This window comes from Sorghum bicolor, chromosome 1 (genome assembly GCF_000003195.3).
Source record: "Sorghum bicolor cultivar BTx623 chromosome 1, Sorghum_bicolor_NCBIv3, whole genome shotgun sequence".
Lineage (NCBI taxonomy): Eukaryota > Viridiplantae > Streptophyta > Magnoliopsida > Poales > Poaceae > Sorghum > Sorghum bicolor.
The window spans coordinates 68047345-68323266 of NC_012870.2; the positions used below are offsets into that span (position 1 = coordinate 68047345).

General features: G+C 44.7%; 33 protein-coding genes across 41 annotated transcripts; 15 read left to right on the plus strand and 18 right to left on the minus strand.

The window, feature by feature from the left end:
- Positions 18127 to 32388, plus strand: LOC8081073 (FIP1[V]-like protein). The gene is made up of 17 exons (XM_002465323.2): positions 18127 to 18622; positions 18909 to 18976; positions 19456 to 19522; positions 19703 to 19857; positions 20208 to 20278; positions 20388 to 20456; positions 20780 to 20880; positions 21327 to 21539; positions 22679 to 22999; positions 23432 to 23553; positions 23771 to 23897; positions 23994 to 24050; positions 24119 to 24202; positions 24275 to 24376; positions 24457 to 24539; positions 24707 to 26237; positions 31481 to 32388. The coding sequence occupies exons 1-17, from the start codon at positions 18368 to 18370 to the stop codon at positions 32057 to 32059; spliced, it is 4005 nt and encodes a 1334-aa protein (XP_002465368.2). The 5' UTR covers positions 18127 to 18367; the 3' UTR covers positions 32060 to 32388.
- LOC8083986 (protein high chlorophyll fluorescent 107) lies at positions 33603 to 38978 on the plus strand. The gene is made up of 8 exons (XM_002465326.2): positions 33603 to 34388; positions 34541 to 34684; positions 35938 to 36243; positions 36346 to 36405; positions 36719 to 36964; positions 37549 to 37659; positions 37980 to 38156; positions 38307 to 38978. The coding sequence occupies exons 1-8, from the start codon at positions 33993 to 33995 to the stop codon at positions 38712 to 38714; spliced, it is 1848 nt and encodes a 615-aa protein (XP_002465371.1). The 5' UTR covers positions 33603 to 33992; the 3' UTR covers positions 38715 to 38978.
- LOC8083987 (leucine-rich repeat extensin-like protein 3) lies at positions 39626 to 42834 on the minus strand. The gene is made up of 4 exons (XM_021462914.1): positions 42323 to 42834; positions 42088 to 42132; positions 40858 to 41970; positions 39626 to 39901 (listed from the first exon to the last, which is right to left on the minus strand). The coding sequence occupies exons 1-4, from the start codon at positions 42413 to 42415 to the stop codon at positions 39812 to 39814; spliced, it is 1341 nt and encodes a 446-aa protein (XP_021318589.1). The 5' UTR covers positions 42416 to 42834; the 3' UTR covers positions 39626 to 39811.
- Positions 45905 to 47395, minus strand: LOC8081074. Its single transcript, XM_002467930.2, has 2 exons — positions 46777 to 47395; positions 45905 to 46674 (listed from the first exon to the last, which is right to left on the minus strand). The coding sequence occupies exons 1-2, from the start codon at positions 46927 to 46929 to the stop codon at positions 46234 to 46236; spliced, it is 594 nt and encodes a 197-aa protein (XP_002467975.1). The 5' UTR covers positions 46930 to 47395; the 3' UTR covers positions 45905 to 46233.
- Positions 51073 to 55869, minus strand: LOC8081075 (DEAD-box ATP-dependent RNA helicase 24). Its single transcript, XM_002467931.2, has 5 exons — positions 55155 to 55869; positions 52410 to 53638; positions 52180 to 52216; positions 51677 to 52085; positions 51073 to 51563 (listed from the first exon to the last, which is right to left on the minus strand). The coding sequence occupies exons 1-5, from the start codon at positions 55726 to 55728 to the stop codon at positions 51512 to 51514; spliced, it is 2301 nt and encodes a 766-aa protein (XP_002467976.1). The 5' UTR covers positions 55729 to 55869; the 3' UTR covers positions 51073 to 51511.
- On the minus strand, positions 61482 to 62300 carry LOC110432451 (uncharacterized protein DKFZp434B061-like). The gene has a single exon (XM_021452904.1). The coding sequence runs from the start codon at positions 62298 to 62300 to the stop codon at positions 61482 to 61484; it is 819 nt and encodes a 272-aa protein (XP_021308579.1).
- Positions 68909 to 76650, plus strand: LOC8081076. The gene is made up of 19 exons (XM_002465327.2): positions 68909 to 69389; positions 69705 to 69779; positions 69876 to 69991; positions 70112 to 70223; positions 70337 to 70459; positions 70561 to 70608; positions 71157 to 71356; positions 72208 to 72404; positions 72854 to 73134; positions 73242 to 73391; positions 73573 to 73944; positions 74075 to 74224; positions 74470 to 74545; positions 74643 to 74767; positions 74960 to 75151; positions 75251 to 75391; positions 75544 to 75678; positions 75902 to 76102; positions 76186 to 76650. The coding sequence occupies exons 1-19, from the start codon at positions 69255 to 69257 to the stop codon at positions 76300 to 76302; spliced, it is 2946 nt and encodes a 981-aa protein (XP_002465372.1). The 5' UTR covers positions 68909 to 69254; the 3' UTR covers positions 76303 to 76650.
- LOC8083988 (ATP-dependent Clp protease proteolytic subunit 5, chloroplastic) lies at positions 77864 to 80881 on the plus strand. Its single transcript, XM_002465328.2, has 9 exons — positions 77864 to 78049; positions 78124 to 78216; positions 78318 to 78441; positions 78549 to 78641; positions 78947 to 78992; positions 79069 to 79141; positions 79941 to 79975; positions 80072 to 80160; positions 80447 to 80881. The coding sequence occupies exons 1-9, from the start codon at positions 77949 to 77951 to the stop codon at positions 80642 to 80644; spliced, it is 852 nt and encodes a 283-aa protein (XP_002465373.1). The 5' UTR covers positions 77864 to 77948; the 3' UTR covers positions 80645 to 80881.
- Positions 82156 to 85175, minus strand: LOC110431699 (ubiquitin-conjugating enzyme E2 32). Its single transcript, XM_021451063.1, has 5 exons — positions 84909 to 85175; positions 84431 to 84562; positions 84264 to 84348; positions 82978 to 83141; positions 82156 to 82900 (listed from the first exon to the last, which is right to left on the minus strand). Exons 1-5 carry the CDS (start codon positions 85020 to 85022, stop codon positions 82454 to 82456), a joined length of 942 nt encoding a protein of 313 aa, XP_021306738.1. The 5' UTR covers positions 85023 to 85175; the 3' UTR covers positions 82156 to 82453.
- Positions 87388 to 96180, plus strand: LOC8083989 (histone-lysine N-methyltransferase EZ3). Of its 4 annotated transcripts, none has more exons than XM_002465329.2 (17): positions 87388 to 87553; positions 87653 to 87769; positions 87886 to 88217; positions 88729 to 88890; positions 89208 to 89292; positions 89440 to 89577; positions 89697 to 89744; positions 89823 to 89894; positions 92206 to 92867; positions 93013 to 93163; positions 94218 to 94435; positions 94628 to 94759; positions 94954 to 95044; positions 95136 to 95183; positions 95271 to 95399; positions 95489 to 95566; positions 95641 to 96180. In XM_002465329.2, exons 1-17 carry the CDS (start codon positions 87506 to 87508, stop codon positions 95827 to 95829), a joined length of 2700 nt encoding a protein of 899 aa, XP_002465374.1. In that variant the 5' UTR covers positions 87388 to 87505; the 3' UTR covers positions 95830 to 96180. The 4 variants fall into 4 exon arrangements, 3 of the variants coding, with proteins under 3 accessions (XP_002465374.1, XP_021303691.1, XP_021303699.1); XM_021448016.1 differs by having other exon boundaries at positions 92215 to 92867; XR_002447827.1 differs by lacking the exons at positions 95489 to 95566; positions 95641 to 96180 and having other exon boundaries at positions 94628 to 94754; positions 95271 to 95334.
- Positions 96224 to 98944, minus strand: LOC8083990 (protein trichome birefringence-like 6). The gene is made up of 5 exons (XM_002467932.2): positions 97711 to 98944; positions 97434 to 97626; positions 97158 to 97348; positions 96822 to 96980; positions 96224 to 96721 (listed from the first exon to the last, which is right to left on the minus strand). The coding sequence occupies exons 1-5, from the start codon at positions 98661 to 98663 to the stop codon at positions 96394 to 96396; spliced, it is 1824 nt and encodes a 607-aa protein (XP_002467977.2). The 5' UTR covers positions 98664 to 98944; the 3' UTR covers positions 96224 to 96393.
- Positions 99747 to 102331, minus strand: LOC8081077 (protein trichome birefringence-like 6). The gene is made up of 5 exons (XM_002467933.2): positions 101184 to 102331; positions 100891 to 101083; positions 100614 to 100804; positions 100330 to 100488; positions 99747 to 100228 (listed from the first exon to the last, which is right to left on the minus strand). Exons 1-5 carry the CDS (start codon positions 102239 to 102241, stop codon positions 99916 to 99918), a joined length of 1914 nt encoding a protein of 637 aa, XP_002467978.1. The 5' UTR covers positions 102242 to 102331; the 3' UTR covers positions 99747 to 99915.
- LOC8081078 lies at positions 104341 to 106616 on the minus strand. The gene is made up of 2 exons (XM_002467934.2): positions 105986 to 106616; positions 104341 to 105123 (listed from the first exon to the last, which is right to left on the minus strand). The coding sequence occupies exons 1-2, from the start codon at positions 106455 to 106457 to the stop codon at positions 104567 to 104569; spliced, it is 1029 nt and encodes a 342-aa protein (XP_002467979.1). The 5' UTR covers positions 106458 to 106616; the 3' UTR covers positions 104341 to 104566.
- LOC110435426 (nicotianamine synthase 2-like) lies at positions 109301 to 111515 on the minus strand. Its single transcript, XM_021460958.1, has one exon. It carries the CDS (start codon positions 111395 to 111397, stop codon positions 109583 to 109585), a length of 1815 nt encoding a protein of 604 aa, XP_021316633.1. The 5' UTR covers positions 111398 to 111515; the 3' UTR covers positions 109301 to 109582.
- Positions 113030 to 129340, minus strand: LOC8081079 (probable glutamyl endopeptidase, chloroplastic). Its single transcript, XM_002467935.2, has 15 exons — positions 129005 to 129340; positions 126801 to 127017; positions 126577 to 126687; positions 126394 to 126439; positions 126197 to 126306; positions 125617 to 126120; positions 116944 to 117072; positions 116359 to 116655; positions 115802 to 116260; positions 115535 to 115600; positions 115363 to 115423; positions 115000 to 115149; positions 114789 to 114926; positions 113986 to 114266; positions 113030 to 113474 (listed from the first exon to the last, which is right to left on the minus strand). Coding segments are annotated over exons 1-15 (2832 nt in total). The 5' UTR covers positions 129267 to 129340; the 3' UTR covers positions 113030 to 113473.
- On the minus strand, positions 138004 to 141041 carry LOC8083991. Its single transcript, XM_021448977.1, has 2 exons — positions 140775 to 141041; positions 138004 to 139021 (listed from the first exon to the last, which is right to left on the minus strand). The coding sequence occupies exons 1-2, from the start codon at positions 140845 to 140847 to the stop codon at positions 138336 to 138338; spliced, it is 759 nt and encodes a 252-aa protein (XP_021304652.1). The 5' UTR covers positions 140848 to 141041; the 3' UTR covers positions 138004 to 138335.
- LOC8081081 (bifunctional TENA2 protein) lies at positions 141224 to 143018 on the plus strand. The gene is made up of 3 exons (XM_002465331.2): positions 141224 to 141483; positions 142153 to 142367; positions 142450 to 143018. Exons 1-3 carry the CDS (start codon positions 141340 to 141342, stop codon positions 142763 to 142765), a joined length of 675 nt encoding a protein of 224 aa, XP_002465376.2. The 5' UTR covers positions 141224 to 141339; the 3' UTR covers positions 142766 to 143018.
- LOC8083992 (calvin cycle protein CP12-1, chloroplastic) lies at positions 143441 to 144175 on the minus strand. Its single transcript, XM_002467937.2, has one exon. It carries the CDS (start codon positions 144113 to 144115, stop codon positions 143723 to 143725), a length of 393 nt encoding a protein of 130 aa, XP_002467982.1. The 5' UTR covers positions 144116 to 144175; the 3' UTR covers positions 143441 to 143722.
- On the minus strand, positions 148110 to 149557 carry LOC8081082 (ocs element-binding factor 1). Its single transcript, XM_002467938.2, has one exon. It carries the CDS (start codon positions 148920 to 148922, stop codon positions 148392 to 148394), a length of 531 nt encoding a protein of 176 aa, XP_002467983.1. The 5' UTR covers positions 148923 to 149557; the 3' UTR covers positions 148110 to 148391.
- LOC8081083 (lon protease homolog, mitochondrial) lies at positions 158698 to 171494 on the plus strand. Its single transcript, XM_021456493.1, has 20 exons — positions 158698 to 159105; positions 160133 to 160198; positions 160311 to 160538; positions 160607 to 160672; positions 160762 to 160803; positions 161513 to 161635; positions 162113 to 162211; positions 162405 to 162470; positions 162552 to 162638; positions 163133 to 163172; positions 163245 to 163416; positions 163497 to 163621; positions 164379 to 164509; positions 164579 to 164683; positions 164871 to 164984; positions 167175 to 167342; positions 168249 to 168350; positions 168959 to 169267; positions 169745 to 170266; positions 170935 to 171494. Exons 1-20 carry the CDS (start codon positions 158785 to 158787, stop codon positions 171121 to 171123), a joined length of 3075 nt encoding a protein of 1024 aa, XP_021312168.1. The 5' UTR covers positions 158698 to 158784; the 3' UTR covers positions 171124 to 171494.
- Positions 174542 to 176138, plus strand: LOC8083993 (probable glycosyltransferase 4). Its single transcript, XM_002465333.2, has one exon. The coding sequence runs from the start codon at positions 174697 to 174699 to the stop codon at positions 176035 to 176037; it is 1341 nt and encodes a 446-aa protein (XP_002465378.1). The 5' UTR covers positions 174542 to 174696; the 3' UTR covers positions 176038 to 176138.
- LOC8083994 (probable glycosyltransferase 4) lies at positions 181656 to 183193 on the plus strand. The gene has a single exon (XM_002465334.2). It carries the CDS (start codon positions 181850 to 181852, stop codon positions 183188 to 183190), a length of 1341 nt encoding a protein of 446 aa, XP_002465379.1. The 5' UTR covers positions 181656 to 181849; the 3' UTR covers positions 183191 to 183193.
- Positions 184181 to 187701, minus strand: LOC8083995 (peptide chain release factor PrfB2, chloroplastic). Of its 2 annotated transcripts, none has more exons than XM_002467939.2 (7): positions 187273 to 187701; positions 186864 to 187076; positions 186671 to 186772; positions 186371 to 186508; positions 185935 to 186239; positions 185174 to 185327; positions 184181 to 184733 (listed from the first exon to the last, which is right to left on the minus strand). In XM_002467939.2, exons 1-7 carry the CDS (start codon positions 187627 to 187629, stop codon positions 184599 to 184601), a joined length of 1404 nt encoding a protein of 467 aa, XP_002467984.1. In that variant the 5' UTR covers positions 187630 to 187701; the 3' UTR covers positions 184181 to 184598. The 2 variants fall into 2 exon arrangements, with proteins under 2 accessions (XP_002467984.1, XP_021315147.1); XM_021459472.1 differs by having other exon boundaries at positions 185935 to 186269.
- Positions 188096 to 189612, minus strand: LOC110435994 (outer envelope pore protein 16-2, chloroplastic). The gene is made up of 6 exons (XM_021462132.1): positions 189313 to 189612; positions 189143 to 189194; positions 188932 to 188994; positions 188807 to 188841; positions 188675 to 188708; positions 188096 to 188540 (listed from the first exon to the last, which is right to left on the minus strand). Exons 1-6 carry the CDS (start codon positions 189448 to 189450, stop codon positions 188329 to 188331), a joined length of 534 nt encoding a protein of 177 aa, XP_021317807.1. The 5' UTR covers positions 189451 to 189612; the 3' UTR covers positions 188096 to 188328.
- On the minus strand, positions 190695 to 197762 carry LOC8081084 (argininosuccinate lyase, chloroplastic). 2 transcript variants are annotated; one of them, XM_021451693.1, is made up of 7 exons: positions 196670 to 197762; positions 193929 to 194192; positions 193471 to 193587; positions 192480 to 192628; positions 191685 to 191976; positions 191450 to 191614; positions 190695 to 191245 (listed from the first exon to the last, which is right to left on the minus strand). In XM_021451693.1, the coding sequence occupies exons 1-7, from the start codon at positions 197693 to 197695 to the stop codon at positions 190994 to 190996; spliced, it is 2265 nt and encodes a 754-aa protein (XP_021307368.1). In that variant the 5' UTR covers positions 197696 to 197762; the 3' UTR covers positions 190695 to 190993. The 2 variants fall into 2 exon arrangements, with proteins under 2 accessions (XP_021307368.1, XP_002467985.1); XM_002467940.2 differs by lacking the exon at positions 196670 to 197762 and adding an exon at positions 194602 to 195049 and having other exon boundaries at positions 190846 to 191245.
- Positions 200233 to 201748, plus strand: LOC8081085 (universal stress protein PHOS34). 2 transcript variants are annotated; one of them, XM_021451309.1, is made up of 4 exons: positions 200233 to 200672; positions 200805 to 200920; positions 201032 to 201174; positions 201354 to 201748. In XM_021451309.1, the coding sequence occupies exons 1-4, from the start codon at positions 200465 to 200467 to the stop codon at positions 201424 to 201426; spliced, it is 540 nt and encodes a 179-aa protein (XP_021306984.1). In that variant the 5' UTR covers positions 200233 to 200464; the 3' UTR covers positions 201427 to 201748. The 2 variants fall into 2 exon arrangements, with proteins under 2 accessions (XP_021306984.1, XP_002465380.1); XM_002465335.2 differs by having other exon boundaries at positions 200234 to 200672; positions 200814 to 200920.
- On the plus strand, positions 206978 to 208088 carry LOC8083996. The gene has a single exon (XM_002465336.2). The coding sequence runs from the start codon at positions 207065 to 207067 to the stop codon at positions 207716 to 207718; it is 654 nt and encodes a 217-aa protein (XP_002465381.1). The 5' UTR covers positions 206978 to 207064; the 3' UTR covers positions 207719 to 208088.
- Positions 210145 to 210612, minus strand: LOC110434145. Its single transcript, XM_021457910.1, has one exon. It carries the CDS (start codon positions 210577 to 210579, stop codon positions 210307 to 210309), a length of 273 nt encoding a protein of 90 aa, XP_021313585.1. The 5' UTR covers positions 210580 to 210612; the 3' UTR covers positions 210145 to 210306.
- On the plus strand, positions 212825 to 216386 carry LOC8083997 (acetate/butyrate--CoA ligase AAE7, peroxisomal). The gene is made up of 3 exons (XM_002465337.2): positions 212825 to 213224; positions 214467 to 215057; positions 215246 to 216386. The coding sequence occupies exons 1-3, from the start codon at positions 212976 to 212978 to the stop codon at positions 216149 to 216151; spliced, it is 1746 nt and encodes a 581-aa protein (XP_002465382.1). The 5' UTR covers positions 212825 to 212975; the 3' UTR covers positions 216152 to 216386.
- On the plus strand, positions 218685 to 223846 carry LOC8083998 (acetate/butyrate--CoA ligase AAE7, peroxisomal). Its single transcript, XM_002465338.2, has 3 exons — positions 218685 to 219268; positions 220501 to 221091; positions 222617 to 223846. The coding sequence occupies exons 1-3, from the start codon at positions 219053 to 219055 to the stop codon at positions 223514 to 223516; spliced, it is 1707 nt and encodes a 568-aa protein (XP_002465383.1). The 5' UTR covers positions 218685 to 219052; the 3' UTR covers positions 223517 to 223846.
- LOC110432454 lies at positions 233502 to 239848 on the minus strand. Its single transcript, XM_021452909.1, has 3 exons — positions 239561 to 239848; positions 238839 to 239476; positions 233502 to 233538 (listed from the first exon to the last, which is right to left on the minus strand). The coding sequence occupies exons 1-3, from the start codon at positions 239846 to 239848 to the stop codon at positions 233502 to 233504; spliced, it is 963 nt and encodes a 320-aa protein (XP_021308584.1).
- On the plus strand, positions 244443 to 247558 carry LOC8083999. 3 transcript variants are annotated; one of them, XM_021457162.1, is made up of 7 exons: positions 244478 to 244659; positions 244768 to 244906; positions 246512 to 246568; positions 246729 to 246776; positions 246897 to 246953; positions 247071 to 247135; positions 247277 to 247558. In XM_021457162.1, exons 2-6 carry the CDS (start codon positions 244856 to 244858, stop codon positions 247122 to 247124), a joined length of 267 nt encoding a protein of 88 aa, XP_021312837.1. In that variant the 5' UTR covers positions 244478 to 244659; positions 244768 to 244855; the 3' UTR covers positions 247125 to 247135; positions 247277 to 247558. The 3 variants fall into 3 exon arrangements, with proteins under 3 accessions (XP_021312831.1, XP_021312837.1, XP_002465384.1); XM_002465339.2 differs by having other exon boundaries at positions 244480 to 244659; positions 244804 to 244906; XM_021457156.1 differs by having other exon boundaries at positions 244443 to 244659; positions 244804 to 244906; positions 246729 to 246953.
- LOC8084000 lies at positions 267355 to 270740 on the plus strand. The gene is made up of 3 exons (XM_002465340.2): positions 267355 to 267848; positions 268397 to 268854; positions 268939 to 270740. The coding sequence occupies exons 1-3, from the start codon at positions 267783 to 267785 to the stop codon at positions 270293 to 270295; spliced, it is 1881 nt and encodes a 626-aa protein (XP_002465385.1). The 5' UTR covers positions 267355 to 267782; the 3' UTR covers positions 270296 to 270740.

The following is a 275922-nucleotide window of genomic DNA, read 5'->3' on the forward strand; positions in this document are numbered from 1 at the left end:
CACCGGATTTGTTTTGCTTTGGGGAAAGGGAGTGGGGAGCGGTTCGGCGGGGCAGGGGCAGGGGCAGCGGCAAGGGCAAGGGGCAAGGGGCAGGACGGAGGAAAGCGGCCGCCGCGGCGACGGCGACGGCGACGCCACGAGGCCGCGAGGCGGCAACCAGCCAACCACCGCCCCGTGTGTGTATGTCCGATCCGGCCTACGCGACGTGACGGCTCCTCCCCCACCGGGCCTGGCGTTCGCACGCCCACGTGCGGCAGCGCGGCCGGGCCAATCGCCGCGCCGCGGCCCATGTGGCGCCTTTCGCTGTCGGCACCCGGGCCGTACGTGGCGGGCGTGGCGCTGCCGGCTGCCCTTTGCGACAGGAAGGAAAACTGTTTAGAGAAACGAGAACAGTGCAGAATGACTGTTGTGTATTGCCTGATGAACTATGTTCTGAATATATACAAACCGAAGGGACAGATGCCCTTTGGCCAAGGGGTGTCTCGTGAACCCCAAAAGGTGTCTTCCTAAGTCTACAGTACAACCGTCATTAGCAGTTGCTAATGACGGGATTAACTACAGATTGATCACTTATTAATTAATTCTAATTAATCTCAACACTCCCCCTTGATCAATTGGTCCTTGTAGACGTCTTTGTTTGTTCATCAGTCACTATCTAGAATCTTTGGAAAACTCTGTGGGAAAAACCAAAGTATATCGATATACCAGGCAAAACTCCTTAAAAACCCAGTGGGAGAAATAAGGAGAAAACACCATGATATATATGAATCCAATGTTAATAGACCCTTTAGGTGACCCTAAAGACTTAGTCTAAAACAATTTGATCAGAGATCAATATGTCATATATTATCCTTGAAAAAACCTTAGTAAGGAAAAATGGATAATATGACAACCACCATGTGTTACTATTACCTCATTAAAAACTTTATGTGAGAAAACTCTAATAGAGCAAAACTCATATAAAGGAAAAAGAGTATAATATAATGATGGAGTAGGTTATGTATCCTAGAGAGATTCTCCCCCTAGTGCTTGCAAATCCTTTAAAGCTTCTCATACCTATGCCCTCAACGCATTTGCGAAATGCAGAGTATGGTAGAGACTTTGTGAATAAATCCGCGAGATTATCACAAGACTTGGTTTGCAAGATTTCTATTTCTCCATTCTTTTGGAGTTCATGGGGGTAGAATAACTTAGGTATAATATGCTTAGTCATATTACTCTTAATATAACCTGACTCCATTTGGGTAACACATACCGAATTATCTTCAAAGATAATTATCAGTGTATCAACTGCACCAATACCACAAGATTGAATTATGTGGTTTATCATTCTGCGAAGCTATTATCTCAGAATGATTGGTGGAAGTAGATATTAGAGTCTGCTTTGAAAAAACTCCCAAGATGTTGTTGTTCCATCTTGCAAGAAAACAAAGCTTGTTTGTTATCTGCCGTTGTGGGGATCTGATAAATAACCAGCATCTGTATATCCTAACAAAACTGGATCTTGATTTCTGTTATAGAATAATCCAAGATCTCTAGTGCCGTTCAGATATCTCAAAACCGTTTTGATTCCTACCTAATGATGTTTGGTAGGTCTAGCATTATGTCTTGCCAGCAAATTTATTGCAGATGCAATATCCGGCCGGATGTTGTTAGCAAGATACATAAGTGCTCCAATGGTACTCAGATATGGGACCTACGGTCCCAATATCCTTTTATCTTCTCCCTTTGGTCTAAAAGGGTCCTTCTCAATGTCTAAGGACCTCACTACCATAGGGGTTTTGTTGGATATGACTTGTCCATATTGAATTTCTCCAATATCTTTTGGACATAGGCAGCCTGGTATATAAATATACCTGAATGAAAGTGCTCAAGTTGTAAACCTAAGCAGAATTTGGTTTGACCCAAATCTTTCATTTCAAACTCCGTCGTCAAATGATGACGTGCTTCATTAATATCGGTTTTGTTGCCAATGATGTTGAGATCATCGACATATACCGATATGATAGAAAATCATGTTGACGATTTCTTAATGAAAGCACAAGGACAGTCATCATTATTTATATCCCTTCTGAGTAAGGAATTGACTTAACCGATTGTACCACATTCGGCTTGATTGTTTTAAGCCATATAATGACTTCTGCAACTTGACGCAATACATGTTGCGATTTGCCTTAGGATCTGGTATACTGATTCCATTAGGAACTTTCATGTATACCTCAGAATCCAATGACCCATATAAATATACGGTCACTATGTCTATCAACTGCATAGATAGACGATTTTGAACTGCCAATGCTATTAAGTATCGGAATGCTCATTAATGGAGAGTAAGTTTCGTTAAAATCAACGCCAGGTCTTTGCGTAAAACCGTGTGCCACCAGCCTTGCTTTATATCTCACCACTTTGTTGTTTTCATTCCTTTTACGGACGAAAACCCATATATATCCTACAGGGAAGATACCAGGAGGTGTTGGCATTACAGCTGAAAATACCTTCCTTTTATAAAGCGGGGTAATCTCTGTTTCAATTGTTATCTTCCACTTATCCCAGTCCAAGCGCTTCTTGCACTCAGTCATAGACTTGGGATCTTCATTAGTGAGAAGAATGTTTGCAATTTGTTCAGAGAAGTAAATGTCGACTATTGTGGACTTATGATTATAAGACTCTCCAGTCTCTACGAAATTTATCGTAATTTCGTGTACCCTTAAAGATTCATCATGATCTCCCGAAACGATGGATCTAGGGTCTTCCGATATTCCAGCCTCAGTGTTTATGCGCATGACTGAGCTGGATTGTGGATCACATATATCCATAGGACATTGCATGTCCTCTAGGTGTTTTTCAACCGAAGGTTGAGTTGCATTTTCAGTCTTCTTTTGCTGGCCAGCAATCACATCTTGCCTATTGGAAGTGCTTCTCCCCCTCTTTCTACTAAATTGGGGGTGAGTGGTTTTATTAGGTACCTCCACTCGTTCAGGCACATTCCTAGCAAGATGAAGAGACTTCGTGACACCTCTATAATTAGAGAAAGCATCTGGCAAATTGTTTGCAATATTTTGCAAATCAATTATCCTTTGAACTTGTAGTTCAGTTTCTGTAGTACGTGGATCAGAAGATGAAATGCCCTCAGCATTCCAATTAATTTCCTGGCATTCCTTATGTACAATTCTCCCCCTAATGCCGGGAAATGATCCTCATTAAAAATAATATCAGCGAACCGGGCAGTAAATAGATCCCCTGTAAGAGGTTCTAAGTATTTAATAATTGACGGAGATGAGTATCCAATATAGATACCCAATTTTCTGTGTGGGCCCATTGATGTTCGTTGAGGTGGTGAGATGGGTACGTATACTGCGCACCCAAACTTACGCAAATGGAAAATACTCAGAGGATTTCCATGTACTAACTGCATTGGGGAAGTTTCGTGATATGCAATTGGTCGTAGTTGGATTAGGTCGGCAGCGTGCAGAACTGCATAACCCCAACACGACATAGACAATTTGCAATTTATTAACAATGGTCGTGCAATGAGCTTGATTCTTTTAAGCAACGATTCAGCCAAACCATTTTGAGTATGGACATAAGGTACAAAGTGCTGAACGTGAATTCCCAATGCCATGCAATAATCATTGAAAGCACGGGATGAGAATTCAGCAGCATTGTCCATTCGGATTGATTGAATCCGATGTTCAGGATAATGAGCTTTTAACTTAATAAGTTGAGCCATTATTTTAGCAAAGGCATGGTTGCGTGTCGATAAAAGACACATGTAAGACCATCTAGTGGATGCGTCTATTAAAACCATGAAGTACCTGAACGGCCCCGATAATGGTTGAATCGGACCACAAATATCTCCTTGAATTCGTTCAAGGAATTTAAGTGGTTCAGCTCGTATTTTAAGATGTGATGGTCTTAAAATTAATTTCCCCGTAGCACAAGCAGTGCAGCAAAAATCTTTATTTTGGGGAAATCTTGCTTTTTTCATGTCATGACCAGTAGAATTGCTAATAAATTTCCTCATCATCCCAATTCCAGGATGCCCAAGTCGATCATGCCAGTTACGGAATGTATCGACATCTCAGAAAATTATTTTGTAGACAATATGTTCTACAGGTTTTATGTATGTGAAATACAATCCATGTTGGAGTGAAGAAATCTTTTCGCAAATTCGTTTGCCAAATGCCGTAAGTTTGGTAAAGAGAAGATATTCCTCTTTACTATCTTCATGTGTTTCCACATGAAAACCATTCTTACGGATGTCTCTAAAACTTAGAAGGGTACGAGTTGATTCGGGATACAACAATGCATCCTCTATCGTAATCTGTGTACCCATTGGGAGAGTAATAGTGGCCCGTCCAGAACCAACTATTAACGCATCATGACCAGCAATAGTCAAGATGTTCCCTTCTCTTTTCTTAAGAGTTTGGAAATATTTAATTTCTCTAAGTATAGAGTTTGTGGCCCCTGAGTCCACAATACATAATTCTTCCTCCAATGGATTAAGTTCAACATACATCTATATGTATAGTAAAGAAAATAAATACTATAAATGAATCATACAAGTATATAATATATATATATATATATTAAATATCAAGTATGATATAATATAATATGAACAACTTGATACAAACTTGATCTAACAAAACAAGTATGTACAATATACAAGCACACGAAATATAAGATATGACTTAGACTAATTACAACACTATATATATAGGGATATATATATATATATATATATATATATATATATCTATTATGATATCAAGTTCCAGACTATGAGATTATTCTAAATCTCCAAACATGTCTCCAGATTCAAAATCTATGAGCATGTTGTCTGTCGATGGCATTTTCTCTTCAATATTGAGAGATTTACTACGGGTTTGTTCCTTAGGGGCTATCTTGGAACAACCCGCTTCCTTGTTAGCCTCAGTTGCAAGATTGAAGTGTGCTTCATATTTCTTATCTCCTACAGGCTTAGCCTCTTTTAAGGACTTTTGGTACAAAGCAACTAAATGCTTTGGAGTACGGCAATTCTTGGCAAAATGCGAAAAATCTCCACATCTATGACACTTGTTGTCATTTTTGGGAGCTTTTGCATTGTCCTTGTTCTTCTTATTATGATTAAACCTTTGCTTTTTGTTGAATTTGCATTTACCAAATTTGTTCTTTGGAAACTTTCCTTTGAACTTATTCTTAGGCTTTTCCTGTACATTGTGAACCTCAGGTAAAGGCGCCGAACCAACAGGGCGCTTATGATGATTCTTTAAAAGGAGTTCATCATGTTTTTCTGCCTGAGTTAATGTATGGATAAGCTGAGAATATGCTTGGTAATTATGAGCCCTGTATTGCTGTTGCAATACTCAATCAGATGGTAGCATGGTAGAGAGTGTTTTCTCTATCTTGTCTTTATCTGATGGCTCTTTTTCGCAAAACTTCAACTTAGAGCAAATTTTATGAACAACATGGTTATAATCTGCCACAGATTTGAAATCTTGGAGACGTAAGTGATTCCATTCATGATTGGCCTCAGGCCAAATGAGTTCCTTTTGCTGTTCGTATCGCTCTTTAAGAGCGTCCCATAATTCTTTGGGACTCTCAATCATAAGGTATTCTGATTTTAAATCCTTATGAATATAAAACCGTAATAAAGCCAAAGCTTGATAAGTTTGCTTTTCTTGCAGGACAACCCCATTCTGGGGTTCCTGTATCGTAGCCAAAAGACTACGAGATGCAAGTGCAATCTTGATATCAGAAGCCCATGTAGGGTAATTTTCTCCATGTAAAGAGAGTTTCTCAAAGTCCACAGTAGTAGTCATGGTTCTACATGAGCGACCATGGTTTGATTAATTTACCATCTGCTAAATTAAAAACAACATGGTAGAGTTGTAATTCTGAATGCAATATATTTTTATGATTTTATATTTTATCATAGTTTTTGGATTGTTGTAGGTGTAGACCATACAACCAGATCTTCATAAAATTTTGATAATCACAAGACAGATAATCTCTATGTCAGTGACAAAGAGTAGATCTTTATAGTAGGCAAGTAGATTGCTGCCTAAGCACGGTCTCTGGGCAAGATAATTCACAAGGGAATTAAATGCAGCCTTTGCTTAGGTCTCTACTATTTTGTGTAATATCGAAATTATATGATGAAAAAATCAATCCAAAAACCTTTATTTTAGTTAATAATATAGTGTAGGTAATCATCAAATTTCATAGAAATAAGATGTAGACCTCTCAGTAATAGGTGATTTGATCACTGCTATGGCACGGTCTCTAGACAGAATAATTCATGAAGAATTAAGCGCAGCCTTTGCCATAGTCTCTATTATCTTGTGTATATTTAACCAAAATAATCAAGATATTTATATTGCAAATTTAATCCTATAGTAATTAAAATTATTTAATTCTATAGATGGTGTAGTTAAATTGCAACTAAGTCTACTAGCAAATTTAACTTGTATGTGGTGCAAAATTTGTGGTTTGGGGCACCAACATACCCTATTTCTATTATAAAATTCCAAGTGTAACTTTATGTTAGGCAAAACTGGAGGGTTTGGGTGCACTAACAGATCACCAAAATAATTATCAAAGTCACAAATGTAGAATATATATGTGGTGCAAAAGGGTTTGTGTGCACAACATATATCAAAAATATAATAGAAATAAGCCTGGATTGTATAACAATATAAACAAACCATAATTTATTTACAATCACAAGGTACAGCAGGTACTGAGCAACAACAATCATACAAATAACGATGTTCTTGCAATCAATGAACTAGTAAATCATATGCTAATTAACTTAATAGTACTGCTGAAAGAAAAATAAAAGAAAAAGAAAAAGAAAAAGGAGCCCCGACGGCCAGCTAGGCCAGCGGCCCAGCCGGCCGGCCCGGCGCGTGGCCCAGCCGAAAGGCCAGGCGCGGCCCAGCCAGCCTGAGCGCGGCCCGGCCGGCCAACCGGCCCATTGCGGCCGCATATAAGAGGGAGGGGAGCGGTTAGGGTTTGGAAACCCTAACCGTCCGCCTGCCCCGGCCCGCCGCCGCCGCCGCCTGGTGCCCTGCCGTCGCCGTCGCACACCGCCGCCGCCACCGCGCCTGACGCCGCCGCCGCGCCAAATTGCCCGGATGCCGTCGCCGGTAGGACCCACCCCCTTGTGGGGCCTTCTCCTCCTCCGGTGCTCCTCCAATGGCGGTTTAGGGCCCATGCCCTCTCCCCGGCCATGGAGATCGGTCGGCGAGGCGCGCCCCACCCGTCCCCAGCGTGCTCCGGCCCTGGGGGTCGTCGCAGTGTGCCGGGATCGGTGGTGGTGCCCCCACCGGCTCCCCCGCAGGGGCTTCAGCGGCGACCGGCCGCCTCTCCCTCAACCGAGGAAGAGGTGACGCCCGCTCCGTTCGTGCTCCGGCGCAGGCCGTCGATGCGGTTTGCGGCGACGTCGGCGTAGGAGGGCGTGCGAGGCGGAGTCCGGATCGGAGATAGCAGCGGCTGGGGGAAGACGACGTCGATGTCGTAGGCGAAGCCGGGTGGACACGCCGCCGCTGTCGGGCCATCGCGGTTGTCGAAGAACGGAGGGACGCCACGGCGTCCAGCCATGGTGCCACCACCTCCGTTCCATGGCAGCACCGGTGGAGTTGGTGATGGGAGAGGGTCGGTGAACGGCATCAGCGATGGTGACGGCGCTGCCCCGACACGACGAGTGAACGTCGTCGGGCCATGACGGGGGCAGACTCCAGTGGCGAACTCGAGCCTCGACCAACGAGGCACGGGGCGCGAAGTTGTCGGGCGGCCGCCGGCGTTCGGTCCAGCGCCGTAGAGACGGCGAGGGGCGATGCGGCGGTCGGAGATGTCGCGAAGAGCACCGCGGATGGCGCCCTGGAGGATGAACCGACGAACTCCTCCAGGATGGTTGTTGCCGCGGGCAATGGCGGCCTCGACGGCGTCGGTGATGGCGTCAACCTTAGCGTTCATGGAAGGAACAGGGGTCGTCATCTTCTACCTTGGATGAACAGCAACTCCGGCGAACTCTCAGCGAGTGCTCCGGTGAACTCCTTCCCTCTCTGCCTGTTAGCAGTTGTTGGCAGAGCGCGTGCGTGATAACGTGTTTAGAGAAACGAGAACAGTGCAGAATGACTGTTGTGTATTGCCTGATGAACTATGTTCTGAATATATACAAACCGAAGGGACAGATGCCCTTTGGCCAAGGGGTGTCTCGTGAACCCCAAAAGGTGTCTTCCTAAGTCTACAGTACAACCGTCATTAGCAGTTGCTAATGACGGGATTAACTACAGATTGATCACTTATTAATTAATTCTAATTAATCTCAACAAAAACATCCATTTGTCTGCGTGAACTCGTAAATCGGGTAAACCGTCTCTTCAACTTTTTAAATCGTTTTATTTATTTTATCCCCTAAGCCAGTTATAGGTGTTTTTCTCAAGGTGATTTTAATTTTTATTTATTCTCACTGAATCTTTGAAAAAACATAATAAATATTTAAAAGATAAATAAAATAAAAAATAAATTATGTTGGACCCCGTATTATTATATCTATACAGTAAACATATAATATGATATGCAGTTTTTGTTATAACTTTAGAAGTATGTTTTTCTATAATTAATTCATAGCTGCAGTTTGTATAGTCTAATTGTGATGATTTTTTTATAGTCTAATTATTGAATGCTTTTATTTCTATTTCTGCACAATTTCAACAATTTAAAATTATATTTAGCTAACATAAAATAAGTTAATCCAATGAGTATGAAATTTTTACTATAGTTCAATCATACGTTAATTAGCACACCATAAAAATGTCACCATAATTAGACAATAGAAACAGCGCAGAAAAGCATAGATCTAAAGCTAAACTTTGTATTAAAGCATACTATATTATATGGTTTACTGTACAGATCTAGTCATATGGAGCCCCAAAAAATAGTTTTTCTATATTTTATAATTTTCTATGATTAACTATAATTTTTAAAGATTCAACCCAAATAAATAAAAAAGAAAAGAAAAAAGTAAAATAAACGGTTTTAAAGGCTAGCAGCAGTTTACCTGGGCCTTGTTTAGTTCCGAAAAAATTTCGGATTTCGGCACTGTAGCATTTTCGTTTTTATTTAACAAATATTATCTAATCATGGACGAACTAGGCTCAAAAGATTCATCTCGTGATTTACAGGCAAACTATAAAATTAGTTTTTATTTTCGTTTATATCTAATGCTTCATGCATGTGCTCCAAAATTTGATGTGATGGGGAATCTTGAAAAGTTTTTGGTTTTCGGAGTGAACTAAACAAGGCCCTTGGTTTTCAAGTTTTAGAAAGAAAAATGAAACTTTAAGGATAGTCTAGGGAAGTAAAATAGATTTTTTTTTTCATACGATGGATTACATGGCATGAACCGCAGTGCCACACAACGTTTTCAACCGAGCTGCGCGTTGCGACTCGTGTGGGCTCATTTTCCCACGCGCGACTGCAGTTTACGCCCCTGGCCTGGCGGTGGGCGCCTGGTGGTGGTATGGTAGGCCAGTAGGGGCACAACGAGATCTCGCTCATGCAGTGCCCAAGTTCGGATTCAGGGACTAAAGTTTCTCTATCATATTAGATGTTTAGATGTTAATTAGAAAGATTAAATATGAGCTAATTATAAAATTAATTACACATAAAGACTAATTTGTGAAATGAATTTATTAAATCTAATTAATCTATCATTAATACATGTTCACTATAGCACCATATTATCAAAATCATGAATTAATTAAGTTTAATAAATTTATCTCAAAAATTAGTCTTCACCTACATATTAGTTTTGTAATTAACCTATATTTAATACTTCTAATTATTGTCTAAACATGTGATATAACATACTAAAGTTTAGTCAGCGGAACCAAACACCCCAACATATAAAAAGGTTGTTAGTTGCTGTGGAGTGTCGAGCTGCCCAAAGGATGGGGGCATGTCATGCACTGTGCATGCACAAGCACGACCATGGCTAGTTCTGTTCGTAACAGAAAATATTATTTATTGATTTAGTCCGTGCTAACGCTACGGTTTAATTTTAGGATGATTGAAAAAACAAAAATTATAGTTCGAAAAATATTTTTTCATGTAACAAGGCATAATAGAGCTATTTGTCTTATTATAAGCATCTATGTTACATTTTGTCTAACTCTTTAATCATGTACTGGACATCTTCGGGGATGTTGTCGAAACATTCGTTTGCTTTACTCGCCAAAATATCCACCAAAAATTTCATCCTCAGCGAAGTTGAGTGCTGTGCATGGCAAATGATAATTAGTTATTATTATTTTTGTAGTGTAAGATATGTATTGTTATAGGCTATATATGCTTACACTGTTGATTTGTGGCAAATTTTTGCCGTCCCACAACTTCATAAAGTTGTATACAAGAAAGCCTCCCAATTTCCTGGACAAGAGTAGTTGTTATTGATGTGCACAATGAATGAATGAAATAACCTTTTTACTGACAAATGTGAAATGTATTACGAGTGGTTACCAGTATTTATTATTATCTGTAACCTTTGTTACAAGTGGATATTCTCGCTTCCATTTATAAATATTGTTGCTCCACTTTGCATTTGTCAGTCCCATGGCGAGACCGAGTCTTCTAGCAATAGTGTGTAATGTAGGTATATATGCCATTTTTTGATCGGACGGGATCGGCGACGCGGTGCTCCACTTCCACGACTGGGATCGGTACGGCGGGATCGGCGACGCGGTGCTCCACTTGCACGGTCGGGATCGCGGTTTTCTGAGATACGATACGGAGATAGGGAGGTACGGCGGGATCGGCGACGCGGTGCTCCACTTCTACGGCCGGGATCGCGGTTTTTTGAGATACGATACGGAGATGGAGTTTTTCACGGGAGAGATGACGCGACGCGATGCGTGAGGGCGTGAGGCGAGGCGAGGATGTAAGGTTGTCATCATACTTTTAATCTGAGCCGTCTATTTTGTAGGACATGAGCTGTAAGCCGTTGATGTTGTAGGTGGGATTTGGCTGGAGTAGATTTCAATTATAGTAGAGATTATGAGAAAAAAAATATTGTTGAATGACTGCTAGATTCAGCGGATAAGCTTAAGCGAATAAGCTTACATAAGTCGTGTTGGTAAGGACTAAGGAGCACATCCTAAACTCAGGCCGCTGACTACAATTCTTCACTTCGTATTGGATTTTTTTTCAGAATTAAGATTGGTTCAGCGTAGGGTTAAGCAAAGCCTACAATCAAGTTTCGAATTATGGATTATCAGCCTAAACTTAGACCACTTCTTTTCTATTTTCTTTGTCTCTTTTTTGTCCATAAGTTTTCTGTTCTGTTTTGTTTTGTTTTCTTTTCTTTTGTTTTGCTTTACTTTGCTTTATTGTGCTACTACTCTGTAATTTTGGCACTTTATCTTTGCCTTCAATAAAATCTCGAAGGGCATATCCTCCACTGTAATTCCATGATTCTAATATTTCTTAGCTGGGCCCGCTTTTGCATGGCTTGGGCACGTTTCACCAAGCTTTATATTATCTCTAATCACAGTATGATGATGATAGGTAGCTCTAGACAAAGGCGAGGTCGGCTATTAATCTGTTTGCATTGGATGCTCGATCGATTAGACATCAGCGTGGTGGGGCCACTACATTTCCTTAGCATGTTACCAACTTCATAATCATCTATTGCTATTGAGGTTGTGGTCGAGACAGTTATAATCGAGATTTCAAGCACGACTTTTTGTTGTCGAGAATCAAGGAAGCACCTTTTTTCTTTTTTGAAACCAATCAAGGAAGCACCTTATTCACCTTGACATCCACAAATTGCTGCTCTGCTGGATTGGCTGTTGGGCTTGCTTTTATTGGGCCCGGAGTTGGTCAAGGTATTGTTGCAGGACAAGCTGTAGAAGGTATTGCGAGACCAGAGGGTAAAATAAGAAGTACTTTGGGCCTTGTTTATTCACCTCAAAGACTAAAATTTTTCAAGATTCCCTATCACATTGATGAATCTTACGGCACATGCATAGAGCATTAAATATAGATGAAAACAAAAACTAATTACATAGTTTGTCTGTAAATCACAAGACGAATCTTTTAAGCCTAGTAACTCCAAGATTGGATAATGTTTGTCAAATAAAAACGAAAGTGCTACAGTGTCAAAATCCAAAAACTTTTTGGATCTAAACAAGGCCTTATTGCTTAGTCTAGCTTTTATGGAAGCTTTAACAATTTATGGACTGGTTGTGGCACTAGCGCTTTTATTTACGAACCCTTTTACTCCTATATGACTATCATCAAGAAATAATAAAAAATTATTAGTTTCTTTATATAATGAAACGCAAGCATGAACTTCACCATTGCGTTTCTTTCACCGAGCTGATTGAAAAACATATATGGATCATCTCGTCTGGAGTCCGGATACATTAATTACGAATTTAGCAAAATTTCCACCTAAAAATTCTTGTGGCAAGTTGGCTTAACCGAGTTTCCCAGTCGGCTAAGCTGACTCCCTCTGTTCTCAGCCCAGAAACAGCCTTTTGGGCCCATGGAAAGTTGATTTGGTTTTGATTCCTGGGCCCAAATTTCCCAGTCTTCTAAGTCAACTTTTGTGTCTCTCCAAACCGATTTGATTCCAATTCACGTTTTGTTTTGTTTTAATATGGAAGAAGACTCCACGTAGGAAACTTGAAGATCTAAGTGTTGAAGATGTTTTCTACTAGAATAAGACCACTCCCTCCATATATACGAGAGGATCATAGCCAATTGAGTTCTCAACTATCCAATCATCAAAACACAAATCAATCTACTCATTTAACCCCTTTACTCTTTCAAACTTTATGTTGTTTATTTCTTGGTCCACAACCAAGGATGACGTCCTAGACTTGCTGGCCGATCTAGGGCAACCCAACAATGTCCCTACCCCGACGGGGTTCCTCTCAGGTGAAAACTTCGACGACTTCTTTGCTAGTTTGCTTGAAAACTAGCCAGTTCTTCGTCACACAAGTATATTGATTATCTTTTGGAGATTTGCTTGTAAATCTCTCCATTCTCCACAACGAAAGAGTGATATCTTGTTGTGCGCTTTGGTCTGTGGCGGCCCGGACGTCCAAAGCCCTGCTGGTATGTAATTCAGACCACTTTCGATGCTTGTATGTGATTCAGACCACTTTTGACGGCAACACATACTAAAACATGGAAGTTGAATCAAAACAACTTTTCTACTGTACTTTGCCTCCATTTGTACAACTTCTTAGAAACGCTTTACCTGACACTACCAAACAGGGCGTGTGAAAGCATACTATTTTTAGCAGATGTGAACTCTGGGCTCGGTTGCTTTGAAGCATTCACGTCCATTTCGTTGAAGTAGTTCTAAAAAACTATAATGTGAATCTCCATCTATTTCATTCGTCATTGCTATTCCATTTTATATTGTGGTCTAGCTCTTTAGGACATTTGTATTATAAATAATGATAATTATTTGCGAGTCTAGTTTAAGGGTTGAAAATTAGAAGGCACATATCAGGAGGAACCTAAATTGTGAATGACCATTAAAAATTTATGGATCGGGTGTATGAGCATCATGTGCATAAAAACGTCATACACAGATAAAAATCTAAAATATGATAAGTTAGAACCTAAGAAGTTGGACACTATTGTGTTTAAACTTCAAACGGATAGTCCATTCATTCTACCAAACAATCATCTATACATAGCCTAGACGATCAAGAACCATTAAGAAGGAATCCGTCTGACATGACGGACAGTCCATCCAAACATGAACATGCATGAATGATTCTTGTGGTAACAACTATACATTGCTCTTGGTGATATGGTCCCACTTGCAACTGAGGTGTTGATAGAGACCTATGGATAGCTATAAAGGGTGAATAGTCTAATTATTTTTTTCTACAAGGCACGACACTAGACAAACAAGTTAGGCTTAATATGGCCCTAACAAGTACTACGCTAGCTTATGATCTTGCACGTCCACGTCTAGGGTAACAAAGACTACGCAATTTTAGTATTGAAAAAGCAATAGCTAGGTCACTAAAATGGTAAAGTATCTAGGTATAAGCACCCTAGAATAACAAAACATAATGTATCTACACTATGAATTGAAGACATCAAAGTAACATGCAAGCGTAGAGTGAGCAAACCACACAAGAGGATGACACAAAGATATGTCTCTATGCTTTGGCGACTTGCGAGTAATTGAAAGCCCTAGTTTGGTTTTGGATAATTGATGAAACCCTAGTACTAACCTCTATACTAAGTGTGTGTAGACTTAATGAGGTTGGTACATGCCAAGTGATGGAGCAAGAGATGATCATGGTGATGATGGTGATGACCACAAGATGATCAAGTGCTCAACTTGAAAAGAAGAAAGAGAAAAACAAAACCCTATGGAGATCAAGGCAAAGGTATTGCTTAGGGTTTTTGCTTTGGTGATCAAGACACCATAGAGGGTGTGATCACATTTAGGATAGATAGTCGTACTATAAAGAGGGGAATTCTTTGGCTAAGCGGTTATCAAGTGCCACTAGGTGTTATTGTTCATGTGCATGCATTTAGAACCTAGTGAGCTAACTTAACTCCTTCAAAGAAAATGTTTGTGAAAATGCTAACACACGTGCACTTGTTGGTACACACGTTGTGGTGTTGGCACACTTTGAGAAGGAGGTGGAGTTTCAAGGGTAGAGAGAGGATGGGTTCCTCTCTCCCTCTCGCCGAGCTTGCGAGGCGGGATTCGGCGCTTTTCGAGAAAATGAAGTGCATATTTTCTATTGCGCCGGTGGGAAATTTGGAGAAGTCGCGGGAGTGTTTCTCGTTGAGGAACACTCACCGAACGCTGGCTCAGAGGCACCGGACGCTGTGTCTGAGCGTCCGGTGTGCAGGCTGCCTGGCTCAGCTAGGGTTAGGCACCAGACGCCAGGCACCGGACGCAAGCTGGAGCGTCCGGTGGTCTGAGTCTGGTGTCCGCGCGTTTTGCAACCCTCTCTGGGTGTGAGTCCGGTGAGTACCGGACGCTCAGGGTGCGTCCGGTGACCCTACGAGTTTGCGGAGCTCTCTGCGCATGAGTCCGGTCCGGTGCCAACCTGCTCAGCGTCCGGTGCTCTGCAGGTTACCGTTAGACTCTGACACACGGCTGACGTTGGAGCACCGGACGCTGGTGTTGAGCGTCCGGTGCCCCTTTAAGAGCGTCCGGTGACCCCGTATTTCGCCCAGTGAAAGAGCCAACGACTCTATTTGTTTGAGGGGCTATAAATACGTGTTTGGCCGGCTTGGGGCTCACACTCTTGGCATTCTAACATACTAGACATCCTTGTGAGCCTAAGCAAACACCTCCCACTCATCTCCTTCATAGATTAAACATCTTTGTGAGATTGGGAGTGATTCCAAGTGCATTTGCTTGAGTGATTGCATCTAGTGGCACTTGGGGATCGTTCTAGCTGCGGTTTTCTTGTTACTCTTGGTGGTTGCCGCCACCTAGACGGCTTGGAGCAGCGGAGGAGGATTGGCACGAGTTGGTGATTGTGAGAGGTTTGTGCCTACCTTGGCGGAGAGCCAAAGGCAACATTAGTGGATTGCTCGTGTCATTGAGTTACCTCACTTGTGGGTAGGTTCTTATGGTGTCCTAGTGAGGACGAGGTTCGTGCTACACCTCTTAGCCACCGAACCACCAAGTGTTGGTCGACACAACGGGGACGTAGCGTGCCGGCAAGCACGTGAACCTCGGGAGAAAAATCTTGTGTCCCATTGTGTTTGTTGATTGGATTTCTCCCGGTGATTGGACTTCATAATATTGTGATTGGTTCATCCCCTCTACTCGGTGGTATAAAGTTCAAACACTCTCTCTTACTTTCTTGCAAACTAGAGTAGCTTACTTCTTGTATAGAAACTTTAGGTAGCTCTCTAGTGTAAGTAGAGACTTAGCTCTTGTGTGCATGGTGATCATAGCAACTAGAATTGTTGGGTAGGTGGCTTGCAAACACCCCTTTTAGAGCTAGAGCAAAAAGCTTCGCTTTGTTATTTACTAACCTCTTGCTCTAGTGTTTTTTTAGAATTTTTAAATAGGCTATTCACCCCCCTCTAGCCATATTAGAACCTTTCAGTAATCTATGTCCATTTAGAGGCAAGCCTAAGGATCACCACTCCTGGAAAAATCTATGTTGCCTCGAGGGGTAAATAGGCGTTTCTAAAATTTATCAACAAACAAAGCTTCGTAGTGAACTAGAAGAGTGTGGAACTTCCATACTCAGACGCAAAAAGCATAAAGATGTGAAACCACCTCACAACACAAAAGAAGCTCAAATAATATGTGCGCTTAGAGTTCTATCTCAAACAAAACTTGTATAGAATTTGGAGATATCTAGTAGCAAATCCATAAAATACCTACACCCACAAACACATATAACCTAGTAGAACGGGTGGCAAGCAAATATAGCAGTTCAAAATAAAGAGGTGAGCTCTAGTCACCACACAACAAGAGGCGAGACAAAATATTTACCTCAAGGTTCAGCGAAACCACTAGGGGTTGCCTACGTCCTCGTTATTGAGGGAGCCACAAAGGCTTGGAGTCTCTTCCAAGGCATGCTCTCAAATGATCTGTAACTCTTATTCTTAACCCAACACTTTAATCACACACTTATCGCTCACTCTCACAAAGAGATGGGTTGGGGAGAGATTCATAGAGCTTTGGAATGTCTTTAGAATGATGAGTGCATCAGCAACACCAACCGAGCACGTGGGATGGGTACATATATTTAGTCCCCATAAGAACCACCGTTAAAGCTCAAAACATTATGGGCGTCTAGGGTGCAGAGCTTCCACCTTTGAACGCGGACTTCTCGTCTAAACGCAGAACTTCCACAGCCTTAGCACAACAGGACTTGTGAAAACGCCATAGCCTTTTACTCTGAACTCTGTTCTCAATGATATTGGAATTTTCAGAAAGCCCAACCCAACCAAGAACAAGCCACAAGTTATTTCTCTCATCTTAACACTTGGGGTTCGGTCACTCTGAGCACTTGAGACTTGTCTAACTATTAGCGCCGTGGATGTCTTAGAACATGAGTTTTTGGTAAAATTAAATTGATTCAAGAACAATTCAATACCTAATACCTGTGTACCTCTATAGTAGATGATCCACATGTGACATATATAACACAACATCACACGAAGACTAGACAACATGCGTAGAGATTAAATTTAGAAAGACAAAGATAACATGCACTGGCCTAATGATACTCCAAATACTGAAATTATCATAATTTCTATGGATATTAATTGTATTGCTACCTAAGTATAATTATCGAAGAGAGAAAGCAAAATTCATAGAATTGAATTTAAGTTAGAAACCATGTCTACACGAGAACTAAGACATGAAGGATGTGATTGGTTAGGAATGGAGAGAGAGATGATGAATGTGATTGGATAAAAAATTATTGTGTAGAAACTATCCATTGTGACCATGGTTTTTATATGCATATTTTGCTGGGCATGAGATTTGGTTAGAGCAGTCCCAATGCTAGAAACTATATGTAATTTTTATACCTATTAATTTCTTTAGACACTATATATAGAAACCATAATCCTAATGGATATTTTTTATCCAATCACATACATTCTCTCTCCAATCTCTATCAATCACATTCCTTCATGTTTTGGTTTTCGTGTAGATATGGTTTCTAACTTAGACCCGGTTTCTATAATTTTTACTCTCTTTTCTTAATAACTACTATGGCCTTGTTTAGTTCACCCTGAAATCCAAAATCTTTTCAAGATTCCCCGTCAAATCGAACTTTGCGCCGCATGCATGGAGTATTAAATATAGATGAAAACAAAAACTAATTGCACAGTTTATCTGTAAATCACGAGATGAATCTTTTAAACCTAGTTACTCTATGATTGGATAATGTTTGTCAAATAAAAACGAAAGGCCTATCTTACCATGTCAGAAAAATGTTTAGATAACAATACAATTAATGTTAAAATTATAGTAGTTTGTGTACTAGGACTCTAGGAGTACCTTCTCTACACATGTCAACAATTCACCATGGATGCACGGACCAGGGTCCGCCCATTCCACGTGGCTGTCAAAAGGTTAATGCTAGGTGGAGCCACAGGGGTACTCCCGTCAACTCCTGCTGTTCACGGGCTGAAGCGAAAATTCAGCCCCAACCAGGCCGGCGACGGACGCCTCCTTGTTCTCTTCGCCGCCGCCGCTGCGTGGGCTAGGCTGACTTGACCAATCTCGGCCTATCGAGGCTCTTGCTGCCCCGACCACGGAAGGAGCCTCCTGCAGCGTGGCTCCGGCCTCCGGTCGACCACGAAGCCTCGATCTGCTCGTCCCTGCATGAGGAGGTTACTCGTCATCCTGTTCGCAGCGGCTGCCCTCGCGGTAGCCACCAGCGCGCACGAGCACCATGGCGAGGCGCCCACCTGCGCTGGAGGCAGCGGGCACGTGCTCGCGGAGTTCCGCCCCGGGGAGGTGACCGTGGACGGGCACAGCGACGACTGGGACAGCGTGGAGGCCTCAGAGTTCGCGCTGCTGCCGGCGCTCGATCCAGACGAAGATAAGGCCTACTCCGGCGGCAAGGTCGCTGTAAAGGTTCGTCGCTTCCAGGCTCTCTTCTTCGTCGTCTTCTCTTTCTCTTACTCTCCTCCCCCATAGCGAAACATGTGGATCACGAGAAGTTAGGCTGATCTCAATTAGATTCAGAACTGACTGTTGCCGAAATGGGGCTCGATAAGCCGAATCATGGACTTGCGATTGCAAAATATTAGATTTATCTGGAATAGCTAGCTAGATGATCGAGTTCAGTTTTCTACTAATACTTTGAAACCTTGATGTCTCCGAAGTGGTGCTTTATTGACTTCGGAAGTTGGCTGTGCAGGCTGTGCATGATGGTGTCAACGTCTTCTTCTTGCTTCAGGTTTATGGGGATTACGCTTACACTAAAGGGTACTTTCGCCTTCTTTCTGTGTCACTACATCTGTACCAGTGCGGATAGAGCGATAGTGGGGGTTGTAGTGCTCTTTATGGCCACTCTTTTAGTTCAGAGACGTTGGGCAACCAATCAGCTACTCCTATATCGTTTTTTTGATGCACCAATCCGTCACGATCTGTTTGTCCTTTAACTTTGGCATTGTCAGTTGATTGGAGGCCTATAGATTTATACATTTTTCTCGATTGTTCTGTTAAATAGTACTAGTATCATAACAGCTTTTCTTGTTGTGTTGGTCTTCTTTGAGGCCTGACGGTGTTTTAACTGGATTGAGTATACCTTCCACCCAAGGCATGTTGCTGGTTTGATTTGATTGATTGTGCCTTGCGAGAACTATTTCATTCTCAAAATGGATTTTAACCTTCTACCATTAATTTAAACATATAGCTCTGAATCTAGTAACCTGTGCTTTTGGTTCACCTGTTCATCAACACAGGGAAAGTAACAAATGCCCTTCTGTTGCTCTCATGTTCCAAGTTGGAGAGAAAGCCACATTTTACAATGTAAGTTTGGGTTGCTTCCAGCTATGAACCATTACAAGTGTAGTTTCATGCATGCATTGAGCTTTTTTTTATCGTTACGTTAACATCTCCTTTTTGTATTTCTGGATAATGCATTTTGTACTCTTTCTTATTGGTTATTGTATAATGTATGGCAAACATTATACTGTTTGTCCTTTTTAGATGGGAGGATGCAAAGATATGCCAGGTTCATGCACAAGTAAAAGTTGTAGAGGTCATGAGGTTGACATTATGCACTTCTCAATTGGAAATGCTATTCCTGGACGACTTTATGGTGGCAATCACATAGACAATGCAGCTGGGAATGGAAACGACAGGTAAATATGTTCTACTCCCTCCATCCCAAATTGTAAGTCATTCCAAAAATCTTGGAGAGTCAAAGCATTTTCACGTTTGACTAAAATTATAGAGAGAAATACTAAGATTTGTAACATAAAGTGAGTATACTATGAAAATGTAATTAAGGAAGAATCTAATGATACTTAGTTGGTATCATAATAATAATTATTTTATCATATAAATTTGGTCAAACTTAGAAAAGTTTGACTCTCCAAGATTCTTGGAATGACTTGCAATTTGGGATGGAGGGAGTACTTCATTGCATGATGGTCGTGTACTTATGTATTGTATGAATAGAAACTTACGGTTAGAGTATTCCTTTATTTAGATTTGGTCACCTTGTTGATGTCTATGCATGGAATCCACATTGCCGATACCTTGATGGACTGGGCCCTAAAGGTAAACATGCTTACAAAATTCAGAAATCATCATGTATGGATTATATGTTTGGTTATTTTCCTACTAACCTTTCTTTATTGAACTTTGTTTGGGACAAAACTTGTTTCAGAGAACAATTTAGATGCTCAAAATGATTGGCATGGGGCTTGGTGGCACAGTTCACTGACCGTCCATTCAGGCATACCATCAGACTCATTTCTTTTTTATCTTCATACTTGGTCTGGTTATGAATTCTAAAGAACATAACATATGGAGACCGTCTTCTGAGAGTTGACAACTTGAGTTTGCATGCTTTAATCTTCTAAATGCCCCTTTTCTCTAACTGCACGTATATTTTTAAAACAAGCAATGGACATCCACTGCAACAATATGGAAACATATGCTCTCGACAATGTAACCTGGCTAGTCATCAATCAATATACCTTAATTGAATGTTGACCAAATGGCAAATACATGCAAGTTAAAATTTATTATTAATGGTTATTTGAAATCTTCTTCCAGGCTTTGTTGATGATGATAATCCTTATGGAAAACAGGATGAGAAGGGCACATATTATTTTGAGTTTTCAAGACCCTTAAGAACAATGGATCAATTTCAGCAGGTACTTATCCACAAACACGTTACATTTAAGATACTGCAGTATGAGTGCCTGCACTATCATGTTTCGGTTAGTTAATGGCAATTTAAATCATTAATGTATAAACTGTGTTAAGCAACATGGACACATTTTTCTTAGTAGACAGCACATATTCTGGATGAATTCCTAGTTATCTGGTCTCTACTGTGATGCAACCATGCCATTATCAGTTGTTTGTGGAACTGTTAAGGTACACAACCGAAACAAAAACAGGCATCTTGTGCCCAGGGTGCTTTGACAAATCCACCTCATCTGTACTTATGATGGCCGATGTGTATGTGCACCTATTTAAAAAATGTGAACTGACTGACATGATACCATCTATATCAATTTAACCTGCTTGAAGTTTTATGCTTTACTGTATTTACCCTAACCAAATACAGTAATCAAATGCTCCTTTGGCGATGCAGGATGCACAGTTCACAATAGGACATCCCAGCAATATGGCTGTAGCCTTTTGGTACCCAACTGATGGCAAAGCATGGAGCAAGTCCGATCATTACTCAGCCAGTTGCAACTGGTTGGTTTTGGATATACAACGTTCATCTGAAGCTGCATATTACCGTCCAGCTCCTAATCGCTCTTGGGATGCTGCAACTGCCTTTGCTTTACTTCTTTCAGTGGTAGCCATTTGCCTGTCCATCTTTGTGGGCTACCGATTTTCTAGGAACAGGAGCACTGCCCAGTTTACACCACTTGAACAGATCCAGTTTGCTGAAGAACGCCATTGATTGGAATTGATATTAGGCGAAGCAGCAAGAAACAGTGTTTCATCTGTTTCACCATTGTACCTCCAAAGTTGACAGATTGCTGCATTGCAGTTTTGAACCGCGATGTTGTGAGCTAGCATAGGACATATTGAAAGCATACACAATACAGAATTATAGACTGCCGATTTTTATTCTAGGAAACAATTTCGGTAAATGTTGTACATTAACTCTGGGTTATTGGCTTACTGCGCCACTTGATATCATTCTAGATTCTACCTGTAACACGTGTGGTGGTTGTTTCATTGGTTGTATAATATTTGAATATATCTAAATTTGGTTCAAATGCTGAAGTGAACTTTCCCCTAGAATAACGCTGATTTATTGAAAATCTTCCCCGTGCCCGTAGTCCGTAGAATCACTCAAGGAGCGAAGAACAAAGCAGTTAATTCGAGCATGCTTTTAGTAATTTAATTTATTAATTAATTAACAAACAAGCAACTAAATTGAGTTCAGATCAGGTCTCAAATTTTGAACTGGGGCATGCTTTGAATCCATTGAGTTTTATCCTGTTCGTTTGAGCTTACCAGCTACTATTTTTTTTAAGACATGGAATAATATTTTTCCAGAATAAATCAGTATAAGGATCACGCGCCGAACCGTAATGGTGTACTAGCATTTACCCGAGCCCAAAATGTCCGAGTGAATGCGGCCCGTCACTCCGTCAGTCCGTCACCCGTGAGAAGTTTGAGAGAACGCCCCACTACTTCAGGTCCGTCTCATCGCCAATCTGTGCGCCCACTTGCCTGGCCTGGCCCCAATGCCTCCGCAAGTTCTAGGGTTTTAGGCTTTAAGCAGCGGCGGTCCAAGGTTTTTGCGCGACCTTCGTCGGCGCGCTACCAATGGCTTAGCAGCTTAGTACCTCATCCGTGCTTCCTTTGCTGCTGCGCCGCTCCATGGCTGACCTATTGGACGCGGCCGCCGCCGTCGCGGTATCCACCAACGACAGCAATGTCGACGACGTCGAGGACCTTTACGCGGACCTCGATGAGCAGGTCGTCGCCGCGCTCGCCGCCGCAGGGGAGAGTGGCGACTCAAACGCGAGGGATTCCGACCCGGTCACCGACGGCGAGGGGGAGGTCCCAGAGCCCGACGCGAACGAGGCGGTTGATTTGGGCGACGGGACCGAGGGCTACAGCAGCAGCGACGAGGAGAGCGATGATGGCCTCCGCATCGTGCTGAACGAGGACACCAGCGCGCCACTGCCGCGGCCCCCTGTGGGGCGTGGAGAGGGATGCGTGGCTGAGGATGAGGAGGGAGATGATACGGACGACCGTGTGAAGGGTTCATCTGTTAACGATGGCGGCTGGGCAACGGTATAATTCTTGAATTGGCTGAATAATTGGTTTTATTAAGATTCTTGTTGGTGCTGTAGTGCGAAATTGAAGTATTATAGGTGCAGTTAATTCAGGGGAGGCTCTAGATACTCCGGTACTGTGGCACATTGCATGTATTATGAGGGTTCCTGCCAAATGCCAATCATATGCAAACTTCTAGTGAGCTTCAAGTCGATTGGCTCTCTATACCAATTTTCACTGTGCTGATACATTAGCTCGAAGCTGCTGTGTTGCAGTTGTTTACTTAATGATGTATGCATTCCTGAGCAAAACAATTTTGATGAATGTATTGCAATGTGTTTTCCATCCAACTATGCCAATCGCAGCACTATTGGCTCACATGTATTTCTTGTTTAGACAATTCGACCTCATATCTATATATATTTTTTTGTTTGGACTGTGCTGTTCCAGGTTGGTGGGCTCCAGTGCAAGGGACTTATTGAGAAAACGCCATTACCTATCATGGGGCAAATCGATCGAGGTCACCAGCATGTGTTTCAGCGTGATTATAATTTTTCCTTGCCAAGAAACGGGTGAGCTTCCTTCTCGTATGAATGCAAAAACATGTAATTCATATAGTTTTCATAGTGGTCGTCTCTTTTTTATTATAGGTGTCAAAAGAGGAAAACATATTGTCCTTGACTACTAGCTGCATAAATTGGCTTGCTTGTATATATTCTTTCATGTCATAACCCATAAGTATGATGCAGTAGCTTTAGTGCTGACCCTAACACTGTTATATTACTTTAGCACAATTTTCGACATAGACATTGAAGCATTTCAACAGAAGCCTTGGAGACAGCAAGGGGTGGATCTTACTGACTACTTCAATTTTAGTCTGGATGAAGAAGGCTGGAGAAAATACTGGTGTAGCATGGTAATTTGGTCATGCTGTTTCATATCAGCATTTGCGTAGCAGTTTCTAAGCTGTCAGATGATAATTGAGCTAAGTACAACACTTCTTTTTGTGCAGAAAAAATTAAGGTTAGGGGCTAGATCACTTGTAAATGAAACATCAGGATTGGAGCAGGTAAGGCATAAACCTTGGATGCTTTCCATATTTCTTGTTAAGCAAAATCTTATGATCTCTGCGTTCAGGAATCATACAAACTGAAATCTGTCAAAGCAATGTCCAAGGTAGCAAATGGTTCTGGATCTGAAGGAAGAAATGGCCTTGGCAAGGTAATATGAAGTCATGAATTAGCATATGTTCACCTGTAATCTATCAGAGCTAACATGGTTTTGTAAATCTAGCCAAAAGGTAGAGCAATCCATGTTGAAGGCAGTGCATGTGAACGTGTTCCTTCAGCAGACTTGTGGCGTCCAATACAAAGGGATTCAGATGTTGTGATTCAAGTATGTTTCATCAATGTCTTTTTTGTATGGTTCAGCAATATCTTCTGGCTGTATTCTAACAAGTTAATATGGTTGAGCAGGTAAACATGACGCTTTCGCCATCAAATCATTCCACTTTGGATGACAGCTCAAAGTTAAATCACAAGGGTGTGGCTACTGAAAGGTATGCGTGGTTGAAGCTACATATTGGGGCCACTTTTTAGGATGGTTACCTGTGTGTTTCTCAAGTTGATTCCTGAGCTGATTGTCTTGTTAATTGCACTGCATGCTGATGTCTATTGATCATCCTGGTGAAAGACATTTGAATGTCTCTTGCTTTTTGTTGGGCAGGGTGGTTGATAAGGAAGTTCATGATGGAGGTTCCTCAGAGGGTGTTGGGAGCAAACTTGATAGAAGAGATTCTTATTTTGCAAGGGATCAATCTCGTAGTCCTGATTATTCTGATATGCTTTCTGGAGAATCAAAAGAAAATCTGTATTTTAAGAGATCTGATAGACATTCAGATTTCAGGGACTTCTTTGAAGACACCAAACTTAAGGATGAGCATGTCAAATTTGATTTTAATTGCTATTCAAGTAGGTCAGACAGAGAAGATAGTGAAAGTTGCAGTCGTGGTTATACCCCTTCTGCCGATGATAGAAAGGTGTCATCTAAACTTTTGTGGAGGGGTGAAGCTCCTTTCGCTGGACAAGACAAGTCCAGTAAACTTTTCGTTGGTTGCAACAGTGATCGAGACGTTAAATCAAGACATGAAACAAGAAAAGGACAGAGGAGACACAATTTAGATGACAGAAGGAATGCTATATTCGTTGAAAAAGAAAAACCAACAGACAGCTATCCTAGTAGGTATGATCGGAAGTATGAGAAGAGAAGATCTAGCTCATCTTCCCTGAGGACTAACTATCACAATTCAGTTCGCAATCAATCTTATGAACAACGTTATTCGCCTCTTGAAAGAATAGCTCTGAAAAATGACGAGCATTACTTTAGCAATGAGTCTAATTACCACCGTAGACAATCTTTGTCATGTGACATCAGTGAAGGAGAAGATGTTGATGAGTGCTTCTCTTCAGCCAATGAGTGGCAGCGAGATCGTGATCATATATACCATTCAATGGTAAAAACTGATATGCCTGATGCTGATGATGGACAAATGTACAGAGAAAGGTATAGTCAGGAAAAGAGAAGAGCCATACATGACCGTAGCATGGATGTTGAATTTTCCCATTACACTGACTACAGAATTTGCGAATGGCAGAGTCCAGTAAGAGGCAGATACAGAGACAAAGGAAGATTTGCCAAAAGCAATGATTGGCATTTCAGACATGCTAACCATCTTGAGCTGTATCCTGGCCTCAATAATTCTGAGAGGGACAGGCCTGCTACTGGCTTCTCTTCTATGAGCTCAAGAAGCAGATGCATCAATAACAAAAAAGTCCGCAATGCTAAGATGGCACAAAATGATTGTCATGGGTACCATCAAAAGAACAAGCAGCATGATTCATCATTTTGTATTGGCAACTCCCGATCTGCTTTGCGAACTGATACTTTTGCTGAAACAGGCCGTTTTGTTCTGCCAATCAAGAGGAAGCTTCATTCTGATCTGGGTTCTGTGGACCAAAAAACTCTTGCTGATTTGCCACTTCTGAAAGGAAGAAGATTGATGCATGGCCAATCCATTGTCAGTGATAGGAGGATTTATGCTTTGAAGCTGCATAAGTCGACAGAGAAAATTAATACAGAAGCCATTTGTAGTTCCCTTGATATGAGAAATAGTAATACTGTTTCAAACATTTGTGTTGGGAGAAGACATGAGCTGGATAATGCTGATAACATCCACTTGAATGATAGAAAAATAAAGGTAAACTTTGAGGAGAACAAATTCAACAAAATTGTACATATCGACCTGTTATCAATTTGTGGTTTTACATCTTTTGCATTCTTATTTCTGACATGATGTGTTCTGCTGGCACACGCACATGCACACGAAAAAAATATCAAGCCACTCTTAGTCTCTTTTAGGTATTCTAAATTCAACTAAACTGCACAGATCAGAAAACCTTGTGAGCATTAGGGTAGTGACTAACTGGGAATTGTTAACGATGACACCGATTTGCTTAAATATAAGCATTTTAGCACTAAAGCATTTCCTCCTGAAACATTTGCCACATATAGTTTAAGCTGTTCAATTTGTCGGGATGCAACATGGTTTAGTTGCATTTCACATCCACTCCAAATGCTGGCAAATAATAGTTAATCTTTCTGTCAAAGACTTGAGTACCCTTCACGGGTATCTAGACTTGTTTGCCTTTGTAAAAAATGAACTGAATAATAGTTAATCTTTTCTGTCAAAGACCTGAGTAATCCTCCACGGGTATCTAGACTTATATTGTTTGCCTTTGTCAAAAAACAAACTGTTTCGTGATATTTCTGTGGCTGTAGATATGAAATAACCTTCAGATAGTAGCTGCATGATTCCTGATATGAAACATATCAAAGAATTATTTATGCACCAGAGCTACAGACCTACAAACCAAGTTCTTTTACTGCTATCATTATTGCCAGTACTATATTGGAAAAATATTTGGTGGATTTATGAAAAAAACATAAAAATACATACTTCATTTTTTTTAATTGGAACTTGGTACGTCTATAGTGCATCCAAGGACGGGACATGTTTCAAAAGCTGAGATGCAAAATCGTTTCTGAAAAATCCATATGAAAATGGTGCGCTAGGGATGTGCCAAGTTTTGTTTTCTTTAACTTTTATTAAGTATGCTTTAGGGGAGTTTTGACAATTCCATTAAGAATATTGTTCCCACCAAATATTTTCCTGTATTATATTGCTATTTTTCAATTAAAGCTATCTTGCTTGGTTAATGTGGTTCTTGTTGGATTTTGTCGTTAGTGTACCCTGATCTTGAGAATTGGACTAAAGGCTCTGTTGGTGTGAATAATCTTCTTTGACCTACATGAAGTTCAACGTTTTTGTCTATCTTTACTATGTAGGTTCTCTTGTATGAGTTACATACTACTCCCTACGTTCCAAATTTTGAGATACATTGCTTTAAATCTGTATATAGACATAGTGTATATCTAGGTCCATAGCAAAAGCTTCGTATCTAGAAAAAACCAAAACGTCTTATAATTTGGAATGGAGGAAGTATTTGCTAGGTTGTCAAGTAGTTAGTAGCGATCTTCTAAAATATGGTAAGCAGTCTGCTAACTCATTGCTTAGTGCTTAAGCAGTATGCTGGTTCTTAAGTGCCCTTTTTGATGACTTCCTTATTTAGATTAAGAGTAATTCAGATACTACTAAACTTAAATACTGAATATTTACCTAGAGGGGTCAGCAGTGACCATGAAATATTTATTCTTTCTGGAATTGCACCTTTCTCAAGCTAAAACAAGTCTCACATGAGATACAAACTAATGCACCCATCCATGGCTCCATTTGTGCTTCCTTTTTTAGAAGCATTTATTTATTTTGTAGTAAAATCTTATCTCATTAGGCAAATGTAATATGTGTAATGTGTTAACCTTTTTTGTCAATTGCAAACAAAGGGATATAAACTGAAATGCCACATTCGAACCTGCAGCTAGCAAGCACTCTGCACTAGGAACGTTGCATTTTCTTTTCAGTGCCTAAACCAGGCTCAGAGGCCAGAGCAAGTCCTCTCTTATTTTAGCTGCTTAGAATTTAGAATTTTAGATGACTGCATGTGTCTATCCAGGTGGTTGCTGCTGTTTATACAAAAGGCTGTGTCCAGGGGCAATATTTATGCCTACGCTGGTGCATAGTAGACCATACTAACAGTACTTCATGGTGTTATAAGAGGTTAAATTTAGTTTTGATTTTGAGTACACCAATGTGGATTTATTTGCAAGCTTTTTTGTTTATCTTTCTATTAACACCAAATCAACATGTGATGTGATATGACATTATGGTTTATTTTTGTTCAAGTGTTTGTCGTCTAGTGTTCCCTAAACTCCTAAAGACAAACAAACTATTTCGTTAATGTGTTAGTGATGCCTGAAGTTGAGCTCTTCCTCCTACCATCTGAGTTGCATGTGCACTTGTTGAAATCCTGGCAAACAAATAGATAGCTCTGGTGGTACCACAGTTTTTACCAATGAATATTTAATGAGGAATTGCTTTGATGCTATCCAACACAGATTTTTTTTAAAAAAATATTCATGTTTTATAATAGTATCTTGCAACACAATGGGTTTTTATAATAGTATCTTGCAACACAATGGGCTCCACTCGTGTCCCACTTCCAAACTTCCCTAAGAAAATACACTGAACAGGGTGGCTGGAAGTGCTACTTCCCCTGGGCCCTGGCTGCTGCTGTTTTGCTTTTTGTTGGTACTAGTTCTCTCCGCAGCTGCAGCACCTTAAGGCAGCCGAACACACCTGTAATACTAAGCTTAAGAAAAAATAAGTTCATAATCCATCTGTTTCAAATTATAAGGCGGCGTAGATTTTTCTAGGGGCATAGTTTTTGCTATGTACACTTAGTAAAAACTATGTATCTAGAAAAGCCAGAATGCCTTATAATTTGAAACAGAGGGAGTATTATGAAAAAAGAAAACATTATCCTGAAACTCCTATTTCTCCTCTCTTGGCTACATATTTCTGGTCATGTGGGCGCCATGGGGGTGGTTGTTCCTGTGGTAGTTTATGGGTGTTATTAGGTAAGGGTGTTTTTGGAACTTTAGAAGAGTTGAAGGGGCTGTAATGTTCTATGTTCATTGAACATTCAATAAGTTGACTAGCACTTTTTAACTTATATGCTTACTTCCCTTTTCCTTTGGCCTATCCTTGTTTTGATTGTTCTTCTACATTCAGCATCTCCCCTTGTAATCTGGCTAATCATCAATTTTATTTGATTAATAATGTCTCCTGACGCATGCTAGCGGTATTGCCATACTGTTTTATTCATTTTTATTCCATTTTACAGCCTGTTTGGATCTATTAGCACTAACAATTAGCAGCTAAAGTCAGTACTAGTGGATCCAAACAGACCTGCTAATTATTAGCTAGGGGGCTGCTGACTATTAGTTCCATTAGCTAGTTTGGAGTTGCTAATAGGTGTTAATAGTTCATATGTACCTTCAACTCAATATCCAACCACCTATTAGCAGGTGGATCCAAACGGCCTCCTACTAAAAATTAGCTAGCTAAAAAATAGCAGCTATTAGCTAGCTAATTTTTAGTTCTAATGGGTCCAAACAGGCCCTTAACTAGTGCACCTGTAATGGAGACCTCAATAGTAGCTTTGGTTAATGCTGTGTGATATCATCTCTTGATTGTTTTTATACTACTTAACTAAACTTTACCTTTCGTTGTAAAACATCTATAATCTGTTGTAACGCATTATGGATGATATTGCACCAGTGTATAAGCTTTTGTTTCTTTGATTTCTGACTTGTAGCTTTTATTTACTTACCAGCAATTCATTCAACCTTAGCCACTTTAATCATATCAAGACTTCAGTCAAACTAAACATGTATGTTATTCTAAGAATATGTCAGCTGAAATCTCTGATGACCATTAAAATGTGTAGCCTGATTGAGCTGTTAACAACTGAATACTCATTGATTTTTTATTTTTTTTACTGGCCATCTTATGCCACTTAGGTTCCTAGTGTTTTCCTATAGAAGTTATCTAGGTCTTAGGATTGCGAAGTATTATCTGCTCTCTGTTTTCTGCATATTTCTGATTTTGGATACCACATTGAGTTCAATTCATGCTGCATTTTTTTTGGTGATTTCATGGGAGTGCTCGGCTGCACTGTTTCACAGCTGCTGCTGTTGCTGCAGAGGCCAAATCACTACCAGCAGCTTACATTTCCTGCAGCAGCTGCTGTAAAGAACTGCAGCCGAGTGGACCCAAACCAAGAATACTCTATAGCACCCTTTTTATATTATAATTATAATGGTTTTGCTAGAATGGTTTTTTTTTGTTTCACTTGTATTTGTGCCATTAAGTGTTCTGCTTCTGATGGGCGCATATTTCAAAAGCTGCTCCTAGTTTCAAAAGCAGATATCATTCTTAGCTTACATTTTAAAGCTAAGAATATTCTATAACACCCTTTTTATATTATAATTATAATGGTTTTGCTAGAATGTTTTTTTGTTTCACTTGTATTTATGTCATTAAGTGTTCTGCTTCTGATGGGTGCATATTTCAAAAGCTGTCCTAGTTTCAAAAGCAGATATCATTTTTGTTGTATCAACTTCCAAATGCAGAATGGTTATTATTGTGTCAAGTTCCAATACCAGATGATCGTATGCAACTCGGATTTTTTATTCCCAATAGTGAGGAATGTTACGACTTCTTGGGTTTGGAAAAGCAATGGGAGATGCCATACACTCCCCTCTCTCCAGTCTCCACCTACACAAAAGTAGTTTTAAGTCCATAGTTATTCATAGTTCTTAGCATTAGTGCAAATCAACATATTCCACTCCAATAAACAAAAGGAATTGTTAGATACATGTCATATCAAGCTAGGCTTAGGACCTGAGCACATGTTATTAATATCTGAAAATCAATTACCAATATCCTTGGTTAACCATAATCAATTACCAATATTCTTGGTTAACCATAATCAATTACCAATATTCTTGGTTAACCATAATCAATTAACAATATGGTTAACCATTATTAAACATGCCTTTAGGAGTGCCAACTTTTTATCTGTAGCTCAGTTACTTTTTGTTTCAACCTTGTCAAATTTTTTAGGCAGGATATAGACTGGAAATTTCGCAAATTGCATACTTGCTTTTTAATATATCTTCACATCGAGATGCAACCTATATGAGGAACTGGAGAATTCCCACAAGGAGCAAGGCAATGCTTTGCAGATCTTGTGCTTCTGTCCCTTTCTTCTGCTACAATCTTTTGTGTTGATAAGTAGCTTTTAGAAGTTCATAGCACAATTGCTTATTCTATGGTGGAACATCAATATCTGTATTTGTTGCATTATTTTTGTTTGTATTTTCTGTTAGGTGCAAAATGGTAGTTTGTACCATATCCTTGCACATGTTCTCACCATCAACTGGATTTAAATTCCTCAATGTTATGTTATCTTTTTGCAGTTTGAGAGGCAAGGCAATGAGTTAAGACGTGTTATTGAGAATAACCAAAAGGGACATCATCCTGTGGATAGGGATTTGCACGCTTCCGGACATAAGCATGTACATCAGAAACCGTGGAAACAGAATATGGGTCACCATCACTCGGGCAATCAGGATTTGGATAAATCAGCAGACCAAAAGTGGCTAAATGAAGATGTGGAGGTCGAGGAGGGAGAATTGATTGAAGAGGACCATCATGACATCATTTCTAAAAGCAAGCTTAAGCCAAGAAATGTTGTACTGAAATCAGTTATTGAAACAGGTTCAGCAGAGCAGTTGCAGGTGAATAATACAATGTCGAAAGATGCTGCTTGCAACAACAGAGCTACAAGAGAATGTGATGACAAACACATTCTTGAGGTAATGGAAAAGATGCAAAAAAGGAGGGAAAGGTTCAAAGAGGCTATTGCACCACAAAAAGAGGATGGTGACAAGAAAGACCTGTCGTCTTTAGCATGCAGTACAGATTATATCCAGAATCAGCGGCCTGCTAGGAAACGGCGGTGGGGTGGCAATAGTTGGATGCTGGAAATGCCTTGAGAGTATGTCCATGATGATTTCTTCAACAAGGTGTTCCGCTTATGGTACTCAAAATCTTGTACTGTTTTGTGTTTATTTCTGATGGCTGGGTTAGGGAAACAAAATATAGAAAACATTAGTCACTTGAGGTACTTTTATAGCATAGTATCTTGCATAGTTTAAGAGTAAAAGGGTTCAACTTCAAATGTAACGTGTTTGTGTCGGGGGTGCTTTCAAACCACCGGGGAATGATTTACTATCCCCTAAGATATAAGATTTAAATGATTTCCTTTCTGCAGGCTGGCAAATGTTTGTGTGTTTTTGGATTCAAGAACTTATCTCTTCATACACTCTGAAAGTCTGAATGGCATCAACTACAGAGTTTTTTTTTATTCTGCAGCAGTTGTGTTTTTTCTCTGATTAAGACGAGTTCATGGTAAAATGTAGATCGTATGCTGCTGCGGCTGCCTTTTTGCATTTTTGTTTGTTTGATTGTTTTTATATGCTTCTGCCTCTGCACTGCTTCTATAGTTCCGTCTCTTTTGATTTGTTCAGCTCGCCTGTATGTGAACCTTGAAGACTGTTGGCTAGATTTAGGCTCCCCTTTGAACTGGATGATTTGTGGTCTTCCTATGTAGAGTACAAACTCTTCGTCCGTAACTTACGTATTCTTGATTCGTATGGCATTTTAATTGCAGGTCATTTTAATCTTATGTTTTTCCTATCCTTCCGTCTTTAGAATCATGCGTTCTAAGAGCAACTCCAACAGCTTTGCTATTCTTATTATGAAGGCTTTTTAGAATTTTTATAGTAGAAAAATAGGCTCCAACAGATGTGCTATTTGGTTTTGTAAAATAGAAAGTTTGCTATCCCTTGATTTTCGTTGGGCATATATAGCCCACCACTGGCACTAGCTAATAGCAAGGCTGTTGTAAATTTCTTCTTTTTTAAGAAGTTATCTATTTTACAAAATGGCTAAACATTAGAATTTGACTACTCATTTTAGCCAAGCTTTTGGAGATACTCTAAATAGGGCTTTGACCAAATTTATACAAAGAATTATAGATATTATTTGATAGGAAACAAGTATTATTTAGATTTAGCATTAAATATATTTTCAAAACATACCTATTTAGAGTTGTATAAATGTTTATACTTTTTTTATAAAGTAAGTTAAACTTAAAATAGTTAATTTATAATTAAACAATAATTACCAAATAAAAACAAAAATACTATAGTATAAAAAACTTTTTACCTCTCCAACTAAACAAGACGTTAGTATAACTCTTTATAATGGATAGACTCGTGGTTATCCCGCTCGTTTTTTTAGTTGCGGTTCGCAGTATGGTTTTATTGCTACGATATCTGATTATCTTCGGTCAGTCACGTATACAACTTGCGGTCTGCAGTTTCTCGTTGCCCTGTGCACTCTGTCTGTGACTGTGAGAGAGAAGAACGGACATTTGGCCTCGTCAGAAGGCGAACACGTGACCAGCTCCATTGCCAAGAGAACTTGAAGAAAGCTGAGACGACACGATGGTGTTCCCTGCCCACGAGAGGAGTTGGTGCCTGCCTCGGGGAAGATGGAAACCCGGAAACCGCCTTCAGGAACAGAACACGCCGCTCGTGCAGACAGAAATATTGCCGGACGCACACGCTCCCGACTCCGACAGGATCACCGTCGACTGGACAGTGGACTCGGCGCTCGGCGGTGATTCGGACGCCGAACCGACGTGGCGCGCTGACGACCTCCAACCGCGCCCCCATCCCGGCCTCCCGCTTCTGCCCTTCCAACCCCGGCTACGGCAATAACGGCACCGCATCCGCGAGGGCAGTCCCGTCAGTCCAGGCCCCTCGTCCTTCTCCTTCCCTCTCTCAGGGGCGCGCCTCGCTCACCCTCCCCACTGGCGAATTTGCTACAGGCAAGCGCTCCACTCGAGCTCGGCCCGCATCCATGGCGATGCGGCTCCTGTCCCCCTCCACGCCGCCCCCACTCTTCCCGAGCCCCGGCCCGAAGGCACCCGCCTCCGTCTCCGCATCGTCTTCCTCGTACTTGTCTGTCCGCTTGCGCCGCGCGCGCGCGGCGTCTGCAGCGTCTGGCGCGGCCGCGTCGGGCGGGTCCGACCGGGACGGCGGACGCTTCGAGGGGGAGGCGATGAGCGGGGCATTCGACAGGGGCCTCGCGGAGATCGCGAGGAAGGTGCCGCTCTTCGAGCCCGCAGCGGACGGGGAGCTCGCCGCCGCGGCCGGCGAGCGGCCGTTGCCTATCAATCTCGAGCTCTGGCTCTACCGCGTCAAAGTGCACACCAGGAAGTTCGAGTTCCCTGAAGCAGAGAAGCTTCTCGACAAGGTGAGCACGTAGAGAATTATAGCATAGCATCACGCGTTAGGCAGCATGAAACTATTAAATGCGCGTTGTGCGCTCGAACTGAGAGTACTTTTGGGCAAGTTGTTGGGTTGCGAGCTGATGGATTTGATGCTCTGTTCCTGAAATCTGAACAGTGTATCTCATTCTGGCCTGAAGACGGACGTCCGTATGTGGCACTGGGGAAGTTGTTCAGCAAGCAGTCAAGGTATGACAAAGCTAGAGCGGTGTACGAAAGGGGATGCCAAGCAACGCAAGGCGAAAACCCATACATTTGGCAGGTTTGCACATGATCAGTTCATACTCTCCATTTTATAGAGTACTCCTACACGGATTTTTTTTCCTCAAACACGCAGGCGGAGGTTAGTTTACCCTAACACTATAAAACCAGGTTTTCTACCCCTACCTATCCAAAACCGTTTAATTTAACCCCTAGGTGATTTCGATTGTTCGTTGATGTCACAGGACAACAATAATTGTACTGTGGATCTGCCCCTGCATGCCCCTCTGCCAAACCAGCCTCCGTGTCACCGTGTGCCCTCGTCGATTGGCTCATCCAAGAGGCAAATGTCACTATGTGCCCGAGCATTGTCGCTGCTGTTGCCTAGGGCTGCTCGTGCCGTGCGCTACCATCATCACCCACTGCCTCAGAGCCGAGCCGTTCCACGGCATCCGCGCATGACCACCGCCGCACAGCGAGCACCAGCTACTTATGTCCAATTTGGGAAACTCGGCAACTATAATTTTGTTAAATTTGAAGGGAGCGAGTTAGCAGTATTCTAATTGTATGATTATGTTGTTTTGCATTTAGTCCAACAACGTAACTGACAGTTTGAGCATTTGGGCTTCGGTTCAGTAATTGCATTCCTTGCATGTCAGCTGCTTGTCTGCTTTTCTTCCAAATAGATGGAGAGTATAGCCTATTACATGATACATCACACACACCATTTTGTTTGTAGGGACAACGGTGGGTCTCCCAGTTATAGCTCTTCTTTAAAATTTTCAATATTAAAAGGGACCAAAACCTCATATCAGAATCATTTTGTTAACTTTTACTGACACATCTGAAAACATAATCACTTGGACCATCTAAAGAAATAATTTGATCCTTATGACTGAATTATATATAAGATGCTGAAATCATTATCCAGATTGACGAGGCCAGGGCAATTTTTGCCTTTACAACCATATAACTATAGCCTTGTTTAGTTTCCAAAAAAATTCAAGATTCCCCGTCACATTGAATCTTGCGGCACATGCATGGAGTATTAAATATAGACGAAAATAAAAACTAATTACACAGTTTACCTTTAATTTGCGAGACGAATCTTTTGAGCCTAGTTAGTCCATGATTGGACAACAATTACCAAATACAAACGAAAATGCCACAGTACCCAAAATCCAAATTTTTTGCCAACTGAACAAGGCCTATTTCTGTTATATGCATGATGCATCTATAATTCAGTCATTTAAGGATAAATCCAACAAAGCATGTGACCATGTATGAATTTGTTTTTTTTTCTTTGCTAAGCAGTGCTGGGCAGTCCTAGAAAGCAAGGGTGGAAATATTCGAAGGGCACGCGAGCTATTTGATGCTGCTACTGTGGCTGATGCAAAGCACATTGCTGCTTGGCACGGGTGGGCAATTTTAGAAATAAAGCAAGGAAATATAAAAAAAGCACGGAACCTACTTGGGAAAGCCCTGAAATATTGTGGAGGAAATGAGTATATTTACCAAACTCTTGCTTTGCTTGAAGCTAAAGCAGAGCGCTTTGAACAAGCAAGGACTTTGTTCGAACAAGCCACTCAATCCAATCCGAAAAGTTGTGCAAGCTGGCTAGTAAGTATTTGCTTCATAATTATCATTTTCTCTGCACAAAAGAAACTGCAGAGTTGCCATTTCTATTAAACTGTGCATTTATGTATGCCAATTTTCTAGTAGGCTTGGGCTCAGGTAGAAATGCGTGCAGGAAACAATACCATGGCCAGAAATCTCTTTGAGGTAATAAATTGTGTTCCCTTTCTAGGATAACTATTGCCGTCATTAATGATTTTGTCAATTCCAAAATATATCTGAGTATCTCATGTTCTTGTGTCAGTTGAAGTGCAAAACAAAAATGGCATTAATGTGGGTTCAGTTGTCTTTGTCTAAATTTTTCATAGAAGATATGTCTACTCTCTACCAATATGAATATAAAGCTTGATAATCATTTGTTCAAGTTATTCTCAACAGTTGTTTTGACATTATTATATATTAACATGTGAATGTGATGGTTTGTCACTGTGTGGTGTATAACTTCAATTTTCTAGTGCAGAAAGCTGTCCAGGCTAGTCCTAAAAACCGTTTTTCATGGCATGTATGGGCACTATTTGAGGCAAATGAAGGTAATATTGACAGTGCAAGGAAGTTGCTTAAGATTGGACATGCTGTAAATCCTAAGGACCCTGTAATCCTCCAGTCACTTGCACTGCTGGAATACAACTTTTCATCTGCGAATGTTGCTCGTGTGTTATTCAGAAAAGCATCTCAAATTGATCCAAGGCATCAGCCAGTTTGGATAGTAAGAACTTTCTGCACTTGCCTCCCTTATTTGACTGTAAATTCCATGAAGTTTCCTTTAAAAAATTGTTTGAGAACCATTTTTTCTTTAGTTCCTATATGATGTTCTGCATGGAGAAACAATTATTTTAAGTTTCTGATGTTGCTTCTTGCACTTCTTACCACTAGGAGACAAAGGTTTCCTTTTGGGAGAAAGTTCTTAGTATTATAGTCAACTTACAAGTGCTGTGGTTGTTTACCTTCCCAATGCAAATGACTGCATACGATCCAATGATTTGGGGAGCAGTTAGGTCCAGTAAATGATGAATTGACAATATTTTTGTTTTTTGTAGTTGAATCTTTGAATTTGTTTTCACGTAAAATCCCCAACAATAAACTGTGAGATAAAATTTCTTTCAGATCGCCAACAAACTGCATCTGATATACACAAGTAAAGCTTTAAGTTTCCTAAAAGGATAAGAAACAGTTTTTGTATTGTTTCAAGTGCATATGCGTTGTCATAATTGTGTCTAATTGTATATGCACCGCTGCTGTTTTATGTGAGTCTCTCCTAAGCTCAGCAGTGACCCATAGATCATACTGTAGGCTTGGGGATGGATGGAATGGAAAGAAGGAAATGCAAGAACAGCAAGGGCCCTCTATCAAAGAGCTTTGTCAGTTAATTCAACAAATGAATGTGCTGCTCGTTGCCTTCAGGTAAAGCATATCATTCAGTTAGCCTGGTAGTTGCCAAACTGTCAGAAATAGCTTATCTTTAATGTCATTCTATATTCAAAAGGTCATTGAGTACTTGATGAACTAGTGTATCATGGTTATCAAATATGAATGCTTGCATTACTGAAGAATCTAGTTTACTGGAACTGTATGCACATCGGTAGAATATATTTTTTTTTTATCTGTGATCTATATGGGCCTAAAATTACCAAAATGAAGTTTGGGTGTTGATTTCAGTACTACAGAGGCTAGTTTTTCATTTTCTATTCCATAATAGTTGTTGGGCTGCCCTGCTTTTGTAGGCTTGGGGGGTCCTAGAACAGCGTGCTGGTAACTACACGGCAGCCAGAAGATTGTTGAGGTCTTCGTTGAATATAAACTCTCAAAGTGAGGTGACATGGATGACATGGGCAGCACTTGAGGAGGAACAGGGAGATCCAGTTCGAGCTGAAGAAATTCGGAACCTTTACTTTCAGCAGGTTAGTTCAGTTTGCCTTCAGAGTTACATCTTTATCTGTTCTTGCCATGTGTCTTTCTGTCGTTTGGACCATGAACTATAATTGTTAGTGTTCAGTTTATCTTTGTGTGATATCCTTGACAATGCCACTGACTGTTTTCTATGCTGACAGCGCACTGAAGTTGTGGATGATGCCTCCTGGGTCATGGGCTTCCTCGACATCATCGACCCTGCCCTAGACAGCGTGAAGAAGCTGCTAAACCTAGATCAGCCTTCTGGGCCAACGAGGCAAGATGATGTTAAAAGCACTGCCAGGAGTTCTGCAGCTAGGGAGTCTTCAGAAACCTCTGCGGCTGTAGGTTCAGATACCCCTGGCCTTACGAGCAATGATGCTGGTAACAACGGGAGGGAAGCAACTAGGACTCCAACAAATGATTTCGATTTGGATCGTTTCATCAAAAAGAGGCTGGCCCTCGACCCGGCGGAGCTGGATGCCGTGCTCGAGGGCTCTGACCCGAGGGGTGTTGTTTCTCAGAGGAGGAAACAGCGGCTGCCCAGGAAGCCACTCCCTGTCCCGTAATCCAGATCGGTCTGTCTCATTTCCACCGGTAAAATCCACTAACAGTAGCAGGTATACGTGGATATGTGTGAGGAGAGGACGACCCCTGCCGCTGCCATAGCAATCACCTGTTAATTGTCATTCCAGGCACGTGTATGTAATTCTGCCACCATTTGTAGTATAAGTCTAGCTCTGTACATAAATTAGACTCTCTTTATCTACATAATTCCCCCGAGTAATTAGTCGAGAAATATTCTGATAAATGCCAATGCCATTACTTCAACACCTTATGCTAGAAATGCCAGCATAGCACAAGCTACGAAATCTCAAGAGGGAACAGAGAGATCTATTTCTGTTTATTGTAAGAGGAAGGCAAGCAAGAGTCCTTTGATGAGCTCCGCACCATTTTACAATCTTGGTCTGGACTCATATTAATTGAAGGAGACATCCAACTTAGTAAGGACCAATAAAGATAAGGAAAATGGAGCCATTAATTTGTACTGGATTGCTGCTTTTAATGGTTCGATTGATAGTTGGGCCTTAGACACTCAGCCCATAAACTAGGACGGTTTCTATGTTCATTAATTAGTTGGGCCTAAAGACAATTAAAGAAGAGGAAGGAAATTGTTTCTTAGATACGAATCTACGTCTACATGAAAAACAAGATATGAAGAGATGTTATAAGTAGATAATGGAGAGAAAATATATGTGATTGGACAAAAAGGTATTTTCAAGGTAAAAACACCCATTACAAATATGGTTTATATGTATAGTGTCTACATGATTTAACAATCATAGAAACTATTGTTGTTTGTAGCATTGGAGCTACCATTATGAAAATAAACAACCACATCAGGGATTATACCTGGTTTAACAATTAGGAGTAGCCGATTATACCTTCTATAGAGAGAGTCTTCATATCTACTCATATGTAGCAGAAATACCCTTTGATTAATGTCAAAGCTGCCCTTAGAGTTGTATTCCATTTGGTAGTGCTCCTTGGAGCAGGTTCTCCGTGAGAATAACTCATGCATGCTCAGCTAAATAGTAAAAGATCACACAAATTCTAGTGGGGAGTAGACAAGAATCGCTTCTCTATTTACACTAGGAATCATGAGCTAGAAACCCGCTCTAGGTTGCTTCAAATTCCTACTAGAATCATTTCGTTGGGCAGTTTGGCAGTGGTCTTTGAGCAATGAGCATCTTTCCTGCTTAACCAAACAACAACAAAAAATACACATTAGTGGCGATTAGATAAGAGTCATTTCTACATTTACACTAGGAGCTAAAAAAACCGGCTTCTCACCGTTCCCTACTCAATCCCCACTCAAATCACTTCCCACATGCTCCTCATCACTTTCTCACTAGAACCACTCCATCATAGAATCAAAGAACTGGAGCTAAAAATCAAGAAGTGGAGCTTTGGCAAATAGACCCTTAACTCCTCTCCACCCTACTCCACTAGAATCACTTCATCAGAGAATAAGGGAGTGGACCTCTACCATACAGGTCCTAAGTGATCACACTTAAGCAGATGGATTTTGGCTTAAACTCCTCAAGAAAACAAAACCTTTTTAGATTTAGAAAGTGGCGCTTAGAAAGGGAGGATTACCATGACCTTAGTGAAAAATTAGCCTCCAACAACTTGTCTAAATGGTTAATTATGCAAATATCTTTTATTTTGGATTTTTCGCTACACAAAAATAGAAAACAAGAATGACTCTCTAGAGTGCGCACAATAAATAAAAAAGCTGTCGGGGAGTGAAGAAATATAGAAAACATTTTTTTATGAAAATGGTTCTCTAAATGATGATTTAGAGAATGAGATTTGCAAAGACATTTGGAGATGCTCTTAGATGCGGGAAACCAACTGTTTTTTTCGAATTTGAAATTATGTCCAAACTTCGTTTTTTTTTTACATACAGCAGTGGTAAAAGTAAAACTAGGAGCAGAAAATAGAAGCCATAAAATAACATGATTATCTTCAGTCCACGTTCCATGTGTCTGGTCCCTCGAGCATGGCAAACAGCCGGCAGCCGCAGCCGGCGCAGCTGCAAGGGAGGTGGAGATGGTGGTGGCTGAAGAAGCGCGGGAGGTGGCTACTGACCCTGCAAATGCGTCAATGCGACAGCGGCCGCTGCAGCTGCATGGGAGGTGGCAGTACCTGATGGAGAGCAGGAGGTGGATGCTGCCCGCCGAAGTGCGGCCATGGATAGTGCTGCAGCGCGGGAGGTGGTGGTGTCGGACGCAGCGCAGGCAGCGGCTGCCCCTGCAAATGCAGCGGTGGCTGTTGCAGCAGCAGGGGAGGTGGTGGTGTCTGGATCACCACAGGCAGCGGCTGCCTCTGCAGATGCGGCGGCGGCTGTTGCAGCAACAGGGGAGGTGGTGGTGTCTGATGAATCAGCGAGGGCAGCGGCTGACCCTGAAAATGCGGTGGTGGTTGTTGCAGCAGCAGGGGTGGTGGTGATCGCTGCAGCTGCATGGGACGGTTCTCTGGCGGAAACATGCTGCCCCAGTGCGGCGGCGTGGTGGGCGGCCAGCGCCAGGCCACATGCGGTGGCAATGGCGGCAGCATTGTGGGCGCGCCCCAGAACGGTGCTGGGAAACACGGCGGCGGCGTAGGTACGCTCCATCCCGGTGGTGGCGTTGCAGGGAACGGCTGAGCGGTTGGCCGTGTGGGCAGAGGCAATCCCCAGAACAGCTGCTGCGAAGGATGCGGCGGCACCATGGGCGTGCACCAGCCTGGAGGCGCGGGGATCGGCGCCAACGTAGGTTGAGGCTGGCACGGTGGAGGCGGCGGCGCCACATCCTGTGGCGGAGGCGGAGTCGGAGACCGCGTCCACAGCGGTGGCGGTGGCACCAGCTCCGGCTCCCTCTCCTCCTCCTTGACGACCACCTTCGCCTGTTTCCCGGGCGCGCTCGCCCACGCCTTCAGCTTCATGGACGCGGCGGCGACGTCCCTTGGCCCGTACGCAGAGCCTCGCGTCCGCTTGGACCGCGGGCGGCGCCCGGCGAGGACGAAGTCGGCGGGCCGAGGCACGCGCTCCACCGGCTCCGGCACGTCGGCACTCGGCGCGGCGAACGCGGCGACGCAGCCGATGGGGCACTCCGCCCACCCGATCGCCTCGACGTCGTCCCTAGCCTGCGCCGCAGTGATGACGGCCGCAGAAGGCGGCGACGCGACGGACAGCGCCGCGCGGTGCTGGTGCTGGTGCAGCGTGGAGCGGCGCGGCGGCAGCAGGTCCACTTGCCCCACCAGGTGCTCCATGATCTTGGCCTGGCCGGAGCGCCCCCTCGCAAGAACAGCTCTCCATGCGCGTTACGAACATGTAACAAGGGGGAATTGAAACGGGGTTAATGGAGGTTTGGTTAGTTTTCGCGATGCCAGATTTACCTTTTTGCCGCGGTGGAGCTTGGCGAAGCCATGCATGTAGAGGATCTGCAGTACATAGGGACATAGGAGACGGAAGAGAGGAGACGGCACGATGTTGAAAATCAGAAACACTGACGATTGAAGAGAAATAGGAGGAAGAACTGGATGTGTGTGTGTGCGCGCGGTGGTGCGAAAGAAAAGAGAGATCTGATAGTTGCTACTCTACTAGTAGTAGATAGATACAGTCATACAGTACCTGGTTGAGTTGGTCGACGGTGATGCGGGTGTTCCATGGGTCGAGGAAGAAACGGTGGTACGTCTCCAGCGTCAGGGGCCTTGCCGGCAGCATCTCCGATCCTTCGCCGGCCGCCGCCTTCCTCCCCGTCCTAGTCTCCTCCCCTTCCGCTCGGTTCTCCTCCAACCTTCCTTCCCTTTGCTTGTCTCGTGCCTGCCTGACGTCTCTCCGTAGTACAGAGCTGCAGATTCCTTCTTCGTGCAAGAAAAGGAACCGCAAAGAGGACGCAGCCTGAAGGCAAGCGTGGGCCTGTCGGCTAGCTCAGCCCAAGCGGCCAAGCCCCAACCAACTCATGATCATGATCATGATCAAGAAATGCAAGAGGTATCGGGCGTGTCTCTCGTGGAGTCGTGGTCTGGTAAGGTGAGTAGGTGTGCTCCAGACTCCAGTCACGCACTCACGCTTTAACCAACTCTCGTGTGCATTTGCGCGAAGCCAGCCTTTGATGCGCTAGCTGTCTATAGCAGTGTGCGTTCTCTTGCAATGATCTCTAGGCTTGGTTTAGATCTAAATTTTTTTGGATTTTAACACAGTAGTATTTTTATTTTTATTGACAAACATTGTCGAGTAACTAGGCTTACGTCTTGCGATTTATAGGCAAACTGTGTAATTAGTTTTTATTTTTATCTATATTTAATATTCTATGTATGTGCCGCAAAATTCGATGTGACGTGGAATCTTGAAAAAAATTTAGTTTTTAGGGTGCCTAACAAGGCCCTAGTATAGCCTTTTCTTTCCAATAATTCTAATAAAAATATATGTTCCTCTCGTCCCTAATAAATACATATTGCGTTCCTCGAGAAATTTTTTTAAATTTTTTGATTAAATTTATGTAAAGGTTTTTAAAGTTTGATCAAATTTATATAAAAGTATGCTAATATTTATGATGTATAATAAGTATCATTAGATTGTGTGTAAAGTATATTTTCATAATAAATTTAGTTAGAAATACAAATGTTGATACTAGTTTTTATATTATTCTAGTAAAATTTAAAAAAGTTTGACTCCTCTAGAAACGAGACGTGTATTTATTTTGGAACATAAATGTTAAACTATGAGTTGCTTTGACTTTTTTTGATACAACCATTTTTGTTGTGCATCTAAATATAATAATTCGCCCTGGGCACTTTTTACCCGAAAACCGCAAACCGAACCGAACCGAACCGAACCGAAATTGCGGTTTATTCGGTTTTCGGGTGCGGGTTCGGTTAAAGGTTTTGTGGTATTCGGTGTTCGGCTTCGGCTTCGGTTTTAGACCCAAACCGAACCGAATAACCGATTAAACCGCACTCCAGAAAACTCCCTAGTCCCTCCGATCCCCGTCGCTGAGTTGCTGCGTCGCGGCCCACCAGGCCAGCACGGCCCACTCGCGGTCACGCGGTCACGCTCACGCCCGCGCCCTTCAGGCCTTCACACGGTCGCGGAGCCGCGTACTCGCCAGTCGCCCTCGCCCAGACGCGGTCCACGACTCCACGCAGAGGTAGCACTCGCTCGATTCAGATTCACGCACCAGCTTTTAAATTTTCATGTTAAGATGCTGTTTGAATATGCTGTTGCTTGCAATCTGTTGCTGTTTGAATATGCTGATGGAACTATGTTCGGTTAATGCGGTTAAAAACCGAAAACCGAATTTACAAACCGAACCGAAATTCTGCGGTTTTCATTTTTCTGGATAACCGATCGGTGCTTGTTTGCTGGAAACCGAAATAATTTTAACCGAACCGAACCGAACCGAATTTGCGGTTATAACCGAACGCCCAGGCTGAATAATAATATGTTTAGATACATAGCAAAATAAATAAACCCAAAAAGTCAAAACGACTTATAATTTGAAACAAAGAGAGTAATATGATTCACTATAAAGTTGGTCAGAGTTAAACTAGTTTGACTTGTACAATTCTTGTAATTGCATCTTCTTTTTCTTCTTTGAACGAAGGGAGTAACTTTTAGCACAAAGCATATGCCAAAGAGGGAGGTCAACACGACATTGGCGGCAAAGCATCCGCTCAGGTAAATGACGGCAAAGCATCTGCTACCCAACAAGCAATTGTGATAACACCAACCAACTACTAGACAAACCAAGGCGAAGGAAACATGAAGCACAAAAAGGCCCAACACAAGCAGGAACCAAGGGTAAAGGCACAAGAGTAGGAGTGCTCTAACGAAGCCTCCAAGGAGGGAAAGACATCCTCAGATGTCATCCTCTTTGGCAGAGCATATGGGATTTTCATCCCAAACCTGCCATCAAGAAGGACATGACACAGACCGCGCCATCGTCACCGGCCCGGGGCAAAGCCAAGCAAGGTAGACACCCAAGCATAGAATTCGACACCACAGTTCAAGGGGAGCGCTGCCATGGGGAGCAGTGAGAACCGACTGTCGCCACCCAAACCCAGGACACCTCCTGTCTGTGGAGCTCACCAGCGCGCGAGGATGAGGCGCACACCGAGCCCCGAACAAACACCACGTCAAAGCCCATGTAGGTCACGAGACCAGCTCGTGCCACATCGAGACTGTCCGTGTCCCAACACACACCGCGCAGGGGGGCAGAACTGGGGCGAAACCTAGGAGGGCGATGCCGCACCGACGCAGCATAAGCGGCGGCGCCCCCAGCTCTGCTCCATGCGCTGTAATAACTAGAGAGAGCCGGATCGCAGGTGACAACACACCAATGTGGGGAGACGCGGAGGCACGCCCCACGGCATCCCCAGCTCACCCCATCATGTCAAGATCGTGGAAACCCACACTGTGGCGCCCCTCGCGCCTTTGGAAGGGGAGCACCAACGCGGCAGACAAGGAGGCGTGCACCACGGCGTCCCTAGCTCGGCACCACGCACCGAAGTCTGGTGACAACGCGGCAGACGTGGAGGCACACACCACGGCATCCCCAGCTCGGCACCGCGCGCCGAGATCGCGGAAACCAGCATCGATGCTCCCTTGCACCGTGGGAAGAGGAGCACCACCAAACAGTCGCGACCGCTGCGGCAACCCTAGATTCGATGCAAGAGACATCGGATCCGGCCACGGAGGGCTCGAAGCTGCCGCACTGGTCGCTCGTGTCACCGAAGATGGAGTAGGGAGGGTGGGGGAGAGAGGGATGCGGACAGCTTGCCAAAAAAAAAGGGGGGTGCCGCGAGCCACCGCCACGGCCACGGAGGGCGGTGATGGCAGCCGAGGATGGCGTGGAGGTAGGGCCCTAGTGGTGGTGGCCCTTCTCGGAGCTGCCCAAGATGACTTTCACGGTCCGCTTGAAATTGCTCCTCATGCCAGAGATCTGTTTATACCACATCAAACACATTTAAATTTTTTTATAAGACAGATTTCTCTTCCTTAGAGAACAGGATAGTATCATCTGCATATTGCGGTGTTATAACTCCACCAGGTAAGTCCTCTCTAGAAGCCCTTTAACTAAACCTTTACAACTTTTACCAGCCTTAAAATAAGCAATCCTCACCATTGATCATAATCTTTATAGAGCCTCCCGTCACTATTTGTTTAATCCAACTGATCACCTTTGGGTTAAAGTTCCTAGATTGAAGCATATCAAAAAGGACTAATCTGATCATAAGCTTTTTCATGGTCCAATTTAAAAACAACACCCTTTTCTCCTGACTTATTAATGCTATGAACAATCTCATATGCTACTACTGCATTTTCCAAAATGTACCTAACTTTGATGAAATCATACTGATCACGCTCTTTTGTTACGAAGTGACAAACAAAGATCTCATAGGAAACTCTAGTTAATCTAAGGACATCCGAACACTAGAACAGTATTGCTCCTTGTATATATGTAGCAGTACCACCTCGCCGTCGCCGCTGTCGTGACTGTAGACCACCGGTGAGCAGAAACAGTTCGTGGGGCGCCGTCGCTAGGCCGAGGTAGCCGTCTCGAGGGACGGGAGCGTGAGCAGCTCCAACAAGCGCCTCCGCATCGCGGCCTCCGCTTTGCTCGTCCGGGAACGCTTCCTCCTGGCCGCGGCGGGCAGAGCGGGCGGCAGGGGCGAGGAGGCGCCGACCAGGATCGGCGGGGAAGTGCGCTCCGCGGAGCCAGGGGCGATGGCGCAGATGGGCATGGGGGCTTCGGCCGCCGCCGCGGCGGGCGACCGCATCCCGGCGCGGACCGAGAGGATGGAGTCGGCGGGGCACTCGCGCCAGCGGAGGTCCTCGATGCCGCGCGTGACCTCCTCAGCCGAGAGCACGGCGGCCGCGGCCGTGGCGGCGCCCGGCGGCGGCGCGGTGGCGTTGAGGGGGACGGTGGAGCGGCGCGGGCGCATGAGCTCCAGCGACCTCAGCGCGTCCACCATCGCCGGCTGCGGTCGTGGGGACGCAACAGGCGCCAGCGACGATCAGAAACCCAATCGATTGACGAGGACGGCGACGGGGTGGGGATTGGGGAAGGGGGAGAGGTGTACCTTGGGCGTGCGGTGGAGCTTGGCGAACCCGTGCATGTAGATGATGTCGTTGAGGTGGTGGAGGTTGAGGCCCGCGCCGCTGCGGGTGGTGAAGAAGACGATGTAGTCCTCGAGCGTCAGCCGCGGCCGCTCGGCAGGCGGGAGCATCGGCATCGCTGCGCTGATCACCAGCTAGCGCCCTCCCTCTCTTGCGTGGTGAACTGGTACGCCTCCGCCGCGAGACCGCAATCTGCAAGTGGGTGGGTTCTGAACTTCTTCTGATCGACGTGGGTTGTGGGATGCTCCGAAAGTGCTGAAGGCAACCGTTCTAGCCCTCCTGGGCTTACAGGTGGGCCAGGTGGCCGACCTCGGGAGCTCTGCACGTCAGCTGTCAGGTGTGTTCGCGTGGGCACCGCGGCAACTCGAAAAGCAGCAGAGCAGTGTTCAGCGAGTGCGCGGGCACATGCGTGGGGTGTGTGTGTGGCCGTCTATCCTGGCAGCTGGCATGGGTGTGTGTGGCCTTTCGAAATACGGGGACTGTTTGTTTGTACTAGTTGACTACTGGCAGCTGATTAGTTGGTGAAAATTTTTATAAAATGCTAGGTAGTATTTTTGTTTGTATTTGATAATTATAGATTAACTAGTTTTAAAAAATTTGTCTCGTAAATTATAGATAAAAAACTATACAAGTAGTTATTTTTTATTTATATTTAATGCTTTATGCATATGCCCTATGACATGAAATTTTGAAAATTTTACAAAATATTCCGGGAACTAAACAGGGCCTCAGCTGCTCCCAAAATCTTACAATTACTGTAGAAAATAAACAAGTAGGAACCTAGAGGCTCAAATCTTCTCATTTTCATCCAAAAAGTGTTTGAATTTTAATATTATAGCACTTTCGTTTGTATTTGACAATTATTGTCTAACCAGAGACTAACTAGGCTCAAAAGATTTGTCTCACAAGTTACAGACAAATTGTACAATTAATTACTCCCTCCATCCCAAATTGTAAGTCATTCCAAGAATCTTGGAGAATCAAACTTTTCTAAGTTTGACCAAATTTATATTATAAAATTATTATTATTATGGTACTAACTAAGTATCAGTAGATTCTTTCTTAATTATATTTTCATAGTATACTCACTTTATGTTACAAATCTTAGTATTTTTTTCTATAATTTTGGTCAAACGTGAAAGTGCTTTGACTCTCCAAGATTCTTAGAATGACTTACAATTTGGGATGGAGGGAGTATTTTTTTATCTATATTTAATACTTCATGCATGTGCGGAAGATTCGATATAACAAGGAATCTTGAAAAGCTTTTGGATTTTGAGGTGGACTAATCAAGGCCTCTGTTGTCATTATGGACAGGGAATCAAGACAGGATGTTCCGGATAGATCCCCTTGTCCAGTTGATGCACTTGCTGGAAGAACAGGATAGTTCTAGTCATTATGGACAACACACAAAGCACACAACTCTAAATACTCTATTGGATATTTGGATTCACTTTTGGCATCCAAGATGGTGAGGAACTCAATGAAATTATATTGTACTGGTCATGCAATATGTCTCATGTTTTGGCAAAAAAAAAATGAGATCATTTTTTCCCATGTTGGGACTTGGGCATGTTTTCGTATGTGAGGGGACAGATCCATTTGATATGAAAGGGCTCGTTCGGTTGTGCAGGAATGCACCAGGAATTGTTCCAACTGCTCAAATCTTGTATAAATTTGACAAGCAATCCAGGTTAGAATCATTCAAGGATAGGATTTGCTGCTAACCGAACGAGCCCTAAAGGGTTTATGTACCACCCTATTTTGATAATTGAAGGGCTCATTGCACAACATTCAACATTTCTTTCACGACTGTGATCAAGCTATCCAGCATGTCTCCTTTCATTCATACAACTCCAGTAGTCAAGCGTTTTTATGTGACACGTCCTGTTTGTTATCCAGTGTACCAATTTGGCAGCAAACAAAAATACTAGTTTTTGGAGCCAACCTAAAGAACTAGTAGTTACGTTACAGATTTCTGGTTATATAGACATCTTCCGTGAAGTCACAGAATATTGGATGCAGCTTGGGGTTCCACAGAGGTTCGTCCTGAAGGAATACAAGGCCCAATAGGCCACCACCATTGTTTGGGCCCAAACAAAATCACTGCACTGCAAATCAAGGTCTTCAAGTTTATAACACCCTTCACACGTATGAGAAATGCTCACTACCCTCAAACGTCCTGCCATTAGCCTCTGCAACACAAGGGAATAACCAATTTAACTAACTTTTTATGCTGTTAGTTGCAATTTTACTTTTCAGGACAGAAACTGAATCATCGAGCTAGCTAATCAGTTTCTATGAGCACCTTAAAAAAATCCCATTAACATCGCTTGAACCTTCTAATTCATCACCTGACCACAGTTCAGCGTGACATATAATGATCTATTGTTGTAGTTTCAGGACCATAATGAATTAGCACGGGTGCATGTTCGGTTGAATACTCAAATGCCACTCCACCTGAATACAACAGCTATTTCTGAGAAAATTGATCAATCACCATGAAGTTTCATTACAAATAGATATGTCACATGGTCACGTAAGGCTATAATACTATCTCAAGTATGACAAGCTGGCACAATGCCGTTTGGTGATCACAGTTGTGGAAAGAGTAACAGATCCTCGAATTTGGCATAGGATGTAATCCTGGTCCTCCATCTTAAGAAAATACCATTTTTGAATCCCTAAACTACGCATGCCTAGTTCCCCCCGACTAAGAGCATCTCCAACCATTATGCATTTTAGGCAAATTGCAAACCCCCAAATAAAAATGGCAAGGCTAAAATTAGGTGATCTCCAACAGTTATGCAAAATGCCAAGTCCATCATTTTTTTTCTCGGAAATTTTGTTTCGCGGCACTCCTTCCCGCGCGGCCAATCGATCCCGCGCGAAACAGCCCGCCGTCGTCTCCCATTCACCAATTCCCGCGCCAAACAGCCGCGCAGTACCGATCGTGAGCTGCGCAGTTCGTCGTTCCCGTTCGCAGTACCGATCTCCCGTTCCGTTAGTTTCCGTTCACCGTACCAGTTCGTCGTCTGTTGGCCATCAGTTCGTCGTACCTGGCCGCCAACAGCAAAACCCTAGATATCGCATTGATGAAGAAGGCGTACCTGGCCGGCGTTGATGAGGAAGGCGTCGTAGATTCGTCCTATCGCGCGCTGCGTCGTCCTATTGTGCGCTGCTTCGTCCAAACGCGCGCGCGAAGCTGGCGAAGGAGGACGCGCGATGCTTCTCCTATCGCGCGAAGTGGTGGCGGCGCGAAGGGAAACCGCGCGAAGGGAAGAAAAAAGCCCGCGAGGTGGAACCGAGAATCCCGTGATCTCTATTTGCATAGCCGGACTCCTTTGGCATATATGCCAAGTTTCCCCCTCCAAATACATAGCTATGTAAAATGCAAAGTCCAAATGCATAACGATTGGAGGTTTTTTTTTTTTTGAGTTTTATGCATTTTGGTAAATGCCAAGTCCATTTGCATAATGGTTGGAGTTACTCTAAGTAAATTCCATTTTAAATCCCTAAACTTGACTATGGGTGACAACCAAGTCTAAACAGGTCCTGACTTGCTCATTGGGTTGACATTGCAATAAAGATGTGTTGACTGTATGTTGGCGCAAACCAACATGTAAGACCTATTTGGATGAGAAACTATTCACTGATTTATTGTGATAGAAAAACACGGTTAAATGACTGTTAAATCTGACAGATAAGCTCAATCAAACAAACAAGGCAGAGAAATACGCATGAACTTGTGATTGTGTATCGTGACCAATTTGGACGAAAGACAAATGTGGAGACTTGTGATTGTGTAGCTCACATTGTGAGCCTAGATGTTAGCACGGTTAGCATGCCTATGCCACATTAACGCATGGAGCAATTCATAAGTCGTTTGAATTTGGAAGACACCACGCCAAGTTTAGGTAACAAAAATAGTACTTTTCTAAATTAAAGGACCTAAATGACACGGCCAACGTTTGTTATCCCAAAATGTTATTTCATAGATGACAGGAATGACACTTGGGCCTCCTTTAGAACCAAGAAAGCAAAAAACAAGTGAATAGGAAAACATACAAATTAAAATCACACGGGAATGTAGTTGCAAAATAGAGGATTGAAAAAACACAGGAATTTTAAAGGAACAATCATTTGGAAAGATGGACCATAGAAAAAACATAGGATTTTTACTTTGCCAAAGAGGTTTGAATGATCCTACATTTCCTGTAGTTTCCCAGAAAACAGCAACCAAAGGAAAACTTCTACACTATTCCAATGCTCCATTCCTATTCCTCCAAAACAGCAACCAAAGGAAAAATTTTCTACACTAATCATATGCTCCATTCCTATGAATCAAAGGCGTGAACAGTGGCAATTCCTACAGAATTTTCAATCCTGTGTCTTTCCTATGAACCAAAATAGTCCTTAGTGCCAAGTTCGAGGACAACTAGTGAACTTACTCCGGTGAAAAACGTGACCCAACGGACAGATACAACAGTAGCTGGAGGATGACGGATAGAGGCCAAACTAAACTAAAATCAACACTTATCCCTATCCAAAAAAAACACACTTATCATTCACAACCTGACATCATGTAATCTACAGTGTACATCAATATGCCTTTTTTTATAGGATGTCTCCCAGGAGACTACATCAATATAACAAAGGGGGAAAGGAATCACAACTCGGCACACCAGTTAGCAGGGACTAGCGATCCCAACCTGATGGTCGTTTTCTCTCCCTGGACCGATCCCGTGAACTGCAATTCATGCAAAACTTCGACTTAGAAAACAGGATACAGAACGATGACTAACACAAGATAATAAATGTATGACCCACGGGCAGGCACAAACACATGCCCGAGTTACCAACCTTTCTGGATTTGAGTTCCCATTTTCATTGATGTTTCCTGCAGGCCGCGGTGCAGGGACAGAGGGGGCAGGCTGCGCTGGCCGGGATGCAGGGACAAAAGTGGGGGCCGACTGTGCAGGCCGTGCATCTCCTCCAATGGTGCCGCCAGACACAAAGCCACGGAGTGCTGGTCTTACAAAGGAAGGCGCACTGCTGCTTGGTGTATTTGAAGATCCAGAGACAAAGCTGCTCTTAAATTGCTGCATCATCCCTGTCTTCAACGAATTTACAGCAGCAGATCTTGGAGGAGGCACTTGCGAACCAGATTCAGCATTGTAACCTATGCCGAGGCCAAAATCAACTCCACGCACACCACGACCGCGCCCAGCACCTCCACCACCACCTTTTCCTTTGCCACCTTTCTTCCCACCTGATCAACGTAACGATTCATTAGTACATGTTTCCATAAATGATTCATCCAGATAACCAGATTCCTGCTCTGTAAATAAGTAAGCAGGACCTACCTTTCCTGGAGTCCCGTTTTGCTCTGAATCTTCCATCCTGCAATCACAACAGTTTCCGAAAAAGAATGGGATTATTTTGAGTTGCAAAAGAACTGAAATTATGAGATAGTATCTACATTGCTGCAAACACCCAGTTTGCATAACATTCTATTTAGCTAGAATTCCATGCAAGTCTAGAGTTACTATGTAATGCAACACTGAAACAAAAATTCATCAATAAGCTAACTAACCTTCATAGCCAGATCCATGAGTTCATTTGGTACATCCTGGCCAGCAGCAATCAAACTGTGAACCAGTTCACCAGCAAAGCGTGCTTCCTTCTGTGTAATCAGAGTGTATGCAGTGCCATCTTTATCACCAGCGCGACCAGTTCTTCCAATTCGGTGAATATGCATATCCATCTCTTTTGCAATATCAAAATTGACAACTGTTTTAATCGATTTGATGTCAAGACCTCGTGCAGCAACATCAGTTGCAACCAGAACATGATACGTCCCAGATTTGAACTTCTGCAGAGTCTCCATACGAGAAGCTTGATCCTTGTCACCATGAAGTGCTGCAATTCTGAATCCTCTCTGATTCAACTCTTTCTCTATCTCATCCACTCTAGCCTTCTTAGATGCGAATACAAGAACATCTCCATCATCAATCATTCCAGGCAATTTCTCCAAAAGCCAAGGCATTTTCTCAACATCAGAAGGGAGTACATTAACAACTTGTTTAATGTCTTCATTAGCACCGCCAACTTGGCCAACTGTAACTCTAATAGGATCAGTCAATATTTCTCTTGCCAAACGCTCTACTTTGTATGGCATTGTTGCAGAAAAAAGTAAGGTTTGTCGATCTGGTCTAATTTGACCAACAATAGATCGTATTTGTGGCTCAAATCCAAGATCGAACATGCGATCAGCTTCATCAAGAACCAGATAAGTTGCCCTGAACATCTTCAATGCCTTCATCTTCAGCAAGTCTATTAATCTCCCTGGAGTTGCAATGACTACTTCACAACCTGCTTTCAGTTCTTTAAACTGGTCAAATTTGGAAACACCACCATATACAGCAGCAACTCGAAGATTGTAAGGCTTTGCAAACTTCTTAGCTTCGAGATATATCTGATGTGCCAATTCTCTTGTTGGAGCACAAATTACTCCTATAGGACCTTCTTCTTTCTCAAGCTCAGGCTGATCCATAATATGAACAATCATAGGGAGCACAAAAGCTGCAGTTTTGCCAGAACCAGTTTTTGCAATACCAATGATATCTCTGCCTGAAAGTACGATAGGTAAAGCCTGGCACTGAATTGTAGTTGGTTTTTCATAAGCTTGCTTGGCAATAGCATTCATTAGCGGTACAGGAAACCCACAATCCTGGAAGTTTTTTATTGGCCTTGGCACATCGAAACCAGAAACCCGAATTGCCAAACTTTTCATATAATCTGCTACCTCTTGGTCACTCATACCTATAAGAAAAAAGATTTATACATCATAACTCATCATAAAGATCGAGAAGCAGCAATCTGTGGGTAACGTAAACAAATCATATAGCACGCTGGTTGTCACAACATCAATCATGATGAAAAATACTTGCAAGGCTCCAGTACCATTACCTTCTTAAGACTTAACTAAATGTTAATTTAGGGCATGTTTGGCAACATTGCATTTTTTTTGCATCTGTATACATATTTCTTTGAAAGTAGCATCTGGATAGATATTCCAGTGGTGATTTCTTGTGCAAAACAAAACCCCTGCCCCCTCTGTAAAATGATGTCTGGGTAATCATATCCACTGATTATTCTCGAGTCTCCATCGCTCATTCTGGCATGAATCATCTGACACCTTCTAAATCCAAAAGAAATCTTTTCCAGGCCAGGTGGTAAAATCATTAAGTTGAATTTTACAGAGGTATTGGAAATACCTGTATCCAAAAAGGCCCTTAGGAAGGAAGAAAGAACATGAATGCAGTTCAAATTTGCTTCTTCCTTTGGAGTAGAATATATGGAGATCAAAGTTTGATAATGAGTAATGGAAAGAAACTTCAGCCTAAACACATATAGTGCAATGTTCTGCAGATTTTTTTACATGACCCGATGCTGGGAAAATGGACTAGTAACCCATCGACTTTAATCTAGTTTTGAGATAAATATCATAATTTTATGGTCGATAAGAACATCTACCATTTCTTCAAGTTACAAGCCTTATAGACTTGGAACACTAGTAAGTGTCTTGGCCCTTTGCTAACCAGAGTGGAGGTTTGCTGTTCAAGGCAGTACAACCACCAACATAGCATCTACTCCCTCCTTTCCAAATAATAAAACGTTTTAGATTTATGTATATCTAAGTGCACAGAAAAATCTATGTATCTCAAAAAACAAAACATCTTATAATTTGGAACGGAGGGAGTAGTTCTTAAGAAACATAATGCATTGCATCATGGTGTCCAGCAAAACAATTGCACAAGTACTGAAGAATGACTGTGTATTGCAAGGGAAATACTTCACGTACAACACAGTTACAATCAGGTGTTATGGGGCCTTCGATTCTTAAGTGAAAATCACCACCCAAGTGATTTGAAACATTTGAGCTTTTGGCCGTAAGAGTTGTACAGAAGGGCATATGAAACATTATCAATTGCATAAGCATGAGAAGCAAAAGGATGTAATAGAATTTTTCCCTGCAAAAAGGACTCCAGCACCGAACTAGAAGAATGCAATTAAAATGAGAGTGGACTTGGAACAACATGGCTTCACTTCCATGCCAACACAACAGAAGTTCAGATTGTGCCATGGAACAGAGCATCCAATCCAACTTATGCTACGTTCATCACATAATTTACTTATGCTACGTTCATCACGTAAATAAAGCAGCTCAGCCGTGTAAACTACAGGGAACAACTAGTTAAAAACCCACATTACATGTACAGAGTTAGATAGTAGAATCATAGGTTTAGAAAAGAATGTTAGGTACCAAGTGCTTCACCTGAAATCGACGGCTTCTCCTCGTAGAAATCTTTGGTGAAAGCGTCATACTCAATGGTCGAGTGATCGAGTGCTGGTATGGGCTCTATTTTCTTCTTGTCGACGACTATGGGGTTGTCATCGGAATCGTATTCCATCATGCCGGCGTCGACGGCCTTGGCAGCAGCATAGACCTCCTCATCGGAGTCGTAACCAGCGCGCATGGCGTCGGCGGCCAGCGTGAGCCCGGCGTCCTTCTTGGCCCGCAGGAAGCTCTCGACGGGGTCATCCTCGTCATCGTCGGAGTCCGCGCGGCGAAGCGCCTCGGGCTTGGGCGGCGGGGGAGGCGCGCGGATCTCCTCCTGGATCTCGGCCATGAAGGCGTCGAGCGGGTCGATCTCCTCGTCATCCTCCGCCTTTCCTTCCACCGCGGTGCTGGCGGGGGCATCTGAGGGGGCGTCGTCGGAGAAGGCGATGTCGTCGAGGTCCGGGTCATCCGTCGGACGGTAGAGCCGCTGCACGGGCTGCGAGCGCTCGAAGTTGTAGGAGGTGGGCCGCGGGATGCTGAAACCCTCGAGCTTCGGGCGCTTCGACATGGCGTCGACAAGAGGGGGCGGATGTGGGGCCGGGGCGAGCTAGGGTTTGCGAGGTGGGTGTGACGGAGGAAGACGATGGCAGCGTAGAATTGGCGCCGCTCGGCTTGCTGGGTGGCGGTCTCGCGGACTCGTCGCTCCGGATGGCCTGGGCCGTGTAGGTGTAGGCGGCTGGATGGATGTAGGCCTTGATGGACCAGATGCGCCCGTGGGTCGTCGAGGTGTGGCCCGTCTTTTTTAGGGCTCTCGATGTGGCCCGTCTAGAGCATCTCCAGCAATTATATATCAATATATAATATCCTTTTGTTCCTTTATTAATCTCAAAGTACATAATACTACAGCCTTAATTTTTTTTGTTTAAATATACTTGATCTTCTCTCTTTCAAAAAAACATTTTCTTTTGCCAAACACATTCTCTTTTCTCAATACATCTCAATTTCTACTGCTTAAGGGACATTGTAGTCCTATGGCTTCAATGTTGGTTTGAGATTCATCAAGTGGACGAAGTAGTTTATACTTTTTATCTAGATATAATGTTTTTATATCTAGTTATACATCAAGATCTAAAGTCAAAATGACTTACAATTTGGAGTAAATGTAGTAGTAAAAAAAATAATAGTTTTATAACCTTTACAGAAATGTATAATCTAACTTCCTCATATTAAAGAGCACATAATTTATTTTTTCTCTCATTCTCTTCAGCGTCATTCGTCCATCACTCACTCATCTTCCATTTTTTAGTTTGTCGCCTTACTATCATCCTCTCCCCACTCTCGGCCATATCTGTCGTCTTTGACTCATTCATCGCATTGATCCTCATTCTCATCCTTTTTGATTTGTCGTTCTTGCTCTTATCCTTCCGTCACTAGCTCTCACTCTCGCTCTTTTTTGGTTTGTTGTCTTTACTCCCATCCTCTCCTCACTCAACCTTCTAAATCCACCACTCTTACTCTCATCATCCACTCACTAGTCTTTCTCGGACCATCGCCCTTACTCCCATCCTTCCTTCACTAGTTCCTGCTTCGTCATCTCGACTCTCACTCTCGTTTTTCTTAGTTCGTCACCATGACTCCCATCCTTCCCTCACTCTCGTCCCTCTTAGTATGTTGTACCTACTCCTATCCTCTCCTTACTCCTAGCCCTATTCATCATCTCTCTCTCATCTCGTCCTTCACCCTTTTTCCCCCGAGTCTAAAGCTACAAAATATTGCACCACTCATACTCCTTTGATGTTGTCTCATCCCTCACTCTCGCCCTTTGTCTTGCCACCTACTCTCATCCTTTCTCAATCATTTGCCCTTACTCTTAACTTTCATCCGTCCAACAAAACAAAAAAAATAACTCGTCCCATTCATCCAACTAACCATGCAGCATGGATATCCATATCACAAAATCCATGAATGGTCTTATCCTATTTAACTTCGCCCTCAAAACCAAACATACCCGAAATTATTGAAGGGAAAAAAACTACAGCCATAATTTCAACCTACATCTTCCACAACTTTTTTTTACTATAACACATTTATAGATACAAACATACACCCCTTTCAAGAAGAAACGTATACTTTCTCTTTTGTTCCAAGCTACCAGGCAGCTTTAAAAGTAACTAGATACAAACATTTCAAAAGGGTTGATAATCGGAAGGACCGCATAAAAGTTTTGATTAGGTGACTGATGTCTATATTGAGGGATAGTAATCCTAGCCCGAGCGAGGAAAATTCTTGGATGGTTTTCACATCTTGTCAATACACCCACTTAGTGAACCTTCTTCTTTATTTTTCTGTTTGAAACATGCAAATAGTTGAAATGAAGAAACAAGAGCATGATGAGAGCCAAGTACTGTTCCCTAAAGTAGTCTATGTCTTGAACATTTATTTGCAAAAAAAAGTTTAAAATTGCCAGGTGGGATGAGACTTATGTTTGGAAACGACCTAGATTTTTCCACAAAGGGAAAAATCCACAGATTCGAATTATAATGTGATAATTCAAAAATTGAACCATCGCATTATCATATATCAGCTGTTATCGTAGTCATACATCGTGAGAAACAAGATTACAACACATTTACTTTACAACTCTTGGTCAACAAGCCTATTACATCGTTTTTCTAGCAGAAACACACGCGAGTCTTTATCAGAGTCGATGTAGCGCGTCAGCGGTGAAGGCTCCTCCTTCACAGGCAATCATCAGAGTCGGCGTAGTTTATCAGCGGGCGTAGCCTTCATCTCTGAACCAAACTTGAGCGCAGGAACGAGACCACCTAATCCTTCTATTCTCCGTAGTTATCATCATAAGCCACGTTCAAAACCTGCTAAACAACTTTCAGTACGATTTGTACTGGCCACTGGCTCCCACCCTATGCTTTTGCGTAAGCTTTGTGGTAAGTGGAATGCAAAGGGTAGATCAAGAGGCCTATGTATATGGCTGTAGTCTTTCCTTATGCAAGTTCATCAATATTTAATAATAATAATTCATCAAGTTTTATTCCATCTCATCCACACATCCATCCATCCATCCCATCACACACATCTCACCACACTCTCACTCTCTAGGCGGCAAGTACGACTCCCGCTCGTGCCTTGCCTCAACGGCCAACGCCGGATCCAACACAAAACCCAGGGGAAGATAGAAAGGACTCCTCTCTCTAGTCAAGTGAAGCTGTACTTAGGAAAGGTCCATAGCCGACGAGTCGGCATATGTATCGATCGATCAAACAAAACTCTGCAGAGGTTTGCACTAACCACAAGATCACCATCATCGACGAAGGCCCTCGTCTAGGCTGATTCCGGGCTGCCTTCCAACTAAACACGATGCCACCCTACCACTCAGAACTGGGACCATACCGGAGTACCACCGGTACGCTGAGACTGTGAGGCGTAGTACCGGGCCCCAAAGGTCACTACGCTGTCTTAGGAGGGTGTGGGTCCTCATGCCCGTACCTCCCTACACTATCCGCTAACAACCTAGTAGTAGTGGCACCGTCCTAGCTGGTCGTACATCCGTCTCCTCCACATAAGAGCGAGTGGGGTGCAACGCTTCCTAAGACCCGGTCCACAGAACATATCAGTCCTTAGGGTGACCAAGCAGGACATCTTCACAAGGGGCCAACCGATATACCGCTCGTCAGGACATCCGGCTACCCCGTGCTAAACAGCACCTCCCATCCCGGTGCTTCGTCCCACGAAGACACTCCACTCCGGGACCTCTCCCTGTCACATGTACCCGCCACAGGTATCTCTCGTGGAGAACGCCTAGGTAGCGTTCCCCGGCAAGACTTGTCCCAAGACTCGTCGTAGATCCTGCTCGGTCGACTCAACCCTCACCACACACCCAAGACGCACGCCAAGATCTCCCCAATCCATTATCCATCTCATTATCTAGTTATCGGCACCGCGTGCCTTATCCACTCACATCCAATCTCCCACATTGCATCACATCACAGATATAATGCGTAGTAGAAGCAGTAGCAAGTAGTAAGCAAGCATCTAACCTGACAGCGGGTGTGCGAGGGTTATAGGTTGCAACAAGGCAATGGCTCACAAGCATTTCTACCATGCATCCTATCTCAGTTCATTTGCATAAAAGTAAAGCACTAGCATCTACATTATTGCATGTCTAATAGGATTCTACGAGGATGGGTGGGACGTGGCACCTGTCGAGTGACATTTCCAAGATCCACAGTGCACTTGTAGTTGTTCTCATCCGAGATCCTCCTTTCCGCATGTCCTCCCTCCAACGGGTCCTGATCCGATCAACGCTAACCGAAGCAACTACCTCGAAAGCGACAAACAAGGCGAAACAATCAAACCACTAGACCTAGAAGGACTGCGAAAAGAGACGACAGAACACTGAGGAACAACTACACTAAAAGAGCAACGAAAGGAAAACAGCTTGGCCCTCTCGACGGATGTCCGGTCCCTGGGCCAAAGAAATGGGAATGGTTGTTCACTAAGTACAAGCTGGAGTCTTGGCCTAGCCAGTACTTCCCGGGTCAACCGAGTCAACCTGTACGGCTTTAATAAATGGCTTAGACTCTAACTCATTCTAAGCAAACACCATGGCTTACGAACTTTCGATCCAAGCGTCATAGAGATTGACGAGAACCAAACGGTTGTAAGTACAAGAAAGTCTGATCTCTCTCAACCCGTACGCCATTATGTTTGACGAGAGTCAAGAGAGGGTGGAACAAAGAGAGAAGAAAAGGGGAGTGGTCTACTCCTTCCAATCCACTCGCCATGGTAAGAGACGAGGAATTAGAAAGAGTGACGCACAAAGAACACGAGTGCTCAAGCTACTTGTAGGGTACCACAACCTATGTACACTGTATGCACTAAGACATTCCTAGGGTTCATAGCAGTGCGGTTGTCACCGCGAGAACCAAAGAAACGCTTCGGTCGAATAGGTACAAGCATACAAGAGTTTAAGTACGAAGAACCAAAAAGGCGGGAAAAGGCACGGGTTTCACTTCCCATTGATCCACTTGCCATAGCGACAACGGAAATCACGGAATTGGAAACAAAACATTAAACAAGCAGAAGGGGCTTAATCCACATCTTACTGGATCGACGGGATTGAGAACAAGAGAGAAGAACGAACCACACTCTTTCGACCAACTCGCCATGGAACAAACGACAGTTGGAGAAATAAACACGACCCCACGAACTACACTAACTCATAACACTTCGCGACCTAGGTGCTTCTGAATCGGCACAAGGTCATTCCTATAATTCCAGGCGATGCGGTTGTCATCGCGGGAACTAGGGAAATGCCCGGGTCTAGGTGGCATAAGCATACGAGACAGATAAGATACACATGCGAGAGAAAAATAGGATAGGCTCGATGGCCATGGCGAGGCGTCTCGCGACCATGAGCTTCACCTAACGAGTTGGCTTCCGACTGTTCCACGAAGGTTGTCCCCTAATTCGTATCCCACTCGACTAGGTCATTTAGGTCTCGGGTGTGCGGGTAAGAACCGCGTCGTTAACGACATCGAGTCCACGATGACCACGTCCGAGGGACGGGAATAGGAGCTAACGACCGTAGCGCAACGAAGTCAACTAAACACCGGGAATGAGTTACGCTCGGCATCGCGATCACGGCGGGACGAACCCACGATCGAAATGATCGAACACACTACCATTTCCCTAACCGGCTCGAAGGCTCGGTCCTCAGGCAATGACAAACACATAAAGAATCACGATTCGACCAAAGACAACACAAGGGACACGATGACAACTCGGAGTAGCACATTCCCATAGCACGAGAGATAGATAGAGATAGATAAATAAATAATTAGACCGGCGCGAAGGCACGACACAGGCATAAATAGACAGAGATAAATCATGCATCGACAAGTATAGACAGATCATATAACGAGTGCATGACATGGATAGATGAACAAATGGTCATGCAGATAGATCTTAATGCATACATGAGCAAGATACATGGCATGTATGATTTCGAAAAGAAGGGCAAGGGTTTTGCCAACGTCGGAGACGATGTCGGCTAGGTTCAAGGTTCGACCTTGCGGGCGAGGATGGCAGAGGGCTTCTACAGCTTGGTCGTGGCTTGCTGCAGGTGGCCGGGGTGCATCTGAAAGAGAAGTCTTGGGGTTCGGCAACGCCTCGAGGTTCGGTGCTCCAACAGCAGTGATGTTAAGTCCAACGGCTCCGGCAAGTGGCACAACATGGGTGCAGCATCCCTGTACACTGAAGAACACGGCACAAAGGCCGGTCTCAGCAAGGTAAAACAGAAAGCTAGCAAGGAGGGCACTTGGGCACTGATGGCTCACCGGCGGTAGCAGAGAAGAGCTTGGCGAGGCGGCAGACTGGCACGATGGTGACCGCGGCGTGCTCGGAGCTGGGGCGCGACGTCTCGGTGTCGGGCAGGGGGCTCTCGGTGATGCCGCGCGCGGTCACTAGTTCAAGCAATGCCACGGACGTCGTTGAGGCTGGCCGCTGCTCCTGGACTTGGCTCGGTGGAAGCAGGGCACGACATTGCGGAGGTGCTGCTCGGCGTCGTGGGTGGTGGGGGCGCCAAGTGGGGGTGCTCGGGCTCCTGCTCGCCGCGGTGACCACACGGACGAGAGCTCGACGAGGTGACCATGGCGAGGACGTGGACAGAGGCGTCGTGGTCAGCTTGGCGTCGCGAGGGCAGCGTCGCGGCACGGCGAGGCGTTCCTGGCCGCGGTCGAGCGCGTACGCGGCGAGGTCGGGGACGCGTCGGGCTCGATGTCGCGCTCGGCTCGAAGGTGAGGTCGAGGCCGTGGACGCCGCGTGCAGCTCGGCGTCGCTGCCGTGACGTGGTGGCGAGGGTGCGGAGTCGCGGGCTCCTGGTGACCGTGGCGTGGACGCGGGGCTCCTGCTCGTCGTCGAGGTCGTCTGGGCGAGGCTCGACGCGGCGCGGGCAGCGTCGCGGCTGGCCTCCGTGGCGACGAGGTGGGGCGGTGGCTGAAGCCCGACGAGGACGCGCTCCGGGGTTCGGCCTGGGCTCGGCGAGGTCGAGGACGCGACGCGCGTGGTCGAGGCTCCAGCGCGAGGAGGTGCTCGAGGCGAGGGCTCCGAGGGCGAGGCCATGGCCGCGGCTCAGCTGCTGCTCGGCGAGGGCGCGATGCGGGTGCCGGGGCGCGGTGCGTGCTCTCCTGGCGACGGCGGCGGTGCTCATGGGAGCCAGGGGGCGCGGGCGCACCAGCAGTGGCGGCGGCTCGGGAATGGAGGAGAGCGGCGGCTGCAGGGAAACTTTAAAGGGGCGCAGCTAGGGTTCTGGGGATGGCCGTCCATCCTCGGCGTCCGTGTCCACAGCGGGACACGCGGCGTGAATCGCGCGCACGCACGCCGAGGGGAGAGGGCAGGCGCGCGTGGGGTGCTCGGGCGCGCGGGTGCGTCGCGGCGGCGGCGGCTCGGCGTCTGGGAGCCAGGGGGCGCTCCGCTCCTAGGGCAGGGGGGAGGCGCGACTCGGCTGGGCCGAGTGGGCCGCCTGGCTGGGGGGCAGACTGGGCCTTGGCGCGCACGGGCCGGAGGGAAGGGGAACGGCGGTTCCTGGCCAAGCATGCGGCTGGGCTGGTTACGTGGGCCAGAAGGAGGAGGAGAAAGAAAAAAAAAGAGGGAAGTCTAGCCCAAGAGAGGAGAAAAGGTTTCCTATTTCCTTGTTTGGGAGCAAATGAGATGGAGGTTCTTTCCTATTTGCTACAATGATTGGGAGAGCAAGGGAAAAGAAATTCTTCTTCTTACGAGCTAATGAAATTTGAGAAGGGGCTCGAAAAGAGATTGAGATTGGATTCGACGGAAGATTTGAGATTAGATCAAAGAGGGAGGAGGTTTGAGAAGGGAACTTCGAGAAGAGTTCGGAAAGATTTCAAAGAAGTTGAGAAGGGATCTACTTTGCCTGGGAGATAGGCTCAACAAAGATTCGGAAAGACTTTGCTACGGATTTGTGCACTCCAAAAGAAACTCAAAACCCTAAACACGACTGAAACCTAAACCGACTCAAGAACAAAAGCACTCGCTTACAAACAATTCTATATGAATGCTACGATTTATTAGCGGGTTAGGATCGAGTTAGACCTAAAAACTATATGTTTCACACGATTACAGGAAAAAATTTAAAAAGTTCGTATTTTTGGTTTTACTGTAAAAATCTGGGATGTTACATGTTTGCTAAGGATGGAGATGGTGCTTTAAATAGATACTCGTGATTCTTCTATAGTCTAACTTATAATGAAATAAATATACATTTCCTTTCTTCATTTTTTCATCTAGTTTATTAAGTTGGACTAGAGAAAACCGCGGATACCTACTTGAAGCACCATATTATTGTTTATAAGTGAGACCAGATAATTAAGCATCTGCATATTCTGTGAGTGATTTCATCTAGTCAAACACTAGTGAATCTCTACAACTAAAAAGACCCAAGTGGTATCGTCATACCCGAGCCGTCGGCCTGCCTCCCCTGCTGCGCCCTTCCTCTCGCCCATCTCGCCACCAACCGCCGCAGCTCCCTTCTTCTACGCAGCCCCCACGCAGCTACCCCACGCAGGTCGACGCCACCCGCTCACTGCCGCCGGCTCGCCACCGGGCACACTCCAGGCGGTCGGGGCTGCCCGCTCTCTGCGCGCTGTCGTCGCCGCCGAACGCAAGCCAGGCTCACCGACACTCGGGTCAGCCCGCTCCGTCGCCGCGCTCACCCATGCCCTCACGCCGCCGCACCGCCTGGAGGGCGCCACCGGTGACCACTCCGCGCCTGCACCAGAACCTCGCGCCAAGTCAGACACCACTGGAGATCCCGAAGTCTCGAATCGTCGCTGCCCTTCTCGCTCGCTCGAGGCACCTCCCTCTGGCCGCCGCATGCACCAGGAGTCCAGGACCGCCTCCTCCAGTGGCTCTACCATATCAATGTGCTAGGTAACAACGCCCCTGTCCCTGCCTTCTTTCGGCGTGTGGGGATGCTGCCCCTGATTAGTCCGATTGCATGGTGGAATCGATCGATTGAACGTTGAGCTGGTGCTAGAATCAGAGGATTAGGGTTGACAATCAGACATAGGTAATCTTACTAATGGTGCCACTAATTTATGATTTGAGTACATATAAAGTTTCCCCATTCTATTCAGACATGAGTTTGACATATAGCTAGCTACATTTCCTTAGCTGATTGTGTATGTTCTGCTATTTTTATTTGTAGATCTGACTGCTACTAAGTTACCGAGCGTAAAAAAGTTCTGGTAAGCTTATCTTGCTACTCTATTATATATTAAGAATTGTGTTATGCGTTTTGGACAAAATCTGTAGCATTGAGTCTCCAATGACCATATTTTTGTACATTGACAACTAAGTTGACCAGACCTAATCAAGAGTGTATTAGTTTGATTCCCCACCGGAGTGGGTTCTAAGATTGGTCTTTCTGGAATCCAATATTAAGGTCTGGTCCATACTAAAAAAATATGTTTTAAGAAGTTTTATTAGCACTCTGATTTACTAATTTAATTTAATTTTGATGATAATTTAAGTTCTTTATTTTTTTAAATATCTACATGCTTGTTGTTATCTTCACTTTATAGGACTTGCATACCATTTTTTTCTTTATGCTCTTATCTCACTGTCTGATTGTTCATAAACCAAACTATGGCATGCTTTTAGTTTATCTCTTTTTTTAGTCTCAGCAAATGTTGTAATTCCTTTTGTCCTTTCTGCTATTAACAACATAAAAGCTGAAAGGAACTTGCAAAGCTGCCTTTGCTCCTGTACAGGTGCATCTCTAGCTCTACTGTGCTAACTCGTTGTATGCTTACTGGAGTCTAAAATTCATATGCCTTCTCTGCTGACTCCACTGTATTTACTTATTGCCTGAGGATCTATTTTGCAGCCACTTACTCTATATCATTGCATTGAACTCTCTTGGCTCCAAACTCCAAGATATCATGGCCAAGACACTCGGAGCATTCATTATTTAGGTAACACTATTTATCTTTTATATTTGGCCATTCGTGTTTAACAACATCCATAGATGACTCTTCTTCTTTTTATTGTTTACTGCTATAATGGTAGGAAAAAATTACTCAAACTGAAAAATGTAAATCCAAATGTATATTTTTTGGGAACTTATTTATGTTTTGATCTCCGGTTGCAATGGTTATGGATGGTTATTGTTCTCAAATTAAACTGCTTCTACTAAATTTCAGTGAGAAATAAGCCTCTATTGGCCAAATAGTGAGTAGTCTGCCATGTTTACATACTCCTTTGAGCATCCTCATCTGGTCACGTGGTCATCCTCCTTGGAGCATCCTTATCTGGTCATCTGCATCGGCTTGATGACTAATGTTTCCAAGTTTAGTAGTCTTGTACCTCCAGAAATCAACTTTCTTATACTTATTTGGATTGCTACAACGTTTTGGTACAGTAGGCGGGGTAATCTGTAGTCATGTGGTCACGATTCTATAAACCAGCCTAGGGTCCTCGCCTATATATGTACCCTGCCTATTGGCCTCCTAATCAATCTATCGATTTCCATTGCCTTCACTGGCACCTGCTGTTCGTCTGCGTCTTTGCAGCCATAAATATTTTCTCTTGATATATTTATGAGATTCTGGTGGCTCAAGGTGGTGTATCCTGTGTTTGCGTATGTCTATCTAGACATTTGGTGTAACTTGGCTGGTCATTGGCTTGCTGTTTGCCCCGTCCCTGAATCCACATTAGCCGAGTAACAAAGGAAGGTTGCTCTTGACGAACACATGCAAAGAAAGTATGACTAAATTGAACTTCCGTGGAAATGTTTAGCTGACAGTACCATCCCATGAGAGTTTAGTTACTTCATATTTCCATTTTTGAAACATTCAGATAAACATTCAGGGTTTAGTTACTTCATATTTCCATTTTTAAAACGTTCAGATAAACATTCAGGGTTTAGTTACTTCATATTTTCATGGAACTTTAGGGAATTTTATTTTGAGGGCATGCTTTGGTTCAGTCATTTGCTTTGTCAGTGGCCAACAATCTAAAAGCCTAGCATAGTATTGTCACTGCATGTATTAAGAGATTCCCCCCCCTTTGGTGTAGTGATAACTGATACATTTCTAAACTCTTGATTGGGAGAAGGAACAAAGGAGCTGATTCAAACCTCAGGTATCTCAACTATCTATGAATTATCTACATGTAAAAAATATATGGAGCACTTATGTACTTGACTTTTGCAATGAAACTTGGCATTATTCATGGCAAATTCCATAGTGGGAATTAGTAGAGTCCAAACCAGTGTGGTGGTCTTCACTATATTATACATTTATAAATTTCTTGGAATATTCACTGTGTTGAGGAATTATTGACTCAACTTTTGTAATGCAGATGTGTGACTTAATGCAACTCTTGTGATCCCTACATTTCATTGGAATAGCATTTAGTATGATCCTAGATAATTATTCGTCTGATTATTATGTTGTGTCCTTACCATAATAATACATCCTTTTCATTTGTGATTTTCTCTTTTTGTTGGGAACTACTTGTTTAAGAGTCTGAAGTAGTTTGCCTAGGTTCTAAACATTAAACTGTAAAATTAAGCTCTCTAATTTGAGGTAATCATTGATATTGCTTCTGCACATCTTATCAGCACTTAAACATTAAACTGGAAATTTTAGGATTCTAATTTGAGATGATAACCGATATTGCTTTAGCACTTCTTATTATGCACCCAAATCAAGATTTGGATATTATCATCTGACCTGATGTATTTCTTTCAGCAAATTTGATGATGTATTTGAAGGTTTCAATTGAAGGTTTGCTTGATTTCTTTGATGGCTTGTGGTGGGAGATCTCTATGCCACGGGCGGAGAGGGCACAGTTGGTGATGGCCACGGACATGGCGCAGTGGCTCTGCTAGAGATGGTATAAGTCAATCGACCTCACTATGAACTGGATCACTCAAGATCAGAGGCTCAACTCAGAGATATGGTACTGCTGCAGAACTTGCAACTTTTTTGTTTTTATTGCATATTATTTAAAGCAGCTTTATATATATATGCAAGAGCCATGAATAGGCACCAGGAACCACTTAGTGGCTCTTAGAAACTATTCACCACTTAGGCAACTGGACACTAATAACTATGACCAATCACCCACTAACACCACACACCTGTCCTCCTAATGACTAGCTAGGACAATGTTACCTGTAAAACTAAAACAAACAACTATTTATACTTTACTCTATCTACTGCTATTGAATAATGTGCAGGGAGTACAACCAACAGATTGTTGCTGAGCAGAGAGATATTATGAAGAAAGCAATAGTCCATGCAAGGAGTTTCTCAGTGCTCAGGATTTGCAGATTTGCAAGATATACATTTGCTAACCATATTGGTCAATGTTATCAAGTTGTTTTCCATCTAAATAGTATCAGTTTTGTTAGTTAAAGGTGCTAAGTTGGGCACATTTAGAGTATTCAGTCATATTGTTGGGATTGATTTGGTAGAAAAATTATCCTACTGTCTTTGATTAAATGATGTAATGTTGAAACTCTTAGCTATACAGGAGTAGGGGGAAGTAATTAGATCCTTGGATATAGTTCAGTGATTTCTTGTGGAGGAAAAAAGAAAATGGTCTTTTAGCGTCAGGTGAACTGAAGTGTTAGACATTGAATTAGTATTTTCTTTTTTCTCGGGTTCAATGATCAGGGAGTGAATTACATGATCCACCTTTTAATTTTATTTTACTGCTTTGTCATGGTAGAAATATGTTGCTCTTTTGAGTTCCTTGGTATATTTACATTGGCAAATAATATCTTATTCTTCGTTTAAATGAATATATGTCTATCACATATATGATGTTGTAAAAAAAGGAACCACGACAAAGTTGAATTTAGCTTTTTTTTGTTAAAATACTGATTCATACATGCGTATGTGATGACCCGTAGCAACGTACGGGTACTCAACTAGTATAATAAAAAGTATAAAACCCAAAACTTCCTGCTCGTGCATCATATTACTATATATAAATATGTTTATATAAAATATTGCTGAAGCCTACCAGCAGAAGCAAGCGATCAACGAGCTTACCCACGATCTCAGTAAAGAAATCTGTTGTATCACTAAAGAATCCAATGTCCTGACAAAACACTGACCAACATGATTAAACAGGCATGGCATCATCTAGGGCGCACCAAACCTGTAGCGACCGGCAACCCCTAGTTAACAACCACCCAAGTCCTAGGTTGCATCAACGACGTCTTAATCTAATGGATGGACGAATAAATTATGTCATTTTCCAATGCCTGTCACGAGAAGATCTCCGATCCCTCCAGAAAAATCAACTCCAACTCTCTTAATTAATCGATATGCCCTAGTATAACATACTCCTAACAATCAGAGTAGATTTCAACCCTGCCCGTCAAAGATAGAGATGATTATGCTCCTCTTCGTTCATGTTGTGAGATGGATGAGCAGCTCCTTCAGTTTCCAACTTTTCCATGGTAACCAACCCCGGCCCCTGCCGCCCTGGGGCCTCATGTGGAGTGGGGACTTGGGGTTGGGGGGCCGCACTCGACGTTCAAAACGCAGGAGTCCACCACAAGTGCGTACTGGCGTGGGCACAGCACGCCCCCTGTTGGCACTTCACAGATCACAGTGGCGCGTGTGAAAAGCGCAGGTCACTCGGCGCGGGGAACACAGGAAAAGGCTGCTGCAATTGGCGCTGCCACCGAGGCCTCTCTCGTCTCTTTCTCGGGTTCTCTCTCTCACGTGGTATCGCTTCGGCCCTCGCCTGGCCTCGCACTCCAGCGGTCCAGCCCTCTCCCTCACTCCTCCCCCTCCCACCCCAAATTCCCCCTCAGACCCGTCGGTTCCGTAGCCCTCTCCATTCTGGGTTTTGGGGTCGTTTCCACGGGTTGGGTTTGGGGTCGGTCAGCGGCGGCGGCGGAGGAGCTGGGAGGGGAGGCCTGAGATATCCTGCAAGCGGGAGTTTGGGCGCGCTCTCTCTCTCTGCGGCTGGAGACGCGCGGGGTGAGATCTACGAGGGCCGCTGCGGCGTTCTCGCGGGGCCGGCGGAAGAGACATGGGTTTCCTCTCGGCGAAGCTGCTGCCGTCGTGCGAGAGCATGTGCGTGTGCTGCCCCGCGCTGCGCCCGAGCTCGCGCCGCCCCGTCAAGCGCTACAAGAAGCTGCTCGCCGAGATATTCCCCAAGACGCCCGTGAGTATTCGGTTCTCCTCTCCTCTCGCTTCGCTTCGGTCGGCGCGCGTCTAGTTTAGGAAGTTCGGCACCGGCATTGGCTCTTGGCTGGCTGTTGCGGCCGCGTGATGCATTGTGCTATTTTGGATCTGCAAGTTGTTCGTAACAAACTTCCTTATAAAATGCCTAGCGGAATATTTGCTCTGTCAAGTGTGTCGTATTCTGTCTTCTCTAATTTAGTTTTCTGGATAATGTGGATTTTAGTATTGATTGTATGCGGCATTAGTGGTCAAATGTATCGCTGCTTACTTTGTTTACATGGTTTACTTTTTGCAGGATGGTGCCCCAAATGAGAGGAAAATAGTGAAGTTATGTGAGTATGCTGCGAAGAACCCACTGCGCATACCAAAGGCATGTGATGTTGCTATTTTGTGACGTATTGCACTGCTACAGGATGATGTGGTTAACCATTGCTTGTTTCTTCTTCACTGCTTGCCTGCCTGCCAGATTGCCAAGTTTCTAGAGCAGAGGAGTCACAAGGAGCTGCGCTCTGCCCATGTGAACTTCGTCAGAATCATCACTGAAGCTTACAGCAAGCTGCTCTCCATTTGTAAGGAGCAGATGTGAGTTTGCCAATTTCTTAGTTACCACTTGCGCAATACTTATGGCAATGTTAACTGTTGATGATAAGGTTTTGTGGCAGAGTTCTTATGTTGTCCTACTGTGCACATGTGTTGTTGCAGGGCATATTTTGCCATCAGCCTAGTGAATGTCCTTACCGAGCTTCTGGAAAGCAAGCAGGAGAATATTCACATCCTTGGGTGTCAAACTTTAGCAAACTTTATTAACAGCCAGGTGGGGCATGGCAATCAGACATGTTCTGTGCTTTAAGTTTTCACATAATTGGTCATCATGATTTTTGGTTTGAGGTATCCATTATGATTCAATTTCCCCCTGCATATAAGCAGGTAGACAACACATATGCACGCAATATTGAAAGCTTGGTACACAAAGTATGTGCGCTTTCACGTCAACAGGGACAGGAGCACAGGCTTCTGAGGGCAGCAAGCTTGCAGTGCCTGTCAGCAATGGTAATACATAGTTCACTTCTTTCCTCCTTTTACTTTCCTGCCGCTTTCTGGCAGTTTTTTCCTGAGGTTTAGGCTTACTGACTATCATAATGTTTCCGCAGATCTGGTTCATGAAGGAGCATTCATACATATTTGCTGATTTTGATGAGGTTGTTGCATCAGCATTCAGCTTTTTATAGCATTGATCTGTTGTGAATACTTCTGTTTGCCTTCCCACTATCTTGCTTGTTTGTACAGCTTATTTTCATGCTTACAAATAACTAGCTTGTCTTGCTTCGTGTCAGTCTTCTCTTGCTTGAGTTGCCTTGTCTGGATTTCTGGACCAAATACTATCAACTATTTAAGGCTGCAAACTATTACATTTTTTCTTTGCTTATACATGGATGTTAGCTTACTTTTTTGGTGTTGTGTGTTGAATTTAAACTGATAAATTTTGTGCCTACACTCTTCTTAGGTTTTGATTTGTGGTCTAGTTCCTTGGTCTTGTGTTGTATCAAACTCCTTTTATTTTAATAAACAGATACACAAGCCTTTTGTGCATTTTTGAAAATTATTCTGCTGCTGATTGAAGTTTTGACCTGTTCTTGCATTCTGTTTGAAACTTTTTGATTGGTTGTTGAATGCATTTGATTTCAGTATTTCTTGAGTTCAGTGAAACAATGGGAATTGAAGATTTAATGTCCTGTGGATTTGGCAGATGGTGCATTCAGTGTTGGAAAGTTATAGGACGGAGGAATCTAATGGCGGTGGTGATGAGAGACATGCGTTGCAGCATAATTGGGTTGATGAAATAGCAAGGTCTGAGTGTAGATCTGGCGTAGGTGGTGGTAATGATGTGAATATTAACACTACAACTATTAGGCTGCGACCAGCAAGAAATTCTTCAGCTCTTACCAGGTAAGGCATCTTTAGCTGGTATCTCCCTCTCATGAACTTTCTGCTGAAAATGTACGCTGTTTTCTCGCCATGCGTGGTTTTGCACCATGGTATTTTGTTAGTCTTATATTCATCTCGAGCAATAATGCACACCTTTCTTCTCATTTGTCGAACGGTTCAGTGTTCAGACCTTAACCGAGATCCGATAGCATGCTTATGCTCTAGATGTTATTTGATGTTTTTTTCATCCAATATAATATCTTTGGAGTGTATAGACATGGTAGAGGTGGAGATCTGATAGCACGAAGATGTAGATCAATTCTGATTTTTGGATCTGTGTGCTGTAAGCTGTGTCCATTTGGGCATGTAACTATTGCTCAGTGAAGCTTAGGTTTTGTGTTGTCTGTTGCTTGGTTTTGGGGACGAAGCGTTCTGACGTCTGTGTTGCGCATGCTGGCTCTTGTGCTCAGATGTGCTTGGTGCGTTTTAAGTAGATTTTGATTTCGTGATCAAGCGATGAACACTTTTGTAATTTCATTGCTGTGAGGTCATGAAATTTGAGCTTCCTGTCGTGGAAAAATAGATCAATTCTGATTCCTACACTATGGCTTATTTGTTTTTCTATAACATTCTTACTAGGTTACTGATATGAAAAAAATTACTTGTGAAAAAGCATGTATCACTTAAACTAATGTCCAAGATGGCTATAGAAGAATGTCCTATCAATGTAAATAATTTAGGGTCTTTTTCATATTTTGTTTTGTCTAGTGTAAATTATATATAAAGTTCTTAATTGTACAGTTGTACTCCATTTTCACCTACCCTAGTTCAATGTACACAATAGATCATGGTTTGTTTTAATGGAATCACAGGGATGAATGTGACTCCCCAGAAGTATGGTCGCATATTTGTGTCCAAAAGCTTGCAGAACTGGCCAAAGAGAGTACAACCATGCGTCGCATTTTAGATCCAATGCTTTCATACTTTGATATGAAGAAACAGTGGGCCCCACGACATGGATTGGCTTTGCTTGTTTTGTCTGATATGGCTTATCTGGAAAAGAGTTCAGGTATTTTGTCTACTCCCAAGAAGTTTTGAGTTCAGAAATTAGACTTATATGACAATACCAAGCAACATTATGTTCTATTTGAAATTTCTTTCAAATATGTGTACATGGATTTTGTGAGGGATTTTTTCTCCTTATGGTACTATCGAGTATGTTTTTGGTTTTCTTTGTTTCTTACATATTGCCAACATATGCAATCATCTTTCCCAGAGAGTACTTAACTCCACAATTTTAACTATTATTTATTAGAATAGATTATCTGTTTTATTACAATCAGTCCACATGGAATATGTGGACCATCCACATTCTTCATCACATTATCCTCAAAACTCAGTATGGTGTGGTGTCACCCTATTACTGAAAATATTATGATATGCACCACAACATCGTTTCCCTATGTGTCCTGTTTTTCATCGCATTATCCCACAACTCAATTAGGTCTTGTCTTACAGGCAATGAACAGCTGATTCTAACCACTGTTATCCGGCACTTGGATCACAAAAACGTTTCACATGATCCTCAGACAAAATCAGATATTATTCAGACAGCAACGTCCTTGGCACGGCAACTTCGATCTCGAGGATTTGCTGTTGAACTTGTAGTGGCAGGTGACTTGTGCAAGCACTTAAGGAAAACACTAGAGGCTGTGGAGTCAGGCAATGTTGAAGATCAGAATTTGAATGAATCTCTTCAGAATTTCTTGGAGGACTGTCTTATGGAAGTTGTTAGAGGAGTATGCTCTGATTAATTTGCTCTATTACTTAACTGATATTGACATTTCCCATTTGTATACCTGTTCTTTCCCCCACTTAATTTACTGTTTTCTGGAACTTCTATTAGATCAATGACGTGCGCCCACTCTATGATATGATGACAATCACATTGGAGAATTTGCCTTGTATGCCAACTGTTGCCAGAGCAACCCTTGGAAGTTTGCTGATCCTATCACACATAATCTCGTTGACATCAGTATCATCTAACAGTCCTATGGTCAGTTGACAGATCTGAATTTAAGCTAACTTCCACATTACTTATATACTGTTTTTTTTTACTATGGAACAAATAATATCCCCTACCTCTCTCCCTGCGTAATTTCCTTGTATTTGTCAAAATCCTGTCTTTTGACCATCATTTACCATCTTTGATTTTTTTCTTTCTTTCTTGTGTCTAGGTATTTCCAGAAGCACTTCTCCAGCAGATACTGAAGTCCATGATACATACTGATATTGACACTCGTGTGGGAGCACACCACATGTTTTCTGCTATTATTGTCCGAGGGCCAAGCCATCTTCGGAGTGAGTCGGAGTACCTATATGAAACAAAAAAGCAGTCTCGGACTACATCTGTATTTGCTTCAGCTACTGCTCTACTGGAGAAGTTGAGGAGAGAAAAGGAGAGTTTAAGTTCAGATAAGCCTCGAAATATCGTGCATGATGATGTGAAGGAAATGCATGAAGAGGATAAACGGAAAAATCCAGCTTATTTCTCTAAGCTGGTTTCCTCTTTCATTGAAAGATGTGCAAAGCGAAGTAGCTCTGTAGAGGTACTCGCAAATTACCACTGAATTCCCCACCCCATCAGTTTATTTTTATCTCTCTTACAAATTTTCCTTTTGCCGTCAGCTGTGTTTATTAATGTGTAACACTAACCTCTTCCTTGTGCAAATGTTTCAGGAGACCAATATTGCCATGCTAACTGAAGATCAAACCAACCAATTGCTGTCTTCATTCTGGATTCAGGCCAATCAAACAGATAATACTCCTTTTAATTATGAGGCCATTGGCCATTCATACAGCCTAACAGTTCTTTCTTCCCGCCTTAAGGTATGGATTTGTTTGGAAGAAAAATACCCTTTTGATGTTTTGTTAATGAGACAACAACAAATTTCACAGAAGCACAAAGTTGTCAGTCTTCTCTCCACGTTTTTGGGCAACAACTTTATTTTATAAGAGATTCAGTAGACTTTTGTCTGTGATCCCTTTTCCCAACTCCAATAAGGCATCATTGCCTTTGTTTAATAACCTCATACTTATGACAGTTTTATTTTCTGATGTTCTTGATGCTACAGAATTCAAGCAACGGCAATATCATTCAGTTTTTCCAATTGCCATTGTCCCTTCGAAGTGTTGCTCTAACCCCGAGTGGTATGATCTGCATTGTCAAATTTTATGGTTTTCTTAGCCCTGCTTATTGATCTTTCTCATGCAAAGTCACATGCTTTCGTTTATGCAATTTTTTCAGAAGTTGTGCCGGCTTCTTGCCAACGGTCTATTTTTACATTAGCAATGAGTATGCTGGCTTTTGCTGGAAAAGTTTGTCACATCACTGAACTGTCAGACTTGCTAAGGTGTTTTTCATCTTCCCAAGTAAGTTCTGGTGCAGAAAATAATAAGATATTATGTCCTTTTCACACAAAATACTTCATGCTGTATCTCCTTGATGGTTTTTTTCATGTTCCCAGCTATCTTATAGCAGCTTCTGCTTCTGTAATATTAAGCAAATATAGCATTGGTTTTTCATGTATGATTAGTGAAAATGTATTATTAAATGCTATGCAGATGGACCCTTACCTAAGAATAGGTGACGACTTGCAACTCTATGTAAGGTTGCAATCGGATCTAGGCAGCTATGGATCTGAAAGTGATCAGGAGGTTGCCAAATCCATGCTTTCTGACTGCAGGACAAAAGTAGGGATTAACGATCAGCGAGTGCTTGATGTTATTGCCTCTGCACTTTCTAATTTCATTGAGGTTAGTCTTTTGCCTGGTCTGTGTGATGTTGCCATATTTTGTTGTTGGCATTGCATGCTGTTGTGAGCCTTGTTTCTCTAATTGAAACTGCATTACCAGATGGGCAAGGATGTACTAGCAAAGGAGCTCGCTGAGATGTTCACACCTGAAGAGATGCCTCTGTTTGGTTCGAATTCAGCACTTGACTGGGCCAACTTCAATGCACAAGCATTTTCTGATGAATCCCTTTCTTTTGATGAGGTGGGTTGCTTACATTAAACTCTGAACGGTCTTTATGGTTCATTGGATGAAGGCCTGTTTATGTCTGGATTGATACAATGTTCCACCTTATTTTTCTTCCCATCATGACAAAAAAATGTTTTAGATCACCTCACAAGTCCTTTGCATTGCAGGAATGTTCAAGAACCTCTTCAGTAGATTGTGGCTTGCACGAGTCACCAATCACCAACACTGCTAGCTCCATCTCAAAGATTACTCTACCACAGTCGGTTCCACATGTTTTAGGTGTCGGTCAATTGTTGGAATCAGTAAGTACTTCAAAATTCAGTTGACTTGTTACTCATCTAGTTCACATTTGTACCAACATTGTTAAGTATGGGCATTTAGGCATCCTTGTATGTTTTATACATTGCTTTCCCCTATCTCTAACTGTGGCATGATGGTATTATTATTATTTATTATATCACACAACCAATTTATTTTGTCACTCAACCAAGTTACCAGTTTCTGACTATCAGTTTCTGTTATCAGGCGCTACATGTGGCTGGCCAGGTTGCGGGTGCATCTGTTTCAACCTCACCTCTTCCATATGGTACAATGACTAGTCAATGTGAAGCCCTTGGATTGGGCACCAGGAAGAAGCTATCAAGCTGGCTTGTCAATGGACACGAATCAACCCCGGACAATCCTATGCCAAGTCTTCCCACTGCCCATCATTCCATCATTCCCAAGGTATGGAGATGGCACATCTGAAACATGTCTCCTAGAACGCTGTTATCATGTATATTGTTCTCACACAATCTGCATTCGTCCAGGTAAACCCTGCCATGTTCCGCACATCATCTGAACCATGTTCTGCAGTAAAGCTTCCACCTGCCAGCCCCTTCGATAACTTCCTGAAGGCAGCCTATCGCACCCAGCCGGAGCTGTGAACTGTGATCGACTGACCTAAGCACCCTCTTCACGAGTGCTAGACTGCGTACCAAAGCATAGGGTACTAGGTTATCTAATGGAACACTTATCTATTATGACGTGGTTTTAGTTGTAGTAGCGTAAGTATGTGTATCTATCTACTAAATGTCTGTAGCATATGCGTATCTGTCTCTTATGACTGTGCCTCTAGTCTGTAGTTGTAAGCCGTGAGCTCTGTGTCGCCTGTGCAGACTGAGTTGTATGAGAATACTACTCCGTATATGTTTGGCACTCCTGTATGCTTGCCAAAACGTTTGTTCTGAGGACTTCATTTTAGGTATTCTTGAGGCAGAGGGAGTTTAGAGGGAGCTTTGTATGCTTGCGAATCGTTTGTCGTAACTCGTAGTGTTGTGTGCATAATCTCGGTAAGGGCTTGTGGGTATCCCCACTCCCCAGCAACAATTTGATCGGTCTTGTCTAGAATAGCTGGAGCACTTCTGCTAGGGAGCTTTGAAACAGCTGTTTCATTCTGCCGATGTGAGTCTTGTTCCTCTTGGGGCACCTGAAGTCGTAAGGAATAGGATATCACCGGAATCCACTGTGGCCATACAAGATACATACAACCCCTACAATCTATATATATACTCTATAAAGTTCTTTCTTGGGGCATGAGTTTGCTATATCTTTCTATTCTCGGACGGTTTTCCTATATCTTGTTTGCACTATTTTGAGAAATCTGGAATAAAAAATGATTATGTTTAGATAACCAATTAAAGAAGCTATTAGAGGGGGTTTTTTTACCAAAATTTTCATTCCTACTAGTAATTAGAAAAAATATAGTCTCTTGGAGTTTCTCTTACGTCTATCACTCCCCCTCTTCTATTTTGTGACTCATTTCTTTTGTCTCTCTTTACCCTCGCGGCCTCACTCTTCTCGTAAACAAAATCTTCTATAAATATCTCTCATTATCTTTCTCTTTTATCTATTTGTTACTTAGGGGGTGTTTAGTTCTCCATAAAATGCAAATTCCAATTAATTTGGAATGTTTACTGCCCTCATGAGTCATGAGGGCCTCTTAAGGCTCTTTTGAGGTTTTTTTTTTGTCTCTTGAGACCACAATCCAAAATGGAGAATAATCACTTTTTTGCCAAAAATTTTGCATAGTGTTTAGTTTTATTATATAAAATGATAAACTAAAACACAAAAAAAATTGGAATAGAAGGGAACTAAATAGCCCCTTATTCCTTTTCTATCTTTCGATTCCCTGTCCTTCACTTCACATACTGGTGCCGCACCACCACTCAGTATGAATACACACAATAAATTATACGTTACGTTAGAACATAGACGAACCTTTTTACTAATTTTATTTTTTTTTAAAAAAATGTTTTTAGCAACTTTTTTTTAAAAAAAATGGTATGCTTCAATGCTCTCTCGCGCGTTTCCTTGAATATTGATATTGATATAGGCCTCCAAGTGCGGACGAGGCCGAAAGGGCCAAAGCCCATATCACCAAGCCCACGCTTTCACTTTCCCCAGTGACTCTGGGACCCTTTCTTCTCTTATTACCCAGTTACCACTCTTCTCGCCTCGCGGATAAGAGGGGAGGGCTAACAAACCAAAGCCCCCTCCGCCCAAAACCCCACGCGAGCTCCCACTCCCATCCATGGCGACCGCCACCGCTACCTCTTCCTCCTCGCTGACCACTCCTCTCCTCCGCCCGAACCCCAATACCAACCCCGCTCCCAGATCTCTCCAACTCCTCAGGTTTCTGTCCTCTCCTTTCGCCTTCCTCTACCCGGCCTCTCTGCCGACCCTAACTTTCCATCCGCGTCTTGCAGGAGCAGGAGGTGCGCTCGTGCCGTGACTGCCGCCGTAGCCGGAGGCCCGGTGCCTTACGGGGCTGCTCCGAGGCGCGGGATTTGGTCGATCAGGTGGAATTTGTCTTGAGCCCTTCGAGCTCCGCGCCGTCTGCCTGAAATGGGCTTCGTTAGGTGCCACGGGGTTTCTGATGTTGCTTGTGCCTATGTGTTAGGGATGACTTGGTGGTGCCGAGGTCGCCCTACTTCCCAGTGGAGTCTGCGGCGGGGCAGGAGCGTGGGCCGTCACCCATGGTGATGGAGCGGTTCCAGAGCGTCGTTAGTCAGCTTTTCCAGCATGTACGATGGCACTGTATTTTTTAGAAGTGTTTGGCCTCCTTACTAGGATGGGTTTTACTGGATTGTATTGTGAGGTTTGTGTGACTATATATCTGTCCTCTGTGCAGAGGATTATCCGGTGTGGTGGCCCTGTTGAGGATGATATGGCCAACATCATTGTAGCACAGCTGCTCTACCTCGATGCTATTGATCCCACTAAGGTGAAAACGAAGGGGAAACCTTTTTGCTGCTGTAATCCCCGTGTGAATAGAGCATGTTTGTGCTTTAAATGAACCTTTGTTCGTTGATGCTGGACAATGAACCACTTCGTATAGTGCTTCTTTAACTTTCTGTGGTGCGGAATTGGGCTATACCATTGTGACCACTAAACTTGTAGGTTTAGCCAATGTTGCCATTTCATCTAGCTAGGGACTCAAGTACTCAACTACATGACAATTATATATTCAAACATGGTTTCTTACTTCCATCTAGATCTAGTGCTTGATTCTTTTCAATTTTCCTGTAGGATATCATTATGTATGTGAATTCACCAGGAGGGTCAGTGACAGCTGGTAATAGCTCATGTAACATAATATGTTTGCATTAGCTGCTTCAATTAAATACCAATGCATTTTGTTTTTCTGTTAGGAATGGCTATATTCGATACAATGAAGCATATCAGGCCTGATGTATCCACTGTTTGTATCGGACTAGCTGCAAGGTACTGAACACAAATTCAGCTGAACCATCATTAGTTGATTCAGTGCTTTGCATGTTATATGATCTTCATCTTCATATTTGACTATTTAGGTCTAGTTTTATTTTCCCTATGTATTTCATTCTGTTCTCAATAAGCACAATTGATCATTTGTGTTTGCAGTAATTGGAATGTTCAGTTCATAGTAACCTGCTTAGTCTGGGATTTGGGATTGTAGTAACTAGAATGTTTATGGCCTTGGTTGTGCTAGCTAGTTCTTGTTTGCAGACACTTGCATGGCGTGAGTTTTTTAAACTACCATAGTACCATATCTTCAGTTAAGTAGGTGAGTTCTCAAATTACACAATTGTCAACTCCAGATGGATTCCAAAAGCAGCTATGTGCTTTTATTTTGCATACTTGCCCTGTGTTGAGGTTATTATTCAGCAAATTCACCTTTCGTAGCAAGCATGCTCAGTGATTATCTGCACAGAAATGCCTAGTAATTTAATTTCCATTCTAATTTTGGTACATGTAGTTCTGCTATGAATAAAAGGTAGGAATGAAGTATGCTTTCACAAAATAAGCATTATGTATTCCTGCTTTTAGTATTTATATTTTAGTGTAACTAGCCATAGACAATTAAAGATAGAATGTTAGAGATCTAATTTGTGTTTCAGTTTTACAGTTTGTTGGTGTGACATGTTTATTATTTATTACTGAGATTCTGTGACTATTTTTTATTATTGTTTAACGCAATGTTATCTTTTATTATCTGGAGATTCTTACACTCTTTCTGTTGTTTGATGTTTCCTTTTGGCAGTATGGGAGCTTTTCTACTTAGTGCTGGGACCAAAGGTAACAGTAGTGATTGCTAATAAAATACATGTAGGTGTAGCTTACATATCCAAACTTTGTTATAGAAATCATAAAATTGGTGAAAATATAATGCAGGAAAGCGATACAGCTTACCAAACTCGAGGATAATGATCCATCAACCTCTTGGAGGGGCCCAAGGACAGGAGACTGATCTTGAAATTCAGGTAAACTCACAATGTGGGACTATGGAAAATGTCATGCTTTTTCTAGACCAGTACAGCATCTTAACCAAAGATATTCTCAGTTCTCATTTCTTCTCAACAAAGATCCTTATTTTCTGATTTTCATACTCTGCTGGGCTTACAGTTGCTATATATTGCATTTTTTTATCTCTATATATTGCATATTGTTACAGGCCAATGAGCCCCTCTTTTGGCAACCAAGTAAGAATTACAATTGTTATTTACACCAGCAGTTGCCGATCCTCAAGTTTCTGATTATTTTCTTCAGGCTAATGAGATGTTGCACCACAAGGCTAACTTAAATGGATACCTTGCATACCACACTGGGCAGCCCCTGGATAAGATCAATGTAGATACTGACCGTGACTACTTTATGAGCGCGAAAGAAGCAAAGGAGTATGGCCTTATTGATGGAGTAATCATGAATCCTCTCAAGGCCCTTCAACCACTTCCAGCTTCCAGTTAGTCATGAAATGTGCTATAACTCCGTCAAACTTTTTTGTTTATTGTATCAATGTGTCTGCTGGAACTGAGTTTGCACTGCAGTTTTCTATTAGCCTGGCTTCATAATATTCTACATCCAGAGGTTTCAAAGTTTGTAAAATACAAGATCTACGGTTAGGGTATCCATTCTTGGCGATGGACATTGGAATTTATTGACAGTATTAAAGAGTTGGTTTCCGCGGCTTATGTACTCGATCAATAACAGCTTAGGCCAGTCTCAATGGGGTTTCATGGAGCATTTCATGCACATTAAATAGACTGCCACGTCATCAAAAAGAAGCTTTTTGCATGAAACTGGTAGGAGAGAGAAGGAAAACGTTTCATCCCCACGAAACGTTTGAGCGTTGTTTCCAATGCATCGGAAACTGAGTGAAATCTCCGTTGAGACGCTTCCTTCGTTTCATCGGTGATTTTTTCTTCCTCCTCTAGACTTTCGATGGGACACGGTGAGAGCACGGATGCCGGACGCGGGCGTGACCTCCACGCGGGCGTCGCCGGACGCGAGGCGAGGCACGCGGCGAACAGCCATGGCGGCCTACCGGCCTCTCCAGGCGTGAGCGGGAGCTCCGCCGACCCGGGCGAGAGCTCCTCCGTCGCAGGCGCAGAAGACCATCGCGGACCTCCGCCATAGCTCTGCTCTGTTTTCTTCCTTCTGCTCTCCCTCACGACCGAACACGGGATGGGGTCATGGGACATGAAACTGCCTTCAGCCAAACCGGGCGTGGCCGCTGACGTACGGGCTCCACCGGACGGGAAAGCCACGGGTGTGAGCTACGCAAGGCACACCTCTGTCGTGCGCTCGCGTGAGCCAGACGCCATCGCACAGAGAGGATAAAGGGAGACACCGATGGGACCCACGGAAAACTAAAATAGTCCTATGAAACTGTGTAACAAAATTATGCATTGAGAGATATATGTTTCATGTAAAGTTTTATGTCTTGGAAACTGGGAGATGAAACATTGCATTTACACTGGCCTTAACAGGGATGTCTTCCGTTTGAGAAATGTTTTATCACAGGGATGTCTTCCGTTTTAGGTTAACAGGCAACGGTGATAACTATGTTTATTGAAAGAAAAGTTCCGTTTGGGAATTATCACAGGGATGTCTTCCTTTTTTACACTAACAGTGTCTTATATGATAAGATAATATTTATGATACTAAATAAATAATACCATCAGGTTCTTCGTTAAGTATATTTTTATAGTATATCTATTTTGATGTCGTAAAATCTTTAATTCTTTTTATAGTTTATCAAATTTAAGATGCTTTGACTCTTCAAGATTCATAGAATTACTATAATTTAGGATGGCGCATAGAATTTCACAAGAATAATACAGGATTTCTGCAGGAACCGGTTCATTTTCATAGGAAACGCACAGAAAACAACACGGATGAAATTAGCTAGGTTTGGAAAACCATGCTATTCACAATCCTTTTGTTCCGAGTGCCAGCTCAGGTTCTGCAACACCAAGTTTCATGAAATTCTTAATCAAAACCCTCCAGAGGGAGATTGAGAATTGAGGGTTCCGGTTTTACAAAGTGCACGCTGTAGCAAACATATACATTAGATCAGCTGCTTCAAAACTCCGGCAATTTTCCATCAAGTGTACTACATACAATGGGGTATTAATAGTACTGTCCCATTTTGATTTCATCTATTATAACTAAACAACAGCCATTTACAAATCTTAGGGTGTTATATAGCTTATAGCATATGCTCAGTACGAGGAATGAGTGATCTCTTACATCCAACTTATGCACAATCCCTACTCAGAACTTGCCCTCAATGAAACCGCCCAAGCCATTGATTTTTAAGAACTTCTTTATCACAAGTGCCATAATAGCAAGAGTCAGCCCAAATGCAGCCAAGGTCAACAGCCTGTCATGCTTTGGCTTCTGGATCGCAACAGCAGGATTCTGCAGAGACGAAGGAACTGTTGGAATGTTCTCTCTATGGCTCGCTTCAGGCACATGATGGTTGGCAACCTCAACAGCTGAGGCTTCACCAGTGTTTTCTGCAACCCCCGATTCAGATTCAGGCACAGGAAGGCCACTCAACGAGCCTGACATAGACCCAGATGTGTTGTCACCTTCATCTACCTTGTCTGCATGCTCACCAGAAGCGTTAGGTGTGGGTAATTGGTTAGACTCCTCGTTTGGCACATTTGGTAGCGCTTGGGGGACAGGAGGAGCCTTACTGAGCATTTGCTCATGGATCTGTGGTTGAAACAGTACGTCGTCAAAAGATAGAGAAATGGCACACATTTTGAGCCTGAGCTTTGACTAGGAATTACCTCATCAATTAGTTTCTGACGTTCTGAGGAGCCAAATTTTGGCGGCGCTTCACGTGATTTTATAGCAAGTGCTCGTCTATCTTCCTTTTTGTAATCCAGTGAGCCCAATGCCCCACCAGGGTTCGTTGGCATGAATGCAATCAAGGCTACCAACGCTGTGCGGACTGCAACAGGATTTGTTTAGTTTAGTACTTAAAAGTTAAAACTTCTGTGAACACAAAATCATGAAACAGACCAGTCCACATTGGATAATCAAATACACTCCATAATAGACACCATCCGATGATTTGCAAATACAGCACCAAGCTTATGTACAAAGCAGACAAAATTAATTAATATCAAATTAAATATTTGGCCTATTTACAAAATATAGCAACTGAACAAGAAAAAACCATTCCAATTGAAATGCAAGTAAACTAAAAAACTGCTATTGACAAATTGCTGAATTGAAAACCAAATGCCAAAACATTGAGCACTTTTAGACCGGGTCATACTAATTAGTAAATGTACAACATACTCCAACATCCATAAGGGGCTGTTTGCTTTGCTACCAGGTAAAGCTGTCCGGTCCAGGCATCAACCCCAGGCATACGATTTCAGGCAGGGCCATGATTATTGCCTAGAAGGGCGTGAAGCAAACAATCCCTTAATAGTTCCCAACTATAAAAGTAAGCATAACATACATAGAAAACATATGTTCCTCCTTTGGCCTGGTCAAGCAGATAAACACTTGCTGCAGGACAATTCCTTAAGAACCAAAGAACCATTTTCTTTTGCACCATGCTCGTATAGTGTACATAACATATGTATGTGCACTATGAAAAAAATGGTGCCAACATATGAAAGAATATCAAATTACTGCTACATATTGCTATAACCAGTGAATACAAAAGAAGGGAGTTCAAAGCACGCATGAGCAAAGAAAAGCAAGACAATAGAAGACTTTTTATGAACTGTAGTGTTGAAGCACATATACAACCTGATGCCTCTTAGGTAATGACCTAATGGCACTGGAAACTGCCCACGAAAAAAAAACATTACAAAATTCTATATTCTCAGAAGCAAACCATATTTACTTTTGTCCTAGCCATAAGGCAAGTACTTGTCTGATAGTAATCCAAAGACCAAAAGAAAAAGAAATTTATTTTGCACCATGCTCATATAGCCCACTAAATAACAGTGGAAGATGAATAATGGTGCTTTTCAGCTTATTAGAAGGGTCCTTTAGCAAAACTGACAGAGCACTTCAGCAGTCATTTATAAACATATGACCAAAGGTTACTCACCACTCCATGAAGGCTGCCAGTGCTCAGGGTGGTAATTGGATATGCTCAAACAAATCTTCTTCTGAATCTCAAAGCGTCCACTTGGCTGCAGCACATAGTGAAGTCAGCAACGGCTCACAAACATGGTAGTGAGATAACAGAGGCTACTTAGAACAGATACTACATACCGTAAGTAGCATGAAGGACGGTGGCTTGAATGGATAATCCGAGGGTAGCTGGATCCTGCCATGATAGATTCCACCCTCAAACTCGCTGTCTCTCGGGCCAAGGATAGCAAATTGCCACTCGAAGATGTCCTCCTACTCAATGAATGTATTGTGAACCTTATCAGCGTCAATCGAAAATTGGCATTCTGAGCCAAAAATATCCCCTTCCTTCGGAGATGAAATTTAAAACATACTCCACTCGATCCGCAATCAAGTACTAAGCGGCAAGGTCCTACTGCTAATCGATCATATTACCAGTTGAATTATCAGATCTAGAAAAAAAAGCAAACCGGTCAAAAATTATCGAGACCCTAAAACACCGAACATCACAATACGAGGAAATACAATCGATGATCAGTCGACATTCGATTAAGGACTGAATAGGATCAGATCGGACAAATTTCGTTATTAAAGTGAGCGATGGTGTTGAGATTGAGACCTCGAGGGGAAGGGCCATGAAGTCGGGTGAGGGATTGGACTGCATCTCCTTGACCTCCTGCAGGATCCGCTTCACCGCCGGGTTGCTCCGATTGTACTTAGCCGTGGCCGCCATCACTTCCTCCTCGGGGAACCCTCTATCCTCGCCGCCGCCGCCTACCGGCGCAAGGGTTGGGCTTGGGCAGCCTTCAAATTGGGAATCGAAGAGGAGAGAGAAGGAGAGAGAGAGAGGGAGAGAGGACGAGACACGGGAGGTAGCGGAAGACCGTGGGGGATATATATTATATAATACTAATTAATTAATTAAATGGAGGCGTGGATAGGTCTCTGGCGTGTGGGGCAGAGGAGTAAGTTGGACCCACTTGTACGTGACGTGGCGGGTTGAGGTGAGATGGCGCGTCCCTATTGGTTGGAGGGTCGTGGGCGAATTGGTTGCGGGCGATCAGGGGGTCTGCTTGTCTGTTTCAGATTAAAGTCTGAGGCCTTGTTTAGTTCACCCTAAAAACCAAAAAGTTTTCAAGATTCTCCGTCACATCGAATCTTGTGGCACATACATGAAACATTAAATATAAACGAAAATAAAAATTAATTATACAGTTTAGCTGTAAATCACGAGACGAATCTTTTGATCCTAGTTAGTCTATGATTGGATAATATTTGTCACAAACAAACGAAAGTGCTACAGTACCGAAAAGTTTTCACTTTTCGGAACTAAACAAGGCCTTCTCGGTTAGCCTGGCGCGAAAAATATCTCACATCTATGTGTATATAGCAGGAAAAATATTACGTTTAAGACGCTAAAAACGACTTATAATCTGAAAAGGATTGAATATAAATAATCATTGAAAAAATACTTAAGCACACTTCAAGTCTCGATCTATTGCTTTCTCAAAAGCAAAGGTAATCTCCTTTCAAAAAAAAAAGTCTCAATCTATGTGCAGAAAAATATTTAATTTAGGATAAACATAATACAACATGTAGAAATGGAGGGAGTATCAACCCAATCAATCTTAATATTAGTTGTTCCTAAGTATATGATGTGTGTGTGTCTAAGTCTTGCCTTGAAAAATTATTACAAAGATCATCACTAATGTAAATGTAAATTATAATAGGTAAGGACTTAAACATCATTTTTTTGACACAATGCACACACACGGCCTCCCCTCACGCGCACACGCATCTCTCTTACTCTCCTCACGCGTGACTTTTTCCACTTCGTGCCCCGACGTTTTCTTCAATCTTTCTTCCCACGCGGCTCCTCCCTCTCTCCCTTCTAGTGGCGGCGGCGAGGTCCGACGGTGGAGGCGCTGGCGCTGGCGGACGAGGTAGGATTCCTATTCTTCTTCCTCATCTTCGTCCTCCTGATGCTCCTTCTTATGGATCCACGATTTAGGGTTTCTGGCGAGTTCTTCCTCTCTTGTTCCTCCAGTAGGCTTAGAAGGGAAGATTTAGAGCGAGGAAGGCCGATCAGGCAATGAGGATGCCTGGATGCCGATTTAGGGGTTGTGGCGGTAGTGGAGGTTGTCGGGCTAGATCAGGGCGGGGGAAGGGGGATGGGGGCTCCATGGCCATGGTGGAGCTTCGCATGAGAGGGTGAGGAAAGAGGAGGAAGGTGTTCGTGGAGCTCTGATGAACTCTAGTATGTTCACGGGGGCTGGTGGCAGCGACGAGGGCAAGGGTCGCCGGAGAGGAGGAGGGCGGGGGAGATGGAGCCGCTAGCGCCGAAGAAGGCGGTTATGCGGTAAGCCCACTGATTTTACTACTTTTTCATTATAATATGTCTGCTATATTTTTTTACATCTTTAGTTTTGTCTTAAGCATACAATTGCTTACGATAATAAGTAGGTAGACTATGACCTTGTTTAGTTTTCAAAAGAAAATTGCAAAAAAATTCAGATTTCCCGTCACATCAGATCTTGCAACGCATCATAGAACATTAAATATAGATAAAAAATTACTAATTGCACAATTTGCCTATAATTTGAGAGATGAATCTTTTGAGCCTAGTTAGTTAATAATTGAACAATATTTATCAAATACAAACGAAAGTACTACATTGTCCATTTTGTAATTTTTTTGGAACTAAGCAAGGCCTATGCAAATATATTTCATGATAAATTTGATCTTAATAGTGCCTAATTTGATCTTAATAGTGTTTTATATAAGCTTTTAATTTAAGATAGTTTGGTTTAGGACACGGCACGACTAGAAATGATTCTTTTTGGATTTTGGATGCAGGTAATATTTATTATGTCATTATAAATCGCCAAACGAAAAAAAAAAGAAGAAGACCTTTTTCCCAGTTTTGCAATCATAGACCGGAGCCACACGTGAGCGCACCGAAACGCCCCGCGCCGCGCGAAACGGCCGCACCGCACGCGTCCGAAGGCCTCCTTCTGCTTCTGACATCTAGGCCCGTCCTTCGGATCCTCCCTACTCCTAGTTTTTAATACTTGTCACCGACACGTACACAGAGCCAGCGTCGGCCCCACCTTTACTGCGACAGAGCGGAACAGAGGAGCCTTTCGAAGCGCAAGGAGTGGAGACTGGAGACGGAGGCCAAGGGGGGCCGTCGCAGAACTCGCGCCACCGCCCGCCATGGCTTCGTCGTCGAAGGCCTCCGACTCCTCCTCCCAACGATCCAAGGTGCACGCGGCCTCTCGATTCCATCCGCCCCGGGTTCACCGGCCCGATCTCCCCAATTTGATTGGTTTCGATTCTCTCCCTGTTTTCTGTGCCCTGCAGCGGTCGGATCAGGGGATGATGGGCAGGGACGCCGCTGCCGCCTCTGCTGTCTCGATCCACGCGAACCTGACGCAGCTGATACGCCAAATCAAATCGGGGCGCCTCGCGTACATCAAGGTGAGCGACCGCGCTCGGCCCGATCATCATGTCACTGAAATTTCGGGGGAGGAGCGTCGGTTTTAGTTTTCTCAATCGTATGTGTCGGTGGATTGGGTGTTTGGCTCTCTTTGCAGGAGAAATTGGAGGCGAACAGGAAGACGCTGCAGAGGCACTCCTGTGCGCTGTTCGACGTGGCAGCGGCGGCGGAGGTGGCGTCGAGGGGCACCTATGGCGGCAACGCGCTGTCGCAGCGCGCGGCGGAGGGACAGTCCAGGCTCGCTGGGTCAGACCTGGCAAACGGGATAGGGGAGAGGGACGTGGTGTACATGCAGGAGGAGAACCTGGCGGCCGGGACGCTCGCGCTCTCCAGCTCGGGCGCTGCCGCGCAGCGGACAGTCGTGCGGTTCGTGAAGCTGCCGTTGGTTGAGAGGATCCCTCCGTACACCACTTGGATTTTCCTGGACAAGTATGGTGCTGTTGCCTACACCCCTCCCCCCTCTGATTACGTCTTACCGTATTATGCTGCTTCGCATTTTTTCTTGGAGCTCATGACTTCATGTGCCAAATTGATCTTGGAGTGAGATTATGGATTGGATAGTCGATAAACGCATGTGCTTATATGATGCTCCAAACCAATGTAGGAGTACTTAAGTCATATGATAAAATATAAAACTTTTGAAAAAAAAAACAGCAAATTTCCATACCCTTTAGCTGTGGGAACTCTATCAGCATCTGTGATATTCATTTTATATCTTTATTACCACCACACATCCGACACTTTAGATATTGGTATTCTTATGTTCATATGTTTTCCAAATGGGATGGCCAAGGGCACTATTTTCTGATATTCATGGTCACTCTAAGGAGATTGGACTGTAGTTATGTGCATGACAACATTGTAGATATAACGTCTTAGAATAAGTATTGCATCCTTTATCTTTTTGATATTTTACTATCTTCTAAATAACACAGCGCAGAAACCAAAGAATGGCCGACGATCAGTCAGTTGTTGGTAGGAGAAGAATTTACTATGATCCAGTTGGAAATGAGGCTCTGATCTGCAGTGACAGTGATGAAGAAATCCCAGAACCAGAGGAAGAGAAACACTTTTTCACAGAGGGAGAAGATCAATTGATATGGTAAACTAAATTACAAAATATTTCAAAATTTACACAGGTTCTAAGCCCCCCAGCACACACACACAAAAAAAAAAGTTGTAATATTAAGGTAAGATATGCGTATCAGAACCAGGCCATTACATTCCTGAAAGAAACCAGATGTGGTGCCTGAGGAAATTGGTTGCAAAGTACTGAAGTGGTTCCAACACAAGCTTCACTGTACAGTTCTCATGGTGTCTAAACATGAAATTTAGCTAATTTTGCACACTGAAATAAGAAATTGACCTTTATTTTTCCATATGAATTCATGTTTATCTGATTTTATGTAACTTCTACAGGAGAGCTACTCAAGAGCATGGGTTAAACCGAGAGGTTATTAATGTCCTCTGCCAGTTTATTGATGCAACTCCATCAGAAATTGAGGTTGTCTACCATTTTAATAAGATTTTTAAGTTAGTGAAGTGACTTGTATACCATAAACGTTAACTGTCCCCGGCTGTCCTTACATTTGTTCAACTTATAAGATGCCCAAAATTTGATAGCGACTTTGCTTTTTCCATAAAATGACAGGAAAGATCTGAAGTTCTATTTGAGAAAAATGAGAAGCACTCTGCATCTTCAGACAAGATAGAAAGCCAACTTTCTCTGGACAAAACTATGGATGCTGTTCTGGATTCTTTTGATAATCTCTTCTGCCGCAGATGCTTGGTATAATTCCACTTCTGGCATTCTGTTGCTTTTATTTCCTGTTTTCAAGGCTGTGTTTTGCCGATTGGTTCAACTAAACTTTCAAGGTTGAGATTTACCTAGGACATTTGTTCACTCAGGTTTTTGATTGCCGCCTCCATGGTTGCTCACAGAATTTGGTATTCCCAGTAAGTAACAGATCATTTGCATTTGAAATTTCTATTTTTTTCCCCTGCAAAGTAAATGAAAATACTTTTGTTTGTCAGTGTGAGAAGCAACCCTACAGCTTTGAGCCTGCTGAAAACAAGAAGCCATGTGGTCATCAGTGCTACCTTCGAGTATGTCTCCTCATGAATGAAGTTTACTACCATATTGGCTGCTCCTCAAGTTATAGATACTTCTTTTTAGCCTCTTTCACAATCCTTAAATACCTCTTTTCTACAACTCCTAGATGATTTCGACCTATTTTTTCAGTGGCGTCCCCCGCCCCCCCCTTTTTTTTACAAAGTATAACCGTGATTATGAGAAAGCAAATCTGTTTACAATGTCTGCAACTTGCTGGGGACACCAGCTTACAAACAAAGCAGGAGAAAACCACTAACAACAGCAAACTGCTAAGAAAGATTATAGACTCCCAAAAGCAAACATGACACACAGGCCACCGGACAAGATTGGAAAAGAGAAGGGCTTGTCCCCTCTCACGCAAACCTTACAGCAGCTCCTCCATATCTTGAAGCTTCTTGTTCTTCAGGAAGTACTCTGTCCCTGTCCATCTGTTCCACCTTTGATTTCTCCGCCAGCCTCAGTAGAATCTTCCATCTCTGCAAGTAGTTGGACATTTTGACTAACACTTTTTCTCAACCATCACTTTATTTCGAGTTGTCCACAATGCTCAAGTAATCACCGAAAAGAGAAAAACTTCAGGTTATAATCTTTTCATTCATCTAGGAAATATTGCATATTTGTAGGTGTCCTATCCTATCGTAGTGCGCCTTTGATGACCACCCAACAGAATTTAGCTAAAACACAAAAGGAAAACATGATCTACAATATCTGGGCAATTACAGATGATGTAATTAGCACCCCCCTTTCCATTTTCATTGTTCCAGAACTTTCAGCTTTAGGGGCATCCTATTGCTCCACAATTTCTTCCTTCTTTTGCATAGAACCGCCTCAGAAGGTCTTCCACCTATACATGGATTTTTTAGAGTAAATCCCAGATTTCTCCATCATCCATAAGACTTTAATCTTCCTCGCCATCCATTACCACTTCCTGTATTTTTTCCATCAAAAAGTCTTGTTCTGTAACTTCCTCTGCACCAAATTTCTCACAGATTCAGAAGGTGGAATAGTCATTTTAGTCCCTCAACTATCTCCTCCCAAACTTTCAAAATGACTGTTAATCCTCAGTTTTCTTTTGGGCTAAGTTTCATCCCATAACTATCAAAGTGACAGTTTTTTTTTTAAAAAAACAAGCGATCTGTTTTTCTCTCCTGGGTTGATTTCTATGTATAGTGTTTCTTAATTTTTCTTCTTCTAGCCTCGCTTGGTCTTAGCTGGAGTGTTTCCTTCTGTTTTGTACAGTGGTTGATTTTTTGTTTTAATAAAAGCTAACAGTGGGGGCTTCCCTTACTGTTTTCCTGGTTCAAAAAAATCATCCATGAACTATCAAAGTGTTTTCAGTCATACTTTTCTTTTCAGCTCAACTTCGCCCCTCGTCCTACGTGGAACGCTGCACCATTGTGCCTGGTCAGCTCCAGTACTGCCCGTGATTGGAGATAGAAAAATAATATTCAAATAAAAACATCATTACCTGTGTCAGCATTAGATACCAAATAAATGAGAACATGGTTAGATAACAATGATATTGCTGGCACTCCCCTTCCCAATTGATTGCCTCCTAATTCCGGTGCTAGTGATTGACAGTGTGATATTCATGTAACTGATACTAAAAGAACAAATTCTGTCAAAGCACAAATACTTGGCTGCCTTATTTCTCTCTGAAAAAGCAGACACATCAAAGTAACAGAAGGATTTCCCTAACAAATAATAGTATACGTGCATAAGCTTAGTTAAACATCATGAACTCTATGTTATGTGCTAGGATGGGAGCATGCAAATAATTCCACTAGAACTCTGAAGCATATCCATTGACAAATAGTAAAATTCTAGACTGGAATAACTCAGAGAGGTATAAACCCATTTTTGTTGTTGTGGAGCAGACACATACCAGCTGCTATGAAAAAAAAGAGAAGCCCATTTTGATTTATCTGAGCTTCCCGAATCAAATACATAGATGACTCCATAGTAGACCTTCGAAAAAATCTTTCCTGCTCAACCTGTACAGGGTGTGGTGTCTGTTGGTGGTATTGCGAGTATATAACTAAAACTTATTATGGCATAATGCTACTCTCATGGCACATGGTTTACCAGGACAATTGGACCCAGAACCCATGGTTGATGTAGCCAGAAGGCAGGCACACATCTCCACCTATATGTTTTTTTTCTAAGGAATAGAAATGCTTTAAATCGCCCAAGTTCCTAATACATTCTCAACTATTTAGAGCATTTATCCTATTGAGCTTGTATGTTTCCATAAATATTCGTGGCAATTACTTCATTGTGTGCCAGGGCTAACTTAAATTTTAGTTTCCCCAGTGGAGAGAAGGATTTCAAGAGATGCATGATGATGGTCTTGGTGGCTGTGCAACATATACTATGGAATCAGGAACCGCCTCACACAAAGTTGATGTTAATATTATGTCTGAATCAGAAGATTCAAACCGAGAGAAAGGCAACATTAGATCCATGACACTATTTGGAACCAGTGGATCAAAAATAATTTCTTCTGTTAGCGCTGAGGAAAGCACTACTCCGCCTTCAGCAGATACCTCTGAAACAGAGAATGTACCCTCTGATTTGCCTCCCAGTAGTTTAAGGAAACACAAGATTTCAAAACATGGACCTAGGTACAGGGAGCGTTCTCCTGGCAAAAGGCAGAAGGTTTTTACTTCTGACATTTCTTTTGCAAGCAATATACTGAATAAACTTTCCATTCCGGAGATTCGTGACACAAGACCAGAGTCTAGAGAATCCGGGGGTGATAAACTACGAATTCTTGACGAGTCCACTAAGAAGACTTCAAGCAAAGATATCTATGGAGAAAACCCAACTACTACTACTGAAAATGTGGGAAGAGAAAGTAATAAAGTATCTTCAACAAATAATTTGTCGGAGCACACTCTTTCTTGTTGGAGTGCCTTAGAGCGAGATCTATACTTGAAGGGCATAGAGATATTTGGAAAGAACAGGTAATTATATGTTGTATGTAATGAAACATTTTATTTTATTATATCTTTTAGTTTCCCTAGGCTTGTTGAAAAAGGAGTTCCATTATTAGTTTAATTTGATAATTTGATTCCCTAGTTGTATGACCTTTGTGTGCATCGGTCACAGCTGTCTCATTGCCAGAAATTTACTATCTGGTCTGAAGACCTGCATGGAAGTGGCCAACTACATGTACAACAATGGTGCAGCGATGGCGAAGAGACCTCTCTTGAATAAATCCATCTCGGGCGACTTTGCAGAAACTGAACAAGACTACATGGTATGCACTTTCTTGTCCTGTTAGCTTGTGTGCTTTACCTCATTGGTATTCACTCAGATCAGAAAAGTTAGAGGTATGTAAATTGTTGGTAGCCCACATTGGTCTGAATTCAGCCTCTTACTATGCTGTTGTGATTATGTTTGTTATGATTGGCCGCAGATTAGGGGACAAGGTATCACATACAATGACTTCTATTCATTGCACGGTATTTTATGGTGGGGGGGGGGGGGTACAAGATTTTTTTTAATCCTTTTGGGAATAGCCTTTGTAATATTGTTGAGGCAACAGGAGAAAAACCAAGGAATTGCCATTCCAGAAAACAGGTAAAATATGCTACTACGGGGGTATGTAAAACAGCTTTCCTTTTGGGATCAGACCTGTTGCCACCCATGTTACCAGATCTAAACTGGGGGTCATTAGATCAATGGTTGGAATGTGAGTTTTGTTTTATATATAATCAATAAATAGATGAGAAAAAAACGAGGTGGCAATAGGCATGCATGCAGGTTCAAGGCCTTATAGGCTGCTCTTCCCTAGTGAACACATAACAGCATAAGCTCATGTGCTTAGTTGGCTGGTTTCTTCAACTGTGGACATGCTTGTTTTGAACCCCATCTCTGGATGCTTTTGTGAAGCAATAATCAGCACCATCTGCTTGGGCTGGACCATTCTTCTCAGAACCCAAATCCAGTTTTTTTCCAGCAAAGTTGGATGAAGTTCCTTATCCACTTTCTTATCCCCTGTTCGCTGATTTGTTGATATGAAGTGGCTATATATGGCCTGACTACCACTCCACAGTCAAACTGACAAGTCAAAAATAAATAGATAACCAGCTAGGAGTCTTTTATTAGATTGGCTTGCCACCCTTGTTAATTTTTCCTCCCTGTTTCATATGGTTTCCTTTTCTTTGGTTGTTTTCATAAGCATCTGTACAGTCCTTTTTGTATTTAAATATATTTCTTTTGCCTACTATTATTGCAGCTCAAAAACCCTTTGTTTTTCTGTTGGCATTGTTACGCTAGTAATACTATGATTAATTGTCCTTGTCTTCTAGGAGCAAGACATGGTTGCCAGAACAAGAATCTATCGTCGGAGGGGCCGCAATCGGAAGCTGAAATATACTTGGAAGTCTGCAGGGCATCCAACTGTTAGAAAAAGAATTGGTGATGGGAAGCAATGGTACACACAATATAACCCATGTGTGTGCCAGCAAATGTGTGGTAAAGATTGCCCCTGTGTGGAAAATGGAACTTGCTGCGAAAAGTACTGTGGGTGCGTCCCAAGTTATGCTAACTTTCCCTTTTTACTGAGCAGATAGATTTCTGTTGTTCCTTTACCCCCATTTTTTTAGTGATTAAGTATGAACTGACAATTATTTCGTATATTTTTACTAATAAAAATGCAGAGTAAAAAAATGATACTGATTTCATTTCTGAATACTGATGTGTCATGATTAATCAATAGGTGTTCGAAGAGCTGCAAAAACAAGTTTAGAGGCTGTCATTGTGCAAAAAGTCAATGCAGAAGCAGACAGTGCCCCTGTTTTGCAGCCAATCGTGAATGTGATCCAGATGTTTGTAGGAATTGCTGGGTGAGGTAATCAGCACTGGTCTAATTAACAATTGACCTTTATGCATTCATGAACTAGTTAAAATAATCATACAACAGGGCAAGACTCAAGAAACTGTAATTTTTGTTAACTGCCTATCTTGTTCTATTGTCATATTCATATTTCTGATTTGTACTATTATATTTTATCACACATAACACGATGGATATATTATCTTCAGCTGTGGGGATGGTTCACTAGGTGAGCCACCTGCAAGAGGTGATGGCTATCAGTGTGGAAATATGAAGCTCCTTTTGAAACAACAGCAAAGGGTGAGACTGAGTATATTCGCGGTGCTATTTGTCCCTTTGTATCATTGTACTCTCCTAACGCTAACTGCATTAATTGTTTACCATGGACCAGATTTTGTTAGGAAGGTCTGATGTTGCAGGTTGGGGTGCATTCATTAAGGTCAGATAACCGAACAAAAACCTCTGAGTGTGATACTTTCTTTCTTGTTCTGGCTAATTTTCTTTTTATTTTCCTTGCAATATGTAGAATCCTGTAAATAAAAATGATTATCTTGGAGAATATACTGGTGAATTGATCTCTCACAAGGAAGCAGACAAACGCGGCAAAATTTATGACCGGGCAAACTCATCATTTCTATTTGATTTAAATGACCAGGTGCTTCTTGTCCCTCCTCTCTTTCTTCATTGTATTGAAATATTTGTTTAATTCAATGCAGTAAGCTTGAATTCAATACTTTTACACAGTATGTATTGGATGCTTATCGCAAGGGGGACAAATTGAAGTTCGCAAATCACTCATCTAACCCCAACTGCTATGCAAAGGTAAGAATTTCAATTACTGAATAGCATTTAGTTCTTTATTATGTTGCTCATCTTAAATTCATCCTACTTTCCAGGTGATGTTGGTGGCTGGCGACCATCGGGTTGGTATCTATGCGAAGGAGCATATTGAGGCTAGCGACGAACTCTTTTATGATTATCGTTATGGGCCTGACCAGGCTCCAGCTTGGGCTAGGAGACCCGAAGGATCAAAGAAGGACGAAGCATCCGTCTCTCATCATCGAGCACACAAAGTTGCTCGATAGCTGAAGAGTCGCTCCGGATGATACAAATATGCAGTAAATTATATATATATTTAATACATGATTTAGTCCTAGTCATTATACGAGGACTTTGTTAATAGATATATTCATTATTAGTAAACAAACTCTCAGACATCAAGTTGGAGAATAAATGCATATAAACATTTGTGGACCTTAGGTCGGAAGGTGACAACCTTGTTAGGTTGAGAAAAGATAGACTGCTAACAGGTTTTCAAACTGGAGTGGCTATTGCTAGAGTATCAACTAGCTGAGATGGCTACAACTATAACCTTGTTTGTATATTTTTTGGTAAGATGAAATTTATTTGCTAAATGTACACTTTTATTCCTGAAAGTATTTGATGATTCATTAGGAGTGTTTCTAGAACTTGATAATAGGCTATTTGCATGTCACATTATTGGTTGCAGAGAGGGGTGCAGGACTGCAGAGACAAGCATGATTGACTGATTGTGCACTTGCGCCCTCTTTTCAAATCAAATTAACATTTACAGACAAGACTAAATATCCCCGCCGACAAAAAAAATGAGCCGGCAAATAATTCAGCCACTAGCTTGTTACATCTTTTTCTTGTGGTGACAGTAGATGGTAGAATAACAGTTCATTCCATGTATCTGGGACTCCAGGAAGGCACCAATGGCTGCAATCCTGTACGCTCGATGCGGTTAAATCTACTGTCTTCCGGCCATATACAGATGGGTGACCATCTATCCTGATCCCAGATAAATTAGTGATGTTCAGAATTGTCACAGGAGTCTTCATTTGCTTCGTGACTTGTTCCAAGATCACGTTTCTTTCAGGTACCGGCCTAGCATGGGTGTCATTAAGGGGCAGCATGCTCTCTCTGCAGTGCCCCCCTGAATTCCACTCCCCACCGCTGAAATTGACAATAACTAGTTACATCGACCTGCTTGCACAGAGGAGACGACAGCAGCTCTTATGACACTCATGTTAGATTGACTAGTAAAAGACCAAACCTGAAATGCGACGGGGATGAGCTTCGGAAGAACACTTGAGTTAGCTGTGGATTGGTGTTACTGTCGATCCAGGATGCCCAGGTGGTTAGTGCTCTTTGGAAAGCAGTAGAGGCATCGAGATGGGGATGAACATGATCTCCCTCCTGATAATAGTTCACTCTGCAAAGTATATGTGATAACCAGATTTTAATAACACGATTTAGTTTTTTATTATAAGCTCTAGATTTTTTTAGAAGAATAAATAATAGTGTCAAGGTTGGAGTTGTTTGGCAGTTGATTCCAAATAAAAACTGTTCATCTGATGTGATTGTCATCCACATTAATCAATATACTCACCCAGATTGTGTTTTGTGATGCGACCACCAATGGGCAGTGTTGAACACAAGCACATCAGCACCTTTCCATCTTGATGAGCTCCGATGAATGGTATCGATCCGTAGTGTCTTCATGCGCTTCTGGCCAATTCTCGCCTTGCTTTCATGCACCAAGAAATGTGTCACATGATATTCCACACTACAGTTGTAGTCCTGCAACAGCAATACCAAGATGATTACCATCTACAAGCCTAGACATTGATGAATGGAGTACTCATAGTCAGATACAGGTACTAACCAAGAACTTGAAGTTGTAATCACCCTTCTCTTTAGTAATTTTGCGGCCATGGGTTTGATGAATCCTTCCAGGATCTGAGACAGCCGTTCTCAGTAAGCACATCATGGATTCCCACTGGTTCCTGTTAATGGAGTCCCCAATAAACACTAGTCGCTTTCCTCGCAGCTTCTCAAGCATTTTCCTAGCATCAAACCTAAGTTTTATTTCAAGAAGTTAGCAAATAGCAAAACTCCTAAGCAACCAAAGAACTAAGGAATTGCAGGAGCGCAGCAAACACCTTGGTATATTGCAATGCTTAGGCTGCCACCTCCACTTCATGTATCTTTGATCCATTCTTCCATTTGCTCCACAGCTGAATGCTTCATCTATAAAAGGGCATGAATCACTAGTGTAGAGTGGATAGGTCTCATCGAAGACCCAACTCCCATCATAAACATCACAATGTATGGTATTGCCTCCTGTAGAATCCGTTTTGGTCATGACCGCTTCCTCAATCAGGTTAGGATCTTGCTTATTTTGATTGACCGGAGCTCCCACGGAATTATTATTCCCTGCTGAATGATATGAGCTTTGCAGTTGCTCCCCTTGTTGAGAACCATAAGCTGCTTGTACAGAGGAATTGTGCTTATCCCCCACAACCACAAGATCGTCTTGCACGGATTCACCTCTCATCTCCATTGCAGTACCTGAAGCTTCCATGGACAAATTGACAGTTCTCCAAGACTCTCCTTCCTCCGATTTCACCATTGATGCAGCTACTTCCTCTGAAGCAGAAGTTCTCCCAGCTTCTGCAATCTCTTGCACCTCCAAAACCTTACCAGGCGCGGGTGCTCCACCATTTCCTCCTCCAGCAACCGCTTCTTCCACATCCATTGGCGAGCCCGCGGCGCGAGCCGACAGGTCTCCGGCAACCGCGTGGTGGGCTCCATCCGCCACTGAATCTCCACTCCCGCGCCCACGGACCGCATAACCGGCCTCCGGCGCGAGCGCCACCGCGCCGACCATGGAACCCCCACCGCCCCCAAGAGGCGGTGACCGTGCAAGGGACGCAGTGGAGGAGGCGTTGGGCATGGCGAATGGGAGGTGGAGGGGGCGGCCGTGGCGGACGGCGAAGAGCGCGAAGAGGAAGGAGAAGAGGAGGGAGGAAGAGGCGAAGGACAGGAGGAGGAGGCACTTGGGACTAAGGAGCTGGTACGAGGAAGAGGAGGAGGAGCTCCTCTGCCTCTCCATTGCTTTGCTCCGTGCTGCGGGGAGGAAGCAAGGGCGGATGGTACGGCAATAGCTAGCCGTGCGGCTTCTGGAGGGGGGAGAGGGAGCCTCAAGCACGGACTGAGGGAGAGGGAGGACCGGAGGAGCAGGAGGGTCAGTGTAACGGAAACGGAAACGGCTTCTGGTGTGGTGGAGTAAGCGTAACTGTTCGTCTGCGGTCTGCCCCCACCTTTCTTGGACATTCAAGAGAGGCAGTTGTGTCGTCAAAAAAAAAAAAAGGAAGCAGTTGGCATCGCTTCTCACATTTTTGTTAGCCACGTTCGGAATAAATCTATTGTCAACTATAAGGAGCATTATTGTGAAATAAATAAAGTTTAAATCTCTAAAGTTTAGAGGAATAATCCAAACAAGCCGTAAAACACCTGGTCTCATTTGCTTTCCGCAACCAAAAACTTTTTAAGATTCCACGTCACATCGAATCTTGCGGCACATGCATGGAACATTAAATATAAATGAAAACAAAAACTAATTGTACAGTTTGCCTGTAAATTACGAGATAAATCTTTTGTGTCTAATTAGTCCATAATTGGATAATATTTATCAAATAAAAACGAAAATGCTACAGTACCGAAATCCAAAATATTTTCGGAACTAAACAAGGCCATAAATTGTTTCTTTTGAAATTCCTTGCATTCAAAAGGAAATCCAGAAATTTCAAGGATCGCCCATGTGTCCTTGATATATTTTGGTATGTATAAGGGAGTGATAAAATTCCAGTTAACACATGCTTTGATCTTATTTCACTATACAAGGGCCATTTAGTTTATATGATGATTGGCATATGATAACTTCATCACTGGTCAATAGAATTATATACAATAACAAATGAGAAAAAAAAAGGATTCTTGTTTTTTAAGGGCAAAAACTCTGGGGATGATCCCCACGGTCTGGAGTTGTTGGAGCAACTATGAGCGTAGTGAGATGACTAAAGGCCAAATGCTCACTGACTCATTGTAGTTCAATTTGTTTATCAGTCCAATTGTCTAACCACGGTGTCTTAGTTGTAAAACAAATTATCCCCAAAAACACATTTGAAACGATCCCTAAAAACTCCTTTGGTAATTGATTAGGAATATTTATGGAACTATATATGGTATCCAACCAATTGCTCTCTATTTACAGTCAATGAATCAACTTACATTTACCGAGGAAAAAACATATAAGAGCTTATCCAGAAAAGGAAAAAGACTGTGATCACCACCTTGTTACTGTCCTATTCTCGTGAGGACACTAGATGGTAGAACAGCAGCTCATTCCATGTGTCTGGGACTCCAGGAAGGCACCAGTGGCTGCAGTCCTGGGCACTCGATGCTGTTAAATCTACTCCCTTCCGTCGATAAACAGATGGGTGACCATCCATTCTTAGCCTGGATAGATCAGTGATGTTCAGAATTGTCACAGGATTCTTCATTTGCTTAGAGACTTGTTCCAGCATCACGTTTATCTCAGGCATTGGCCATAGACGGCTGTCATTAGGGCCTAGTGTGCTCTCTCTGCAGTGTCCCCCTGAATTCCACTCTCCTCCGCTGCAACCAGTGGTAAATCTTACAACCAAATGCTCCATAGAGAAGACAACAGCAACATTTCTCTAGTTCTTCCTGTCAGATTGAACAGTAGAAGGACAAACCTGAAATGTGACGGCGATGTGCTTCGGAAGAACACTCGAGTTCGCTGTGGATTGATGTAGCGGTCAACCCACAATGCCCATGTCGTTAGTGCTCTTTGGAAAGCTGTGGAGGCATCAAGATATGGGTGAACATGATCTCCTTCTTGATAGAAATTCACTCTGCAACAGATATGTAATCATCAGGTGCTAGCGTTTGTCTGCAAGGTTACAGGAAACAAGAATACTGAAGAATGCATTTTATGAACAAGAACTCTATTCATTGCTTCACATTAGTGAACCCTCACCCATCATTTGTTTTGTGACGTGACCACCAATGAGCAGAGTTGAACACAAGCACATCAGCACCTTTCCATCTTGATGAGCTCCGATCTATGGTATCGATCCATAGCGTCATTGTGCCCTTCTGGCCCATTCTTGCCTTGGCTTCATGCACCAAGAAATGTGTGGCATGATACTCTACACTGCAATTATAGTCCTGCAACAATGACACCAAGATGAGTATTATGCACTAGTCTAGACACTGAGTAGACTAGTTCCACATCAGCTATAGATCATACGAACCAAGAACACGAAGTTGTAATATCGTTTCTCTCTCTTAATCTTGCGGCCACGAGTTTCATGAATCCTTGCAGGATCTGAGATTTCCGTACTCAGCAAGCACATCATGGATTCCCATTGGTTCCTGTTAATGGAATCTCCAACAAACACTAGTCGCTTTCCTCGCAGCATCTCAAGCATTTTCCTAGCATCAAACCTAAAATTATCACATTAAGTTAGTGAATGACAAACTTCTAGTACTGCCCAAATTCCTAAGCAACCAAAGAAGCGAGAAAAATATCCTAATGTAACAACACCTTGGAATGCTGCAATGCTTAGGTTGCCACCTGAGCTTCATATAGCTTTGGTCCACTCTCCCATTAGCTTCACAGCTGAATCCTTCATCTATAAATGGGCACACATTGCTCGCGTAGACTGGATAGCTCTCGTCAAACACCCAACTCCCATCAGAAACATCACAGTTTGCAGCATTGCTTTGCGCCAAACCAATTTTGCTCGCAGCCATTTCTGGATTCGGATTAGGTTCTTGTTTAGTTGGATTCACTGGAGCTGCTCCTGGTTTGTACTTCACTGTTGAACGATCTGAGCTTTCCCATCGTTCCCCTTGTTCAGAAGCATAAGCTCCATGCACAGAGGAAATAGCCCTACCGTCAACATGTCCATCTTGCAAGAATTCGCCTTTCGACCCCTTTAAGGGACCTGAAGCTTGTATGGAGAAATTGACAGCTCGCGCAGACCCCGTTCCCTCCGATTTCTCTGCTGATGCAGTTGGCGAACCAAGAACTTCTTTGCTAAGATTCTTGCCTTCTGCTATGACTGGTCTCTCTGAAATCGAATCTTCTGACAACCTCTCGCCACCTCCACCTTCAGGAGCAGCTTCCTTCACCTCCTCCACAGCCGAATCCAAGCCTCCAAAACCAAAAGAGTGGTTTCCAGCTTCCACGATCTTTTGCTCTTTGAAAACCTCACCATTCGAGGGTGCTCTGCCATTCCCTCCTGGAGTAACAGCTTCCTGCGCCTGCGTTACCGAGCCCACGCCGCGCACCGACAAGTCTCCGGGAACAGCGGTGCGGGCTCCCTCCGCGGCCGATTCCCCTCTCCTGAGCCCGAGAACCGCCTCTTCAACCTCCACCGCCGCTGGGTCGCCCCAGTAACCCCCACCGCCCACGAGAACCGGCGCCGGGGCTGCGGCGAGCGCAAAGGGAAGGTGGAGCGAGCGGCCATGGCGGAAGGCCAAGAGAAAAGAGAAGAGGAGGGATAAGGAGGCGAAGGAAGCGAGGAAGAGGCTCTTTGGGCTCAGCAGGTGGCAGTGGTACGACCAGGAGCAGGAGAAGGGGCTCCTCTGCCTCTCCATTGATCTGCGCGTGGCTGGGAGGGTGGGTAGGGGACGGGGAAGTAATTGCTTGCACGGCAATGGCGACTGCGAGTAACCGAAGAAGTGAGCCGTGGTCGGGTGGATCGTGCGGACGTGCGGTGACGTCATGAACGGGAACATCTTTTTTGATCGGATGAACAGGAACTTCTGGTGCTGCGCTGTTTAAGCATGACCAGACTATTCATTCAGACGAAGGACATGTGACGGAAACTCGCTCATTCTCTGTGTTCGTCAAATCAGTCACACGTTCGCCCAGGAGCTAATCACAATTCACACAACTGTCAAAATGGAAGGAAATTGACTTAAGGCCTTGTTTAGTTCACCAAAAATTTTACAAAATTTTTCAGATTCCCCGTCACATCGAATCTTTAGACATATGCATGGAGTATTAAATATAGATAAAAATAAAAACTAATTGCACAGTTTGGCCGGAATTGACAAGACGAATCTTTTAAGCCTAGTTAGTCGATAATTGGACAATATTTGTCAAATACGAACGAAAGTGCTACTATTTTTATTTTGCAAAATTTTTTGGAAGTAAACAAGGCCTTACATCCTGACAAGCTGGGTACACGGGTGAATAAAATCCTCAACCAACTTTTAAATTTTTGAATATTCGATCCTAATTTCCACCCAATGCATTGTGATATGTCTAGCCAAAGGACCTTTTAGTCTAGTGATTAAAACACTTGAGTAATATCCAATAGGCTTAGCTTCAACTCCTCATGGAAGCGAATTAAACAAGCAAGGGCCTCTAGTCTGGTTAGAGGATTCAGCAGACTTCCCATGGGAGCAAATTTTTAGACTATGAATAAAAAATCCCCTCATTTGTTCTATGCCAAATCGTGGTCGTAGGTCTTCTTCTTGATGCAATTCTTGGGGACTATCTTACCTCCGCAGATCGAGTTTTTTTTTTCATAAAAGTTTATAAAAAAAAGATAGATTTCCCCAACTAACTTCACTAAAAAAATCATGATACGTCTACTATATTAATGTGGTAGAAAGCTTTCGTAAAACCTCTTAAAGAGCACACAAACGTACCCCCTGGATTAGGGTGTTTGGATGGGCTAAAATAGCCCATGTTTTGAATGACAAATAGAAGACCTGAACATGAATTAATCATGGTCTATAAAAATAATAGAGGCTAATTGATGCGTAGAACTTATTAAAAATAGAAAATAATTGATTTAGGTTTAGCCTATTATCTGATCAAACTTTAGTCTAGTGATACCCTAAGGCCCTATTTAGATCATCGAAATTGAATTTATTTTAATAATTATAATTTAGACACATGTTAATTAAGTTAATATAGTTGTATATGGATTATATTTGTATATTATTGTTGGCTATACGAGAGAGAAACTTATGGGTTGTATTTCTACCGTAGGGGAGCAAGTTGAACGTGTTATAAATTGTAAAGTAGAATCATAGCATGATCTATAGAATTAGCTTTGAACTCCCACCCCATGAATCTGAGATAAACTTATATGTGAACTTTGAAAAGTGGTGCAATGTTAAATTTAAGATAGACTAATATTTGAGATACGCTTATATCTAAATGCATGATAAATACTATGAATCTGAAATCCTGAACATCTTATATTTTGAAATGGAGGAAGCAGTTGCCACTTACGACTTAAGTTACACATCCCAATTTCAGTTTTTTGTGTGCCCGGGCTGAATAATCTTCAAGGTCGACCCAAGGCGTCGATTACATATCACGGGCAGCTAATTCAGATTTTTTTTTCATCATTGCTAAGGGCCTGTTTAGATTGGAGATGAAAATTTTTTGAGTGTCACATCGGATATGTCGGAAGGATGTCGGGAGGGATTTTTAGAAACTAATAAAAAAACAAATTACATAGCTCGTCAGGAAACTGCAAGACAAATCTATTAAGCATAATTAATCTGTCATTAGCACATGTGGGTTGCTGTAGCACTTAAGGCTAATCATGGAGTAACTAGGCTTAAAAGATTCGTCTCGTGATTTTCAACCAAACTGTGTAATTAGTTTATTTTTTTATCTACATTTAATGTTCCATGCATGTGCCGAAAGATTCGATGGGATACATGAAAAATTTTAGGTGGGGAACTAAACAGAGCCTAATTCAGAATTGAATTGACCCAAGAAAGGATTCATGTACATGTTTTGCATGCAGCAAACAGAGAACAATCGTGCAGCTTTAAGGAACGTGTCAATTGTAGAAACAAGTATGAGCATCTGTATCACACTGAAGTATATATAGTCTGTGTCTATGAACTGCCGCTTAAGCAAAAAAACGACTGCTGATCCCACGGCGGCCGTCAACTCGCTGCGGCCAACGGCGAGAACACCGCCCTTGCAAGGACGTGCGTCTTCTTCTTGCCGAGCCCGAACCCGATAATGTGGTTGATGTACACGTCCCCGTCCTTCACCGTGGCCGACGACCCGATCCGGTGGATCGGCCCGACGTACTTCCCGGTGACGGTCGCGGTCTCCCAGTCGTCGGAGCTCTCCACCAGCCGACTCGGCATGCCGGCGACGACCAGCCTCGTCGGCGAGAGCAGCTCAAGCCCGTCCCCTTGCCTCAGCGACCCCTGCACCTTGACGACGCGCACGGTCTCTGTTTTTGGGTCGACCTTGAAGAGGTCGCCGCCGGAGGTGTGGACGACGAGAAGGTAGCCGTTAGGGTGGTATATGATGCCGTTGAGGCCGACCAAGTTGTGCCGCAGCCCCGGTCGCTGCGTGAACCTGGCGTTCTTGATGACGCCGAGCAGCACGCCGTCCGGGCTGACCTTCCAGATCTTGCTTCCCTTGGCGTCGGTCACGTAGGCGTTGCCGTCCTCGTCGGCGGCGACATCGTCGGGGAATGTAGATTCACCTGCAAATCAAACAGGATCCGTCATGAAGGTATGCAAGTTTATTATGGACAAAACTTAAGTCTGTGTGCTGGCTTAATATCAAATTAACAACCAAATTTTCATTAGGGGAGTGTAAGATCAGGGGGGAAAAGGGGAACAGAAAGCATGCAGCGTTTGGCATGAATTCGATGAAGTTGATGGGTAAAAAGGACCAAAAGTGTCTGCAAGTTTGGATTATGAATTTCACTCCAGGAATACCAAAATGACACAATAGGTTACAGCGTTGTCGAAATATCAGAGGACTCGAAACGCGTGGTCTAACTTTCTGAATGGGCGCTTGGACTTTTTGTCCACCGAAGAAAATCTAGAATATCAGTACTAGCTGAAAGCGACTGAAACACAAATTTCATGTGCCCCGAACAATATCGCTCTTAATTCTGCGAACATTTAACATGATTTTCTTAAAACTTTCCAAATTTGCTGATCGGAAATCCAAATCTACAATTGTAAGTTTACCAATATATATGTCAGTTTCACCTCACTAGGAATTTCTGCTGTTGCTGTTTGTTTTTCTCCTTTACGTCCTGTCCAGCATGTACAAGTACTACAGGACTACAGGTGAAACATTCATGGAAGTCTCTCTCTCAACATTCATGGAAGCCTAGACAAAATTCAATGCCTTGCATGAAACATTCCGGACAAAAAAAATCTATGATCCAACGGAACGAATTCTGGCGGCGCGCAGACGGAGGCCCACAGGTAAGTGACCTACTGGTGGCTCCCTCTGGGCGAAACATATCTCACAAACAAACAGGTCCACGCGAATACACGCGATCTATCCTAATCAGCAAACAGGGCAGATCGCACGGCCGAGAGACCCACCTGGTACGTCGAGGCGTGTGAGGAAGAGGCGGCGCCACGATCCGAGGTCGTAGGCGCCCAGCGCGGCGTAGCCGAAGCGCAGCGGTCGGTCGGCGTAGACCAGGAGCAGGCGCCGCCTGGGCGCGTCGATCGCGAGCCCCAGCGCGACGCGGCCGGCCGCGTCGGGGTCCGCCACGACCACACGCTCCTCGGCCTCGCCGGCGGCGGCGCCGGCGCCGGCGCGCACCTCCGCCACGCCGCCGCCGAAGAAGGTGGACGCCAGGAACCGGCCGCCGTCGGCGTCCCACTTGGCGCACTCGTGCAGCCACCCGTCCCCCGCGTACGAGACCCCGCCGGCCGTGCTCTCCAGGAACGCGACCGCCGCGGCCACCGCCAGGGCCAGCACGGCGAGCACGGTCCCGCACCCCCGGCGCCGGCCTACGACGGGCGTCCCGTCGGGCCCGCGCTGGCGGCGGCAGCACCCACCGCACATGGCGTGTGATGCCGGGGCAGGAGACGACCCGGGCCCGGTGGTGCCCGGTGTGTGCGAGGCAGAGAGAGGGGCTTCCTTGCTTTGTTGACCAAATGAAACGAATTTGGTTTACGGGTATAAAATAAGAGTAATATAATACGATGCTTTGCTTTGTTGTGTTGTCATCAGAATATAAACAAGTGGTTTAGGTGAGGTTGTGGTGGCGGTTTGGCGAGCACCACCACCGGGCGCGGTTTGGGAACCGAATCTTCCATTTTTTTAAGCAAAGGATTTGTCTGTATTAGCGCGGCCGGCCTAGTCGATCTGTGAGATTCAAGGGGGGTCTGTTTGGCTCTGGGCGATGGAGATGGATGGCATCAATGTGGTCCGGGAAATCGTCGGGGTCTTTTGCCAGGGCAGGGCGCGCAGGTTCCCGTGACGCTGGGATCAGGTGGCCGGGGAGCACGAGAGTGGGAGCGGGTTGGACGACGGCTTTGACACAGGCCGGCCGGCGGCGGCTAGAATGGGCACTGTGGCAGAAAAGCATATGTGCAATTATAGGATTGTCACGTCTTTAACGCTAACGGTGCTGTGTGACTGTGTATCTTCGGTTCTCCGGTGGGGTCCAGGCCAGGGACCGTGAGGGACGGTCGGCGTCGATGAAAAGCAGAAAAGGTGAAGGAAAAGGTGGTGGAGTGGACCCGCCTTTGTTCTTCCAGCTCCAGTACTGGCCCAAGGGCCCAGCTACGAGCTTGAAGATTCGGACCGGACTTTTTTGTCCTTGTAAAGCTAGAAGATGCACTCATAATTTTAGAACTTATTATCGGTTTTAGTTCTATGTTTTCACTTTTTGCCGCCTCAAAGTCAAAGACCTAGACAAGATGTTTTTTTTTTCTTTTTAACACATCTTTTATCAACTACTATTGGCTCCGTTTGACAAGGTTTATAAGACATCTTTATTTAACCATTAATTATTTTTTATAAATTTGTATAATTTAATAACGTGCGAATCATAAATTATATGTGAGAGTGTTTCTCATGGTGACTCTAAAACCATAACAAAACCTATGATTTTGATCTATAGGAATTCTTAGGAATTTATGGTCAAATAATAGAGCTCTATTAATTACACGGACAAAGTGATGTAATCTTGAGCAACCGTTGGGATCTGCTCAAGTTAAGTAAGCTAAACTGAGTAGCCACTTAACTAACTCAGTTTAGGCTAATCAAACTGGTAATCCCTAGATGCGCACCACTTATATTCCACTATCACGAAGTGTAGGATAAGTTGTAGTAAATACAAATATAACCACCATATATTTCAAGAGCATCTCAAAAGGCAGAAGACAAATTGAATAAAACATTTAACTTCATTGTGCTTAGATGACACGGAGGTAAATTGTTACTAGCCATAAAAGTAGTCCCTCCATTGTTCTCTTTTGGTTCTCTGAGTCTGTTCTATTACTGAGTGATGAGTCACCCAATACTAGTCTACAGAGGGGTTTGTATGCAAGTTAGGGATTCTGCAATGTGAGGATCGGAAACACAAAGGACTGGATGCCACTTGCCAAAGCTTGGCCTCAAGAGGAATGTTATCCCAACAAAAGAAACAAAGGATGAGGAGTGCCACTCAGACCGACAGGCTTCCCTACTGGGACGAGTGGGCATCTCGACGAGATAAGCCTGGAATGAGGATTGACTAGTAGGTAAAATTGGTCTTGATGATAGTTGATCGAGAGATAAGGTTATCTCACAGAACCACTATTCACAAGGAACAACTAGACTTGGCCAAGGACATGGTTGAGAGAAAGAGAGAAACTTAAACAGGAGACATCACTGTTAACAACTTAGGCTTGGTTAGGAAAGCTTTAAGAATGATGAAGAGGATGGGTCGTTACATTTCCAATAAGTTGGAAAATTCTTAACAAGCCATGCTTGCCTTTTGTTTTTTAAAAAAAATCAAGGACATATTTAACCTCTCTTCCGAAGACAACATTTGACAAAGCTGTAGACGTATTAGTACGATCTCACCAACAATTTAATCTCTTTATAGGCAAGACATCCTTTTATTTGTTTTTTAAGTTACTAGGAGCATTGGTCCATCACCATGTAAGAACTTGGGTGGGCATCCATGTTTACCGCATGCTCAAGCATAATTAAGGTTGTTCGAGTAGTCTCTGCGTACAACTATTGAGTCAGGCTCGGTCCCTTGCTGGAAAATACCTAGTGCAACACTAGAGTATCCCAAATTGGATGGAACTCCAGCAGTTGCTCCTCACACGGAGGTGTAATCACCGCACTACAAATGTGATTATTTTCTCCCGATGGTACACACATACAAATATTGAAATATATAGTTGTGGGGTGTTTGGTCTGTGGAACCATCTCAACCTAGGTGAGATAGTGCATCACGAGTTCAGTTCATGATTTTGGTGGAACGACCCTATTCCTTATGCTTGTACTATTTGTTACTCCCTCTATTCAGAAAACAGTAACTGCATTTGACTAGAGGGAAAAGTCAAACTTTACAAATTGACTAGCCGTTAGTCAAACTATAAGTAAATTTAGGATATAACACTTGTATCAATATATTTTTTCATAGTGCATCTTAGATGATAATTATTTTAGCAAATAAATATATTATAAGTGAAATTGGGTTAAAATATATTTTGTATGACTCTTTTTTGGTCAAATGGGCTTATCATTTCTGGATGGAACACTAAGAGACACAGAGGCTTTGCCGAGTGTCTCTGGCACTCGGCAAAGGCCTAAATACACTAGTCAAATATCATCGAAGGAGTAGTTTGTAAGGGATGATTTAGAGATAGACCACCTATAAAACAGAAATGAAATGAGTGAGAAGATGATAAATCAATCCCTGCCTCATCAAACAGTAGGAGTACTTGTTTACATGCACACTGTTCTCGATCATCGATGTCGTCCGTGACATCAGACACGTAAAAGTGCTGGCAACTTGGCATATATATCATCACATAGGAAAAACACGTCATTATTGAGCACTTACACATTCGCATGACAACAAAATAACCAAGTGCAAACGAACAGTTACACGAGAGATCAAGAGACGAAACAACGTTTCGTAATTATTGTTACCACGCGCAGCTCCTCAAAAGTTCCTTTTCGCATCAGATGGACAGCTCCGTCGTCGCCATCTCCTCCCTCTTCTGCAGCGCGTTCGCCTCCATCTTGCAGCACTTGCACGGCGGGCTCACTATCGGCACCGCGCCGCGCGCATGCGCGTGCCCATTCTGAGGTCCCTTGGCGTGGGCGTCCGTCTTCCGCGCGATGATGACGGAGTTGATGACCTCGTCGTCCGGGTGGTACACGGCGAGCACGTCGAACCCGCCGCGCCGGATGTCCTCAGGGTCGACGATCGGGTACAGGAACCCGCGAGCCCCGTGCGCGCTCCGCACGACGAGCGCCGCCCCGTCCGCCATGTGCCTGCCAAGGTGCGCCACCACCTTGGCCTTGTCCTCGGCCGCCATGCCGACGAGGGCGGCCAGGAACACCACGTCGTACTTGCCGAGGCCGTCCGTGAGGCTGGCGACGTCGGCGGTGTGGAAGGACATTCGCTTCCGCAGGCCCTCGTCCGCGCGGACCAGCTTCCGGGCACGGTCGTTGGCGGCGCCGCACCGGTCGTAGTTGTCGAACAGCGCGTTCGGCAGGTGGCGCGCGGCGAGCACGAGCGAGCTGAACGGCAGGGGGCCTGACCCGACGAAGGCGACGCGGGAAGGCGCCAGGCCCGGGACATAGCGGACCAGGAGGTCGTACTCCAGCTTGCTCAGGTTGACGTAGTTGCTGAAGTAAGGGAAGCGGCCGAGGTGGTCGAGCGGGTTGTCGAAGCCGGCGAGCATGTCGGCGTAGTGCGCCTCGAGGTGTCCCTCGGCGTCGGAGCAGAGGCGGATGAGCTCCTCTCGCATCCTCTGCGCGTCCGGGCCGAGCTTGGTCACGTCGACGGGGCTCGGTGGGACGCAGGCCATGACGAGCTCGGTGAACAGCGCGTCGACGTCGGGGGACGGGCTCAGCGATGGCAGCTTGGTGATGGCGGCGTGCAGGCCGGTTATCTTCTGCACCAGGGCAGAAACCTCCGTCTTTGCGTGGGCGTCGATCTTGCGCGCGATGATGACAGAGTTGATCACCTCGCCGTCCGGGTGGTACACCGTCAGAACGTCGAACCCGCCGCGACGGATGTCCTCGGGATCAACGATGGGGTACAGAAACCCGCGAGCCCCGTGCGCGCTCCGCACGACGAGAGCCGCCCCGTCGGCCATGTGCCTGCCAAGGTGCGCCACCACCTTGGCCTTGTCCTCGGCCGCCATGCCGACGAGCGCCGCAAGGAAGACGACGTCGTACTTGCCGAGCTCGTCGGTCAGGTTGGCGACGTCCACCGTGTGGAAGGACATGCGCGCGTTCAGGTCCTTGTCCGCACGGACCAGCTTCCGCGCACGGTCGTTGGCGGCGCCGCACCGGTCGTAGTTGTCGAACAGTGTGTTGGGCAGGTGGCGTGCGGCGAGCACGAGCGAGCTGAACGGCAAGGGACCTGACCCGACGAAGGCGACGCGGGAAGGCGCGAGCCCTGGGATGTAGCGGACCAGAAGGTCGTACTCGAGCTTGCTCAGGTTGATGTAGTTGCTGAAGTACGGGAAGCGACCGAGGTGGTCGAGCGGGTTGTCGAAGCCGCCGAGCATGTCGGCGTAGTGCGCCTCGAGGTGGCCCTCGGCGTCGGAGCAGAGGCGGATGAGCTCCTCCCGCATCCTCTGGGCGTCCGGGCTGAGCTTGGTCACGTCGACGGGGCTCGGCGGGACGCAGGCCATGACGAGGTTGGTGAACAGAGCGTCGACGACGGGGGACGGGCTCAGCGACGGCAGCTTGGCGATGTCGGCGTGGAGGGCCGCGATCTTCTGCACCAGGGCAGCAACCTCCACGTTCTGGGCCTCCATGGAAGTTGGTAGTTTCGCTGCTAAAGTTGCAGTTGGGAAGCTGGTGAGGAGCACGAGAAGCAGCTGATCGATGGTGTCTTGAGCTCAAGAGCAGGCAAGTGTTCCAGAACTCGTGCTGCTTGATGAGAAATGGAACAGGGGCAGAGGGTATATATAGAATGTCTCGGCAGTTCGTTCATCAGTGCCTCACTGATCTGGCCTTCAGATGCGGCATGTAAACTGATGGCAGCTCAAGTTGACGTACAGGTGTTTTGTTTACATGTGGCTGTGTATTAGTGATAGTTTATTATTAGTACCTGAGAGGACTAGGACTACGAGAGTACGAGACGTCCCATTACATGGCAAACGCATGGCGCGCTTCACGCGTCCACCATGGCCAAGGCCAGTTTCATGCCTCGTTATTATGGTGTTCCGATCTTCAACACGTCCACGTCACTCCCTGAAAGTGGTAGCTCTGATTTTGGTCCTTTCCCGAAGTGGGTTTGCCACGTCCACATCATGACCTTGGTCAGGCGCTGAGCATCTCCACCTGAGAATAAAACCCTTTTTTAAAAAAAAAAATAGTGATAAAGAAACTAAAGACATAAATAAGTTTTTGTTAAAAATTTTCTTGATGGAGAAAACTTCTCCCTCAATCCCAATAAAAGAAGGGAGAGAGTTTCAAAAAAAAAGAAAGAAAGAAGGGAGAGCAAGCCAATCTCCTTTTTCCCTTCCATGTTGCCACGTTGGCATGGTCTACATCAAAGTTAGAGCTATCAATATGTTCTACAAATTTTAGTTGATACTATTTTTATCCGAATTCTTTAGATGTCGAAATGTTCATTTTAAATTCTCGGATATTGATTTTTTTTTTAATTTTTCAAATGTCAAAATTTGGGAGCACTAAATGATCTTAAATAAAAAGGTTGTCAACTCTATAGTTATAGATCATGTTGAAAGTCACAACTTTCGTGTATACCAAGTCAACACCAGTGATCATTTGAAAAATTTTAAAAAATGAACTTTAAAATTAGAAAACTTAAAACTAAAATTTGGGTCTCTAAACAATCTCAAAAAAAAGTTGTCAACTACGGTGTATAGGCTATGTCAACATTTGAGGTCATTTGAAAATTTTAAACAATAAATTTTAAATTATAATAACTTAAAACATATATTTATGACTCTAAAATATATTAAATAGTTTATCAACTATAAAGTTGTAGATCATGTCGAGCTCTAAAATTTAATATAAAGTTTTTATTCATACAACTTTATATGAAGAAGGTATATTTTTTATATAAAATAAGAGAAAGAGACACCAAATGGCATGTGGGCGGGGCCTCGCTGCTGCGTTAGCAAAACCATCCAACAAACCACTTCAGAAGATACAAGTTACAACGCGATGTGCTTTGATAGCAACTGGGAAGTGCTGCAATGTTCGCTACTGTAATTGCACCGATTTTTTTTTCTAGTTATGCCCCACTGAGAAAATCAAGTCATTTCTCGACTTTGTTGCTAAAGGAACTAAGAAATGCCTGGTGATTACACATCATTGTGAACTCCATTGTCGTTCTTATCCTCCTCCACGAGTTTAGCTGTTCTGTTCCGCGCCTCTCAAAATGGGTAAAATGCGACGATGCCAAGATATCGGAATACATGATAAACATAGTTCCATTATTTATTATTTTATTTTAGTTCGCTGTCCAAGAATGGCAATACATCAGTTCGCCACCGAGTGCAAGAGATGGGATCAAAACTGCAAAAGGCTACATTCCTGTACAAGTTATTAATGGCAAGAATTACAGTTTCATTGGCCTCTACCAATAGAATACAAATTGACCCAAATGGGCGCAGTAGCCACCAGGGACTAGGCCATTCCTATACCTTTTTTTTTTTGTGGGGTTGGGGCTTCCTACATGTCAGTAACATGATCACCTGCAGAAATCCAAACAAATATGATGCCAATCAAGCCATCCCTGGTACACGGTAATGAGCACCAGTTCTGGCACAAGTGCAACGATACACTTTATTTTTCCCTTTAGGCTTGCTGTCGGCTGTCCAGAGAACGTTTCATGAACACCAACTGAAGAGAGTTGATCTGTACGAAATCAAGTATGTTATTTTTTTAAAATTATTTTATGAAAGGATATATTGATAAAAGTATACAAGTTCATGCAGATGGATGCACAATTCAACCATTAAACACTACTCTATAAGTTGCACAAAATAAAATAAGTTACTGAAACTGAAACAATTTCTTTTATTATCATTTGGTATTGACATGCTTAACTTTTAAAATGCGTCAACAAATATTTGTTTACACGATTACATGCATTTGCACAGTAAGAGACTTAAGACAAAATTGTTAGCAGCCTGCTCCGTATGGAAGCTTTGATATACGATAATTAGGCAGATGAGAAATTTATTTCATAGTCTGTACAATGAGCTTCAAGGCAGGTATCATAAATCCTATGTAAGACAATCTCAGGAGCGCCAATTAACCGAACAGACAAACAAGTATGACAATATCAGGAGCGCCAATTAGCCCAACAGACAAACAAGTGTATCTTTTTTCTTCATGAGAAGCAGCAAGCAAGGAAAAAACATACCACAGAAGCGATCTTGGTAATGATGAGAGTTCCTCAGGGTTTAGACCTTCACGGGCTGCACTGCCGCCACTAGCTGACAATGTTTTGTTTTCACTGTCAGCCTCTGACACTGAGTCAACCTTGCTAGTACCGTTTACACAGTAGTTTTGCAGCCACCTATCAGTCTCCCACAGGACGTGCATAATACTCTCCCTAGCAGAGTACCCATGGCTCTCAAAAGGAAGTATGACCAAACGAGATAGCGCACCATGACCTTTCAAGGCATTGAAGAATCGGTCTGACTGCAAAAAGAAAAAGGACAAACCATGAGATCAATAACACAGATTACTAAAAGTCACTAACCAGTAAAAAGAATAAGCATAAAATCAAATCATGAGAATATAGAGAATATTTCCACAGAGCACAGAAAACAATGACGATTTGTATAAAACAACCAGAAGCAACAAGTCATTTTAGTCCACTAGGTAAAGGCACTTCAAATCAAGCTAGTCTAATATCACATTAGCAAAATGAAAACTGGTATCCTGGTACAACAATTAATGGTAGCATATGTGACTATACGAGTCTATCTCTATCACTGCAGAAGTTTGGGTCACTTGCACTACTTGTGTATGGAATATTACTCTTGTTGCTGTTTGCTAAGATCAACTATACACAAGTCAAATTTGAATATGATAAAAAAATGCTTGGAAAACCTTCAAACATCATACATGGTAGGAAGTAGCAACAAAGTTCTAACACTTTTCCAGAGAGAGTAATATATTTCATTGGCTATGAGCAGGATTGTAGCATAAAGACTTGACCTGCATTGTCAGTGTCCCAGAATTGTTGTCCTGCTCTCCATGGATAAGTAAAATTGGTTTCTTGATTTTGTTTGCAGACATGAAAGGGCTCATCTCGACATATGTACTTGTTGCCTCCCAGAGTGTTCTATCCTCGTTCTGTAGAAAAATCAGATTGTTACTAAAGACTCAAAATCTATTCCATGCATATAAACACAGCATTTGTCTGTACCTGAAAACCAAATGGGGTTAGAGTCCTGTTGTAAGCTCCAGAGCGAGCAATTCCGCAGGAGAAAAGATGAGGAGCATGAGCCAGCAGATTAGCTGTCATGAATGCACCATATGAATGACCACCAACAGCAATTTTATCAGGGTGAGCCACCTAAAGAAATACAAGAACAGGGATCATGTCAACTCTCAGAAGGTATTGCTCAAGATAGAAGAATGTTTTAAGTATTTGCAAAAATTGAAGGCTCCACCTATGAATGAAATTTATAAAGTGCACCATAAGAAACACTCATAAAAATGTCTGTCATTGCAAAAAAACTCATTTTGTAAACATATTTGTGTGAATGAAGAGGTAGCAAAGGCTTACCCCTCTTTTGACAACTTCCTCGACTGCAGCCTCTGCACTTGCTACTAGTTGTTCCACATATCTGCAATATAGTTTGTAATTCTGAAATAGTAAATATACTATGGTGTAATAGCATAGTTCAAAATTACTTAGTCCTGCAGAAGGATATGGAATAGATTAGTAGCAAATATACCTGTCATTGGCCTCTTCATCGCCTTCACCAATAATTGGGATTGTTGGACCAGACAGAATAGCAAACCTGCAAATCATAGCATTCAGTGTGTGTGCATGTACCAGAAAAACATATTTGCAAGAGATGGATTAAAAAAAAGTTCCTTCAAAAATTTTTATTAAAGGTTAAAGGTGTGCAGAGGGCTATTGTACAATTTGAATCACAGAAATAGGAACATATATCGTATGCATATTCTATTATTAATGAATAACAAGAAGAGAAAAATACCCTCTAGCTAACCAAAGAAGAGGAGATGTAGCACCAATCCCTGGAAATTCATTAGGGGAACCACGAACTTGACCAGCAGCATCTTTGCTTTTAAATTCACCAGGGTAGGACCAAACTAGACATGGCAAAGGGCCATCTTTTGATGGATCATACCCTGGGGGCAGGTATAAGTTTGCTGTAAGTTGAACTCCATCCTTCCGCTGGTATCTTATCATTTCCTTATACAAGGAAGCAAGCTGAGGATATGGGTGGGGGAAATTTGTGATCTTAACTTGATTCTTTTCTGGCCAAGTCTGCAAGTAATATTGTGTGTTTTCCGTTTTTGATTCTTTCGATGTAAGTATCTTTAACTGATCAAGGGACAGTTCCCCATCAGTTTTGTCTGACATCAGTGCAACAACAGTTTCATAGTACTTTTCCCTGTCGCTCTCCCATATCCGTTCTTTACTCCCAGTATTTCTGCAAAAGAAAAGGGAGGAACAAGCATTTGCATCAATTGACAAATGACATATATTCTAGTAAAAATACAGAACATTGATAAGTGGGTCTAAACATACATATCAAACAAATCGAGGAATGGAACATTTCCTTCTGGTGTGGCACCCATCCCATTCAACAAGACATAAGTATTTCCGTCTTCTTTCTTGATCTTTGCAATGACATATGTTCCCATTGCAGTTCTTCGAAACATTGGTGAGCCAGGGTCAGAGTATACATCTTCTGAAGATCGGTCAAATAAAATGCGTGGGCTGACATCCTTTTTATCAGGAGAAAGCACCCAAGTTCTGATTTTCCGAGTTTTAAACCAAGATTCATACACTAAAGCAAGAGATTCATCACACCAGGAGGTGCCACTGTTCCAACAGAATGAAAATCCAGAAGACAAGAAGATTAGAAGAGTTAGTTTTCAATTCAGTGTAGCAAATGGACAGTGTAAAAAACATGCAATCTTGTTTACATCCAGGCACCAGAGACACGAGCAACTTGAAGTACTGGACCTTTTTAGTTATTACTTTTAGAATGAAAATTTTATTGTTATTCTTATTCATTTAAGTTTTATGCTAGAAATATTGTAGCAACTGCAGTGAAGAAAAGCTGAATGATCCATCTAAAGTAGCTAATGTATAGTTTGAAGGACATACGCATAGCGAAGGTCAAGTTTATGCAGAATCTCTGGGTGTTCGCCATTTATAGGCTCAGCATTTTCCATGTAAACTATGTCACGAGGGGAGACTTCTACTTTTGCATCTCCACCATCTTGTGTCTCCACCCTGATCAGAAGAAGGATAAAGTAAAAATGAGCTAGAACAAAAGAGTAGCTCATGGAAACACTCATATAGCAGCCTTTGATAAGTGAAAGTTATACTCAATTCTCAAGTAAATGTTCATCATAAATATCCTAGAGCATCTAAAATATATAGATAGCCTAATAACATGGTTTATGCATAAGAGATCTGACAATTAACAAGACTTGAATGAACTGTTAACCCGTATCACACTTCATCAAGGCAGTATCAAGACTTTGAGCATCTCTAATAAAATTAAAATAGAAAAATCAAATGTCAATGCAATTCTAAAATGAGTATGCTTAGTTATATTGGGCCGACGATTAGTAATTTTATATTGATTTTAAAAGATGGCATTTTTGGTAAATATGCTAGTAGCACTGAAAAACTACAAAACAAAATAGCAAACTCCCACTAATTCTGAATGTAAGTCATTTAGGAGTTAGGACACATGGTCTACAATACTAACCTTTGACTAGCAAATTCTTTTTTCCCCTCGGACATGCAAGAGAGGTGAGCACCCTTATATTAAAGAGATAAAGGAAGAAGAGGGGGGGGGGGGGGGGATCCTGTACAAGGCAACCTACTTATCTCCACTGGGAGATAAAAGAAGGTTGCAATAAAACATGCATAGCCTTATCACCTGATACAATGACAAGTAATTTCTATGGCAATAGGGGTGAGTGTGCGCTCGTGTATGTGAGCGTCTGCGTCTATATCTCATAGGGATACTTATGTATTATGAAATTACTTGACATGATTTCTCAAACACGCAGGAGAAATGTGTATCAGTTCGTTAACAAGAGATGAGGGAAAAACAGAACAAGGGTGGAAAAGAAACTCTCCCACCAAAAAGGCACACCCAAACACACACTACACAAAAACACATCCAATCACACAAGAACAAAGGAAGAAACTGCACCGAAAAACACAAAAAGGCAACTACTGACCCAAGGACTAATAATCGTGTGGCCACATTAAGTGCCCTGACCAAAAGTTCTTGAAGATCTTTCAAATGGGCTCAGCACCAGAAGACACACTCATCAGCAACTGCCTCTAAGGTTGTCCTGACATCTGGCCTTGCCCCATTAAAAAATCATTTTGGTGTTTCCATATTTATCATGCCATTAGAATGAGTGAGTTTAGTCCTTTCCTGATTTCCCTAGGCAAGTTCTTGATTGCCTGATGCCACCAATCTGAGAAACAGTTGGTGATGGTCAGAGGTGCAAGGAGGATCAGCCTGAAGGACATCACTCCAAACCTGCTGAGCACAACCCCAGTTTTCGATCCTCTTCTAAGGTACGAAGAGGATCCTTCCAGGGAAAAAAACCAATATATGCAGATTTACTGCCATATATTCCAGAATATGTACGATTCCAACAGTGCTGGTCCATTACTCCCAGTTGCAGAGTTCGATCATCAACCAACTCCCAAATATATAGATACTCTCTTAGGGCAGGAACAGTCAGTGCTCCTTTTATATCAGACACCCAGAACCATGGCTTGAGGTACTGTGTGTTGTCATGATGAATCTGTAGAGAAACACCGCACACCCTAATCAGGGGGGGGTGACCTTCATTATATAGCCTAATAGGCTAGGGTTACAGTGTACAAGGCCAATGGGCCGTACGCCCAATATGGGCTGTTACAATATATTCTAACACCCTCCCTCAGTCTAAGCGGGAGTGTCACGAACACAAAGACTGGACCTAAAGTCAGTGAACAACTGTACAGGTAACCCTTTGGTCATAATGTCCGCAAACTGATGGGATGATGGAACATGGAGCACCCGAACCTGTCCCAAAGCAACCTTCTCACGGACAAAGTGAATATCTATCTCAATATGCTTCGTGCGACGATGATGAACTGGATTGGCGGTCATGTAGACAGCACTGACATTGTCGCAGTAGACGATCGTCGCCGAAGAGACGGGTGCGTGGAGCTCCTGGAGTAACTGACGAAGCCAACAGGTCTCAGCCACAGCGTGCGCAACAGCACGATACTCAGCCTCCACACTCGAACGAGAAACCGTCGTTTGTCGTTTGGAGGACCAAGAGACCAAGTTGTCGCCGAGGAAGACACAATAACCAGATGTGGAGCGCCGAGAGTCAGGACATCCAGCCCAATCAGCATCGGAGTAGGCAGTCAAGCTGGTGATGCTGCCTGTGCCGATGTGAAGCCCAGTGGAGAGGGTGCCCTTGACATACCGCAGGACACGCTTGAGCATCGCAAGATGAGGCTCGCGCGGGTCGTGCATGAAGAGGCACACCTGCTGAACTGCATAAGCGAGATCCGGACGAGTCAGCGTGAGATACTGTAGCGCACCGGCGAGGCTGCGGTACTGAGTGGCATCCGCCACCGGTGCGCCGGCTGTAGCAGAGAGCTTGGCATGAGTGTCAACAGGAGTCGCGGTGGAATGACACTCAGCCATGCCGGCGCGCTGGAGCAGATCCACAGCATACTGGCGCTGTGACAGGAAGAGACCGTCAACAGAACGGGTGACAGAGATCCCAAGGAAGTGATGGAGATCCCCGAGATCTGTCATGGCGAACTCGGAGTGAAGAAGCTCGGTGATGCGGCGAAGGAGCGGAGTCGACGAGGCTGTCAGAATGATGTCGTCGACGTAGAGCAGCAAGTAGGCGATGTCGGCACCCGCTTTGTAAACAAAGAGGGACGTGTCGGAGGTCGAAGCAGTGAAGCCGGACCGCTGAATGAAGCCGGAGAACCGCTGGTGCCACGCCCTGGGCGCCTGCTTGAGTCCGTACAAGGACTTTTGCAGGAGACAGACGTGGTCGGGGGCCGCCGGGTCGACAAAGCCGGGCGGCTGCTGGCAGTAGACGGTTTCGTGCAGATGGCCGTGAAGAAAAGCGTTCTTCACATCCAGCTGATGTATCGGCCAGGAGCGAGAGGCGGCGATGCTGAGGACGGTCCGGATGGTGGCCGGTTTGACAACCGGGCTGAACGTCTCGTCGTAGTCGATGCCGTACCGCTGCGAGCCACGAACAACCCATCGGGCTTTATGACGAGCCAGAGAGCCATCAGCATTGTATTTGTGCTTGAAGACCCACTTGCCGGTGATGATGTTGGCACGAGGTGGTCGAGGAACAAGACGCCAGGTGCCATTGTCCACAAGCGCCTTGTATTCTTCGGTCATCGCCGCACGCCAATTGGCATCGGCGAGCGCGGCACGAGTGTTGCCTGGCAGCGGAGAAGCCAGGCTGGACGAAGCGGTGAAGCCGTACCGCTGCATAGGCGGCGGTAGGGAGCCTGTTCGGGAACGAGTCTCCCGCACAGGAGGCTCTGGAGCCTGGAGCGCCACGGCCAGCGGTGCTGGGGCTGGGGGCACCACCGGCTGCTGTAGGGCTGGCGGCGCCTCCGCCTGCGGCTGAGGGACCGGTGGCGGGCGCGGGCGACGAGTGTAGTGGATGCCGAACCGCTGCCGATCAGCTGCAGCGTCGGGGGCGCCTGCTGTCGGAGAAGCCGAGGGGGCAGGCGTGTCCTGCCGGGGCGCCTGATACAGTCTGTAGGCAGCACCATGCCACAAGATGGCAGGGTCCAGCCCAACGGGGTCGCCGGCATCGTCTGCGGCAGATGAGGCAGGCGCAACCGAAGTCCGCGAATGCCGGACGTCTGAGGTGGACGGGGCAGGCGCGGGAAGGATATCCTGTATCAAAAAATCAAGAGAATCCGGTTGGGGCTTGGAAGCCGCAAACGGAAAGTGAGTCTCATCAAAAACAACGTGGCGAGAGATGATGATCTTGCGAGTAGAAAGATCAAGACACCGGTAGCCCTTTTGTGAAGGAGGGTAACCGAGGAAGACACACGCTGCTGAGCAAGGAGACAATTTATGGGGAGTCGTGGCACTAAGGTTCGGATAGCACAGGCAACCAAAAACGCGAAGGATGGAGTAGTCTGGCATTTTGCGGTAAAGGAGATGATAGGGAATACCATTATGTATGGAGGATGACGGCCGCCGGTTGATCAGAAACACAGCGGTGGAAAGGGCTTCAACCCAATAGGACGAAGGCATAGCGGCATGAAACAGAAGCGTTCGAACAGCATTGTTCAGGGTGCGAAGCATCCGCTCGGCTTTGCCGTTCTGGGCGGATGTGTAGGGGCACGAGGTGCGAAGCATGATGCCGCGGCTAGCTAGGAAGGTAGCGGTGGCATTGTTGAGAAACTCGGTGCCATTATCTGCCTGAAAACAGCGCACAGGAAAACTGAACTGTGTGTGAGCGTAAGCAACAAACTGGACAATATGTTCATGAACTTCTGATTTATGGCGAAGAGGAAACATCCAGCAATAATGTGTATAATCATCAACCATGACAAGATAAAATTTAAAGCCAGAAATACTCAAAACTGGAGAGGTCCAGACATCACAGTGAACAAGTTCAAAGGGAGCTGATGTACTAGAAACCGAACTAGCGAATGGCAGCCTAGCGTGCTTGCCAAGTTGACAGGCATGACAAGTGTGGCGAGCTGCTTTATTACACTGGATAGCTGATAGCTTATTGAGAGTTGTGACGATGGCAGGTGCAGGATGACCAAGGCGGGAGTGCCATAACTCCGGGGAGACGACGGCGACATGGCAGCGAGGTGGCATGTGGTGTGGAATGGTGTAGAGATCCCCATAGCTATTGCACCGAAGGAGGACCGTCTTGGTCTGCAGATCCTTAACAGATAAATCAGAGGCGTCAAACTCAATGGAACAGTTATTGTCGCGAGTAAGCTGTCGAACAGATAACAGATTACGAGTGAGTTGAGGTGCGACAAGAACATTATCAAGATGAAAAGGACGATCAGCTATTTGAATAACAGAGGTGCCACGACTATGAATAGGGACGGATTGACCGTTAACGACCGTAATGTACGATGGTGGCAACAGGAGACGGGAGAGTAAAATACCGTCATTGGAGGACATGTGAGATGTCGCTCCGCTGTCCATGACCCAAGGTGCAGTCCCGCCCTAGATCGCCATCTGGTTGAGGGCGGCAATCAGTCCGGCCGAGTCCCAGCTGCCCGGGGGCCCGTACGCTGGGGGACCGCCGGCATGGGAGAACTGCGGAGGCGCGAAGGCGGTGTGTGCCTGTGGAGGAGGCGCAGATGGTGCACCCCACTGCTGCGCAGGTGGCGCGCCCCACTGCTGCTGCTGGGGAGGCCACGGAGCAGCCCAAGGGCTGTAGCACACCCAGGGGCCGGCCTGCTGACGCCCGCCGAAATTGCCGCCTTGCTGGTGGTTGCGTCCACCGCCGCCGTTGCCACCTTGCTGCTGGTGGCGTCCACCGCCGCCACTGCTGCTGCCGCCGTTGCCACCACGGCTGCCCTTGCCCTTGCCACCCTTGCCCTTGCCACCGCCCCCACGATTGGTGAACGCAGGAGGGGTGGACTGGCAGGACGGCGATGTGCAGGCAGAGGTGGTGGAGGCAACCAGAGCTGAGGCCGAGGCCGCCTTGCCCTCAGTGCCAAGGCGGATTTCCTTGACACGAAGCATGTTGGTGGCGGCTTTGAAGTCGGGAAGTGGCGACGTGTTGGAGATGATGTCAGCAGTGTTGGCGAAGCGGGGGTTAAGGCCACGCAGAAGGTTAAGCACCAGCTGAGCAGGAGAGATAGTGTGGCCGACCTCCCGGAGGGCATCGGCGGTGCGCTTCATCTGCTGGGCGTAGGCGTCGATGGAGAGGTCGCCCTGGAGCAGGTTGTGGAACTCCTGCTCGAGGACGACGGCGCGGGACTCCTTGTTCGCCTGGAACAAGGCCTCGATGGAGACCCACAGAGCGCGCGCATCCTGTTCGGGTTCCATAGCGAGGTCGAGGACGGCGTCGTCGACGGAGCCGTACATCCAGCCGCGGATGCAGGCGTCAGGCTGAGACCACAGGGTGTCAGCCGGGCGCGCGGCGCTGTGCCGTTGATGTGGCCGAGCAGACCGTACTTGCCGCAGAGGGCGGTGAAGAAGGCCTTCCACTTGGAGTAGTTCGGGCGCTCGAGGCTGAGCGCGATGGGGACGTGCTGCTTGACGTTGACGGAGGCGTAGGCGGCGAAGAGGGGGGCGGAAACAGAGTCCCCCAGAGCACCAGACGACTGGGCGCCGGTTATGGAGGAGGAACTCGACGAGGACGACGTCATGGGCGCAGCTGGCGTAGAGAAGATTCGCGACGTAGTCCACAGAAGAGTCGCGGGAGGCCGCAGGACCGCGAGCCGCACGTGACGAAGAGGACGAACGGCGCGAGGGCGGACCTGGGCGCGCGTCCTGGAAAACGGCGGCGCGAAGGCGGTCGCGATCGAGCCGCGAACCGCGCGTGACGGCCTGGGCGCGGATCGCGATTGATCCGCGCGGTGACGGCCTGGACGCTGATCCGCGCGGAAGGCAGCGTCGCGAGATGGCCAGGGAGGCGGCGGCGCGCGTGGCCTGGGAGTGCGCGCGGCCTGGAAGGAAGGCGGCGGCGCGTAGGGCGCGGCCGATGGTGCGGTGGCGCGCGGTCTCAGAGAGATCGCACGGGCGGAGGAGGAGAAGCAAAGCGGAAGTTTAGGATCGTAATTAGAGAGGATACCATGTAGAGAAACACCGCACACCCTAATCAGGGGGGGTGACCTTCATTATATAGCCTAATAGGCTAGGGTTACAGTGTACAAGGCCAATGGGCCGTACGCCCAATATGGGCTGTTACAATATATTCTAACAGAATCTAGTAGCATCAACCTTTTTTTCCTCAAACGGTGCAGGAGAGCTACGTGCCATTTCATTAAGAGAGAAAAAGTACAGGGGGGAGGGTAAACAGCCCCGCCCGGAAACACAGCACACTCACACCAGATAGAAACAACAAATAAACTCTCCAGGAACTAGATGAAAACACGGCCAAGGGGGTAGCAGCCTACCAACCACAGCCTTATATAGGTCTGGGGAGGGCAACCTAATGAGAAGCTCCTGAAGATTAGAGGCACCCGCTATGCACCAAAGACTACATTCATCAGCCACTGTTTTCAAGAGACCCTGAATGTTTGGTGAGGCACTCTCAAAAACACAGGTATCGACCTAATGCTGTAAATCTATTTAGATTTTTGGCTATTGGTGGTCAAAGCCAAATATGTTGACTTAGGACAAACCTACGAACGATCTAAAAAATTTGGAATTGGAGGGACTAATATTCTACATAGGATATAGCAGTACAATTGGAATGCTGCAAAAAGAAAAACATGCATTTGCATAAAGTCATATTTATCAGAATTCAGCTTTAAGTGAAACTGGTTAATTAAAGCAAAAGATAATATATGGAAGCTTATCAAATATAGTCAGAACCAAGCAAAAAGGGCAAAAGAAAAGTTATGATTACCATGAAAGCAAACATTTTTATCTCATGCTGATAGGCAAACTACCATCATGTTTCACTTTCAACCCCTGAAGAGGAGTGCCCAAGTTTCAATCAAGAGTGTCCCATGGAGGGCTATGAAAATGCAACTATACTACTGCAGAATGCAGATGCTACTGTTTGTGTTATGTGGCTGCTAGGGTTGAGGGAGATTGATTGGGATTGAGGGAGCGGCAGCTGAAGACATGAACAGTACCTGCGCTACAGTAGCAACGGGTACTGTTCACAGGGAGGCGGCCGTGAGAGCGAGAGAGGAGGCTAGGGTTTGGGCGCTAGGAACGCCGGCCGCAGGGCTCTGCCCACGGCCGGCAAGAGAGAAGAGATTTTTCCTTCTAATCTCTTGCTTGATTAGATTGATACATCTCCTCTCTTTATATAGAGAGGTTTACTTGACTTACAAGCAAGACTTACTTGGCCCCTAAGCAAGTGACTAATTAACCCTAATGGGCTAAGGCCCAATAGGTCATTGACTCTTCTAACAGTTTGAAACTATACTACTATAGAACTTACTGTTTGAAATTATTTATTTTTTTGCATAGTGACACCTGACACACACTAGGTCAGGCTTCGTGGAACCAACAAAAGAACACAAACTGTTCAATTAAACCAATTTTCTTTAAGGTAGTCAATCTCAAAAGTCATAGATGGTAGACAAACACATATTTTGCCTCGACAGGTTTTTTTTTTTTGCTACTAATATAGGCACTTACCCATATTTTGGACATGGAAGAGATCTTTTATGGAAAAAAAAATATAGCATTGGTATTGATGTTTTGTTTCTGGATCGCTAAATTTGGCGTTTTAAGTGTGAATTATGACATTTGGAAGGTAAACCATGAGGATAAGTTTGAATGGATGGGCGCTAACAAATTTTAGTTCAAATCATCGAAGTTGAGACCATAACCATAAATAAACAAACAAGTAGGATTGTCATTCGACCCCTATTACACTGTTCCTGTAGGGTTTTACACTTCTAGCATTAAAATTGAGATTTTAACTACCATGGTTGGCTTGAAGTCTTTCTATTTCCACGCAGCTACTTAACTGAACTATATTACTCTATTATCACTTTGTAAGCTTATGTTGAGGTACAGTATGATGTTACAGAAGGAATTCATCTCTAAATAAACGAAAAAAAATACCAATGCAAATTTTAGTAACATACCAGTACAGTGTCGAAGGTTTGTCTGCCCTCCAATTAATCGAGCGCTTTCCCTTGCGTACACTGCTCATCGTAATTGGAATGTCCTCAGCCAGGGGCAAATCACAAAGTTCCCTAATGAACTTTCCATCTACAGTCCACAATTCAACTTTCTTTGGAAACCTCCCACAAGGTACAATGTAGGAATATGGGCGGTGGATAGAAGAAAGCATTATGTATTTATCATCCGGTGATGGATCAACAGATGTATATATAGCTGGAGGGCCAATTGGCTTCACTGTTCCATCCAAAGAAGCTAACACAAGCTGTGAGGTTGCATAGTAATCAAATAGCTCAGCATCATACTCATCTTTCAGCAGATCTTGGAAAGTTCTCACTTGGACTACATTCTTTGACTCATTAGACTGAATTTTTGGGCCAGATGGAACTGATGGCTTATGTGGTGGAGCTCCACGTGTCGCAGGAATAGTGCAGACTAACAGTGTACAATCATTAACCCATACAAAGCTGCAACAATAGCAGAAACAATGTTAGTTACAAGCAAGAACTAGAAAAGATACCGTGCATAGAGATTCAGCTTCACCTGTCAAAAATAGCATTTAGGTATATCTCAGGCGATTTAAAAAGTGGCCTTGCCTCTCCAGATTCCACATCAGCAATCCATACTCTCAACTTTCCACTTTTGCTGTCCTCCTATTGTAAAAACATCAGAATTCTTATAAGTAATTATTAAAAATACATAAAAACTGTTTGCTGTCTGTCTTAAAGACAACCGATCACCTCGTCAACTCGAACACTGAAGGATATATGGCGGCCGTCTTGTGACCTATTCACCCAGTTCAGGGCAAATCGTGATGCGATCCACGATAGAAACAGAATATTATTTTTGAAATGTGAAAAGCAAAGTAAAAAATGAAAAAGAAATAGCAAAAAAGATACTTAATTGAAACTATATAAAATTACCAGGTAACAAAATTAATCCTTGCACCTACTGGGTATCCATGCACCTCTTTCTCTGGGCCCAAAGTCCCATCGTCCAATAGCTTATGGATACCTATTCCAGTGTAGAAAGACCTACAAATTAGATGTATCAGATATACAGTAGTGACATGCTAAACCTGTCATGAATTAAAGGAAATAAGGAAAAAAGCACCTAAAATTTGGCCAAAGCTTTAAGTGTTACTTACATTCGGCTCCTAGTATTAGAATTGCCATCGATCCTTAGACCAGCAAGCTTCTCCTCAGGCTTTGCAAGGTCTGACAGTGGTGGCAGTGCTCGACGCTTTAGGAACAGAATTTTGTCTTTGTTTGGAGAGAATGACAAGACAGGAAGTGGTGGTGCGTCAACAATATCCTGTATTTCTTTTGGAGGAAGGCGGTAGCCCATGTCCCCAGATGAAAGACCTGCATGGTATGCAAATACAACAGCTGTTCACTTCTATATTGTAGTTTGTTGTGGAATTAAATCCAGGACATAACATGCTCAACCAGCAACAAAATATAATGTTGAAATAGCATTAAAAAAAACCATGTATGACTCGCAAGAGGAAATATATAGAGCCAATTGAGTAGACTATTCTGTGCTCCTGTCCTGTTCGCCCTCATTTCTTAGCGCTGAGCAAATAGGCACACTGTCAGTGAAGCATTGACTGATCGTCACTGGGTCCAGGACATCCAAAGAGATCTCTTGGTGATACCATTGTCACAATACCTTAAAATATGGAACGTAGAAGCTAAGGTGGAGATACAACGGTGTACAGGACTATTAGAAATCCTAATGGGAATGTACAGCAGTTTGGTTCCCAGCCACCTCACGTAGATGTTTGGTCGACGATTGAACGTAGACGACCACAAAAATGTGCAGTTCAGATGGGTACTAATCTCGCCACAGATTGTGGCGGCTATTTCCTGCGTCTCACCTCTGATGTTGCCGCACCTGTGGTGTGGACAGTAGTGGCCGGTAACCAAGCAGCCCCAAAGTCAACCTACGTGTATTTCTGCATAGGATACATCCCCTTGAGCCGTGGAAATTGAGATGGAAATCATGGACTCCCAAGAAATGGCAGTTCTTCCATTGGTTAGTATTCCATAGCCGTTCTGTACAGCAGATCGTTTAGCTCTACAGGAGTTGAGACATGTGGAGGTATGTGATCAGGAAAGTGAGACGATCCACCACATCTTGGCCACTTGTATCTTCTCAACGTCCCTTGCTGCTTATACATTTTGGCCTCCCAGATTTGTCATGAGAATCCAGTGATCCACCCACTATAGAATTTGACGATTGGTGGCCCAAGACGATTAACATGGTGACAAGCTCTATGGAGACTGGATTGAAGTCTTTGATCACTCTTGGTGCTTGGATAATTTGGAAACATCGAAATGATTGTGTGTTAATGGGATCTTGTCATCACGCCTGGTGGGTCATGCAGCTCACTAGAGATGAGGTCCAGCTTTGGGTCATGATCTGACCATTGTTGGGGGATTATAAGTGTTTGTCGTTTTGGTTTTTGTTTGTGGCATGCATGGAATTAGACATGAGTGTAAGTTGACGATGTCGGTGGCTGGCGTGTGTTGTACTTTAAGTACTCTTCTTTCTAACGCAATGATGTGCAGCTCGCCTGCGCATTCAAGAAAAAAAAATGTAGTGGACTATTTGCTCTCATGATGAGCAACATAGTACTACAATTGTCTGTCACACTAGCCCAGACCCAAAAGTCTGGCTTCATTCAACTCCCCACTGTGTTAAGGTAATATTGTCTCTACCAATCAAAACCATCAGCATCAAAACTTAGTTAAGACAATCCCAAGATAAGTTTCACTATTCTTAGTAGGTTAGGGGGTGTTTGATTTGGGCTGCTAAACTTTAGTCCCTCCTAAATGGTTTAGTCCCATTTAGTAACTCCAGAGTTGCTAGAGAGGACTAAAGCCCATTTAGTCATAGTGTTTGGGTAAAAAGTGACTAAATGGGACTAGATTTAGGAGCTCCTAGCTGGACCAAGCACCCCTTACTCGGTTCACAAAACAACTACAGGATAGAACCGTAAAAGAAGATTTAAGGCCAGCTGAATATGAGTGTAGTCTAATACTGTGGTTTAGAAACTTAAACAAAACCAGCCATATCTTTTCCTTGGCAACTAAGATATGATCGCTCCGCATATATAAACCATAAAGCACAAGCTTATGTTAGTTGCAAAAAGATGAACAAAGCGTCTTGTGCGTGATATTCACCAGCGAGATGCATTAGCCTATCCAATCGACCAATCACGGCGCATAAAGTCAACTAAGCTCCAATCTCGCCACCATCGACCCACCAATCCACTAAAACCCACAGATAAGCCAAGTTGCGATCAACAGCACAACGCAACGATCGCTCCGAGCGAGGGTGACGTACCATCGTCTTCCTGGGCCGCGGCGGATGCGGCCGGCGGCGACTCACTCGACTCCCCGGCCGCGCCGCCCCCGCCGCCGGTGGCAGCAGCGATGTGCGACAGCCTGGACGCGGCAGAGCTCATGGCGCTCCGGCGGGGCGGGTGGAGATGCCGCCGCGGCTGAGGAAGTGGAAGGCGTAGAGTGGTGGCGCGAGCACGCAGAGGTGAGAACGACAGCAGACCTAGGCGGAGGCAGGATCTGTGCAGGATGGAGATGGAGGACATGATTTTTTTTTTCGGGGTCGCGCTTCCGTCTTTGTATATACAGATAGCGTAGGGGATTAGCTTTTAGACATGCTGTTGCTGCTTTGTGTTCCGGCAGTGAAGAGAGGCAGAGAAAGATATTTCTGCTCTTTTCCGCAGCAAAAGAAATATGTTTAAAACAAACGACTTGCACAAAACTCATCCCAAAATTACCATACGTATCAAGTAAACCCCGCATTGCAAGAAGATCTAACGAATTCTTTCCACTAAAACTAAAAGCCGTTTGGATCCTTTTATTTTGGAGAAATTTAGAATCTACTTAATAGATTATGTTATTTGCCGAGCATCTCAAAAAATCTCACTCTCTAAATTATCATTTAGAGAGCTATTTGCATAAAAATCACTTTTTATATTTTTTTTACTTTCCAACAGTTTTGCTAAATCTCATGCGCACTCTAGAGAGTCATTCTCGTCTTTTATATTTGGTTATTGAAAAACCCGGAATAGACAATGACTATATTTGGATGACCATTTAGATAAGCTGTTGGAGGGTAATTTTTCACCAAAATTGTTATTCCTAGCATTTAGGAAGAATATACAAAATCTTTTGGAGATGCTCTTAGAATTTGATATTCTATAAGTTTTCTAAGTTCACATATAAGTCTAACTCAAATTCATAAGATGAGATAGAAATTAATAATTCTATAGACCATCATTCTATATTTCTACTTTAAACTTATAGCAAAAACTTTTTTACTCGCTTCCCTAGTAATGAAACATATAAGTATCTCCCTTTTATAGCTAACAATAGTATACAAATATCAACCATATTAACTTAATTAGTTTATGTCTGAATTATAATTATTAGAATGAATCAAATTCCAAGGATCTAAACAGTTTTTGAATATAAATACTAGACTTTGCTGAGGCTGCTTTTGTGTACGTTAGTGGAGATAGGCAGAAAGATATTTCTGCTATTTTCTGCAGCAAACAATCTATTTAAAACATAGGATTCGTACAAAATTCATCCAAAAAGTATCATACGTGCCATGCATTTCAATATGGTGTCTTATTAAGAACCACTACTCCAATTATCATTTAACACATGATTTTTGTTTGCTTTGCTTTCTGCCTCGTAAGATCCAGGTACCTTCTACTTTGGTACCTTTGGCACTTTTCTCGGTGGGAAGACTTTTCGTCCTGAGCCATCATCATCTGTCGTCTGTGGATGAACGGGCGAGCGAGAGGGCCGTCGTTTCCTCTCCAGTCTCCACCCCTCGTTTGTCTCCCTGTAGTTCGATGCTTTCTGGTGTGGATGTGGCGAGCACCGGCCGAATGATTGCTTGGTAATCCACCTGGTTTATTTTCGTCCTGCCAAATCCCAATGGCCATTCATGCTCGCAGCGACGTGAAGATCTCAGAGCCACAGGTGGTACAAAGCTGTTCCCTGAGTTTTAAGGACACGGGTAGTACATGCAGTCTTTCAGATTTGGTATAAATTGCATCTTATGGGGCAAAATTTGCAACAAAATTTTGCGGCTTGAGTCTACACTTCTGTTGAGTCAAGAATTTCAGTTAAAATACCCTTCAGAACGGAGTCTTCAGTAACTGAAAAGCTTACAGAACACAAGGGTATATATCAAGTTGCATATGATAAAATGTACGTAGCATCAAGTTGCCAAAAAAGTACTGGCAGACAGCACGAATCAAACATTAGAGACAGTATCCCCAACATTTTTTAACAAGATACTCCTCATAGCTTTTTTTTTTTGAGGGTCAACGGGAGGGAGGCGATCCCCACCTGATAAATTATAATAGGCCCGAAACGGCCGAATGGGTATAGTTTACATATGTAGAAAGTACAGAGCAGCAATCTCATGCTGCAAATAGATTCAAAGAGAGGAGAGTGGGAGAATCTAGCCTAGCCTTGGCCTTGCCTAGCCATCTGCACGATGGTGCACCAGTGTGTTACGGATTGCCTCTTTGCTCTTGGTATTCTGAATTGCCAAAGCTCGGCTGCCGCTTTGCAGTCCAAAAGTACGCGGTCGACAGAATGGTCTTCGTTCCTGAAGACCTTCGCATTTCTAGCCTTCCAAATTTGCCAGCAGACCAGCGCAATGAAAGTGGGAAGCTCAGGGATTGCAGTCGAGGCGGTGTTCATGAACTGTGCAGCTGACCCATGTCCATGGAGATCATGGACTGCAGGTTGAGTCTCGTCCAGACCTCCCTCCCAACCGAGCATCCGTGAATGATGTGTTCTGGCGTCTCATCCGTGGCGTTGCAGGTTAGACAGATTGCAGAATCCACTATGTGCTTCTTGAGCAAGACTGCCCTGCACTGGATTCTTTTTTGCAGCAGCAGCCACATGAATAGCTTAACCCGAGGCGGTGCCAAGGATTTCCAGATGAAGATTGCCCTGGGGTCTGAAGGTTGGCCCCTAGCCTTGATCATTTTGTATAAGGCACTAGTGTCAAGGCTATTGTCTGGGTTTATGAAGTCAGAGATTCTTTTGTCAGGTGCTTGTGAGAGCGATGTCCGGTCAATGAGCTGCTGCACAAGATGCATCTCTTGGACTGCTATCGCAGAGAGACGAGGTACAAGCGTGTGTTGAATCCCTGATAGTTTGGCCTCCCTTACTGTCTGCACTTTGATATTGCAATGCGAGTAAATTGCTGGGTACTTGTCCGCTAGGCACTCCTCACCAGCCCAAACATCGTTCCATAAAGAGCAACTGCCGCCATCGCCGATCTCCACCGTGGTGATAGCATGGTAGAGAGGTAGGAGGGTTCTCAAGGTTTGCCAATGATCCCCATGAAGATCGCCCTGCAGAGTGGTGATGGTTGCACGTCCCTGGACCCATTGAGCCCAAGCCGATGACTGGGGGCAGTGAAGGCGGTGAAGTAGTTTCAGAAGTAGGCAGATGTTCTGAACTCCAAGATCTCTTATGCCGAGCCCTCCAAGTTCCTTTGGGAAGCAGATGTTGAACCAGGCGACGAGACAAGATGCCGGAGTAGAATGACCGGATTTGTCGCCCGACCAGAGGAACGCCCTTTTCTTCTTGTCCATTTGCTCAATAGCTGAAGGAGGGAGTTGAAGTGAGCTCATGAGGTAGACCAGAATGGAGTCAAGTACCGAGTTCACCAAGACCGCTCGCCCCATCGGGTTTAGCAGATCAGCCTGCCAGGACCCTAAGAACTTGTCTGCTTTTTGAATGTATATGTTGAAGGATGAAACCGGTAGCTTGTTGGCAGACAGTGGCAATCCCAGGTAAGGCTGAGGGAAGCTCCCCTTGGTACATCCTATGATCTGCACACAGTCACTGATCGTTTGTTCATTAGCATGAATAGGTACTAGAGTACTCTTATTGAAGTTTATATGAAGCCCACTGAAAGCTGCAAACTGATCTAGGATTTCTTTTAGCTTCACTGCCCCGGCCACATTGGCCCCGAAGACAATCAGCGTATCGTCCGCATACTGTAGAACTGCGCAGGGCAACGCTTCATCAGTCGGATGTTTGATCTGGTCTGCGTCCCTGATCATTCGCTGCAAGGTTTCTGCCACCAGGATGAAAAGATATGGAGACAAAGGATCTCCCTGACGCAACCCTCTCTTGCAAGTGATCCAAGGTCCGGGGTGGCCATTAACTAGAACTGCAGACTTGGAGGAAACTAGTAGCCTCAGCATCCACCCGATCCACCTTTGGTCGAAGCCTCTAGCCTGTAGAACCCTTCGCAAACCCTCCCAAATGACAGTGTCAAAAGCCTTTGCAAAGTCAAGCTTGAGTACAATTGTCGGTAATCTTCTTTTGTGACAGGTCTGGACCAGTTCCGCTGCATACACAAATGTATCGGTGATCGATCTCCCTTTAACGAAGCCGGTTTGATGAATATCAATTAGTCTTGGAATCTGCTTCTGCAATCTTGTTGTCAGAGCTTTGGTCAAAATTTTCAGAGCACTGTTTTGGAGACAGATAGGCCTGAAGGCGTCCACATCCACAGCATTTGGCTTCTTTGGCAGCAGGACCATATGAGACCGGTTTATGCGCTCAAGATCCGCCTGGCCTTGGTGGAAAGCTTCTGCAAAATCAACTATCGTTCTCTTGACTGACGGCCAAGCCACACGGAAGAAAGCCGGGCCGAAACCATCCGGGCCCGGCGCACTCAGGCTGTTCATTGCGAGCACAGCCTTTTTGAGCTCGCCTTCGGAGAAGCGTCCTGAGATGTCCTCGTCCGGCCTCGGCAACCCAGCATAGATGGCTTCAAGATCCATCAAAGTCATTTGCCCAGGAACCCCGATGATCGACTTGAAGAAGGTTGAAAGGGCCTCAGTTTTCCCTGCATGACTGACAACTTCTTGGTTGTTTACTCTGACCATCCTGATGAATTTGCGTCGCATTTGCAGAGTTGCATGAGCATGATGGTAGGCAGTGTTGGCATCACATTCCTTGATTATCTTTTGCTTGCTTCGTTGACGCCAATAGGCAGCTTTTGCTTTGAGTTCCTGTTGAAGGCGTTCTTGAGCGAGGCTGCGGACCTGGAATTCCGCCTGCGAGAGTGCACGTGATTCTTCGAAATAATCGAAAAGCCGCATTAGGAAATGACAGTTTTGTATTATTTGTGGTGGTGCCCTGTTACACCGTTTCCAAACCTTTGCCGCGGCGCGCGCGGCCTTGATGCACGCGACCAGTTGTCCTGCAGCGTCGTTGCACGTCACAGCCTGTTGCCAACCCTGAATGACAGAGTTGAGGAAGGATTCATTCCTGAGCAGGAAGTTGTCCAGTCTGAAGAAGTGTGTCTTCGGAATATCGGAGGAGAGAGATAGGAGCAAAGGAGTGTGATCAGAGGTTGGGCGTGGCAGGGAAGAAAGGTTAGCCGACGGGAAGACCAGATCAAGAGGAGCATTGGTGAAGACTCTATCCAGCATGGCTAGAATCGGAAAGGATTGTTTGTTGGTCCAAGTAAATCGCCGGTCGGAGAGGTCAACCTCACGAACCAGAACTTCCTGGATAGTTTGATTGAAAGCAGCAGCTAGGCCGGCGTTAAAAACGCCATTGCTCTTATCGGCGGCACTTCGGACAAGGTTGAAGTCGCCGATCAGTAACCAGGCTCCGGAAACCAATTGCTTGATGTCACGGATCTCCTGTAGGAAAGGGGCCGTGGAAGAGTGATCGGAAGGGCCATACACATTGGTGATGGTGATGTCAAAGTTAGAGGCGTTGCAGGAGAAGGAAGAGGTGAGACTGTAAGGGTTGGAAAGGTGAGAGTTGAGTGTGAACAGAGAAGGATCCCAGGCAGTGATGAGTCCACCTCTGGACCCATCTGCTGGCCTCAGGACGGAAGAGGATGAGAGAGGGCGGGGCAGAAAAGATTGCGCTTTGAAAAAGTTGACCTCGGAGAGTTTGGATTCTTGAATACAAATGAACGAAGGTTTAGCATCAGAAAGCACATTGCGCACCACATTACACTTGTCCGAGTCGCCTAAACCTCTAACATTCCATGAAACAACGTGAAAGCGGCGAAAGCTAGAGCTCGAGTTCGTGTTCATTTCGCAAGATTACAACACCAGAAGGCATCAACAAGCCAACAACTCAGAAGAAGAAGAAAGCTGGAAAAGGAAAGAAAGATAGGTGCATTTCCGTTCTCACACTCCCAGCGACCGTTGGGACAGAAATGCAAGTCGCCGGGAGGGCCAGCAGACGCGCGCAGGATCATTCAGCCGCTTCAGTCACCAAGTCGGAGCCCTGGCCGACATCGATCCCGTGCGTAGAGCCCAGCTTCGCCGCAGCGACCAGGGCGCGCAGCTCAGCCACACCCAGAGGCAGCAGGTTGCGCGAGAGGATGTTGCGCTTGGTGACTTGCTTCTTTAGGGACAACGAGCAGGCAGACAGCGAGTTCAGCAGCTCTTTGCGCTGAATCGCCTGGGTTGCCGTGTCCACGAACTTGCCCGACGCCATGGCTGCCTTAGCGGCCAGACGGGAGCTCGAACGACGAGCGGTGGAGTTCGCAGCCGAAGTCATTCTGGCCACCCTGGCTTGGTCGCCAGAGCGTCGCGGTGCCGCCGCGGGCGGGACGCACAGCTTGGTGCGTAGGCGTCGGCGCTGGTAGGTGATCAGCGGCTTTGTCCCAGCGCCGCGTGCAGGAGGAGGCACGTCGGGCGAACACCTTGTCGTGACAGACGTAGGGACTGGTGCAGCCGGGGTGGCAGACGGCGGGGTCGGGCCCGCGGAGGCAGAAGGTGCGTTGATCGCACGCGCCAGGACGAGCGCTAAGGCCAGTACCTGCTTGGGCAGCAAGTAGCCGGTGGACGAACCGGACTGCGCCGAGACGCAGAGAGGGTTGAAAGAGCGTTGCAGGTTGCTAGCATGCCTGTGGGAGTTTCCAGTCGGGAAGGCGAGGCTGTAGAAGTGCGGTTGCGGACGGACCTGATGCAGCGGGGTCGGCGGCCCCATAGGCCCCAAGGATGGCCCCGGGGCAGGCGGCGCTGGCGGGCCAAAGAAGGAGGAGAGGTTGCCGCGACTATCAAGCTGGAACTCGCGCGGCCACACCCTAATGGGTGTAATCCGAGCCACAGCACCAGATCTTCCGACACCACTCTTGCAGGAGATGCGCAGCTCCTTGGGGATCTCTAGGCGGTCATTGACCTCCAGGAGAAGCCGTAGAGGGCCAAAGTTGTCGCCAGTGAGGCACTGTGGGTCGATTTCTGCCACTTCAGCGAACCCGCTAAAGCAGGCCTTGATCTTCTCTTCATACTAGTGCTCGTTGGGAAACCAGTCGACGGAGACGAACGCGAGCCATACAGGCACGCGGAAGAAACGGTTCGCCGTCTCTTCCGGCTTCAGAAGGTGTAGCAGGGACCCCCCGAAGTGAACCGGCCCCAGCAGACTGAGGGAGTTGCGAGCTTCAGGGGATTCGCAGCGCAGGAGCATGGCGCCCATCGAAGATTGCAGTAGGTCCACGGGCTGGAGCGGGGCGATGGAGCGTAGCGCGTTGCGGATGAACGCGCTAACCTCAAGCACGGGGACCGGAGGCTCGATGAAGGCAAAGAGCAGTCGATCAGCGAGCTCATCCCGACCCGGGGAGACCCAGGCATCCGCATGCCGGGGGCACCCCTCGTGCCAGGATGATCCCGAGGAGAAGGAGCCGGAGTCCAGATCAAGCTCGCCGCTGGCATACTCGTCCGCCGAGGAATCTCCCACGCCCCCCATGCCCACCTCCACGCCCACCTCCACGGCAGCAGAGGGCACGGGTGAAGGCGTGATGCTTGGGTCTGTAGGGGAGGTCTGTCTTGCCGCTCCCATGGGCTGAAGCCGTGGCGAGCACACGCCCGGCAGGATGAACTTATCGACGCAGGGGGGGTCAGGCGTCAGCAACGATAGGGGACGCAGGGATTGCGTGCTCAGAACTTCGACAGACGGCGGCGGGACCGTGGAGGAGGAGGCCACCATGTTGATCGGGAGAAAAGCCGCCGAGGCGGGGTGGTGGAAGTCCGACGGGGGCTCATCCTCCAGCCGCAAGGAAGGTTGCCCCGCCGAGGCCGGGGTGGCGGTCGTGGCGTTGTCGACACCACTAGGCCTGGGCGGCGTTGGAGCGCGCATGCGCTTGGCTGCGGCACGGAGGAGGACGCAGAGCTTCATCTTGCACTGGTTGCTGCGGTGCCCCGAGGCGCGACAGCGACGGCAGCGAACAGGTTCGCGGCAGTTGTCCACCAAGTGGTCAGTGGCAAGGCAGCGGTAGCAGGCCCGCGATGGGGCAAGGGGTTTTAGGGTTTTGAACACTTGGCGAGAAGGCGCCGGAGGAGAGCGCGCGGCCTCGACATAACTCTTGGGCCGTCGCGCATTGAAGTCGGGCAAAGGGGGCACGTCCAAGGCTGCACCAGCTGTGGCGACAAGACGTCGCGCCGCTGCCCCAACACCCGGCACGACGCTAAAAGGACTAGGCGGTACACTCAAAAGATTTTCAGGGACAGACCCGAGGCGGATTGCCTCGGGAGCCGGCGAGGGACAGGCCGTAATGATGCTGGTGGTTGGGCGGACGCCGGCAGCCATAACTGAGGAGCCTTCGTTTTGAATCTGGCGTACAGTCGCAGCTGCTAACGGGGATAGACGGGAAACAGCACGCAGGGCAGAGTCCAGGGAGGGATGGAAGAACAGCTGCACATCCGCGATGCGCAGAACGCCAACAAGAGCCAAAGCAACAGCGAACTTCTTGCTCGAAACGGTCACCACGAACACAGCGTCATGAATACGTTTGACATTGAGGCGACTCGGACGCGGTGCAAGCAAGTGGCAAAGCGAATTCGTGATGAAAAACTCATTGAAACGGGGATCAAGGGACGGAGGAGTTACCCAGAGAGGCGCCGGCGCCGGCGACGGGCAGAGGAGGTTGGGGACGATGCAGTCATGGAGATCGGAGAGGAGGCGATTCTGGAGATCAAACCGGGTTGGCGTAGGCGGGACGACGAAACACCGAGAGCGGACGAACTGGTCGGGGGCATCTTGGCCAGGCGCGGACGACGACGGCTCCGGCAGGTCACGGATCACAGGGTTGGGTTGTGGCTCTGGAAGAGGTGGTGGAGGGGGCGGGGGCGGGGGCGGTGGCGGCGGAGGCGGCGGCGGCGGTGGCGGCGGAGGCGGTGAGGGCGGAGGCGGTGAGGGCGGTGGAGGGGGAGGGTGAGGCGGCGGGTAGGGCGGGGGTGGAGGGGGTGGAGACCTCATCCAAGCTCAGTTTCACTCCTCATAACTTTCCGTAAGTGGTTCAGTATTGCTGCTATTTGTACTGCATTCTGCACAACCTCAAGAGTTGGTCCATATGTTTCTATATACACAGTAGCCAAACCAAGAATTACAAAGAAGAATCATACCAAATCTACGTAACCAAACAAAATGAAGCTAAACATTCAGACATGTATAACAAAACAGGCTAACTGTTTCCGTGCTTGGCAAAGCTAGAGCAAATTAGTGAGGAGTACACATGCCTTTTGGGTACATATATGGTGAAATTTTAGTGAAAACCACGGTTTTCACTATTTTTGGGGGGTGCAACACTCTAGCTTCGCCCCTGAGTATGAGACAGAACACTTCAGTTAGCAGTTTCAGAACAAACCAAACCATTTTGATTCTTCCTGCTTTTCCTCTGATGTTTCATAGTATGTTGACTCCTCTCGGTTTGTATAAATTTCTGTGTATTCTGAACCATATTCTGAGGCATATGAAGATGATTCATACTCAGGTTGGATAGACAGAAACATATATTTCAGGCCGCTTATGATATCATAAATCATCAATCCAATTCTTCCTCCACCCCAGCTCCCTATTTGGCTTCCTGCAAGATATCCGAGCTTCCCAAACCGCTCCTCACCATGGAAACCACCCACATAAGTTCCAAACAAGGTGCCAGTGCCCCGGAGAAAACCTTCTGTCATGCTTCCGCCAAAGTACATTGCTTCGAAGAAGTCCCAACCACAAGAAATTATTGGCCCCAATATCCTATTGGCTTGACGAGCAGCAACTTTTGTTGCTTTTGCACTAACCTTCTGAGCTTGTTTGGCTGCTTCACCAGGTGTTAGGCCTTGTGTCACAGCATCGGCTAAAGCTTTCTCCATGGCTCGCTGCCGCACCATTTCCAAGTGTGCACTTCGGATGTTGTTGACGTACAACTTGACACCCTCCTTTGCTGTGCATGCAAGGCTGCCAGAGCCCATGTCAAAGCAGTTCATGAATGTGAATTGACCACTCTTTGATGCAGCCTCCTTTCCAACAAGTTCCCTGAACTTCTCAGCTGTAAAGTAGAGCAAATGGGGGTCATTCCAAGGATATAATAAGGTTTGCTTTAATCTGAAACCATGAATATCTAGAATCAGTTAATTGGGAGATTGAAAAAGGAACCAGTATCAATGCAATAATGGCTTTCAATATTGAATTATCAATCTGTCATTCAACTGTGGCCATGAAAACATGGAACTGTGGCTACTAAGCAAGAGTTACCTTTAAATAGGGTACCCCTTTAGACCTGCTCGGTCAGTAGTATGACGAAATTTGAAATCGCATAAAGCAAATTGGTAAACTTGTGCAATTAACCATTCGTTATATCCAACAGAATTTACTATCTAGTGAATTATCAGTCATTACTGACCCAGTTGAAACACAATGCATTGTCACTCACTCCTAGTTCTTCAGTGAAGTGTACCTATGCTACCACCAATACTAAAAGACTTCTGGTTGTGTTGTTTGGCATATGCATACAAAATGTCTGCTTGTGAATCCATTACTTAAGGCTACTCAGTAAACCGCACAATGTTAAGTAAGAAGATATCAGGAAAACTTGTAAAAACTGAAAGGTCACTGGTTTTCTACAGAACTTATAAGCTACCTAGTTATTTCTGTTCACTATGGAAACCCTATTTGAACAGGTGGCAATTGGCTCTAGTCCTGTAGGATATGGAACTCAGAAGCTCTAACTTCTCTGAATCAAAAGCAGAGCTAGTGGGGTGTTTCATACTTTTGCCTATAGCTACAGCCTACAACTTTTGCACTTCCATAGTTTTGTTGTTTTCTGATTTTATTTTAATCCTTGTAATAGAGTATTAGACATATAAAAATTATATCATCTGTTGCTATAAACTTATAGAGATGTTATGTCTCAGATTTGCTGTAGTCGTGAGGTCTCAAATCCATCTATTAAATTTTCCATTTGGAGCAACTGAAGTCAGCAATGAAATGTTCCTCTGAACTTTTGTTGTGGCTGGAAATAACTTCATCTAATCTCTAGAGAAGCCCAAAACCTGAGCATGACTATTTTCCCAAGTGGTTTTTAGCCTATGACAAAAGAATTTGATGCACAGGATGGAACATCACTATAGTAAATCCTGTAACTTGCATATATCATCATACTGAGGCATTTTGAGTAATTGCTTGTATTGCTACTTGCCTACTTCCTAGATGCTCATTCGTGGATGTGGTGACTAATTGCTTCTGTTGCTAGGCTGATATCTTGTGTTTGCCATCCTATTAGCACACACTACCCAATGCAAACAAATATTCAAACCCACACCCAACTGCTAGCATTTGTAGTTAGCTTCCGAATTGATGTATTTCTGTTGAATTGCAGCAAAATGCATTCTGAGCGAACATGATCAGATCATTCTGACCAATTTATGGCTTTCTGAATAACTCTACACAGAATTTCTTTGCAAGATCCCAACCCCACAATCACAACCTCACAAGAATGGCAGCGAAAAACTTAGCAAAAGGGAATTTAAATTCCACCATCCACATCAATCTAAACCAGACAAATTCTGGCAGAAGAAATTATCCCTAGGAACCAATTACCGACTGACTAGCCTAAATGCATCACTTCCCACAACAAAAATCAAGCAAATTCGCGTTTCTGCATAAAAGAACAACCACTCCCCCAGCAATTGGAGTATTAGACGAAGATCGAAGAAAACAGTGCCCACCAGATCTCCATCAGAAACTAACGCGTGAAATTGCACAGGAAGGAAAAGATTCTGATTCGCGACCGGAAAACTAACCGGTCATGCTGAGCGCAACGACGCCCGTGATGAGGAGCAGCAGCCGCACGCGCCGCTTCTGTATGTCCAACATCTTCGCCCGCCACCGTCGGAATCGAGCGCCGCGAGGATCTAACCCTGCCTACGGACCAACCTCCCGCTCCCTCGCGTCCACCGAGGAACAGGGAAGGGAGACCGGAAGCGAGGGAGGAAGAAAAGAGGAATGGTCGCAGCGTTCTCTTCGCGACCGCCGCGTGTTAGAGCGTGGGCGTGACCCCTGATCCGCGTTGCCTTCCTAAGCACGGCGTTCTTGTAATGCTAGCTGACAGGTGGGGACATGATTGCAGTGAGCCCAATGATCAGTGGGATTATTGCGGCGTGTGTTTCAGCTGCAAATCCACCGATTCACTCGATCATAATGTTTGTTCAGATGAAAATTAATGCTGTTGATTGAAAAGCCTTAGAGGACTGGAACGTAAAGTGAGGATATCTAGAAGGGCTCGGCAGCAATTTTGCCTGTGGTCATCGCCTCATTGGTCAAACCTTGAGAGCCCCGGTTCAGAAATCGCAGTCCCGCACGGCGGCGATGGACGGCGGCGGGGTCGACACGGGCACGACGGCGGCGTGGATGGAGAAGCACCGGCAGATGTACGAGCGGGCCACCCGGCACCCGTTCACCGTCTCCATCCGCGACGGTACCGTCGACATGTCTGCCTTCAAGCGCTGGCTGGTCAGTCTCGGTCCCTCTATTCCCCCATCAACTGATGCAGTGAAGTTCTCGTTGTGTAACGCCTTTGACCGCGAGAAAATTGACGTTTCCGTGCCTGATTCTTGGTTCGGGGCATCGAGCTCTGTACATCAAGTTAAATACAACCAGGAAGTGTTGGAGTTGCTACTAAGATAACGAAAATTTGTGTGGACGGCTATAGAATAGTACTGTGTGTGAGTGAAGATCTTGTGTTTCCAATGGACAAGTCACTCTGAATGTCGTCATTCTGCTGTTTCTTCCGGTTGACAAAAATAACGCCAGAATAGAATTGACACTGTCCAATTGTGATAGTGTAAAGTGATGAAGGATCATGTTCAGGGAAGCAAAATAGAACTCAACTCCTAGTTGGGCATAATATTCTGCAAGAGAATAAATGAAACTAATAAAAAAAGTTACTTTATATGATCTTGGTTTTTTCTTCTAGTTGGAAGCAGTTTGGTGGTTGATAATTATAAGTTAAATTACGATATCTCATAGTGCAGCAGTAGGTGAGCTTACAGTTGTCTAGATAGTGATCAATTTGTGTTGGTTAATTTTCTTTCTGTGATTTTCTTAAAGAAATTTCATTTTGGTTATGAGTATTATGAGTGGAGAAAAGTATAAATAGACTCGTTTCTTTGTCATATTCAGAGCCAGGACTATCTGTTTGTAAGGGAATTTGTTGCATTTATAGCAAGTGTGTTGCTTAAATGCTGCAAGCAAGAAGACAGCTCGGACATGGAAATTATCCTGGGTGGAGTAGCTTCTATCAGCGATGAGATCTCTTGGTTCAAGAATGAAGCTACCAGATGGGGTGTCAATCTAGCAAGTGTTTCTCCCTTAAAAGCCAATTTAGAGTACCACAGGTTCATCTCGTTCAAACATTTGTAAAATTCCCTCACAATAGCATGACTCGAGATCTATAACCGGCATTAACCTTGTTGCCAGGTTTCTCCAGAGCTTTACTGAGCCAGAGGTTAGCTATGTTGTTGCTGTAACAACCTTCTGGATAATTGAAACCGTGTACCAGGACAGCTTCGGTTTCTGTATACAAGATGGTAATAGGACGCCACCGGAGCTCTTAGGCACCTGCCAGAGATGGGGCAGCGCTGGGTTCAGACAGTACTGCCAGTCTCTGCAGAGCATCGTGGATCGCTGCTTGGCTAATGCGCCAGCTGATGCTGTCAAGAGTGCTGAAGAGGCCTTCATCCGGGTACTCGAGCTGGAAATTGGTTTCTGGGAAATGAGCTCTTCTCAGTCCTAATTAGCAGCCTATTCTCTAAGTCCAAACATCTATACAAATAATCGAACGAAAAAAATGGTGCTTCGGGCTCAGACCCAGGAATGAGTTATAACCCCCCCCCCCCCCCCTCCTCATTTTCTCTGTCTTTGGTTTCACCTTAGTCCTGTATCTTTGGTTCATACACAAAGAACTGATATGATGCTGCCATGACCATGTGAAACCAAATCAGAATTGCTATATCATGCTCAGGTGAAAAAGTCCCTCTTACACTCAATTTTTGTGAGCTTTATAAGCAACTTTCCTTTGTTTTACAGAAATTCTACACCTAGATCAAATGTGCTGTAAGAATTGGGTAGAATATTCCTTCCCTACACTCAAAATTTTAGTTACACCAATTCTTTACTTTGAAAATTATACCAAAGTAGTCATCACCTTATTAGTTCTAGCAAAAGTAAAGTCGAGTGTGAATTGGGGTGTGGGAGAGAAGATTTTCACCTGAACTGAATTCCCTTTCATGCATAATTGCAAGTAGTCACCTTATTAGTTCTAGCAAAAGTAAAGTCGAGTGTGAATTGGAGTGTCAATTGGGCGGGATATAAGTAAACAATCCCGTCCCAAATACTTTGTCTCGGTCTCAAATTTCTTAGTGCTACTTCTGACATGCAGTATCATTGAGACATGTATTGGACTAGCACATAGTGTAATCAAGTACCAGAAGCACACCAGCAAATATATTTCTAAGGATTACATCCTACTTGGAATTACATTAGGAGTTCCTAAATGTTTCTTATAAATAACAAACCTCGCTTTATTCCACACCAAGCCAAAGACTAAAAAAACGAAGAAACCAAACTCAAGCACCAAAGGTGACGAAGGGGCAGAACCATCATCCATTGCATGCCTGCAAATTGCCATCATGCCAAGCTAGCTAGATCAAGCGACAGCGATGGCGGAAGCCGGAGGCCAGCCTCGCGCGTTTCAGTCCTCGTACGTGCGGCACTCGTCGGTCTCGGGGTTGTCCTTGCAGTACTCCTCGAGCGGGTCGACGCCCTTCTGCCGGTCGCGCGCGTGGCTGGCGGCCGCGCTGAGCTCCTCCACCTCGTCCCACGCCGCCACGCACTCGGCGCTCACCGGGTCATCCGCGCACGTCTCCTTGGCCTGCTTGATGCTCTCGGACACCTTGTTGGCAAGATCCGGCGGCGTGGCCGGCGAGCTGGCCGCCACGGCCACCAACCGGCGGTGCGCCCGCGCCGGCCCGACGAAGAACGACACGACGTTCTGGCGGGACGGCAGCTGGGCCGGGCGCTGAAGGAGGCTTCTTGGAGCCGAGAAAACGGCTAGGGCGGCCACGGCGGAGACCGAGGTGGCCATGGCTTGACGAGTGGGAGAAGCGATGGAGAGAAGAGAAAAATGTTTTGGTTGCGTTGGGCTGGTGATCCGTTTTATGAGGTTTCCCCTCTTATCCTTTTCCTGCCAATCGTGTGGTGACAGATCAGCCACGGCAGATTTTCATTCTAGAAAGCTCGTTCCCTTTACTAAACTTTTTGTTATTTCCATGGCTAATTGAGCTGCGCTATTCAACTCAAAGCATTAATTGTGTTGTTAACAAGTCAATTTAAGTAATAGTGTCCTAGCTATTCTAAGTTTCTAACCTCTGTTATTGTTTGGTGGGCAACTTTTACACTAGTAATAAGTATTTGTTCCGTTCAAAAATGACAAATGCATTTGACCATTGGGAAAATCAATAAAATAAATTCTAACCATTAATTTCTCTTATCATATACAGTTAATTGTTAAAAAACAATGTCATTTTAGCGGCACTTCAAACACAAAAAATATTGATGTAAGTTTTATTATGTCCTAAACTTGCATATAATTTGATTAACTGTTGATTAAAATTTGTCTAATTTAACTTTTCTGATGGAGAGAGTAGAATGATTGTAAGCAACACTCATGGCAGCTAGATTTTGAGTCTAAAGCAACGTTTTGTGATTTGATACTTTGAAATAAGTTAGAGCTAGATTTGCCATATTTGTTTTGATCCTGTGTTTGGATGGAACCAATTATATTTTGGACATTTTAACAATGGGAAATAAAATAAGATCTTTAAAAATAATCTAGGACAAAGGACTGAAGGCCATGTTTTTTGACCGAAACTGAAGGTCATGTTGCCATGGATCTTTATGTGCAGATCCGTCTCTAGCCTCTTGTCATTGTTCACCACTACTATTACATACAGTACTATTCTAGAAATGATTTTTTGAGGTTTTATGATTTTTCCCCAAAGAGGTTGTCATTTCGGGCGAGAGATTTTTCAGAGAAGTACCATCGCTAAAATATCATTTTTAGGACTATTGGTATTCCCTTCAGGAATAGTCTAAATTACCTTAATTAAACATGATTATCATCCTCTAAACAACCTAGTTTAAAGCAGAATAATCCCGATATAGTCTCCTATATGCGTCTCATGCAGCCAAGGAACAACGCACACATTGCTTTCACAATTAAGTAATCATCACATAGATACATAGAGAGCAATTTTTTTTTTCATGTTTACAAGTCAACATAGAACGAAAGATGTCCATGAATGATACAACAGATGAAACTATCCTTGACTAGCTCAGGCGAGTTAAGTCATTTGAGACCCTCGCTCGCCATGACTCTAAAATGAAAGTATATGGAAATAATGAAAGTATGATCATAAACTCCAACCATCAAAATGTATATGAAAGTGCGATCATATCATCACCTAGTAATAGGGTTTAATTCTAATCAATGAAGTTTTGGTGAACTGTTAACTGCAGTTTCTTTCCTTATCGTTTTTGGTTGAATGAAAGTTTGGAACAACTAGGAGTACTTGCACCGCATATTTCTGCGGGACTGCAGAGTATAGAGTACGTGTACGGCTTCCTTTCAGTTTCAGTCCACCCTGATTGGCGGTTAGCGCAGTAGTTTTCTTTAAGTGAACATCATTTTCATCGTACGTGGTCCATGGGCAACTGACCAGTTGTACGATAGCTCCGTGGCGTGCCAGGGGAAAGAACCAACGAAACCGACAAACCGTGGCCAAACAAAGTCACCAGCAAACGTGTCTCTTTTCTCCAACTGGAACTCGGCCAGAGTAAGTCGACGTCGATTTGAAATGCCTCCTTTCGAGAGGATGATCGCCGTCATGTACGTAGACGCTAAAAGCCACCGTAAATCATCGTCATCGACGGAATCTGGTGACTAGTATAGCAGCTGGCTGCTGACGGGTGGCCGGTCAGTTTCCGTGAGCTCGGTCTAGCTTTCATGCATGGCCGCGATGGAGCGACGACGGTCGATCGACGGCATGCAAGCGAAGTACGGCTGCCATCAGTGCTCCCTGACGAACGAAGAAAAAAAAAATAATGTGGGTCCGCCTCGACGTCTAGTCATATGTCGAGCTCGAGAGTGTCTCGTAGTTAATTAATCGTCCAGTTTTTAACGCCTCGTCACCGCCGTAGGGTGAAAGTAAGGTTTGTCCGGGCACAGCTCAACTTCATTAGTAAAGCTGTTTTTTTAGAAAATAGCTTCATGAGTGACTTTCTAGATGAAGCTGAGCTGTTTTGGAAAAAGTGTTTGGCAAAATAGCTTCACCAACTACTTCATGCATAGTTGAGAGAGAAAAATGAGAGAGAAGCTGCAATAAGCTATTTTTTTCCAGCTTCATCCAACTTATATCTTTATGAGAGGAGGAAAAAAAACAGCTTCACCCATGAAACTGTTTTGGAAATAAGTGTTTGACAAAAAAAACAGCTCACATAGCAAACAGCCGCTAAAAGGAATTATCGGTTGCATCACCGTGTGTGCCGGGGTGTGGCAGCGACGCAGCGTTTTATGAATTTTGCAAAAAAAAAAAAGACGACTGTGCAACGTCGGTCTCGGTCAAGCTACGTTCAGGCTGAATGAAACCGGACAAAAATAAAAACTAATTACACAGTTTGGTCGAAATTGACGAGACGAATCTTTTAAACCTAGTTAGTCTATGATTGGACAATATTTGTCAAATACAAACGAAAAAGCTACAGTGTCGATTTTGCAAAATATTTTGGAACTAAACAAGACCAACAAAGGTCGCAGTGGAGTGGATGCGGTACAAATATCGTTCCTGCGGGTACAATTGCAAACCAGGATTATTTTCTCGAGAAACTAGAAAACTACGCATCCTTTGCATATATATATATATATATATATATATATATATATATATATATATATATATATATTTATACTATATAGGAAGGATCCAAATTTGCAAAAAGTTGAATTAGTCGCGCAGACTTGAGTGACAACCAGCATAAAAAAAAACCACAACTCAACAACCTGCACCAGGGAAGTGCGAGCACTAAACGGACTAGTCAGGCCCGAAACAACCGGTATGAGCTGTGCTGTCCGTGGGCTCTTTTCATAGACCACAAATGCCAAGCCACAGATGTTCTGCTAGCTTTTACTACTGATCACGGTTAATCTCAAAATTGTGGGTAAGAATCCGTGGATAATAACATAGATACATGTCCACCCCACAGATATAGGAGCTCCCGTCCTCAAAAAATTAGACCTTCTTTGATTCACCCCTTTAAACTTTAGACCTCTAAACTTTAAAGCTAAAGCTTGTGGTCTAAAAATAACTCTAAACTTTATCCCACCTTATATTAGAGCTATAGGCGGAGCTAGTTAGGTGGACAGGTGGTCTTTGAACCACACTTAGTTCAATGTTAAACTATAGTAGATGAGTTCTCTAAAATTATAAAAAATACATATAGATCACTCTATAGTTTGGTTCTATATCTAAAATGGACCACTTTTGCTCTAGATCTTAGCTACGTCACTTATTAGAGCTTTAGACCTCAAAAGTGCTCTAAAGTTTTTAGAGCTCTAAACTTTAGAGGTAGGGATCCAAACACACCCTTAACTTCTTGAGTAATTGTATAAGTCAAATTTTAAAAATGATTAAATTTATAAAATATTTATGACTTCAAATTAATATCTATATATCATAGAATATTATTTTCTACTCTTTTCAAGTTAATCACACTTAGAGCAACTCCAAGAGCTTGGCTATTCTTGTTGTGGAGGCTTTTTTTGAATTTACATAGCAAAAGGTAGGCTCCAACAAAGATGTGTTATCTGATTTTGTAGAATAGAAAGTTGACTATCCCTTAATTTTTTATGGCTATATATAGCCAACTATACTGAGACTTGCTATCTGATTTTGTAAAATAGCAAAGTGATTGTGGACTTCTTCTTTTTTAATAAGCCTTTTATTTTATAAAATCGCTAAACAATAGAATTTGACTACTTTTTAGCAAGCTCTTGAAGTTGCTCTTAAGATAGTTTTACTCGATGGTTCTAAAAGTTGGTTTATTTATTCCAAGACAAAGCTAATACAGTATATACTTCACTCTCGAGCTTTCTGCATGCACATTCTTTACCGGCGACATTAACACATCACACTTAAGTAGGTTCTATGTTGTTCACATGACAAGCATACATGATACCTGATACAGCAGTACAACACAGGGTACATACGGCAAACAAAGCATAACAGCACACTGCACACCAACGACATATATAACAGACTTCACAAGATAACAATATCTAGTTGATGGACTCAGAGCCTCAGACCTCAGAACTCGAGCATACCAACGGCGTCCATGACGTCGGGCTGGAGCAGCATCAGCTGGATCTCGAGCGGCAACTGCAGTTGCAGTGGCGGTGGCGGCGGCGACGGCGAGAGCGGCGTGACTGACGGCGAGAGCGGGGTGACTGGCATCTGCACGCCGCCGTAGAGCTGCACGAGGTGGTCGGGCACGCCCGGCACGTCGAGGGGTACGCCGGCCACGTCGCCGAGCAGGCGGAGCTGGGAGTTCCGCAGTAGGAGCGCGGCGCACAGCTGGCGCGCGTGCGCGGCGAGCACCCGGTTCTCCTGCTCCAGCGCGCGGCTCTGCGTCAGGACGTCGCCGACGCTGGCGCGCATCGCCTCGTTCTCGCGCCGCAGGCGCTCGTTCTCCGCGGTCAGGTCGTCGACGTGCTGCTGCCGCTTCATGCGGGACTTGCGCGCCGACAGCCGGTTAGAGGTCATGCGGTTGCGCCGCCGCTCCTCATCCGTGGTCACCGCGGCGCCGCGCGCTCCCTGGCCGCCCGCCGGTGGAACCATCCTAGCTACTACTTTCAGAAGGGAAGCACGTACTTAACTGCTTCAAACACTGCCAAAAAGCGCGCACTGCTCCTAGTCGAATGATCGATCTGAGTGTAGGAGTACGCGCGCGCTAGGAGAGGCACGGAACTTAGCAGCAAAGCAAGAGAGGCCCGGGAGATGAACGTGAACGGGTCATCATGGAAGAACGAAGAGGAACAAGCATGGAGGAGTAATCAATAGTAGTAATTTTTTGTTTGGAACGAACAAAGCTTCGGCTCTGAATCAAACCAAAGCTTAGCTTTGTTCGATCGGAACTTGGCGAGAGGCGGCCGATTCAGGAGATGACGTAGAAGAAGTAGAGAAGCACGATGGAGAGGGAGTGGAGGTAGCAGAAGTGGAGGCTGACCTCCGTGAGCGACATGGCACGGAGATTGGCGGATGAACACGAAACAAGCAGGAAGGAACTTAGCTAGCTAGCTAGCTGAAGTGAGGCATCCGGAGGAGAGGAGGAGGAGGAGGAGGAGGAGGCATGGGGCTGCACTTCCCAAACAACCAAAGAGCTGTGTGCTCTGCAGTGCCTCTACTCAACTAGGGACGAGAGGAAGAAGATTTGTGAAGGCAGAAGGGGTGGCCTGAGGGTGGCGGAGGGCGAAGATTTAAGGACCGGAGGGAGGGAACTGACGACGTATTATATGCACTAACTAATACAGTAATATTAGTCAGCTCGTGCAATTGCGTGTGCACCAACTAGCCTGATTAAACAAGGGACCTGATCTTTTGTTCGTATTGCGTATTGCCAACGATCGTAAGCATCTCCATTGGGGTCAGGTGAAATGTTTTAGGTTTGTATATTGTTTTAACCGTACAGCTGGACAGCTGGTCTGCTACGGGGGAAGTGAAATTTCCAAAGATGCCAAAGAACTATGCCTGAAACTTCCCAAGCACACCAATACAAAAACTGGCGGGTTTCTATTCTATCAATATTGTCACTCATGACGCAAGCATATTTGAGATATTTAACTTGGGATCAAAAGATCTGATGAAGTTTTCCAACCCTAGGTAATACTATACACAACTTAACCATCGGAGGGAAATTAAACAACTCCATGCAATGGCAGCAGATAGAAGCATCAATGCAAGCATCACGGGGGACATTGATTCTTTACAGTTGCTGAGGTGTTCTTTAATTTTGCTCCTTTTGTCTTGACTTGTAGACGGCTTGCTGCGTCACAACAAATGCACGTTGCAGTCCTTCAAAGCGCCCGAGTGGCCAACGGTAATTGAATGAAGAACAAGGAAACACACGAGGCTTCCATCGATGATGACTTGGCGCCTAGTCCGCCGACCAGAAGCACAGATTGGCCGCTTTACCTTCTGGCTTCTGCGAAGCAGCATAGAGCAAACATCAGACAAACAAGAACAAATTACACTAATTAACAAGCGGCTGATACTGTGGTACCTGAACCATGAATTGTGAAATTTTGACTAAGTTTCAGGTCGACGTACATGCCCGGGGATCGGGGACAAGTGGCCACTGCATTTTTCTCGGCAAATTAATGATCTACCCAACCCACAGTACAAATATTCTACTGTGATTAGATTCAGATGCCCTGGTTGCTTCTCTTGGAGCATGGCGTCACGTCTGATGAGATAACATTAAAAACTGACCACGACGCGTATAGCCAATAATTTTAGGCCTCGTTTAGTTCCGAAAAGATTTCGGATTTCGGTACTGTAGCACTTTAATATTATTCAATTATGGACTAACTAAGATCAAAAGATTCGTCTCGCGATTTCTAGCTAAACTGTGTAATTAGTTTTTGCTTTCGTCTATATTTAATGGTTCATGCATGTGCCGCAAGATTCGATGTGACGGAGAATCTTGAAAACTTTTTGCTTTTTGGGGTGAACTAAACAAGGCCTTACCTGCAGGGAAATGCTAGAAACAGTATGTGTCATTTTCAATTAGGTCTTGTTTAGTTCACCTGAAAACCAAAAAGTTTTCAAGATTCCCCGTCACATCGAATCTTGTGGCACATGCATGAAGTATTAAATATAGACGAAAACAAAAACTAATTACACAGTTTTCCTGTAAATCACAAGATGAATCTTTTGATCCTAATTAGTCTATGATTGGACAATATTTGTCACAAACAAACGAAAGTGCTACAGTAGCAAAATAAAAAAAATTGGCATCTAAACAGAGCCTTAGTACTATGTGCGTATTGTACCGTGGCAGCTGGCAGGGCTGTAAGTTGCATTGCTTATGTGTTAAGGAATATTAAAGAGCATCGGTGAAAATTTTTCAGGGTAATAAGGAGCATCAGTGATAGTGTGCCCGCTAGTATTAGAACACGCATGCGGTACCTGGTATTACTTTCGTGCGTGAGCGCGCAAAGTGCTTTGTTATTCAATCATATTGTGGCACAGTGTGTTTGCATCTAATCGTATAGCTTTTTGCTGATGCTAGTGCTGGCTATCAAAATACTCGTATGAGCTACGCATAACCGGCGGGGTTAAAAAAGATGAGCTACGCAAACCTTTCCAAAGTTCAATACATGCATGCAAAGGATCAATGCTGGAGCAAAATAATTAATCTGTAAGGGCACTCACAATGCAAGACTCTATCACAGAGTCCAATACAATTAATTACATATTATTTATGGTATTTTGCTGATGTGGCAGCATATTTATTGAATGAAGAGGTAGAAAAAATAAGACTCCAAATCCACATTGTTCGAGGTAATAAATAACTTTAGACTCTATGATAGAGTCTGTATTGTGAGACTCTATCATAGAGTCTAAATCTATTTATTACCTCGAACAATGTGGACTTGGAGTCTAAATAAGACTTGGAGTCTTATTTTTTCTACCTCTTTCTTCAATAAATATGCTGCCACATCAGCAAAATACCATAAATAATATGTAATTAAGTGTCTTGGACTCTGTGATAGAGTCTTGCATTGTGAGTGCCCTAATGTTTACTATGATCCCACCGAACTCTCTGGTCGCTGTGCCTGTAAACAATTGAGCTTTCTTGGTGCTAGCTGACTTTGAAAATTTACGGAGGCAGGCTATCCTACTGGACTTTTCAGTTTCCGTGCAGTTTATTGGTTCCATGAAAGCAGAGCTGATTTGGTCCACTTTGAGCAATGCTACTTTCGTTCTACCAATGCTTGTCATTGTCATGACGTATTGTAGATGTATTGTGCATGAGAAAGTTGACTTATTATTACCGCTAATATGTTTGATGAAAGTTACCCATATGCATTTCCTTTTGTTTCAGTAAAGTTAAGTCAATTACTTCACATCAGAGTAGAACATTAGGAGTTAGGAGTGACATGAATGCAACGTGTGAGCAGTGACTAGTGACCAAAATTAGGAGTTGGTGTGAAGCTAACCCATTTGTAGTTTCTGTGGAACGGGAAGGTCCTGGCGTCCTGCTCAGTGTCGTCATAGTAAGAGCAATAGAAGGTGCGTGAGCTTTCTAATGTTGCTCGCCACAAAATCTACAAGTTCAGATCAACTTGCTGCTCCCTGGCGGCCCGGCTCTAGCCCCTCTGCATGCGGGCCCATGCAGGCAGTGTCCTTATTGCTTCATGTTTTTCAGCTAGACAGTTGTAGCTTTACAAACTCTACTCTAAAAAAAAATAGAGTTGTGAGAACACCTAAAAGAAGTGCTCTAAAAACTCTAGTTTTTTTTTTCTATGAGGGCATGTTTGGAACAAAGGAATACAAAACAGAGAAAAGGAAAAAAGTAGAGGAATAGGATAGGAGTGTTGTGAGAAAACAGAGGAATAGAAAAACGTAGAAAGATATAGATAGAGATGTTTGGAATGCAGGAATTTATACGATGTGATTAAAAAGAATAAAAATTTATTTTGTTATTTGTAATGATTATTAATTAAAAGGAAAAAGAATGGTAACTGACGCATCATTCTCGCAAACTTTCGAAGCAGTTCAACCGTCAAAGTCTGCACTTTCTCTCTCCGTGAGCGAGCGACGACGGCGATTTGCCTTGGACTTCCGCGAAAACACGAGCTCGAACCGGATGTTTTGTTTCCTGCGTTTCTACAAGCGAACCAATCCTTTCCTCTGGAATGGCAATCTGCTTTCCTCCATTCCAAACACAAGATGATGTCAGCAAACTATAGGAATCGATTTCCTTTAAAATTCCTGCAGAAAGCCTCCGTTCCAAACAGGGCCTGAAATTGCTCTACAGTAAAGTTTGTGGAGCAGACATAAACAGATCCTATGTACGCAGTCTCCCGCAGTCTCCTTTGCCCGAATCAAATAGGCCCCAATGACTTGCGGTGCGGGCAGCGGCGAGCACCGGTGACCACCCTATAGCTTGTTTGGTTTCCTTCTCTCATACCACACCGCATCTAGGTGCTAACTATACAGTTGTTTGGTTGTATGGTTCAGCGACACCAGGACACACATAGTTGTTGCTTAGTTGCAGTAGTAATGGTGCCAGATGCAGGATCGTGTCCCGCGCTATAGTTCAGCGCCAGGACACACGAAGTTGTTTTAGTTGCAGTAGTAATGGTGCCAGATGCACGCCCGAGTTCCACGCGGACTAGACTATGAAAAATGAGTTTTTTCTTGACCTTTGTTACAATTAATTAATTCTTTTTATGATGAACGGTCAAAAAAAAAAAAGACTCACTCGCTGGCTAACTGGAAAGTCCATTTTAAGCATGAGTTTGAATTAATTTGTATCAAAGTCAAACCCAGTCGAGCAGACTCTTTTCTTTTATGGCTCGAGAGTATATCCTAATGTTGATACTCTTTTCTTTTTTAGCTTTGTTATCTCTTTTAGCTCCTTTAGCACAGCTCGTGCTATTGCTCTTGTACTGGTTTTACTCTTTTGGTTGAAATAAAAGAAAAAAGGAAAAAGAAAGGTGAGGGGCTTTTACCCCACCGTTTCCTCAAAAAAAAAAAAAAGACTCGGTAGGTAGCAACTAGTAGATCCTCCTAAACAACATAAAACATCTCTTAACTTGGTACTCCTTTAATTCTAAATTATAAGACATTTTATTTTTTAATATATAATTTTTACTATATATCTTAGACACAAGTAGAACCAGGGCTGCAGCGAGTAAAGTCAACAGTGAAATAAATCTTTTTTTTTTGTGTCATAGAAACCTTTTCTTTCTCTTGTTCTTACATTTTTACTCTTTCTTTTTCTTCCTTGTACTCCCTCTTACTCTCTTGTTTGGATCCTCTCCTTTGGATCTTTTTTAATAAACTAGTTGAGTACCCGTGCGTTGCTACGGGAATCACTTACGGGTCATCGCATATGCATGTATGAATCAGTATTTTAATAAAAAAAGCTCAATTCAACTTTGCCGTGGTTCCTCTTTTTACAACATCATATATGTGATAGACATATATTCATTTAAACGAAGGATAAGATATTATTTGCTAATGTAAATATACCAAAGAACTCAAAAGAGCAACATATTTCTACCATGAGAACAACTTCTATACTTCACTGTGCAAGTTCAACCTACAAGTCTCACAAAAAAATGACAAAGCAGTAAAATAAAATTAAAAGGTGGATCATGTAGTTCACTCCCTGATCATTGAGTTGCATTAAGTCACACATCTGCATTACAAAAGCTGAGTCAATAATTCCTCAACACAGTGAATATTCCAAGAACTTTATAAATGTATAATATAGTGAAGACCACCACACTGGTTTGGACTCTACTAATTCCCACTATGGATTTTGCCATGAATAATGCCAAGTTTCATTGCAAAAGTCAAGTACATAAGTGCTCCATATATTTTTTACATGTAGATAATTCATAGATAGTTGAGATACCTGAGGTTTGAATCAGCTCCTTTGTTCCTTCTCCCAATCAAGAGTTCAGAAATGTATCAGTTATCACTACACCAAAGGGGGGAATCTCTTAATACATGCAGTGACAATACTATGCTAGGCTTTTAGATTGTTGGCCACTGACAAAGCAAATGACTGAACCAAAGCATGCCCTCAAAATAAAATTCCCTAAAGTTCCATGAAAATATGAAGTAACTAAACCCTGAATGTTTATCTGAATGTTTTAAAAATGGAAATATGAAGTAACTAAACCCTGAATGTTTATCTGAATGTTTCAAAAATGGAAATATGAAGTAACTAAACTCTCATGGGATGGTACTGTCAGCTAAATATTTCCACGGAAGTTCAGTTTAGTCATACTTTCTTTGCATGTGTTCGTCAAGAGCAACCTTCCTTTGTTACTCGGCTAATGTGGATTCAGGGCCGGGGCAAACAGCAAGCCAATGACCAGCCAAGTTACACCAAATGTCCAGATAGACATACGCAAACACAGGATACACCACCTTGAGCCACCAGAATCTCATAAATATATCAAGAGAAAATATTTATGGCTGCAAAGACGCATACGAACAGCAGGTGCCAGTGAAGGCAATGGAAATCGATAGATTGATTAGGAGGCCAATAGGCAGGGTACATATATAGGCGAGGACCCTAGGCTGGTTTATAGAATCGTGACCACATGACTACAGACTACCCCGCCTACTGTACCAAAACGTTGTAGCAATCCAAATAAGTATAAGAAAGTTGATTCCTGGAGGTACAAGACTACTAAACTTGGAAACATTAGTCATCAAGCCGATGCAGATGACCTGATAAGGATGCTCCAAGGAGGATGACCACATGACCAGATGAGGATGCTCCAAGAAGTATGTAAACATGGCAGACTACTCACTATTTGGCCAATAGAGGCTTATTTCTCACTGGAATTTAGTAGAGGCAGTTTAATTTGAGAACAATAACCATCCATAACCATTGCAACCGTAGATCAAAACATAAATAAGTTCCCAAAAAATATACATTTGGATTTACATTTTCCAGTTTGAGTAATTTTTTTCCTACCATTATAGCAGTAAACAATAAAAAGAAGAAGAGTCATCTATGGATGTTGTTAAACACGAGTGGCCCAATATAAAAGATAAATAGTGTTACCTAAATAATGAATGCTCCGAGTGTCTTGGTCATGATATCTTGGAGTTTGGAGCCAAGAGAGTTCAATGCAATGATATAGAGTAAGTGGCTGCAAAATAGATCCTCAGGCAATAAGTAAATACAATGGAGTCAGCAGAGAAGGCATATGAATTTTAGACTCCAGTAAGCATACAACGAGTTAGCACAGTAAAGCTAGAGATGCACCTGTACAGGAGCAAAGGCAGCTTTGCAAGTTCCTTTCAGCTTTTATGTTGTTAATAGCAGAAAGGACAAAAGGAATTACAACATTTGCTGAGACTAAAAAAAGAGATAAACTAAAAGCATGTCATGGTTTGGTTTATGAACAATCAGACAGTGAGATAAGAGCATAAAGAAAAAAAATGGTATGCAAGTCCTATAAAGTGAAGATAACAACAAGCATGTAGATATGAATGAAGATTATTCAGAACAATCCAGATAGAGCCGCTATGAAATACAAAGAACTTAAATTATCATCAAAATTAAATTAAATTAGTAAATCAGAGTGCTAATAAAACTTCTTAAAACATCTTTTTTTAGTATGGACCAGACCTTAATATTGGATTCCAGAAAGACCAATCTTAGAACCCACTCCGGTGGGGAATCAAACTAATACACTCTTGATTAGGTCTGGTCAACTCAGTTGTCAATGTACAAAAATATGCTCATTGGAGACTCATTGCTACAGATTTTGTCCAAAACACATAACACAATTCTTAATATATAATAGAGTAGCAAGGTAAGCTTACCAAAACTTTTTTACGCTCGGTAACTTAGTAGCAGTCAGATCTGCAAATAAAAATAGCAGAACATACACAATCAGCTAAGGAAATGTAGCTAGCTATATGTCAAACTCATGTCTGAATAGAATGGGGGAAACTTTACTCAATCATAAATTAGTGGCACCATTAGTAAGATTACCTATGTCTGATTGTCAACCCTAATCCTCTGATTCTAGCACCAGCTCAACGTTCAATCGATCGATTCCACCATGCAATCGGACTAATCAGGGGCAGCATCCCCACACGCTGAAAGAAGGCAGGGCAGGGGCGTTGTTACCTAGCACATTGATATGGTCGAGCCACTGGAGGAGGTGGTCCTGGACTCCTGGTGCATGCGGCGGCCGGAGGGAGGTGCCTCGAGCGAGCGAGAAGGGCAGCGACGATTCGAGACTTCGGGATCTCCAAGCGCGGAGTGGTCACCGGTGGCACCCTCCAGGCGGTGCGGCGGCGTGAGGGCATGGGTGAGCGCGGCGACGGAGCGGGCTGACCCGAGTGTCGGTGAGCGTGGCTTGCGTTCGGCGGCGACGGCGGCGCGCGCAGAGAGCGGGCAGCCCCGACCGCCTGGAGTGTGCCCGGTGGCAAGCCGGCGGCAATGAGCGGGTGGCGTCAACCTGCGTGGGGGCTGCGTAGAAGAAGGGAGCTGCGGCGGTTGGTGGCGAGATGGGCGAGAGGAAGGGCGCAGCAGGGGAGGCAGGCCGACGGCTCGGGTATGACGATACCACTTGGGTCTTTTTAGTTGTAGAGATTCCGTAGGGGCGAAAGCCGCTGTTAAAAAAAGTGAAACAAATCTGAACCTGTAAGTGGGCAAATCGGACAGGCCAACACATTAGGCTACCGTGGACATCGTTTTTGTGCATGTCGCAGTTTGTAGACTTAAATCTAAGTGCATAGTAAAAATTATATACTTAAAAAAACTAAAATAACTTACAATTTGAAATTAAAAAAGTACTTAATTTAGACCTCATTTTGAATTTAGGTCAGGGCCACCACTGATTTCTTCGCGCATAGGAAACAACGAATCTGAATATGTCTTGCGAAAACTTGAACTAGGGGGAAAGTATGGAAGTGCTTTATCTCTTGCTTCTCTCCCAAAACTCCTTTGCTTTGTTGGTTGTCCAAAGCATGCTAATTGCACGCTGCAGCTTTTCCTTGAGCATTTCAATCTTCCAACGATCTGTCACAAATTCAGAACAAGACACTGAAACTGAACATCCTCATCGATCTTGACCTTTTGTCTTCGGAATGGTGAGAAACACGAAAAGGCTATAGCAATGTAAAGCTAAAGCAAAATACAAAATCTTGAATGCTATACGGAGGTTGTTTTGTTATGAGCAGAAATAATCTCCTCAAAGGCCCCCCTCCGAACGTGAAAATTTTGCACAAAAAAGGGCTAAATTGCCACGTTCTTCCAAATGGACTCTATGGAATGAAAAAAAACTAGTACTGATTTAATGAAGGTAATGTAAAATGCAATTCGCGGAAAATTCAAAATCAAATCCTGCTGTGTGCTGTCCCACCAGAAAAGGTACACCCAGCAATGGGTTTTACGAGGGTTTATTAAGGCCCTGTTTAGATTGGAGATAAAAATTTTTTGGATGTCACATTGCATATGTCGGAAGAATGTCGGAAGAGGTTTTTAGAAACTAATAAAAAAACAAATTACATAGCTCGTCAGGAAACTGCAAGACAAATCTATTAAGTATAATTAATCTATCATTAGTATATGTGGGTTACTGTAGCACTTAAGGCTAATCATGGAGTAATTAGACTTAAAAGATTCGTCTCGCGATTTTTAACCAAACTGTGTAATTAGTTTATTTTTTATATATATTTAATGTTCCATATATGTGTCCAAAGATTCGATGGGATGGATGAAAAAATTTTAGGTGGGAAACTAAACAGGGCCTAACCCTCTTCTCCTTCATTCTTTTCTCCCAAGCTAAACGCATTAAACCTCCTGCAAGGCAAGGCTACAACTTTACGAGAAGGAGGGAGGAGGCACAAACCGAAGGTACAAATCCCCGCGCCGGAAGGTTTCGCCTTCCTTGTCTTCTCAGCCCCAAGGCCCAAGCACGAGCACCCAATGCTGCGCGCCGCGGCCGTCGCAGGGTTGCCGGCGCGGCTCGCCGCCAAGAGGCCACTGGCGCCGGTGACTGTGGCGGCGAGGGTTGCGCTTGCGAGTACCGAGGCGAGGTCGCCACTTCTCAGGGCACTGAGGCGCGGGGGAGTCCCGGTGCGTGGGAGGAGAGTGTGCATATGCTCCGCCGCCGGCGACGATGATAGCGGCTCGGAAGCAGCGTCCTCCGCGGCGGAGGGCGAAGAGGCTGGGTCTGGGGAGGAAGGCGAGGGGGAGAATGCCTCTGCGATCGTGCCCGCTGTCCTCCGCCCCGAGGATTGCCACACGGTGCGCGTCCTCTTACAATTGGATCGCCATTAATAAGCTATTCTCTGCGGTTTGCGTCATCCGTTTTTTTTCGAATTATTTGCCAAATTCTGCTAAGGCAGGCAGCTGTTTGATAACTATACCTGTGATTTTTTATAAAAAAAATTCTTCTAAAGGTTTTGTTTTCGGAACTTAGCTCGGTTGGATGATTTTTCTTTTCGACCTTATTAGAAACCGGAAACATTGAAACTATATTGAAGTTTTGGTGATATTCTTTTTTGTACAATGATATCATATATGATGCAGTGGGTATTTTTGTTATATGACCACCGGTTGAGTTATTTTTGTTATTATTAGCTAAATTCACATTGCTGTTTCCTTAGTGTGTCTGTTTTTTGTTAACTGAGAGTGGGTATTCTTGTCTGGAGGGAGAAAAGGGAATGGTGGTTATGGGCAGTAAAAATTGTTATCAAGTGACTGCTCTGTGGCCAGTGCTCAGAACTTGTGAATTAGATAACAAATTATTTGAGGTTATTGCTGACAATATACTCAATGGAAAGGTTAAAACAGAGTGTCTACAACTTGCTGTTGTCTTGTATGACCGAGAAAATTATTAGATCAGGTTTCGCTATATGTGCCACTAGAAGAAAGACATCTGGGGTTGTTCTTTTGTTCAGTATATAATTTCTGGCTTGCTTTTATCTGATACTGCCCAGTATTTCTTGAGTTATCACATAAGAATATTTTTTAGTAGATAATTTGTGGCCTGCCACCTGCTTTTATCAGTAAATGCCAGTACTATGAGCTATCAAGTTTGTTTCATTGGCCTTTTCCATAAGAACTTTTTATTCTCTTTATTGGTGGCTTTTGTTGGGTTTCATCTCTAGCCTACCAGTTGAATTAAAAAGTCTTTGTTTTTTTGTTATTTAGTGTTCAAAATTTAATGAAATGAAATACTGGTACATTTCAGCAAACAAGGAGCCGTTTTGTATTACTGCTATGAATTCAGGTTCTCTTCTCATTCCATTCTTATGGTGCTGCCAAATAGGTCATAGCTTTGCCTTTGCTACAGCGACCACTATTTCCAGGATTTTACATGCCAGTCTATGTAAAGGTATCTTGCGAATCATTTTACAAGATATAAATCAGTTCCTCACATACCACTTCTTCTATGTTCTATGTTTTTGTGCCTTCGTACTGGTAATATAGCCCTTCATTTCCCTCAGGACCCAAAGCTGTTGCAAGCTTTAGTTGAAAATAGCAAAAGATCTATACCATATGCTGGGGCCTTTCTTGTCAAGGATGAGGAAGAGACTGGCCCCTATGCTGTGATCAGTTCAGAATCAGATACCTTTTTTTTGAACGCAACTGGTTCAGAATCAGGTAATAGCATTCATGAATTGAAAGGGAAGGAATTGTTGAAGAATCTTCATGATGTTGGCACTCTTGCCCAGGTACTTGGTAGTTTTGCAAAGCTTGTGGGTGACATATCTTTCTCTGATGATTTTGAAATGTGCTTTAGATAACAAGAATTCAAGGAAATCTGGTGGTGCTACTTGGTCACCATCGTATACGTACATCTGAGATTGTTAGTTAAACTCCTCGCTGCTTCCTATTTAGTTTCTCTGACACTTCTTTTTTTGGTCATTGTATGTTAATAAAAACTAAACTATACAGGTTGTGGATGAGCCACTTACGGTTAAGGTTGATCATCTGAAGGTACATATACCATAACTATTGTAGTGTCTCCATCTTCAAACTTTATCAATGTACAGATCTGCAAAGGCTTCAAACCCTGGAAACAGGGACGGAGTCAGAACAAACTATATAAAGGGGGGCAATTAGTACCTTCTATATAACAGAGTGGAACAAAACGCCAAATTTTATAACAAATTAAACTGTTTTATGCAGCATTTGGTGTGTGCAGACATGGAGTACATAGAGCATATGGGGGGCAGGGGTGCAGGGCTACCCCTCGTAACCCCCTGCCTCCATCCTGCTTGGCAACTCTCAAATAGGCTTGGACTATGTGTTTATTAGAGTTTTATAAAAGATAATATGAAAATCAACACAGTCCATAAAAAAATATCTTCGTGTTTTTTTCTTGAAGAGACAGATAGAAACAATAAAAGAAATCTTGTTCCTATCTATCTAGAGAAAAATGAGCTGTTTTCACTTGTGATACAAGGTACAAGGTGGGCATTTTCAACTAAAATTTGGCTTCAGATGGGTTTATAATTTACTGCATTGTTATGGATGAGATTCGTCTCACTAAAGTTTGCTCCCTGTTCCTGTGACTGCATGCCTTACTAAGTTGAAAATATTCTTTGAAATTTGTTATTGGTGTGTGCCACTTTTTGGCACCAATTGAATATGTACTCAGATTTGAAAAGTATTCAGTTCTTATTACTTAGCGTCCATTCTACAGGAACTACCTTATGATAAGGATGATGATGTCATAAAGGCGATGTCTTTTGAAGTTATATCCACTTTAAGGGATGTTCTCAGGGTAAACTCCCTTTGGAAGAATCAAGTTCAAGCCTATACCCAGGTTGCCTTGCTTGATAATCCTACCTTTAGTGTAAATCAAAATGATTTTAGTTTTGTTTATTTGTATGTAAATATGCTATTTCTGCACAGAACCTAAAGGGTTGTGTTTGTGCCATGGTATAACCCTGTGTTGTCACTCATTTATAGTATGCGGCAGTGACATTATATAAGTCTTAATGTCTGTTTGACCTTTTGTTTTCATTGTTTAGTTAAATATAAACAAGATATTAATACTAGGCACTGTAGATGCTCATAGTCATCATTACCACAGTCCACAGAGTATGTGGCTTCAATATATTTATATATTATTATTATTATGTTCAGTATTTGTCATCTATGTGGTTACTGGTCAATAAATTAAACCAACACTGCTCCCCTTCCATGACATATTTTCCTTGTGTGTAATTTCCAGATTGTACTTGCATTTAAATGTTAGGCTGATTTCATCATTGTGAATATGTTCTTACTTTTTCCACAGCATATGGGTGACTTCAACTACCCAAGACTAGCAGATTTTGGTGCTGCTATTTCAGGCGCCAACAAGTTGCTTTGCCAGGAAGTTCTTGAAGAGTTAGATGTAAGGGTTCTCATGGAATCTCCTTTTACATATTAACCATGTTATGCATGCAGATAAATATTTTTTTTTATGTTATCTCTGTACTGCTTCTGAATGACATTTGGTATCTGACTTATTAACTATTACCTATTAGCTACCTGGCATCTTTTCTTTCGCTTTTATCCAAAATTCCAACTCATTCATTTTCAAACAGGTATGCAAACGGTTGAAGTTGACTCTTGAGTTGATAAAGAGGGAGTTAGAGATTAGTAGGTTGCAGGTAAATGCTGATCTCATAGGCAGACAACCACATTTCAAGTGCCTTCTTTATTTTTAATTATACTTCTATAAATGTCATCAGGAATCCATAGCAAAAACAATTGAAGAAAAAATTACTGGAGAACAGCGCCGCTACTTGTTGAATGAGTTGCTTAAAGCAATTAAGAAGGTAGTGCTGACATTGTTGTTCCTTGTTTTTATTTTCTCAAATACGCAAGAGAGCTGAGTATCATTGCATTAAGGAGAAAGAGGTCTTAGGATACAACACAAATTACATTATGATAGTGCCACTGAACTGTGAATGGTCGACCTGCAGTACACACAGCTTATTATACCAAACTCAACTCCAGGCACAAGACCTCTGGCACCACTGCACCAGCCAGCACCCACGTTTGTGCTTCTTCCCTAGCTCACTGATTATTCATACACAGCTTCCATCAAGAATCCATGATAATAAACTATATTCCTTCTGTTGAGTTCTTGTACAGTACCTTGGTTCGTGAATACGTAATATTATGTTCATTATATAATTCGTCATTCATGTTAGATGTTTACCTCGCCTGGTAATACTCTTTTTTTTTGGGTTGATTTCATTTTGTTTGACATGATGTTTAGCTTCTAGTTTGATAATGTTTCATTGCTTAGTATGCCTGATGTATGCAGGAGCTAGGATTGGAGACAGATGATAAAACAGCTTTATCAGGTTTGTTCTTAAAAACTTGGTATTTCGTTGTTGTGCCAACTAAAAATCGATTTTCCATTATCAATCTTGCAGAAAAATTTAGGGAAAGGATTGAAGCAAAAAAAGACAAGTGCCCCCCTCATGTCTTACAAGTCATTGAAGAGGAGCTCACTAAGCTTCAGCTGTTAGAAGCTAGCTCCAGTGAGTTCAGTGTAACCCGCAATTATTTAGACTGGCTAACCGTGTTGCCCTGGGGAGATTACAGGTTTGTATTGTCTGTATTTTTTAAAAATATATTGGATGGATAGATATGTCCTTATGTGTTGGTTTCTCTGTCTATGGCAGTGATGAAAACTTTGATGTGCACCACGCTCAACATATTCTTGATGAAGATCACTATGGTCTAGCTGATGTCAAAGAAAGAATTTTGGAATTCATAGCAGTTGGAAAGTTGAGAGGAAGTTCACAAGGTCTGATTTGTTCCATATTATAATGAGTGCAGATTTGGTGCCTAGGGGTCTGGCGCCCTCGTTAGCTAAAATACCATGATGTTTCAAAAATTATCACAAAAATCATAAATGTAGCACACATAAAGTTAAGTATAGCCGCAACAATTCAGTTTGAAATTCATCCTAGATGCCAAGAAGCAAAATAGACAAGCAATCAACATGGCACTGTTCATTTGCTGACAGTGACACTTCTGGTTTTTTTAATCTCAGCATCAAAGATGGATTCCAAACTGAATTGAAGGCTACACTTGATTATTTTTATGATTTTTGAAACATTGTAACATGGTATTTTAGCTGACGGGGGTGCCATATGATTTTCCTATTATAATGTTCTAAACTTGTTTTATGCTGAATGAGCGCTCTTTATAAAGCCCTAAAATCTATGCTAATTGTATCTTAATTGAAACAATTACTGAATTACATACTTCGTATTGTCACACATTGATCAAAAGTCATGGTTCTTGCTGGAAATAAAATTTTATATTTTCTTTCAACTGCTTTGCTATTTCTTAGTTCTCTTCCCTGGCCAGATGCTCAATGTATGCTCTAGTGTTGGAGAACTGGGATCTCAAGGCATTAAGAAAAAAAATATGCTTTATGTAATACTCCTCTAGTTCCTGACTTCCTGTTAATTCGAATCAACAATTGTATGTAACCTGGTTCTACAATTTTCCTCCTAACTGTAGCAATAAATATCTGTTTTGCTCTTTCACTGCAGGTAAGATCATATGTCTTTCTGGGCCACCTGGAGTTGGAAAAACTAGTATTGGACGTTCAATTGCACGTGCACTAAACCGGAAGTTCTACAGATTCTCTGTTGGAGGTTTGACCGATGTAGCAGAAATTAAGGTTTGTTATGCATGTTATGCATTTAACAGATCATGATTGCTACCGAGTAAAATTTTCAGACCATTTTAGGGTCATCGGCGGACATATGTTGGGGCAATGCCAGGGAAGATTGTTCAGTGTTTGAAATCAGTAGGAACATCAAATCCTCTAGTTTTGATAGATGAGATTGACAAGGTATTTGTGCGCATCTTTGACTTAAAAGTCGCTATTATTGCTTCATTTTAGGAACTGAAGTGCCATTATATTTTACTTGCTGTTATATGGTGTACAAGATTTACTTTATATAGCAATTTTCATGGTTCATCTGGTAATCTGGGTTATTGTATACTACCTTACTGGTTGTGTTGTTTCCTGCCTCCAGCTTGGGAAAGGGCATTCAGGTGATCCAGCCAGTGCACTATTGGAACTTCTTGACCCCGAACAGAATGCTAACTTTCTTGATCACTATCTAGATGTCCCTGTTGACTTATCCAAGGTTGGTCCAGTACTTCAATAAGTGATTCTCTTTTAGCTGCTCAATTTGTTATGGTCACTTCCAATTGAAATCGAAATCAGTATTTCATTCTCTGTCTGCTAAAAAGAATTCATTCCAGACAATAACATCGTAAACATAGGGACTTAGTATGTGCCATTCTATAGAATGACATTTCGTGGTTACCCTAATATAGATGATAATCCAATGTTTTGCACTCCAAAACTGTATTCTCTGTATTTTGCCTTTATTGATGATATGGTCTCTCACCTTCTAAGTCCCTGCTTCCCACCTTGACAAAGCTGCCCCTTGCTAAGTATAGTTATGCCTCAGAGACTATTAAAAACAATAAGATCAACCCAATCAAGCTTGCGCTTTCCAAGGCCGGAAGCCCAACCCAGTCAGAAAAAGGAATAGGCCTGCCTGAAAACCTCAGTTTATTTAGTTCCTATATATCCTCTCTCTCATATGTCGTCACTGGGTCTCACATCTGCCGCGACAGCATTGCACAAGAGTGGGCAGTGGCTGAGGGGCCTCTTGCTCGGAGACGATGGATGTGGCTTAGGCCTTGTTCTTGGGTTCGGTGGGTGGTTGTAGAGGCTGCACTTTGTTTGGATATAGTTGTTGTTTTGGGTATGCTTCCATCACCGGCCTCCATGGCTGATGAATGAAGAAAACGACAAGGCAAAGAGGGTCGGTAAAGGTGTGACAAAATAGTGAAAAGATTGGAGTTAAAAAGGACAGGTTACAAGTCACATTCTGTGGCAGTTTAGATGTAAATATCCCCATAATATGGTGTGAGTGTGTGTGACAAGGAATATGGATAAGTTCATAATTAGGGGTATACATTCTACATTCTTAATCACTATCTCCTGGATGTAGCTTTTTTTAGATCGGGTCTTTAACGTGTTTTTTATTAAGAGGAAAGGCCAAAAGAAAGGCCGGAGCATGGATACAAAAGAACTCACAAGTAGTCCTAGGATTACCGGTGGAATCCTAAAGACACAAACAAATAGCAAGAATACATGAGGGGAGGAGCGACCCCACCACAAAACACCAACTGACTATGCCTACAAAAGAAAATACATCCACGCAATGGTCGCCAACAGAGGGTGGGTTAAGCCACGGTGGCAAAGCATCCACCGGTAGGTCCGCAAGTGACCAGGTAGTCGGTGCAAAGCAGAAGATGACAGAATCCGCCAGCGACCAGGTAGCCGCTGCGAAGTAGAGAACCAGTACCATCAGCGACCAGGTAGCCACTGCGAAGTAGAAAACGACAGTGTCCGCCAGCGACCAGGTAGCCGCTGCGAAGAGGAACGACGGCGGCGACACCAAGCAGGCTGGACAAACCATTGCAAAGACGAGCACGAGGCACACACAGGCACAGTCAAGAAGGGACGACTCCAACGAGAGTGGCAGGAGATGGGCTGCAGTAGTGCTCCAACGAAGCTTTCAGGAAGGACCTTGAAATCCGCAGACGCCAACAACGCTAGCAGAAGCACACGAGTAGGTCTCTCGATCTCAGCCTACCCCAATGGACAGGAGCTTCAACGACGCCTTCAAGAAGGAAACATGGCGCAGGCTGCGCCACCGCCACAGGCCCAGGCGAGCCGGGCAAGGTTTTCACCCAGTTGTTTAACGTCCACCAGAGCAGGCCACCCATAGCACCTGTAGCGGCGACATTGATGACAAAGGTCGAAGCCGCCAGCATGGGCACCATGACCGCAGCAACATCAACACCACCACTATGCCAAGAAGGTTGTTGGCTGCCGTCATCCCCGGCCACCAGATCCGCAGCACAGGCGACTCGCAATCGACATCACCAGCAGCCTCAGACAGCCGCCGCCCCGTCCACCCCTGCCACGGGCGGATTGGGCAGACTGAGCTCTAGACCCGGATCAACACTGGTGGCCATGCACTCTACATCGGCCGTCAGGAGTGCGAGTGTAGGGGCACACTAGCCGGCCGCAGGCCGCTTGCCCACCTTGCAGCAGACGCAGATCGGCAGCCTTCTTGTGATGATTGAATAATTATAGTACAGCCTTTGAGACTGGCCTTATTGTGATGATTGAATAATTATAGTACAGCCTTTTATCCTCGCGAGGAACTTTACCGATAAGTGTTTCCATTTAATGTGGACAATAATTGTGTTAATTTTATTATAGGCTGACATCTGTCTTTATGTAAAATTAGGTTCTTTTTGTTTGCACTGCAAATGTCATTGAGATGATACCAAGCCCTCTGCTGGACAGGATGGAAATCATTGCCATTGCCGGTTATATAACTGACGAGAAGATGCATATTGCTAGGGATTATCTAGAAAAAAACACAAGGGAGGCCTGTGGCATCAAGCCTGAGCAGGTATATGCTGCTTTTCTACTGTTTTCAGGAGAACACTAAGGGAAAGCTCGCAAAAATGTATTAGTGTAAAAAAATATGATTTGCTTAGTATTCTACAAATGTTGCACAGAGAATAAGTCTAACGCAACCAAAGCACGAGCAACTAGTTCACTGTCCAGTCAACACAAGCAAAGCACAAGCCATTGGCTTGTTTGAGGGAGCTTTTTGCAGCTTTTGTTTCTCCAAAAAGCTCAAAAAACCAGAAGCTCTTCTTCAAGCAGACAAGAGCTCTAAAAGCTGCAATTTTTAGTAAAAGCAGAGAAGCTTCCTCAGAGCAGCTTCCCGAGCTTTTCCAGGAGGCGCTTTTGGAAAAGCTACAGCTCCCCCAACAGGGCCAAGGATTTCTTAGTAATAGACCAATCTTATTTTATACAACTAAAACTTTGTTAATAAATGCAAATGTTTACATGTAATATCATCCATCAAAATCCACAAAAAACACTTTCATAGACTAGCTCTCTAGGTGTGCAAGCTGTCAGCTAGGGATCAAACCCTGGTGGCACCCAAAAAAATCCCCCCTGCTGGCAACACCCATCCACCAAAAAAAATAATGACACTTGACACGGCACTGGCAGTGGCAGTGTTCACCAGCCTAGGTAACGTCATCCCAATCTTAGTCCCTTCCCATTCTCTGCCACCACGCGGCTATCATCCAGGTGGTGCTTACCACAATGATGAACTATGGTTTGTCACAAGTATGAGGTTTTGAGAAAAAGTCACAAGAAGAACAAGGACCTCCTAGCTTTCTTGCCGAGTTAAAATACTAACAAACTGTATATGCATTTATCTAATGCACTTATAAAGTTTCCTCTGCCTTGTATTTTTTTTATTTACAGCTAATTTATTAACGGTTTAGTACATGCTCAGGTTGAGGTCACAAATGATGCTCTTCTTGCTCTTATTGAAAACTACTGCCGCGAAGCTGGTGTGCGGAACCTTCAAAAACAGATTGAAAAAATTTATCGAAAGGTGAGTGATGCCTTCATCTTAAACAATTTTGAACCCTCATTTGTTGCTTATCCTATTTTAGGGGGAAAAAAGGAAGATGTTGTTTAATAGCTCAGTCTATTATGTAACCAGCATATGCCATTTTCATTGACTAATAGGCCTGGACTGACCTGCAACTCACCAGTCAGTGATATGAATCTTTGTATGAGTCTGTTATCTTGAAAATCTCTCCTTTTTAGAGTGTCATAGAATCTGTGTGCTATTATCTGTATACAGAGAATGACTTATGTAACTGTAAGCTTGTAGTTCACACATTTTACAACTTTGATTGCTATTTAAAAAACGGTGTGCATTTTAACTTATAAAGATGTCTTCCAGTAACTAGGACTAGGAGTAGTTATTTCAAGGGAGTTACTGGAAGACATCTTTGTACATATATCCCATTTTTAGTACTTGGTAGCAAGAAATCACTTCAATTTTGATCATCTGTAACTGAAAGGGCAAATAATAATGATAGAAAATGATGTGTTGAAGACATGGCTACTAATACCGTGTCCTTGTTTTTGCATCCTTTTCATCTACCAGTAACCAGACGTTTTCATTTGTCATCCCTGATTCAACCTTTGCAGATAGCTCTGAAACTTGTCCGTCAAGGGGTATCAAATGAGCCACCTCGAGATATCACAGTAGTAGAAGAAGATAAAAAGTCATTCAATTTTGATGTTGCAACAAAAGTAGAAGATAAGAACTTGAAGAATTCTATCGCAGAAGATGCTTCAGTGGACGTGGGCCCAATTGATTCTTCTCTTGATAATATTGATGTGGTGCCTTTAACAACAGAGTCGAAAGTAGGCCACAATGAGCATTTGAATGAAGCACCTGCAAAAACTTTTGCAGAAGAGACAGCCAAACTATCTAATACTTTTAAGATACCAGAGGTAATATGACTACCTTTGTAATTTCCTACAAATGGAACTAAAATCTTGCACTCTTTATGGTAAATGTGCAATGACTATGCTGGCCCCTTGTGCACTTGATTGTTGACAATGTCATGCACTAACTGCTGGCTCTGTACCTAGTTAGAACCAGACAGGGAAGCTACAGGTAAAAATCAAACTTTTTTTTGTTCTTGGCATGTGATGATTATCCACTTTCCTGTGATGGAAGTTTGATATGCTTATGCTCTTATTTCTATTTTCTGGTAGCCTTTATGACACTGTTTTTGTTAGTAATGTACTGCAACAGATGGTATTCATTCACAATTTCTGGCTGATTATCGTGTCTAAGATCTCCAGTAAATAAAACCCAAGGCAATTACAAATTGCAGATGGATGCCTTAACTAGCATAGGTTTGACTGATTTGTGTGGTTAAGGCTTGTGCTCTAATTAAACTGTTCTTTAATACTTTTTTGTAGGCCAACAATGAAAGCACACATAGGACTATGGAAGTGCTTGTAGACAAGCCTGAGGAGAAAGTTGTTGTCAATGCATCAAATCTTGGTAATTTTGTTGGGAAGCCTGTGTTCCAAGCAGAGCGCATATACAATCAGACTCCTGTTGGAGTGGTCATGGGTTTAGCTTGGAATGCTATGGGTGGTTCGACCTTATACATTGAGACAGCAAAAGTAGAGGAAAGCAAAGGCAAGGTCACACTTGTTGTGACAGGTCAGCTTGGCGATGTCATGAAAGAGAGCGCCCAAATTGCACATACAGTTTGTAGAGCTGTATTACTAGAGAAAGAACCAAATAATCCCTTCTTTGCAAAGTCAAAGCTGCATTTGCATGTTCCTGCTGGCGCCACACCAAAGGATGGGCCGAGCGCTGGGTGCACCATGGTAACATCGATGTTGTCCTTAGCCATGGGGAAATCTGTGAAGAAAGACTTGGCAATGACTGGTGAAGTAACTCTAACTGGACGAATTCTTCCAATCGGTGGGGTATGGTTTTAACACTTTTTATTTGCTTTCTGGTTTGGTAGGAATTTACATGCTATACACATTGGCACTCTTTTTCTTGTCTTTCAAAATCAGGTGCAATGATATTGTCAGTAAAAGCAAATCTTGATTTCATGATTGTGCCTGCTCCCCCTAGACTTCTCAAATGAGTATGATCTGAAATATTCTATCCCATGTCATTTGAATTCTGGTAATTGATGAGTTATCTACATATTATAGAACCAGATGAATACAATGAAATAGGGGCAGATCATGCTCTAATCTATGGTCTTTCTCCATCTAGAATATGCTCTGACCATGGGTGGGAAAAACCCTTTCCTAGATTGAATTCTTGATTGGCCCCCATAATCATGGACTAGATTACCTTTTATATAAGAGGTACTATTTTACTAACTTAGGGAACTAGGAAATAGACAATCAATAGAACTATCTAACTTTTCCTAGTACTTCTCGACTAGATAAGTTGTCTAAATTAATTTACCTCCTTCCATAGCATAACATTTACGGTGAAGTTTTCATAAATGTATCATGTAATAACATCAATTACGCATTCAAAAGCTCTGAACCATTCACATGCGTACTTACATTGTTTGCAACCTACTGTGAGATTATCATATTGCTATTATTACTGTCACTGAAATGTCTCTTAGGTGAAGGAGAAAACCATTGCTGCAAGGAGAAGTGGGGTAAAGACAATCATATTCCCATCAGCAAACCGAAGGGATTTTGATGAACTTGCTTCTAATGTGAAAGAAGGTCTTGAAGTCCACTTTGTTGACAAATACAGCGAAATATATGATATAGCTTTTGCAAATGATACCAAGACACAGGAAAGCTAGTGATTAACTGCTAGAGTTCATTTTCCATTTCAATTCTTGGAAACAACAGATTTAAAGCAATCGAGCTTCTTCAATATGAGGATAATGGCTGGCTTCACAGAAACTTTTAACATCCCTCACAAGTTTTTGGGCACATCTTACGACATGAGAACATAAAATAAATTCTTGCAAGAGCGTAGTGCTAATGCCAATATAGCTTGACAAGTTGCCCCCTTCCCTTCTGGTAAATTAATTGTTATGTGAAAGCTCAGAAACAATGGGAATGCATAAGTGTAATCATTGTCTAACTTGTACATAATTCCCCAGTGGTGTATGTATGTAACCTGGCCATTGTAAGTTCTGATATTATCAAAAATAATAATTTTTTCATATATATGGTCGAAGTTAAAAATAATTAACTTCTGGAAAGTGAGAATAATATTTATTTTAGGACGGGGGGAGTACTATTTAGGGCTTTTTGATATAGGAAAAAGTCTACATAACCCCCTAAACTATCTAGTGTGGACTACTTCAACCCCCCAACTATGAAACCGGATATTCTACCCCATCAACTTTAAAAACCGATCAAATAACCCCCTCGAGTGGTTTTGGAGGGTGGTTTTGTCTTTTTCTTTTTTATTTATTTTTACTGAAACTTTGAAAAATCATAATAAATTATGAAAAAATCATAAAATGAAAATTTTAATTTTTATAGACTCGTGATGAGTTGATCTACACAGTGAATATATAATATGGTATACTTTAGTACAAAATTTTTGTTGTAGCTTTAAATCTATGTTTTTCTGTAATTAATTTGAATAATTCATATATGCAGTTCCTGTGGTCCAATTGTGGTAAAAGTTTTATGGTGGGCTCATTATTGTATGCTTGAACTATAGTAAAAATTTCATACTCATTGGATCACGTATAACTTAGTTATAAATAAAGCATAGATTTAACAAGAATAAAGCTAAATAAATTGATAACTAAGTTATACGTGATCCACTGGGTATGAAACTTTTACCATAGTTCAATCATACAATAATGAGCCCGCCATAAAAATTTCACCACAATTGGATCATAGGAACTGCATATATCAATTATTCAATTTAATTATAGAAAAATATATATTTAAAGCTACAACAAAAACTTTATACTAAAGTATACCATATTATATATTCATTGTGTAGATCTTAAGTCCAAAAAAATTCAAATTTTAATTTTATAATTTTTCTATGATTTATTATGATTTTTCAAAGATTTAGCGGAAATAAATAAAAAAGAAAAAGACAAAACCACAATCCAAAACCACTCTAGGGGGTTATTTGACCGGTTTTGAAAGTTCAGGGGGTAGAATATCCGGTTTTATAGTTCGGGGGGTGAAGTAGTCTATCCTTGATAGTTTGGGGGGTTATGTAGACTTTTTCCTTTTGATATACATACCTAGTTACTAGTTAGGGCTAAAACTTAGCTTAAATTAGTTATGATTGGCTAACGACTTGCTCTGTCTCTCTGAAAGCTTCAATTACTAGATTCCATGCTAGTCAAAAAAATTTAAGTTTAACCAATTTTATAGAAAACAGTATCAATATCTGTGACATAAATTGAGTTTCTTATGAAAATGTATTCTATGATAAATCTAATGGTACTAATTTGGTGCCATAGATTTTAGTGTTTTTTCTAGAAATTCGGTTAAAGTTTAAAAATTTTGACTTAAGACAATTCTAGGAATTAAAGCTTTTAAAAACAGAGGGAGTAGTTGAATACTTGGCTAGAAAAAATAGCCTACCTATTTGCTCTCCTATTTTGATGCACTATAGCTAATTTTAGTTAATTTTTAACTAGCTTAGCTCTTGTATCCAACGTACCCTTACTAAGGTCTTAATTATTTAGATTCACCTAACTATCTAGTTGTGTTAGCTGGTAGAAATCAGCTAGTAACTAATTGTTAGTGGATGGTAGCTAAGATATTAGCTAGTTTATTAGTTAACAGGATTTAAATAGGAAATAATCCGATTTTTAGTAGCTAACTATCAGTTAGATGGAATCAAACATGTCCAAAATATATCGTCTTGTTTGTTTGTTGATAAGACATGACAAAAAGTATTATTCGCTGATTTATTATGAGAGAAAAATACTGCTGAATAGTTGACAGATTCAGCTGATAAGCTCAAGCGAACAAGTTGTATAAATAGCATCATGCACGTTTTTTTTTCTACGTCAGCCACCTCACTAGTATTTTTAGCTAATAACTAAAAAGTTAGTAACTATTAGTTAATTATTAGCAAGAGGTTGTTTGGATCCACTTGCTTATAAGTTGTTAATATGTTGCTGGAAATATTTAAACAATTAGCATCCCTTTATAGCTATATTTTGATCAATAGTGCCAAGAGTTGTTAAATATTAATCAGACTAGTGAATTCAAACAGGCACTAAGCATGCACACGCTAACACACATCAGCAGACATCATATGGCGACACGGAAAGCTAGGTCCCAATGATGTATAGATGTACGCTTCACTTCCATTTTCGGAGGGCTCAAACTCATTTTTTTCTGTCGATTTATACATTATTTGGATGCAAAGTATTTGCAGAGTATTAAAATATAAAATACTATGGTTCTATAAAATACGTCGTTTTTTTGGGAATTTAAAAAACCCCAACCATGCCTTTTTTAAAATCATGATTTTGTTGTATCTTTTTATAGCTTATAAAACCACAATTCTGTGATCAGAGTCAGAGCCAGCTTTTATAGGGGCCAATTTGGGAGGAAAACCATTGTTCACAGGAATCATTGACCTCGATTATACATTGTTGCCGTAGAGATGACCCAATCAAACATTTGGCAAACCCTCCCTGTTTGTGATACCATTTTTTTTTCAAAACTACCTCACCCAAACATCCCCTTGCAATCTTTAAAGAGCAATAATAATTTCTCGATCTACTCAAACAAACAGTGCATCGTCCTTGATTGTATTCATGCTACGGCAACCGATCACACATACAAACAAATCAGATGACAATATGTTTGCTAAAAATGAGCAGGAAAAGAGAGAGATGATCGTTCGTGACAGGCTGATATGTGCGTAACAGCGGGAATATGTGCAGTTTGCTAGCTGGCCAGCTACGTTCTCTGAAATCACTTGAAGCATTTACGTACTGGCACGGTCTAAAGAGGAATGAAATGAATGTTCTCATTCAGTTTAGCCTTCCAGTTTGCTTGATAGGTTAGTTGGCACCCGAATTAGGGACGACCAATGCGGTGTGTCACACATATAGAAATTCACACGCATCACGTCACATGCTATTCTGAATTTCTGATAGCCAAATTGCCAGCCGGCCGGCCAACGGTGTAATCCCCAGTGGCAGTCTGGCAGACATTAACATAGACTCCCAACTCCAGCCGGCGCACAATGTGTTCCGTCGAGTAAAACAACGAAACTTCCGAACCCAACGCATCACCTATACTTCTCTAGTATTAAGGTCTCTGGCACGTACTGCACTCCACGTCTGCACCGACGCCGGCGAGCATTCGATCCAGCGACCTACGGGACGCGAGCTCTCCGGCCTCAGCTCCGGTCGTAGACGAAGACGATGTCGTCTGAGGACGACGACCGGCGACCGCGGCAGCAACGGCTGCTCCCCGTCCCGATCATCCCCTTCGTCCTCTTCCTCGTCGCACCGTTCGCCCTCTTCATGCTCACGTCGCCCGACCTGCAGTGGCAGCTCCCACGCATCCGCATCGAGTACGACGACGACGAGCCCTCCAGCGCGCCCACGCACGAGCGCACTTCGTCGACGCCACCAAGGTCTCCGGTTCTTGCCGGTGCCAAAAGCGACGAAGAGCAACGGCGGCTCCCGCTGCCGCCGCCGCGCCAGCTGACTGACCCGCCGTACACGCTCGGCGCAGCCGTGTCGGACTACGACGCGCGCAGGGCCAGGTGGCTCCACGACAACCCGCGGTTCCCGGCCTTCGTCGCGCCGGGGAGGCCCCGGGTGCTCGTGGTCACCGGGTCGTCGCCGCGCCGGTGCGGGAACGCGGACGGCGACCACGTCCTCCTCCGCGCGTTCAAGAACAAGGTGGACTACTGCCGCGTCCACGGCTTCGACGTCTTCTACAGCAACGCCGTGCTCGACGCCGAGCTGTCGGGGTTCTGGACCAAGCTGCCCATCCTGCGCGCGCTGATGCTCGCGCACCCAGAGACGGAGCTCCTGTGGTGGGTGGACTCCGACGTCGTGTTCACCGACATGCTGTTCGAGCCGCCGTGGGGGAAATACGCGGGCCACAACCTCGTCGTTCCGGGCTGGGACGACAAGGTGTACGCCGCCAAGAGCTGGCTCGGCATCAACGCCGGCAGCTTCATCATCCGCAACTGCCAGTGGTCGCTCGACCTGCTCGACGCGTGGGCGCGGATGGGGCCGCGCGGCCCCGTGCGGTACGAGTACGGGAAGGTCCTCGGCAAGGCGCTGTCGGACCGGCCGTCGTACGAGGCCGACGACCAGTCGGCGCTCGTCTACCTGCTCGTCACGGAGCGCGGCAGGTGGGGCGACAAGACGTTCCTGGAGGGCTCGTACAGTCTGCACGGCTTCTGGCTGGCGATCGTGGACAGATACGAAGACATGCGGCGGGACGCGACGGCGACGCCGGGGGGCGGCGGTGGCGAGCGGTGGCCGCTGGTGACGCACTTCGTCGGGTGCAAGCCGTGCGGGGGGCAGTACGCGAGCTACGAGGCATCGCGGTGCCGGCGCGGCATGGAGCGCGCGCTCAACTTCGCCGACGACCAGATTCTGAGGCTGTACGGGTTCGAGCACGAGTCGCTCAACACCACCGCCGTGCGGCGCGTGCGGAACGATACCGGAGGACCGCTGGACGCGGACGACGTGGAGATCGGCCGGCTCTTGCACCCGACGTTCAGGGCGGCTAGGCCCTGGTGATTCGTGAAGTACATTGCAGGTTTTGCATTGGTTAATTTAATTTGGAGATTCTGCGGCCTCGATGTCAATGTGGTAAGAGGGGTGTAACATGCGCGTCTTTTATAGGATTATTACACAAAAATTCATTTCTTAAAGGATGACCTGATTCTCATTGTGCCCAAAATTCATTTCTTTACTGATGACTGGATTGTTCCCAATTGTGTTTTATAAGCAATAACCACTGAATTGCATCAGAAGTAGTTTTGGGTAAACACAGGTATTAGTCATCACTGCTCTACTATGGTGTATATGTCTTGTAGAGGGGGGTGGGGGGGTTAGGGGTATTTGCAGTCCTTGTATATTAACAACCATTGTTAGTCTTGTTATTGGTCATGTTGTCACACAATGGCAGCTTGCAGCAGGATGATAGCAGGGAGTGATACTATGATAGTGTAAGAGCAACTTTAGTAGGGCCTTTACTTGAGCCTCAATAGCTGAATATGGGTGTCCAACTCAAAATTCAAATCCAGCAGGGCCTCTACTATGGATCCCAAAATTATTGGGCCAACAAAATCCTCCCACCAGTCCTAATTCCTATTGGCTCTTGACCCAGCCCTCAAAATTCCCCCGACAGGTCCCCACCCGTGCAACCACTGCCCCGGCGCCGTCTCCTCCTCGACACCGACCCTCCCTCGGCATGGCCTTCTCCTTGGCGCAGCCCTTGCCTAGCGAGAGCTCGTTCCGGCCGTGGCGCAAGCTTGTCCCTCTGACGAGTGCCTCCCTCCAACAAGCACGGGAGCCATGGTGAGTACGACGAGCACGGGAGCCATAGCCACACCCATAGAGAGAGAGAGGATGAGGTAAAGAAAGGCTTAACTCAATGACGTGTGGTCTCTCGCATGTCATTGTATATTGATATGGATTTTAGAGGCTTTTGTTTAGGAGCTGCTGCTAGAGTGGAAGAAATTTATTGGGTCAACAAAAAAATAGGAGAGAGCACTCAAATCCAAAGGAGGGCGCCTGATTTGGGGCTACTGACAAATGACCACTACGGGGCCTGACGCACAATACGGTCTACTTCACCAGTTCACCTTCGTGGATCCTTATCTTATTTACACCATTCTGAATTTCTGATTGTATTGGTTGTTCCATATTTCCCACTCGGTCTGTTTGAACAAACACATGTAAGGTCTTGTTTGGATGTAGTCGGATTCGCATCAATCCACATGTGTTGGAGTGGATTGGAGTGAAATTTAAACTAAATTCCACCACAATCCACTCCAACACATGTGGATTGAGGTGAATCCGACAACATCCAAACAAAGCCTAAATATGTAATCACGCCTGTAAGCTCAGAAGCTCTACGTGTTGGCTAACCATCAAGGCATCAATAGAAGAAGCAGATTACTAGCTAGGTGGCAGTCTGGTCAGCATGGCCATTTGGATTTTGGATCACGTGAGATCGGTAGCTCCTCGCCGCGCAATGATGGGTAGGAAGGAACGCAAGGAGCCTATGGTCCTGTTTGGCAAAACTAACTAGTAACTAGGATTAGGGGAACTTTTTATGACTTAAGTTATGGCTTTTCTAGCGGACATGCAGTTCGGTAAAATTTTGGTTATGGCTTCGGCAAGCAGGGTCAATAGAGGAGCGGGTAGGAGCTATTTTATTTTTCTTGCTCCCGCTTCAAGATTTCCAGTGCAAAAAGCGACTCCAGCTCTATGGGTGCTTCACGCGGGAAGCCGTTTTGCTGTTGACCGTTTGGTGAAGCTTCTGGAGATCTTGAAGCTTGTTTTTCTAACTATAAGCTGAAGCCGAATTCGAAACACTACAAAAGGGCCAGAGTGTAGCAAGTACCGTAACAGACAAATGACCACTACAGGTGTGACGCACAATGAACGAACTGAGAAGGAAAAAGTCCACTTTTCCTTCTTCAACTTTTGTAAAAATTTGATTTTCTTTTCTAAACTCTAAAACTGGACAAACCATTTCTCTCAAATTTTAAAACCTTGTGTTTTACATCATTGTTGGTTCTAAAAGCAGTTTTGTCTTTTCTTTTATTTATTTCAGCTGAATTTTTAAAAAATCTTAGTAAATAAAAAAACATAAAATAGAAAATCTAATTTTGTTGGACTCTACATGAGTAGTCTACGTAGTGAACACACAATATGGTATACTTTACTATAAACTTTTTGTTGTAGATTTTTGATCTATTTTTTCTATAATTATTTAGAATAATTCACAACATCAGTTTCTATGGTTTAATTGTGGTAGAATTTTTTATGGTTGCCTAATTATTCTATGTTTGAACTATAGTATAAATCATACTTATTGAATAACGTATAACTTAGTTATAGTATTATTTGGATTTAACAAGCATAAGCCCAATAATTTTATAACTAAGATAAAATTTTTACTACAGTTTAATCATATAATAATTAGGCCACAATAAAATTTTTTACCACAATTGAACTATAAAAATTATAGTTATGAGTTTTTTCTAATTTTTCTAATTAATTATAAAAAATAATAGTTCAAAATATACAACAAAAACATTATACTAAAGCATACTATATTATATATTTATTGTATAGATCTACTTATATGGAGTCTAACAAAATTGGATTTTCTATTTTTATAATTTTATGATTTACTATGATTTTCAAAATTTCAGCCAAAATAAATAAAAAAAGAAAAAGACAAAACCGTCTTCAAAATCACTTATAGCCGATTCAAGGAAATAAAACACATAGTTTAATAGAGCATCTCCAACAGCCTTTCTAAATTTCACTCTCTAAATCATCATTTGGAGAGCCATTTGCATAAAAATCGCTTTCTATATTTTTTACTTTCCAACAGTTTTGCTAAGTCTCATGCGCACTCTAGAGAGTCATTGTCGTCTTCTATATTTGGCTAGCGAAAAACCCGGAATAGACAATAGCTATATTTGGATGACCATTTAGAGAAGCTATTGGAGGGTAGTTTTTCATCAAAACTGTTATTCCTAGCATTTAGAAAGAATATACAAAGTTTCTTGAAGATGCTCTGGTTAAAGAAGGTAGTTTATACGGTTTTAAAGTCCAGGAAGGAAAAGCGGTGTAAAAGTTGATGGAGAAAAAATAGGCTTTTTTCAATTGAGAATTCACATGAACGCCGAACGCGGCCCTCACCAGTTCACCTATCTGGGCCGAGATATCAGGCACCACGTCGCCACCAAATAACGGGCTTTTCCTAGAGACTCAGGAACAGGGACCTCGGCCCAATCTTGATGGGGATTTTTTCATGAAAAAAGTCCAATTTACCTCCCACAGCTATTGCGGTCATTTGATTTTTCTCATTGATATACAAAACCACATTATTAACCTCCCACGAGTTTCGAAAACCATTTAACTTTGCACCTTGAGCGGTCTTGAGAGTGGTTCTGCTGATGTGGCGCCACGTCAAATAAAGTAAATTGGACTAAGTTAAAAATTAAAGGAGGTAATCGGACTAGAAATATATTTTATAAAAAACATCTAAAATTTTACTTTAAATATAAAAATTATCAAAAAATATTTTATATGAAAAATAATATAATTAGAATCATGCTCTTACATTATCTTTCCTTGTAAAAATAAGTTTGAATAACTTTTTGAATTTTTTAAACAATTTTTAGATATTATTTTAAAAAAGTATTCCTAGTCTGATCTACCTCCTTGAACTTTCAACTTAGTTTGATTTACCCCTCTGACGTGGTGCCACATCAGCAAAACCACTATCAAAGCCTAGGATTGCCATCCCTAGTTATGAACCATACATTTTTGCCCCCTAGTTTGTGCAAAGAGCTAAATACTCTATGGGTAAATGAGTTAATTGATCCTGATACTTGCTCTTGGAAACGTGACACCGAGTAGTCCGACTTCAAGATGCCAACGGATAGCCGAAACCTAAGTACCCGACGAGTTTTACCCGATAAAAAAGCGGGTATAGAATGATTTTTCTACCCATAGGTATACTATTGGGCAAAATCCTATACCCATCGGGTATGATGGGTACAGGTGTAGGTGTATACTACCCATACCCGTCTACCCGCGGGTAAAAAACACCCGTCAAAATAGCTAGCCGCTCTTGTCATTCTAGCCCATCTAACCTATGAATTTGGCTCAAATCCAACTAAAGTCTCCTAGTATATATATATAAATTTGATGTCATTATATGAATGTTAGTCTGTAACTTATTGGAGGCTTGAAATGATTATTTTTTGCATGTGAATATGTGACATTTATATATAATTCTTGGGGTATATTGTCGGGTACGGGTTACTCGTCGGATAAAATTTACCCGCACGGATGCGGGTAAGGGAGTATTTTTCTACCCGTGTGCAGGTACGAGTAACCCGACTCCCACTGCTAGTAGTTTCTATCTATAAAAAATATTCTAAGAAACTGAATACCTTTGAATTCTTTATTTAGGAATTGAGATGTCCGTACCTTAAGATACAAAATGTAGAACGAGAGGTGAGAGTAGACCTTATAGATACAAAAACAGGATGATATGATGTGTTGCTGGGCTTGGAATGGTTGACTATGCATCATGCTATGATTGATTATATATCCACGCAAGATGACATTCCATAAAGGCATAGTGGGTCTCACGGTTGAAAACGAGTCTATAGCCTCAACGCAAAATATATACTCCCTTCGTCTTAAAAAATATAATTCTAGCAAAATGTCATACTTTTAGTACCAATTATATATGGTACTAAAGGAATATTATTAAATTAATTATAAAAAATATTTTTATAATAAATTAATTTAGAGCCATAAATATGAATATTATACAGTAGAAACTTAATCAAACGCAAACCATTCAATATGGTACGTAACCTATAGTTATATTCTTTTGGGGATAGAGGTAGCTGATAGTTTGATCAAGTTTCTACTGCATTCAAGTAATTACGTGGTACATCGAACAAAATAATATAACTATGGGTTACGTACCACACGTCGAACCAAAGCCATAATTATGCATTCCTCGAGCACAACCCATCCTAAATTGTGCAGCAAGCGTTGCACCTAGAAATTTGCTCTCTCTTTGAGTGCCAGTGGGAAAACAATCCCTGCTTCGTAAACTAATTCCATTAAAAAAAGATGGCAACGAATCAACTAATTCCATTTCATAAACTACATAAAACAAAAGTAGATAAAGTGTGAGAAGACGACGACAGAGGACTCAATTTCTCAAACTAAACATCTCTAACTATATATGGAAGGAACCTTGATTTTATAGAAATTCTAAGGTAAAGGTTTGACGTATCACGGTTGAAGAACACTATTGAAAATACTGGACAGACCGTTTCCCAAAGTATGAGGTCCCAAATCTCGATGCCTCCTAGGATTATGGGGCATTTCATTGCCCATGTGTATCGGCTTTAGAACCTGTGCGGGGTTCAAATTTCCTCAAACTGTGAAGGTTGACGTGCCGGCATCTCGTAATGCAGCAATCAGATTCAGGCGAGGCGAATGGGGCCATTGCGGTCAATGGGCCTTGTTGGAGCCCGTTAAGCATTATAGACTATATTTCTTCGTGTTTTTTTTTTTTTTTTTTGTTCCTCAAAAATATACTTCAGTTCACTCTGGCTTTGTTCAACGCTTAAGGAAGTTAGAAATTTATTCACATACTAGTACCAGCGCTGGGTAAATGAAGCGTGCATTATAATCCGACGACCGCAGACTTCGAAACTGCAGGTGACGACGTTGCTAGATCTCCATCACTACTTACAGTGTACGTGCAGGCGTGCAGCGTCAAACCAGCCGAAAAAGGTTCGGTGCAGCTCCTTCCATTCCATCGTCGACGATGACGACGGAGCAACCCGTCACGGCCGACCGACGAGCTCGGCAGCATCGTCTGCTCCCCCTTCTGGTCCTCCCCGTCTTCTTCCTCGTCGCGCCGTGCGCTCTCTTCTTCTTCAGATCGTCCGACTTGGCCCTCATCCCCCGCATCCGCATCGAGTTCGACCGCCCACCTAAAAATGAGCCGCCGCCAGCAGAGCCAGTGCCACTGACGTCGCCACCACCACCACCGCCTCCGGCTCCGGGTGCGAACGATGACGAGGAGCAACGACGGCTACCGCCTCCGCGCCAGCTGACGGACCCACCGTACTCGCTCGGCCCGACCGCCGACTACGACGCGCGCAGGGCCCAGTGGCTCCGCGACAACCCGCGGTTCCCGGCCTTCGTCGCGCCGGGGAGGCCCCGGGTGCTCGTGGTCACCGGGTCGTCGCCGCGCCGGTGCAGCGACCCGGACGGCGAGCACTTGCTGCTCCGGGCGTTCAAGAACAAGGCGGACTACTGCCGCGTCCACGGCTTCGACATCTTCTACAGCACCGCGGTGCTCGACGCCGAGCTGCCGGGGTTCTGGTCCAAGCTGCCGCTGCTGCGGACGCTGATGCTGGCGCACCCGGAGGCGGAGCTCCTGTGGTGGGTGGACTCCGACGTGATCTTCACCGACATGCTCTTCGAGCCGCCGTGGGACAAGTACGCCGGCCACAACCTCGTGCTCCCGGGCTCGGAGGAGAAGGTGTACACCGCCAAGAGCTGGATCGGCATCAACGCCGGCAGCTTCATCATCCGCAACTGCCAGTGGTCGCTGGACCTGCTCGACGCGCTTGCCCGGATGGGGCCGCGCGGCCCCGTGCGCGAGATGTACGGCAGGGTCATCGCCGGGACGCTCTCCGACCGGCAGCCGTACGAGGCCTGCGACCAGTCGGCGCTCGTCTACCTGCTCGTGACGGAGCGGCGCAGGTGGGGCGACAAGACGTTCCTCGAGAGCTCCTACTGCCTCAGCGGCTTCTGGGTCTACATCGTGGACAAGCTCGAGGAGATGCGGCGGCGGGATTCGACGACGACCCCGCCGGAGCCCGGCCACGAACGGTGGCCGCTGACGACGCACTTCATGGGGTGCAAGCCGTGCGGCGGGGACGACTCCACCTACGACGCCGCCTGGTGCCGGCGCTCGATGGAGCGTGCTCTCAACTTCGGCGACGACCAGATACTCAACCTTTACGGGTTCGAGCACAAGACGCTCAACACCACCGCCGTGCGGCGCGTCCGGAACGACACTGGCGGGCCGCTGGACGCGGCCGACGAGGAGCTCGGACGGCTCTTGCATCCCACGTTCAGGGCTGCCAACTTGTGACAACTAAAGTAGTAGGAATTTGTTTGTTTTTTTTACGCAGAAATTTGTTTTTCGTCGGCAAAATCACGAAAAGTTGCAACTCTCGCTCCGTCCCAAAGAAGAGTATCATTTTAGATTTTCTTATACTATATATAAGTTTGACTCGATTTGTAAAAAAATACGTACAATATTTATATATCTAAATAAATTTGTTAAAAAATTAAACTTAAAGATGTTTTCAATGATACTAATTATGTACTATAAATATTAATATTTTGTAGTATATATTTAGTTAAAGTTATTTTTTAGGAAACGCAAACGATATTTATTTTAGGACGAAGGAAGTATGTTATAATGAGTTTAGCATGCCTACGATCGAATGGTAGCAAGATAGAAGCTCGAGTCTTTTCCTTTCCATGTATCTCTGTAAGGTGAAGTGTGGCCTTATATAGTACTTATAAAAGCGTAAAATGTGTGTTTTTTCACTTACTAATACTGGAGACCGGAACATTGAACATTCTTTATAATCTAAAAAAACTAGTAAGTTATACTTATTCCTAGAGGGTTGGTGAGTGATGGGGTTTTGGGGTGAAGGGTGGGGGGCTAATGTTGAGTTATTGATTGAGAAAACAAAAATTGCTCACCATATTTCACAAATCGCATAGAAAGGGCCAACTCCTTATTTCCCATTGCAAAATTTTACAATCCGTTACTGTCATCGATGTCACAATAAATCATGGGGTCCATGTATGTCACTAACCACGACAACTAAGCGATTAGTCGAATTGTCTGACAGTTCTGCCCAAAATATAACCTACTACTACTAGTTCATTCAAAACGTTTTGATTTTTTCTAAACATAGTGTATATCTAAGCTCATAGTAAAAGCTATGTGTCAAAATGTCTTATAATTTAGAATGGATTGAGTATTAGACAGTTTGACATTACACCAATAGTGGTAATCCTTTTCAATTTCCCGGCACAAAATTAGGAAAAAGCGAAACAAGCATACTGCAACAACGAACTGGAGAAAAATAATCAATTAACCACCTCAGCTTAATTGGGTCTAACACTGTCAGTCACTACAGTCAAGTAGAGCTACTGTAGATAACTACGGATGGCTGTTTATACATCCATCACAAACGGTAGCGGTAGTACAGGAAAAACTAACCGCATCTCGACTATCTAGCAAATATTTTCATTGTATTGCCTTGTCTATTACGTTAACTACATGTTACACTATAACATTTATCCTGTGTAACTAACTCTGATTTTTGCACTTGCAGCCTTCTACTATCCCGTACCTTAAATTTTGTGTTCGCTAAAACAAAAGACAGGAGCAGCACATCCAGTGTCTCAGTTGATTTGTTTCTCAGCCAAGTGACTTGGCAGGTAGCTCATGAAAAATGGCCGAGCATGATTTTTTATGTTCAGGTACTTACATCAGCTTCATCCAGTGATGAAGACAAATAATTCAAGATGAAATCATCTATGTCTCCTTCTAGGACTGAATCGGGGTCAGATACTTCATAGTTCGTCCGGAGATCTTTGACCATACGGTATGGCTGACAAAATGCAATAAGAACAATTATTTGCTAATATATGTTGACACTATACAGGGATGCTCATTAGAAAGGTTACAAGAGAAAAAATAATTTGTCTAGAAAGATTTATGTTCTCCTTTTTCAAAACTTCATTAGCTAGAAAGAATATGACAGAAAATTTAGATAAAAACATGTAATTAGTGTATCCATAATGGACCAGAAAGTACTCATTAGTTTGCAGCTTCTTTGGTATTCTAAATGGAAAGCTTACATGGATAATGGATCAGAAAATTTAGATAAAAATCCTGAGGTGAGTATGTAAACAAAACAGAAATAAGAAGATTAACACCATAGACTACTAGTTTAAGGGGAACACCACGAACACAGATAATGCTACTGAGAGGAGTTTTATCATAACTAGAGTTGATAGTTTAATTTGGTATTCTAAATTGAAAGCTTACATGGAGAACATAAGATCTTATTTGGTTGCCCCAGCTGATTTCATTGAGTGATTGTGTGTGCTCTGCATTCATCTGTGCTTGGCGAGCAATCTCAAGCTGATCAAGACGAGATTGGAGCACTGCCATTGCTGATGCCTTGTTCATGTGCTGTGATCTGCATTTCTCAATCAGGAGTACAGCGCTTTAACATTAATGTTTATAAACATTCAACGATAGAACTATTTCTGATTGATAACACCCATCGTTTAAGGGGAAACAGATATTTCAACTTATGCTCAATGGATCAAAAATTCCATATCCATACGAGAAACGAATAAACTTGTGAAATACTCCATCCATTCTAAATTATAAGACGTTTTGGATTTTCTATATACTCCCTCCGTATAGGATTTAGAAGTCGTTTAGGACAGTGACACGGTCTCCAAAACACAACTTTGACCTCTTATTTTTATAAAAATATTTAGAAAAAAATGATATATGTATACTTTTATGAAAGTATTTTTCAAGATAAATCTATTCATATAATTTTCACATTTGTAAACTCAACAATTTAAAAGTTATTGATAATTTATATTGCAATGTTTGACCCAAACCTTGTCCAAAACGACTTCTAAATCCTATACGGAGGGAGTACATTGTTTTTCCTATGTATGTAGACAAGTGTATGTGTAGTGCATAGCAAATAGCTATGCATCTAGAAAAGCCAAAATGTCTTATAATTTGAAATGGAGGGAGTACAAAGGAGAAGACATCAAATTTACCTTTCATTTTGACATGTTGCACTTATACCAGTTGGGATGTGCACAATTCGAATGGCACTCTCTGTAGTGTTGGCATGCTGACCACCAGGGCCACCAGAACGGAAACGTTCTATCCTAAGATCAGAATCTTTGATCTGGTATCGGCTAGCAGCATCCCCAAGAATAGGTATTACAGCAACAGCTGCAAAGGAAGTGTGCCGTCGCTTTCCACTGTCAAATGGAGAAATTCGCACCAATCTATGAACTCCTACTTCAGCTTTGGCATATCCAAATGCATATTCACCATCAACTTTGATAGTGGCCCTCTGGAAATAGCAGCTGTTTAAGATCAGTTCCTTTTTTCGAAATAATACTCAAATTAGAAAATAATTCCTTCAGATGGAATAGATAGCAAAAGCCTGTACGTTCAGCAACACATACTAGTGAGAAAGATAACCTTGATTCCTGCTACTTCACCAGGCATCTCTTCTACCACAGTGACTGTATATCCTCGTCGCTGGGCCCATGACCTATACATGTTCATGACCATTGCAGCCCAGTCCATACTCTCGGTGCCACCAGCCCCTGCCTGAACCTGAAACCATCATCATAAGGAATCACCCACTGAAAACCTCGCTAGGAAAGCATAAGATGAGCATTAGCGCTTCAACAACAAGTGCTCTAGATGGAGCAGCAAGCTGAAAATTTCTTGCAAGCATAATGAAATTAAGGGAGTAAGATGGTACTCAAAGTAAACCTCAATGAAGCAAGGACAAGAGTCATTGTCTCCAGAAAGTAACGCATTAAGTTCTTTCTCCTTTGCACTTCTTCTCATATCGGCTAAAGCCCTCATGCTTTCCTGCACAGAACAGTTAAAATAACAGCTGAAACAGATAGATGGTCTGTACTGTATTTCAAGCTTTATATCATGTAATGAGCACTGTACTCACCATCTCAAGTTCATTATCGTTTTCTTCACGTGCAAGCCGTAGCATCTCAATGTGTTCAATCAATTCCTGCTCAAACTGGTTCACTGACTTAATCTTGCCCATGAGCTCACCCTGCTCACGGCTAACCCTCCCAGCAAAAACTGGATCTTCCCAGAGGTCTGGCCTCTCCAACACCACAGCCAATTGCTTCGTTCTCTCAAGTATCCATCCCCACTGAACAGATCAGAACAATGCCCAATTCAAACAAGATAAAAATGAGCATAAACACACTCTGCACATAAGGTGTTCGCTCAAATGCCTGAATGAATCAAGAACATAAGATGCACATCCTTGCGCAACAATAGCGGGCAATTCGGCAATCTAACCAACGGAAAAGCACAAACTATCGGGTGTCATGCGAATATTGGACCTTGAGGCGCTTCTTGATGAGCTTGACGGACTGCGCGACGGCGGCGGCGTGGCTGCGCCAGTCGCTGTCGGCTTCGGGAAGGATGGTCCACCCCTTGTCGGCGATCGAATCTACCGTCAGGCCGTCAGCGGTCATCGGAGCCTCCGCCAACGCCTCCGTGGACGGAGAGGAGAACCACCGCACCGGAACGCGGAGGAGCGTGGAGTCGGCGGCGTGGGGGAGGCCATCAGTGGGCCCCAGGAGGGACGCCAAGGCGGCGGCGTGGGAGAGGGGGCGGTGAGCAGTGCGTAGCGTCTTGCGGTGGAGGCGGGAGACGAGGCGCGCCGCCGCTGATCTGGTTAAGAGGCGGGAAGCCATTTTCGTGGGACTCGATGTTTCGACCGGTCCGCGCCGGCGAGGGGAAGGCTCGGGAACGGCAAGGCTACTGATAGTCGAAAATACGCTTCGATGCTTGGAAGGCGTATAATGAAGAGCGTGCTTTGATGCTCCGTCGGAAGGATGCTGCATTCAGGGTTTTTTTTCTTTTCCCCCTTCTTTTGAGGCATGATTACCAACGTATAAAACCGTTACCGCTAACGTCACATTTGTAACTTTTTTCGAAAGGAGGCAAAAAAAAATTTACTAGATGGAGAAAAGAGAAAAAACAGGTACAAAAACAGACACAATTTGTAACTGAAGTTCAATTGCCGAAGCAACGGATGCCTCGGTGAGGCGGTGATGCTTTTGTGATGACAATGCAAGATCGTCCAGTGATACCCGTTAACGGCTAACGTTACCGCCCTGTTCGCTTGAGCATACGATAATATTTTTCTCACACAACAAATCAAGCAGCAAACTTAGAACATAATTTGTAACTGAAGTTCAATTACACGATAGTACCAGCAGCTCAAAGCATGAATACAACGTCCCAAGTTATCGTACACAAGGGCCTAGTGAAGCATAACAATGCGCGACATGCGAGGGTGACGGTGCCCCCAAACGATTTTAGGGGACAGGACTAGTCGGCGATCCTCTGAATCGAGCGCCGGCACAGCACGGCTGCGGCTTCCGGGCGGCTCAGAGTATGCCGGAGAGCACGTTGGCGGCCGTGGAGAGCGCGGCGCCGGTGATGGCGCACTGCACGACCTGCTCGTGCGACGCGTGCTCCGACGTGAGCGCGACCGCGGCGCCCGTGATGGCGCCGGCCACGGCGCTGTTCCTCCAGTCGTGCGCCCCGCGCACCTCCGTGAGGCCGTAGGTCAGGCCAGAGTGCACCCCAGCCGCGAGCCCTGCACAAGACGTCCTGATCAGATCGAGCAGTGGGTAGTTAAAAAAAAAATTGCTCGTCAGATAGTTCGTGCTCATGCTGTATGTATGTATGTATGTAACACAGGGGGTGTAGCAGGAGTATAGGAAGTGTTACCCCACTGTAACGACTCTTTGCTCACGTTTTTCACCTGTGATGGAAATGAAGAACAGAATCACAAACAACAATTACAGCAAGGCACGGCCGGCCTGAACAAGAACTGGGTTAATTCTGTAGCAGATGGCGTACCATGGCCTCTGCCGACTTGCTACTACTGTTCGTCCCTGTCAAAATCGCCAACACAAGATTAACGCTCACTTGTTCACACAAGGTTAGACAGATAAGCAGCAAACTAAAAAAATCAGAGACGTTACCATTGAGCTCCGGGAACGAGCGTTTCCTTGAGCCGGTGGCGCCTGACACAGATCCTCCCTCGCCTGCAGTCAGTGTCAGTCACAGGCTCACAACAACACACCGCACAAAAGAACTCAAAAAGGGACACAAACAGAGCGAAATTGAAGCAATCGAACAGCTAATAGCAGCAGCAGCAGCACCACCACCACCACGACAAGGAGGTTTTGTTACCTTCGATTGCCATGAAGTACGATTCCCTCGCGACCGCCTGCACCGCGCCGATCTGCGGAGATACACGGGATCAGAAGAAGCAGTGGAACCGACCGACTTGTTGAGCCTGTTTGTGTGCCAAGGAAATAAAAGGGAGCAGCAGAGGCCAGCGGGCAGCGGCGTGTGCTTACCCCCGCGGCCTTGACGAAGCTCTCGGCGATGCGGTTGAGGAGCGGGTGGCCGAGGTCCAGCATCCAGTTCTTCTGCTCCAGGCCGCCGCGCACCTCGTCCGCGAACGCCCGCGCCTGCGTCCCCACGCCGCTGCTCATCTTCCCCTGCCCTGCTCTTCCTTCGGTTCCCCCTCTTGTCTCTCTTTGAAGATATCCGAGCTACCGCGCTGCAGCAGAGTGCCCAGGTAGGTAGACAAGCACGAATGCAAAGGGCACCGGCTTTACGGGCAGTGTGGTCGCGTCGAAGCGGTGAAGTTTTTGGCGAGTAGTGACCCGGGGCGGCGCCGGTCCGTACAATACAGACCAACGTCCTACTGGTCCTTGGCCTCCTGGGGGGAGAACTGGAAGACACGTACGCATGCTTCGCCGACACGTGCCCGCGGGGTTGTTTACTCGTGGCACTCTTCTGGAACGTGCGCGGCGTGGTTCTTTGACATTTGCTGAAATCCGTGCGCTGGCCTCGTTCGCGGCTTCCAACACACTGACACACTTTGCTTGTCGATAGGCATACACAGAAAACATACGTTTTGGAAATGATTACACGGTAGCTAAAAAGTGATTAATTAGAAATATTTTTTCTACCTTTATTAAATAGGATTGTTGGTGCACTATAAGGCCTTGTTTAGTTAAAAAAATTGTAAAATTTTTTAGATTCTCTGTTACATCGAATCTTTAGCCGTATCTATGGAGTATTAAATATAGACAAAAATAAAAAACTAATTACATAATTTAGTCGGAATGGACGAGACGATTCTTTTAAACCTAGTTAATTTATTGATTGGATAAAATATTTATCAAATACAGACAAAAATACTATAGCATCGATCTCCTAAAATTTTTTGGAACGCCTAAGTAAGAAAGTTCCGTAGTAGAGATGGCTAATACATTGAGGCGTTGGAACGTCAAGTTTTTTGATTTCGCGTTAGGAGCTCAGGACATCGTAGTTTTTTTTAATACAGAGGAAGTACAGCCGTACGCACCGTAGATTGTTCATTCTGATCCAAATACACTTCAAAATCACCTTTGATCATCAAACATAAAAGTTATGTCTTTTTCAGAGGAAAAAACAGTTGTGACTACTATTATTGTGCCTTATTCAAGTAAACTGTTGTTACTAGTATTACTCTCCATGATTAAGGAGGTGTTTAGTTCTCTTTTCATTTCAGAAAAAATTGGGTTTTAGTCCATTATTTTGTATAATAAAAATAAACAATATATAAAAAATTTGGCAAAAAAATAACTATTCTCCATTTTAAATTTTGGCAGACAAAAAAAAAACTCAAAAGACCATAATGGGAGCAATAAATTCTGTATTTTAGATAGAACTAAACACAACTCTAAAATTTGACATTTTATATTTTATCACTTCAAAATAGTTGGCATTTTGCATTGTAAGGGGGAACTAAACATGCCCTAAGTGAAGTTAATTCCTGGATACCACCGAGAAGTTCCAATTTGGGTATTGAGTTTGTGACACATAGAAGGGACTCAAGGTATCCATCATGTTTGCATCACCCATTCCAGTTTTCAAAATGTATGACAACGAACCGATAGACAGTAAAATAAGTTCACGACGTCCACATACACCTTCAAAAATCGCAATCACTAATTTGCGAGCTTATTTCTAGGACCGTACCAACCCTTATGAGCTGATCCCGAGCTGGATGCGCCAATCCTCAAGCTGCTTCTTTACTTGTTCTGAACCAGTAGAGCCATAGGATATGAACTTGTTTACGGCGTTTTCAACCCCCAGGTATTCATAGACGTCGCCCTCAAATACAGGATGGACAGATTTTAGGTCATCCAATTCAAGCTCGGCTAGCTGACACTGCTTGTAGACGCATAGAGCAACAGACCTTCCAACTATCTCGTGAGAAGTTCTGAAAGGAATTCCCTGCGAAGCATGGAAAAAAGAAAAGCTAAGCTAATATAACCCCCCATCGAAAATAAACAGCATAGCACCGATAAAACTAGAGTACTGTTAGTTTGTGTGTTCCTTTGCTATCACCATGTTTCAAAGTTGATGTCTAACTGCTACGTGCAACTATGTTAATATCTTTCCCTATGGTTTACACAGTCATGAGAGAACAGAGTTTACCTTCTTCACAAGATAATCCGCCAGCGTCGTTGCATCCAGATAACCAGCTGGAAGGGAACTTTGTATTCTTTTCGAATTAAATGAGATATTTTGAGCAAACTCCGTGCATACTTCAAGCATTCCTAATACGGCTTTCACACTATCAAACAAGGGTTCCTTGTCTTCCTGCTTAGGACGAAAATTTCAGAATACACACTCATGTAAGAGTGGATATACTTATGAGAATTAGGCTCACCTGAAGGTCACGGTTGTAGGCTTGTGGAAGGCCTTTACAGAGGGTTAGAACAGTCATGAGGTCTCCAACAACTCTAGCAGATTTCCCACGAACAAGCTCCATTGGATCTGGATTTTTCTTCTGGGGCATAATGCTGCTTCCTGTTGAAACTTTGTCACTTGGTGTCAGGAACCCAAATTCCTCTGATGCCCAAAGAACCCATTCTTCACCAATTCGCGAAAGATGAACAGCAGCAATTGAATTGGCGGCAAGAAACTCTAGTACAAAGTCACGGTCTGATACTGCATCAATGCTGTAGATGGGAAAACGAGCTTAAGTGAGGAAGAACTAACTGAAAGAGAAAAATTAAACGATATGGCATTCTCTCAGTTTCTAGCCTGGCTGGTGAGTAACTGAGGGCACGACTGACAGTTCTAGCTAATTGGCAGACAATCACAACTCACAAGAATATAATGGCTATATACAGTACAAAGTAGTCAATAAACAATTCTCATATCTGTATAGTATTTCTTGACCGAAGAAATATGACCAGGTAACAAGGCTTGCATTTTCATACATTCCTTTGGCACGACCAAATCAAAGTGCATGGAAATATAAAATTGAGTATCTAACATATTTCATGTGTGCTTGCATGTCAAGATAGATACTCATTCCAGCAGATGCAGAGTAACTAGAGTACTAAAGTTTTAGGTACACAATTCTGATCAAAGTTCAAGAAAGTGTTATAGCACAGAAAGTAAGCTACAACACTTGCCAGCCTTGAAATGATATTACTGAAAGAAATCAAGAAGTTACCTATTCTTCATTGGAGCCGTAAATTTCAAATCTTTAGCAGTTTGGAACCTATCAATGGGAAGTCCAGTTCCAGCCAAAGCACAAGCACCAAGAGGGCAGAAATTCACTCGCTCCCTGCAGTTGACCAGCCGACCAGCATCACGCTCCAACTGCACATAGTGTACATCAGAATAAGGTCAAGCAGTCGTGAGTAACATGGTTTATTCGAAAAGAATGCCATAAATCATCTGGGCTACCATTAAAACCCTTTCACAGGGACACAAGCAATAAGTAAACCTTTTTACAGAATAAATAAACTGTTAGAAATGTGACTTTAATGCTTCATTACAGGTCATCTGGGCTACCATTAAAACACTTTTACAGATTAAATAAACTGTTAGAAATGTGACTTTAATGCTTCGTTACAGGTCAGGCTAAAATGGTGAACAGAGCTAGTGGTTCAGGCATTCAGCAGCTCAAAGATTGTAAAAGATAAAGCACCTAATTATGGCCCCGTTTATTTATATTCCGAACTCCGAAGTTAAGAACTTTGCGTATTAGGTGTATGTATGATCTGGACTGCACCAATGGGAGGACTTGAAATTGTGTAAAATCACTTATGAACATAATTGAACTTTTTTTGTTGCATTGGATATGTCAGCGTACCAAACTGACAGTTTGAACACAGAATGTTCTCTTTTCTGTGCAAAAATTATTCACATTTTTTCAGTTTCACCGTAAAAAAACAACAGAGCTGCACCACACAAGCATTAAATTAAACATTAAACTAAGAGATCAAGTATTTTAAGAGAGGTGCACTAATTTGGTCGCTCTATATAGAGAGATGTGATTTAAAGACTTGTTTGAACCATAACCACAAGGTGCAAATTGGGGGAAAATCATCAAGTAGACATGGCATGCATTCAACACTAACATTATAGCTTCCTCAAGTTAAAAATAATAATAAATTTCCAATGTTGTGTTGTTAAGAAAGTCAAGAAGATTTAATCACCTGTTCAACATATGATAAGAGAAGATGTGGCAGCAGAACAGGCTGTGCCCTTTGCAGATGAGTATAACCCGGGACTATTAAGTCAACATATTTTGAAGCCAAAATAACCAAAGACACCTGAAATGATAAGAGTTATGCTAATATTAGAAGTGAACACCTTCTTCATGTATATAGGGAAATAGAAAAATTATGTATTACGTAGCATGACAGAATGGAATCACTGGTGCAGTCATGAGAATACACAACATCAGCCATCAGGTACTCAAAACAGCTTTTCTTTAAGTCTTTACTTGAAAACATTAATCTATTCTTTTGCATCAGTTCTAGATAAAGCACAAGGTTAATTGAGCAGAAAACAGAAAAGTACAACACCGGCAAGCAGTGAGAGATAGAAAAGAAATGTGAACATAATAGTGGTAGGACTTCATGAGCATCACAGAGTATATTCTGGAGCAAACCTGAAGCTGCTTGATACGAATCAAAATCTTGTCAATAGCATCACGGCACCATAGCCTTAGATCTGTCACAATTTGGTCATTGCGGCTCCTAGCAGTATGCAACTTCTTGGCTGGCTCACCAACCCTCTCAATCAGAGCCGCTTCAATGTTCATATGCACGTCCTCCCGGTCCTTCCTCCATTCAAATTTGCCTTCTTGGATCAGCCTCTCTATCTGATCAAGCCCCTCTAAGATGATATCCCTATCAGTAGCTGTTATCAAACCCTGCATTGCAAATTATTGCAACTTATTCAGACACCCAACTCAAATATTATGATAATTAGTTTTAAGTAACATATAGCTTAAGCATTAAGACAGCCAATTTGATTCAGCATTTGACCAAAATACAAAGAACAACATTTCTGGTAAAACCTTGAGGGTATAAACTCCCTCAGTGCCACCTAACAGAAAATTAGCAGATTTGAACACCTATGGATCCCAGCAAGAGCATAGCAAAGGAGCACAACAAAGAAGCACAAGCTGGCATTTTCTCGAACACATGGCGACCAAGGTGGTTAATAGCGGGTTAACCCAGACCAACAACCCCCAAACCGTTCGACGGAGCCCTGGACCTGACGGGACATCAGTCGAACACCTAGACGACACCGACCGCCAAGGAGCGTGCAGGTGATACCTGGCCGGCGAGCATGGAGGCGTGGGCCTTGCTGCCCATGATGTCGTACTTGTAGAGTTGCCAGTCGTAGGATATGGACTCCGTGAAGCGCTCCACGGCGTCGGTGACGCCCTCCTCGAACCGCCCGCCCCACAGCTTGGCTTCCCTCTTATCTTCGCTCTCCGAGGACGCCATCGAGGTGGAGGCCGCCGCGAGGGGCGGGAAGGCGGCCCGGTGGTCCCGGAGGGTGACGCGACCGGGCGACGGGGCTATGCGGGGACAAGGAGGCGAGGCGGCTGCCCGGAAGATTAGGGATTGGGAGGTGAATGCCATAGGCGTCGTCCCGCCGTTGTTTGACGCGGCGGCGCGGCGGTGTAGTTGGTGGTGGCTTTGTGGGTTTTGGCGATTGTGCTGGGGACAGTCCACTGAGGCTGACCACGGGACTACGAGAGGCTATGACCTATGAAGTCCTCAAGGGCTGCCAAGAAAAGTTTGTAACAATAAAATAGACGTTGAAGGTTGATTGAAGCGGGCAAAATATGGTTCGATTCGGACACAAATCTTTTTTATATATATTTGAGTTTGAATATGTTATGGATTCAGAGATCTTCTCGAGTACAGATACAAAACAGATAGCTTGAAACAACTTGAATTCAAATTAGCATTTAGAGCTGCTTATGGTTTGTGTGATGTGATACTCCATCTGTTTCTAAATTATAGTTAATTTTTTTACTTTTGTTTCTAAGCAAAATTTTTAAATTTTAGTGAATAATATAAGAAAATTGCATCAATTTTTATAACAATAAATTGTCATGAAATAGATTTTGAGCATATATTTATCTGAACCTATAGATATTAATATTTTTTCTAAGAACTTAGTTAAATCAAATAAGCTTGACTTGTAATAAAAACAAAATAACTATGATTTGGAACGAAGGAAGTAGCAAATATCCATTCATTTTGCTGATGGTTTTGAAAGAACAAATATCATGCGAGTGTATAAGGCCTTGTTTAGTTCTCAAAAAAATTTGCAAATTTTTTTAAATTCCCCGTCACATCGAATCTTTAGACGCATGCATGAAGTATTAAAACTAATTGCACAGTTTGGTCGAAATTGACGAGACGAAACTTTTAATCTACTTAGTCCATAATTAGACAATATTTATCAAATACAAACGAAAGTGCTACAGTGTCGATTTCCCAAAAAAATTTGGAACTAAACAAGGCCTAACATAACATCTAGACAAATATCTCAAAGTAACATATGTATAAATAGATAGAAATAAACGAACCCTAAATTAATATTTCAATGAATACATGAAGGTCTATGAATAAATATATTACAATATATAAAAATAACTTACATTGAATAAAATAACTAAACTATTGTTTAACAAAATAATATGCCGCAATAAATTGAAATAATATATTTATAACATGGTTTAAGCAAATTGTTTTATTCAATATGTATATGGATCTGAATTGAAATCATGAAATATGATGAAAGTCAATTTTCGGATGTATTAGCTATGTCAGAAGCAAATGTAGATATAGTATATCAGAATAGTATATCAGAATGTTTAGATATATAACTCTATATATCCATTTCCAACCCATAATCATTTCTTTTATATTTATCAAAATGCATTTACCTAGTTTTTCATCTAGTCCAGAAATAGATAGTAATTTTAGATTAAATCTACGCCAACCTATCTAAAAACTTATAGAAAATACATTAACATCAATGATACCAAATAAATGTACTATATGGAAATGTTTTTTAGTGGGTTTAATGTGGAAATTTTGACTTTTAACACAACTAAGATGGCCTTTATTACTGTATACATTTTCGATGTGTTTCTTCCTGATTTTATATTAGGAGATACATCTCACATGTCCACGGTTAATTTCAATATATGTAGTTATTATTGTTATATTTTTCATGCCACTAGCTGCTGCGCGGCTGCGCCACACAACATGGCAAACACCGTGTCAGATCAAATCGCAAGGTACAGTTTACGAGAGACGAGGCTAGTATTCAGGAAAATGAATTCCACATCAACCAACATTATGAGCTCGAACATCTTACCGTCTCGGCGAGCATGACGGCGTGCACGCGGCTGCACGCGACGTCGTGCGCCCACAGTTCCTCGCCCGCCACAGCCACAAGAGGCTCGGAGAACCGTTCCCGTGCTCGGGACTCGGCCGATTTGCCGTTGAGCCACAGCTTCGGCGGAACCTCATTAATCTTCACCGGCACCGCCGCCGCAGCTTCCCTCTCCACCACCGTCCGTTTGGCTGGCGGCGGCAGTGGTGGCTCGTTGACGTAGTCCAGCGATGACTTCACTGAGGACTCCGCGGAGATGTCAGCTGAGCTGCCAACCATCTCGATGAGGCCCAATTCGTGCGTCGACAGCTGCTCGCCCGTCGCCACCTCGACGATCTCCGTCAAGTGCTTGCTGGCCGGCCTCGCCGTGGCCGGTTGCCGTCCTGTCGGCTCTGGCGAGTTGACGGTGGTGCTGCCGTTCTCCGTAGGCGCCGGAGAAGGTGGCCCCGTCACAGACGGGGTCGTCGCGGCCTGCGCCTTCTCCGACGCAGGGGAGCCAGGCGGATGCGTCAGCAGCGACGCAGCAGGCGTGAGCGCCGGGCGCAGGGCGCTCACGGTGGCCGCAGTTTTGGTCTGCCGCCGCTCCTTCTTCTTCCTGCGGAAGCACGAGCCGAAGGACGGCATGCGCGGTTTCCGGTGCTTCTTCTTTTTCTTCTTCTTCTTGTTGTGCTCGTCGGTGGCGGCGCCGAAGCCGCTATGGTTCGGCATGGTGTACACGAAGAAAGAAGGCTCCTCCTCCTCCTGGGTTTGCTGCTGCGATCCGGCGGCCACCGTCAGCGCATCACGGACCTTCGACGGCGTCCGCTGCCGATGCTTGCTGCGGCTGCGGCTGCGGCTGCGGCTGCGGCTACGGCTACGGCCTCGGCCGGGGCATCGGAAGAGGGACCTCAGCGGGTTGAAGGAGCAGCACGGCGTGGCGCGGTCCCCTTTTTTGTTGGCGCCGCCTAAGCACCTGCACCGACCGCGGCGGTGGGACAACCGGCCGCGAGCGCGAGGAGTCGTCGACATGGCAGGACGGGTGTGTGTGGGTTTACGGCGTCGTTAGGAACAGAAGCTCGGAGTTGCCGTGCGTCCCTACTCCCTAGCGGTGTTGTTCGTGGAGTTGTAGGTTTGCGGCGGGTTTGTGTTACACGTGCAGAGCACTACGTACTGGTGGGCTGGTGGCCAGCCGGGCAGTGACGACGTACGCTGCGTAGGGCAAGTGCCTGCGGTGTGGTGAGCGCGTCTGCGAACGTGGCGCTTGATTGGGCAGCACGACGGTGGCCAATTACGCTAATTGTTGTTGCCTGTTGCGGCATCTCGAATTGAGATTAGAGAGTACGTGTTATTGTAATTTTATATAAAACTACACACTAATAAAATGGAACAATGCTATAGTTCAGTGTTTAATAATTTTAGCCTTTTTAGTGATAATTATATCAGTTGTGTGTGGATGAGCATCAGGCACTGAAAAAGTCACGCTTGCAGAGCTCCAATTATATGAAATCTGTGGATCATTTAAGCTAGAATTTAGGCCTTGTTTAGATCTGAATTTTTTTTGGATTTTGACATTGTAGCACTTTCGTTTTTATTTGATAAATAATGTTCAATCATAGAGTAACTAGGATTAAAAGATTCGCCTCGCGATTTACAGATAAACTGTGCAATTAATTTTTGTTTTCATCTATATTTAATACTCCATGCATATGACACAAAATTCAATGTGACAAGGAATCTTGAAAAGTTTTTATTTTTTGGGTGAACTAAACAAGGCCTTATAGTTCTGACATGCGCATAGCAATTAGGAAAAAACCATATTACTCCCTCCAACTTCGGCCTATGCCAAATAACCTCCAAACTAACAGTTGGTTCACTTTACTCCCTCTAGCTATTTAAGTTGGTCCAACTAACACCTTCAAGAGATTTTTCTTTTTTTGTTTCTCTATGTACAAATCAAATTTTAGTTTTAGTTTTGCAGGTGATAGAGGACATTGTATTTTGTGTTAGAAAAATACATTATGAATTTTTCATCATTATATTTTATATAATATTGTATCCCTACTATTAATTTAATGTTAAATTTTCTAAGCTATCAAACTTTTTGATAAAAATTTAAGATATATTTTTTCTAACATAACTTATGATGTTCTCTATTATATCACAAAAGTTATACAATGAGTATGAAATTTTTACTTTATTAATATAGTGGCACATTTATAGATTTATTTAGCTTTATTCTTGTTAATTCTATGCTTTATCTATAACTAAGTTATACGTGATCCAATGAGTATGAAAATTTTATCATAGTTCAAGCATACAATAATGAGCTCATCATAACAAATTTTACCACAATTGGATCATAGAACTACATATATGAATTATTCGAATTAATTACAAAAAAACATAGATTTAAAGTTACAACAAAAAAATTGTACTAGAGTACCATATTATATATTCACTGTCTAGATCTACTCATCAGAAGTCTAATAAAATTAAATTTTTTATTTTATGATTTTTTTATGATTTATTATGATTTTTAAAGATTCAGCGGAAATAAATAAAAAAAAGAAAAAGACACAACTACCCTCCAAAACCACTTCGAATGGGTTATTTGACTCGTTTTGAAAGTTCTGGGGGTAGAATATCTGGTTTTATAGTTCGGGGGTGAAGTAGTCCAACCTAGATAGTTTGGGGGATCATGTAGATTTTTTCCAATATTTTATTGTAGCTCTAGATTTATGCTTTTCTATAATTAATTGAAATAATTCATAGCTGCAACTTTTATAATTATGTTGTTGGACTAAATCATATTATATTATATGTTTACTGTGCATATCTACTCATGTTAAGAGAAATATTTTGTCCAGTTTTGGAGTTCCAAAAAAATGAACTTTTACAAAAAAAAAAGAGAGAGAGAGATAATGTAGATTTTTTTCCTTTTCTTTTTTGAGTGGAAGAGCCTCGAGCAAGCTGGGCTGGGCTTGTCCGTTAGTCCTCAAAATGCGGCTCATGCGTAAACCCTCCGCTCCTGCGGCCCATGGGTCCGGCAAAACGAAACAAAAACATTCAGAACACTGCAGCTAGCCCCATCAAGCGCCACACACGGATTTTTTTTAATTTTAATTAAACAAACAAAATAGTACAGTAAGACCCACACGGACAGAGAGACGGTAAAGTTATTTTTGCCCTTGAGGGCATGTGCTCCCACTCCCTCCATCACTAGATTCGCATTGAAAAGTGTGCAAACACACATCTCAAAGCGAATCTGCATTGAGATATATGTTTGCACACTTCTCAATGCGAATCCAGTGGTGGAGGGAGTGAGAGCACATGCGCAGAAAAACTGCGTCCACAGAGAGACACAGAGTCGGTGAGAAGTCTCTCATGGTTTGACCGTCTCACACACGGAATCCGGTGGTACCATGCCCATGCAGCCATGCTGCGGACTGGATACAGATCTAGGCGCGGCCAGGAAAACCACGGCCCATTCCCCCCACAAATCTAATCCCGCTGCAGGCGCCAAGGCGACAATATGCTAGTATTTGCATTGGGCGGCACTATGGATCTATCCCCACCGTCTACGGGTGCGCCGTGATTCGTATCAACCACCCAAAAGATACCGCGGAAGCGAGCCACCGTTACACAAACCGGGAGCCGCCCGCGCGGCGTTTTCCGAACATAAAAAGCCGGCCCCGGAATCTCTTGGCCGTCCCCATCCACGAGTCGCAGCTTCCAGTGACCAAGCAGGCCCCCGAGATCGATTTGGTTGCGTGACGACGAGTGTGCAGCGACGCGAGCATGGGAGGCGAGACTGCGGCAGCGGCGGCGGCGGCGGCGGCAACGAAGCCAGGGCGGCGCATCCTGGTGGCGGTGGACGAGGGCGACGAAAGCGTGCAGGCGCTGCGGTGGTGCCTCGGCACCTTCGCCGCGGCGTCGCGCGGGGACACCGTCATCCTGCTCTACGTCCGCCCGCCGCCGCCCGCCTACTCCGTTCTCGACGCCTCCGGTACGTGCTAGCTTCTCCCCACACGCGATCGAGACCTGCCTGCCTGTGTGCGCCGGCTTGTTAGCTTTGATTAATTAGTCCCCCGTCGTACTCGTACCGTCGTCGAGAAACTGACGATCCCTGTGGCGCAAGCCGCGGTAGGCTACCTGTTCGCGGAGGAGGTGACCGCGGCGATCGACAGGTACAGCCGGGAGGTGGCGGACGCGGTGGTGGAGAAGGCGCAGAAGCTCTGCACGCTCTACAGCAAGGTGCTCAGGCTACGGGCTGACGTTTCAGTAATTCAGTTCTGCGAGACTGCGACGACAGCGGTCGACCGGCAGAGACCGATCTCACACCCCGAGTGGTGGTTTTGCCTGCAGGACGTGGATGGGAGTGACCACGAGATGAAGGTGGAGGCGAAGGTTGCGGTCGGGGACGCCAGGGCCGTCATCTGCCATATGGCGGACAAGCTCGGCGCCGACGTTCTGGTGATGGGGAGCCATGGCTACGGCTTCTTCAAGAGGTACGACGTGAGGGCCGGGTTCATTCATTCCCGTCGGTTTTTTACATTTGGATTCCTGTCAGTCGGTGGCGATTTGCGAGTACGAGCTTAGCAAGCTGTGAAATCAACTGCTTTTAGCGCGTTTTTACTTCTGTGTGTGTGCGGTGAATGATAGCCGCCGTTGGATGTATATATTGCAGGGCTGTCCTTGGAAGTGTCAGTGATTACTGTCTCAGGAATGCGAGCTGCCCTGTTCTCATCGTCAAGCCGTAGCAGTATAGCTATAGCACGAACCAAATGCTTCAGCATCACAAACATGAGTCCATGATGCCGAAGCTGCTGCTCTGCAATTTCGCTTTTGCCCCCATGTTTTTTCCCTGTTTTTTTTTTTCTAATTTAGTTTTGCTTCAAATCTACGTGTTTTGCAAGATAGGAAGATGTGTGTGCAACCTGTGTTGTTCACAGCAACGGAGCGGCATGTGTACAAACTTATATAGTGGTACCACGGCACCACCAGTGTAATAGGATCTTGATGCTACTTGTTATACAGTACTTATATTATAAGAACAGTTGCCTAGTAGGCGTTTGACCGAAATGGGCTCAATGTTCTGTTCTTCTTGGGCTGCAAGGCCGACACTTGACTTTTCAGTCAGAATTTCCTTACGTAACGGTTCGCCACTGTGTTGGGTGGAGATTGGGCTCTAGACAAGGCGGGATAAGAATTAAAAAAAAAAAGAAGCCAAGGCGGGATACCTGACTTTTCAGTCAGAATTTGATACCTGAAATTTGTCTCGAGAAAATAGTAATCAAAATTTCAGGTACTTTCGTGTTCAGGTACTCCCAAACTACTTGAGAAAAATATAGTAGTATAAATTCCGGGTACTCTCGCATTCAGGCCAAACTGCTTGAGAAAATAGTAACCGAAATTTCAGGTCAGATACTCTCAAACTACTCGAAATTGGCAAGATCATTAAAAAAATATTAGAAGAGATAAAACTACAGATTCAAGTTTAATCAACATAAACAATAGCTTTTAGCGAGCATTTTAGAAAAGAAACACAAGCACTACATCATATATTGACACTACAAGAATAGCACAATCAACCTCTGAATGAGCCTTTGAGGCCACGTACCGGATCCAAAATCTGGACCGGATCAACCCATTCCCATCCATATACCCTATAGTTACTGCTCGCTTCATCAAATCACACAATTGTCAATTGGGATCCAATTTTTCCCGAAGCTGACGAGCCCTTTTTAGTACTCGGCCGCATGCAGCTTCGGTGACTGTTGCAGTCGAAGTGTTGGCCACTGCTCCACCAATGCAAAACTCCCCTTGTCAAGTCCTGATCTCATGATGCTTACGAGTCGGTGCGTGTTTTCCTACTTTTTCCTCGGTATAGGATACCGTGTACGGTCATCTTCCTTTTGAAAACTGGATTTTTCCATACCTTTGTAGCCGCCTGCGTACGTAGCAATTTATTAGCTTTAGACGTACATTTCAGAAGCACCTACAAACACAGCTTCAAGCTGAAGCTCCATCTCCAAACTGGACTTGGCCATTCCAAATAGCATCCCCATGTACTTCAGAACTTCAGAAAACAACAGAGTTCACAACCACATTCCAAAGAGCATTCGAGCACATTGCCACGTTCACAACCACTCGGAGAACAAAAGTTGTGCTCTGTGCGTACGGGGGCGTTATCAAACAGAAAACAACAGAGACGTTTCTTTTGGACCCAAAAGCTCTAGAAACGAATAGTAGGAAATAAAACACGCACGGACTCCGGCAACTCGTTCTCGCGGTACTCGTATGGTTGGAACCAACGCAGGAATCTCTGTAGCCTTGTCGCTCTACGACTACGATTAATCAAAAAAATGTCCATTCCATCAGATCTGTATAGTGTTGTTTATCTCCCCTTGCATTGACTCCCCAACCAATGCATGCAACACAACGGAATCGCTTGGGCAGGAAGCGAGCCGTCCTTTTCACACCGATCGATCGATCAAAGGGGAAAAATATAGGCAGGGTCGCATTGCGTTGGGTTGGGTTGGGGTTGGTCCGACATTTCCGACTAGCAAATGGGCGCAACGGCAGGTCTATGGTTGTCTACGGGGGTCTTGTTTGGATTAGAAGCCCCGGCAGCGGCTGGTCCAGCAGCGACGACCGGAGAAGACGAGCGAGCCGTGGATTGGATTTTGGTATGGCTCCCACGACCAATCGAAGCTTCTCCTTCTCCCTGCCTGGACCTGGTTTTGGTTGGTACACATCCCTCTCTGATCAGCCGGAAACCATCATGTTCATGTCCAGCGACCACCACTACGTACGGCAGCTGTTTGGCCAGGCTCAACTCAACTCGTACGCCACCCTGTGTCTTTCTTGGCCCCGTCGGGGTATGCAAAGCCATGATGAACACCTAGAAGAAGAAAAAAATCAGAATTGGAATGTAAGTTTAGCCGTTTAGGTTTGCAGGTGACAGTGATGGATCCTGTACTTGTAGCCGTGTTCGTGTTCCTTACCAATTTGGACACGAATATTGGCTATTAAATCGTTGCTCGGACAACGAAATATGCAGAAGATGGATGGGATGTGTGACAAATTGGATTCTGTGGAGAGTGTAACTTTTTAATATACTTCCTCGGTTCTAAATATACTTTTTTAATATGACAAATTGAAACAGAATGACTTATGGTTCTTAACAAAAAATAGAATGACTTATAATTTAGACCAAAGAAAATATGTCTAAAAAGAGTACGTGCGGAGATAAGTAATTGTTATTATAGGACTAAACGTAGACTTCTAATTTATACAAAATTCTCACCTGTGCATGGGTTTGAATTTGATAGGATAGTATTCTAAATTAAAGAGACAAGCATAGTTGCGATCAAGACTGAATATTACAAATTGACCTAATCATCAATCAAGAAATTAAATAGGCAAAGGAAGTTTCTCGCAAGCAAAGCAAAGCATACGATCCCTTTTAAATGTAGCGAAGACTTTATGTGTCTCTCCTGACATTTTTTAACGTATTTTTTTTTCTAAAAAAAAAGATTGAACGTAAGTACATCTCTTCTCTTCACACATGGTTTCTACGCATCTATCTACAAGCAGTATTCAAAGACTGCTTAGGGCTGGAAACACAGGAGTGAGGTTCACACAAAGTATGTTTGGCGCCCAAAGACTGTACTAGTCTGAGGCAATGATGTTTGCAGGTAGAAGAGCATGGCGATTTGGCATGAATGCCACGGCCGGCAAAAGTACTTGAACCCACCGTCACGCGGTCCTAGGACACTAGGACCTGCGTTTTTTTGGCCAAATTTTGTCCACAAGTACGAAATTTCCCGAGGCGCTGCTTGCATCAGCTGCTTCTGGACGATTTTGATTTCCTGGTAGTAAGCTGTCGGCAATGGAGTATTGGAGTGATAAATAGTTTCGTATTATCTCGTATACATATGAAACATGCGTTTAACCAAACCAGAAAACGTTGAGATCTTTGTAGCCCACAAACCAGAAAAGTACCTGAACCCACCATCACTGTAGGACCAGGCGTTCGCTAGATGTTGTCCAGGAAACTCCAAAACTTGTCACCATTGTTTGGTTGACCTCACTGTTGGGAAAAGGCTCTCTGCACTCCCCAGCAATACGGTGGATCGAGAACCTTCTCACTCGGTGCCGTGAGAGGTTTGAGCGCTGACAGACAGTGGGCTCAACAGTAGGTGAATACAGTGAATGCTCTCTGCCTTTTATTAATGACGGCATCCCCCTTATATAGGGCTCGGAAACCAACCTAGTGATATTTACAAAAATGCCCCGTGACGGTGGGGGAATATCCCAGCATATTCTCCTTTTACAGTCTACTGGCCCTAAGTCATCTGTGTAATTTCACACTACAAACCCCACGCGCGTCCTCTGTCTAGAGCTTCAGCTGGTCGAAGGCTCGGATCCTCCGCCCGGCCGAGGATCCTTCGCCACTTGTGTGTCGGAGGTTCCTTGGCTTGCTCGGTCGCCGATCCTTCGACGCGTCAGAGGTTCCTTGCATCCTCCGCGTCCCTCGCCATCTTCAGACTTGGGAGGGTCGGAGGTTGCTCCTTTCTCTGCTTGTGGGCCTCCGCTAGTGTCACTCCCTGCACACATCACGACGAGACGAATCATCAATATTAGTCTCTTTTCAGGGTACCCCGCACGCAATCGCACGGAGGTTCCCTTGGCGGAGGATATCCTCCGACGCTCCTGAGGTCGGAGGTTCCCGGGCTTGAAGGACATCCTTAGGCGCCACCAGGGGGAAGGATGCGGCCGTTCTCCAACACTCACGACTCCCCGTTACAATGGAGTGAGCGAGCGAGTTTGTTGATAGAAGGTCTACTTTGTTCTTTTTTTTAGATACGTTTATCCAACGGGTTTGTTGACAGAAGGTCTACTTTGTTCATTTTTTAATACGTTCAACGGACACACATATGAATGTTTACAGAAGATTGGACGAACAGATTTTGAATTGATGGAACCATCACAAAACGTTGTCTCAAGCAAACGAAGAAAATGTCGGCAAACTAAGCCTACAAAACCATCTTAGGTCGGTCGTCCCAGCTATGTTTATTTAATTTATTTAATAATTGATAATTGACTGGAACAATAATCATGGGAGCACGCACACAAAGGCCTTGTTTAGTTCACAAAATTTTTCATTTTTAGCTACTGTAGCACTTTCGTATTTATTTGACAAACATTGTCCAGTCACGGAGTAACTAGGCTCAAAAGATTCATCTCATAAATTACAGATAAACTGTGTAACTAGTTTTTATTTTCAATTATATTTAATACTTCATGCATGCGATCAAAGATTCGATGTGACGAAGAATCTTGAAAATTTTTGAGAACTAAACAAGGCCAAAGATCACGTCTGGTACAAAACGCGGACAGGCACCAAACTATTCTAGCCGAGTAGCCGTCAACTAATCCTCGCTCATAAAAAAAAAAAACCAACAACAATAGCGCCACAACGGAGACTTCGATTGTCCTCCAAGCAATTTCATAAGGAACTGGCGCCGAGCAGCTAGCCGTAGCCCAGAGCTGAATTGCTGAAAACAAGAGAGAGAGGAGTGGGGAGCCCCAACGGCAAAGTGGTCGCACGTCACCTTCGTCGCTGACACAGAAAAGTACGCTTGCATTGCATCCAGCCCGACCGAACCGAACTCACCACCAGTTGCCAGCCAAATCGAGCAGCACTTCTTCTTTAATCAAACTGTCTAATCCTGCAGCTAATTTCCAATTCGCCTGTAATTTTCCTTCACCTTTCCAAGTTCTTTTCCCCCCGCTCCTGCTCTATGCAATGCCTCTGTCACCCCGCCTGTTACGCTCGGAAATGTGCAGCCTCCCGGGCCCGGCTGTGCCAAACGTTCATGAATCTTCCCAGAAAATTTTGGAAAGATACAACGGAGATTTAAACCCTGTTTGAAGTCGAAGGTCTACTACGTCCCCGACGGATTTGTCGCCGAGTTGAATGCGTTCAGAACAGAACAGTCGCCGCGCCGCCAGAGACGGAGGCGTCGGAGCGAGCTGGGAGCCTGGGTCTGGGAGCCACAGGGCCGTCGTGACGGTGCTGCGCCGCGGTGCGCACCGTGTGCGTGTGGGAGACGAGTCAACGCGGGAGGGAAGCGGTTCAGTTCAAACCGAACCCGCCATCCCCCCTGGCCGCGTCCTGCGCATCCGCTCCACGCCAACTAAACCCCCTGCCGCTGCGGCGAGACTTTGGTGGAGTGGAATGCGACCGGGGGGGCAAAGGAAGAAATCGCTAGAAATTCTTCGCTCCCGCCAACCGTTTTAATACCCTCCGACCCGTCCGCCCAGGAGCGCCATTCGCACACCTGCTGTCCGTGGCTCTGCTGCCTGCGCTGCGCGCGCGATCGACCCGAAATGGGGAACCTGGTGTCGGGTGCCGCGGCGGCGAGCGGCGGCGGGAAGGTGGTGATGGCGGACGGGAGCGTGCGGGCGCTCAGCGAGCCGGTGTCCGTGGCGGAGCTCATGATGGACCACCCGCGCCACTTCGTCGTCGACGCGCGCGTGCTCAAGGAGCTGGGCCGCCGCCGGGAGCACCACCACCACAAGCAGCAGCAGCAGCAGGGCGGCGGGGCCAAGGTCGCGCCGCTGCCGGCGGACCACGTGCTGGGCGCCGGCGGGGTGTACGTCCTGCTGCCGGCCACGCGGGGCAAGGTGTCGGCCGACGAGGCGCGGCGCGCGCTGTCGGCGGCGAGGTCCCTGGCTCGGTCCAGGTCGATGCCCGGCCTCAGGCGGAAGCTGTCGTCGTCGTCGTCGTCCCAGAAGGGCCGCCGGGCGGAGGCCGCTGATGACGCCGAAGAGCCGGCGCAGCGAGGGGCGACGGCGGAGTCCCCTGAGCCGGACGAGGACGAGGCGGAGGCGCAGGCGGCGAGGCCGGCGGACGGGTTCGAGGAGCACCGGCCGGAGTTCCTGAGCCGGGAGCTGTCCAGCAGGGGGTGGAAGCCCAGCCTGCGGACCATCGAGGAGCGCGTCCTGCCCAAGAAGACGCCCCATTGGCTCTCCCTCTTCTGACAAGCAAGCTCCCTTCCCTCCTCTGATCCATGAGCCGATGCGATCGGCCAGTAGGTGTTCTCATCAGCTCCTCTGAACTCTGATGATCCATCTGATCCTCTTCGTTTTCTCTCTTCTTTTCGTTTCATTTCCTTTCTCTGTCCCAATGAATGCCTGTTGTGATCATGTACCCTGTCAAAACGCATGTACGATGGCATGATGCGACCTCCATGTGATATAAGCTGAAATAGCGCAACCGAAATTTGCCGTGTAATTATTCTACTTTAAATACTGTAGGATTAGAACAGATATTTGATATTAGACCGTTTCGTCATATAAGTATATGTATAAAGTGGAAAGGCCTCCAAATGAGTTTTCATGTTGCAGCTGACATTGCAAGTTTTCACCGCGCCTGTTCTTCAAACTTCCTACGGCCGATTGTACGATCCGAACGAACGGGACGAGTTGTATTCAGACTTTTTTGTGGCGAGCAGGGATCGGAGGGAAATGTCAGGCTCACTTGCGCCTCAATTCAGCAGCCTCGCACGTCAGTTTGCTTCCGGAGTGCTTGCGGGCAGGTTTGCTTGCGCCTGAATGCAAGGCTGATGCAACTGCCATGACTCTGCAGCGAACACGGACGGAGCGGTATGTATGCAGAAAGAGACAGACCTAAAAACTAGCGCTTTTGCATTGTCCTATCTATACGAACAAAAACTTAACACTTCTATTTTGTGCGAAAGTTTTAGTAGATAGATTCAGTCAGTATTCAAACACCCAATTTCGCACTCCAAATCTTCTAGAAATAAGAAACAGAGTAGCGACGGCAGGAGAACGAGGCAGCCACTTCGAATAAACGAAGTCAAATTCTCGCGTTGGGTTTGGTCGCGATTAGAATACTGTTTCCTGTTTCCACCGTGCTCCTTCCTGGAGGCTGGCTGGTGGGTGGAATCCGGCCTCGGGCTTCAGTCGGTGTGACTGGGCGAGACCACACGTAATCAAGGCTGACTGGATCGAGGAGGAGTTTTTTTTTTTAGAATCGGATCGACGAGGAGATTGAACACGTCCTGGGCTAGCTCCTACCAAGCCTCCACGGGCTCGATTTGCATCGTTTGGAAAAGGACAGGGGACAAGAGCTCAGCCCATCTTGATTGGGCCTTGAGGCCCTTAGTGTTGGCTAGCGATGAACAAATAATAATCTTAAAAGAACGCTATTTCCATTAATAGAAAAAAGGGAAAGTGTGAGACAAGAAGAATAATGAGTAGGAGAGAGGATGTGTAAAATTGTTTTTTTTTAAAAAAAGAATTTCCTTCCTTCACCTCAGTTTCGTATATTATGAACCTATTACTATTAAACATGTCCTTAGCAAATGAACAATATCATTCTACCTCCTCTTAGGCCCTATTTAGTTCTCGCCTACAAACTTTTCGCTCCATCACATCGAATATTTAGACACTTATATAAAACACTAAAAATAGATTAAAAAATAACTAATTACACAATTTACATGTATTGTGTGAGACGAAACTTTCGAGCCTAATTAATTTATAATTAGACACTCATTGCTATAGTTACAAATGTGCTACAGTATAAAAACGCACGTTATTGGAAATATTTCGTCCATCAGCCGCTGGCATTGTCTGTGCATTGGAAAGCAAAGTATTATGAGATTTTTTTTGAAATACATAGTTGGCATTTACGGAGTAGTTCCCATCTCCTATCAAGGACTAGTCTTTTGGTTGAATATGTTTTAATTTACTGCTGCATAGCTGGATCATTCTAAACACGTTTACGGTTGCAGGAGAAAATATTTGATTTTCTACTCCATCATGTAATTTTTAAAATACAGATACTACAAGTTTCTGCTATTTATCGAACCAAATAATAGTAGTAATAAAAATTTCCTCATCCGATCTTATATAAAATTATTTATGAAAGCAAATGATAGCAGCAATAAAAAAGAAGTTTTACTGGTAGAAAAAACTTATTGCCACTGAAATTATTTGGCCAAGGTAATAATAATTTTTTAGGAAAAATATTTTTTCGTGGTGATTGGTAGCACATCTACTGCCTGAACGGCATGCAGCAATTATTTAGCAAAAGTAATAATAATTATTGTAAAATTTTATTCCTGATGATTAGGCATAATAATACTCATAAAAAATATCATTGACCGGGTTGGGCGCCACAATAAGTAGCAGGTCCAAAATTTACTGTGCATGAGAATGTTTTAGGTGGTATTTGGTTGTAGTTGTTAAAGTTTAATACTGTAGCATTTTGTTTTATTTAACAACTTTTATCTATTCATAGACTAATTAGGTTCAAAAGATTCGTCTTACAAATTACTCTCTAATTATATTTTTAGAATCATAAATAATTCATATTTAATACTTTATACATGTATCTAAATTTAAATGACGGAAAATAAATTTTAACTCGTGAAGAGCATCTCCAAGAGTTTGCTATTCCATTTGGTATACTACAAAATTTGGCAAAAGTTGCAAAAAACGTTCTCCAACAATTTGCTATTTACACTTGCCAAAATCCTTAACTTGCTAAAACTTTGTTCCGCGCGTGCAGTTATCCGCGCGGCGGATTCCGTCGCCATACCTCACGCGCGGTGGAGTCTGTTTCCTTCGCGCGTTCCTGGAAGCCGATCTCGCCTCCTCCGTCCTCTCGCTCGTTTGCCGTAGGTCTGCTCGAGGCGCCGCTGCAGCTCGGCGGCGCGCGCCCGCGCCCGCTCCCGCTCCGCCAGAGCCTCCGCCAGGCGCGCCCGCGCCGCCGCCAGCTGCTCGTCGGCCGCCGCCTCCCTCCACCGTAGCTCCGCCGCCGCCGCCGCCCACCTCGCCCGACTCGCGTCCGCCGGCCGCCTCCCCTCGCACATCTCCCTGCGCACGCAGAGCGCCCCCGCCAACTGCACGCCTCCCACGACGGCAGCTCCACCGGCTCCTCAACGGCGCCGCCGCCGACTTGCCCCTCCTCATCTCGCTCGCTCGAGACTCCCGCGGTGCTGTTGCTGTTGCTGACCGCATCACACGACGACGACGATTGGGCGCCCGCGAACGGGGAGGAAGGAGGACGGGAATGCGGGATGGGAAGCTGGAAGGCGGCGGCCGGGAAGGAAGCGCACGGCCGGCCGTGGGCGGTGGGGTGCCCGGGCTGCTCTGCCTCTCTGCACGTTGTAGTTGCAGGTCGGGGAGGTTTGTTTCAGTGTAGTACTCCGTGGGGAGGCGCCCAATTTGGTTCCCATCTCTGTCGAATGTCGTTTTGATGTTGAGGTGATGGATCCAGTGGGGTTTAAAATTTCATGTTATTCTATTGTAGACTGTTTTCTGCCGGTCCAGTGGGGTTTAAAATTTCATGTTATTCTATTGTAGACTCTTGAGTAGACTCTTGTAAGATCAATTCGTATGGATTCTGATTGATCGTTCTTTTTCAGACTCATTGCGATGGATCAGGGAGGAGATGATTTCCTGTCGGACATACTTCTGCGACGGTGGCAAGGACTACAGTCGCGGGTGCACCGGCGGTGCAGAAAACAATCGGTCGAGAGCCCTGCCTGTTATTTCCGTTGGTCCAAAAGCCTGTTTGTGGGCCTCATTTTTTAGTTTAGCAAGCCCAAATGGCAAACTCTTGGAGAAACAACAAATTTTGACTTGGCAAATATTTTATCAAGTTGCTAAAATAGAAAATTTGGCAAGTGGAATTTAGGGAACTCTTGGAGATGCTCACCTTCTTAATCCAATCTCAGTAACAACGCAACGGTCCAATTGAAGTTTGGATTTTTTTTTTTTTGGCACACCGCACCTCCGTTTGTGTAGGAGTACTACACGCATCGGACCGATGCATTGAACCACGCCAGGAAAGCAGAGCACGCAGATGCCGCCACTTGCCGCCGCTTGCATCATCCCTTACATCACACGAGGACGGCGCCAGATCATCAAAGGCATCCACTTCATCAGGGCTTGTCAGCTGTCATGCATCAGCTGGCACGGAAACGAAGACAAAATTCATCTTGTAGCTTCTTGCTACTTCTCTGGCATCGGGGGCCTTTGAGGTCTTCTCCAACGCTACACGGTGGCGCGTTGCTTCAACATACACGTCGGCATCCATTCTCCATGTCACAAGTGAAGTGTCCTTTGCAATATGTTAGCTCTTGCAGAGGAGACAATAATTTCATCTGACCGAAAATCCAAGAAGCTATCGAGGCATATGTTGTGGAGACGGGGCACCCACCGTACAACACAATAGTGGAGAGAGAAATGAAAGAAAAATAATCTCAAGTATAGAGACAGATACCAAAGAGAATAGTGGGGATCGAGGAGAACCAAGATGCCACTACTAGCTTCATTAAAGCCATCTTCAATAAGAGTTTTATGACTAATACATGTATATTTTAAAAATAATGTAGAAGAGTTTTATCTCCATAAAACTTTATCTACTCTTATAAAACTCTTATCACATCTTTCTGTCTTTATTAATAGGTGTCTATAAAACTCGGATAAAACCACGTTAAAATTGGTCTAATAGTTTTATTCTAACTTTTTTTAGGCTACTAATGTTGTATGCCTCCATTGCTACTGGGCCTAGCTAGCACCCTCGCACACGGAACCAACACACTTGCGAGCTCGCATGACTAGCAGAGCCCCCCCTCAATCTCCTGCAATCCACCACTGGAATGGTTGAGTCCAAAGGTGTCCAACGTCTAGAGATCGGAGACCAGCAGCTGTTGGTGCTCGGCGCGTCTGCCCGATTTCGATGGAGCGCCAGACTACAAAGTTTCATGGTCGACTGCGGAAATAATAAAAATCGAGAAATAGTACTGACCTATGTGGGCCACACTGACCAGCCTCACCAGCCCATATGGGCCAGCCACCACAGAGCTCGACGACACACGTACGTACGCCGGTATACGTGCCCGTGCCCACGTAAAGCTCGTTCGGCCCATTCCGCTGGCCCCGTGGGGTGGGGTGGTTGCGAAGGCCAAGTCCGATTGGAAGTCCGGCGCCTCCCGCGCTGGACTGATCCAGGCCAGCCGTTTCTGATCGGACGGCCGTTCTCGCGTACAAGTCGCCCGCACGGCGCAGCGCGAGGCTTCACTTCACGGAGCTATAAATGGCAGTGAGCTCCCCGGGCGCCGTCGCCTCGTCTCCTTCCTCTCTCCACTCTCTCTCCCTCATCACACTTTCGACACTGACTGGGAGTACTAATCTGTAGTGCCGCATCGTCACAATCTTGGCGAGCGAGAGAGAGAGAGAGAGAGAGAGACAGAGAGAGAGGATGGGCTCCATGGGAGGACCGGCGAGCGGGTCCGCGGCGCCTGAGCGGGACATCGACGATCTGCCGCGGAACGACGCCAACTACACGGCGCTCACGCCGCTCTGGTTCCTCGAGCGCGCGGCGCTGGCGCAGCCGGGCAGGGCGTCCGTCGTGCACGGCCCCGTGCGCTACACCTGGGCCGACACCTATCGCCGCTGCCGCCGCCTCGCATCCGCCCTCGCGCGCCGATCCGTCGGCCACGGAAGCACGGTGAATTTACTCGATTTCCTTCTGTGGTTTCTATTTTCTCCATTTTTTTATACACAGTAGTAATTTATTATAATTTATTAAGGTCGATGTTTTCTCCCCTAAAGCATATAAACTCGTGGACTGTGTCCGGATTTTTTGGGGGTACTTTTAATTATATGAGTTGTGCACTAACAATAGAGTAAAAAAGTTAATTTTCAATTCTGCTACCATGGAGATTTGGACGGGACCAGAGTGTACAGTGATTAGAATTTCAGTACCTTTTTATATGCAAGATGAGCCGTTTGCGACAATCAGGAGGCCCTTTTCCTGATTGCTACCTTTGCAAGTAGGATATATAGTCTTTGTATTTTAAAAAAGTAGAAAAAAAACTGGTGTGTTATATGTAGTTATCCCCATGTTAACTTATTTATTCAGTTCTTCATTTTTTTTAAATGTAGTTTTCTGATTGCTGTATATTCGTGTAATCGTGTTGCATCTTAATAGGCATTAATGTTATGATCAGCCGTGATACGTTTCCCTGCTCTTCCGCTATGTAGTAGTTACCCTTTGTTATCTAGTATAAGCAGCCAAAGCAGGTGATCTTCCCTGTTTATAAGGTGCTATTTATGTTGGATTACCTATTCCAGATAGATTCGTTTGTGTAGGCAGGATGTAGTGGAATTGTCTAGTCCAGATCAGTAGCAAGTGGCTGCAGATTGTTGCATCTTTTTTCGCCAACTAGTAAATTGTGGTATACCCTTGCTTTTAGAAGGTGCCTGAACTGATGTTACTCTATGCTTTGCTCAGCAAAATGAAATATGGCAATCCTACTGTTTCTAGTCAAAATAAGATAAGCTTATCTTATTCTTGTCTTGTGCATGACACTGGACTCTGTCTCTGTCACTCTGTGAGACTTAAGACTACAAAATAAAAACACATCCAACCTTGTAGCAGAAAAAAGGCATTCCTGATTCCTCGCAAAGAAAAAAAAAACTTGTCGAATGACGATCTATATATTTTTAAATGATGTTTATATTTAATTTGTGTTGCCACTGCACATCTACAACAAAACTAATTTTTATAAAATTAACTGGTGACCCATTTAGCTACTAACATAAACACTCTGGTTACGTAGTTCCTAGGGTATTACTTACCGTATTCCGGTGCCCTTTTACATTTTTATAAAGAAACAGATATTTATTTCTTATCTTTATACATATTTTGCTTTACTGATATCGACTGATTTGTTTTTGGTTTCTTTAGGTTGCTGTGATAGCCCCTAATGTCCCAGCTGTCTATGAAGGTCACTTTGGTGTCCCAATGTCAGGAGCTGTTGTGAACTGCGTCAATATTCGGTTAAACGCTGAGACAATAGCATTCCTCCTTGAACACTCTGTGGCAGAAGTTGTTATGGTAGACCAAGAATTCTTCACCCTAGCTGAAGAATCACTAAAGATAATTGCCAAGAAGAAGACATCGGCTTTCAGGCCTCCAATCTTGATCGTCATCGGTGACCCAACCTGTGATCCAAAGTCTCTACAGTATGCTCTAGGAAAGGGTGCTATAGAGTATGAAGAGTTTCTGAAAACTGGTGACCCAGAGTTCAATTGGAAGCCACCAAAGGATGAATGGCAGAGCATCGCCCTAGGCTACACTTCTGGGACTACTTCCAGCCCAAAAGGCGTCGTGTTGCATCACCGTGGTGCTTATCTCATGGCACTCAGTGTTGCCATTGTGTGGGGAATGCCTGAAGGGGCTGTCTATTTGTGGACTCTGCCCATGTTCCATTGTAATGGTTGGTGCTATACTTGGGCGCTGGCAGCCTTCTGTGGAACAAGCATATGTCTTCGCCAGGTATGTTAACCATTTATGTCCTGGACGACACTTTGGTCCTAAATTTATGTATGAATTTATTATGCAGGGTACATTTAATTTTAGCTACATATACTCAATTATTTGGTGAAAAAACAAGAACACTTTGCATACAATTCGTTTGAGCTCTGGTGATTATGATTTCTGAAACACCATTTTGCACTTTGCAGGTGAGCACAAAGGCTATATACGAAGGCATTACCAAGCAAGGAGTGACACACTTCTGTGCCGCACCTGTCGTCCTCAACAACCTGATCAACGCTCCGGCAAGCGAGACATTCCTGCCGCTGCCCCACGTCGTCAATGTCAATGTGGCCGGAGCCGCCCCGACGCCGTCCTTGCTGGCTGCACTGTCCATCCGCGGCTTCCGCGTGACGCACACGTACGGCCTGTCAGAGACCTACGGCCCCTCGACGGTGTGCGCGTGGAAGCCCGAGTGGGACGAGCTGCCGCTGGAGGAGCGGTCCCGCCTGCACTGCCGGCAGGGGATCAGGTACATCGCGATGGAGGGCCTGGACGTCGTGGACCCGAAGACGATGGCGCCCGTCCCGGCCGACGGCAAGTCGTACGGCGAGATCGTGCTGCGGGGCAACGCCGTGATGAAGGGGTACCTCAAGAACCCCAAGGCAAACGCGGAGGCGTTCGCGGGCGGGTGGTACCATTCGGGCGACCTCGGCGTGAAGCACCCCGACGGGTACGTGGAGGTGAGGGACCGGATGAAGGACGTGATCATCTCGGGAGGGGAGAACATCAGCAGCCTGGAGGTGGAGAAGGTGGTGTGCACGCACCCGGCGGTGCTCGAGGCCTCGGTGGTCGCCAGGGCCGACGAGCGGTGGGGCGAGTCGCCGTGCGCGTTCGTGACGCTCAAGGACGGAGCAGCCGATGGGTCGGACGAGGCGGCGCTGGCCAACGACATCATGCGATTCTGCCGGGAGAGGATGCCGGGGTACTGGGTGCCCAAGTCGGTGATCTTCGGGCCGCTGCCCAAGACGGCCACGGGGAAGATCAAGAAGCACGAGCTGAGGGCCAAGGCCAAAGAGCTCGGCCCTGTGATTGTGAAGAAGAGCAGGATGTGAGAGATCTGGGGCGATAGCGTGTCATTGGGCAAGGACTCAGAATCTTGCTCGAAGTCGTCGTGCATACAAAATTCCTGAGTTCTGAAGAGGCCTAATAACTTGAGTGCTTTGCTTGTATCGTTCTGAAACCAGAAGTTCAGATCAGATTCGGTATATAAGTAAGAACTGAGATAAATTTGTATAGTGGTTTGGAGGCAGCATATGCTGAGGAGATGACGTTTCTTGAGAAGAATTAGCGCCAAAGGTCGCGTGCGCGCGCCTGTAGTAATCCTGATGTTTCCGACGTCCGTCCGTTCTGGGCTTCTGCTCATGTTGGAAGAACAGGTCACACACAGGGCGCATGGTTTGGGTTTCGTTTCGTGAAGGCGACCGATAAGATCCTTCTCAATCTTCACTTGCAGTCATGGCGACAAAATTGGCAATAGAATCCGATAGTTATGTCAGTTGCGGTTCTTTTTTCTTCTTTTTTGGAGAAAGAAAATGCTGCGTTTTTCGAAGCCGCGACGTGTTCAACGAGAGCTATCTCCGGAGTGCTGCTTCAAACCTTACCTTGCTATAGTACTGGCTGTTTCCAACAAATTTTCTCCACCGCGAGTTAAGCGTGACGACAAAACCCAAAAGCTCCCGAGCAATCGAGAGGTCCGGCAAAAAGCGACGTTTCGAGCCAACGCTAATCTGAGAAGGACGTTTAGATTTCTTCAAGATTCTAAAAGTCTATAAGATTTCTTATTTAAACATATGTATGAAGCATTAAATATAGACAAAAACTAATTGTACAACCTATAATTTGCAAGACGAATCTTTTAAGTTTAGTTAGTCCATAGTTAAACAATAACTATCAAATACAAATGAAAATACTATATCAAAATCTAAAAAGATTTTGGATCTAAACAAGGCCTTAGTGTGGTTTCGTCGGCATCATAAAAAATAGAGTTTGTTGCATTTCTTTAGATGCTCTAATAACTTTACTATTTCTTTCTCGAATAACATACGTAAAAGTGAAATCATTTGACTTAAAAAAACACGAAACAGAGCTAAAATACGTGAAAATAGGGCAGTCTCAAACATCCCTGTATTCTGCCATAATTTCATTGCTCGAAAAAAACATGATGTGTGGCGTTTCGATTGTTTTAGAGAGTTTTTTAAAGTTTTACCAAAATTATAGTAAAAATTATAAAGATCTATGACATCAAATTTAAAATATAATTAATAATGAATCTAGTATTGGTATCTTAGATGTTATTATTTTATTACATAAATTTGGTCAAACTTGATACGTTTTGACTCTAAAAAATTAAAATAACTTATAGATGAAGGGAGTAGTCATCTCCCGGAGTTTGGTACAACTTTCTATCTCAAATTTTTAGCAAAAAGAGAAAAAAAAATCCTCTCCAACAATTTAGCAAAAGAAGTAGTTAAAAATAAAAAGTTGTTAAATATCCTCTTCAACTCACAAGTTTGCAAAGTGGAGAAAACTCCTTTTTCCTCTAGTAAAAGATATGATTGGTTCTATAAACCAAAAAACAACAAATAAATATGAACCCTACTATAAATTTTTAAATTTTAGAAAGCTATTATTGGTTACTGTTGGAGAAGAACAAAATTTATAATTGTTATTTCTTTTATTAACTTGCTAGACCTATTGATTTAGTAAGTAAATTGTACTAAACTCTTGGAGATACCCCCTCAATTCTAGTTCTAGGTATAAGTTTCGAAGTTTCTTGTCAATTGTAAGGTAGTTTAAATACCTAATAACCGTATTCATGCATGTGTATGCTTTGAGCCTCATCCATGCATATCTTTTGAATATCGTTTTGGCCTTGTTTACTTCCACCCCAAAATTCAAAATTTTTTAAGATTCTCCGTCACATCGAATCTTTAGATACATGCATAGAGTATTAAATGTAGACAAAAATAAAAACTAATTCTATTGTTTGGTCGGAATTTACAAGACGAATCTTTTGAACCTAGTTAGTCCTTGGTTGGACAATAATTAACACAAACAAACGAAAAGTGATACAGTGTCGTGAAATTTTTCCCTTAAAGAACTAAGGCCTTGTTTACTTCCAAAAAATTTTGCAAAATAGGAATAGTAGCATTTTCATTTGTATTTGACAAATATTGTCCAATTATAGATTAACTAGGCTCAAAAGATTCATCTCGTAAATTCTAATTAAACTGTGTAATTAGTTTTTATTTTCATCTATATTTATAATACTCCATGCATACGTCTAAAGATTCGATGTGACGGGAAATCTGAAAAATTTTGCAAAATTTTTAGAGAACTAAACAAGGCCTAAACACGGCTTATAGATAACTGTTGCCATATGACAGATATCAATCACTTGATCAATCCAGCAATAACCCTTCTTTTTTTGGTTGATTGAGGAGGCCAGCTCTTCTACCACCATGCAATTCATGCATTCCTGAATATACTTGAATAGCAATCGCCATCTAAGGATCCGTCTATCTACCACCAAAAACTGGACGCCTGTCCACACCGCCCATAAACAAACAGCAGAAATTCCCGAAATCCAACCGGAACGGATCAGCCTCGGCGTTAGCCACCACCCGCCGGCCGCCGCCTAGCGCCACCCACCAACCTTCCCCGCACAGACGCCGTGCGCACTGCGCCGCCGCCATTAAAAAACCCGAGCCACGGGCAGCGCCCGGCAGATCCCCACCGCCCGCTCCTCATCTCCGACCTCCCCCGCACCACGGGATCGACCCGGCGCGCGCCAGCTGCAGCGGCTGTCCAAAAACACACATAAAAAACGGCAAAGCGAAGCGCCCCACTTGTTCGGACGACTCTGCGCGCTCCGGATCCCACCCCCACACACAAGTCAAAGTCACGCCTCAGCTCTGCCGAGGCCGGCATTGGTGGTGTGGTGCGCGGCGGAGATGGCGGCGGAGCGGGACATCGACGACCTGCCGCGGAACGACGCCAACTACACGGCGCTCACGCCGCTCTGGTTCCTCGAGCGCGCCGCGCTGACCCACCCGGCCAGGGCCTCCGTCGTGCACGGGCCCGTGCGCTACACCTGGGCCGACACCTACACCCGCTGCCGCCGCCTCGCCTCCGCCCTCGCGCGCCGATCCGTCGGCCACGGAAGCACGGTGCGGCCTCCATCTCTTCCCCCCTCCCTCCCTATCCCTTTTATCTGTGTGCCTGTGTGGTCTTCTTCCTTGGCTGTTCCGACTTCCGACGAGAAAGTTTCTTTACCCTTGACGATGTAACAGTAATAGTAATTTTAAACGGTTATGCTGTTGCAACCTGCCATGAAAGTAAACGCTATGCTGATAAACTAGGCTGTCAACTCCTGTTTTTTTTTGTGAAACAAGCAGAGTATCGATTAACAAGAAAAATGGGTAAGGGCCTTACAAATACACACCACGCGCCCAGGTAGAAACACTGATCTAATTAGCCATACGCGCCTATTACAGACTGGTGAAACGCTGAAACAGATGGTTGTGTCCTATGGTGATGGAATTAGATGGGTGGCTGAACGAAACCGTTTCTCTTTGGTGTAAATAGCATGACATCTTGGAAAGCTTAATTAGTTTGGTCTTTCAGCTAATTTTTCTTGTGTGCTCAAACACAAGACAGTATTTGATGCATCACATGATCACTGTCATATCTGTTGGTACGTAGTATCAACCGTTTTCATGTCTTGATGCCGGTGGGAAGTGGGAGCCATCCAACTGAAATAGGATGCCAAGCGTGTGCTCACTATTGTCACCACTCACCACTAGTATGGTTGGCCGCACATATGTCAAAGAGCACGATTTATCAGTATCCCCATGGCCCAGACAGTCCAAATTTAGCTCATTTACCACATCTGTGGCATCTTGCTACAAGGCAGATCTTGAATGTTGTGCCATACTGCCATAGTCACCTGCATATAGTTACAAATTAGAACTATGATCACATTTTTTTCCAAGTTTTGATAAGAATCTGTTGTTTCAACAAAGCATGTCAGAAATCACTGCTCACTACATTTGACAATGGTCGTTGCTTGTTTGGGAATGTTGTGGTGAAGTTTGTCCAGGAATGTATTGGAAGTCCAACCCACTAATTCACCGTCCATCTGCCAATGTAAAAGGAAACCCTGAGCAGCTGCAGTCATTACTCTGTTTGCCTTGTCTGCACCAGATCCATGTTCACTGATGGTTAAAAATTTGAGATACGGAACAATGATATCATAAATAATCCTGAATACAGTATTGATTGCCCATATGCCATTATTGTGTTAATTTCTTACTTGTTCCCAGATAAAACTTCTGCTAATTACGCACACTTGATACATTCTATATTCTTTTATTGATTATTAGTTTCTCCTGAATCTCAGGTAGCTGTAATAGCCCCAAATATCCCAGCGATTTATGAAGCTCATTTTGGAGTGCCCATGGCTGGGGCAGTGGTCAATTGCGTCAACATTCGATTAAATGCTGCCACTGTAGCATTTCTCTTAGAGCACTCCTCAGCAGAAGTTGTCATGGTTGACCAAGAATTTTTCACCCTGGCAGAGGATTCTTTGAGGATTATCGCTGATCAAAAGAAAGGTGCTTTCAAACAGCCACTTCTGATAGTTATTGGTGACCCAACTTGCGATCCAACGACCCTCCAAGATGCTTTGAGAAAAGGAGCCATCGAGTATGAGGCATTCTTGGAAAGTGGAGATCCTGAATTTGCTTGGAAACCACCACAGGATGAATGGAAGAGTATCGCACTAGGTTATACTTCTGGGACAACTTCTAACCCAAAGGGTGTGGTATTGCATCACAGGGGAGCTTACCTAATGTCACTGAGTGGTGCTTTGATATGGGGAATGAACGAAGGCGCTGTCTACTTGTGGACTTTGCCAATGTTCCATTGCAATGGCTGGTGCTATACATGGACACTTGCTGCTCTTTGTGGGACAAGTATATGTCTTCGTCAGGTATACTTATTTTTCTAAATAAATAAATACATGCTAAACTACTTATTATCAAATGCATGTAGAACATAAGCTCTTTAGAAAACGAAAGTAGCAACATTTATGAGATGCATACATGTAATCTCATGTTTGATTGGATATCATGTCTATGCAAAATAGAAGATCATTTGCACAACTTCATGAACAAGAGCACAAGTCAGGTCACTGGAAAAGACACTGGTTGATGCTAATGCCACCAGGTGTCTGCTTTTAGCATATTGATATAAAAAGAGGAAGGATGGTATATTTGCAAAGACAAATAGAGAATAAAAAAGGAATCCTGCATAGATGAAACACTTAGCACTAATAGAGAAAAATAAAGAATGATGAATGGAGTAATTAATCAAGTATGAATGTGTGGAGAGAAACTAATAATTGATGCTATATTGCTATTGATCAATGTTTTGGAGCAGTTTTCAAGAACATTGTAGTGTAAACACAAAAGATGTTAGCCTAAATGATATGGAGGTAAAAGGAGAAACATGACATGAAACTATACTTTGGTACTTGGTAGGTACTGCATTAGTATATTGTCTGGCTAGAATTGAGATTGCCATCTGCTCCGGTATAAGCAGGACATATTGAAGTTTTTAATTGGAAGCTGAATGATGTCTTATCTTTCTTATTCACTTCGGTTTCTCATTAATATGTTGTGGTAGAATTTCGTCCATATCACAAGTTGTACTAACTGCTTATAACTCAGGAAAACAAGATGGGCTTGTTAGAATAGGTCCACATTTAGCTGGGCCAATGTTGTTCATGTCCTTTAAGGAAAACCTAGTGCATTGCTGGCTTGATGTTTGGCTTCCTCGATACCCTTTGATCCCAAAGTAAACTTTTTTTCCCAGATGCTACAGTAGTTCTAACAATAACTCATTTTCATATGCACCAAACATCATACTTGATTCTGTCTCCACCCAAGAATGTCAGATAACCAAAAATCAAATGTATAACCTTGGAAACCTCTCTCCATGCATTATGTAAGGTGTATTTTATAAGGAGAAATCATAAACTTTGATATTTGACTTCTCTTGTACAATATATTGGCAAGTGCTCCAAAATCAACATATTTTTAGATTAATTAGAATATGAACATATTGATGCAGCTTTGTACACTAAGCATGCATTTTGACTAATTATTGGTCAAACTTGCAAGTTTGACCTTTTCAAATCATAATGCGCCCTACACTGATGGACTGGAGGGAGCACATTTTGACCAAAGCTTGGTGTTCTTGAATCACTTGTTTGGTTCTGACTTTCTTTGGCAACTTTTTTTTGTTTGTGTAATTTTGAGTCATTGAGTGTATGAGGTTTGATTTAAGGCTTTTTGGTGAAGTAACGACTAACGAACAGTTACAAAACACATGATTAAAAAATTGTGTTCTTCTCCCTGCACGGTTGCAACCAAGCTGTGACGGGCAGGTTTCTTCACCTAATCTGTTTTAATTCGCAACTGACTTTGCTTTTTCCGTTACACTATGCGTGACAGGTTTCAGCGAAGGCCATCTTCTCAGCAATAGCCAACCAGGGCGTGACTCACTTCTGCGGGGCACCGGTCGTCCTGAACACCATCGTCAACGCCCCTCCGGCCGACACGATTCTCCCCCTGCCTCGTGTCGTCGACGTCATGACTGCTGGCGCTGCTCCGCCACCCTCTGTGCTGGCGGCAATGTCGAAGCTTGGGTTCCGCATCACTCACACCTACGGCCTATCGGAGACCTATGGACCATCCACGGTGTGCGCCTGGAAGCCGGAATGGGACAGCCTGCCAGCCGACGAGCGCGCCCGCCTCCACGCGCGCCAGGGCGTCCGGTACGTCGGCCTGGAGGGCCTTGACGTCGTGGACCCGCAGACGATGGCGCCCGTCCCGGCCGACGGCACCACGATGGGGGAGATCGTGATGCGCGGGAACGGCGTCATGAAGGGGTACCTGAAGAACCCCAGGGCGAACGCGGAGGCGTTCGAGAACGGGTGGTTCCACTCGGGCGACCTGGGCGTGCGGCACGGCGACGGGTACGTCGAGGTGAGGGACCGCGCCAAGGACATCATCATCTCCGGCGGGGAGAACATCAGCAGCCTGGAGGTGGAGAAGGCGGTGTACCTGCACCCGGCGGTGCTGGAGGCGTCGGTCGTGGCCCGCGCCGACGAGCAGTGGGGGGAGTCGCCGTGCGCGTTCGTGACGCTCAAGGACGCCGCCGTGGATCGCTCCGACGAGGCGGCGCTGGCGCGAGACATCATGGCGTTCTGCCGCGAGAGGCTGCCCGGCTACTGGGTGCCCAAGTCCGTGGTGTTCGGGCCGCTGCCCAAGACGGCCACCGGCAAGATCAAGAAGCATGAGCTCAGGGCCAAGGCCAAGGAACTGGGTCCCGTCCGGAAGAGCAGGATGTGAATGTGAATGTGATCGACCTCGTCTCTTGCTTTGCTCCCAGTATACTCTGTATTCGTAGGAGGGATGGAAGTTGTAATACTATGCGCAAACTGCGTTTCTTCTGTATAACATCCGATCCCTACTGTACGACCAACACAGACCCATAAACCGTGTTTTGTCTGTGAAACAGATAGGGTCTGAACTTTGTAACGAACTCGCGACTGGTATTCCAAGGGCATGGTACTGGTTAGACAGTTAAGAAGTTCTCAACAAATTACCCAAATGCTATTTCTCTGGCACGGTAAAACCGTGAAACTACACATGGAATATTCGAGATGTATATGAACAGAAGCAAAAGAAAGATATATCTGAAAAGATTGGGAAAGCTGATTGAACAGCAGTATCTCTCCAGCTTCACTTGCTTTCCGGCCTAGGACGAGTTGATGTGCAATGGCTAGGCCGAAACGAACAGAGGCTGTTCACCAACGGCGACGTGTGCAGATTTTTTTGAGGCGAGAACAGACAGAATCCATCCGTCAGGCCTGAGCCGCGTATCTGGATATCTGCCATCCTAGGAAAAGTGCAAAAGCCGCGGCCCGTGCGTCGCTGCACCTGCATGCACGCAAAATTTGTCACCGCACGGTGCAGTGCCATCGTGGAGCGCTTCGCTGCCCGACAGCAAAGCGCAAACGGGAAACGTGCAATCATGAAACAAAGATCGACATTGGTCCATGTCGTCACATGCAGCACGGCGACAAGTGAAAAGGCCCCGGGAAAAGGGGTACTCCTGCGGATAGATAGAAGGGCGTATAATGTTTAGATTCGTTTATCTTATAAATTGTTGTCATTTAATAAATCAGTGAACAATATTTTTACTTATTACTTTTCAAACCAGTAAACTAGGACAAGTCTTTCACAGATTTAGCTAGTTAGATTACTTGGGGTAAAACTTATATTTAGAATGTGTTTGGTTTGTGTAACCAAAATATGTGGAATATATTCCTCAAAAAAAATATGTGGAATAATCCAAACATGTATCCAAATCTAAATATGTGTTTGCAGGGGCGAAGGTAGGTAGTAATTAGGGGGTGCAAATGCACCCTCCAATTTTTTAAAAAATAATGGTTTTCTCTAGATTTTCACCATATACGCACCCCCAATAACACAAGTCTATGCACCCATGACCCAAATACACCCCCTTTAATTTTGCTCTAGCTTCGCCACTGTGTGTTTGGTTTGACATCCAGAGTCGTCTGGCAAGCTAAAATCAGTGACTGAGGCCTTGTTTAGATACACCCAAAAACCCAAAACTTTACAAGATTCTCCATCACATCGAATCTTGCGGTAAATGCATGGAATATTAAATGTAGATAAAAAAGATAACTAATTGCACAGTTTACTTGTAAATCACGAGACGAATCTTTTAAGCCTAGTTGCTCCATGATTGGATAATGTTTGTCAAATAAAAACGAAAATGCTACAGTATCAAAATCCAAAAAGTTTTTGGATCTAAACAAGGCCTGACTTGTTCCCTCCAAAACATCGAACGAGCACATTCAATCTTTGCAAGAGCAAACTCACGATGCATGTGTTGACAATGGACAAGATCAGTCTTCACACCAAACAGCCTAAATCATCATTTGATTTTGATGCTCGTATTTGCAATTTGCCTTGGTAGGCAAAATACCCGCAGTATTGACTAGTTGCCACTAGCCCCTAATTCACCTTGGACCATCTACTAAGGGCTAAGCTATCTTGAATCATCAAGGCTCAAGATCCACTAGGAGTACCCCAGGAGTTTCTAACCAAGCACAACACTAAGAGCCTTCCAACACTCAACTCCACAGAAAAAGTCATATAGCCCTCCACTAGACAATAGGATCTGGCAAACATCAAGAGTAACAAGTTTTCAATCTTCATTTGATCAAACTTCAAGCCAAGAGTACAAATACTCACAAGCCCTCCTCGTGACTTGAACTGCCCTCAAACCCTTATGTAAGCCTAGCAATATGTGTAACTGATTGGGTTTAGAGAAAACTCAAAATGAGTTGTAGTACAAATATATAGCTCAAGGGTGAGATTCTAGCCATTCGAAAAGGCATGATGAGGATGCCAACATCGGATCATCCATCAGGCTAAACTAAGAAGACGCACTAGATCAGCCTACGGCCATATTCTTTCTATTTTTAATGATCACTGTTGAAGGTTCTTAAATTTTTTCCTCAAAAAAGGTTCTTAAATTTTCTCAATGGATAATACACTACAACCACTAAAATACACAACATATGGGTGCACATTGTTGAACATGTCCAACTTAGGGCATATTGTTGCAAATTTTAGCCAGCTAGAACTATTTAGCTTAGAATGATTAGATGGCTGAAACAAATTTGCTCGACAGGGGGCAGCGCACAGCAAGTTGGCTGCACCCAACCATCACCCAGCTGCTAGCCTAATCAGCAATGGCATCCACCCGGCACTGCGGCGATGAAGATGAAATCCTTTCGTTTCGTTCTTTCCATAACATCTAGCCCAGAAGAAAGAAGAAAGTGTCGAAGCCTCACCTGAATGGTTTAGATAGCAGCTTCCGAACACGCAACTATCGGTGGCATACACCAAATTTAATCATCGGTGGCAAAGAAAACCAAATGCCCTTGATGTGAGTAATTAATCCTTTACGAGTGACCCTAAAAAAACCTTATGTTCATCAATCACCTAAACTCAAACTAGGGGCCTTCATGTATTCGTACTTCCTTCATGAAAAGTATAAATTCTACTTTCTATCTTTTGTCGAACTATTTAAAATCTAACTAATTTTACAAAAATACCAATATTTAGTACAAAATTGGTATAATGTGAAAATATAATCCATGGCAAATTTGATGATACTTATTTGATATCATAAATGCTAATATTTTACATAAATTAGTTAAATTTAAAAATAATTTGACTTGATATTACGTTAGAATATACTCCAAAGGAAAAGATCACGAGTATCTAAACAAACTTTTTTTTGAGACGAGTATCTAAACGAAGTCTTGACTACTAGTAAGTGGGTGGGCGAAGTTGCGGAAGCAGAGTAGCAGACGGTGAGGCAGGCATGAGACCTCGTATTGTGTGCTGATATGATGTGTTGATGAGGATAATCTGAAAGAAAAATGTGGATTCCTGTATCACGTCAGAAATCCAGAACATATTCCGGTCAATTTCCTTTTGGGTCAATCCATGGATACGGCGAGATATGAATGAACTCAGCAGGCAAAACAATACAGATGCATCATCTCAGAGGAAAAAAGATTAAGATTCTTCACTTTAATGAATGATGAATGATGCTCCTCAAATGAAAGGCGGGAAAAGTGAAGAAAAGGTGCACCCAAAATTAAAACATCCAGGAAAAGATCAAGAGCGAGATATTTCTTAGTACAGTAGCTTCTAGTCATCCTATACAAATAAAAAAAGAACATCTTTTTGGCATGTTTATTGCATTATTTTTTTTTAGCTTGACTCACAATATATCGTACTAGCTTATAATTTGACGATGAAAGTTGTGATTTGGTGACTTGTTAAAAATTTATTTGACGCGTCACGTTCATGATCATCGATCCTAGATTGAACCCAGCAACAAAATCTGTAAACAAATTAAATAAAATTGTTGGGAAGATGCTCTCCGCACTCCCCAGCTGTACGGTGAAACGTGAACCTTCTCACTCGGTGCCGTGAGAGGTTTGAGCTCCAACGGACAGTAGGCTCAACGGTAGGTGAAAACAGTGAATGCTCCCCCTCTCCCTATTAATGGCGGTATCGCGCCCCTTATATAGGGCCCGGAAACCGACCTAATGACATTTACATAAATGCCCCGTGACGGTGGGGGAATATTCCAGTATATTCTTTCATCGCAGTCTACTGACCCTAATACACCTGCGTAATTTCACATTGCAAGCCCTTCGTTCATCCTCTGACTGGGGCCTCAGCTGGTCGGAGGCTTGGATCCTCCGCCCAGTTGCGGATCCTTCGACGCTTTGGTGTCGGAGGTTCCTCAGCCCGGCTGGGCCGGAGGTTGCTCGACCCGGCCACCCCGGGAGCTCCTCCTTAGCCTGGTCCAGTCGGAGGTTCCTCGGCCTGGCTGCGTTCTCCCGCCATCCTCGGATCCGGGAGGGTCGGAGGTTCCCACCTTTCCTCGCTCGTGGACCTCCGCCGGTGTTTCAGTCCCTGCACACACTTAGCACGACCAGACGAGTCGTCAACATTAGCATTTCCCGATGAAGGATATCCTCCGACGCTTCAGGCGTCGGAGGTTCCCCAGGTGAAGGATAACCTCCGACGCTGCCAGGGGGAAGGATGCAGCTGTTCCCCAACAGTTCCCCCCTTTTTGGGCTAATGGCACTCCTGCGGTCCAAGTGCTCAAAAACATGCTACGCTGTGGGGACTATGAGCATGGCTGCTGCCTTCCCCCCTGGTGCGCAGGATGTGTTTGTTAGCAAATGTTGGATTATTGTTTCTTTTACTTAGTCATAAATTTTCTTGGTTTCTTTATTTTACCGGGATCCTCCGATCATTGTTGCTATGTTAGTCTGATATCCTACGCGCGTTAGATTGCGGAGGATTGCGGAGGATATTATTGCCGTTGGAGTTAGCCGTTGGCATTGACGAAGCGCAACGGTCTGGCCGATTCCTCCGCTTATAGCCGTTGGGCGCGGGGAATCGCAACGGCCGCGCGGTCGCAGGCCCCCCCCCCTATAAAAGGGGATGCTGGGGAGCTTTGAGCTCTCACCCCTGCTGCTCATTGCCTGCACACTTTCCTTCGCCACATCTTTCTCTCTGAGCTGTTCGCGTGCGTTTTTGTTGTTTTTAGTTCTGAAGTGTTGTCGGAGGTTTTACGGTGGCTCAACTTCCTCCGCCGCGTCCTTCGAGGTCAGATTTTTCTGGTCCTTTGCGCAATTTCCTTAGTGTGAGGTCTGGAGGTTGGCTGCGGAGGTTTGAGGAGTGGATGCTTGAGGTGGCCGCAACTCGAGATCTGGAGGAGACGTTATCTGACGTCGAAGCGTCTGTTGGTGACTTGGTCAGTGCGAAGGAGTTTGAGGAGATGGCGGCGATTACCTTTGAGTTTGGGCAGTCGACTGTGAGGACGGAGGATATCGCTGACATGGTTGAGGCTAGGTTTTTCAAGGATGGTCGGGCGGAGGCTCCTCCTGCGGGTCAAACGGTGCCTGCGCCTGGGGAAGGTTATGCGGTGGTTTTTAGGGATTTCTTCACCTGCGGGCTTCGGATGCCTCCATATCATTTCCTTCGCGAAGTGATGGAGAGTTTCAACGTGGAGCTACAGCATTTCAGTCCCAATGGGATACTAACCCTTAGCAAATTTGCCTGGGCGTGTGAATCCTACGGAGCCATGCCCCACATTGATACTTTCTGCTCGTATTTTGAACTTCAGCGTCAACCTAAGAAGGTGAAGGATGCTGAAGGTGTTGAGTGCATTGCGCAGTTTGGAAGCTGCGCGTTCATGCCGCGCCGCACAATGCCTGGGCCAAGGTGCGAGATCTCCTACTGCCAAAAGGGCAAGTGGGAGAAGGATTGGATGAGAGCCTGGTTCTATGTGAAGACCCCCGCTGCGTTGAAGACTTTAGATGACGGCAGCGTTGATAAGGTTTATCCTTACGCGTCGTTGATGAAGGTGCTGAAGCCTTTCTCGAAGGTTGATCCTTCGCAGGAGATGTCGGAGGAGCGACTGGCCTGTGATAAGGCATTTGCGCTGGCATGCCGATATTCCGGAGGCCGGGATTTGGTTGAGGAGATGGTCGCTGCTGACTACTGGCCCCTTGGCCGCAGGACCGATGAGTTCACCATTGAGATGGTGCAAGTCCCTGTGTTTGGTCCTTCGGAGGGGTTACCGTTTCCCCGGTTTGGCGCGGGTATTCCGGAGGATGAGACCAAGGAGTCCTTCCTTGATCGTGTGGAGGTTTCTGCTCGGAGGATCGTCGGGAAGATCTCGGAGAAGGAATATCTTCAGCGGAGGTCTGCGCTCGGGACGATGCCCCGCTTCAACCGTGTTTTTGAGGAATTGGGGATCGAGTATGAGGATTATGTTATTCCTCCGGATGTGTTGCTTGGATTGGAGAAGAAGAAGGACTCTTCCAAGGCTGTTGCTTTGGCGGAGTCGAAGAAGAGGAAAGGGGGCGGCGCAGTCAAGCAACTTGCGAAGAAGCGCAAGGCGGGTGTTGTGCTGGAGACTCCTGTGGAGTCTTCCTCCGCGCGATCTTCTGCTGCCGAGTCGAACTCGGTGGCTTCTACTCCTGCGGAGATCGCCGCTGCTGGCGGAGGTCCTGAGGTTCAAGCTTCCCGTGCGGCCTCGTCTGTGCGGGCGCCTTTTGTGTCGCTTCTTGGTGAGGATTCCTCCGACGCGGAGGCCCCTAGGGGGAGTCCTGCGCGGGAGGCGAGTCCTGCACGGCAGGCGAGTCCTGCACGTGGGGTATCTGCTGGAGGAGGTTCCCCGCCTAAGGAGGTTCAGGTGGAGTCCAGCGACGAAGCGGAGTCCGCCTCTGTTCGGAGGATCAGGAGGGCGGAGGCTCCCCTTCGTCCGGCTGGTGACGGTATTAATTCGTTGTACATGGGTAATGATTTTTTGTTGATTATTTGTTTTTCTGCAAATTTTGATTGAATTGGTCTCATGTTTTTTGTTTATCTTTCAGCGGATGTTTTTGCTGGGCTGGCTACCGCGGAGGAGATGGCTAAAGGCGCCAGCGTTGCGCAGGAAGGACTTGCCGTTCCTCCGCGGCGTGAGCCTGCGCCTTCTGCGTTGGCCAACAGGCCTTCGCCTGCTGATGTACTTGGCCCCGGTAAGTTTCTTATTTTTTGTTCTATCCATTGGTTTGTTTTTTGGTATTTTATTCTAAGGTTGGTTGTGGTTTTGCGCAGGTGCTTCTGATCCTTCGATCACAGGTTGGACCGGTGCATTGCGCGAGGTTCATTCCTTGGTCGGAGGTTCGTTGTCTGACCTCCGCCAAAGGTTTTATGGTTCTTACGATGTTTTTTCTTACTTGTTTTTGTTTTACAGATCGTTTTCGTCAGAGGCTCCGCGGCATGGACTTTGACACGCTCCTCCGCGTGCAATATGAGCACCATAGCCTTGTATGTTTGTGAAGTGTTGTATTTTCCTTCGTCGTTTTTTATTCGGAGGTTTCATGTGTGTTGTTCTTGGGCAGGGTCATCACATGGCTGCTGCCTTGGAGGAGCGTTGCTCCCGAGAGGTCATTTGCCGTGATGAAGCAATTGAGGCTCTTAAAAAGGAAAATGAAACTTTGGAGGCTGAGAAGACTCGCCTGTCGGAGGAAGTTAAGGGATTTGCTTCTATTCGGCAGGCGGTTGAGGTGCTAAGGAAGGAGAATGAAGAGTTTAAGCTTGCGTCGGAGGTTATTAAGAAGGAGAAGGAGGAGGCTGAAGCTGCTGCGGCTGTCCTTCGCGAGAGTGCTTCCCAGCATGAACGGACGAAGGACCTGGCTGTGCAGCGCGCTGAGAAGGCCGAAGACGTTGCTGACCGGCTGCGCAAGGAGTTGGATGCTGAGAGGACGTCTGCTGCTGCGTTGCAGTCCCGTCTGCAGAAGGCGGAGGTGGAGGCTGCGGCTGTTGTTGGGCTCTACACCCACTCGCTGGCGCAGTTCGGAGGTAGCACCTCTGCTCCTCCGCCCAGCGGCGACGTTGGGGCTAGCCTCGCGTGGTTGAAGTCCCATATCCGCATGCTCCCTGACTTTGTCGGAGGAGCTGTTGATTTTGGGGCTTTGGCTGCGGTTAGCTCCTTCGCTCGGCTCTTGCGGCGCGGAGGTTGCTCCCACGCCGAGGGGGTTGATAAGGCGGAGTTTGCCACGGCGGAGGACGTTGGCGAGGGCACCCTCGGCCTGCGCAAATCTGTCCGGAACTTTATCAGTTCGTTCTGGATTAGGTTTGGGCGGGCTGAGGCGAAGAAGATGGCGGAGGCTCGTCGCGCTGAGGTATTGTTGATTTGTTTTTTTTCTTTTTGTATTTTGCTTTGCTGCTTTGCAATGTTACTTAAGATGGGTATTTTGTAGGAGATTGCGAAGAAGAAGGCTAAGGTTGACAAGGCCGGTCCTTCGCGTCCACCGAGGGAGGCGCGTCCTCCGACCCAGACTGAAGCGGAGGCTCGTGATGGTGGTGCCAAGGCTCCGGAGGGATCTGGTGCCAAGGTTTCAGAGCTGCCGGAGACTTCTGCTCCTCCTCCGCCTCAGGTGTGAGGCTTTTTAGTTTTTAGGTTTTTCTTAGTCTTTTTTTTTTGCGTCCAAGCATGTGACGCTTTTTTGTAAATAAGGTCGGAGGTTTTGCTTATTTTGTACAGAATGTTGGGGATGTAATATATCAAGTTGTTTTCAGATAAGCCTTTGTTTTACACTTTGATCCTGCGCAGGTCTCTGGCGGAGGACCTGCGCAGGATCATTACATTACTCCCCTTTCAATTTTTTACAAAGGGATTTATGTTTCTGGCGAATTGTGGGAGTACTGGCGAATTCCCTTCCCTAACATGAGATTGGTGGATATGTTCGAGTTTGTTGGATATGATATTGATGGCGAAGGATCTGAATTTATCCAGTCGCTTGCGCGCCGAGGTTCATGGCCTCCGGCTTAGGTGGTGGTTTTTGTTTTGTTTCTACCTTGCCGTAGGCTATTTGTGTTTTTTTCCTCTTTTTTTTATGACTTGGTTTGATGTGTTTATGCAGCCGCCATATCCTATCCTTCGCATCTTTGGTGAGAAGGATAGGGTACGCTGGGTGTCGGAGGTTTCCGAGGATTTTGCTGAGCCTTTTCTCCATGGATATCCGGAGGTTCGAAAGCTTCGTAATACGTTTTGGTTTTATCCTTCGTAATACGTTTTGGTTTTGAAGTTGTTATTTTGTGCGCAGGTTGTGAGGTCTGCTCCGTTGGAAGATCTTCCTTCGAATTTTGTCGAAGGAAGTTACGTTACCCCGGTGACGTTCAAGCGTGGAGATCTGTATGCGAGGGGTTATCTAGTTGACTGGTGGCGCCATAAGTATCCTACGCGTAGTATTGATGACTTAGTTGATTTCTTTGTTCGTGATTACTGCGATGATCTTAGGCTTTTTCCAGATTCGTATGTTAGAATTGTGCGAGGGTCTTAGAACCTTCGACGTTTTACGGTCGGAGGATGTTTCTCGTTTTTTGTTGTAAGCTTCTGTTATGTACATTGTATATGGTTAATAAAGGTCAGACATTTTTACCACATGGTCTCAGCTACCTATAACCTTCGACTTTTTATGGGTCGAAGGATGATTTTATTCTTTCCTTGTAAACGTTCTTTTGTAATGATTTCTTCATCAATAATAAAGTTTTTAAGTTTGCTACAACCTTCGATCTCATTTTTATTACAACCTTCGCGCTACAGCATTTATATATTGCAACGTCACGGTGGTGTTGATCCTAAGGATCTTTGTGTTGCTGTGGCTTGCTTGTTCTTGATGCTTGATGTTGCGAAGGTGTTGTTGATTTTTTCTTGCGCGGAGGATCGCCGCTTCTTGGCCTTAGAACCTTCGACTTTTTTGGCGCGAAGGATCCTTCGCTGAATTGTGCTATTTTTTTCCTTTGCTCGACTCCCGTGGAGTGTTGTCGAGGAGAACCTTCGGCTATCTGAGTCGGAGGTTCTGAAGGGTCGTTACGAGACTTCGTGCGATACCCTTCAGAGACCTCTGAGTCTGACTTCCATTGTTTCTGTTGTGGCTGTACACGACTTTGTGGTCGATGTTCATCACAACGCCGGAGTTCTATTATTACGAAGCTTCGTGCGATACAAACTTTTGTTGGTGTTGTGAGGCTAACTCCTGCTTCCATGGTGGCCTAGGATTTTTGCTTTTTGACTGCTAGGTTTGCACTCGATGCTCGGGTCTTTGTATACTGATCCTGATTGAGGGTGGGGGTAGGGTGAGCCTGGTTTTATAGGCTTTCGTGCATTTATTTTTTGTACTTAGTTAGGTTAAAATTTATTGTCGGGTTATTGATGGTTGTTGCGGTAGTTGGTTTTGCTGTACCTGACTCAGGGTTATTCTAGTTTCGTTTTAATTTCACACTTTGTTTGTTGGGGGTCTGCTTAGAGTAGCAGGATACCTTCGACCTTATTTTGGTGAAGGTTATGTGAATTTTGTTGAGGTCTGTCTTGTGAATGTTAAACCTCCGCCGCCTTTTGGCGAAAATAATATAGTTCCTGATGCCTGATTCTCCTCAGGTCTTTGTCAGGTTTGAAGGTTTTGTTCCTTCTGGCCATGTTGTGATGCCTGAGGAGGACAGGACTTTTTCACTTTTTGGCCATGTTATCCTTGCTGCCCGGCTCTTGGCTAGGTCTTTTGCTAAGGATTTGGTGTTTTTTCACCTTTGAGGACGTTCCGAGCTTTCTTAGCTTTTGGATGAAAGCTGCGGAGGGTCCTTGTGATCACGTGATGTTTTGTCGAATGCTACAGCCTCGTTGCTGGCTGTTTTTCGACTTTTTGGGCTTTAGTTCTGGGGTGGATTCCTCTTTATATCTCAGAGGTTTTTACATAGGTTCTGCCTCGTTAAAAACCTCACCTCCTGGTAGGAGTACCCCTGTGAGGAAAAGAGTGCAGACCTTGGAATGCGAAAAAGTAGAGAAAAAGAAAACGAGCGTATTTAGGGATGTGGATGCCGCCGCTTATTTTGCGGGGGTCATCCTTACACTCAAATGTAAAATCTACGTAGATTGTCGATGTTCCACGTGTGGGTGGAGGTTCTTCCTTCGAGGTCTCTTAGGTAGAAGGATCCCGACCTTCCCGCTTGTATTGCTGTATAAGGTCCTTCCCACTTGGGTTGCAATTTACCAGCGTTTGGGTGATCTCCTTTTTCCTGAGCACCAGGTCCCCATTTTGTATGTCTTTTCGTACTACCTTGCGGTCTCTCCAATTCTTGGTTTCTTGTTGATACCTGGTGATGTTCTCCACTGCCTCAAGTCTTATTGATTCTAAGGTTTCCTTACAGTACTCTTCATCTTCAGCCAACTGCTGCTTCATGGAACGCAGGCTTTGGTGTTTGATTTCTTCGGGCAACATTGCCTCTTCCCCATACAAGAGCTTGAATGGGGTGAACCCAGTTGTTCTTGAAACTGTTGTGTTATGTGACCATACAACTCTTGGTAGTTCTTCAACCCATTTCCCCTTGCGTAGGTTGAGTAAGGTCTTGGAGATTGCGGAGAATATTGTTCTGTTTGCTCTCTCCACGGCCCCGTTTGACTCTGGGTGATAAACAGACGCGAAAGCAATTTTGGTTCCTATGTGATGGCAGAATTCCTTGAAACTGTCTGAATCAAACTGCTTCCCGTTGTCAACTGTGAGCAAGCGTGGAACTCCGAATCTGCACACTATGTTCTGCCAGAAAAATTTTCTGATTGTTTCAGAGGTTATGGTTGCCAGTGGCTTAGCTTCGATCCATCTTGTGAAGTATTCGATGGCCACGACGGCGAATTTGTTTCCCCCCTGGGCAGTTGGCATTGGGCCTACCAGGTCCATTCCCCATCTCTGCAACGGCCATGATGCTGGTATGAGCTGAGTTAGTGCTGAAGGTCCTGACTGAATTGGTGAGAAGGTTTGGCAGGCTTTGCATGTCTTCACTATTTCTTCAGCATCTTTAATGTGAGTTGGCCAGTAGAAGCCTTGTCTTAATGCTTTAGCAGACAACGCGCGAGGTCCAATGTGAGACCCGCACATCCCGGAGTGTATCTCTTGTAGGAGTTCTCTGCCCTCGCTTTGTGATATGCATCTCAGCAAAGGTTGGACTACGCCTTTCTTGTACAGGATCCCGTCAATGGAGGTGTAATTCCTTGATCTTGCCTCCATCCTCTTGGCTGTTGCTTCGTCGTCTACAGCTGTCTCGCCTTTGAGGCAATCAGCTATTGCCTGCCTCCAATCTTCGCTTTCTGTCAGCAGGACTGAGCGAAAGGCTTTTGGCAACGATTCGGTCGCGGGTGTTGCAACAATCTGGTGGAAGGTTCCTTCTGGCAAGGGGTTGTTGTTGGCTGCTGCTTTCGCTAGCTCGTCTGCCTCGTAGTTTTCGGCTCTTGGAATGTACTGCAGTGTGAATCCCTTGAACCTTCTCTCCAGGCCTCTTACGACGGCCAGATATTTTGCCAGCTCCGGGTTGTGTGCTAGGTATTCCTTCTCCACTTGCCCTGCTACCACCTGGGAGTCTGTTTTGATGAGTAGGGTTTTTGCTCCCGAAGCCTTAGCTTTGTTCAGCCCGAGGATGAGACCTTCATACTCGGCTATGTTGTTTGTTGCTTTGAATTCGAGTCGTACAGCAAACTTTAGTTTGAGTCCAGATGGTGCGATTAGGACGGCTGCTGCTCCTGCTCCCGCTTGACCCCAGGCGCCATCTGTATACAGCGTCCACGGCTGATCGACTACCTTCTCCTTTTCTTTGTTCGAAGGTGTCCAATCTGCCATGAAGTCAGCCAGGGCTTGAGATTTGATGGAGGTTCTGGGGACATAGGTGATATCAAATTGTGACAGTTCGGCCGCCCATTTTCCTATACGTCCGGAAGCCTCTTTGTTCCTAAGGATATCACTCAATGGCTGTGAAGTGGGCACTTTAATCTCATGGCTTTGGAAGTAATGCTTGAGCTTCCTCGATGCACACAGGACCGCGTACGCGATTTTTTCTATCTCCGTATAGTTCAGCTTTGCTCCTGACAGAGCTTCAGATACGTAGTAAACGGGTCTTTGCACCGTTCCCTTACTGTCGCTTGTCTCGTGCACCAGGACACCACTGACAGCGTGATCGGAGGCAGCCACATACAGTAGTAGTGGGGTGTCTGGCTCAGGCACTGTCACAACCAGGTTGGTTGCAATGTAATTTTTTAGATGCCTGAAGGCCTCTGATTGTTCCGGACCCCATTCTGTTTTACCTTCTCCTCTCAACACTTTGAAGAATGGGAGGCTCCGTTCTGCCGATCTTGAGATGAATCTGTTGAGGGCTGCTATTCGGCCAGTCAGCCTTTGCACTTCTTTCTTGTTTGAAGGTTCTGCCATTGACATGATTGCTTTTGTTTTGTCTGGGTTAGCTCTGATTCCTTCGGAGCTGATGATATATCCCAGCATTTTTCCTTTGCTGACCCCGAACACACACTTCTCCGGGTTAAGTTTCAGCCCGGCAGATCTAAGGTTGACGAAGGTTTCCTGCAGGTCCTTGATATGATCTTCCTTGCGCTTGCTCATTACGACAACATCGTCGACGTAGGCTATGATGTTTCTGTGTAGCTGACTTCCTAGAACCTTCCCCATCATTCTGGAGAAGGTTGCCCCAGCGTTTTTGAGACCTTCTGGCATTCTGGTGTAGCAATACGTGCTGAATGGGGTTGTGAAGCTTGCCTTTCCTTCGTCTTCTTTTTTGAGCCAAATTTGGTGGTAACCAGAGAAACAGTCCAGCAGTGAGAATCTCTGACAACCAGCTGCTTTGTCCACAGAGGTATCTATCCTTGGCAAGGGGAAGGAGTCTTTGACACAAGCCTTGTTGAGATCCGTAAAATCTATGCACATTCTCATTTTGCCATTTTTCTTAGGGACCAGGACCACATTTGCCAACCATTCCGGGTATATGACCTCTCTGATGACCTTTGCGTCCAGGAGTCTTTGTACCTCTGCCTTCGCGGCTAAGGTTCTTTCTTCAGACATTTTTCTGTCTCTGCTTCTTCGGCCTCATCCTCGGATCAATGTCCAGCGAATGCTCTATTATGTCTCTGCTGACTCCTTGTAGGTCAGCGGCACTCCAAGCGAAGATATCTTGGTTCTTTTGCAACACGTCTAGCAATTCGAGTTCCTCCTCTCTACCAAGGGTGGCGGAGATGGTGACCTTCTTATCTGGAACAGCTTCCTGCAGAGGGACACATTTTGTTTCCTCCTGATCAGCCAGGTCTGTTTTCCCCCTTGGCATGTCTGGTGGCTGGGAAGCTTCATGCTGCGTAGAGTCTACGGAGTTTATGTTCCGGAAGGACTTGTAGATTGCTTTCTCTATGTTCCTTGCCTCCTTTTGACTTCCGTGAACCGTTATCACTCCGTGCAGAGCCGGGATTTTCATGCACAGGTATCCCATATGAGCGGCCGCATTGAACTTGTTCAAGAATCCTCGCCCGAATATGGCATTATATGGGTAGTGCAAGTCTACCACATCGAAGGTGACGTACTCTGTTCTTGCGTTCTCCGTTGTGCCGAAGGATACGGGCAAGGCGACCTTCCCCAGAGCATGTATCTGCTTTCCTCCGAATCCGATCAGAGGTGACTCCGAAGGTTGGAGTTGGCTTCTACTGAGCTTCATTTGGTCAAAGGTTCCAGCAAATATTATGTCTGCGGAACTCCCTGAATCCACTAAGATCCTGCTTACTCCCCAACCCGCAACATTTGTTGTTATGACCAAGGCGTCTGTGTGAGGGTAGCTTTCCAATCTTAGATCTTCCTCGGTGAAGGTTATTGGGGTTCTGGACCAATCAGTGCATCTCACTGGCCCTTGAACTGCAACGTTGTTGACGAGCCGGAGGTGATCCTTCTTCTGCTTCTTTGTCTGGAACTCCATTGAGGACCCCCCAGCTATTGGTAAGATCATTCCAATCGTGGGCAGGGGTGTATGAGGGCCGATCTGATTATTAGGGTGGGGTTCGGTTTTTGGTGGTGGTGGGGCTTGGAGTAGCTGTAGCTGGTTTGGGGGAGGAGGTAGTGACTGCTGGTGGGGTTGCGGGGTTTCGATGTACGTAATGTGTGGAGGTCGTGGAGGAACATAGTTTGGTGGAAGGTTGTGGTCCGCGGTTTGCTGGGCTGGGCGCCAAGCTGGTAGGAAGGTGGGATAGTAAGCGGAGGCTAGCGCGCTGGGCTAAAGTGGAGCTGGGTGCTGCTGGCTTGAACCTCCGACATATGAATGGTAGAAGGTTTGAGGGAATGTGTGATTTACTTCCCGAGGTTGAGCAACTGGTATCGGAGGTTGCGGGGCTGACCTGCTCTTGATCCTCTCCTGAGTTTCTTTTGCATCTGGGCAATCTCTGGTGGAGTGACCCTTCTCCTCTCCATGGAAGAAACAATACTGTTTCCGTGGTCGCTGACTTTGATTTTTTCGCCATCCCGCATTTCGACCCCCTCTTCCAGCTTGATTGGGTATGCGTTCCGAGCTTCGCGCTTCCGCTGGTGGACGGTTATTTTCCGGCCTGTCATTTTTCGGTTGCTCGATATTCATCATCTGTCCACCAGCCTCTCGCTGTGGCCGGCGTTCATCCTGGCTGAGGTTCTTCTTCTGTGGGTTTCTATCATTGCTCTGCCTCTTCTGAGAGTTTTGGTCTTCCAACCTTTTGCGGTAGTCGTTGTCTGACCTGCAATACTTCTCAAACTCGTGGTACAGCCCGTGCATGGATGCTGGCTTTTCTCTGGCCAAATGGGCCGCGAAGGGCCCTATGCGAAGACCCTTGATGGCCGCTTCAATGGCAACCTCCTCCGGCACGCCGGGTGCTCTAGCCTTAGTCTGTACGAACCTTTGGAAGTACTCCCGCAGTGCCTCTCCCTGACTCTGGCGACACTGGAACAGGTCCGTGGAGGTCAGTGATTCAACTGCGAATCCCTGGAAATTCGCTAAAATCTTGTCTCGAAGGTTCTCCCATGAATAGATTGACCCGGGTCTCAGCATTGAGTACCATGCCAGGGCATCTCCCTCGGCTGCGATCACGAAGGATTTTGCCATCACAGTCTCGTTCCCTCCAGCTGAGGCCACGGCTGCCTTGAAACTCATCAGGAACTGGCGCGGATCGGCCTTTCCGCTGAATTTAGGGAGCGTGATAGGTTTGTAGGTTGTTGGCCAAGGCGAGGTCTGCAATCCTTCGGACAAAGGGGAGCGAAGGTCCGACGTGCCCCGCAGCATGCCACCGTAGTTTGCCGGTTGCACATCTAATGTTGGGCCGGCGCTGTTCGGAACAGCGGGCTGAATTGTCGGCTGAGGTGGAGGTTGCATGCTAAGGATTTCTGCCTGCAGGAGTGAAAGCTGCTGCCTGATCTCGGCCGCTTGCGTCGCGGCTACCGCTGCCTCTTGGCTGGCGGCGTAGGCAGCAGCGATCCGGTCTCGCTCTTGCTGAAGGTTCTGCAATTGCGTTTGCAGCTGCTGGAGCTCTTGCGCGGCCGTGGGTTGCGCCGGGTCTGCGGCGGGGGGAGGTTCCTGGCGTGTTTCCGGCTGCTCGTTCTCTGGCTGCTCGCCCTCATAACCTTCTCCCTCCACGGTCGCGTACGTGCTTCGCACGGCCCTCCTCGGCCTTCCTCTCCTGGAGGGCTCTGCCCGAGGTCTTGTGGTGCTTGTTCTCTTTCCAGCCATCGCAGGTTATACTTCGGGGGCCCCACGGTGGGCGCCAATGTTGGGAAGATGCTCTCCGCACTCCCCAGCTGTACGGTGAAACGTGAACCTTCTCACTCGGTGCCGTGAGAGGTTTGAGCTCCAACGGACAGTAGGCTCAACGGTAGGTGAAAACAGTGAATGCTCTCCCTCTCCCTATTAATGGCGGTATCGCGCCCCTTATATAGGGCCCGGAAACCGACCTAATGACATTTACATAAATGCCCCGTGACGGTGGGGGAATATTCCAGTATATTCTTTCATCGCAGTCTACTGACCCTAATACACCTGCGTAATTTCACATTGCAAGCCCTTCGTTCATCCTCTGACTGGGGCCTCAGCTGGTCGGAGGCTTGGATCCTCCGCCCAGTTGCGGATCCTTCGACGCTTTGGTGTCGGAGGTTCCTCAGCCCGGCTGGGCCGGAGGTTGCTCGACCCGGCCACCGCGGGAGCTCCTCCTTAGCCTGGTCCAGTCGGAGGTTCCTCGGCCTGGCTGCGTTCTCCCGCCATCCTCGGATCCGGGAGGGTCGGAGGTTCCCACCTTTCCTCGCTCGTGGACCTCCGCCGGTGTCTCAGTCCCTGCACACACTTAGCACGACCAGACGAGTCGTCAACATTAGCATTTCACGATAAAGGATATCCTCCGACGCTTCAGGCGTCGGAGGTTCCCCAGGTGAAGGATAACCTCCGACGCTGCCAGGGAGAAGGATGCAGCTGTTCCCCAACAAAAATCCTTTAGAATAATTCACAGGGTCCCAGATATTCTCACTCTTATCATGTGACCTTGTCCACCGAAACCCCATGATGCCACGCGTTGCGACGCGAGAGAGATTCGATCGAAGCTTTGGGTCGGTCGTCGCATGCACTGAAATGCAGCCTGGTGACTGGCATGCATGCTGTGCCGACAAGCAATCGGCTAGGCTTTTAGTAGTCTCCGTGGTTGATACAACACTGACAGTGGCATCCAACTGTGGAGCAGTACTCTACTATTCATTTAGAAAGGAACATTTGGTTGGAAACACTTATGTGTTAATTAAACTGGGCTAGCTGCCATGCTCAAACTAATATATTTTGCTATTATGCATAATGCATTAGTAGGTATACCTCTGGCATGCTGGATTAGTTCAGTTGTAGAGAATGCAATGGCTTTTACTGAATTGTCACGATCTTATCCAATCCAACCTCCCGTGGAGATATATTGATGGATCTTCCTTCCTTGGCTTCAAAGATCACACCATATCGGTGGTTGCTTCGCGTGTGCATCTTAACTTCGGAGCAAATAATGGCTTTTGGCATGGCATTACAGTCTGATTGATAGGGTAGCTTGCCAAGCAACAAAACACAATGTACTGCCGAAGTGGCAAATATACAAGATTTGTCCAAGACAGACCGCTTTACTTGAAAGGACAAGCAACACTATAAAAGTACTGACCACCATGCAATCCATTCAGTGGTATAAATTTTCCTGGATGGATGAATTTTAGAGGCTTCACATAAATCATTAAAAAATTATAATGTAGAGAGCATCCGATATTTTGTTGGCCTCAGCGTTTACATGTTACTTCACACTAACCGGTTTTGTTCTACCATTCATATGAGTGTAGAGAGCATCCGAGTTCGGACCAGTATTACTCATAAATACTACTCATCAGACATCCATGATATCAGCCCATGAAGAGATGGTTCTTTAAATTGTCTTTATATTCATGGCATCACATCAAACTGATTAACGAGGTTCAGCAAGAAGCGCTTGTGCATTTCCTCGATCAGGATCCGCATATGGGCAGCCTACATTGATGTATGTTTATGTTGATCGTGGGATATGCTCATATATGCAGCATTACGGGGTTGTTTGCAGCATGAGCATGATCTACGCCACACCCCGTTTATCGCAACCGGATACAGATAAGGCATCCATATAAATATATACTTGTATTAGAAAGAGCAAAGATAGAATTCTGATTAGTTATTGATTGTTGACATAAATTTGTCCTTAAATTTTTAATAGCTATGTCTGCTAAAGGTACCCGTGGAGCACGAGTTGGTGTCCGAGTTCCTTTCACATAAAAAGATGGCCGCTCACTACATGTTATTATATTATTACTTTTATTTGAAAAGGTAGCTACTCATCACCAGAATTTTGACCGGGATGGCAACTAGTGAGAGCCAACAGCATCATATCAGCGGCCATGCTATGGTGAATTGAAGCTGCAGCAAGAGTAACCATTCTCGCGGCGACACATTGGCACACAAGGAGCTGAATGTGGGGAGCAGACTGTGAGACTGAGCACGCAAGCCGGGAGAATATATTTGAACATCAGGTCACTGCTAGTCTGCTAAAATCCAATCCAACGGGGACATGGAGTAGAGTAGTAGACGGCACACTTGAATCGGATTTTTTGAAGCAGAGGAGGAGGGATCAGACCAGGACGCTACAGTCCAATGGAGGAATAAATCACAAACGAAAAGTGAAGGAGAACGTTGCTACAACAGGAGAAGCATGACCGCGCCTACGCTGAAGGGGAGCTAGAAAGTTTAGGAGCAAGTGAAAGTACCAATAAGAGATGCTATTTTTGTGCAATTTATTAACTCTGATATTTTATATAAATATTAATTTTATTATAAATATGGACGTGTAAGATTAATTGTAAATCTTACCATGAAGATGTTCAAGCATTCAATCATACCAATCAGTAAGCAAATGCGTAAAACACTCCAAAAACCAGATCGATTTTTATAGGTATCTCAACTAGAGGGAGCGACGGGGATTCACCAGCCATTGGTGGCAAGCAAGTGAGTTAGACTGTCTAGACAGTGCGAGGTACCACCTCTTTATGATGTATTAGCAGTTATTTGTATTCCATTTGTTCTTACTTCTAGTGTTTTAGTATTATTCTTACTCACATTTGTTACTTATACAAATTGTCCTTTTGCAACATATTATATCTGAGATTGATAAAGAGGATCTAGAGAACTACGAGTACACAACATATTTAGAAGACAACACCAATAATCTCACAGGTTTCATGCTCTACCACATATAGATCCTATTTAGGCATTGCAACATCGCTATCCCTCCAAAAATAATTTCATTAATTGAACCTAACGTACTCAATCTTGAGCATGTAGTATTCTCTTGGTCAATTTTTGGGTTTAATAAAGCATTAATGATGACTAAATAAATAACGGGCATAATTATGTACAATAAACACTAAAAACAAGTACAGCTAAGATCCAGGTCTTTTTAAATCTAGTAACATATATATACTTTTAGAAAACAATGGATATTGGTTTCATGTTTTTTTTTACTTGAATTCGGTACAAACATGTAGAGGGCAAACAAGTTATTTCGTTTTTTTTAAATACAAACCCACTTTTGAACCCAGCTAGATAGCCAATTTTTTGTGGTATTCATAGTTTGTTGACCAAGTTTTATATTTTTTGAATTATGTAGCACAAAGAAATTTAGACAACAATTGAATTTACGAAATTGGACTGCACCCATCGAATACTTATCTTCTTTGATTTGATTGCTAGTGAACAAAGTTGGAGATCACGACAAACTGAGCCTAACTTTCTCGTAGTGGAACCTATCTATCCACGTCTAAATCTTAGGATTGGTATATTGTACATCGAAGCATGTTTGTCTGTATTTATATTTTTAGAAAGAAACAATAATTATTTATATAATCAATAATGATAGACAAAGCAAGATTTTTTTTACATAACTTAGTCAATCTGTATCGACTCATATGTGCATGTATATACGTGTAGTCGTGTAGTACGTCGGCGTCCGTGCATCCGGACGAAAAAGTTGGCGATGATCATCCATAATCCGACCGCCAACTCGCCGGACGCCTCTCTCACCTAGATTTTCCACGGCGCACCTGGCTGAAAATCCTCACGCCTTAGCTAATTGCATGTCGAGGCGGCCTCACGTGTCCCTCGCCGGATCGCTCGCTCGTCCTCACACTCACACGCATGACACACCACCACCATTGTCCCCAAGGTCGTTGCAGCCTTTATATATTCACGGTCGCCGACGACGCAGCAACCGCAATGTAATTATTTCTCTTTATTACAATCCTGTGCAAGTGCAAAGCCAAGAAAGAGAGAGAGGGAGAAGTGAGAAAAAAATAATATTTTTTATTTTCTATGGTAGTCCATAAGCTTATGGGTACCTTTTGCTATAGACTCCTCTATGAACTAGTCTCACAATATTCCAGTTACCTGATAGCAAATACTTTAATCCTATGGACTACTTTATGGCACACATTGTGGTTGCTCATAAAGCTCTAGTAGTGGTAGGAGAGAAGACACACATGGATACATACAGCCATACAGGCACACGTCGACCCATCACCAGGTTGGTCTGCTCATCAGAAAAAAAGAGAAAAAAAAAGCAGGTTGGTGACATGTCGTCTCGTCCAACATGGATTGCATGCCCGCCCGCCCGCCCCAGCCCGTCCATTGCTTTTCGCCGAAACGTGCACGACGCGACGCTACAGCACCCGGCGCCGCGCGCGCGGATCTCCCTCGGATCTACTGTAGCATGTAGCTCAGGATCCTCTGTGTCGGCTACGGCACCGAGGACCCATATATGCGACGATGCGTGCAGTCTGTGCTGTTGCCCGGGGCTGTGGTTAATTTTGAGTGTGATCGATCTCCTCTCCAAGTCTCCCCGTACGAGCTCTATATAAACAGGGCCCTTTGCCCCTCTCCGCAGACGGCAGCAGCGAACGCGCCTCCATCCTCCTCGCCGCTCGCCTCCTTCCCTGCAGAGCGCCACAAAGGTCGGTCCTGTGCTTCAATTCCTCAAAGACTGCCCCAACGCCCCTCTTTCTCATTCATGCCGAATGTTTCTTCACCTTCTTCGCCTCGTTTCCCTCCTCGATCTTCAGGCACTGAAAGCTTCGCGGTGTTCTTCTTTCTTGCAGTTGCAGAGAAGGGAGACGACGGGAGGAAGAGGAGGAGGAGTCAGAGGAAGAGATGGCAGGGTGTGATGGAGGAGCCAAGTCATCGGCGTCCATGGAAAAAGAGGTAATTTTGGCATGATTTCTATGTGAATTGACTTGATGATTCCTGGCCAAAGAAAAGGAATTATCGCTGTCTAGAGGTTGTAGTTCACATGTTATCGATGGATCGTTCAGTTGTTGCTTTGTTCACATACATTGTATTTGCATGCCTCGTTCAGTCCCCCCCTACCTGCCTACTGGGATCAATACTGCCCTGCTTTGATTAGTTTCTGAATTTTGACCTCAAAACGAACTTTTTTGTTTTTGGAGTTTTTATTGGGGCTCAACCTAGGACATATAGATCGACGGGGTTCGGGTTTTGCAGAGCAATGCTTGATTCGATTTTGAAATACAATTATACATCAAAAGATTAAGCTGAAAAAAGAAAAATGTCTTCATTGCCTGAAAATGGAAAACCGACAAGCAGCTTAAGGAAACAGGGAACATAAAGAACAATCTGTGGTTTCAGTGTTTGCCCATTTCAAAATTTCAGTTCCTTTAACGAAACAAATATCTTGCCTTTGATGCTAGCTTTTCAGTGAAGAATCGTCAGTTTTTTTTCCACTTTTGATGACACCATAGAGATGTTTCCTTGGTTGAATCTTGATTGCGCATTAACGGAAAATCATCATGTTTGTAACCACCAAAAGGAAGGTAATTACTCAACACCTAACGTGTGTAGATTAAGCTGCACCTTATCCTCAGCACCTACTGTACTTATTTAGCAAACCTGCCGCGTCCAACGCATTTAAAGATTCCGCACTATCTTAGTACTAATACCGCTATAGATTATTGCCTACGAGACGAAACTGCTTTTAATTTGTTGACCATGCGCACCAGGATTGTTGTTTAATAATGACAGTGAAGGAATGAACGAAAGTAAACTTTACACAACCTGTCCTTGGGCCCAAGAATCTATCTAGCTATTGACTGAAACTTGAGAGGTTCTGGGCAACCATCACGAGATGTGGCCTCGGTTCTGTCGATGATGGACCGATCCTTCTTTTTTACTGTGATCTACTCTAGCTGAAGCTGACCCTCTGAGAATCTCACTCAGCGCGAGTCAGCTTCGCAACCGCATCTGCATGCATTACGCATGAGCGAGCAGCAAACACAGCCCCGGCCGCTAACAGTTTCTGGAATCCTGTCATTTTCGTGGCTTTGTTCAGCGATCGCCGTCAGTAGATCGGTCACATGCTTTTGGTGGATCAAAAGCAACCGCATAGATAGCACAGAGCGAGCGGCATATCCTTCCTTGTCGCGCGAGGGATCGATCGAAAGCGATGCGTGTTTTTGTCAGCTGTGAAATTATGGTTAATCGAGTGGTCAAAAAGGGGGGCAGATGCCTGAAACATGGATGGTTGTAAGTGTATCATTCGTGCCGTCATGTCAGTCCACTAGAGAAGCAAGCGTCTGTGTCTGTGCCGGCATGATGGCCCTGACCCCTGAACAAACGGATAAGCCCTCCTTCCTCGCTCCCTTCCCGTACCCGGAAGAGGTTCAGTAGTTCGGCACACAGCTTCAGAATCGGCTGTTTTTTTTTCTTTTTGGGAGGGCAGATTCATAATTTGGGGTGTTTGGCGCAGGTTTTGGCACAAGTTTGTGCTGACTTGAACCATTTTGCTTGTAGGCATGCGCAGAGAAGAAGTACGGAGGAATTGCACCCAAGAAGCCTTTGATATCCAAGGTTAGCAAAATGTAGTACAGTAACATTTTTAACCCTCGCGCTATTGGACCAAACAACACGAATGCAAGCTTATTTAGAAGCCTTTTTTTTTAGGTTAGCTTATCTATAAGCTCCGATCACTTCCTCTGATGTCTCATTCCTGCATGGCGTGCTAATGCAGGACCACGAGCGCGCCTACTTCGATTCTGCGGACTGGGTGCTGGGCAAGGTCAGAGAAGAGAACAAAATCCACGCTCCAGAATTCAGGAATTGCGCATGTTCAGAGTTCAGACCTCAGACTAGTAGTGTCTCTAACCGTCCTCTTTTTTTGTTGGCTTGTATTTTGCAGCAAGCTGCAAACAGCAGCACAAGGGCTGCTGTCGAGTCTCTGAAGCCCAAGCTGAAGGTCAGTTGCATTGGACCATTACAATACTCAGTTCAAAGACTCGAATGAATTCATGTGATTTCTCCAGCATTGAAGTTACTACGTAACTAATGGTCTGTTCCTCATTCCCCTGTGCAGAGAACGCCTCACCACCAGCTGCCCCCTCGTAAGCCCACCTGCGCTTCCAGTTGAGACGACGCACGGTAAGCTAGCTAGCTGGCCCTCCACCAAGACCCTCCTCAAACTGCACAGCTCACAGCATGCATCTGCAGAGCTATGTGCAATTGCAAAGAGGCCGCAAGACATGACCTTCCGTTCGTCCTTGCGTGTTCGTGTTCGTGCAGGCCACGCGTTGCAGCTGCTGGAGTGGAGGGAGAGCTCGGAGGCAAGGAGGGAGGATGCATGCCGAGCTGGGATAAATGTTTAGCTGGTCCGAAATCGTAGGGACGAGAGCCAGAAATCCGAATCCGAGATGCAATCTGGTTTCTTGGCAGTTGCATTGCAGCACCTATTGTGTATTTATCATAAGAACGGATTAATTAATTATCAATTATCTGGCTTAAGTTTGGCACGGCACTTGGTGTCTCAACTACAGAAGAATGGACGAAAGATTTTTGTTCAAAAAATGCTGGGTAGGTTTTGTTGGTTCACTTCTCATGAGAAGTTTTGTTTCTTTGTCCACGGGATTTGTGGCTTTCTTCTTGGGAACAGAAGCCCAGTATTAGACCACGGCCCTGCAAGGCCGTCGGTTTATTGGGCTTGGGCTCCTACTGTTTAGACTCGTGGCCAGCCCATCCACTGTCTGTGCTTTAAGTTAGTACCCAGCCTACCCGCTTTCAGCCCAAGTCATTACTAAATTCATGAGGCTTCTCTATTTATGGCTTTATCAAAACATTTTGACTTCTCTATTTTTTACTTAAAAATGGAACCTTCTATAAAATGTTTGGTAGAGCTTCTTTAGAGGAGTAAGAGCCGAAGAGAAGCCTTACCAAACAATCCCTCGATCTACCATGCTAGAGCCTTAGCTTCTTAATCCCACTACATAGACAATAGCACTATGCTTGTTCCTGATGAGTCAGATACACTCAAATGGGAACTTTATTATTCCCTCCCTCCAAATTATGAGGTGTTTTCTTTTCTTTAGATTCATAAATTATGTATGCATTTAAATATAGTGTATCTAAATACATACCAGGTGTATATAGATTTATGGCTTTTGCTATATATATGCACTTAGGATGTAAATGTAGTCTTATAAGGAGGGAGTACTAGAGTACAACTTACAAAATGTTCAGAAAATTGCACCGCCAATAATAAAAGGTTTGCTGGCAGTAATAAGCAACAGGATTCCGGATTTGCCACAACCAGTTGGTTAAACTGAACTTGTGTTTTGATCATTGATCATACATTGAAAGATGGAAAGCAAACGCGAAAAGTGGGGACACTGCCCTGGAACTCTTTAAAAATCTAGATCGAATTCCATGGGCCCAAGAGTTCCTCGAGAAATTCCCCCATGCAAGCTTTTTTGGGTGTGTTTAGTTTCATATGAAATACAAAATACGAAGTATTTTGAAACGATGAAATACAAAATACCAATTTTTTATGGGCGTGTTGAATTCTGTCCAAAATATTAAAATTTTCAGGGTCCAAAATACATGAAGCTGCTCTTTGGAGCTTTTTTTAAGGCACTTGAGGCCAAAATCCAAAATGCAAATGACAACCATTTTGCTAAAAAAAATAAATTGTGTTTAGTTTCATTCTTCGAAATGATGGTCCAAAACCTTTTTTTTTTCCCAGATGAGGAATTAAACATGCCCTTAGTTTTGTTGTTGGCGTTTTTTTTAAGGAACAAGAGAGGTTTGAGGCCCCCTACTGAATATATTAAAAGATCAGGGGAAAAATACAAAGTAAAACAGAGTACAAAACAGGCAAAAAGAGCTAGCTGAAGCACAACAGAGGAGAGCAAAGGCTTAGAAATATATGTTTGAACTGAACTAATGCGGAGCTTTTGTATCAGAGGATGATATACGTACGTACACATGGGCTCCCCCAAGACAACTAACTGGCTAGCCCATAACGTAGGTGTATGTGTATCATGGCAGATCAGTCTAATCGATTGCTTGTCGAATGTCGAGGCCTACTAGCATAGTATTTCATGGGGATCCTCCTACGCATATTTCAGCCGATCGCAAACGCACGCCGGCATGCGTACGTGCTCATCTGCTTGTCGAGGCCTAGCATGCATGCATGGCTCTAGTACAGAAGCCGAGCAGGCAAAGACCAAAGAGCACGCCACAAAGGAACAACTCCCGTGAACATGATGCAACCTGCAGCTCCAAGCCCCTTTTGATCTGGACCCTGCATGCAGGCTGCAGCCAGCGCCCAGCGGGGCACACAGAGACAAACAAAACCCTGACTAGGGCACTGCAGTGTTCCGTTTGCATGCATTTCGCAAGCGTTTTAGCTGCTGACATGGACGCAAAACATACAAGGTACTGTACGTAATAGTAGGTATAGGTCTACAAGCTAAGCTAGTCCCCACTCTACGTATATTTGCCTGGTGGTGACGACCTTGCGACTCATGTACACATCAGCACTCTTAGGCCTTATTTAGATCCAAAATATTTTTAGATTTTGACATTGTAATACTTTTGTTTTTATTTGACAAACAATGTTCAATTACGAAATAACTAGGTTTAAAAGATTCGTCTCACGATTTATAGATAAACTATATAATTAGTTTTTATTTTCATTTATATTTAATGCTTAATTCATGTATCGCAAGATTCGATGTAACGAGGAATTTTATTTTTTTTTGTTTTTGGGTGAACTAAACAAGGCCTTATTAGTTGGGTGACTTGGATCTTGCTGCTTTTCACATGTACAGTTTGTCTACCTGACCAGAGACCACCTGCTACGGGTCTACGTACATACTATAGGAGTATGCGTTCCAATCTTTCATGTGTTTTTTTCTCTGTCCCTGTAAGCATGCAGGAATCTATCTATCTGTGAGTGAGTGCGTGCCTTTCAGTATTGTCATGCCATTGCATCAATCCAGATCTGGACACAGCTGCGCGCAGGAGTCCTTGGCTCCTTGCAGGACCAGGACCATGCATGCTTTTTCACTCACACACTAGCTGCCTTTCATCTTTGGATCTTGTGACTTTGCTAGCTAGCTCTGCCATGTTCTCAAAAAGATCTCATGTTTTGCTACCAGCGAGACTCTTTCAGCCTGCTCTTACCTGCCCCATGACATTTTAAAAACTCACTCACTCATGTTCAACATGAGTCATTTAAAATTCATGTCCTGCTGGTCCCTTTTTTTCCTTCTTCAATTTCAAATAAACTACCCCCTCTATACTGAAATATAAGGGATCCAAGTTAGTTTTAACTCAAACTATGCTATCTTTAACAGAACATACATAGAACAATATACACCTCTACCGCATCAAAGATATAAATTACAAAAAAAATATTTTCCATAATGTAGCCAGTGATATTAGTTTGATGGTATAAAAATAACATAGTGTGATTGTTGGGACAAACGACTAAGATGTCTTATATGTCAAGACGGATGGAGTAGCTAGAGAAAAGTTAAAGGCTTGACATGACTTTCAGTTTTCTTTTATTCAGAATGCAAGGCATTGCTAATAGGAGGCATGAATTCATATGGCCGGTCATATAATCATATTGATCTCATATCCTTCCTAATTGGCTTGTAATTAACTAGCAACATCATTCCATGATTGACCTGGTTATCAACTGCACTGCCACTTTTGCCTTTCCTGGGTATACATATATCAGATCGGTCGCGCCATCTTTCATAAAGATATAATGATGGTTACGATAAGATCTCGGTTAGTTCCATCTTTTTTCCGAGGTCGATCTTGTTCTTGGTAGTTAGCCTGGGTGGCAATAATGGCATGCATGCGCATTTTCGCAGCTAGCTAGCCGTTGCCGGATCCAGATGCAAGCTCATCAGCCATATGCAAAGTCGATCGGAGTACATGTGTACATCGATCGATCAGCGTATGTTTTGAATTGAAAATTAAAGTTGGCATATAAGCCATTAAAGCTGTGAGACCCAGCATCATGGAAACAGCTTTACAGTTGAAAGTAGGAGGGGTCGTAATGAAGGTTTTAAGGAGATCGATCCAGGACGTGGTGGCAAGAAAAAGAAAGGGGACAAGATCATCGACCTATTTTTAAACCTATCGAGATCAAGCAGGTTGGCAGGTTGGCACAAGTCTACGTGTTGCAAGCTGATTGACGCCGGAACCTACAGAGATCACAGAGAGCCCAGCAGAGAGCGCATCGAATGAATAATAATCACCTGATAATGGACTGAACGCAGATTTTAGTTTAACATCTAATTAACCCTCTTTGATTTTCTCCGAGCGAAACTTTTTGTAGTTTGGCTTTGGCATGATCAGGCGCGTCGTCTCTGAGGCGCTGTGCCTGTGCGTGTTAATAAGTCGCAAGTTCCAGGCACGCTAATTGAAGAGCCTGTAGCTGGTAGCCCCGGCCGGCACCACAGTCACACACGAGACTTAGCTGTGTGGACTGTGGACCAAAAATGAGCAGGACTGCAGGAGGGGTGGTGTGCGTCTGCTGCTGTTGCACGCACTGTAGCGACGGCGACCCTGCTGCATGGGTAATTGGAGATCGAGATCGTCGTCGAGCTAGCTAGCCTTTATACCCAGGGCCTTTGTTTAGTTTCCAAAAATTTTACAAAATAGGAATAGTAACACTTTCGTTTGTATTGTCCAATTATGGACTAACTAGGCTCAAAAGATTCGTCTCGTCAATTCCGACTAAACTGTGCAATTAGTTTTTATTTTTATCTATATTTAATAATCTATACATACCTCTAAAAATTCGATGTGACGTAGAATATGAAAAAATTTGCAAAATTTTTCGGGACCACCAAACTTCGTGCGTCCATCCAAAATCCTTACAGGCTATACTGCTTGCGCAACATGGCAGCAACAACGCAGCGCAGGCTCTGGTGGTGGTGGGAACACAAGGTCGAGCTCGGCCTCGGCTGCTGTGTGCCAAACTGCCAACACAGTTAGGCGGCTGCTTCTGGTCGATCTCGACGGGTTGCGCAGCGCATGGAGTTCGCGCACCACGTCAGTCCGGACTCCAGCAGCCATCGGCTGGCTCTGGCTCAGACGCTCAGTGGCTCCTCAGCCGAACCAATAATGTGTGCACCGGGACAACCAGCAAGTTCCGGTCCGGTGTCTCCCAGGAGGCCAGGACGGCCGGGCGGCTTGCATTGAGCCATGCATGCACAATTGCAGATGGGGGCTAGCATGCAGGAGCTGCTGTTCGGCGGGGCGGGGGCCGCGCCATGCGTCGCGCTCCACCAATGATTGGGCAGAGCCCAGAGATCTCGATCGCCACATCTATCAGATCTAGCAGAGTTGCCATGCGCGCGCCGAAAAACTGAAAACTACCTGTGGCGCCCGTGCCCGCAACGACGACGGAGGTAGGCCGCCGCCGGCAACAGGTCAGAATGAATCTGATCGAGAGCGCGTACCGAGAGCCCACGCTACATGCTTTAGCATAGCGGTATGGCAAGTCGAGATGAATGACAGTTTAGACGTCTGTGTGGTGTGTGGAACGATATGAACATGATAACCGTTAACAACAAGAAGGCAACAGGTAGATGGGGCCAGCAGGCCTCATGCATGGGTAGAGAGAGAGAGAGAAAGAAGAAGGGGCTTGCAGATGGCAAGGACATTGGCGTATCTCAGCTCATCATGGCGGTGCAACAGCTAGCCAGTGCAGCCAGCAGCTGTATGCATGCCTGCATCTGCACCTGCATGGCAGCATGGGGATGCATGCCTCGCCGCTGCCCCTGAGACATCACCACATTACGTACTCTGCTATCAGTTAGCTAGACCAGGCCCCCCCTACTCTACTGTCGTCCTCTCACTTTATCTATATATGTACAGTATCACGTACAGTACGTACCACTGCGCGGTAATCTTTAGCACTGGCACGTTGCCGTAGATGAACAATGACACCATGAGAGAGGAGGACGACGCAGGCCTTGTTTAGTTCCCAAAATTTTTAAAGATTCCCCGTCACATCGAATCTTGCGGCACATGCATGAAGCATTAAATTTAGACGAAAACAAAAACTAATTACGCAGTTTACCTGTAAATCACGAGACGAATCTTTTGATCCTAGTTAGTCTATGATTGGATAATATTTGCCACAAACAAACGAAAGTGCTACAGTAGCGAAATCCAAAAATTTTTCCAAACTAAACAAGGCCTGAGCTTTGTTCTCTCGGAGAGCAGGACGAAGAGGCAAATAAAACCTCCGAGGAGACGATGCCAATCATCCAGAGCCGCCACACCACACCCCAACAGTAGGGTCAACTGACCTCAGGGGGCCCACTGGATGCAGACCCACATGTCATGCACGGGAGAAGAGCGCGCCGGCGCTGGCACGATGGGCCATGAGTGGTGGGGTTTACCTTTGGGCTTCTTGGCCCAGCGCTGCGGCGCGGGTCCGACCTGGTGACGAGGGCGTCGCCGTTATTGGCCGCGGGCCCACGCGTGCTCACACACACACACACACTCATGATGGGCCCCGGGAAAAAGCGTCAGCCGAGTTTAGGCCAGGTCACATGCCCGCCGGGCCCGGCCCGGGGACAGGGAGTTGGGCTTCTCTTGTTCGCTTGCCTGCCTCTGCGGGGGACGCGCCGCTGCCGGACGCCCCCACCAAGCCCACCCCACGCCGACCCGCCGCAATGGGTTGCCCTGCCACGCTGCCCATGTTTGAATCGCGCAAAAACATCAGTGAAATCCACGCAAAAAAATCGGTGCGGGCGTGATGTCGTCGCATTAGTATGCGGCGCCGGCGGAGCAGCAGCGACGCGGTCGGTCGACACGTCCCATGTCCCACAGGACAGGAGGCCGGCCTGCAGCAGCGCAGGGGGGAGGACGAACGGACGACTGGGCGAGTGATCCGTGCACCGGTGCACGCACGCAGGCGGCTGCAGGCATATGCGAGGCTGCGGGGGCACGTACGCGCGCGACACCAGGTCATGGGACGCGACGTGGGCTCTGCATGCTCGTGCTTTCGCCAGCCACAGTGAAGCGGCCTGCCGCCTGCCGGAATAATCAGAGGCGACGACGACGTACGCCATCATCGGCCAGGAGTACCAGCGCTACTGGTGCCGCGGCACGGCGCTACCAACACCCAAGGAGGTAGATGTTGCTTGTTGACCTCTTTCTCCTTTTGCTGGTTCAGCTTGGTTGGTACGGTCCGCTCTGTTTGCAAGACGCTCGTTTTCATTCTAGCCTGTTGCCCTGTGGCCTGTTGTGTGCGTGGTGAGGCCTCTGTGCTGCGCTGGCCTGGGGCGGGCGCAGATGACAGATGAGACGGGCGCTGCGTGCATGAGACCGTGACCTGTGCTGCTGCCATGCTGGAACTGAAGGCTTCCTTTATTGTGCGCCCACAGCTGCGGGACGGACGCAGACGCCGGGGAATCCAATGCCACAGACCCAGACCCAGACCCACAGCGCGTGCGTGACCAGTGTCCAGTGGCCAGTGGGATGGATATGGATGGATGGATGCGCATCGGGGTCGAGCTGCTGGCCTGGCCAGGACTGGGGCAGGGCAGTCGCGCGGATTGGCTTTGGCTTGGCGATGGAACCTCGCTTTCGCGCCTACGACGGAGCACAGACAGGGACGAGCCGATAAAAACCAAACAGGCCTCACGGCGTCGACAAAACCACTAACCAGCGTGCTTCCAACGCATGCGATCGATCCAAAGGTCTATGTCACCAAGACCAATGGCGGTCCGAGCGAGAACATGCACTGCCCGGCCGTCTGCATGCATCTCGCTCGATCGCCGGTGGCCGCGCGCGCACGGGCACTGTGTCTGCGTGTGCTCGCGCTAGTGCCACCGGTGTCGTCCAGTGGGCATCATCGTTGCAGGTGCGCCGACGATGCGATGGGTATCGATCGGCGGGTGTATAGTTGTATACGCGGCAAGCAAAAGCTTGGTAGCTGTTGCTTTCCCGGTCGCTGCTTCACGGAACAAAACAACGTGAGCGTCACAAGGGAAGGCAGCCATGCCATAACCAACACGCATGAGCCAGCTAGCGCTACATGCTTTGTGTGCAGCAGCTACGTTGCATGACACCCCCTGTGGCCCTGTGACCACGAAATGGAAGCCTTGAATTTACATGCATGCATCCTTCTTCCTTCATCCTCCTCCGAACATGGCTCTCCGTCGTCCTTCGGCTTTCGACTCCTACTACGGATGATGGGAGAATGCATGCACAATCGACGTACGAGATCGATCGACGCGTGGCAACGAGATAGCGACGCGAAGTCGTCGTCGACAAAGATCGATCGGCCCACATCTCCGGCATGGGATCGAAGCTCAAAACTAACGTAACGGGGGCAGGCAGCTAGCTAAGCTAGTGGAGTAGTAGTAGTAGTAGTACGCTCGGTACGCCTGACAGGGCACCGAACATTTCATGTGGCAGACCACCGGTTAGTTAGGACCAGTAAATGATTATTGTGTTTTCCTCTACCATGAATAATGAAATAGATAAGCAAGCTAGGCTCGCCATGACGTACTCGGTCATGCAGTCGGTCGTTAGCCGCTGTGGAATATATATGTACAGTATAGAAGATGGATCGATCGGTCCATGCCGGCCTCGGCGACAAGAACATGAAGGCATGCATGCACGCGACAGCACACGTTGCCTTGAATCGCCACCACAGCAGTTTGCTCGCATGCATCGCATGGCAATCCCGCGCCAGACACGCGTACTCTGCGACGAGCCGGCGCGCTCTCGGGCGCCGGCGGCACCAGGCAGCGCGGGCCAGGGGACGTTCATTGGACGCGCCGTACTGCCGCTGTGGCGGACACCGTACAGTACGTGACGTGAGTGAGGTGACTATGCCCATAGCCCCCGTACGGCTCCTGTGCCCTTGTGCTGATACCCTGTGCCGGCTTTACCACGGTGCCGGCGCGGCGGACGGCGGCCTCATCAGACATGCACGCACGCCGCGTGCGCGCACCACGGCAACACCCAACAGGAGCTCCTGCGCCGTGTTACCAGCTCGTACGTGCAGCATAGTCCCTGACATGTACTCTAACCACAGGTCCACAGCACATCAAGAGCATGGAGCAGAGCCGATGATCGGGCACTACTGCCCATGCATGCTCATGGTAAATAAATCAATATAAAGACATGCATGGATCGATAAATAGATACGCTGTGTGCGTGATTTCTTATCTTCTGCCTGATGATCTGAAGGCAGATGCTCTCTGTGCTGTGCCGACTGCCGAAGTAAATAAAGTGGCCACAGGCACAGGGGTGGCTGTATATATGCGCTTTACCGGGCTGTGTTTGTTTGCTAGCGTTTGGTCTCGCATGCCCTCGTATCCGGGTGCTTGGGTTTTCTTCCATTACTATACTCATCCAGCTTTTATTTTGCACGGCTAGGCGCGTTAATTTGCGGTAGAAAGTGGTTGCGCACGGAGACATCATATATATATCTTGCTGGTCGATCGTGGGCCACGACGATCGATCGATGCAACCTTTGGCCGTGTATGTATAGTAGGATAGGAGTACTACATGCATGCATGTTTGACCCTTGTATTACTTGCTAATACGACTGTCAAAGTTGCTTCAGCAAAAGGAAAACAAAGTGTTTATTGCAACGTAGGAGTACGAGACGACGAGCCGCGTGCACAGCACACAGCTGCATGCAGTCACCCAGGGTCATTATGCAGTCACTGCACGGCTACGTTACCGCTTGTGTCCAAAGGAAGCTAGTACCAACAACATAGCGACGGCGTGAGGGGCATTCAATGCTCATGCTCATGCATCCATGCATGCCGCTGCCCTGCCCGGATCGAGAAGCGATCGATCGATCTCGATCGGTTTGATTCGCCCTCGTCACAGTCTCAGGTGATCACCATCATCATCGTCGCTGCTGCTGCCTGCTGTAGGCATGCATGCACGTCCTTCAATTCGACCGGCCGATGCATCGATCACCAGTCACCACGCCCGCGGGCCGCGCGGCACAAGTTGATGCGCACTGAAGTGCACGGCCATTAATTTCGCAGCGTACGTACGTTACGTTACGTTACGTATGATCTCAGCAGCGGCTGCCCTTTCCCATGGACGTAGAACCTCAGCATTTGTCATGCCAAATCCCCTGGCGCTGATGCAAGGCAAAGGCATGCATGCATCTGCGTGTCGTGCCTGCTGCTGCTGCCTCCACCACGCATAGTAATTTCGTTTCGCGCACACGCTTTCGTCTGGGTACGACGGTGCACTGCGCACTCGGGAACAAATGGCGTGCCGCCTTCTACAGTTCCACTCGTACTGTAGCGAACCCAGCGGACCATGGTGTGTAGTACTCCTAGATCGATCATCGATGTATGGTGGCCAGTGATTCAGCTGTGATCGACAGGGCAAAAGACGAGGGACCAAAAGAGAGGCTGCAGCGCTTGCACGAAGCGGGGAAAAGGGCGACGAAAGATCACAAGAAAGTTGAATGGCTTTAATCGGAAGACGCCAGCAGGGTGCCCTACTACGCTACTATACTCCGGCCTTGTTTATTTCCCAGAAATTTTGCAATTTTTTTGAAAGATTCTTTAGCATATCAAATCTTATGTCAAATACATTAAACTTTAAATATAGATAAAAAATAATTAATTATATATTTTTTGTCTTTTAAGTTTAGTTAATTCATGACGTATAATATTTATCAAATACAAATCAAAATATTACGGTCTCTATTAAAAAAAAAGAAAAACTGTAACTAAACAAGGCCTAGTATACACCATCGAGACTAGCATGGTGGAGCTAGTATGAATAATGACAGTACTAGCTGGGGTTAAACAAGCTCTAGGGCTGTCCAGCCTACTAGCTGCCTGCGGCGGAATCGGAAGGCAACTTTCCGCGACGCATTGACCCGGGTGCTCTTCACCGTCACCGGGGAGACCGCCTGTCTGGGCCCTGCCCGGGGATGCTGCCTGCCTAGCCCAACAAGATTCCTGCTAGTGTTTGTCAAATGTTGCATTTGTTCAAAACAGCGTTTGTTTTGCACGGCTTATAATAGTCAACCCTCGGATTTAGAATGGCTCATCAGTGTGCTTACTGTGTCTCAGCTTTCCATACCAGCAGTCATCACCTAATACTGTCTCTTCTGATGAAATCCCGGATATAGCCTCTATATTTCTGTGTTTCTCAAGTGAAAACTCGACATTCACTTTTTTTATATAAGTATATATATTTTTGGCCACCCTCCAAATATTGTACCAGGAATCTAGCTTTAACCCCCAAAGGATTGGTACCAGGAAGTTTTGGCCATCTACTTGTTGGTTTGAAAGGTGGTTTTGTGAAAAATAATTTAACTTCTGTTATCTCCAAATCAGGCAAGTCTTTTGCTCACATATGGAACACCAAAATACCTCGTAGAATTAAATTTTTTCTCTAGTTGATATAAATGATGCCATCGTAGCCATAGAATTAAAATTTTACAATCAGGGCAGTCTTACCTCCCTCTATATCGACATAAAAAATTCCATAAGATAATTGACGTGTAAAAATATACCTGCTCTAGGCCGTCAAATTTCAAAAGCATTTCTTAACTAAAGTGTTCAAACTTAATTACACCGTGCTAGCTCAGACACTTTATTTTCTTTTCTTCCGGGTAAAAACCTTCTCTCCAAAAATTACAACAGCAAAGATTAGATCAGCACAGCAGCGTGCTGTTGCAATGGCTTGCTTGGATGATCGTGATGGACCATATCTAAATTGCTCCAGGCAGTCCTTCGACACTCTTGTGGGAGAGAAAAACACTCTTCTTGACTGAAAATAATACTGAAAAGTTCAAGTGAACAGTGAAAATTTGGTACACCAAAAACTATTTGAGAAAATAAACCCCCTCACTCTCTCTTCGTTCCAGAATAAATATTGTTTTCACTTGTCGAGGAGTTAAACATTTTAAATATTTGCAATATATAATTAAAATTATTAGATAGATCATTGAATCTATTTTAGAACAAACTTATGTGCAGATAAAAATGTTGATAATGTTTTCTACAAACCTGACTATCGTGAATACCATAGCGACACTTCTTTTTTGAATAGAGGGAGTAGACTATACGCGCATTTGCATAACATGCTTGGTACATCAACTAAGTACAGACTGCCTAGTCCTCCAAAATGAATCTTGCATGCAACAACTGCATGCATAATCATTGTTTTACTATAGTACTAAATTGTGCTCATAATAAGAGGGCGACAGGGGATCAAGTAGTTAGGACGTGAGAATAGTCAAGGAATTAATGCGTTATGTCAGCAAATCAGCGATCGAGCTAGACTTGCAGGAAATGTACCCTAAACCCTGAGTGGTAGTTATATAGTATGGAACAATGAGTGGTACGTAGTACTGTACTAGGCTACTAGCTGCGAAAGCCCATATCTTTTTTTTTAAAAGGTTTAAGGTCTTGTTTAGTTTATCCAAAAAACCAAAAACTTTTCAAGATTCCATCACATCGAATCTAAAGGCATATGTATGGAGCATTAAATATAGATAAAAAATAAAAACTAATTGCACAATTTGCCTTAAAATTGCGAGAAGGATCTTTTAAGCCTAGTTACTCTATGAATAGATAATGTTTATCAAATAAAAACGAAAATAGTACAATATCAAAATCCAAAAAAAAATTGGATCTCAATAAGGCCTAAAAGTGCATATCTTGATGCACTGCCGCGGAGCATATAATTGTCGGTTTAGTGTCGCAATATACGTGCACCATATATATTTTTCAGCTCCATTTGCATCAGGCATTCTTCTATATTTGTATGCACCCAATATACTTATATATTGTTTTTTTTTCGAATCTCATATTGAGGTTTAATGAGGGCTGGTATGATGTGTGTTTTCATAACGAAAATTCGAGGTTGGCTGGCAGTAGCCCCATGTTAATTTTCAAGCGACAATTAGTCATCATAATGACGGAACACTTGCATCTAATCTAATCTTGAACGCGTTGAGCCTAACCTATAGAGGGTCTGCTTAATCTAGCGGCCGAAAAATAATGAAGGGAAAATGGACGCTTGAGCCTCGAGCCTTGACGGGCTGATGCTTTCATTTAAACAAACAGCTGGTCCAGGCCGACGTGATCAACCAATCAAATCCTTTCATTAAATACCGGTTCTGCACCGTATTAGGGCGACACCTGTACACCTATATGATTATGGATCCTCTACCAGTAGCACGACACATCAACCGGTGCAATTATGCTTTTTTAACAAAAAAAAAGAACAGCTAATTGACATTTAGCTACGTTTCTCTTTTTCTTTTCTACCAACTCCTCGATTTAAAAACACAAACGCGAGGCATGTGTAAAGCCTAAAAGTGCCTGTAATGATCACCTAATCCTACAAAATACTCTTAGTATCAATTTTCTAAGGAAGCACCTCACATGTACATTACATCCTTCAAACTTTTCGGCTAGTGACATGCATATGTATGAAAAAAAAGTACTAACATGTGAAAATACTGCAGCAAAACATAAGAGATTAGCTAGTTGACAATATTTACAACATTATTACGAATAAACTATGTTATGAATCAGTAGCCTCTAACTGATTGTGCCATATCAAAAATCAAACGCATGTATATATAAGAAGAAAGAGTAAAATGCATAAAAACGCGTGGATAGAAACAATGTTGCCCACCTGTACCACTTACGTCTGCATATAGTCTTAGTAATGTGTGGGTAAACGTAAAATTTTAGGACTTCGGGATTGATCATTTCAACGCCTAAAGTCATTTAAAATCATTCTTTTACAAACATGTTTGAAATCTAAGAAATCAAAACGAATACATAGGACTCCAAATGACTTTAAATTAGCAAAATATGAGCTATAAAGTTATAGATTACACTGGTACTTGCAACTTTTGCATGGACCATGGCAAAATTTAGGATGTTAAAAAAATTCAAATCTAGAACCTCCAAATTTAAGAACTTATTCAAAAGATTTTTTTTGTAATCTAAATGAATTTAAATGAAAAATATATCAACTACAAAGTTGCAGGTATCATCAAGCTCTATAATTTTTAAAAGTTTGTCTTCGTCCGACTTAATATGTAAAAAGGTTATGAGTTTTTTATATCTATTAGTTGTGGTGCCTAATAGCTAATTGTGACAATTGAAAAGTGTCTAAAAACAATATTAAGTAGTGTCCATATCAACAAATTAAATACCAGTAACATTAAAGAATGTTCTACAGCAAAGTTACGTTAGAACGAGGCTAATAATATAGTCGGCTGCTTTATTTATGAAAACTTACCGGCAACCTATTAGCCCACTTGTATAATACTGCATTTATTGTGCATAAGCTAGATGACATACAACTCATTTATCTATTTCACAGAACATCTTGATTCTTGTGCATAAGCTAATTGTAAGCTTAAGGCACTCACAATGCAGACTTTATCATAGAGTCTAAAGTTATTTATTACCTCGAACAATTGGGACTTAGAGTCTAAATAAGACTTGGAGTCTTATTTTTTCTACCTCTTTCTTCAATAAATATGCTGCCACATCAGCACAATACCATAAATAATGTGTAATTAATTGTCTTGGACTCTGTGATAGGGTCTTGCATTGTGAGTGCCCTTATAACTCATTCTTTTCTCTCTTCTTCGTGTTAGCCTACCGTCTAATTACAATCTCTTATTTTACTTTCTCTTATACTACGTACTAAGGGGGTGTTTGGTTAAGGGTGATAAAATTTAACGGACACAACAACATTTTTTATTTTATTTAACAATTAGTGTTCAATTATAGACTAATTAGATATGACAAGAATTTTAAAAAGTTTTTTTTTGAACGAGGCCATAGGTGAGCCCCACCTTTGAATGTCGGAAGTGACAGGGTGTGTAGCCATGTAGACCAATGCGTGCGTATTTGCCTGTTGGTCAAGGGCCTACAAGGTGTTCAGTGGCGTAGGCTTAACTGTCGTAAAGCCATGGCCATTGGCCAATGGGAATACAGCCACTAGTACGGTCGACAACTGGCGCCAACGTGCTTGGCCATCATGGCAGGCACGTAGGCAAGCTAGCTGCGTGCAGCGGCCCTTACAGTTTATGTTTTTTTTCCGGGCTGCTTTAGTTCTAAAAAGTTTTACAAAATAGGAATAATATTATTTTTGTTTGTATTTGACAAATATTGTCTAATCATGAACTAACTAGGCTTAAAAGATTTGTCTCGTCAATTTCGACCAAACTGTGCAATTAATTTTTATTTTCGTCTATATTTAATACTTTATGCACGCGTTTAAAGATTTGATGTGAAGAAAAATCTGAAAAATTTTGCAATATTTTTTGAACTAAACCGGAAGGCAGCTGTAGTGCTACTTCTCTGGTAGCAACTGGGTAAGTACATGTACTGTACGTCGGACGGGGATGAGCTGCGGAGCAACGGGTATTTTCTACAGGAAGTGGAAGCACATGCTGGATGGATCGGATCGGATCGGATCGGAGGACAATACTGCACGCAAGGCATGGAGTGTGCGCGACGACTATCCAAACACTCACTTATCCAGTTCGAAGCACTATTTACGCGTTTAATTAGAGAGGTGAGTTGATAGCAGTAGTGCATTGACTTTCTTCATCTGCCGCATCATATGAAACATATATTGTTAGCAGGAGCCAGTCAGCAGCACATGCAACGCAAGCGTGCAAACCAACGATCAGAGAGGAGCGAAGAACGGGAGCTAGCGATCCGTCGAGATACTACTGGTGGATCGATTCTGATTCTCCCCGAGTTCCCGGCGACAGGCGCCGGGATTGCAGGCGCAGGCGCATGAGCGTCCGATGGTGATGGTCGCGGCCGTGCCGCCTGCTGACCACGGTGGCAGGGCAGGCACTCCTGCGGGCTGCGGCCAGGTCCAGGTCCAGGTCCAGTACAATACCCACTACGTGCACCCCACCCAAACAGCATCCGAACCGGACGGAGCGCGACGTCGTCCGCCTTCGACGCTGCTGAACGTTGCATTTGCATAACAACGATCGATCTCGCTCACGCACGAGAATGGATTTGCTTGCGTGCTGCGCACGCTCCCTCAACGAGTAGAACTGCCGCCCGCCGAGCTAGAGAGAGCTACAACTAGGGTCTTGTTTAGATGCGAAAAGATTTTTGATTTCGCTACTGTAGCAATTTTGTTTGTTTGTGACAAATATTGTCTAATTATCGACTAACTAGGATCGAAAGATTCGTCTCGTGATTTACAGATAAACTGTTCAATTAGTTTTTATTTTCGTCTAGATCTAAAGCTTCATGCATGTACCGAAAGAATCGGTATGACGAGGAACGTTGAAAACTTTTTAGTTTTCGAGGTGAACTAAACAAGGCCTAGGGTTACCTGCTCGGAGAAATAGCTTGATCCGGACCCCGGAGCGGCGGAGGCCCCAAAAGGAGCACACACACAGGCATGCTTTCCGAGCAAGTAACCTGACAGACGAGCGAGAGAGATCGAGCGAGCATCCCGACAGCAGGGCGATCATCAAGAGCGTAGTAGCAGCACCCGAATAGGCAGAACATGGAGACATGATGGGAAGGAGATGCTCGCGCCCCCGGGTTTTTGCTCCAATCATAGGCCGGGGTAACGTACATTTGCGCTTGCACAGCACAGCACGAGCACAGATGGATGGTTGGATCCATTGACATCGAGATCGAGCTGCTTGCCCTGCGCTGCGTGCATATATTCCCCTGATCCTGCCCCCGGACCGGAGGAGTACCACTGACGCAACGTGTGCGACGAACCCTCGCGTGCCTAGACGTTGCGCCTTGCACGTACCCTCACACATACGTACATCTCCGTCCCGTACGCGTCCACTCGTACGTACGTACGTACGCACGCACGATCGATCCTTCTCCGCTGTACGCGCTGTAAAATTCATGGAAAGCGAGCATACAGCAGCAGCAGCAGCAGCAGCAGCAGCAGCTGGCCTGGGAGTGGGAGATGGGGGGAAGCGAACAAATCCATCCAGCGATGCGCGATGGAACGCGACGGCGGAAGAGCAGAGAGCAACGGCGGAAACGGACGACGACCCGAACGTGGGCAGGCTCGGCCGGCCCGGGGGTGGGGTGGGGTGGGGAACTCGGAATCGGGGGCCGGGGCTCGGCACGGCACGGCTCGGCTGTAAAGCGGCCGGGGACGGGGCGACGGTGACTTCTCCTCGGCGCCCGGCGGCGTGCATGTGACCAAGGCAGGCATTCAATGGCGAATGGGTAAAGCCGGTAGGGGGGAGACGCGCAAAAGGGAAAAGGTATTCAAAGCCGCTAGGGGGCGTCGCCGTGTACCGCGGCTGCGTGTGTATAGCAGAGCAGCAGTCTTCAGTAGGCCAGTAGCAGGGCGTGGTCGCGGCTACAGGGTACAGTGCCCCCCGCCGTGGCTGGCTTGCTTCTGCAGCGCTCTACGACTCCGATCCGGCGGCAGCTCCGCCGGTCGGCTCGCCGGCAATAAATTGCCCTACGGCGGCGCAGCGCTATTGCTACGTACTGTATCATTCAGAGCCGGGGAGCCCTGTGCCTCTCGTGCAGTGGATAGGGCGCATCTTGCGAGCGCGTACGCGATCGAGCTCGTAAAATGCTGAAGAATCACTATTTCGCGACCAACAACCTCCCGTGTTCATTTCTCTTGGTCTCGTGATAATAATAGATGTCCATCACACTGAACAAATCGATCGGTCAAATCAGATTATACTTGTGCTTAAATAACCTAATTTTTTGGACGTATACATGTTAACTAGGCCTTGTGTACAGTTCTAATTTTTTTTGACAAAATAGACACCGTAGCACTTTTATTTGTATTTGACAAAAATTATCCAATCATAGACTAAATAGACTCAAAAGGTTCGTCTCGCAAATTACAGACAAACTGTGTAATTAGTTAATCTTTTTATCTATATTTAATGCTTCATGCATATAATCCAAGATTTAATTTAACGGAAAATGTGAAAAATTTTACATTTTTTTGAACTAAACAAGGCCCTAGTATTATAGAAAATATTATTGATATTCATATCTTCAAATAAATTTATTACTAAAATATATTTAGCATTCATCTAAATACTTCTAATATACCATAAATATTAATAATATCTTGTGTATATTGGAGTACTTAGTCAAAAAGTTCAAATTATTTATTTCATGAAATTTGACAAAAAAAACAACTTCGCAACGGATCAGCAAGTGGGGAACTTTAGCACAAAATGACGTGCAACCTCCACCAAACACAGAGAAGCTCACAAAACAATTACGTCTAAAGTTCTAGATCAAACCAGACTCGTAGATGTGTTTGGAAATATCCAGTAGCAAGTCACTGAAGTAACCATACTTATAAACACATACAACCAAGCGGATCAAAGTGGAAAGCAAATAGCAATTCAAAGCACAACACAGACAAGCATTTTATTTCACTGAAGTTCGTGTTCCCCACTTGAACTCTACTCTCGGTTGAGGTGGCGGTAAGCAACTCACAAAGCTCGTACTCGTGCCCGGTCCCTCTCAATTGCTCTCTAACTCTCAATCTTTTGAGTTCAACATTAAACACTCATTGAAAATTCGTTTCTTTTGATCACATGTATTGGCATCTATGCATCAACACAAAATGTGGTCAAGCTAGTTTTGTGAATCCTTGTGTCCTCTACATTTTGGCTTGACACACTTTAATATCAACACACTTGACTTTCTTTTGCAAGCTTTCTATTTGAGAACAATCCATATGAAACCAAACCATATTCATCAACTCATGTCTCAATTGTCATTTGCCAAATATGATTGTTTTTCAGATGATGCCATGATAACTCACGACAATAGAAACCAAGTCACAAACTATATTTGCATTGTGTCTGCTACTTAAACTATATTGTTTTGATATTCTTCTGAGTTCTAACACAGTAATACACAACTTTAGCCTTCATCTGAACTTAATGTGGGTACCATCAAGTTTGTCTTCTTGTTGAACTTCGATACACTTCTTGTATACAAACTTTGAACATATGAATTATACTAAATTTCTTGTTGAACACTAAGCAGATTTGTTAGACTTGTGATTTGTTGAAATTCGATCCAAAGATTTTGTTGAAATTCAATCCCACCGAAACCCACGAAATAGCTAGATGCATTTTCAGTCATGTGATATTTTTTTACAATATACAAGTTATAGATAATAGAAAAACTATAAATAAAGTTAATAAGACTTAGTATGACTATAAATTGAGCTTGAATTAAATAATTTTGGACCTTTTTTTGGAACTTACCTCCCCGTTTATTGACGTTCATCAAGGGTTAAATCCTTGGTCACCAAGTCATTAACAAAACAGAAGCCCGGCCAGCATGACCCGAGTCCCAACCTCCTTGCGCCAACTCATAATATTCGGAGTTTACCGTGAATCCGTCACTCCATGGCTCGCTCCTCCCTGAAAGCATCGGTAACTTTCTCCAATGACGTCAGGTCCACTGGGGACGTTACCCAGAAAAATAAACCTTGTTGCCCGCGCCGGCTACCTGCATAACCTCATGACGCCGTATAAATACGGCTGGTCCTGCCAGCGTATTTAAGCACAGCATGCGTATAGCGTACTGCGTCCGCCATCATAGATTTGGCCACCACTAGTTAAAAAGGCTTTTGCCTGGTGCCGCGTTTCTGACGAAAAGCAATGCCGCCTCTTGTTGCGTTGCTCCTATTTAGTGGCAAACGTATAGTAGTAGTAGTACATATACATACGTGTGTGTTTTTATGATGGTAACATACGTGTGAGTTTTAGTGAATACTACAACCTGTACACGACAGGAAGTACACACACTGGGATATAAAGGCAGCCAGCCTGCATATAGCGGTACCCCGTATTTATGTCCTGCGAGGCTTCGTATTTGTGCCTTGGATATTCAACACGTATTTGGTAGTAGGTGAGACGCCAAATGACGCTAATAAAAATGAAGTGTTTATGTGTGTAACATGTGCTGCAGCTGACAGGCAGGATGATGAAAGGCTAGCTCAGCTTTGAGGGCTGGGATTTTCTGTTTAAAACAAGATGGTAATGTGATCCTGTGAGCTTTAAAACAGATATAAGCTAAAATAAGGAAGCGAATAAACGAATCAAGGAAAAGATAGCAAGAGGAGAAGAAAAGAAATAAAAATGGTTGGGTATGTGGAGGAAGGAGAGGAGAGTAGTGGGGCAGCATGACTGATTTCTGCCCTTTTAAAAAAGCCCACCACCCTACACGAGACCCATTTTTTTTCGTTAGGGTTTTTGAATTTGTGAGACCTTTTTTTTTATATTAGTGGTCCTGCGATGGGCGTTGAGGAGGAGGATGAGAGGTGTTGCTGGACGGGCATCTTGGCCAGCTAGGATGGCGAGGGATCGAAGCTTTCTCTGAAAGGGAAAGCAGCGAGGAGCGAGAGAGAGAGAGAGAGAGGGGAGAGAGGCAGTGGGGTGCAGTGCAGTCAAAGCTGGCATGGCATTTATCTCTCTCTCCTCTCTCTGACTCCGAATTGTGTATTCCCATTTTCTTTCCCACTCAATTCAAACCCCAGAAAAGCTTATGAAAATAGAGCAGTACTACGCCGAGAGGCGATAGATTTTGGGAGCTAGTACTGGCCCCGTATATATAACCTCCTCTCTCTTCTCGCCTTCTCGCCTTCGATTGCCCATCCGGCCTTCCTACCTCCTCGCCCTCCCCATCCCCCCTCACCTTCTCTCTCCGTGTCCTCCCCTCGCTTTCGGATCGATTCAGGCTACGCGTGGGTTGCGCCGATTGATGCGAGGGAGGCAATGGCGGTGTCCTCGCCTTCTTCTGCTCCGGAGAAGAAAAGGAAGTGGCTGCTCAGCAACAGGAAGGTCAGTGCCCGGTCCCCGTCCTCCCATTCTGACTCCATACTCGAGTTGGGTTCCCTTTCTCTTCCACCTGAGGGCTCGTTCGTTTGCCGTGTATTGAGCCCCTGGAATGATTCCAGCTGGAATTGCTTCAGTAATTTGTATAGTTTTCATAATCTGGCATTGTTCCTGGGTCAAATCCAAGGTAACCGAACGTAGCCTGAATGTTTCTTGGTGTTCAAGAACTGCACGAATGCCAAGTTTGTGCCTTTTGACTTCTGGGTGGGGAAAGGGCTTCACGCCCAAATGCCAGGAGGAGGGCGAAGAACCGTTTGGATCTCTGAAGCTCGCTGTGCGCGTGCCTTTTGTTTGTTTCGCTCAACAGCAGCTTGGTTCCAGCGCATTCTGTCCGGCCGGTGGCTTGTCCTGTTTTGTTTTCGTTTGTTTTTGTTTTGTTTGTTCCCCCCGAAACAATGATCTCATCTGAGTGGTCAATCCTGCTCTGTTAAGACGGAAGAATACTACTGTTGTTTGCTGCGGTGAATCTGATGTTTCCGTTCCGTTTTGGCCAGGTGATCGACAAGTACCTGCGGGAGGCGAGGAAGATTCTTGCGGCGGCGCCGGAGGGCGGCGGCGGGGACGCGGTGGCGGCGCTCGGCCTGGTGGACGCGGCGCTGGAGCTGTCGCCGCGGATGGAGGCCGCCCTGGAGCTGCGGGCGCGCGCGCTCCTCGCGCTGCGACGCTACAGGGAGGTCGCGGAGATGCTCCGCGATTACATCCCCAGCTGCGGCAAGTCGTGCTCGGGCGAGGACACCTCGTCGTCCTCGTCGGCGTCCCTCCTGTCCACGGGCTCCGGTGACCTCGGCACGATTTCCCGTGCCAAGCTCCTCTCGCCCGACCGCCACCGCTCCGACGACGCGGAGCCTGACGCTCGCCCTGTCCGCTCCTTCCGCTGCTTCGACATCTCCGAGCTCAAGCGCCGCGTCCTTGCCGGCCTCTCCAAGAATCCCAACACGGAGACCCAGTGGAGGTACGAAACCTTGAGCATTGCACGAACTGGTGCCTTGATTTCGCGAATCCGATTGGTTATCTGATGGTTGGTGCCCATGTACAGGTACTTGGTCCTGGGCCAAGCTTGCTTCCACCTCGGCCTCATTGAGGACGCTATGGTGCTGCTCCAGACCGGCCGCCGCCTGGCCTCGGCGGCGTTCCGCCGCGAGAGCGTGTGCTGGTCGGACGACAGCTTCTCGTCGTCCGCCGCCGCCGCCGCGGCTCCCTCCGTCCCGTCCGGCAAGACATCCAAGTCCGGTTCGGCGTTCATAATCCCGGCGATGGAGTCGGAGGCCGTGTCCCAGCTGCTGGCGCACGTGAAGCTCCTGCTCCGGCGCCGCGCGGCTGCCATGGCCGCGCTGGACGCCGGTCTCCCTGCCGAGGCTGTGCGCCATTTCACCAAGATCCTCGAGGCACGCCGTGGCGTGCTGCCGCACCCGTTCGCCGCCGCCTGCCTCGTCGGCCGCGCCGCCGCGTTCCAGGCCGGTGGCCGTCCTGCGGACGCCATCGCGGACTGCAACCGTGCGCTCGCTCTGGACCCTGCCTACATTCCGGCGCTCCGTGCCCGCGCCGACCTCCTCCAGTCCGTGGGCGCGCTCGCCGACTGCCTCCGTGACCTCGACCACCTCAAGCTCCTGTATGACGCCGCGCTCCGCGACGGCAAGCTTCCGGGTCCCCGGTGGCGGCCGCAGGGCGGCGTGCGGTACCGCGAGATCGCCGGCGCGCACCGCAAGCTGACGGCCCGCATCCAGGGGCTGCGCAGCCGCGTCGCCGCCGGCGAGGCGTGCAACATCGACTACTACCTGCTGCTGGGCGTGCGGCGCGGGTGCACGCGCTCCGAGCTGGAACGCGCGCACCTGCTGCTCTCCCTGAAGCTCAAGCCTGACCGCGCCGTGGTGTTCGGGGAACGCCTTGAGCTCGTGGACGAGCACCGCGACCTGGAGGCGGTGCGTGACCAGGCGCGCATGTCCGCGCTGCTGCTGTACCGGATGCTGCAGAAGGGCTACTCGTTCGTCATGTCAGCCGTTCTGGACGAGGAGGCCGCCGAGAGGCAGAGGGCAAAGGACGCCGCCGAGGCCGCAGCTGCTGCCGCGGCTGCCGCGCTGGCGGCCAAGCAGGAAGCCGCGAAGCAGGAACCACCACAGCAGCCCGTGGTGCCTGAGAAATCCAAGAACACGGAGACGGAGAGCGGGCGTCCTAGAAGCCCACCGGGCCGCGCGCAGACGGCGAACGCAAAACCGAAACCGAAGGCCAAGGCCGCGACCACGGCGACAATGCCGGCGGCGGCGGCCGTGACGTCCACAGCCCCTGTTTACCAGGGGGTGTTCTGCCGCGACATGGCGGTGGTGGGAACCCTGCTGTCCCGCGGCGGCGGCTTCGACCGCGCGCTGCCGGTGAAATGCGAGGCGATGAGCTGCTGACGGAAGCCATCGTGTCTCCGGCGTCCTACACAACACATGACATGTGCGACGTGGCGTGCACCGAGACGGAGACAGGTGGGAACGTGAGATCCAGCGAGGTGGCGGGAAAGCGGTGATGCGTTTGAATTGTTTGGTCGTCCAGCTCGCTGTTGTACAGTTTGGGGGAAGTGGGATGGGTATTGGCTGGGAGAGGAGTGGGACTGACGGCAAATGGCGAGAGGTAAAAAAATTGTTGGGATGCAGGGTGATGGGGAGCTAGTGGACGGTAATTTTTGCTGCATCTTCATGAATTGAGTTGTTTACATTACACAAGTGCTTTGTACCTCGCCGTCGTTGCCTCGTGCTGCAGGTTTCACGCTGAAACCTGACCCGTCTGCTGTGTACTGTACAGACTTTCACTCGTTGATTGTTTTTTTCCGCAATGCAAGATCAGAATCTGCACTCAGCCCCATGAACATGCTGACCTCTCAATAGCCTCTACTGCCGTGCTGTGTTAACATCACTTGATCCGTGTCTTCTCGCTTTGTTTCACCCAACCCATCTTTGCGTTCGGGTCCGGGTCCTGGCAGCGCGTTCAGAGTGCGGGGACGGAGGGCGCTCTTAAAGCTGCATGTAAATGATGCACAGTGGCCGATCGCTTGGGCACTCTGCCCCGGTCCTCACCCCCTGCAATTTCTGCCATTTTTTGTGCCCTTGCGAGGTGGCTGTGGTGTGGATATGTATATAGGGAGAGGGGACGCACGATGCGATCTATGCCCCTCGGTCCTCGGCGCCTGTCGCTGCGAAGTGCGAACGCTGCCCGCTTTTGCAAGCAAAGCCTTTTCACCGCGCCAGCGTGAGGGGCTCCTGGATCATCCTGTGTCGCTGGCACCGGAGTTACAGCGCGAGTGCAAGCTTTTCACTCTCCACTTTTCGCTGCTCCCGTGTCATCACTGAAAGCGAAGGGTGATGGCCCTGCGGGCGCAACAATTCACTCCCGTCGCCGCAGCCGCTGGCGTCACGGAAATATCTACTCTACTCTACTCCACTCGTGATCGGATCCATGCCATGGAAATATTTGCGCCGTCCATCGCTGGCCGAGACTCCAAAGTCCAAACTACTCTTTCCGAAACATGAAAATTACAACATATTTACCTCTACCAAACATTAGTTTAACATGCAATGTTTATATTTTTAGACACAGAGAAAACAAAAAAAAGGACAAAGGTGTACCATACCTAAATGTGGACTGATTGTAGGACAATTTTCAAATGTTAGAAGTGCAATTATTTTTGTTCTGAGGGAGCAAATAGAAGTATTAAGGCCTTGTTTCTATAACTAATGCTTATGTGGTCAAGTCTAGTGTTACATGGACTAAATAATTTCTCTAAATAAAGACTCATATGCACATTTTAATTCATACTATTTACTAACTAAAATGAGTTTATGCTGTTAGTTTATTTAAAACTGAAAACTAATTTACTTTTGTTCCACTTCCACCTATGTGGACATATAGCACTACAGTTTACAGATAACTAGAATTTAGTGCATGGTATTCAAACTCCTTGGTCCTATCCTATCCTGAACTAAACTAAAGGAGCTGACATGATGCGTGCACTGGAGCAGTGTTTAACCAGTGATTGCATCAGGATTTACGCGCGAGGCGCCGATGGCGGCTCTGTGGCGCCTGCGCCGTATCCGCTGGGCGATTCCGTTGTCGCAGGAAGGCTCTTGCTGAAATGCTGATTCGACGGGAAGGCCGTGCCGTACTGCCGTCGCCCGTCGAGGTGGTAACGGTGACGCACGGCACCGGCACGGGGTTCCTGGCACCCACGCATTGTTTAATGCCAAGCTGGGGGAGGTGATAAGACTGACCGAACTGACGGTTGCGACTTGCGAGCATGACGATCTCAAAAACTAAACCGTACCATGTGCGGGCCACGTGACCTGATCCACGAGCGAGCGAGCGAGCGTCACCTCGCTCGCTCCGGGAGCAGCGTTTTTGAATGATTAGCAGGGACAGGGGGCGTGATTAAAACCAGAAACAGATTGGGAGGAGGAGGAACATGATTAGGAGGAGTAACTTTTAGTAATTAAACAACGCCTATGTTTTCACAGCGTCCGCGGCACAGGTGTCGCATCCGCGTAGGCTGCTACGAGGCGAACGTGTTCGCTACTGCAGTGTCGTGGGTGTGATCAAGGGATGGATCTGTTTTGGAGTTTCATCTGGTGATGGTCTGTGCCGACTAGGCGCTACAGTACAACAGCATCAGGGGTAAACCGATTGGCTAACTAACCGACCCTGGCGACTGGCGTCCTGGTGATGTGCAACGGGACAAGTCCTGTGTGGCCAGCCAGGACGCGCGGGGCACTATTGATTTGTATTACTTGTGCTAATTATAATCTGGCGTTTTTGTTTGGGTCCGTTTGTGTGGTTTCGCGTTCGAATACGTACACCTGCTTTGCACCGGCCACACAGTTGACACTCTCAGCTCCGTCCGGGGTTAAACTAGTATAATGAAGCGCGCGCGGGCGATCTGCCGAAATCTACCTTTCCGCTTTCCGGCACGGGTACGTGATCGGCCGATCGGATCACGCACGCACCGGCCACTTGCTCTGCCTCACCATCACGAAATGCTCCATGCTTGCATTACCGGACCGTTACGCTAGCCGCGACGTGATCGCCATTACGATCGTCGAGATCATGCATTTTAATAAAGATATAAATACCCTTGCTGCCATTGCAATTTCGTTCAATCCCGTTACTTTATTATCATGAGAGAAAAGTCTATTCGTTTATCTAATCATTACAATTATCTAAAAAATCATTATTTATTGTGAGTGAAAAATAATACTGACTAACATAAAAATCACGACTTTTAAGATTAGCGAAACCGAGCCTGATAATGATCGGCAAATAAAAGAAAATCACATGGCGTTGTACAGTAATATACTAGCAGGCTACAGCTACTAGTATAGGGCCCGCCTTGACGTGCCCTAATGCTACGCCTCTGGCGCTGACAAGATGTCAAGATGTGTGGATTGAGTGATGGACGGATGATGATTGCGTGATAATGGCATAAACAACAAGGGGAAATTAGCTGTCAGGCCGCGATCGGCTGACAAGCGAGCGTATAGTTTGACCAAGGCGCGCAGAGACAGAGCAGCAAAATTTTTTCATCCCATCGAATCTTTAAACACATACATAAAACATTAAATGTACATAAAAAAATAAACTAATTACACAGTTTGGTTGAAAATCGCGAAACGAATCTTTTAAGCCTAGTTACACCATAATTAGCCTTAAGTGCTACAGTAACACACATGTGCTAATGATAGATTAATTATACTTAATAGATTTGTCTTGAAGTTTTCTGACGAGCTATGTAATTTGTTTTTTTATTAGTTTCTAAAAACCCTTCCCGACATCCTTCCGACATATCCGATGTGACATCCAAAAAAAATTTTATTTCCAATCTTAAACAGGACCTAAAACTGTTGGACCGGTCAAGAAATAGTACTAGCGCTAACTTTGCGTTAGGAATAAAAGGCGGGTTGCGGATTTTGTTTGGTTCGAAAATGCCATGTCAAGGGCATATACCCAGCCTCCTGCCAGTTGGGCACGCACATCGGCACATGACATGAGCCGGCCACGGGCCAGCACTCCAGCAGGCGCGTATGGTGTGCCAAGTACAGGGGGTGGGCTCCACGCCGTCGCGCCCAACCGGCAACCGGCCATGCAACGGCTTGCTCATCTACAAGTACAGGTCATCTCATCTCATCTCACCGGCTATCAATGGACAATGGGCAAGTTATGTCTAATATGCTACTGCAGCATGCCAGCCGCTAGCTAAGCTCTTGATCACGATTCATCACAAACTCACGAGAGCCATGGCTACAGTGGTAGATCGCCGCCGCAGCTTTCAAATCGATGTGCTTCACGGCCACCCGGGCGGGGTGATCATCATTTGGTTCTCTCTTGTCGAGCGGGAGCAGCTCGGTTAGCAAGGAAACTGTGGCAGCAAAGCATGTTGCGGCTCACATGCACGTTGCCCGGGGTTTGGCCGGGTTTCAGGCTGGCTGGCCGCTGCCAGGGGACAGGGGCACCCCTGCCGTGCACGACACACCGTGACAGATCCGCTGCCAGATCACGGGCCGACCCCTACTACTCCTCCCTCTCACGATTTTCACATGGCCTTGCCGGGGGCCGGTGATCGAACGGTCGATCGGGCGGCGGCGGATGCACGGGTTACCCCTACTGTAGCTTTTTTAAAATATATTTTCTAATTATTTTTAAAATATAGATTTATTATGTTTAAAAGATTCGTCTCGTAAATTATATATAAATTATATAATTAGTTATTTATATTTATATTTAATATTTTATTATATATGTGAAGTAAGATTTAATGTGACAAAAACCTTAAAAATTTTTGGAACTAAACCAGAACTGAAATCTCGATCTGCGGTAGTTCGTTGGATCGAGCCGTCGTGGAACAAAGAAATCGAAGGTTAGGCCTTGTTTAGTTAAAAAAAAAATTAAAAAAATAGATTTCTTATGACATCAAATTTTGCAACGCATACATGAAGCATTAAATATAGATAAAAATAATGACTAATTGTATAGTTTGTTTATAATTTATGATAAAAAACTTTTAAACTTAGTTAGTTTATAATTTAATAATATTTATCAAATATAAACGAAAATAATACCGTGTCTATTTTACTTTTTTTTTTGAAATTAAACGAGGCCTTAATTACTCTGGTGCCCGGCAATGGCACGTCACGTACTAGGCAAGTACTCCTACAATCCGTACCCCGCGTCCCCGTGACATCGCGTTATTCACCAATCCATTTGCAGCGGTACGTACTCCATGTACGTAGTGCTATGTCGGATCTCTTGAGATTTGGATGCAGCTGTCTACGTAGCTGCCCAGTGCCGGATGGGCATGGATATCATATCTATGGCGCGAGCAGGACAGAAAAGTCGCGTCGTCTTCGATCAGGGCCCTCGCATTGATCGAGCCCATCACACGGGCGGGTACCGGGGTTAGTTATGGGCATACTCATACTGACAGGATTCGGGAGTTCGTAGCTGCGTGGCGCACTGTATAATATGGAGTTGTACGAGACCCCGATGGAAGCAACCGTTCCCAACGGAAGCCGGTGCACGGGCATGTGCAAATTCAGCACCACCAGCCGCGGACCGCGCATCCAGCGTACAGTACGCGTCTTCTCGATTCGACCGACCGGTCTCGGTCGCACGGCGCCGGTACGCCCTCTGACCCACCGCCACCACCACCGGCGCCACCATCGACGCGAGTCCCTTGCGGGGCGGCACTTGTCCGGCCGCGACTGGCCAAGACGCATATCCACGGTTGATGATTGATTCGTTCATGCACGCAAAAGCGGTTTTACACTGACAACGCGCTTGGATATCGCAAAGCCGGGTACGCGTACTAGTACTACGCCTTTTCCCCCTCACTCTCCGGCGAACAAAGGCTGCAGCGGAGGGCGGAGGCGGCGAGGAGCAGCAGTAGTTTACGACTCGCCACGCGCGACTCTGCCTGCGTGTGCGTGGGGTTGGTGGTTTTCTTTGGGGGCAGCGGCCAGGACCAGGAGCACAGGTCGTCAGTCGCGCGCATGTC

What these genes read in the sequence shown, in the direction of transcription:
- LOC8081073 (XM_002465323.2), top strand. Translation starts at nt 18,368, where the DNA reads ATGAGGAGGTTACTCGTCATCCTGTTCGCAGCGGCTGCCCTCGCGGTA. An exon ending in GCGGCAAGGTCGCTGTAAAG is followed by an intron (nt 18,623 to 18,908) that starts GTTCGTCGCTTC and finishes TTGGCTGTGCAG; the next exon opens with GCTGTGCATGATGGTGTCAA. An exon ending in ATTCAGATGTTGTGATTCAA is followed by an intron (nt 24,377 to 24,456) that starts GTATGTTTCATC and finishes ATGGTTGAGCAG; the next exon opens with GTAAACATGACGCTTTCGCC.
- LOC8083986 (XM_002465326.2), top strand. Translation starts at nt 33,993, where the DNA reads ATGGCGATGCGGCTCCTGTCCCCCTCCACGCCGCCCCCACTCTTCCCG. An exon ending in GGCATCAGCCAGTTTGGATA is followed by an intron (nt 36,965 to 37,548) that starts GTAAGAACTTTC and finishes ATCATACTGTAG; the next exon opens with GCTTGGGGATGGATGGAATG. An exon ending in GGAACCTTTACTTTCAGCAG is followed by an intron (nt 38,157 to 38,306) that starts GTTAGTTCAGTT and finishes CTATGCTGACAG; the next exon opens with CGCACTGAAGTTGTGGATGA.
- LOC8083987 (XM_021462914.1), bottom strand. Translation starts at nt 42,415, where the DNA reads ATGCTGCCGGCAAGGCCCCTGACGCTGGAGACGTACCACCGTTTCTTC. An exon ending in CCGTCGACCAACTCAACCAG is followed by an intron (nt 42,133 to 42,322) that starts GTACTGTATGAC and finishes TATGTACTGCAG; the next exon opens with ATCCTCTACATGCATGGCTT. An exon ending in AGCTCCACCGCGGCAAAAAG is followed by an intron (nt 41,971 to 42,087) that starts GTAAATCTGGCA and finishes CGCTCCGGCCAG; the next exon opens with GCCAAGATCATGGAGCACCT.
- LOC8081074 (XM_002467930.2), bottom strand. Translation starts at nt 46,929, where the DNA reads ATGCCGATGCTCCCGCCTGCCGAGCGGCCGCGGCTGACGCTCGAGGAC. An exon ending in AGCTCCACCGCACGCCCAAG is followed by an intron (nt 46,675 to 46,776) that starts GTACACCTCTCC and finishes CCACGACCGCAG; the next exon opens with CCGGCGATGGTGGACGCGCT.
- LOC8081075 (XM_002467931.2), bottom strand. Translation starts at nt 55,728, where the DNA reads ATGTCGAAGCGCCCGAAGCTCGAGGGTTTCAGCATCCCGCGGCCCACC. An exon ending in GGAGAAGCCGTCGATTTCAG is followed by an intron (nt 53,639 to 55,154) that starts GTGAAGCACTTG and finishes TTTTTCTTATAG; the next exon opens with GTATGAGTGACCAAGAGGTA. An exon ending in TCATGGATCTGGCTATGAAG is followed by an intron (nt 52,217 to 52,409) that starts GTTAGTTAGCTT and finishes TTGTGATTGCAG; the next exon opens with GATGGAAGATTCAGAGCAAA.
- LOC110432451 (XM_021452904.1), bottom strand. Translation starts at nt 62,300, where the DNA reads ATGGCCTCGCCCTCGGAGCCCTCGCCTCGAGCACCTCCTCGCGCTGGA.
- LOC8081076 (XM_002465327.2), top strand. Translation starts at nt 69,255, where the DNA reads ATGGGTTTCCTCTCGGCGAAGCTGCTGCCGTCGTGCGAGAGCATGTGC. An exon ending in AATTCTTCAGCTCTTACCAG is followed by an intron (nt 71,357 to 72,207) that starts GTAAGGCATCTT and finishes ATGGAATCACAG; the next exon opens with GGATGAATGTGACTCCCCAG. An exon ending in TTATGGAAGTTGTTAGAGGA is followed by an intron (nt 73,135 to 73,241) that starts GTATGCTCTGAT and finishes AACTTCTATTAG; the next exon opens with ATCAATGACGTGCGCCCACT.
- LOC8083988 (XM_002465328.2), top strand. Translation starts at nt 77,949, where the DNA reads ATGGCGACCGCCACCGCTACCTCTTCCTCCTCGCTGACCACTCCTCTC. An exon ending in CGCGGGATTTGGTCGATCAG is followed by an intron (nt 78,217 to 78,317) that starts GTGGAATTTGTC and finishes CCTATGTGTTAG; the next exon opens with GGATGACTTGGTGGTGCCGA. An exon ending in TTAGTCAGCTTTTCCAGCAT is followed by an intron (nt 78,442 to 78,548) that starts GTACGATGGCAC and finishes TCCTCTGTGCAG; the next exon opens with AGGATTATCCGGTGTGGTGG.
- LOC110431699 (XM_021451063.1), bottom strand. Translation starts at nt 85,022, where the DNA reads ATGGCGGCCACGGCTAAGTACAATCGGAGCAACCCGGCGGTGAAGCGG. An exon ending in CGTCCTTCATGCTACTTACG is followed by an intron (nt 84,349 to 84,430) that starts GTATGTAGTATC and finishes TATGTGCTGCAG; the next exon opens with CCAAGTGGACGCTTTGAGAT. An exon ending in CTGGCAGCCTTCATGGAGTG is followed by an intron (nt 83,142 to 84,263) that starts GTGAGTAACCTT and finishes ATCCTGTTGCAG; the next exon opens with TCCGCACAGCGTTGGTAGCC.
- LOC8083989 (XM_002465329.2), top strand. Translation starts at nt 87,506, where the DNA reads ATGGCTTCGTCGTCGAAGGCCTCCGACTCCTCCTCCCAACGATCCAAG. An exon ending in GGAGAAGATCAATTGATATG is followed by an intron (nt 88,891 to 89,207) that starts GTAAACTAAATT and finishes TAACTTCTACAG; the next exon opens with GAGAGCTACTCAAGAGCATG. An exon ending in TGTAGGAATTGCTGGGTGAG is followed by an intron (nt 94,760 to 94,953) that starts GTAATCAGCACT and finishes TATTATCTTCAG; the next exon opens with CTGTGGGGATGGTTCACTAG.
- LOC8083990 (XM_002467932.2), bottom strand. Translation starts at nt 98,663, where the DNA reads ATGGAGAGGCAGAGGAGCTCCTCCTCCTCTTCCTCGTACCAGCTCCTT. An exon ending in CATCACAAAACACAATCTGG is followed by an intron (nt 96,981 to 97,157) that starts GTGAGTATATTG and finishes TATACTTTGCAG; the next exon opens with AGTGAACTATTATCAGGAGG. An exon ending in TCATCCCCGTCGCATTTCAG is followed by an intron (nt 96,722 to 96,821) that starts GTTTGGTCTTTT and finishes TGTCAATTTCAG; the next exon opens with CGGTGGGGAGTGGAATTCAG.
- LOC8081077 (XM_002467933.2), bottom strand. Translation starts at nt 102,241, where the DNA reads ATGGAGAGGCAGAGGAGCCCCTTCTCCTGCTCCTGGTCGTACCACTGC. An exon ending in ATTACAACTTCGTGTTCTTG is followed by an intron (nt 100,805 to 100,890) that starts GTTCGTATGATC and finishes TCATTGTTGCAG; the next exon opens with GACTATAATTGCAGTGTAGA. An exon ending in CGTCACAAAACAAATGATGG is followed by an intron (nt 100,489 to 100,613) that starts GTGAGGGTTCAC and finishes TATCTGTTGCAG; the next exon opens with AGTGAATTTCTATCAAGAAG.
- LOC8081078 (XM_002467934.2), bottom strand. Translation starts at nt 106,457, where the DNA reads ATGTGCGGTGGGTGCTGCCGCCGCCAGCGCGGGCCCGACGGGACGCCC. An exon ending in CACACGCCTCGACGTACCAG is followed by an intron (nt 105,124 to 105,985) that starts GTGGGTCTCTCG and finishes TTTGATTTGCAG; the next exon opens with GTGAATCTACATTCCCCGAC.
- LOC110435426 (XM_021460958.1), bottom strand. Translation starts at nt 111,397, where the DNA reads ATGGAGGCCCAGAACGTGGAGGTTGCTGCCCTGGTGCAGAAGATCGCG.
- LOC8081079 (XM_002467935.2), bottom strand. Translation starts at nt 129,266, where the DNA reads ATGTCCTCCATCTCCATCCTGCACAGATCCTGCCTCCGCCTAGGTCTG. An exon ending in TTCCTCGATTTGTTTGATAT is followed by an intron (nt 116,261 to 116,358) that starts GTATGTTTAGAC and finishes TTTCTTTTGCAG; the next exon opens with AAATACTGGGAGTAAAGAAC. An exon ending in CTGGGACACTGACAATGCAG is followed by an intron (nt 114,267 to 114,788) that starts GTCAAGTCTTTA and finishes TTCTTTTTGCAG; the next exon opens with TCAGACCGATTCTTCAATGC.
- LOC8083991 (XM_021448977.1), bottom strand. Translation starts at nt 140,847, where the DNA reads ATGTTGGACATACAGAAGCGGCGCGTGCGGCTGCTGCTCCTCATCACG. An exon ending in CGTTGCGCTCAGCATGACCG is followed by an intron (nt 139,022 to 140,774) that starts GTTAGTTTTCCG and finishes TCTACTTTACAG; the next exon opens with CTGAGAAGTTCAGGGAACTT.
- LOC8081081 (XM_002465331.2), top strand. Translation starts at nt 141,340, where the DNA reads ATGGACGGCGGCGGGGTCGACACGGGCACGACGGCGGCGTGGATGGAG. An exon ending in CTGCCTTCAAGCGCTGGCTG is followed by an intron (nt 141,484 to 142,152) that starts GTCAGTCTCGGT and finishes TGTCATATTCAG; the next exon opens with AGCCAGGACTATCTGTTTGT. An exon ending in GCCAATTTAGAGTACCACAG is followed by an intron (nt 142,368 to 142,449) that starts GTTCATCTCGTT and finishes CCTTGTTGCCAG; the next exon opens with GTTTCTCCAGAGCTTTACTG.
- LOC8083992 (XM_002467937.2), bottom strand. Translation starts at nt 144,115, where the DNA reads ATGGCCACCTCGGTCTCCGCCGTGGCCGCCCTAGCCGTTTTCTCGGCT.
- LOC8081082 (XM_002467938.2), bottom strand. Translation starts at nt 148,922, where the DNA reads ATGGTTCCACCGGCGGGCGGCCAGGGAGCGCGCGGCGCCGCGGTGACC.
- LOC8081083 (XM_021456493.1), top strand. Translation starts at nt 158,785, where the DNA reads ATGCTGCGCGCCGCGGCCGTCGCAGGGTTGCCGGCGCGGCTCGCCGCC. An exon ending in TCCCTGTTGACTTATCCAAG is followed by an intron (nt 164,985 to 167,174) that starts GTTGGTCCAGTA and finishes ATGTAAAATTAG; the next exon opens with GTTCTTTTTGTTTGCACTGC. An exon ending in GAATTCTTCCAATCGGTGGG is followed by an intron (nt 170,267 to 170,934) that starts GTATGGTTTTAA and finishes AATGTCTCTTAG; the next exon opens with GTGAAGGAGAAAACCATTGC.
- LOC8083993 (XM_002465333.2), top strand. Translation starts at nt 174,697, where the DNA reads ATGTCGTCTGAGGACGACGACCGGCGACCGCGGCAGCAACGGCTGCTC.
- LOC8083994 (XM_002465334.2), top strand. Translation starts at nt 181,850, where the DNA reads ATGACGACGGAGCAACCCGTCACGGCCGACCGACGAGCTCGGCAGCAT.
- LOC8083995 (XM_021459472.1), bottom strand. Translation starts at nt 187,629, where the DNA reads ATGGCTTCCCGCCTCTTAACCAGATCAGCGGCGGCGCGCCTCGTCTCC. An exon ending in ACGATAATGAACTTGAGATG is followed by an intron (nt 186,773 to 186,863) that starts GTGAGTACAGTG and finishes TGTTCTGTGCAG; the next exon opens with GAAAGCATGAGGGCTTTAGC. An exon ending in GTGAAGTAGCAGGAATCAAG is followed by an intron (nt 186,270 to 186,370) that starts GTTATCTTTCTC and finishes TTTCGAAAAAAG; the next exon opens with GAACTGATCTTAAACAGCTG.
- LOC110435994 (XM_021462132.1), bottom strand. Translation starts at nt 189,450, where the DNA reads ATGAGCAGCGGCGTGGGGACGCAGGCGCGGGCGTTCGCGGACGAGGTG. An exon ending in GCTTCGTCAAGGCCGCGGGG is followed by an intron (nt 189,195 to 189,312) that starts GTAAGCACACGC and finishes GTATCTCCGCAG; the next exon opens with ATCGGCGCGGTGCAGGCGGT. An exon ending in CAAAGAGTCGTTACAGTGGG is followed by an intron (nt 188,541 to 188,674) that starts GTAACACTTCCT and finishes CGTCTTGTGCAG; the next exon opens with GGCTCGCGGCTGGGGTGCAC.
- LOC8081084 (XM_021451693.1), bottom strand. Translation starts at nt 197,695, where the DNA reads ATGTCGACGACTCCTCGCGCTCGCGGCCGGTTGTCCCACCGCCGCGGT. An exon ending in CCGTCATGCTCGCCGAGACG is followed by an intron (nt 194,193 to 196,669) that starts GTAAGATGTTCG and finishes TTTGCAATGCAG; the next exon opens with GGTTTGATAACAGCTACTGA. An exon ending in TCTTATCATATGTTGAACAG is followed by an intron (nt 192,629 to 193,470) that starts GTGATTAAATCT and finishes CACTATGTGCAG; the next exon opens with TTGGAGCGTGATGCTGGTCG.
- LOC8081085 (XM_021451309.1), top strand. Translation starts at nt 200,465, where the DNA reads ATGGGAGGCGAGACTGCGGCAGCGGCGGCGGCGGCGGCGGCAACGAAG. An exon ending in CTCCGTTCTCGACGCCTCCG is followed by an intron (nt 200,673 to 200,804) that starts GTACGTGCTAGC and finishes CTGTGGCGCAAG; the next exon opens with CCGCGGTAGGCTACCTGTTC. An exon ending in GGCTACGGCTTCTTCAAGAG is followed by an intron (nt 201,175 to 201,353) that starts GTACGACGTGAG and finishes TATATATTGCAG; the next exon opens with GGCTGTCCTTGGAAGTGTCA.
- LOC8083996 (XM_002465336.2), top strand. Translation starts at nt 207,065, where the DNA reads ATGGGGAACCTGGTGTCGGGTGCCGCGGCGGCGAGCGGCGGCGGGAAG.
- LOC110434145 (XM_021457910.1), bottom strand. Translation starts at nt 210,579, where the DNA reads ATGTGCGAGGGGAGGCGGCCGGCGGACGCGAGTCGGGCGAGGTGGGCG.
- LOC8083997 (XM_002465337.2), top strand. Translation starts at nt 212,976, where the DNA reads ATGGGCTCCATGGGAGGACCGGCGAGCGGGTCCGCGGCGCCTGAGCGG. An exon ending in CCGTCGGCCACGGAAGCACG is followed by an intron (nt 213,225 to 214,466) that starts GTGAATTTACTC and finishes TGGTTTCTTTAG; the next exon opens with GTTGCTGTGATAGCCCCTAA. An exon ending in CAAGCATATGTCTTCGCCAG is followed by an intron (nt 215,058 to 215,245) that starts GTATGTTAACCA and finishes TGCACTTTGCAG; the next exon opens with GTGAGCACAAAGGCTATATA.
- LOC8083998 (XM_002465338.2), top strand. Translation starts at nt 219,053, where the DNA reads ATGGCGGCGGAGCGGGACATCGACGACCTGCCGCGGAACGACGCCAAC. An exon ending in CCGTCGGCCACGGAAGCACG is followed by an intron (nt 219,269 to 220,500) that starts GTGCGGCCTCCA and finishes CCTGAATCTCAG; the next exon opens with GTAGCTGTAATAGCCCCAAA. An exon ending in CAAGTATATGTCTTCGTCAG is followed by an intron (nt 221,092 to 222,616) that starts GTATACTTATTT and finishes TATGCGTGACAG; the next exon opens with GTTTCAGCGAAGGCCATCTT.
- LOC110432454 (XM_021452909.1), bottom strand. Translation starts at nt 239,848, where the DNA reads ATGGCTGGAAAGAGAACAAGCACCACAAGACCTCGGGCAGAGCCCTCC. An exon ending in CCGCCAGCCAAGAGGCAGCG is followed by an intron (nt 239,477 to 239,560) that starts GTAGCCGCGACG and finishes CCTCCACCTCAG; the next exon opens with CCGACAATTCAGCCCGCTGT. An exon ending in GACAACGACTACCGCAAAAG is followed by an intron (nt 233,539 to 238,838) that starts GTTGGAAGACCA and finishes ACCCTGAGTCAG; the next exon opens with GTACAGCAAAACCAACTACC.
- LOC8083999 (XM_021457156.1), top strand. Translation starts at nt 244,856, where the DNA reads ATGGCAGGGTGTGATGGAGGAGCCAAGTCATCGGCGTCCATGGAAAAA. An exon ending in CGGCGTCCATGGAAAAAGAG is followed by an intron (nt 244,907 to 246,511) that starts GTAATTTTGGCA and finishes TTTTGCTTGTAG; the next exon opens with GCATGCGCAGAGAAGAAGTA. An exon ending in CTCTGAAGCCCAAGCTGAAG is followed by an intron (nt 246,954 to 247,070) that starts GTCAGTTGCATT and finishes TCCCCTGTGCAG; the next exon opens with AGAACGCCTCACCACCAGCT.
- LOC8084000 (XM_002465340.2), top strand. Translation starts at nt 267,783, where the DNA reads ATGGCGGTGTCCTCGCCTTCTTCTGCTCCGGAGAAGAAAAGGAAGTGG. An exon ending in GGCTGCTCAGCAACAGGAAG is followed by an intron (nt 267,849 to 268,396) that starts GTCAGTGCCCGG and finishes CGTTTTGGCCAG; the next exon opens with GTGATCGACAAGTACCTGCG. An exon ending in AACACGGAGACCCAGTGGAG is followed by an intron (nt 268,855 to 268,938) that starts GTACGAAACCTT and finishes GCCCATGTACAG; the next exon opens with GTACTTGGTCCTGGGCCAAG.